The 264,258-nt window shown below is 39.4% G+C and overlaps 9 protein-coding genes, 1 long non-coding RNA gene and 1 other non-coding gene across 30 annotated transcripts; 4 read left to right on the top strand and 7 right to left on the bottom strand.

Moving 5' to 3' along the window:
* Nucleotides 1–6: 6 nt before the first annotated feature.
* On the bottom strand, nt 7–10,047 carry LOC147799139 (uncharacterized). The gene is made up of 3 exons (XR_015425129.1): nt 9,981–10,047; nt 3,863–4,018; nt 7–281 (listed from the first exon to the last, which is right to left on the bottom strand). It is a non-coding gene; the product is annotated as an uncharacterized LOC147799139 (long non-coding RNA).
* A 4,452-nt stretch (nt 10,048–14,499) lies between these two features.
* On the top strand, nt 14,500–43,337 carry lonp1 (lon peptidase 1, mitochondrial). Of its 2 annotated transcripts, none has more exons than XM_087137086.1 (21): nt 14,500–15,399; nt 16,552–16,640; nt 18,119–18,241; nt 18,635–18,824; nt 19,768–19,829; nt 21,577–21,647; nt 23,628–23,686; nt 24,583–24,666; nt 25,045–25,176; nt 25,372–25,460; nt 26,782–26,920; nt 27,507–27,629; nt 27,991–28,046; nt 29,953–30,040; nt 30,380–30,502; nt 33,421–33,537; nt 34,729–34,869; nt 35,846–36,011; nt 37,494–37,708; nt 39,457–39,577; nt 42,192–43,337. In XM_087137086.1, the coding sequence occupies exons 1-21, from the start codon at nt 14,665–14,667 to the stop codon at nt 42,209–42,211; spliced, it is 2,943 nt and encodes a 980-aa protein (XP_086993212.1). In that variant the 5' UTR covers nt 14,500–14,664; the 3' UTR covers nt 42,212–43,337. The 2 variants fall into 2 exon arrangements, with proteins under 2 accessions (XP_086993212.1, XP_022106204.2); XM_022250512.2 differs by having other exon boundaries at nt 39,457–39,621.
* A 7,727-nt stretch (nt 43,338–51,064) lies between these two features.
* On the bottom strand, nt 51,065–51,138 carry Trnat-agu (transfer RNA threonine (anticodon AGU)). Its single transcript has one exon. It is a non-coding gene; the product is annotated as a tRNA-Thr (tRNA).
* Nucleotides 51,139–51,330: 192 nt separating this feature from the next.
* On the top strand, nt 51,331–76,899 carry parp16 (poly(ADP-ribose) polymerase family member 16). 5 transcript variants are annotated; one of them, XM_087136728.1, is made up of 7 exons: nt 51,331–51,482; nt 55,048–55,252; nt 57,295–57,441; nt 57,927–58,130; nt 58,671–58,836; nt 59,454–59,607; nt 76,875–76,899. In XM_087136728.1, the coding sequence occupies exons 2-7, from the start codon at nt 55,052–55,054 to the stop codon at nt 76,882–76,884; spliced, it is 882 nt and encodes a 293-aa protein (XP_086992854.1). In that variant the 5' UTR covers nt 51,331–51,482; nt 55,048–55,051; the 3' UTR covers nt 76,885–76,899. The 5 variants fall into 5 exon arrangements, with proteins under 5 accessions (XP_086992854.1, XP_022106191.1, XP_022106192.1 ...); XM_022250499.2 differs by lacking the exon at nt 76,875–76,899 and adding an exon at nt 61,199–63,009; XM_022250500.2 differs by lacking the exons at nt 51,331–51,482; nt 76,875–76,899 and adding exons at nt 51,519–51,701; nt 61,199–63,009.
* LOC110987623 (adiponectin receptor protein 1-like) lies at nt 63,580–79,025 on the bottom strand. 2 transcript variants are annotated; one of them, XM_022250496.2, is made up of 7 exons: nt 78,907–79,025; nt 76,822–77,232; nt 74,368–74,644; nt 71,725–71,908; nt 70,388–70,575; nt 69,303–69,496; nt 63,580–68,501 (listed from the first exon to the last, which is right to left on the bottom strand). In XM_022250496.2, the coding sequence occupies exons 2-7, from the start codon at nt 77,176–77,178 to the stop codon at nt 68,316–68,318; spliced, it is 1,386 nt and encodes a 461-aa protein (XP_022106188.1). In that variant the 5' UTR covers nt 77,179–77,232; nt 78,907–79,025; the 3' UTR covers nt 63,580–68,315. The 2 variants fall into 2 exon arrangements, with proteins under 2 accessions (XP_022106188.1, XP_022106190.1); XM_022250498.2 differs by having other exon boundaries at nt 74,368–74,641.
* Nucleotides 79,026–90,555: 11,530 nt separating this feature from the next.
* Nucleotides 90,556–120,080, bottom strand: LOC110987617 (sodium channel protein 1 brain-like). 6 transcript variants are annotated; one of them, XM_087137243.1, is made up of 27 exons: nt 119,096–120,080; nt 113,427–113,554; nt 113,095–113,181; nt 112,236–112,259; nt 111,506–111,634; nt 110,886–110,992; nt 110,268–110,474; nt 109,506–109,563; nt 107,993–108,137; nt 107,569–107,703; nt 106,839–107,075; nt 106,588–106,620; nt 106,112–106,153; nt 105,450–105,552; nt 104,912–105,168; nt 104,458–104,628; nt 103,904–104,251; nt 103,118–103,451; nt 102,011–102,249; nt 101,113–101,529; nt 99,706–99,879; nt 99,279–99,401; nt 98,335–98,598; nt 96,207–96,398; nt 95,222–95,335; nt 93,861–94,131; nt 90,556–93,298 (listed from the first exon to the last, which is right to left on the bottom strand). In XM_087137243.1, the coding sequence occupies exons 1-27, from the start codon at nt 119,408–119,410 to the stop codon at nt 92,034–92,036; spliced, it is 5,919 nt and encodes a 1,972-aa protein (XP_086993369.1). In that variant the 5' UTR covers nt 119,411–120,080; the 3' UTR covers nt 90,556–92,033. The 6 variants fall into 6 exon arrangements, with proteins under 6 accessions (XP_086993369.1, XP_086993364.1, XP_086993368.1 ...); XM_087137238.1 differs by lacking the exons at nt 109,506–109,563; nt 110,268–110,474; nt 110,886–110,992; ... (3 more) ...; nt 113,427–113,554; nt 119,096–120,080 and adding an exon at nt 108,480–108,519; XM_087137242.1 differs by lacking the exons at nt 109,506–109,563; nt 110,268–110,474; nt 110,886–110,992; ... (3 more) ...; nt 113,427–113,554; nt 119,096–120,080 and adding an exon at nt 108,480–108,519 and having other exon boundaries at nt 103,235–103,451.
* A 10,918-nt stretch (nt 120,081–130,998) lies between these two features.
* ankle1 (ankyrin repeat and LEM domain containing 1) lies at nt 130,999–165,989 on the bottom strand. Of its 3 annotated transcripts, none has more exons than XM_087137276.1 (8): nt 165,724–165,989; nt 145,932–146,084; nt 140,250–140,476; nt 136,314–137,948; nt 135,331–135,563; nt 134,863–135,000; nt 133,952–134,351; nt 130,999–133,105 (listed from the first exon to the last, which is right to left on the bottom strand). In XM_087137276.1, exons 1-8 carry the CDS (start codon nt 165,783–165,785, stop codon nt 132,933–132,935), a joined length of 3,021 nt encoding a protein of 1,006 aa, XP_086993402.1. In that variant the 5' UTR covers nt 165,786–165,989; the 3' UTR covers nt 130,999–132,932. The 3 variants fall into 3 exon arrangements, with proteins under 3 accessions (XP_086993402.1, XP_086993404.1, XP_086993403.1); XM_087137278.1 differs by having other exon boundaries at nt 134,222–134,351; nt 165,724–165,987; XM_087137277.1 differs by lacking the exon at nt 165,724–165,989 and adding an exon at nt 151,587–151,726.
* On the top strand, nt 147,314–163,945 carry LOC110987630 (lysosomal acid glucosylceramidase-like). Of its 3 annotated transcripts, none has more exons than XM_087137280.1 (11): nt 147,314–147,446; nt 149,241–149,349; nt 150,859–151,053; nt 151,600–151,752; nt 152,352–152,485; nt 153,233–153,414; nt 154,145–154,382; nt 154,867–155,094; nt 155,471–155,634; nt 157,736–157,855; nt 159,636–163,945. In XM_087137280.1, the coding sequence occupies exons 2-11, from the start codon at nt 149,271–149,273 to the stop codon at nt 159,886–159,888; spliced, it is 1,746 nt and encodes a 581-aa protein (XP_086993406.1). In that variant the 5' UTR covers nt 147,314–147,446; nt 149,241–149,270; the 3' UTR covers nt 159,889–163,945. The 3 variants fall into 3 exon arrangements, 2 of the variants coding, with proteins under 2 accessions (XP_086993406.1, XP_022106205.1); XR_015425377.1 differs by lacking the exons at nt 147,314–147,446; nt 149,241–149,349 and adding exons at nt 150,019–150,502; nt 158,328–159,494 and having other exon boundaries at nt 159,636–159,756; XM_022250513.2 differs by lacking the exons at nt 147,314–147,446; nt 149,241–149,349 and adding an exon at nt 150,022–150,502.
* Nucleotides 165,990–167,962: 1,973 nt separating the features above from the next.
* On the top strand, nt 167,963–187,711 carry LOC110987627 (lysosomal acid glucosylceramidase-like). Its single transcript, XM_022250510.2, has 11 exons — nt 167,963–168,161; nt 169,346–169,504; nt 170,725–170,916; nt 171,535–171,687; nt 172,032–172,165; nt 172,769–172,941; nt 176,317–176,551; nt 177,556–177,780; nt 180,186–180,349; nt 181,133–181,252; nt 181,728–187,711. Exons 1-11 carry the CDS (start codon nt 168,017–168,019, stop codon nt 181,840–181,842), a joined length of 1,815 nt encoding a protein of 604 aa, XP_022106202.2. The 5' UTR covers nt 167,963–168,016; the 3' UTR covers nt 181,843–187,711.
* A 581-nt stretch (nt 187,712–188,292) lies between these two features.
* LOC110987625 (long-chain-fatty-acid--CoA ligase ACSBG2-like) lies at nt 188,293–227,931 on the bottom strand. 5 transcript variants are annotated; one of them, XM_022250505.2, is made up of 17 exons: nt 227,791–227,931; nt 224,919–225,055; nt 223,913–224,064; nt 215,719–215,957; nt 213,707–213,795; nt 212,799–213,000; nt 210,273–210,422; nt 206,298–206,465; nt 203,937–204,118; nt 202,841–202,894; nt 199,437–199,488; nt 198,584–198,719; nt 197,224–197,333; nt 196,608–196,758; nt 195,500–195,639; nt 194,446–194,686; nt 188,293–192,799 (listed from the first exon to the last, which is right to left on the bottom strand). In XM_022250505.2, the coding sequence occupies exons 2-17, from the start codon at nt 225,038–225,040 to the stop codon at nt 192,726–192,728; spliced, it is 2,262 nt and encodes a 753-aa protein (XP_022106197.2). In that variant the 5' UTR covers nt 225,041–225,055; nt 227,791–227,931; the 3' UTR covers nt 188,293–192,725. The 5 variants fall into 5 exon arrangements, with proteins under 5 accessions (XP_022106197.2, XP_022106198.2, XP_022106196.2 ...); XM_022250506.2 differs by having other exon boundaries at nt 224,919–225,052; nt 227,791–227,901; XM_022250504.2 differs by lacking the exon at nt 227,791–227,931 and adding an exon at nt 227,561–227,770.
* Nucleotides 227,932–238,073: 10,142 nt separating this feature from the next.
* Nucleotides 238,074–257,302, bottom strand: LOC110987632 (cartilage oligomeric matrix protein-like). Its single transcript, XM_022250515.2, has 24 exons — nt 257,142–257,302; nt 256,871–256,952; nt 252,933–253,256; nt 251,663–251,934; nt 250,789–250,891; nt 250,194–250,276; nt 249,446–249,512; nt 248,957–249,099; nt 248,145–248,285; nt 247,269–247,343; nt 247,015–247,167; nt 246,338–246,442; nt 246,031–246,138; nt 245,052–245,214; nt 244,565–244,683; nt 243,941–243,993; nt 243,154–243,239; nt 242,958–243,053; nt 242,656–242,834; nt 241,894–242,139; nt 241,514–241,588; nt 241,270–241,367; nt 240,823–240,962; nt 238,074–240,664 (listed from the first exon to the last, which is right to left on the bottom strand). The coding sequence occupies exons 1-24, from the start codon at nt 257,145–257,147 to the stop codon at nt 240,630–240,632; spliced, it is 2,952 nt and encodes a 983-aa protein (XP_022106207.1). The 5' UTR covers nt 257,148–257,302; the 3' UTR covers nt 238,074–240,629.
* Nucleotides 257,303–264,258: the final 6,956 nt, after the last annotated feature.

Genomic DNA, 264,258 nt, shown 5'->3' with positions numbered 1-264,258 from the left:
AGTTAAATTAACCAAATTAAATTTGATAAGTTAACTGATAGAACAAGTTATTCGAATTTCATTTGCATAATTTCCGATACATACAGTGTACGTGTTAAAAATATAAAAAGAACAACACTTCATTGTACTAAAAACCAACAAAGGGATAAATACATGATTAGAAAGCCTGAGAGATGGGTTCTGGGTTTATAAACAAGTGGTCACGTAACGAGCGGGAAAATTCATTTTGAGAGGGTAGAAGACACAAATTCTGGAGGCTAGAAGGAAGAGTGTTGAACAACCTGCAGAAAGAAACAAACAGAAAATATTTAAGGCAGTTGGTCCGACTACACTTGTGACTGAAGAGCAAGACATCAGTTTTCATTGCATTTGGCTGGGGATAAAGGGTAGAAGGGACATCCGTGTGTCTGTGGAGGCATTTCACAACCATAGCCATGCTCAAGTAGATTAACCTGTTGTAGATGGGTGGGAGATTAAGTTCCTGCCAACTTTGTTCGTAGGAGAGGGAGTGTGCAATATTATACGGAATCTACAACTACCGTATCAATACATTCTGTCGATGTTTTAGCGTTGTAAATATGAAACCTACACAATGGTTTGTCTGGAAATTCATTTGAGTGGATAGAGGCTCCTTGTGGACTATAGACGCATTCTTGGCAAGTTGGGCACGTTTTGGTCTATTCCAGATCAACACACATATGATCTGGATAGAGCTTTCATCTTAAATACTCTCAGTTGAGTGCCATGCAGTTCTGAAGTGATTCCTTCTCGCTGTTACATAAAACATTGTACCAACGGATATTGTGTGCGAACTTCATGCACGCTCATCTGTCTTTTTTTCCAACTTCAATCCCTGCGACTATGGAGACATAGAGCCGAATATAGAGCCGTCTAAAAGTTCTCATCCAGTCCGCGATGTTTCTCCTCAAAAACGAACTGCAGCCATATACATGAATCCTACACAATACATAGTGTTAGGCGGGTCCGTGAACGAGCATCCTCAAGCCCTCTGTAAGCCGTCTGTAAGTTGCTATATGGTACCAGCCATAGCTGTGGTCAAAAAACGCGATTCTTTGTTTATACCGTCGCACTTCCATTAGAATGATACCTTTGCGTCGAGAATGAATCGCGCTATAGGCCCTAGCCAGAAGATCTGAGTGAGTGTGAGAGACGAGTTTCTGACTGGCGAGGGAGATGAGGTGAAAATTAGTGAGTGGGTGTCGATAGGCAGAGCCAGCAAAGATCAAGCTCAAAACCTGCATTTAGCGGTGTTACCCTTATACGTAGAAGTCGGAAATTCAGTCCCAATCCTGCTAACGGACAAACTAATCCAAATCGACCGTTGAGTCTGGCAAATACAGACCAAACTCCCAACTCCGTCATTTTCCATGCCAGCAACAATCCTCTTCCCAAATTCTGGGCTCAACACAATAATCGTGTTTATTCACCAAAATTGAGCTTTATGAGCTGAGACGGTATTATAAATTTGATTGTTGTAATGGCAACATGCTCTGGCAAGCCCAGCAGGATAGCAGTACCAGTAGAGGGCGCTATATTCACAAGAGACGACCTGCCAAAGAACCTTACGCGCGCAAATTATTATGAATAATTGCGCATGCGCACTGCCAATAATCTCAGTCTGCATGGCGCGCGGTCTTCAGCAGTGCGTACGCGCATTATTATGTCGCCTGCACGGTGCACCGACAAAAACAGTAAAACCAGTCTTGGGGCAAAACTATAAGAGTCCTTGAGTCTAAGGCTGTCAGGTCCTAGATCACTGATCCTAGCCCATTGGGGCTGCCATCTATCTGCAGTGGAAGCGGCTTCGACGTGTCATAATTTATTAGGACGCTACACTGTACACAAGTTTCTTCAACTTCTCATTAGCCTTCTGGTCCCCTTTTTGGACCTTGGGTCTGGCTTTCCTGGATAGCTTTTCTTCTTGTATTTCGGTCATGCTCACGCATTTTCTACCTACAGTTGTGTTATTGACACAATCTCCTCTGTCGAGTTGGCGATGAATTTATGGTAGTAACCTAGGAGTCCTAGATACACTTGCGGCTGTGTTTGGTTTAGGCATCTGTGCCTTCTGGCTGGTATGAAGCCTCTGTGGCAACGGACTCCATGCAATTCTGTCCTAGTCTAAGCTGCAAACCAGGTACGCAATAGAGGGTTAAGGATAGGAGTGCACATTTTCCTGCTTGACACGCAGTCCAGTCTGGATCTTTCAATCTGGACAACAAAGCTTCAAAATTGGCCAGATATCTCTCATCGTTCAAGAAATGATGTCATTGAAGTGCAGCAAGCACATTAGAATGTTTACCAACATTCTAATCCTTGTCCTCTAAAATGGGGCCAAGATACTGGATATTCCAAACGGTAGCCTTGTGTATGGGTAAAGTGTGCGTATGGATAATGTTAAATCTAGCCCCTTTTGATGGCAGACAAGTTTCGGTTACTGAATTTTTGGCCTTCTACTGTTTGAAGAAGATCATCAAGAGTCGGTATAGGTACTGCTCTAGGTTCAAGATTGCATTAACGGTATAAAGCTTGTAGTTGCCACAGACTCTGACTCCACCACCTGACTTGGACATCTGACAACCACTAGGCAGGTATAATCCGCAAACTTTACGTTTCAGTTATGCCTTTCTTGGGGAGATCATCTGGGGCTTTATTTTCATTCCATGCGGGGACTGCTAAAGGCAGCCTTGTAGAAGTATGTCCCATTAAAGACCTCCTGAAAAAAACCGTGGCTTGGAAATCTTTGCTTTTCATTGTCAGTAATCTAACTGTCTTGATTCCAAGCTTCCAAGAGCTACACACTCATCAAAATTATGTCCAGCTTCAAACAACAGTACACTGCCCCAGTACTAGGGCGTTTGGGCGACCTGAACCATAAACGTGTTTCAGATTTGGTCACTGGTTAAGCGCTTTCGCGACTTTCGTTAGGCATCTGTGACGTTTTGCTCTAGAATTGAGATTGATATAGCTCTCTGATTCAATGTCGAATTTGTTCTAGAAGCATTTTGCTACAAACACGACTGCCAAAAAGTTTAGCCGATTCGTTAAGTAGGACAGACCCAGCTTGGAACAATGGGTCGAGTACTCTCTATATTATCATTGCTGGAATTTGGCAAATGACGTCTTGGGAGGCCCAAACAGGAACGAGTAAATCGCCTTTGAACTCTTTCCAATGATTTTCGTTGAGAAAGAGAACTTGAGTACAAAACTGGGGCAGCATACTCAAGACTAGGTCTGACAAGAGAGCAGTAAAGTGTGACAAGAATATAAAGATCTTTACAGTTAACCAGTCTTCTGGTAAGACCAGACATCTTAGTAGCTTTTGAGACAACTGAATTCACATGATGAGTCCAAGAAAGATCTCTGGAGATAACCACCCCAAGATATTTTTACTGATCGACAAGATCCAAGTTTCGAGAATCAATCTGATATGTGGATCTTTGAAGGATTCTGGAGCGAGTGATGGACATCAGTTTACATTTATCGGTATTAAGCTTCATACAATTAAGATTAGGTAACTATACTGCATAGATCATTTTGTAATATGAGCTCATCATACTTGTTAGAGATGGTCCTATATATCACAGTGTCGTCCGCATACTGCCTTAAACTTGACTTTACACAAAAAGGTAAATCAAGGGCAAAAATATTGAAGCGTGGGCCCAAAACAGACCCCTGAGGGACCCCAAAGGGAACTGAAACCCAATCAGAGTATGACTCACAAAACTGTACTCGTTGCTGACGTCCCTGTGGGTAAGACTGGAACCACTGCAAAACAGAACCACATAAAGTACAAATACTTTATTTGTGCAACTTTTACAGGAGGACACTAGTGACTTACACGATCAAAGGCCTTCGACCAGTCCAAGTGTATGACATCGATTCTAGGTGGATTAGGGCGGTTTGAATAACAGCTGGACTGCTGCGTAACGGCGCGCATTTTTGAATCATTCCGTTGTATCCTGTGCATTACGGTACAAGCCCGGAAAAAGAAAACCTGCAGGTAAATACATTTGTAGAACAATTGAAAGGAATGATTTTATTTAAGATTGGAATTACACAGATTAAATGTACGATACGATAAGATTGCATCAGTGATTGCTAATGTAAAAATGAATGTAGATTTGCTTTCAATTTACTAGATATCTCTTAGTCTGGCTATCCGTAAAATATTTATTCCTGGTTTGTACATTCGATACATTAGACAAATTTGACTCAATTTTCTCACATGTCAATGGTTTCATTTTTACTCTGCCTTCTGTTTGTTTTATTCATGACCGGCCCAGTAATTCTAGTTTCAGCTTTATTCTAATTACGGCGATATCTGGTTTAGCGACTAGTTCAGTAGTATTGGACGTCGTTGACCATATTCCAGTAGAATGTCAATTTATGTTAATCTCTTCACTACACTCTAAAAACTCCCGGATCAGACTGACCCAGAATTGAGTCCCATTCGGCATTACCCTTTTCCTGGTCAAATTATGACCCAGAAAGGGTGAAATATGACCCGAAAGGGGGTCATATTTTGACCCAGAAAAAGGGTCATACCGAATGGGACCCAATTCTGGGTCAATCTGACCCGGAAGTTTTTAGAGTGTAGGGAAAGTGAATAGTTTGAAATTTATTGTTTCGAGTTAGATTGCTAATTAAGCCCTCTTTCTGTTTCTGTGTTTCCAGAATGTTGTCGTTGTTCCTGTACGGCCAATAAAATAATTATACTGAAGCAACCATTAGGCCTAGAAGATCCTCCTTGTATCGTAGTGATGTGGAGTTGCGCTTCTTGTCTGGACTACAGGGGTATCTAATGTTTTCGCCCAATCATGATAAACAGTCGTCAGTTGAGTAATACAAGATCTTTTTGGAAGAAAACCATGCTGACAGTCGGATATGATACCACCTCTGTACATGTGATCAGTGAGATGTTTAGAAACCATTTTTTCAAGACATTTACTAACTACGGAACAAAGAGAAATTGATCTATAATTAGACGGGTTGTGAGAAGACCCAGTTTTATGAACAGGAACAACAGAGTTAAAATCTTGGTCAAGGGATAAGCTAAACTTTTGGCAGCCAATTTAAGATGCTTAGGCGAAATGTTGTCAATCCCAGATGATTTGTGAACTTGAACGTTTCCAAAAGTTTCTTGACTTCAAACTGATTACAGGTGTGACTACACAGAACAGGAACAAAAGAGTTATTGTCATTATTAAAATCCAGTTGAAAACTGCGATTAAATTCAGTAGCAATAGTCACAGAATCAGTTATAGTTTTCCCTTCAATGTGAGGACAAGCGACAGACGATTTTTTTACGATTTAAGCTTACAAACGACCAGAATCGCTTAGGATTAGTTTTACAGTCGTCGGCCAAATCCTTTAAATAATGACTGTAAGCTTTCCTGATGGCATATATAACCTTGTTACGTAGTTTTTATACTTAAGCCAGAGATGGACATAATTACTATTTCTCGCGCGGCCACTTTGTAAGCCCATGTTTTTTCTAGTAAGGATAACTACTTCACAAGTGATCCAAGGCCGCCGCCTTTCACCTTTTTGCCTTGCCAATGGAACAACATCATGGACAGCTGCAAAAGGTAAATCTTTAAAGTTATCCCATATTTGGTCAATACCTAAGTCAGGCGACAAATGTGTGTCCCAATGCACCTGATCAAGCGTATCACACAGGGCAGTTTGGTCAGCTTTGTCGTACTGATAAAAAGTACGGTTCAAGGATTTACTGTCAAAGGTGGTTGATCAATCAAATAACTCTCCACTGTGATCGCTAAGGCCAAAACCAAGGCAGAGAAGAAGAACGACTGGCGATATCAGGTCTATTATCAGTATCAGTATAAATCAGGTCAAGGGTGGACCCCTTAGTGTTGTCAGAAGAATGCCTACGTGTGACCAGGTTAACCATTTGATGAAAATTTAAAATATTGGAAGCACGTTGGACCTGATCTATTGACCCACGGATTACAGAAGGGCCAAAATTAATAGTAAAGTCACCAACCACAAAGATGGCAAAATATTTATGGCACCGGTAAAATACAGAATCGAGAACATTTTGATAGTCAGTAAAGAACTGAGCTGGAGAGTTAGAAGGTCGAAACATACAACCAAAAAGAATTTTAACATGGTTAGTAGTTATTTCTAACCACAAGAGTTCAAGGTCTACATGTTCAAGGGCAACAACATGCACAAGGTTTAGATGATTGGCAGCAGCTGTAAGAACTCCGTCCCCGTAAGGGGTAATTTGTTCCACAGATGTGTGCCACCATGAGAGAAAGATCTATCCCCCAAGATTTATGTGTTTTGGGGACAACAAGTAGGGAAGCATTAGATGATCTCTTCGCCTAGAGGGTTAGTAATGAGCCGAGTAAATCAGTGTTGTATGTTGGAGAAGAACTATATCATGACGGGCATGAAAACCGATTAAATAGAATTTTGTACCTAATATAAAGGCCCATGGCCCTGAAATGGGTGAGGCAATTTTAACATCACTGCGGCTGGGGACACTTCCGTCAGCCTTTTTCATCAATCCATGTGAGTCCATCTTTATTTTTAGTGTTTAGTTTTGGGGATTTTGTCCATTTATTTTTTTCATGAGACCGGGACCCAGTTGAAACAATACTACATACTTGTTTCATTCGGACTTACTGTAGTAATTTTCTTGCTGGACAGAGTTAAAATAGCCATCCTTTTTGTAAGCTTGGAGGCCCAAATTGATTTTGTAACTTCAATCAAGCAACATTTATTTCCATAATGCCGAAAAATTCCAATACAATAACAGAATAAATTATATATACATGTAGTTAATATTATACGCTTCGATAGATTGGGGACAAGAATCAATGAAGTCATTGGAAATTAAGGGGCATCTTCTGAAGCCAAGGGCTGATATGGAGATGCCTTGAAAAAAGCTAAAACAGAACATTTAACAGTGAGAAAATTACAATTGGACAAATAAAAATACAATGTACATGGGAGGAAAGTGAGCATCGACGGATGGAAAAATAAATGAAGTCATGTAAAATGAACTCATGCGACTAGTCAAAGAAGAAAAATTAAGAGACAAAGAAAGTGAAGAGCAACGCAGTAGTTATTACATAAGCCAATAAACAGCAAGTTCATTACAATCGCATGCAATATAAGGCAATGAAAACAGTTAATTGGCAGAGATAATGTGAAGAAATAAATTGTAGATGAATCACGAGACATTAGGCAAATATAAATATGCCAAAATAAATTACTGAGACAATCACAATTACCAAACGATGAGATAAGTAATTCAGAGTATATGACTAAAATTGTATGACAACGGACTATTACGGGCGATTATTAAGCACAACGCCCAAGAACTTACTACTGTGGGTACTCGGTATTGCATTGCCATCAATGTAAATAGAGGGCACAGCATCTAAAAAGCTTGAATCTCTACGAAAAAACAAACAGTTAGCCTTGATGGTATAAAGGGACAGTTTGTTCGCTCTGAACCAAGAAGAAACTTTAAAAGTTCACTGTTAAGAATATACGAATCAGAGACTGCAGATTTGGATTAGAATAGATGATAGTAGTATCATCTGCAAACAACAGAAAGGAAAGATCAAAAGAGGAGTTACTCAGATCGTTAAAGTATAGCAGGAAAAGAAGGGGGCCAAGTATAGATCCTTGGGGCACTCCGTGCGTGATGTTACTTCTATCAGACGGTGTTTTATGGACCACGGTAAATTGTTTTTCGTCAGTCAAGTAGTTCTCAAACCACTTTAGGGCATGTCTTCTAATTCCACAGTAGTTAGGTTTAGAAAGGAGTATGCTTTGATCAATTGTCTCAAATGCCTTTGAAAGATCGATGAAAATACCTGCAGTAGAGAGTTTGACATGGAATTGGAAATAAGGTCGGTGAGATGAGTAAGAGCCATGTCTGTGGAATAATGTGAGCAAAAAGCGAACTGCTGATTGAAAAGAATATTAATGGGAGACAGAAATTTTGAGTCGACTGTGAACTATCCGATCAAGAATTTTAGAGAAAGACGGTAGAGCAGAAATAGGGCGATAGTTATGGATGTCCTCAGAGTTGCCATTAAGGTGTGACTTTGGCAACAATCAGGTTTAAGGGGACACCGCCTGAAGAAAGAGACCGATTAAATATGTCAGCAAGAGGTTCAGCAACAAATGTAAATGTAATGTCATCAAGGCTGCAGCTGGTATTGCTTCGAAGTGATTTACTGATGTCAATAATTTCAGCTGAAGTTGTTGGGCTGAGGAAAAAAAGAAGAGGAATGAAGTTCGTGAAGATATCGTTGAAGTGCAAATTAGTTTAAGGAATTTTGTTTGCAAGTGCAGTGCCAATGTTATTAAAATACGAATTGAAGGTGTTGGTAATATCACTGAAATTGGAAACTATGTTTTTTCTATCTGTGCATTTCTCTTGAATATCTGTATTTTTACCTTTGTTGAGGATTCTGTTAATCTCTTTCCAAGTTTCTTTGATGTTAGATTTGCACTGGTCGAACTTGCAAGCATAAAACTTTGTCTTGACAAGACGAATAACTGCGGTTTGATGATTACAAATAATTTTTGTAAAGAAGCTAGCCGATGATGGATTTCTTAAGAATCGCTTGTAGAGCCTGTTTTTATGCTTACAGGAGCTGATGATATGGCACTGGTAATCCAGGGTTGTCTATAGTCTTATTATTAGCTCTCCTGTTGATGACAAATGGAGAGTGGTGATTATATAAGCAAACAAAATGTGCCATAGAAAAATCGTAAGCAAGATCAGCTTACTGGCACTAAAAAACCTGGGTCCAATCCATGGACTCAATATCTGCAATGAAAGAACAAAGACTAGGATTATTAGTATTTCTTGTCATGCAAGTCCGTGACCCAGAGCGGGAGTTTTGAGGAAAACAAGGAGTAATTTGAAACAGAGGCAAATGAACAGAGATGTCTGCACTGAGTACACCTGCATGGATATCAGTTTGATCATTGTTTGTTAGTATGGTGTCTATGAGAGTGGAGGTGTGCAGGGTTAAACTAGTAGGTCGATCGATTAAGGAACGAAAACCATAGGAAAGAAATGGCATTTACAAAATCATCTGTGGGCAAATGTTCTGAACACTTCAGAAGATCCAGATCCAGACATGGCCCACATACATGTAGAGGGTCCCTTTATTTAGGGCAGAGCATTTTGCTGGCCTGCACCTTTACTCAAATACCACCCAATAAATACTGCTTATCCTTGAAAATTAAAGATACATGTACATGCCACTCAGCCATGAACCTTGTGCCAGCGCCGACTTGATAGGAATTTATGCGAGGATCACTTGCATTAATTTGACACTGCATTGACATTGTACGCGTCCTTGGGTGTTACCATCGGCTACAACAGGGAATGCGTTACACAGGTTGCAGTGTCTAATTAACTGTTTTCATCAGTGCTGATCCCCTAGCAAAACCAATTCTACACGTTAGACCATTTAATATGTTAGCTTTGGAATTTCTCTAAGTTACCACTCATAGGCCTAAGCATTCATTACTTCATTACATCAAATCAATTTATTTATTTGACCCTTCCATTCACACACTCCTAGACAACAAACCCTCTCGCTATGTACTGTACGTATGTCACGTCACTTCATTTCTCGATTTCAACTTATGACTTCAGACTCTGCCCATGATAAATGCCATATACAACTCACACGCGCCAATCCGGACTACATACAATGCATTTGACTAACAAGACTACAGCCATACCTCCATGTACAGTCTACCTCCATATGAATGGTACAGTCAGTGATAATTAAGAATGTCTGCACTGATCATGCAGAGTACCCGGCCCATATCACGGTTTCAGTAGGTAGTATACAGTTTGTGTCATGGTAATGCCGCACGCTGAGCTATGGGCAAGAGTTTAAAAAAAGAGAATTAAACAAATTCTTACAAACAAAGAGGTATCCCCTTACCGTCACTTTGGGACACAATACACGCCGCCGCCACCGCGTTTGTGGCGCTTCCGCTTTGACACGTCGAAAGTCCCTGTCACACATGAGCGCGCATTGTACAGCACGCGCGACAGTCACGATAGACTGGTTCCCGGTCTCTCTGTTATGCAAACTGGAGACGGTACCAGTGAATGTAATGGTGAAGCTGTGCCCTAGGCCTAGCTTGGCCTGGCAACCGTGCGGAGGATCGGGAACGAGTCTCGTCATATCAACATAACTTTTTTCCAGGCCCTTCTTCCAATTTCACAACTTTGTGCTTGTAGGTCGGAAAAAGCCTTGAGAACAGAATTCATCATGAGTGGAATGTCCAAAACGGAACAGTTTCCAGAGCATTGAACGGCCAAGTCTATTTTTCAGCGTGTCGCCGTGTATTTCCAATGCACTAGCCAGCAAATCGGGGACTTCGCCGTCGGTTTTTTTACACTAATTTTTACTAAAACAATTGGTTGGCGTATCTGAGACTTCTCAAATTGTTTTTATATTTTTTCCACTTCTAAATCCGGAAGGTTACGGGATCCAAGCACCAACTTAAAAAAAATCTCGCCCAAGATATTTGTATAACACAATGATCTCTATTAAAAGATAGGACACAGCGCCCCACGTCAAAAAAGCGCAACACGATGTTAATTAAACCTGGATCAACTCGTGGAAGTAATAATCGAATGCCATGTATGTTCTTGGTGCTCACTACCAAAGAGCGCGTGCGCAAGATTTGCAAGTAACAGTGGCATAGCAACAGGCTATGTCTGATTTCGTGCGCGCCGTGATTGTAAAAATGAGGTGTCATCTTTGTTAATGGATTTCCAGGAAACGGAGCATGAATAATGAAATGATTCAAGACAAATTCAAATCACATTAATCGTTTTATTTTTTTTCGTTGTATTGATTTTGTGCCCCGTCTCAAACAAAGTAATGGAAAATGTGGTTTTAAATAACCCAAAAAACTATTGAGTGTTGCCAAATTTGATCAATATCTATTGAAAATGAGTTTTCCTGGTTATAAAAACTAGATTCGTATAAACTAGAAGACTCTAGTTCTTAATCGATTGCACTAAAACTTGGAATCCGCCTGATTTTTTTTTTTTTTTTTTGGTAAAATGAGGTTGAATTTGAACCAAATTTTCGTGCTAAATTATGTGAATCCAGACATTTTGTAATGGAATTATAAGTCACATATCACATTTAAAAACATTTACGTCCTAATAAAACTTAATTCTTAGAGTCAGGAATTACTGCTTTGTCAAACTTTTGACAATAAAGAGGATACCCTTGCACCGTACTCTTGTAAGGTTAGACTATTGAGTAACAAGTTCTTGTGGCAAGTCACGGGTCAAGTGCAGTGTGTACGCATCACATGTACAGTACATGTTCATGCACATGTGCTGGGGCGGGCACGACGACTTGGACGTCTCGGTACCGCACTGGTCCGTACACAGCAGCGAAAGTCCTGAACAGGAAATGTCACTAATTTCTTACGATTCTACCTTATGAAATGGTATCAGTACTAACAAAATCGGTACAATCTAATCGTCGTCCCAATGTTAGGTATACCATTTTTGTGATAAAAATGAATACAAAATGGCTTAACTTTTCGTGCAATGTTGGATCGATACAATTTTAGTGTGATTCAAGGTGACCTGATTATTAGAAATTTTATCCGGCGGATTAAAAATAAATGCCTGAAATCAATGCATTAGGCCTATGGGTTAATCTTTAATTTGGTGCTAGATTTTTGTTTCAGAAAACTTAGTTTCTGTTAAAAATTAATTGATGAAATCAGTGCAATTTTTGCAACTTCTGGGTTACTTTTGTTCTTTGTTAAAGGGTCCGTAAAATCCACTTTTTATACTGTTTTGAGATTTATCGTCATCTAAAAATCTTACTAATGTAGGAAAATTGTGTGCATTTATGCTTCTATATTTTGGTATTTTACGAGGTCAGTCGTCTGTTCGCACAAAAACCGTTGTTGTCGGCTTCAAAATGAAGTACGCATGCGCTCTTGTAATGAACGTTGTCGTCTATTTGGGGCATGAACATATACATGTCACGGCAGCGCGTACGTACGGTCTAGCCTGGAGGGTCACGTGCTCGAGGAAAGATACAAAAACTGCTTGTAAATCGCGACGATCATGCATGACGCAACCAAAACGCAACGCATCGCTAACATTGTTGATCTCCTACTAAAAAAAGGAAGCTTATGCAAGGTAAGGGTGTGGAAAACGTATGTTTATTACTTTATAAATTATCAAAATGTCCAAAATATTTTGATCTTTTTTTTATTTTGGTTTTTACCCACAGACTATCATAAAATTTCAAACAGTAAATATTCATCTGCGTACAACATTGCCGTATTGTACTGTTTTCCATGTATTTTAGATTTTCGGAAGTAATGGGTCAGTTTTTGGCAGGATATTTCTCTTTTAGGTCAGGTAATTTTTCAGTTTCTGTAAATTGATATACTAGCAAATATTTTTTAAAGCCTTTTTTCCAAGTTTGATTTTTTGAGAAGAACTGAACGAAAAAATATTACGAATTCTAAAATCTGTGCACGTTATTTTTCCTATCCAACTTGGTTCCTGAAGCACGCTCTCAGGGGTCAACTTTCGCTCTATAGGCGAGGATGAACATCCGACCGTTTTCTAAAAAACTAGAAGCAGGCCTTTCATAAAATTGCACCGAAATTGTCATGTCAAGTTGTTTGCCATTATAGCGTTTCTTGTTATTGGCCTTATTTTCAGTCCAGTTCAAATCAAGTATATTTAGTATAATATACCAAATATACCTTTTGTTAACCTACAGAGTATCTCCAATATAATGATTCAAATTGTTTTGTAATTTTAAAAGGTTTGTCCAGAAGCAAACGTGAATTTCTTAAACGTGTGCGGTTTGGTTGCCGTTAATGGACGCGTTTTTGCCTGTTCACGGTGCACTGAAGGGGTTTTTACGTGCAGTGCATTCGATGGGCGCGATCAGCCGATCATCATAGCCTTAATTCATAACTTTAACTTTGCTGAAGACCTTTTGAAACATGAACGTTGTAAATCTCGATTTGCCAGCAACGGTAGGAATATTCGTAATTCAAATGATATTTCCATGATATTTGTCAGAACAAATCAATTTAGAAATAGCCCAATTCCAAATTATATCAATCTTATTAATTCTAGTTAAGCGTCCGATCGTTCAGTGACACGCGTACGGTTGCATTATATCTCTTTCATCTCATTGAGGTCATGTCTATTGTTTTTATATATTCCACTCCGCGTCTTTTATGTATTTTAACATTAGATAGTGGTTCATAAAATCTTCTTTTTCTCAGAAATATTTTAAATTCAGAAAATTTGCAAAACTTCCCATTGTCTATGGCTTTGAAAGCCTTCTCCCTACTTTTTGCAGCTGTTCAAAAATCAAAATCTCACGTGTTTTTGCGTGTGTTCCTGTAAAACCCTGACGAGGAAGTGGTGTGTGATCCTGTTCCGAGAACAGTGTTCTTGGGTCATGTTCCTGCCGTTCGAGTGCGAGAACAAGAAACCTGTGTCAACAACAGGCCCGACCGAACTCGACCCAAGTGTGCCCAAGAACAGGGCGACAAGATATTCTATAGGCTGGCATGTAATGAGCACGAGATCACGCAATGAGCGGTCTGCAGTCTTCACGCATACGAAGTTTTTTCTTTTATTTTACCGACGTCGTCGGACCTTGGAGAGTGAATAAAAATACTGGTTTTTGTTTGAGTATAATATAGAGTTGTAAAAGTTATTCAGGGCAGTAGGGATATTGATCCTTGGCACTTCTTTGGTAAAAATCTCATTTCATAAAAAGAACCCATAGGCCTACTCCGTTCTAGTCAAACATATTACCAATGAATTATTCAGGCTGACACCGTTCCCTTCGTGGGTTTATACGTTTTATGAATACTGACGTAACTGGGAGAGGGGGCATGTATTCCCCTTCGCCTAAGATACCCGCTAATGAGATGTGTGAACATCGCATTGGCCATCTCTGTATTCTCTGTTTTTGCTATTGTTTTAAAGTTTTGGTTACACTATTGTTGATCGGCGTCTGATATACATCTGGTCCAAAAATTGCGGGCCTATTTTGGATAGAGGTGGGTGGCTACATTCAGAACGCATATTCATTACTATTTTATAATATCTTCGGTGAAAGGCGAATAATTTTTTGCCGTGGCTAACCCCCATAAAATTGAAACGAAAATGGGTCATCTTGACATAATCTTGAATTTCCAGTGAAAAAACGGAGGCCAACCTCTTCAGGAAAGTCAACAGGCGGCGCTATTTCGGTCTCATTTTGCACTGTTTTCTATGGGCGCGTATTTGGTGTAATGAAACCGGCAGCCACAGTTTTATTAGTGGAAAGTGTCTGCCGGAAAAAATGTAATTGAAATAACTGATAGAGGGCGTCCTCGCTTCATCGCTGATGCATGATGACATGACTTGTATACATTACATATTGTAAGCCTAGGCCTAGTGTTGGTGAACACAAACGTACGTGCGTGCCTGGCACTTCTTTTAGTTTTTTGGTCTCTTATGATCGTATTGATAAAAAAAAGGGGTTGCACGTGTTGGGGAAAGAAAATCTTCAGTGTCAGTCAGCACTGTGTTCTTACGAGAAATACCGAAAAGGAAGAATGATGTTTAAGTTAAGCCGCCATTTTTCAACAACGCACGTGGACCGTTTGTGCACGATCGCAAGCAGTCTACATGTACATGGAGGTCTGTCGGCTTTGCCATGTTTGCGAACAAGATTTAGTGATGTTGTAGGATGTAAGCGTAGTTTTAGTGTTACTACTTTCCGAAAATTGCGTCTGAATTGCTGCAGTGAGCATCCCCTCCGGAGGCAGAAACTTGCTTGGACATCATCATCATTACTGACCAGTTGTGACCGGTCAAGCCAAGTTTTCCAAAGTAGGCCTAGGCCTACAGGTACATGTAGGCTTAGGCCTAAGCCCAAGCTGCTCATTCCTGAGCCAACTTCCTCGATAGGACATTCGTTGATGGGCCATGTAGGATTGGGATTTGGCCAGTGGAGCCCTTTGCTGACTTCCAGTGTGTTGATGCAGCAGAAGCGGTACTTCTGGAAGGGGAGTGGCCAGGAAGGGTCAGGACAGGATGGAGAGGATGGGGACGATCGTGACGATTCCTCAGACTCTGGCATTGAAGAGGACAGTGGAGGAGATGGCAGTGGGAATAGCCAAGGAACAGGTAGCAGTGAGGGCAAGGAAGTCCCCCCTTTCCCCTCGTCTCCGAGTGCTGTGCCAGTTGTATCCTTAGCTCCAATGACTGTTCCTGAGGTGTTCACGCCATTGCCTGTCATTGCTGTGCAGAGAAATCCAGTTTTCCCAAAATTCATTAAAATAGTTGAGGTAATTTCTTTCTTCGTGGAATAATTGCAAAATACCCCGCCACGCGAAAATACCCCCTAAAAATTCATGGTTACGTAGTCGAGTGGAGGTTGTTCAACTTCCGAGCTATCTTTGCTGCGTCAAGGTACGTGTTGTGTACAGTATTGAAATCATTTTCGAGAACGAAGCACTCACTTAAATTACATGCAACTCACTAGGGGAAGATTAAAATATTTCTAAGTCCAATGTGGGTCCCGGGGAGTGGCTACGTGGATACAGGGATACGAAGTGTGTCTTGTGCATCCTGCAACAAAGTGAATGGGGAAGGCGGAAGAATTTTGTAAGTCCAATGTGGGTCATGGGGAGCAGCTACGCGAATACAGGGATACAAAGGGGGCCTTGTGTGTCCTGCAACGCAAAGTGAATGGGGAAGGTTGAAGAATTTTCTAAGTCCAATGTAGGTTCCAGGGAGCAGATATGGGGATACAAAGTGGGCCTTGTGGATGGAAGCGTGACTCCGTATCCGCGGCTACGAGGTGGGCAAGTTGAGTGGCGGGGTATTCTGCAATTGTGCCTTCTTTGAACCACATTAATGAAGGACTTATCAATCCAAGTTGATGTTTTACTTTTTTTTTCTTTTTTTTTTTAAAGAAGGGGGCATGTTGGATGAACGTAAGGAGTGCAGGAAAGATTGCACAGATATGCTTGATAAATGTTCACAACAGCATGAACACATTAAACATTTGTCAAGCATCAGAAAACTATATTCTTTCAGCATGATGATGCAAATGACAGATGACCAACAATACACTGCATTGTACATGTATACAATGTGACCTCTAAAGATACCTACAAAAAGAATATCAGGGTAATAGTACTGCTGTGATCAAGGTTGATGTAGCAAGATTCCTAAGACAAACTAGTATAGTACATGTATGTAAGTTTCTGTTCCCCCAGCTTGCCCGAATTTTTTAAGACTTTCACTGAAATTTGAATGTAGTTTTCTGTGACTTTTCCTTTGAGAAAGGAGGTAGGAAAACACTGTTTACTTGGTTAAATGTACGTACATGTTCAGGTGTTGATCCATATACAGTATGTACGTTTATGTGAATACTTCTCATGTACATGTACGATGCAATGCAAATACATTTACAATGTAATTCTTATTTGTAGATTAGTAACAAGCCACTGATGGAGCTTATAAGAAGAAAGGTGCGTCTAGCTCAACCCTATGCAGGACTGTTCCTGAGAAAAGATGACCAGTAAGTTGACTGGTTTAGCTACATGTACATGTACTGTACATCCAGAGTTGACTGGTTTAGCTACATGTACATGTACTGTACATCCAGAATTGACCATCAATTTTGTTTCATAATTATCCTTCACCATGCCAAAACCCCTTTAATTCAGTTTGCTTTCTGAACAAGGGTCCTTTTACACATTCAAAAAAGGAACTTGAAGCTTATTGAACTAGAAATGTACAAATCATCATGGAGATCAAGTGGAAACTGATTAAAGGTTAACAGAAATTGAAAATATTTAGTTCATGTGAAGTATTTCAAAATAACAATAAATACCTAACCATTTCAAATACATCATAAATTCATGTTTACCCCAAAATGAATAAAAAGATCCTGCGTTTCCCCACCCACAAAAAATCCCCTTTTGGCCGTTCGCACTCCCAAGTTCTTGAGTTGTTCTACGCTACACTGGACGTGACCAGATGTGCCAATCAAGTTCATCCCACACATGCTCGATGGGGTTTGGTCTGGACTGAAGGCAGGCCATGTAATGGTAAGAGTTTAATGTGATTATCCTCAAGATATTGGGTAATCACTCCGGTGGCCTGAAGTTGTGCATTATCATGTTGAAACAGCATCTGTTTGGGTGTCCATTCAGAAATGGCCTCACTACTGGCTCCAGAATTTCATTCAGGTGCCTGTAAGGGCGTCTACTCCAGAGTCCTACAGCACAGAGTTGATCTCTGACAGTAAGCACTAACCCTGTAATTCATTAGCCTGGTCGTTGCCCTTGCTGATTTGATTTCTGACAGTAAGCACTAACCCTGTAATTCATTAGCCGGGTCATTGCCCTTGCTGTAGTTCCTGCATTGCGGCGTCGGTCACGGAGGTGTTCTACAATGATGTACCAATCTTGAGTGGCTGTCATCATTTGAGATGTACTGCCTCTTGGCCTATCTGTCACACTTCCAGTGTCTCTTACACGGATTGCTGATTCGTGGACTTGATTCATGCATCAAGCAGTGTTGAGCAGAGCACTCCAAGTACTTTAGGTGCCGAGTCCTGGGCCAAGTAGAAGTACACTGGTGATGAGTTTGTGTCCAAAGCACTGAGTTCGATTACATTCACAGCCAAGTACTGGGCTGAGTCCGAGTACTGAAGACCGAGTACACATGTACATGTATAATACATGTACCAAGAAGGGTTAAATTAAACAAACGAAATGCAAAAGTGAACTCGTACATATAGCCTATAATACTTCAAACACCATGTAACTATCGCCTTCACCGAGTTGTTTGAACTTTCAACTTTTCTTGGTCCAAAAAAAGTGTACATTTATAAAAAGTGATAAAATTGCTGTAATTCAAACTTTTCTCTCATTTAAGCGTTTTATTTTCTGGAAAATGAAGTACGGTGCATGTATCCCTCAGTCTTCTGAAAATCAATTGTTCGTGTACGTAATATTTGTGTGTTTCTCATGGTTTTGATATTGCCAACAGAGAACCGGACTCAGAGGTGGTGGATAGCCTGGATAACATCTACACCCTTGGTACTTTTGTTCAGATCCATGAGCTGCAAGATTTGGGTGACAGGCTACGTATGATTGTGATGGGACATAGGAGGTACGCACATACATGTACATGTACTTATGTACATACATGTGGTCTACTGCAGCTAAGCTTCAGTCTGCTTGGAGTATTTATGCCATACAAAGATAGACCATCTTAATTTATGTAAGAACATTTATTCCATGTATTCAGGGAGAAGATATGGCAAAAAATCAAACTTGGAAGGACTTACATGTACATGGATGGAATTTTGAAAGAGGACCGAAACATGAACTAAAACTCTGTATTTTTATTTTTTATTTTTTTTTCTCATGAATGATAGAAGAGACATTACCGAAGTAAACTCTCTCAAGCTATGAAAAATTTCTTTACTACAGCTGGTTGTTGGTCATTTTGCCATTTGTGTGATAAAGTACATCTCTACTTTTTTCCACTTTTTCATCCCAGAATAAAGTTGACATCAGTTTTGGACAATGCTGACATTTTTGCTGACAAACAGTCACAGAAAGGAGAAGAAGTAATTTCAGAATCTGAGGGAAGTGAAGATGCCTTGGGCACAGTGGCTGACAACCAGGTGCTGATGGCAGAAGTGGAGAATGTTGTACATCATCCATTCAAGACATCTGAAGAAATCAAGGTGCTATACAAATGTAGAACTATAATAGTTCAGGAACCGGACTAATTCAGTTCTCTTGTCATCCCAAGCAAATAAAAACAAGGTCAATTATTTGCAGTCTTGATGAAACAGCAAGAGGCCATAACATTACTATGGCACTTCCAAATATAAAGATGTTGCTAGTCTATAGTGAGATAATAGATGATGTAAATATGTTTGCCACAGATCTTTAAGTGTATCAGCAATGAAGTTTCATTTGCCAATTTTTCTGCAAATCAATAATCTTCAGTGAATGAAAATTATTTGACCCTCCTTTTCAATTAAATGCAAAAATGTAATTTTTAACTCATCCAAAAATGTCATTGCTTTCCCGGACAACTGAGGGCACTGTTACATGTACTTATGGGATGTCATCCAGGAAAGACAGGTTTCAATGCGTGGGTTTTCCTGTTCAAATTATGAACCCAAAATTAGCTTAATGAAAACATTTCTGAGAAAGGATTCTATGTTTGCCTATTGCTTTGTACTTATTTGACCATAAGTCACCAAAGAAAAGAAACTTGAGACCAGCCAAATCTAACAAAATTTAGCAGTTTTTCTGCATAAATTGTGCAACATTGAGATTCCTTTCCTTGATGACAACATTGAAATACTCATTAGCATGAAAACCCAAAAGACGGGCTAATATCACTTTCTAATACTGAAACAATAATTGACAATGAGGTTAATCGAGATGTAAAGGTGCATTTTGAGAGTTTGTATTTTAAAATTGTATAGTAGCTACTTGTACCCTTTAAGCAGAAAGAACATTGAGGCAATAATTCCAAATGCCCAGTCACCAGAGAGGGAAAATGCAACTTTAATTTGTAAAATGTCAGCATCCTGAGTGAGTGTCATTTTTTGACGGGGGGGGGGGAAAGTAGTGTTTAATATTGTGCATGTGTATTGCAACTGTTCTATGCAGGCACTGACTGCTGAAGTTGTGAAAACTGTACGAGACATTATTGCGTTGAATCCGTTGTACAGGTAGGTACATGCATGAGAGGGGCTACCTTCTATCAGGAGGTATTTGTCAAGTAGCTGTTAATTTTTAATAGTTTCTGTCACAAACAACGGTAATTTCCATCAAGGGCTTGGCGTTTGCATACTTTTCACAAATGTCAATGCAAAAGGAAATGAACATCTTGGAGCTTTCGTGGTGGATGAATGTGCCAGATCTGAAATCTTGGGGACAAAAGATGTCCTGAAAAGTCAAGGAAAATTGGGAAAAATATAGTGTCGTGGATTCCTGTTGCTAGAGGAGAAAAGGTCAAGGAAAAGTCATGAAAATCAAGTTTGTGCAAGGGTTCTTCCTGAGTGGTGGTTTCTGATGTGATGTCAAAATAATAATAAATTTACCGGCTATGGAGGTTTTTCAGATGACATAACAGGATGGGTAAAGGCATTTCAGGAAGCGAAACATGTCCATAGAGGTGTGCGCATTTTCGAATCTGTGTATTTCTGTTGGCAATTTCATTATGCCAGAATGTTGAGAGACTTCGAGGGCACGCACCTTGTCACGCACATCTACGTAAATTGAACCCTGACCATCAAAAATCATGTGACTAAAAATCATACATCCTTGTAAGTCTGTGTTAGTGGCTACGGCATTCTGCCAATTCATCATAGCAAACAATGTTTCTTAGCAAAATGAAAATAAAAGTCATGGAAATTGTCACGTTTTAGCCCTGGAAAAGACATGGAATATTTGGTGGAACAGTGGAACCAGGGTTGTTATGACTCGAGTCAGTGACTCGACTGGAGTCCGACTTGATCCACAATTTCTGGCAACTCACCCTGAGTCCCAACGAGTAAGTGACTTGACTCGAGTCACCGCGAGCAAATGACTCGACGTGATTTAAGTCCTTCATCAGAAGGGTGGACTCAAGTGAAAGCTTAAAATTAACACTCAAGCCCCGATAAATCAAACGGCTTTGCTAGAAATATTTGTAGTGACTTTCTGTGCCTGTTTATCATGTTCACATCTTGTCACGAATGAAACATCCTACATGCATACCCAAAATATAGCAGCCATCAAAGTCAGTTGTCCTTTCTGCATGGTACAATAAACGTACATCATGTCATGGACTCTTCACCTTGTGGTTCTGCAGTAATGCTAACCTAGAACTGGACTAACAATGCATTTCTTATTTCTTGGTTTCATCATTGAGCTATTTGTCATCGGTGAAGCTTTTGTTGGAATGTCAGCTAAATTAATGCCCTGTTTTCATAAAAGCTTGCCTTGATTTCAAAACACAAAGAGATGAAAGCCCTCATTTACATAATAAGAAACAGATTTGTATAATATTAGGTTGGGAAGGTATCATGGATCAAATGTTGCCTCCTTCAATGGATAACAATCACCGGCACTGTTTTTATTTTCATGAAGAGTATTCACCCAATTTAATAGCCCAGATGTGAGTAAACAAAAGCCAAAACGTAACTTTTTCTCTCATGTTCATTTGTTTTGAGTTTAATTATTTGTGACTTGAATTGACTTGAGTAAAATGGCTTGACTACATGCTGACTCAAATGTCTTTAACTCTACGCAACCTCTCAACATCTGTACCCACATGTAATGACTTGACTTGACTCGAGTTTTGACATGAAAATGACTTTAGTGACTTGAATGGAACAACATTAAGTGTGTACATTGGGAAATATGATTGACTTGATAATCTTCAAGTGGTAACCTTCACTGAATGCATTTATGTGTTTTAATTCCTTTCTACAGAGAATCTGTTGCTCAAATGATCCAAGCTGGCCAAAGAGTCATTGACAATCCTGTGTATCTCAGTGATTTAGGTAAATACTTGTTCTGTATGAAAGTCAGCCAAGTGTGGACCCTTTACAACCCCAAAGGGTTGATTTATAAGTCTCACACCTTATACTTTATAATTATACTTTGCAATTTTTGAGAGAAATGATATGAAAAGAATCAAACATTAGGCCTACCTAACTGTTAGGAATGACGGAATCATTTTTGATTCTCCCGGCGACACAGTTTTGCACGGTTGCTCTGTCAGTGTAAAATGTACAATCGTTCGGCACACACGTCGCTAGTGTTGCTGCATGCATAATGCTACATACACCAACTGTACATGTACATGGCTTTATGTGCTTGTAGTACGTCACACACATTGGAAGCGCAAGGGGAAGTCTTGTTTCTGGGCTGTACAAACACATGGCTATCGCCGGGGTTGTCAGTATATTTAATGAGTGAAGAGTTATAAGCTTAAACACCATTGGACGAAACTGAGTCCAGTTGTGGTCACTGACCAATCAGCCTTCCTCACACAAAACACGGTCATGTGTTATGCAAAACTTCGCAACACGTGCATTTGCACTGCACATGTTTTCACTTCACAAGTATACAACCGTAAACAAGCATGGCTGATAGTGATAAGTGTGCGCAGTTGAGTGCTTTTAAGAGGTGGGAGGGGATGGGTGACCTCGGGTACAGGGTGGGGAAAGACGAAAGCAGCGAGATGGACATGGTTGTTGAGGTAGGCTCTTAATGGAGCAGATATTTGTCAGTATGTGAACCAATTGAAATAAGTGTTTCTGTTCCTGTACGTATGCTGTGTGTTAAAGGTTTGGAATTGCTAGCCTGTACTAGCTTTACCGCTGTGACCATGTTTGGAATTTTACCGTTCTTCTTCAAGACAAACCAAAGTATATTCACATGGACAGACTATATCCTGTTTTTGTAAAAGAATGAACACAAGGATTGCAGACCATTTGACAGCTCTGGAACGCACACAATTTTTAGCAGAGTTTTAATGGCAGTCGTAAAACATAACAGCCTCAATCGCTCGGCGGAGCCATGAGATGACACCACTTTTCGGTCAAATTTTCCCATTATCCCAAGTATTTTGTGGAGATGTTTGTCCTATGACAGTTGTTCCGATCACTGACGATGGCATTTTTCAGAAAATCTGGGCTTTTTACTCACATCTTCACAAAATGATCTCTAGAAGTTGACATGCTTTCACGATGCTGGCTACCGCGCCGTAGGTGTAGTGAGCAACAACAAATTCCTTTAGAGTTGAGGATGGGACCAGACCAGTCAATCACGATGCGCCACATAGTGATGAAAGCCACGGTGAGATCATGCCAGTGTGGACCGCAGCAGATCTTTGTGTGCAGACATGTTTTGCATTTATGAATAGAAATAACTCTCATAGGAAAGCGATCCGGCAAATAGAAACCTCGCACAATCGGGAAATTTATTTTAAAAATCAATGGAGAATTGGAGTGATCTTGCAGTTGAGGAGATCACTGCATGGTCCGTCAAGGCTGCTGTTGTGGAAAGAGCATGATTTTACGACCGTCGTGAAACTCTGATTCTTTTTAAATGTATTGGACATACTGGTATCTCTTCGAGTTTGCTTGAAGGAAGAAGGTGTGATGTGAAACTGCTGCACTATTTCTTGTTGGTTTTGTTGATTGGTTATATGAAATGTTGACCCAATTTTATATTTGTATTTTACTATGTCTTGATTGATCCAAGGTTTTGATTCATTGTTCGAAATCACACTCCTAGAAAAATTGCACACCTGGAAATGTCCAGGAGTGTTTTTTTCACACACCTGCCATTTCCAAATCACAAGGACTGAGGTTGTAGCCAACGGTATGCAGAATTTTCTTTTTTTCAATGCACTGGCCATGTGTACATGAAGGTGTATTATTGATAATGTGCATATAGTATTTTCTTGGATATGGAATGGCTTTGTGAAAGGGAATTCGTTTCCATGTAAGCTCAATTGTTTCTTTGATTGGCAGGTGCTGCGCTGACTGGAGCAGAACCAGCTGAGCTTCAGGAAGTTCTAGAAGAAATGAATGTAAGGATCACATCAAGCAATTCTCTCTGAATCTGACCCAACAATGTTTTGGTTCTCCCACTGGATATGTTTCAACTCATGTTGTAATACCTCTGTCTCGAGTACTTTCTTTTTCATTGGCCCAGAACAATCACGTGCAGGGTGCCATATTACGGCATGTCACACTCACCATTTGACATCTTATCAGTCAGTGTTGAACATGTATGATATCGCACACATGCATACATACATGTATGCACCCATAATGACCCACAGGGACAGAAATGTTCCCACAACTCTTTCCTAATTTGCCTAACTAAAGAAACTGTCCCCTGTTGGCATGGTGAAGGCCTGCCGAATTATTCTTGTACACTAATGCACTTGAACAAGTACTTGAAGAGTATCAAATGCTACCTGAACTGGTATTTGAGCAAGCATTCTAAGTACTGGACAAATACACCAAAGCCCTCTGTTTTACATGTATCTTGCGCATAATGTGGTTTTTCCTGTTTATTTTTAACTCAAAGATACATCTACATTCTACACACTACCTACAAGTTATACTTGTAGGTAGTGTGATTGTTTTTCTTCAGTGACCACTTATGTCAGTGCACTGAATTTGCCGTTCATATTTGTGTATGCCTGTCGTTATCAGCGATCTTATTCCACTTAACACCTTTGGCTTGCCCAAGGTCTACTCACCAGGACTCACTATTGTCAGTGAGTATTTGCAGTTGCTGCACCCACCCTCTAGAGGAGGCTGCCATGGCATGTCCAAGACCTACTCTCAATGGACACATTCAGTTAAAGACACACTTACTCCAACTTCAAAGAGCGCTTAGAAACACCTGTTAAAAGGCCTAATAAATACAAATACTTATAACCACCCTGATGTCTCTTTACACGTATCATCTCAGATACCTAAGAGGCTGATGTTAGCACTCAGTCTTCTCAAGAAAGAGTATGAAGTGAGCAAACTCCAGCAAAGACTTGGTAAAGAGGTAAGACACCAGCAGCTTGTGGCCAAAGGTTTAGGATCTGGCTCCAGATAACAGTGAGGTCAAGCTGTAAGGAATTATACCCTGTTGAGAGAAAAAAAAGTTGCTTTTGTCTCTGAGTTTTGGCACTTTCAATTGCCCTTCACAGGAATTTTTTTAAGGGATTAGTCTTGGACATTCTTTTTCATTGTACAGGGTTGGATTTACATAGTCAAATCAGTAAGGCCACAGTCATTTTGTTGCAACTTAAATAGGGCCACAGTTGTTTATTTTATTACAAATTAAACATTGTCACAGTTTTTTATCGCTTAGGCTCATTAGATATGTCTGATACCTCAAGTGTGGAAATTTACTGCTGAGTTTCTTCTTGAATTTTCACAGGTAGAGGAGAAAGTGAAAACAGCTCATCGCCGTTACATGCTCCAAGAACAACTGAAGATCATCAAGAAGGAATTGGGCTTGGAGAAAGATGATAAGGATGCCATAGAAGAGAAATTCCGAGAGAGACTCAAGGTGCGTCTTTGTGGTATCTATACATTTCCCTTGCGTTAACTTTGCTTGTGTTCCTGTATGGGAATAGAGGTAGATCACTGTCAAGTTTGCTGCCAAAAATTTACCTCAAAGAGGCAACTCAACAGTCATTGTTTCACACATATTACCACTTCAGTCTTCTGAAGAAAAAGTTAGGAAATGCATTTGTACTTACAGGGCAAGGAAGTACCAAAGCCAGTCATGGATGTCATCGATGAAGAGATGAACAAATTGTCTTTCCTTGATAACCATTCCTCAGAATTTAGGTAAGAAATAGGCCTTGAGTTCATATGTAGAAAGTTGTACCCAATCAGCTCAACGAAAGGCAAAATTAAAGAAAAGCAAAGCATTCGTCAAAATCATGTAATTTAGTTTAAGCTGTGTCCAACAGTATTTTGTATGGAAGAATGTAATAAAAAAGTCATCCCATTAAGAATCTTGCCAATAGTTGTTCATGAACTTGTGTGGATGCATGTTATGCATATATGTCAAAGCTTCTTTCATATGGCATGCTCATTGCATGAATCATTTCCAAGTATTGTGGTGATAAATTATAGAGAGAAATTATTAACAATTAGCAGTGATTATAATTTTACTCTGCTAAGGTCCTATTTGCTTACCTGTAAGTGCACAATTTTGTTGTATCGACTTTGGTTGTACGACACTGTCACAGACATCAGTGTTTGAACAAAATGTGTGATTTGCTACACTGTTTTTTGATGTTTAGCTTGGACAGCAACCAAAGTGCCATAGTCAAACTGTAGCCTATTGTTGGGACAAACATGGCTCTTCTGCATGCTTCATCTCATTCTACCTTGGAAGCAAAAGAAGATGACATTTTATTTATGGTTTGGCCAAGTAAATCAAAAAGACAGAGGCAAATCATAGAAAGAGGATAGCATTATTAAGACAATATTGTAACTGTGCCCAGCTGATCAGAGAGCCATCCAAAGATAGTGATAGGTTGTCACTGTGCCCTGCTGATCAGAGAGCCATCCAAAGATAGTGATAGGTTGTCACTGTGCCCGGCTGATCAGAGAGCCATCCAAAGATAGTGATAGGTTGTCACTGTGCCCTGCTGATCAGAGAGCCATCCAAAGATAGTGATAGGTTGTCACTGTGCCCTGCTGATCAGAGAGCCATCCAAAGATAGTGATAGGTTGTCACTGTGCCCAGCTGATCAGAGAGCCATCCAAAGATAGTGATAGGTTGTCACTGTGCCCAGCTGATCAGAAAGCCATCCAAAGATAGTGATAGGTTGTCACTGTGCCCTGCTGATCAGAGAGTCATCCAAAGATAGTGGTAGGTTGTCTCTGTGCCCAGCTGATCAGAGAGCCATCCAAAGATAGTGATTATTTTCGGGAACACTTTCAAGTTGCAGCTGGTAAAGTATGTTTTAGACTTAATGTATTGCATGTTAAAAGCATTTTTCGTGTGATTCCGGCACTTTGCACCATAAGTTGCATGTCTTTGTCAGGTAATGGTAAGTGTACACCTTTATGTGTTCGTGCATGGGTTTGAAAAACAAAGTTGCATACGCGTAGGTAGGCCATTCAGTGCTTCGTCATTTGAATTCTATCTTGGTAGTGTGACCCGTAACTACCTGGATTGGTTGACACAGTTGCCATGGGGAGTCTTCAGTGATGAGAATCTTGAACTGAAGACAGCAAGGGAAGTCCTGGAGAGGGATCACTATGGCATGGAGGATGTCAAGAAACGCATTCTGGTACACACTCATTGCTCTTTACTTTACACCACTACCTGCAGTGAAATCTTGGTGTTAGAGGGATGACGTTACTCAAAGACACAAGATGACTTTCCATTTAAACTACATACACTGCTGAAACAAAATGCCCCAGGGTTACGTTTTGACTGTCAGTGTACAAAATTGCAAACAATAAAATACAGTATGTAGGAGCTCACTTTGTTAAAAAATGAACTTATGCACATTTTAACATTTTTAGCATAAATGCCTGAATAAATACACATACATGTAGGCTTTAATGCCCCTTATGAAATGGCCATGTTTTGTAGGACTGTTTACAAGTGCAGTGTAATCATTGGCTCAGTATTTTCTTTGCTGCTTTTAGACACATAGAAATTGGGCTCCTAGGAATGTTGCTATTCATCCTCTTGGAGCTGGGCATACCTTCTTGCAGAGCTGCATGCATTGCAAACACACTCAGAAGGGTGGGTCAGTGGTCCCTCCTGTTGTGCTCATGGCATAAACAATGGCTTAGCCTTTTCTCCATGTACATCTAGCATAATGCATATTAATGAGTCATTGTGTTTCTGTATATTTATCTTTACAGGAGTTCATTGCAGTGAGCCAGTTAAAGGGATCCACCCAGGGAAAAATCTTGTGTTTCTATGGACCACCAGGTGTAGGCAAGACCAGCATAGCAAGGTCTATTGCTAGTGCACTCAACAGACAGGTATGAATCATCACTGTATGGTCTTGGAATTGATGTTGGAATTGAGGTTAGAAAAGGTCCAAAATTAACAGAATTGGAAAAAACAGGACATCAGGTGAAAAACTTCTGAATAGTAAAGGCAGACAGGAGTAGGATTGAACACTTTCCTTGGTAAGGGAAAATCTTTACATTCTAGCTCCGAGTGTCCATGAAAAGGAAGATGGAAAGCATGTGTTTAACGGAATCATGAAATGAGACTTGCCTGATAAGTCCTTTGATAATAACTAACAGCAAGTTGGTCAAGCTTTTTATGTTAACTGATCAGTCCATTTGTGGATGTGAGTGAATGTTGATAAAGTTCCTTTTCTCTTGCTTTGACTAGTACTTCAGGTTCAGTGTTGGTGGAATGACAGACGTGGCCGAAATCAAAGGACACAGGTAATGCCCTGTGTGTGACTGTTGAATGTTAGGATGCAGATGATACAGTCACAACATAAAGCTTTCATTGTGTCTTTATGAATTCAATTCTTTGTATCCTGCATGATTCTATTTGTAAACATCAGTGTTTTATACAAGTCCATCACAAGTCTCTGTAAGTACATGCACCTGTAAATCCATTGCAAGTCCATCACAAGTCTCTGTAAGTACATGCACCTGTAAATCCATAGCAAGTCCATCACAAGTCTCTGTAAGTACATGCACCTGTAAATCCATTGCAAGTCCATCACAAGTCTCTGTAAGTACATGCACCTGTAAATCCATAGCAAGTCCATCACAAGTCTCTGTAAGTACATGCACCTGTAAATCCATTGCAAGTCCATCACAAGTCTCTGTAAGTACATGCACCTGTAAATCCATTGCAAGTCCATCACAAGTCTCTGTAAGTACATGCACCTGTAAATCCATTGCGAGTCCATCACAAGTCTCTGTAAGTACATGCACCTGTAAATCCATTGCAAGTCCATCACAAGTCATTCAGTCTTGAGCCAGTTCACAAGCTATTCAATTGAGATGTGACAAAAGCATTCTTTTGTCATTATGCTCCCTGTTACTCATGACTGGCCTTGTAAAGGGACTTGACTCTAACGCTAGTAAAAATTTGGACTAGTCTCCAGCACCAATGACCAGAAAAGGTGTGTCATGTAAGTCCAAGCATTTTGGAGTGATGAAGCAAACAGTGTGTTTCCAGTAAGGTTAGAAGAAAAAGGAACTATGTACATACATGTATAATATGGCTTTTCCCAGTTAATTTTGCACTTCATTCATTTAAAATTGCTGAAAAGAATTGTCACTTAAATGTTGATTCCAATTTTGAAGTAACACCACTAGATTTCACTTTCAGAACATAACTTATTCATCCTACATATTGTCATTATGTCTCATTCCTGGGAATGGCGTTGAATTGGAAAAGCAAATTGGTTTTTTTGTCATTCATTTTACTGATTTAATCATTCAATTTCGTCAGTGATATAAATTTGTATACAGAGCATAGGCCCTTAATCTTATCAACAAGAGAGAGTTAAATAACAGTGAGTTATGGAGGACGGTGTGGATTTGCTTTTTCCAATTCAACGCCATTTGCAGAGTGAGACGAAAATGACGATAAATAGGACGAATAAGTGTGGTTATTTTGGGATTTACAGTTTTCAAAGTGAAATCTAGTGGTATAATTGTAAAATTTTAATCAACATTTAGGGCAAGTGACCCTTCTTTGACAAAATTATATTTTCATTTAGGCAATTTTAAATGAAAGAAGTACTAAATTAACCGGGAAAACCTATATATTACGGATTTTATTAAAAAAAATTAGTATACTGTGGCTACATGATGTGTTTGTTCGTGTACATGTATGTCATTGTTAAGTACATTTACATGAAATACTCCACTGAATGTTCCTTCCTGGCTTGATTTGGGGGTCATTTTTCACAAGAAACCTCAAAATTAAAAGCAGACAGCAAAACTTGAAAGTGTGTGTATATCCTTTTTGCATGAGCAATAACAGTGAGGTCCACTCACAGGGTGTCCATGCAAGCTTGCACTTGTATGATTCAGAATACCTGATTTTCACTGGAATATTTGACCTTCGCATAAGCGCCAAGGCTACAAACTGTCGTCTTGTCTGTACCAGTCAATAGGTGTTTGTTCGTGATAAATCAGATAGATTGCTGATCCTAGTCCTGGTGCAACTTGGCACTTAATTGGTTTCTGGACTTGTGGTATTTTTGTCTCATCTCTTCTGATTTGAATGTAACATTTCTTAATTTTGTTTCAACGTTTCAGTAATTCTTCATCAAAACAAACACTTTTTTTTTGTAAAGTGGGAGGTTGAATTTCTTTTATTCAGACGTACCTATGTTGGAGCCATGCCTGGTAAAGTCATCCAGTGTCTGAAGAAAGTGAAGACTGAAAACCCTCTTATTCTCATTGATGAGGTCAGTCATGTGTGTGTCTCAGTCTTGTACTGCATGCCTCTCCCTCCTAGTTCATATACGTCAAAACTTCAGCCCCAGCCTTCAAATTAAGCAAGGACAATCAACCATTTGGCTTGTATTTTGCAGAATTCATATAATTTAGGAAATCCATTTAAGTGAGCTTTCTTTCATGAAAAGTTAAATGAAGGATTGAAAACCCTAAGACACCCAGCCCCAGTCATCTAAAATTGCTGTATGTTCCATTATTTAGGGTCATTGACTTGTTTGAGGCAAAGTCCTTAAGTACGTTCTTGAATTTAACATTCAGTTTTGAGCATAATTATGGTTTTCTTTGGACAGGTTGACAAGATTGGCAAGGGTTACCAAGGTGACCCATCCTCAGCGTTATTGGAGCTCCTTGACCCTGAACAGAATGCCAACTTCCTAGACCACTATTTAGATGTTCCTGTTGACCTCAGCAAGGTGTGGCTTTCAACTAATGATTTTGTTTCAGTCACCTTCCTGAATTTGAAGTGAATTGGTGACCTGTCCTCATAAATTAGGACAAGCATTGGCCTTGAGGCTCACAAGATTCCATTAGTCACCATGAACAATGACATTTCATCCTTCACTGATGTGCAGTTGGCCAACTGTTGAATGTGTAAAGACCTCATGTTGGTTATCACTATCGACTGTTATTGATGCAATCTTAATCCTGGACCAGTGGTTGGTCTCTGAATCCATATCTGTAAGGGCACTCGGAGAACCCTTATTGAATTAGCAACCTTTTGACGATGATACAGGAAACTAATCCAGTTGACGAGATCAAGTCATGCTATGGGTCCAGTGCATATATATATGTACATGTTGTATCTGACCGGTTTACCATAGTATTGTTTGCTGACCTCTTGCTGATACTTACATGAAGTAAATACCTCCTCCAGTACCTCTGTCTCTCCCTCTGTTTTTGAGTCACATTTGTATTTTTTGCCTACCAGTGGCTGGTAAACTGTGGCTGGCCATCAGTGAAAAAGCAGATGAAATAATACACAGTGCTAAAATGTCCGCTGTCAAGCGCCAAATAATTTCTAAGCACTGCTGTTAAATATTGATAACTGTGTTTCTCATTAAAAGTAATGGGTCAAATGTGCCTGCACCAACCAGGAATGGCAGTTTTGCAATTTTTCTTTGCCGTGAAGAACAATGGGCGTAAAGGGGGTCTACATATGAATGCATGCATACTACTTGAAAGAGCCTAACATAACACATAACAGAAAGTTGTAACTATTCCACAAAATGAATCTAAATGACATTGTTCAAAAAGCCATATCCTCTTTGAGTGACCCCTGTTCACCACTTACAACCCAGGTTGTATCTTGTTATTGGGGTGTGATCACTGGCCACATGGTGTTTCAGGATTAATGGCTTCTGGCTAGTGCCCCCCGAATAGAGATATTGACAAATGGGTTGAGCCACCAACATAGGGCTGGATAGCTCCGTTGGTAGAGCACTGGTATGGTATTCCAGAGGTTACAGGTTCAAATTCCGCTCCAGTCAATTTCTTTGTTCATTTTTATAGATATTGGTTATTTAGATTTATTGTTGCTTCAGAAATGGCATACATTTGCTTTCATTTCAATATTTGAGTCAATTTACATCTTCTTAAAAAGTGGACACGTACGGTTGAAAACTCTTAATGTGTAGTATTTGTTACAAGAGTTGTAACTTGGAACACACTCAGTCTTTTTTCACCTTTTGTTGATTAGAATTAATATGCATATTTTAAATGTACATGCACATGCAGATGCATGGTCATCTCCATGAAGTCCTACTAGTGCTGCAGCCGAACCAACAAACCGAATAAAAAATCATCGAACATAGCACTTTCACACCGAATGGAACCGAACCAAACCGGTCAGTTCGGATATTTGGCTTTAATATGGCATGGCACTGAGAGCACAAAGAGTGCATGCAAGAAAACTTGATGAATTATAAATAAGGAAACACAACTAAAAATGGATGATAAGTACTGCCGCACAGGCACTCGGCACATGTGCTGTTACACATACTGTAAATGTACATGTACAGTAAACTTGTAATGTTGTAAAAAGCATGTGGTGAGAATTCACTAATAAGCAATTGAGAACATGCAATATATGGCATTTCCGATGCCCTGCATAACAATTCTAAATTCTCACTACATCCAACTGTGCTTATATGTATTCAGATTTAGCATTACGTGTATGTTTGCCAATCTCTGATAGCCACCCCCTTACATTCCACATAAGGCCAAGGATGTCATAAGTGGCCGTGCAAGATGAATTTTAATGGATACTGATGCTAATCGGACTTGTGCTCGATCTAAAGCAACTCTAGAGGGAATATTGATTTTGCTAGACGGCTGTGGCCGGTGCAGCACTCCAGCGCATGGCAAGATTTGGTTCGCGTGATGGCCTAACTTGCCTTTCATTTGATCATGTTTTTTTGTCGTAGTGTCATCGTAGTGAAGTCGTAGTGTGAATGCATTGTAATGGAATTTTACCAGATCTCTAAGTTGTTTGCAAATCTCAACAAAATGCTGTTATCTGTTCGAAAAAGACTGATGGAAAATGGCCCCATTGGCCACAGGAGTACCATCCTGGGAAAAAATGCTAACTTGATACCAATGTTCTTCGAATACATCGAATGCCATAATTTGGCAGTTGAATCTGCTTCGTGAAAAATAACTAAAACACAATTCCCTAGGTTTGAAATCTAATTTAATCTTGCATACTGTAAAGGAGGAAACTCCCATTTGAGCATGCCGTTTTTTTGTTTTCACATATCCTACTGTCGTTTTGTTAAGTCAAGCGCTGTCCAAACACAACCGCTTTTGGTCGGCAAAACACGGTTGGAAACTCTCACACCTCTGACAGTAACTTTTTATGGAATTTTAACTCCTAATAACTAAACGAACTTTGGGGAAACAATTATGAAAAATTTTCAAATCGAAGTTGCTCTTAGATTGGGATGGCGAGGAGATTCACTGCTTGTATTAACATATGTTATACACAAAAGTACTACGGCACGTTTGTAGCAAGCTCCTTGATGTCTCAATTTGCATTGTACATGTGTGTACATTTCCAAACCTGAACCAAACCAAAGTTTGACAAAAAAATTCTGAACCATGTCCAAACTGAACCCAAACCAAATCTTGGCACCTACTTGCAGCACTAAGTCCTACCTATCTATTGCACATGTTGCATGCTACTAGTAGGTACCAGATTTCAATTGTGGCAACCTAAATTTTGTTGGAAAAACAGCACAAATTTGGACTTCATAAACTCTGCACAGTATTACAGCCATCTCCAGTTCTTTACTTGCGTATCACAGCAATCAGTTTGGTCCTCGTTTCTACACAGGTGCTGTTTATATGCACTGCCAATGTGATTGATACCATTCCCGAACCATTGAGGGATAGAATGGAACTGATTGATGTGTCTGGATATGTACCACAGGAGAAGGTGGCTATTGCCAAGGTTAGTTGCAACAAAGCATCTACTTTATATTAACCCTTACTCCTATCATTTGTCCTCAAGGAATTCTACTCAACACAACTAAGTCCAGAAAACTTACTGAATGCAACAGAAAGCAATGTGGGGTTCTATATTGAAATGCACTCAGACACACTGGTTAAACATTAGTCTTGGCTGTAGGCTGTGACTCAGTGTACCAAGACCCTGGTGGCAAAGGGTTATATCTGCATACAAGCATAATATCTGGTATCATGTAGAATAGCGTTTGATGTCCACCAAATGATACATGTGAGACCTTCACCTTCAAAGATGAATATGCATCAGTCCTAAGCCAGCCAAGTCATGTTATGATTTTGATGGTAGATACTTGGTGCAATATCAACCATGTCCATGCGCATACCTGCTGTGTTATATCTCAGCTGTGACCGTACCCTTGGACATACATGTACATGTATAAAGACCTCACATTAAGGATTCATTCATTTCCTAAAGTGCCAAACAGGCTCCTATTAGACAAATAATCATGTTTTAGGTCCCTTTGATGCCATTGCTGACAGTGTTTCAGGCCTTTCTGGATTTCACTTTTATTACCATATTCCCAGTAAAACGGTGATGTCATCCTAAGCAGAAGTTACAATGCTGTAACTTGTGCACACTACCAAATAACACCTATCCTTGTTTCTATAAGTTTTTGGACACACAATCTGGAACTATTTCATGGAATTTGATTGTGTGTGGAGCTCTCCATTAGCTGTGTGCCACTGCTGGGGTTTGTAGCTAAATATTCACAATACACTTGAAGCAAGATATAGGACAGAGAGAATGCCCCCCCCCCCACCTTTGTGTTGGTCATTGTTTGATCGGAATCTCAGGAAATCTTTACAGACTTCTAGGATGTGTCAGGTAACAATAGTGTAGAATGTGTATAGGGATTGGACAGGTAAGGAGGGGTACCCTTCCGTCCCATATCTTGCCTGATATGTCACAATGACATAGTCGCAAAGTTTCAAAACGCAGTTGAAAAATCGAACTTTGTAAATGACTGTGGTTGTGGTGTCTTATCATTTTTACAAAGTCAGCGCTTTTAGCTTAAAATCATACAGCGCCAATAAAAACTGTAACTGATTGAAGATGTGTGATATTAATTGAGCCAGTATTTTGTTCAGGCTTAACTTTTTTGGTTTTGATTGACAGAGGTACTTGGTCCCACAAGCTCGTGAGCAAACAGGCATCAATCAAGAAAAGGTAGTGATCGGTGAAGATGCCCTCAATACACTCATTAAGGCTTACTGTAGAGAGAGCGGTGTGCGTAACCTCCAGAAGCACATTGAAAAGGTAATGTCGTTATCCAGACATCTTCCATTAATGTACTTGAACTGGTCATCAGACTTGCTTCAAAGTGTGCTAGAAACTCATGACTTTAAATCATGAGGTTCAGTTTATAGTCCATCTCCAAATAATGAAGCATCTACTGGACTGAGCGCAGCCAAATGACTGCCAATCTTAGGTTTCCCTTGGCTCAACTACATGTATGAACCAGTGGTCAGTCTACTTGCCCTGAGTTTGCCACTCAAAAGGCTTCCAAGAGATATGGGCAATTTACAGTGTCATGCCCCAACAAGACGGTACCATGGGGAGGCATTTTGCGCAGTGCATTGTAGTAAAACTGTCAACAAAACCTCTTCCTGCTGGCTGTGCTGTGTACAGGATGTTGAATTATTTGACTGTTTTTTGTCTAGGTTAAAGATTCTGAAGTTTTTACAGAGTCCGTGTTAATATAAAATGGTGTTTTTTTATGAGAAACAGAACACCATGATCAATCACATATTTCCTCAAGTCGGCCTTTTTTAATTTTTAGTCAACTACACAATACACATAACGACCTCTTGGTTGCACACTGTATTGTCATTCCATTACTAACCTCATGAACATTCGTAATTAGCCAAGGAAATTGTCTTTTTGAAAAATTTAAAATGGATCTTAAAGTTGGTGCATGAAGTTGTATGTCAATGGTCCTGGAAAGGTTTCTAAACACTACCACCTTTAAGGTGTGTCAAATGCATCCAAGAGTCATTCCATCACTATGGAATTACCATTCCACTAAAGAGATCTCAGATTTAAAACAGAAAATGAAAGTGTCTGCCAAGTTTGTGAATAGAAGTGTTTCAAAGTACCAATTTTCAATTGTGTGGAGCCTTGAAGAGTTAAAGAATAGACAGGTTGAAATTAGGTGTTACAACTCGTGCCTTATTTGATGAGCTTGGTCACATGTTCAATTGTGTGTGGTTGTTTATTGTTTGCCTTTATTTAGATTTTCCGGAAGTCTGCATTCCAGATTGTTAGTGACAAGTCTGAACGAGTTGAAGTGAATGACAGTAATCTTCATGAGTACGTGGGCAAACCAGTCTTCACTAGCGAGAGGATGTATGATAAAACTCCAGCTGGAGTTGTCATGGGACTGGCATGGACTGCCATGGGTGGGTTTGTAGATATCGTTTAGTAACGTCCACTTACTGCCGGGTGGAATTTGAAGTTGCATGACGTAAAACCGGGAGATTTTCAAGATATTACATTTTCAAAATTCTTAAAAAAATCGTAGCTTCATTTACTGGACATTTACACCTACACGAATAACTGTATGGTGACTACTCTAATCTGACAGACAACATCTATTGATGCCCAAGTATTTCAGCCAGGCTTGCCGCCTTGTAAAAAGGCCCAGATTGTGCAGTGTTATGTAACTTTCTTTTGTTCCCGAAACTGGCACAGTACGCTACAGGCATCTTTTCAAAAGGGGACACATTAGCATGCAGCAGTACTGTATCGCTCATTGCTGGAGCACTTTTGTCCCCGGTGGTAATATGCTCGTGCTAACTGCCACAAATAGTGGTATAATCTCTCAAAATAAGGATGGATTTCCTCCGCTATTGACAACTGAAAAAAAGTTGGCAATTCCCAGCAGCTCTGTCTTTTGTTCAGAGTACAATCTTTTGTTACAAGGCCCAGCTCTTTTGTCCGGTTTCGGGCTCCCCGGTTTCGTGTATAAAGCCTATGTGCCCGAAACTGGGTTCCCCGGCAGCATGCGGTTAAGGCTAGCACTAGCATAGCATAGACATTATCATGTAAGATCATGCCATTTATTTGGTCAGTGACTATTAATTTGGCAGCACCTGTTTGTCTGTTAATATAAGGTAAGACTTAATCAATTTTCACTGCTGATTGCTTTCGAATTTATCAAGGGTGCATTATGTATCAGTTCTGCCAGTGCATTATTCAAAGTAAACATTATGAGAATTTGAAAACAGAATTTTAACATTCTTTCCATCTCAAAAGTTCATATGCTGTGAGGGTCAGTGTACTTCTTGTTGTATGTATCGTAAGTTTGGTACATGCTTTCGGTTAATCTACCCATAAATTTTTGCCAGATGCCTATCCAAACAAATAAGCACATTCAGGCAAATTTGTGCAACCCTCTGCCCCATCCATTTAAATTGTGAACAATGCAACGCAGGCTTCATCAGAAAACAGATCAAAGGTTTTAATAGATTGATGATCTATTTGGTCCATTATCTTAAGCTTCCTATACACATTCACAGAAGATAAAAAATGCACTGTATTCAGTGGACAAGTGAGGCTACATTCTAAAAAAAGATAATATTGGATCAGAGAAATGCCGATCATGGTTAGTCTTGATTGTCTTTTTATGTATTTGTACAAAATTTTAACCCTTTCTTACGGGAGCCGTCCACAGCCCTGGTTTTGTGTGAGGATTAGTGCATACCACACATACAGTCTATTCACCATGCAGCTGCTGGTTCAATGGGGCCTGCTGCTGGACAGAGCATTGCATACTGGGCACACCACAGCCCGGCAGTCACGGTCAAAGGAATTCCGGCGTGAAGGGGTTAAACTTTGCAAAAGTAAATAATCTAAGCAATTGATTGACTTCTCTAATACAGGTGGTTCAACACTGTACATAGAATCAGCTTTGCGTAAGGCGGGTACCACCGACACAAAAGGTGCATTTGGCTCATTGGAAATCACTGGTAACCTTGGCGATGTGATGAAGGAGAGTGCCCACATTGCCTACACAGTTGCCAAGTCCTTCTTGTTCACCGAAAAGCCAGATAACAACTACCTAGAGACTAGCCACATCCATTTACATGTACCTGAGGTGAGAACTCTCATGTTCAGAAATTCTTACTACATCACGTCATTTGAGGTTGTTTTCCTTAAAGATTTATCTGGCCTGTTTGCTTCAACATAAAGTAAATTTTGACAAGCACAAACTTGTTGGATAATTTAATAAACCTGTTGGGAATGATGGTATCTGTTGTTCTAACAACCGTGAAATCCAATCAACCATGTAATCTTACAATGATCCATATTTCTATGAGTCCCGTTAATATTTTACAAAACCAACCCGAAATCGAACTGACCCAAAACCGACTTTGGGTTAGATCGTTTTTTTCCAAGATTTTAGTCGGATTGGGTCGGTTACGTTTTTCCGTTTGTGGTTTTCGGGTGGGGTCGGGTCGGTTAAGCTATATTGTTAAAAAAAAAGGAAATAAAAATAACTGAAAAACTGAAACAGGAAATTCACTTGATGAACTTACTTTTTAGAGCTTCAGATTACATAGTTTGTAGCGACAGTGACGCGGCACATCAAAATAAAAAGTGAACTGTCCTACTATTGTGAGTAGACCGGAAATAGTCGCACACAGCCGCACACAAAGTTCAAGGCAGTTCGGCCAACTACGCATATTTCACGAGATTTTTCTTTCGAGAAAAACAAGGCAGATAAAATTGGCAAAGTTATGTAAGGGACAAATATTGTGCATGGTTTGTAGACATGCAGGAACTTTATAGCACAGGTCACCTTGTTAGGACATGGGACAATACGACTACATCTGACAAGTATATTCACAAATATATTCCTACAATACTGGCATAAGTTACAATTTATGTGGAATGAAGGATGATTAGCCCAAACCAGGCATTGAGATTTTTTTGGGTTTAGTTACCTTTTTGTCGGTTTGTCCCGTATCTCTTGTTGGGTCAGGTCAGTTTGGAGAGTTAAGATCAGTTTCGGTTCGGATTCAGTTTGTGTCTGTAAAGTTTCGGGTTGGTCTGGCCAAGTCAACCCAATGCGATGCACATTTTTAAGTCCAACACCGTATGTTTTGATGTGTGTGAACCTGTCATGATGATAAATTATTTCATGGTGTGTGAAACCTAAACCTCATGCTCAGTATATTAAGCTGAGTTTAACATGGCAACAGGGATTACTTCCAGGTGATGCATTTATGGGACGTGTATAAGATCATTGTATTTCGAAGGGGTCCATCTACTTGTTATACATATTTAGTTAAATATTTCCAAAGTAATTCTAATTCTGTGAAATGCTTTAGTATCCAAAGTTAGTATTCAATCCTGATATTTCCACTGATGGAAAGAGATACCAATACATGTAAGACTTTGTACCTGGATACATGTACATTTCATTTCTCTAAGTTCTTACTCGATAGTTGAAAACAGATAGCTTGAAAATGTGATACCGCATCATAATGGTTGGGTGTCTTCACTAATGTAATGATCAATCCATTGCATGTTAGTCACAAGATGGTCAAACTGAATGAAGTGAAAATTAATACATGAAAGCAGATGGCCGTGACTAGGCATTGATTGATCAAAGACATGCATTGTGTATCCCTATTACTTGTGAAAATCTTGGCTGAACTTTTGCCTTCTCTGCACCAAACACAGTAAGGGCTTCACAGTTTATACGTAGGATTGTCACTAAACAGAGCAATTGCCCTTTATAGCAAAACAGTAATAATTGCTGAGCTTTGTACTCGGGTTGTGCATTAGTGAAGAAAATGAGACTACCTTTGCTGTATGCCTTTCTGTTATTGCTCACAGGGTGCCACACCAAAGGATGGCCCCAGTGCTGGCAGCACGATTGCCACAGCACTAATATCACTGGCTCTCAACCGACCAATCAGACAGAACATTGCCATGACTGGAGAGGTGTCTCTCACTGGTAAGATTCTGCCAGTTGGAGGAATCAAGGAGAAGATCATTGCTGTAAGTCTACAAAACCTGATGCAAGATCTTGTTGGTATTGTCATTGTTAGCATTAGTACCCCACATAAGTCTTTTTCAGACTTAACCTCTTCGTGTTAATATACCAAGGATGGCCTATGAGGCTGGCTACTGGTCAAAGCCATGCCTTTTCTCATCTCAATTGCAGGGGCTAATCTTAATGCGTGCAAACATTAGGTTAGATGGAAGCTTCCTTCTGATCTGCACAATAGGTGACCTGGACCACTAAAAGTTGTTCGGCTTTACTTGGTCTGTAAAATACATTTATGCCAGAATTTCCTTTTCCAAAAATCCACCCCTGAAACTAACCAGACCTTTAGGGTTTCATTCCCCTTCCCCCATTTTTTGGTACATTCAGTAAAGATTTAGTTTTAATGGCCTGCTTCCTGCTTCCTCACATTTGATGGCGCTGTTGACCTAATTTCACATTTGGCATAAAGTTAGCGCGTCTTGAATTTTTTGTGCGTATTTGTTCGCCCTCAAAGTACAGTCGAACCTCATCAATTAGAGCATTGTTGATACAACATTCTGCTTATACCAAAGAAGTTGTAGACCTCAATCCTTTGTTCTTTATTGATTTCATTGCTGATGATACAAGGTTCCTGTTATAACAAGGTCATCTGCAGTGAGGTTTGAATGTCCTTGCTAAAGCAGTTTGTCATCAACTGGTTAGCAAACTGTAAATACATGTATGACAAAAACAGGAAAAAAACACAGAAAAGCCACAAGTAAGCATACACCTCAGACAACTGCCAACACAGAATAGCCACAAGTAAGCATACACCTCAGACAACTGCCAACACAGAATAGCCACTAGTAAGCATACACCTCCGACAACTGCCAACACAGAATAGCCACAAGTAAGCATACACCTCAGACAAGTGCCAACACAGAATAGCCACAAGTAAGCATACACCTCAGACAACTGCCAACACAGAATAGCCACAAGTAAGCATACACCTCAGAGAAGTGCCAACACAGAATAGCCACAAGTAAGCATACACCTCAGACAACTGCCAACACAGAATAGCCACTAGTAAGCATACACCTCTGACAACTGCCAATACAGAATAGCCACAAGTAAGCATACACCTCAGACAACTGCCAACACAGAATAGCCACAACTAAGCATACACCTCAGACAACTGCCAACACAGAATAGCCACAACTAAGCATACACCTCAGACAACTGCCAACACAGAATAGCCACTAGTAAGCATACACCTCAGACAACTGCCAACACAGAATAGCCACAAGTAAGCATACATCTCAGACAAGTGCCAACACAGAATAGCCACAAGTAAGCATACACCTCAGACAACTGCCAACACAGAATAGCCACAAGTAAGCATACACCTCAGACAACTGCCAACACAGAATAGCCACAAGTAAGCATACACCTCAGACAACTGCCAACACAGAATAGCCACTAGTAAGCATACACCTCAGACAACTGCCAACACAGAATAGCCACAAGTAAGCATACATCTCAGACAAGTGCCAACACAGAATAGCCACAAGTAAGCATACACCTCAGACAACTGCCAACACAGAATAGCCACTAGTAAGCATACACCTCAGATAAGTGCCAACACAGAATAGCCACAAGTAAACATACACCTCAGACAACTGCCAACACAGAATAGCCACAAGTAAGCATACATCTCAGACAGCTGCCAACACAGAATAGCCACAAGTAAGCATACACCTCAGACAACTGCTTAGAGATTGTGAATGGCAGCCATTTTTCTGGTAAGAGCCACGGATACACAACCAGCAGACTTTAATGCAATCCCATTCTATCAAAATGAGTAACCCAGAATACGTGTACGCCGGCCATGCACGACCTCTGTACTGCAGAAGGCCTGTACTGCAGAAGACTTCATTGAAGCCTTTGCCTTAAAATGATATCGCTGTTTGGCTTGTGAACATCAACATAAAAAAACATTCTACACCCTAAAAATTCTATCATTTAGACCAGTGCTGTTAACTTGAATCTTGAAAAAAAATGATTTGATATACATCTATAAATACCAACTTTCGTGGAGATTAACACAAGAAAAGTATTGGTGACTGTCCACCGCATATGCAGCTCTAAGCAAACTTGGCTGTTGTCATTGTACTGGTGATTAAACCATTAGAAATGTCAGCATAAATAATGGAATAATTAGACAGTCTGGCCAGATTTGTCTTGCAAAACACCATACAGATAAACATGTAGGTCAGTAAGGGTTGTCAGAAGAGGTGTATAAGAACCATGTCAATTTCGAATTCAGGTTGTCTTGAAAAAAATCAATAATCAAACACTTAGTTGTAGAAAATGACTTAGATTAATTTCGGCCTTTGAATGATTTTTCTTAGAAGTGAGAATGAGTGGACGTAAATATGAAGTTTAAATTTGAGGCATGGATGAGGATAAGAACATCCACTTCATTATACCATGGTTAAAAAAAATAAATTTATTTCTTTTTAACTGTTGACAGAGAATTTACATTTAAGATGACCTCTAAAACAGAAAATGCTTGAGAATTGCTTTGTTGTTCTCTTGACAGGCTCGCAGGGCTGGTGTTGACTGCATCCTACTCCCAGCTGAGAACAGAAAAGACTTTTCGGACCTGCCAAATTTCATCACAGAAGGCTTGGAAGTGCACTTTGTTGAAAACTACAGAGAAATATACAGCATTGTCTTCCCTTGATTAAGAAAATATGCATATCCTTCATTTTAGTGTTTGTAGATAAAGAGAGTGTAGGCCTGCCTTAATTTCAAATGTAGAGATGACCATGTTCATTTGTGATGACTGATCATCCCTCATGCTCAATCTGTATCAATACTGTTGTACCATTTGCACTGACAAAATTTGAGAGACTTACAGATAACACTAAAAAGAAAAAATGTGTTTCAAGTAAAAACAAAAAATACCCAGAAAAGACAAGTTTACAAAACTATTTGAAAAGCTTTGATGAATGCATCAAGTACTCCCCCAAAACATGTGTGCCTATCAGGGCAATCTAGTAGTGCCCTTGTTGTACTGATAAACTGAACATTGGGAAAGATATGATACGGATAAGTAGCCTCTTGCTGAAATTACTGGTAAAGAATTCATACATGGCATCTATTAAAACAGATTCAACCCAACATAAATGACAGACAGATAGAATATGTTACTCCATGAGTTGAAGCTGAGTATGTTGCATTGCTTTTAGTCGAGTACTTGTTTCCGAGTACAGAGTACTGCCAAGTACTTAGATGTCTGAGTACATAAAAGTCTGAGCACTTTGCCAACCGAGGTACTTGTTTTCAAGTACAAGTACTTAAACGCATGAGTACTTGTACATGCATCTCTGAGTGCGAGTACTTCCGATTCCCTAAACAAAAAGCTTCACTTAGGTGTGTAAGTCCATTTTGTACAAATTTATCGGCAGGGCCTACTCTTTGAAGCCAAATTGTACTAATGTTGATACAAATGACATGATTGTGTGATAGCTATGTACACGTAGCTGTTTCAGATTCTTAGATTTCTCAAAAGCTGATAGTCAACATTAGGAGAGGAACAGTAGGCAATAAATGCTTTCACATGGCCATGGACAGTAAATGCTTTCACATGGCCATGGACAGTAAATGCTTTCACATGGCCATGGACAGTAAATGCTTTCACATGGCCATGGACAGTAAATGCTTTCACATGGCCATGGACAGTAAATGCTTTCACATGGCCATGGACGTAAATGCTTTCACATGGCCATGGACAGTAAATGCTTTCACATGGCCATGGACAGTAAATGCTTTCACATGGCCATGGACAGTAAATGCTTTCACATGGCCATGGACAGTAAATGCTTTCACATGGCCATGGACAGTAAATGCTTTCACATGGCCATGGACAGTAAATGCTTTCACATGGCCGTGGACAGTAAATGCTTTCACATGGCCATGGACAGTAAATGCTTTCACATGGCCGTGGACAGTAAATGCTTTCACATGGCCGTGGACAGTAAATGCTTTCACATGGCCGTGGACAGTAAATGCTTTCACATGGCCGTGGACAGTAAATGCTTTCACATGGCCGTGGACAGTAAATGCTTTCACATGGCCATGGACAGTAAATGCTTTCACATGGCCATGGACAGTTAATACTTTCACATGGCCATGTACAGTACATGAAGTGTACACTTGTACATGACATACATTCACCGTCAGTTACGACACGTATTTGTTCGCACATGTATGGTGGAGTCTACTTTCCAGGCTCTCATTCCGATGCCCATGTTTTTCTATATGCTAAATATGTCATTAGAATTTTCAGGTGTAGGCATCAGACTAACAACATCCGCATTTATCAAGAGATCATTTTTAGGAATACCCTAGTCTTGGGTCCAAGATGCCTTTTGTGGTGCTTCAGTCTGTCAATGCAGTGTGTGTTGTATAATGTAATTCACTGCGACCACCCACTTCAGGTATACCTGCCGCTTCACATGATAGCGATTCGTCTGATGATGGTTCTTTTTGTGGAATAAACAGGAAGGTCTTGAAATCAAGACTAGGAATAACCAATGACCCAGCGTTTTGCCTACTTGATTGGCTAGTAAGCTCACAGATGTTATGCCATTGTATGTAAATGCTTCCATCTGCTAGTATTAGGCCTTCTGTTTTTTGGGCGGTACCAAACATCAGTCTGTGAAGGTTGATTTTCTTGTCGTGTTTTAATGGATGGGGTAAGTTAAAGGATTTTTAACCAAGTACTGTTAATCGAGTACGAGTACCTTGATGCTCGAGTACAATTTGTTGTATTTTGCAGACTGAGTACAAGTACGAGTACTCTGAAAACGGTACTTGAGTAGTACTCGAGTACGAGTAATACAACACTGGTTTGTCGTGCTACCAAGTGAAGTTCCATGAATGCTGAGAATATCTCTGCATTGCTGTAGACTTAATGGGGGCTTAACACATCTACTTTGTGTGCTGGACAGCCAGTATCCGCAACACTCAGCTACATGTATATGGCAAGAGCTCAGCTCCTCCAATCAGTAAATTATTCCCAAGAGGGCGCTGAAATTTGCTGGTCTTGCTTTCCAAGCCACTGAACAGCTGTTTTCAAATCTCATTTTTGGGAACCAAATCTAAACTCCACAAAGTTGTCTGATGTTAAGACACTTTGCCACTACACTGGAGTAACAAAGCAAGAACAGAGGGATGTTATGTCAGACGGACGGCAATGGTGATGCATCCGGGATGTTTATGACAGGACGACTACTTCTAGATAACACAATCAATAATTCTGAAAAATTAATCCTTGCTTGAATAAGTCCTTGCATGACCTACCGGTTTAGGCATTTCTTGTGGGTTGTGACTGTGGAGCGGAATCATTGGTCAGTAGTCATAATAACGTACAAGATGTTTCATTTTGCTTATCCCTTGAAACAGTATGCACTCCTGCAGTACCTTTAGAAGCTAATACACATATGAACATGTCTTTGCTAGCCACCCTTAACAATGCCAGTAGCATGGTATCAAAGTCGGAATGCTTAACAATTGCATACATGTGTAGTGAAGCTAATGAAAAGTGATTTAAAATATGCATGTGTGCCTTGTGGATAATTACCACTTTTGAAGTGAATTGCATTAATAAAGTAGTCATGCCCCATATTTGAGCAACTTCAGTAGTTGAATTGGATTTGGTGTATCATTTCTGATAAATTCATGCTATGCTGTAAGCACTCATAACTGCCTGGGAATGGATTAACAAAAGTAAATTTGTAAAATGACAAATAATATAATTGAGTTTTTCTGAGGTTTCCTTTCTTTTTCTTGTCCTGTTCACGGTGGACTGAAATTAATATTCATTTGTAATGATGCATATTTTCTATTGTGATTAATGAATATTCACTAAATTTAGCATTTATTAAAAAATGTGGTGAATCATTACAAAAGAGTCATGTTATATCTGATTTGTGTCCTCTGTCAACACAAAGTAACTTACATGTAACTCTTTGTAGCTTTATCAATGTTTTATTAAATGTGGAAAGAGCTTGATTCTCTTGACAGGTTTGTTTTTCAAGTTATCAATAAGAATGTACCCCAAGTTAGAATGTTGGAAGCAACTCGGTCTTAAAAGGCATGTGATCTGGAGTGTCACGTGTAGAGCACGGTCTTTAGGATTCAAGTTTCAGGGATCCTACTGAAGGGGACACTTTCATTCTATCAACAGCAAAATGCGAGTTTTGTCTTCTGCGTATTCTGCAGAAGACAGAACGGAAGCAACTCACTTCGTGAGTAAATGCATACCTCGTTGATATCCATATAGAAGGAAGATTGAGACATTTTATCTCAGCCTGGTCTGAAATCACCTCTGATAAATGGGTTTTGGACACAGTTGCACATTGTCACATTGAATTTGAGAGAGTACCGATTCAGCATGTTATCCCGACCCAGATCCAGTTTTCAGATTCTGAAGCAACGTAGACAAAGAAAGAAATTCGTTGTGCATGCCATGGCCAGTTTGTTTCCAATATTTTCCTGACACCTAAGAAGGATGGCTTGATGAGGCCCATAATTAACTTGAAGCACTTGAACAAGTGTGTTAGGTACCACCATTTTAAGATGGAAACTTTGGAGTTTGCGCTGACGCTTATCCGACCAAAGTGCTATCTTGCATCGGTAGACCTCAAAGACGCTTATTTTGCTATTTCCATAGCCCAAGAACACCCAAATTTTCTGAGATTTCAGTGGCGAGATAAATTGTGGCAATTTACCTGTTTATGTTTTGGGTTGTCCAGTGCACCATGTATATTTACGAAAGTTTTGAAACCAGTAATCGCTGTTCTATACGTAGTTACGCCCACAGTTCTGTTAATTATACAGATGATTCCCTTTCAGTTGGGGACACAATCGAAGAATGCGTGAATAACTTTAAATCCTGGTATGCCGTAATGAATGAACTTGGTTTTGTGGTGAATCTAACTAAATCACAGCCAACCCCATGTCAAATATTGGAGTTTGGGAGGTTTGTCATTAACACAGTGGATATGACGGTGAGCGTACCTCCCAACAAGGTTACTGGTATTGTTAATGCATGTCGTGATGTAGTTAACCAGACAAACCCGACTGTTTTGTCAGTTGCCAAGGTTATAGGCAGATTAGTATCCAGCTTCCCAGCGGTACCACTAGGTCCTATGTCTTACAGATGTTTGTAAATAGCAAAAGATGAAGCATTTAATCGAAATGGCGGACATTTTCAGGCCAAAATATCCTTGCCTTCTCAGGCCAAGTCTGAGCTACATTGGTGGATAAAGAATTTGCCAGATGCAAAACGTTAATTGCATTATGCCTCGGGACAAGACTAGTGTTGTAGCCTATTTTAATGGGGGTTGTCATTCCCATGCGCTTAATTCATGAACCAAGCAACTATGGTCCTGGTACCTCCAACATAATTCGTGGCTGCTTGCCTCTCGTATCCCTAGGGGCGATAATGTTGTTGCAGATGCCACACCCAATTATCATCCCAAGAGTGCCGGGTCTACTCCACCTCACGCACACACCCAAACGCTAACATCTATTGGAGAATCAACTGGTCTTGACGGCAGCAGTTTTATCAGGCGATCACTCCAAGCAAGAGGACTTCCAGATAGGACTGTTAGTATCATCCTCCGAGCCTGGAAACCAAGCACGCAGAAACAATATAACTCAGCCATATCCAAATGGCTTCACTTCTGTGCTCAACGGGCGCTTCATCCGATTCACGCCTCTTTAAATTCTGCATGAGATTTCCTAGCATAAATGGTTGATGATGACGCAGAATACAGCACGATCAACATAGCCAGGACTGAGCTGTCCTCGTTATTATGGTCTTCATCGGATTCTTGTGTCAAATTTGGGGCTCACCCTCTTGTCACACGGTTTATGCAAGAGGTCTTTAATCTGAGACCACAATTACCTAGATATTCTCACATAATTTTTATGGGATGTTAGTCTTTTGCTTAATTATGTCATTGAGTTAAAACGTACTATATAGGCCGTTTTCCAATACCCAACGTCGGCTCCGTCTTAGGCTTCAACTGTTTTTTACTAGCTGACTTTGAAGCTGTAAGCGCAGTGATCAGTCTTACAATTTCTCCTTTTGGGTATTAATTCTAATTATGGAATGGTCGTGTTTCCGTGTGAAGCCTTTAGCGGCACGGAGTCGGATGGCTAATGTTACTTAATGCAAAGGAACCCACTAGCTATGTTTATTGAGAGTGGTTGTGAATTGATCCAAATTATTCAGACTTAGCCTTTTGTTAATTTGATACCACTCTCATTAAAGTTTTGATCAAGCCTTGATGTGTTTCCGGTGTAGGTATCCTTCACATTACACTGGCTATCACGTGATCTGAATCATACTGCGAGGTAGAATCTCCCAATTAAACGAGTGAAGTGATGATTGATTGGGATTCTGCCGATCTGTTACCGAAATGAAGAATCACGTTTTGCCCACCCCCTTTTTCAGAGGGCCAGTGTAATTGTCTTCAAACACTGGGGAGATGTTGTTGTTGTCTTAATGGCGCTTTCAGCAACTCAGGCTATTTGCGCCAATAACTGTACGTTTATTCATTCACTTTATTAATCAGCATCACATTACGGAGTTCCCCCCCCCCCAATCTGGGGAGATGGCGTGGGGAAGGCTCTTATATAGGGGGATTCGTAATCACTTCCTTTGTTAAACTTTGAATGCGTGGCACGTTTCCTTCACCAGACAATACAATCTCACGTGATTCCTCATTTCTATAACAGTTCACTCGAATTAATAGGGAGATTCTAGCGCCACTAGTTATACTCGCTCTCTTCCCTTGCATTCCCAGGGACTCTTATTTAGCTCAGCTGTGCATTATGGACATACGGAGCTCTGGAAGTGCCATCCGACTTGTTGAGATCTAGACATGTTTTTTCGGGATGACGACACCATAAAGATAAGATATCGACATCCTGAGATAGTTTATCAAGGGATGACAATGTCATAAAAGTTGGATGAAGACATCCTCAGATAATGACAATAATCATTATCTCAGGATGTCGTCATCCAGAGATATCCAGCAAGTGTGATGTCTACCCTTTATGATGTCGTCATCCCATGCTAAACTATGTTGTCATCCAATCGTTACGATGTCGTCTTACGGTCTTACCATGATAAGTTATCGCAGGATGTCGCCATCCAACGTTTACGATGTCGTTATCTCAAAATAAATTAGCTGCAGGTTGTGAACATCTTGCCTGTATCATGTCGTCATCCCGAGAAACAATATGTCAAGATGTCAACATGTCGCCGGCCGGGATGGCACTCAAGTTCCGGAGCTCCGTACCGTACCGTTATCCCAAGAAACATGTTGGATGGCACTTACAGAGCTCCGTGGAATCACCAAGGAAAGCTTGAATTAATTTAAGTCCCAACTTGAAAGCCGTGTATTAGCGTTCAATAAGTGCTCATCTGATTTTCGTCGCCTTCGGCGCGTATTCTCAGCGGGTTTCTCTGAAACAATATTGTTTGCAGAACCAAATTCAACAGAAAAAGAGACAAGGCCGAGATCTGTTGGAATTTTTTTTATTCATAGAATTTTATTAGAATAGGGATTAAATAATAATAAACACGAGGAGGATTTGCTGCTCTGTGTTTGCAGCACATTTGGCAAGACTAAATCTGATCCTCACGGATGTCAGGAGAGGAGTGTCGTTTATATTGGTGTTTCCAGACATTCCTGAACCCCCCCCCCCAAAAAAAAAAAATCAAAGTGACAGAAAATCATGTGCATGAACTTTAGATTTATGGAGAATATCTCTTTTTATTGTGTCATACTGGCGGGGCCTTCATGAAAAGTTATTGTACAAAGCAGTGTAATAAAATCTAGTAGGCAATTCATGAATGATTAATATAAAGCCAAAAAATTTTTTACAAAATCTTGTTGAGCTTTGAAGATTAACTTTCATGGTGAAGGTAGAAAGCACATGGCTTACGGTACTGGGCACCAAGGATATCTCCTTGTGCATTGCAAAACTGTGGCATTAAAATCAACGTACACTTTCACAAATGACTACACCATAGGGTGTTACTTTAACACCGCTGGTGTTACTTTGCACACCTACGTGATAATGCACTCGATGGTGTTTAAAGGAACACCAAAAAAAGTTGGTGTTGTCCTCTGATAATACCGGGATTAAACATTTTTACCGAAGCTTGCATGAGGTCAGTATTGGGAAAGAAACCTTTCTTTGATAAAATGCCGTTATCTGGTCGTGCTTATTCGCCAGTGAGCCTTATATACATGTGCATGGCGCAGTGTTGTAGTCGAGACCTTTATGTCCGAGACCGAGACCAAGGCATTCGAGACCGAGACCAAGACCGAGACCAGCTCTTTCAAGACCGAGACCAGAACTTCGAGACCGAGATTTTTGCAGTTCGAGACCGAGACCGAGACCAAGATGACCGAGACCTTGCACAACATATACAATATATAGGCCTACATGTAGTTCATTAATGGTAAACGTGGTGGACAATTGGCATTAAACAGCAAAATTAAGTGCAGATTTTACATGTAAAGCACACAACATATTCCATGAAAGAGTTTTATTTGAACTCTGGGAAAAAACAGCACACAGTTATTTTGACCATGAAGGCATGGACTGCCGATGCTATAGAATTTTGTATAGAGTATACGGCATAACCGTACATTAACCATGTACATGTACAGAGTTTTTGTGTTCCATATGTATAGCAAAATTAACATGGGCGGGCCATGTCCAAATGTTTAAAAAGGCAAAACCTCAAAAAAAGGTCTCGAGACGGTCTCGAGACCGAGACCAGGTCTCGAGACCTCCAACACTGGCATGGCGGTTCGACCATAGAAAAGGACACAAAATTCGACAGATATTGGGCCATAATTCACGCTTTTCTCAGCGATTGCATGGAAACGAACGTCATAATCTGCCAATCTGTTCCTCCCAGGTTACTACCGTAATTCTTGGGTAGTAATCGCATGTGGTGCACTGAAATTATCGAATATTTTTTTTACAAATATCTAAGATTGTCGCATTCTTCCATAGGTTTATAGCGCTAGCGTTGGTCAGCTGAGTACGTCCACATACTTTCGGCACATTTAAAAACAGCCGCCATTCTACCTCTGTATGGTACAGCTTCAACGACGTGCCGTCAAAATGTTGAATTGCGGGTCACCAGCAATGGCTGGAACCGGGCTAGCGCCCCTCAGTGCCTGACTGAGTACTGAAGAGGTTATGCACGCGCAGATAACTTATACTTTATGCCAGAATGCTATTTAAAAAATATTTGTCGGCGAAAAAGTTCTCATACTCAATTGCATTCCCGTATATGAGCATTTTATTTGCTTTTCTTTATGCGAACGCAGAAAAGTTATTTTAAAAGACAAACTGGGAAGGAAAACAAGGCACCGCCCGGATTCGAACCGGGGATCTCCTGTTTACTAGACAGGCGCTTTAACCGACTAAGCCACGGCGCCGGCTGACATTGCGGCGAGTTCGTCAAAATATATACCTACGTAACTAGAACATGCAGCCGTGTTAATTTTGCTGTTAGCAGGTTTAGATTTGTTTGACTGTTGTTCCGCTATTGTAAAAGAGATCTTTTAGTAGTTCATGTTGAGTTGGTAAAAAAGTTGTTTATTGTTTTTGTTATTATTATTTTCAACGTTATAATGTAAATTTTTATTTTCCTTTTTTTGGGGGGGCCGCAAAGTTGTGAAAGAGACAAACATGGCCGCGTCCATACTGCGTAGTATTAATACACGTCATGCACGTACATGTACATGTACATAATTAATGTGCATGTAGGAGGACTGAAGCTGTAAGTTAACTGTGTCGGGTTTCCTTTCTCACTGATGTTGGTAAATGGGGAAAAATGTTGCATCCTGACTCCGCTTCAGCAGTTGTGTGCAAAGTCTATGGGGAATGAAGGAAATTTTCTATTTCCCAACAACCATTACTAATGGCATTAGTGCCACTGGTACATGTATGACTGGATGACAACATCGTCATCGGTAACAATGGTCGGCTGATGGTAGAAGTAAATCATGTTTCTCAATCTCAGTTCAGAATTCGTGTCTTTCCAGCATTTCTATAATGAGTGACTTTTATTGAGATGATGTGTGATGAGAAAAGTGGAGTCAGGATGCAACATTTATTTTTTTAACATTTAGTTTGATGCTGTTATTGTCAAGTAAGTTGGAAAAGTATTCCATATCCAACAACCACAATTTTGAGACATCATCTCACAAATAGGGTCATGCTATTTAGCGTCAACAAGTGTCAACAAAGCGTCAACTAACTACTCAAGCATTTTTATACAAATATTTTCTAGGGCCTATTTACAATATAACTCTATTAGTAAGGTTCCTACGTATCATAATCAACGTATCATATTATCGAAAATAATATTTGAAGGTGGAAATCTGAGCAACAAATTCAGGCCTGCTTGTGCCGCCATCTTGTTTTTGCATCACGAAAAAATTTTGTTTTTTCTGCATTAATCTGGAAGCGCATTCGGTGTTTCTTTTTATACAAAGTGGCAGGTCTAAGAGTCTCTAAATTCAGATAAAACTACTTTTAAATCCTTAGAGGGTATTTTCTAGTTGTTGATGTTAGTTATAAGTGTTGACGCTTGTTGATGCTAAATAGCATGACTGCACAAATAGGCTTACCTGATCATGCATGTTATTTGTAACTTATCAATGTTTAATAACCCCCTAAGTCCAAATTGCTGGGCACCATCCTCAATCCTTTAAAATCATCAAATTGCTATTCTTCAAAAAATGCATTCATCTTCAATCAAAAAATGCATTCATCTTCGATCCTCCAAAATCATCAAACTTTTTGAACTTTGCTCAAAATGAGTGGTGCTCACATCCTCAATCCTTCAAAATCATTAAATTTTGGTCTAAACACATTGCAGTGAGGGGATAGCCTTGACTAACCAGTAACAGCTAAAACAATGGGAGTCTTGTCCTTGAACCAGTGGTACACAGTAATGAATACATGTACACAGTATACATACATGTATTACAGGCTGACTGTGTACTGTTCATGCATTTACACAGTACTGTGAAATACACAGAACACTAGTAACTCCATTCATCATCATTCCTCAAAAATCATCATCAGCTTTAAATTCAATCATTGTGATTTTTGAGGATTGAGGGAGGCTGGGGTTAAGTTATTATTGTTACTTAGCGCTAGTACATACATGTACATGTAGATCCACAATGGCTTAGCCTAGGCCTTTGGCCATGTACTTATGTAGGTGGTGTACACCATTGGTTTTTGTCTTAATTTCACAAGATTGGCTGATCACAGTGTAGTACTATTCACTGCAACTGCACCTGACTCGGACCGGCCAGCCAACCCAGGCAAGCTCGTTGGTCGAGTGGTTAAGACGTCTGCACTAGTAAGCAGGAGGTTGTGGGTTTGAGTCCCACCCGAGTAAGCTTTCGCAAGCTCTCGGACAAGCACAGAGCATGCAGTGTTTATCAGTATATACATGTACGTTGGGTAAGGGCAAAACCTGTCATATAAATTAACTTCTCCCCAATGCAAAAAAAAATATATATCTTGAAAATACATGTACAAATAAGAAAATTGAAATTAACATGAAATTAACTAGTATTACGATGGTCGCCCGACCATCGTAAAAAAATGGGTCAGAATATATGTACATGCACATGTACAGTTGCTAGCGGACGCTGGTGCTCAAGTCACAGTGTACTCTCTCGTTGTCAACTTGACCATAGAGTCCCCTAACATGGCGCATCATTATGCCAAAATTTTGTGTTGAATAACTTCAAAATTTCCTAACATGGCACACATTAAAAAATTCAGAAAATTTCACATTGGCACGTGAGAGGTTCTTCAAAGTCAATAAATTCTAGAAAAATTATTATTTTCACTCACATATACCCAACTCCAAGTATTAAGGAAATTATTCTGTTATTTTTGGGCACATTTTAAGAGTTACATTTAACTTTGCGTGACAATAGAATTGGAAAATGCAGCCAAAATGATATTACATTGGGACTTGGAGACAGAAATGTTAGATTTATACACAAGAATATTGGAGCTTGATCAAGTTTTATTTATTATGAAAATGATTGAGGTAAATACATGTACATGTATAATGCTCTTATTACAGGTAAAAAAAAAAGTGGGTCATGTTAGGAACCACGCCTTGTTAGGGTACATGTACACCAACAACGATGATGTCATCAATATGGACCAATCAGAACAAAGCTACCGGCAGAATATCATTCTGGAATTCTGTCAGATTGCAGCAAAAAATAGACCAGTGCCTTTCCAAAAATTTGTCATTAGCTGCATTGTTGGGAATGGCCTTCTTTCATTGTTTTTTTTTCAAAACAACACCTTGCAAGAAAGAATAATTTCACAGACATGACAGATATGACAGAGAGTTCAGTCCAGTAACCTTTTTAAACCAAGTTGGCCTATCCTTTTCAACAGTATTTTCATCAGTTACTTTTGGAATAATGTTTATGATGGGCTGTACCTCTAACATATGATACGGGGTATTCAACAGCAAATACTGGTAAAACATTCGCCAACACGACATTTTACCCTAGTGATATTAACATAAAGCTAGACACTTAAAATTGCCATTTTCAGTGAATGGCCTCATTCCTGCAACTCCAAAATCAGTAACGATGTTGCCTCAGCTTAGGGGTAGTGCAGACCATACGGTTATGCTAAAGAGGTTATAACAATAATGTTATTTAGGGCCCAAAGGACCCTATAGTGATAATGGAGGCCATGATTAAATTTACATAGGCAGTAGATATTGTTCACAATCCTCATACAGTATTGACTTGGCACAATTGTAGAATTCCCTGTCACTCACATATCCCACTTCAGTCCTCGTAGCCATTTACTGTGTTGCATGTACATCTAGTCCTGGTCAGCTATCTACCCACAGTACATATATGTCATTCTCAATGCATTCTGACTTCATAGCTGCAGTCAGCCACATGGTAATCTATTTGGACTTAGAATTGTTTGTCAAGAACTCATTATTTATGGTGTGTTCCTTCATTTTCAAAAGTGCCTGACTTTGCCATGTCCATGGCAACGTTACATAACCTTGTAGCCATGTAGCCACTTACATGTACTGACCAACTGTCATGTACTGGAACAACACCAAATCATCCTACAAAAGAAAATTTGCAAGAGCAAAATATGCAACATTTTTGTAAATCTTGGAGCTGAAGTACAGTGGTTGTTAAAGTAAGATTTCTTCCTGGGAATGACATCACATTTTTCCAGATACTGGTAACCTGGTAACAGTGAACGTTCCCTTTAATTGATGGTTAACAACAATCATGCATGCTGTTCTGTACAACGTAATACAGATGAATGGATGCGCAGACTACAATGGAAGAGTCCATCAGCAAAGTGCTGGCTAAAATTCAGTCTGATGAGACAGCAGCTGATCTCCAGTGGAGTCTCTTCCAGTCAGCGCTAAACAGCTATCGTCGGGACAGTGTACTAAGGCCATTTCCACCAACATTACCAGCAAGCACTCCTAACAACCAAGAAAAGGATTACACTGCATTGGTAAGAACAGCTTTATCTCAGTTTTGTGGCTAAATATGATCAGAATGTCCAGCATGAAACTGTTACCGTTTGTTTTCTTGCACAATTATCTTGGTATTTTCCCAGCAAAAAATCTAGACATACATGTACATAAAAGTTTTAGTAGGTCAAAGCCATCAAGTTAATAACTGACCGGTATTCCTTCATTGTCGTTTCTTGGAACCACATCAAAACTTTTTTTCTTCCCAGTGCAAAAACTAATCGTTTACAGGTGTACTTGATATCATGTTGTGCATGTCCACGATAACAGACACATTGGCACATAACCAAAATCTTCTGTTTCTTTAACAGTGTTGGAAGTCAAGAAATGAACTTTTTTACTGATAAACACACGTATAATAGTGGAGATGTAGTTTACACAGTATAATAGGACTTGACTGTTCTTTGTCAAAATAATCAGGATCTTGATGAAAATCTCCAGCTTGTATTGAGGGTTCTGGTGGGACATGCACATAACTGTGTCAACTCACGTTTTTCAGGTTGTCTAAAATACCACTCTCATGGAGAAAAGCACTTCATCTGTTAAAACATGGGTACTACAAGTATAACATTTGAGAGGTGTGTCAAAATCTAGGGCTTTATATTTCTGTAAGCTATCTTAAACAGGAATTTAAGGAGAGGTAATTAAGAAATAACGTACATGTATGTCACAGTGTCTGTCCACAAAGTGACAAACATGAAACAGGCAGATTTTGCCGTTCCTTGAGAAGATAACCTGAACAAAATTATCTTCCTGAGAAAAGTTTTTACTATAATAGTTTAATATTTGTGGTTATTTTTATATCAGATGACAAAACTAAGATTTGATTTAGGAGAAAAACTTTGCAAATGTCTGTCCACTATTTTGTAACGTTTGTCACAACCATTTTTTCCCTCTGTAAAATCTTAGGAGACTTATCTTATGAATGCACATACATTTATTACAAAACCAAATTATTATTATTAAATTAAATTTATATAGTGTTCATTTTATAAAAAGTTTTCAGGAGTGCTTAACAATATTAAGAAAAAATACCTATTAGAACAACTATTTACAAAGACCCAAAATAATTAAAAATTTGAAAGTTTAAACCAAACATTGTGGGACTTCCACATGCGGCCAGCACCAACTCTCCCGCCAACGACCCATCGTGCATCCAAGACTCATCCTTGTGCCCGAAAACTGGAAGCACTTTCCAAGAGAACACCCAGATTCTCCCAGACAGGTCCAACAAATTAAAGGCGACAAAATTACAATCAAACTAAATAAGATAATCAAGTAAAATTAAATAAAATAATTAACAGTTCATTAGAAAAAGTTGGTTAATTTTGCTGAAATGAAAGTGAGAAGACTGTCTGTTCCCAGGCTGTGACATGTGACAAACATTACATGTATGTCTGTCCATATGACAAACCTTACTCATTGAGAAAAACTTGCATAGTGTTCACTTGAGCTGAAGTTTTATAGTCTTTTTTTAAAAAATGGTTTTCATAACTGAAAACAAACAAGTTTGATTTGTGAACAATTTTGTTTTCATGTTCCAATTCAAACACCAGAAAAATGTCTGTCCATGTGACAAACATGATGTCTGTCCAGTGACAAAGGTTATATATTTTTCTTGAAATAAATTTCAGCATTATCTACACTGGAATTGTTTTTATGAGATAATGAAAGTTTCTAATAGTAAACTAAAAAGAGTATTTAATACATTGCAGGTGATTTTCAATTGTGTTTTGAATTTAATTTTCACATTTAAGAAACAAAACGTCTGTCCATGTGACAAACGTTATATTTTCAAGAATTAACTTCTATAATTTCTCAAATGCTGCTCAATTTATCTTGACCTTTCTGTGGCAACAATCAGAAACAGTGAAGACATATGTAAGCTAAAAATGATGGCAGGATGTTACAGTTGGAAATTTGTATTGAATGTCACTCAAATGTGTCTGTTAGTGTGGACAGACCCAGATTTTTATTGTAAACGTACATAAACCCAGCAAATGCTCTGTTGTTTTAATCACAGAAGTCAGTTGCAGATGAAGTACCCAATTTACGGAATCTGGTTCAAGCACGAGATAAGAGTAAACTCATCTCAGAGCAAGCTTGGAGACTGCTCAGCTGGGTTCTGCTTCAGAATCCTTTAACTGTCCATTGGCATAATAAGTCAAAGGTAACAAACTGGTTTCTTGTGACCTCAAGACAAATGTACATGTACATGTATGTAATACATATTTCATAAACTTTTGTTAGTTACTGTGTACATTTGAACTAGTACTTACACTGATTAGAAATGTTGGATGGTACCTTGCTGCATATGGTATATGCAGGCCATTCATCCCATTTGTGGAGATTGTCTGTGTGCGTGTCTTTGTTTTGTCTTTATTAATTTGGGTTCATTTTATGGAGTTCTGTTGGGAATAAACAGAACTGCACATGGAAATTTGGACTCAAAATGGTTTCCTACGACAGAGTACATTGATCAGCATTGATCATACACCAGCCAAGTGGCTGCAGAGTTCGGACTTGTGCAGCTTCCTCTCTACATTGTTCTATAGCCCTTAAAAAATTCTGTTGGTAAGTTGATATCATTATCTATTGGTTAATCTCCATTCATAAATACTGATTCTAAACAAATAAGGAAATCCTTTTGAACAGTTTCAACAAATACAGGAATTGACAGGAGAATCCAGCTATCAGGTGACTCCTAGTCATGTCTTTGAGGTACAGTATAGCTCAGCGTCTAGCCAGAAGTTTGATGAGTTACGGCAGTCTAGAGATCTCATCTATGCATATCATGGAAGTCGGCTGGATAACTTCTACTCTATTCTGCACAATGGCCTGCATGCTCACATGAATAAGGTGAGGGAAACTTTTTCCTCAGCAGAAGCTGGAGATGGAGAGTGGCAGACACAATTTAAGTCAGACCTGGTCATATTGGTTTGGGAAGATTTTTCAAGATTTATGGAGATACATTTACCTGTACAGCCAAGCCACTGTAAGTTATTTCTTGCCACTATCATTCAAATCCATTAGAGTGATAGATTTACACGATGTATGGTCAGTATAGATGTTGATGATACGTGTATGCCACCTTGATAAATGCTCCTATATGTTGTTGTTTATAAACCCCATACTCCATACTGAACTTCCCAAAAGAACTTCTTAGGCTGTCTCTGTCCTTTTAAAAGTCAATCATGTGGTACGAAAAAGAGTCAAAGCTGCACAGTTCATTTTTGAGAGCGAATTCAAGCAGTTTGCTGCTTTGTAAAGGTACAGATTTTCCAGGACCATCCATATAGTCAAAAAAATATACTTGGCATGTGAGTTTAGAATAAAGGACACTACAAAATGGGAGGGGTTTGGTTTTCAAGTTTCAATATAAATTGTGTTTTGCCATAGAACTCATTATTTGGTGAGGGAACCTATCTGTCAAGCGACCTGAGTGTATCCATGCCATACAGTCCCATTGGTACAGCATGGGAAGGCAGTAGTCTGGGAACCACTCTTAGCTGTGTAGCAGTGTGTGAACTGATTGATCACCCTGATGTCAAATGCCAGACAAGAGGTATATGTACAGATGATGTTGCTTCCAATTATTGGGTGTACTTGGACACGAGAGATTCATTTCTGTAATGCATGCTGCAATTTTTTTACATTTGATAAGTTGACTATCGTGGAAGAGTACTAACCCAGGCTAAGTAGTCCATCACCAACTTAATCAAGTAATTCCTTCATAACAAAGCATACAGCAGTTGTTGAGGTTTATGCGTTCATGGTTTATGTTAACAAGATCAGATGCTGCTGTAAATGTATGATGTAAAAAGTGTAAACGTCACACCCATGGTTTTAAAAGGATTTGGTGTTTCCAGCCAGGGCATTAAATTTGCAACTGTAACCTGACCTGGAACCTAGGTTTGGAAATCCCAGTGTTCAGTATGCTCATAGTAACTTTAGAAACAGGGGTGTTTTTTGGTAATGCTATTCCCGTGATCAGTGGACAAGTAAGCCTTCCTACCAGAAGTACCTCTACATGTTTAGGTTTGTTATGGAAAATGACCTTTTATCACAACAAAGTAATAATGAGAAAACATCAAAGAATAACTTTGTGATTGGTGTACAAGGACACAAGTGTAATGTGCCTACGAGTGATCTTTTGAGTGTAGTTTAATGATCCATTTTCAGACAGAAGCAGTAATGCTAATGATGGGCGTAGGCGGAGTCATGCGCCACAGAGTATGGGAGGGGAAGTACCTGAGAAGTACTACGTGGTCACTAACAACGAAGTGGTGAGACTCAAGTACTTACTGGTCTTTGCTGACAAAACCAAGTCAAAACGGTAAGTCAAGCAGGTCTTTCATAGACATTTGAAGATAAAAATTTCACATATGGAAGGAATAACTTTTACGTCAGTCTTCATTCTCAGCAAAGATCTCACAGCAATTGCAAAATAGAAAGTAGGTTTGCGGTAGCACCATGGACGTATCTCTTTTGTGAGTATTTGCGGTTCTGAAAAGAACCAGTGGTACTCGACGTTTCAAGCAGTATGCTCTGCTCGTCATCAGGAGAATGCCGGATACTAACTGGGAGTGGAGCTTAAGTAGTCTGGTGGAGGATTCTAGAGACAGGGGATTAGTCCGATGATGCGTGAAGGCGGGAACTCTGGAGAAGGGATTAGGCTGGCTTGGTGATGCGTGGTGGTAAACTTACTCAGGTGTGGCAGTACTGTTGGGGGTGTGGATTGGTAAACATGGGTGCTAAGGGTATAGAGGACCCATAGGCAGACTAAAGGAAGAACTGGGGCAGGGTGCCAAGGGGTATAGATGACCCATAAGGCGAGCTAAGAAGGGTTGAGGATGGGGCGCCAGATGTCACTGAAGATGAAGCCTGTGTCTTGCGGAACTGTTCTGTTCTTGTAAATCTCAATTGCCTCACGAACACGGCGTGGATGCCATTGTTCTATGTTGGCAATGAGATGGGCTTGTTGCCAGTGGACTTGGTGGTCTTCAGTGCTGGAGTGCTTGATGATGGCAGATTTCTCGAGATCCCCCCGTCGTCCATGGGCTCGGTGTTCGTTGAGTCTGGTGGTGAGATCTCTGCCAGTCTCGCCGATATACACCTTGCCGCATTCGCAGGGGATCCTGTAGACGCCTGGCTTGGTCTTGGGGTCTTGCTTGTCCTTGTGTGACTGGAGAGCTGCTTGGATCTTGTTGGGGGCGGCATGGAAGACTTTGATGCCATGGTGTAGAATTGCAATTGCAAAGCAGTGCAAGGCACATGCAGATACATGTAATGAATATACCTCTGAATATACCAGTGAACAAAATGTATTTAGGGACAGTGACCATTTAGCCTCCATATGAAAAGGGCCCGGCCCTACCCTGTCCGTCCAATATAAAGCCAGTCCGATACTCGGCCCACCCCAGTCCGGTTTAGAGGCCTCTCTGACCTCTAGCTGTGAAGTCAGTCAGGCGCATCAATTTATTGCCCCTTGAATCAAACCCAGAGCTGAACAATAGATGGCTTACTGGATTAAAGACTTCTGGTTTGCTAGGGAGGGAGCTTTTATTATTCTCTTGAAAGGAAGCCTTGGTATTCAGTGAAGGTTTCATTGTAAACCAAACCAGGAGCGCAGGTTTTGATCTGTGCTGGTGAAGGGATTCTGTTTTGTTTTGTGTTGAGGAGTGTAACACCACTAGTGGGTTTCTTCTGGGACAGATTGCATGAGTCAACAAATGTAAACAATAGAGCTCAGCACGGGAGGGGGGGGAAGTCTGTAATCAGCCATTGGACCTGTCTCCCAGTGGGGTAGCTGGGCCAGTAAGAAAGGGTATTTCCTACCATAACAACATAACAGGGAGCCCTTTTCATAATGGATCTAAATGGTTTAGATGTTGTTTTTTAAATTCCTTTTTATTTTCTTGATGCAGCTCATCCCAGCCGAGGTCAAAGGTCATGACCTTTGTCTGCAACCATTTGTTTGCCTTGTGCATGCTGGGATATCTAATAGTGCTTCTGCTGATCGGACTCCTGAACTCCAGAACTTTTCAGACATTTTACAGGAAGCACTTTGGCTCCAGATCATGATGTAAGCACATCATGTCCATAAAGTACTGTTGGCATCTCAAGATATGGACATCGCATTCTTTGGAAATGATCTCTTGCCATGACCCACAAAAGGTTGTCTCATTCATCAGATGAAATCTTTCATAGTTAGAAATGAAGACAGATAAAGGATCAGCTTATCTTGCAGTGCAGTCCTCAACATATACCAGAGGTTCATTCAGTGGTTGGTTTGGTTTGCACCAAATTCAATTTTAAGGTGGCTGCCAGTATGGGAAAGTAGGATACTGGTCTCAGCAATTTACAGATTTCTAGTTTTAAGTCTTCTTTTTGATTTCTTTCCCTGTATTTTAGATGCTGTGTCTGTTAGTTTTGTCTGAAGTTACTTTATTATTAAAGTTACTTTATTATTATGCCTTAATGTCTTCACTTTCCTCTTTTATGTTCAAGTGGTTTTATGGAGTATTGAATCTGCACTCAGTGCTTTTTTTGCCAAGAAAAGGTAGCGCTACAATTACTTCATTTGTAATCAAAGATTTTGGAATACTTCCAGTGTTTTTTGGGGGGGCTATGACAAACATGATACAATAGCATGAAATTATGGTTGGATGTTGGCCTTTTTCCGAGCCTTTTGTTGTGTTTGTCCGAACAGACTCAAAGATGCTTGGGCAAATTGTCCGACCAACATATCAAAAACAGCTCTTAAAATACAACGCAATATGTGTGATTATGGCATCCTATTTATTATTAGTTTTGTGTTAGAATTGCGTTCATTTTGCCCAAGCCATTCATCAGAGCTGATCGCTCACCATCAGCCCATGTCACCCAGCACCACACGTGTATGAACACGTGTGTACTTTACTTGCACAGACATGAAATCGTCCCATAATTCTTTGCACACCGTAAAACATAGGTCATACTGTCAACCGAACTGATGTTCAATTTTCTGTGGTAACCCATGCATGACACATAACCTGGGTACCAGGCAATATGGACCAGTTGTGGTTGGCTGTGTTGGTGCGGTTCCTCCAATTCAACCCAAGTGTATTTCTGTATGTGCGATGGGAGTATACCCTCGTTGACCCGTTTGTCTTACTCCTGCTGAACACTAGTAGGTTGACCTATGCACTTACCAAAGTACAAACTATGTAAGTACATGTATTTGTAAATAATTGTAATGGCGTTGTGTGCATTAAGTGGTTGAGCGATAACAGAGCATTCTGTGCAGAGTGCACAAATTTTACACGACACGTTACAACTCTACCTTTTATATAATATGGCAGATCATAAGCTGATAATGGCAGAACAAAATTGATTGTGTTATGACATTTTGTCCGAGCACTTTTTTGGTCTAATTTGGCGCTCTGTGATACAGCTGCTAAACCAGTTGTGTATAACAGACCTACATGTAGATGCTGACACATTTTTTCAAAACTGCAAATAATGAGTCACATGATGCCATATTCTGCCTAGTAAAGACCTTCAGTATTGTCAGTTGTTCATACACCTAGAATGCTGTGTGCTGGAATGTCAAATGGATAAGGAATGAAGTTGGACAGATTTCACAAGTCTTCCTTTTTGATGTATGTTGATATGATGATGTTGTTTTTGCTTCATGACAGTACATTTTGTGTGTCAGTTTAAAGATTTGACATTTGACCAGTGTCAGTAAATTTCATGTCTAGTCCCGTGTTGTTTCTGAAGAGTGACTGTACATGTCACAGCACAAAACACTACAGATAATGCTAAGGTATCATTGCTTCGAAATTTTTTTCCCCCGGAGGTGAGTTTTCTTTTTTCTATGCTGGTGAAGCGCAGGACTGGCTTATCATTACAGTGTTTCAAACCAAACTGCTGTCAATGGAGCTTACTCACCCACACTTGTCTGTGGACATTCCTTTCTTTTCGTGCAGTTACGGAAACTCAGTGAAAATACTTATTTTCTTGAACTGGGAACATGGTTTTGAGTACAAGGTTTCCTCAACTATTCCTCTGCCTTTTAAGACAGATGACCCCTACCCCACAATGACTCTAAACTTCTTATTCAGAGAAGGGGAAATGTCCTGTGGACGTATGTAAGTCTGCAGAGCGTCTTCCTTTCCCGCATCGTGTGGACATCTTTTATTCACAAGTCTACACTAAGTATGTAAGGTTAGCGCACTGATGCATTTTGGTGTGAAACACTTTGTATGTATTCAATTCTGCCTAACACATAAGTCATCCTTGAATAATAATGATACACCCTTAGTTTCATTTTCATATTTATCTTTATTTTACAATATTTCCACACACTTATTTTTCTATAGATTACAACCATAATAGTAATTCCATCGTGTCTGGCACCGATCAATTTTTACTTAATGCTGCAGAGAACTACATGTACATGGATGTAAAACCCACGACAGAATACTGATCAACCAATAGTGTGGCCTAAATCTGTCAAGTGGACACTCTTAAGTTCGTATCATGTCTCTACGTGATCAAGGGCTGTTGTTAAAAACCTGCATAAAATATATGGAAATATGAACCTTGTTAGTGGCACTTTGGTGTAACAGCGAAATCAATACAGAAATTCAACAACAGTTTCATTCTCCATTTTAGACTGAGACGTCCAATGCAGAAATCATGGAAATCATGGTCAAATCAACTTCCCTTTAACCCTGAGATCTGCCCTCATTTTCATTCAGTAATTCTGTCCTCAAATATCTTATTCAACAAAGTGGTACGCATTGGGGGGGAAAACGATCAACATTCCTCAAGTACACCATACATCACCTGCGTTTAAATTGATTCATAATTTCTGACACTATCCATTAAATACATGGAGTGATCTGAATTTGTTCCTATTGACTGTTAACCCTTTCAATGCCAAGACCCAGCTATATTGGCTAATGTTTCTTTTCATCTATTTGACCTTTATGGTTGTGAATTAAACAAGTTGCATACATCTGGACTTTAGACAGTGCAACAAAGAGATATCTACTCTAGATTTGGTGACCATGTGGATATCTTGTGTTGGTGGAAAAAATCCTTCCAAACTCATGTAGTACACCTTCGTTACACTACATGACCCACAGTAGGCTACACCCTCACTCAACCGTCTAAAACAATATATACCGCTTAATTAACATTATCATAGTGTAGTCTGTATATCTGTACTGAAAGACTGCTTGCATAACTCTTGCAGATTTCCTACATGTGTCTTCCATTCAATTTAGCAATCTGCTCAATGCATACATTCCACACTTCTGAATATACATGTAATTATTTTCAAGACATGATACAATTCTATTATTATAGCTCTTTAATATTCAATCAAAAGCACTACTAACAAAAAGCAATCAATTACCTTTAATACAGTTAAAACCAGGCTTCCAATTTCATCCTATTTCTTAAATCTCTGTAAGAGTAAAAAGTGCAAAACCAAATGAAACCAATGCAGTGTGTATTTCAGCCATGGCAAATTAGCAAGCACGGTTGACTTTATACAGCATTTACCAACTCCTACACAACTTGTCTATCACCGGTACCCTTCAGAACAAACCAATCACACATCTTTCCTGGTGTTTTCTTGTTTAATGTCAAACCATCTAGACTTGCTGAACGTGTTATACATTATACTTTTTCTGTTTCACACCATAAAAATTGCAGCAACCCATGTGTTACATTTATTCAAACTTTCTGAAGTAATGTATCCACTCTGTAGATACAAATGTAACTGGTTGCTTTTAAACAACAATGGAATGTTTATTTAAATCTATTCTGGGGACATAAGACACTTTCCTCCACTTGCTCCTGTCCAGAAAGGAGTAAAATGGCTTATATATGAGGTAGAGTCAGATCATTTGTGTTGGAATTGTCCTGAGAGCTCTTACCATAGCTACAAGGTTACACATTCATGAAGAAACTGATCATTTTATGACAAATATGGATGCAACAAAAAGTATAGGTAACAAGCATTGAGTGTGTGACACTTCACAATGACATACATTATCCTTGGACGGTATTGCATTTTTTGAACACCACAATATGTATGATAAAAATACAACAATATTCACTGATATCGTGAGATTCTTTGCAGTGGGGTATTCAGTGTGCATCATCAAAAAGCAACTACTTCTGACTTCCAGTCGGACTCTAAAAGCTTCATGTACACCTAAACCACAAACACCATGATGGAGGGGGTGAAAGAACTTCCAAGGCTTTTGGCTGGTGGGTTGGCAGTTGTTCAAGTTTCATGTTGCTAAGTCCAAATGACAATGTAGATACTGATTGACACTGGACTTGTACCACAAAGGATGGAGTGAAATACAATGATATGGTGGATTTCCTTTATTTTCAAAGCATATTAGCAAGAGTACCATGTTATCAAAACTCTGTGCGGTATTTAACAGTATTTCAGTATATATGGACAACCAGCATGACAAGTCGGTATTTTTCAATATTGAAAAAAATACCGCCACTATTTGGTGATATAAAAATACAGCATGGCTTGAGGGGTACTATTGGGAATTACTGGTCCCGAGGTGTAGGTCAGCTGGGAATCACTGGTCCCGAGGTGTAGGTCAGCTGGGAATTACTGGTCCCGAGGTATAGGTCAGCTTGACTACCTGTAGTCAAGCTGACCTACGCCTCGGGACCAGCAATTTCCACTACACTGTACATGTATTTTCCTGAAATAAACCATGCTGTAATTGTTTTACTACACTTCATAAATAGTGTACTCACAGAGGCCATCATTGTTTCTCAGCTGCTAAATTTCCATGTAATGATAATGGAGTGCAGATGTGCATAGAAACAGGGCTTTAATGGTCTGGTGCTGACATACGTTTTTGGTCTTTACTGTAATAGTCATTAGGATACAACTCCAGACTGGTTCTGTAAAGATTACATGACACAGACTACATATTTGCACGGCGGATTCCAGAGGGATGCTACCAGAAAAAACTACCGCATGGCAGTGAGGTGGATACTTACCGCTATGACGTCACCTGGTCACGTATCATTTCTACTTCCCAGACGTGAGGTGGAATTGGCCAATGACAAGCTCCGATTTGCTTGTGAATATTTATGAAGTGTAGTAATACTGTACCGTCCAAGCCTAACATACATAGCACTGTTACCATGTCAATGTCAGAAATGAGAACTATTTTCACCAGTTAGCTTCATGCACAAGTTTGAATTTCAACAATTCATAATTGCAAATAATATCAACGTAGACCAGAAACAAATTTGTAACACTAACATACTGCAGGATTATAAGATCAAGTCAAAAAAAAGATGTAAATGTATGGAGTTTTCAATGTAACATGACTTTGAAAGTGCCCCTGTAATATCATATAGTGGTTTAACATGTGGCATGTCAATGTACAATCAAACCTCGTTAATAAGAGGTCCTTTGGACTTGGCAATAACATGTACCTTATTATAACGGGAACGATGTATTATCAGGAATGAAAACACAGGACTAGGACCTGAAATTTGTCTTGTTATAAGCAGAATCTCATGTCAGCAGTGCTCTCATTAACAAAGTTCAGCTGTATTGTATCATTAATATTTACATTTGTAAAGGCTCTATGACACACACCTTCAGTGACAGAGGTTACACACAGACTGATGAGCTCCCAGACAATTATTTGCGACCTGTATTTGTGTACTTTCATCAGACAGCAAATTCAGTGATTATCCAGTTGATTTGTTTATTGTTATCACAAAGATTGCCAGCTTTTTCTTCCTATATGTAGTTTAACAAATACTGGAAATGATTTCTGCAGTTCTGAACGCAGTAAAAGCACAAGGAAGAAAGATTGACCATTTGCTTATCATTACTAACTACAAATGACTGTCAAATGTTGAGATAGTTATGTGCATTTGAACTCCAATTTGAGATCCAGCTCAAAGTCTCTGGCTAGGATTTGATGAGGTCAAGACTCTTCCCAAATCAACCCCCCCCCCGGGGTTCTGCAATATGAAAGGCAGACAGTATCTCAACAAGTGGTATCAAATAACCAAAAATGTATGGAATAAATACACACATTGTAATCTCCTAATGTCATGACTTTCCATGAGTGCATGTAGCGTAGCATTGCCAATATCCATGGAAATGAGCTTCAAACTTGGTAATTAAGTATTTCCACTGCCATTAAATCGTGTGTGAAATAAGTATCGTGAAATCAAAGTCAAAAGTCACAGAGGTGGTGACTGCAACTTGGTTGAGGGTTTCCCCTAATAACTAACAAACTTGGAACAAATTAAGAGATCCTGATGGTAACCTCCAAGAGCATTTTCTGGATGCCGACAAATTATGAAACGCCATTAGAATCTCAATTCTAATCCCTAACTTCATGATGTCCTGGCACACCTTACAAGTAAACTGCGCACTTTGAAATGAGGGAACTGTGTTAACATGTGAGTTTGGAATTTGAAGAATTATGGACAAAGGTGTTTCAGATGCCAGATTCTTACTTTCTTTGCACTTCAGGGCACAAAAGTACACAATAGTATGCAGCTAAGCAAATGAAGGGCAAATGTTCAAAGTGCACTGCAATGGGGATATGTGAGCCATCAATAATAAGAAACCAACATTATTGTTGAATGGATGTCACATGGTTTTCTAAATTTCTTCATTGTAAATAATCCTTAAAATGTCAACCAAATAATGCAAACAAACAGATTTTCCAGAGAGAAAATCCTGTATCAATTGTATGTATGAGGTATTCTGTAGGTATTTCCATCATCAGATCATGGCAACAAATTAGGCTCAAAATAATCTAGTTTAACTGCATCACTACTTTTGTATGGATCTGAGCTTAACATTCTATTCCAAAATACCGCAAAAACTGTTACACTTCATACAATGAAAAAGAACACAAGATATTTATATTATGCTCAAACCATTATCATTTGGTATTAAATTCCTGGCCAAAAACCTATTCCCTCTTAAATTTCATGAAAATCTAAGACCTGAACATAATGCATTCAAGTTCACACATTTGGTACTGTTACATAAAGGTCATCACCTGTAAAAACATTTGTCTGCACCTCTTCATCAAGGATGTCCGAAGCACATGGTCCAAGTGATTCTCGGTATGAAGAGATCAAATTGAGTCCATGGTAGTGTACAAATGCTGCTGCCACAACCAGAACATGAAAAAACTGGTGACTGTGAAACTGGGGGAAAAAAGAATACTTAACCTAAACAAGAACGGCAGGTCAATTGTTTGGCAGTTTTCAAGAACTCATTTTATTACAGAAACCTGAAGAACTAAAACTTTCCTCCCATGCCAAATTATCAGTTGTAATCATGTTTCCAAAGGAATGTAATTTTTCAATGGGGGCACATGAATGTGTACATTATATGTCCGTTTGGTTGCCAGAACGATTACCAATCTACTGACAACTCTACACAGGTGCATGTACATGCAGCAAATATGCTTTATATTGAAAGCCTTCAAAGCTTTGGAGTTAATGGCTCCAAAACTTTTTGCATGTGACTGGCTAGAGAATAATTTATGTAGCCCATGTTCTTGAAAACCTTTTTGAAACACTACACATAGAAATTACACCATTAACTCTGAACATGTGAGTTATGCTTTTCAAAGAGGATTCTCGTCTCATCTGAGTTGGTATTATACAATCATAGAATCAAAAGCCTAAAGATTAATTCCACACTGTCTGGTATTCCAGATTTTATTTTTACTAATGGTCTCTGCCAATCAGCAAGGGTTATGTACCTCATCATGGTGAACGCACTGTGAGAGCTCATTATACAAAGTAACTGGTTTCTTGGCAGATTTAATGAACAGCTGAGACAATGCCAATATTGCCATTTCAACGGCATGATGTGATGAGGGATTGTTTTACTATTAAAGGGACAACTACAACACTAGTTGGTAAAATGTCATTTGCCTTCAAGTAAGTTAACTTACAGACTGCAACTCTAATGTCCATAAATTCGGATTATTCTCTTACCCATATGTCACACTTGCCAGGGAAGAATCGCTCAGGTATACGCACAGCGTAAAAAATGGCTCCTGTGATGTACAAGCCTGCCATGAGAAGTATCCAACCAAATGCACAATTTTGGAAGGCTTCCACAAAACCACTGATGGCCAAGAAATGACAAGCAGGGATGATGGCACTCAACCCTAGACCTAAAAACAAACCTGTACACAAGAAGTAAATGACAGTCAATACAAAGCGTCCCTTGTTTTCCAGCTGCTTCTTAACTGAAGTATAACAAGTAACTTTGTAAACTTTTTACCGCCTACATGTGCTCCATGAACACTCTTTGCCCCTTTCTTCCTCAAAGACAGGTTAGGTTGAGCATACTAGATACTAAACAGGTTAGGTTGAGCATACTAGATACTAAACAGGTTAGGTTGAGCATACTAGATACTAAACAGGTTAGGTTGAGCATACTAGATACTAAACAGGTTAGGTTGAGCATACTAGATACTAAACAGGTTAGGTTGAGCATACTAGATACTAAACAGGTTAGGTTGAGCATACTAGATACTAAACAGGTTAGGTTGAGCATACTAGATACTAAACAGGTTAGGTTGAGCATACTAGATACTAAACAGGTTAGGTTGAGCATACTAGATACTAAACAGGTTAGGTTGAGCATACTAGATACTAAACAGGTTAGGTTGAGCATACTAGATACTAAACAGGTTAGGTTGAGCATACTAGATACTAAACAGGTTAGGTTGAGCATACTAGACACTAAACAGGTTAGGTTGAGCTAAACTTGCTATGCAAGTAACTTTACATGTAACATACATGGGTCTGTGAAGTTATACTTCAATCCAACAGATGTTTTTATTGAGGTCATTTATTGTTCAGGCTCTCACATACATGTAAATGTATGAGCCTACCTTTCACAGAAGAATGGATATTTCACATTGTGTGTAAGATAAATTTGTACAACATTCCTATCAAGATGACTGCAAGATATTATAAGCACAACATTCTCAAAGGCTCCGCAAAACAAAATGCTCTGCAGAATAAAAAAATGAAATCTGGATTTGCAACCAATTACAAACATACCATACCTGCCCGGAGAGCACGGAATTTCCTTGTGCTGAACTGGTCACGTAGAGCCACAATCATGCAGACCAGACCAAGAATCACAATCAGGGATATGTAGACATAGCGCAGAGTGCTTTGGCAATAGAAGCCAAAATATAGCCATGGAATGAAGGAACCAACTATCAGCAGAGAGATCCCTGAATAATCAAGTCTACACAAATACCAAAAATAGTTCACAATTCAAATGCATGCCAGCAACATGGGCATTAATATATACGGGTCATTCCATGAAGTTTGGGCACAGTTTGTGACAGCGTCCCTTGTTACATTGGTAACATTTATTGCCCGTTATTTTCACATTACAACAGATTAAGTCATTATTATTTGGCAAAGATGAAGCACACCACTACAAGAACCTAGCAAAATTTAGAACAATGTCAATTTAGAATCCACATGCAGGGAAAAAGATGTTTATTTTCACTGATGTAACAAGGGAAGCAGTCACAAACTGTGCCTGAACTTCGTGGAATGACCCATATCCATTACACAGGTTCCCAGCCCTATCTCGGTAGGCCCTACTTTGTCAGTCTCCAAAACTATCAGTGTCTTAGTTTTAGTGACATTATTCAGAGGCAAGAGAACCACATCCAAATTCTACACATAATACTATACACATATTGCCATGCAACCAGGGGTCACACCACAAGAACAATGTTTTAAAAAATAAGCATGTTCAATGAAGAACTATCAATAAACCATGGTTTGACTAACTCTGATTTGAAAGCACACTAATCAGCAATAATTAGATAGGTCTGCTTGAGTACTTGGGGCCAGTTTATGCCCCTGTGGGTTGGTTGCATCACTGGTTATCAGAAAGCCAGGAATGTGAGCTGCTGTGATGGGGATTGGTTATCACTCAATTGTTCAATTACCGATGTTTGCCTTTTATTTTAACATTAACCACTGGCCAGCAAATGGTCTTTGACCAAACTTGCTCAATGCTCAAGTGGCAGACAGCAGCTGGACAAAGTACTGTACATGTAGGAAATAGTACATGTCAAAAATCCCATTTAATCACGTGGTATCCAGTAGTCATAGATGTACCGGTAGTCCGTTTCCTTGTCAATGGGCTGTATACCAGTGAATAAGCCCCAAAAATGATCAACCAGTTGTAAAAACATATACCAGTATACATGCACTGGTAAATAAAACTGACTAGAACATCAAAATAAACCTGTGGATCACCTCCTGGTACATGTACATATATCATTCATTCCCACTGATGTTAAAACAAACACATATTCAAGGAACTTGAAAAATTTATGTTCATTAAGAAACAAACCTTTACGTAAACACTTACTTGCTGAATAGTAGTGATGTTTTAGAAGAGTGGCAATAGACAGTATGGAACACCCAGGAGAAGAACAAGCAAAGGACAGCGCCAGTGAAGAAGGCCATGTAAACAACAATCTTCTCCCATTTCTCTTGGTCATTGATGGAAGCCACCAGGAAATAGATCATCAGGATAACAAATGCAATAAATCCTGGGAGTATAAAACAAAGAACACAGAATTCAAGTTAGACAGGTTTGATTAATGATGATAGGGGGCTAAGAGTAGATTGTGAATCCATTTCAACAGACCTTCAATGAGAATATGTTTCTTGAACCCAGTTGAGTTACAGTGTACATGTACAAAACAAGGACATGACAAGGACTTCCTGCTTTGAATAAACATGGACTAGCAGGTAAAGAAACAGACTACAGATCATTTACAAATACAATGTACATGCATGAGTACATGTACATGTAACCTTGAAAACACCACTTGAACAGAGGCTAACCTGTGGCCCTGCTATATGAAGTGTCGACTGTCGATGGATGTACATTGTACATGTACCAAGTACTAACTCACACAGCAACAAAGACACACAATGCATTCTTGGATGGGACTTAACATCTTAAGATGCAAGACCTCGACTGCTAGGGTGTTCAACTCTATTATTCATTTGACATTTTTATTTCAAAAGGTACCGCTGACCAATTACATGTACATGTACCATAATTTTCGGAATATCAGCCACCCGGTGTATAAGCCACTGCATTCAAAAATTGGCAAATTAAGATTTAAAGGTGGCGTTTAAGTCGCACAGGTGCATAATCCGCACCGCAGCACTGACAATCCAACCACGAAGGTCATCGTGCTGCATGCTGAAGTGCCAATACAGCTTGTACAGTACGTCAACTACATGTACACATGCAATCCTCATAAAAGTCATTTACCTGTTGCACACATAACTGTGCATGTGACATATTAACTTCTCTACTCTGTTGTGTCATCATGGACCTAGCCTAAATACAACCACACAGAACGTTGGCATTACCGGGCACAGTCCACATACATGCAGCTAACTTGTACATGTACCGGTATGTAGTCAACTTTACCTCTTGAGGAAAGACTAGCACAGGGGGTTACAGCAATTAATGCATTGACACCAACCCCTATAGAGCGCACGTGCGTGTGTGTTGTTTGATTCCGTTGCGTCGTCAAATGTACATGTACAGTATGTATACTCTACGTTTACCATATCGTGTGTTTACATGGTTGAGTTTTTGACAGCTAGCTAGGTACATGTAGCTTGCAATGAGGTAACCTTGCAGGGTAACATACAGTTACTATGTTCTACTCTCTCTTTTTTTCCCCATAAGCTAATGGTGCATGTAACTTTTCAGAAGTGCACGTAACCTTTTCAATTGCATGCACTCCTGGTGCAGGTAGAATATTTTTTCTAATTCAAAGCCGGGTTGCAGTTGGTATTCTCTATTGACATCAGTCTGCAAACTTCCACCCTTATTTGCATAATCATAAATATGCATTGCCACCCTAAGGAAACATAATTCACTGACAACATCTAAAATAGCAATGATTGATTGGACATTTCATATTTTATATGTACAAAATTTTTAAAAGATTATGCAGAACCACTACCGATGACATCTGTTGCACTATCCAGGACATTTTGGTGCAAAAAGGTGTAAAGGTGTACAGTAGGATATAAAGTCCTGCTCTCACGTTTATCAGTAGATGGCGTAAGTTAAGGTGGAAATTAAAATGAACAAATATTGATGTATCAATAATATCAATATAAAAAACTGATATTTCAATATCAGCCAAGATACAATATTGACGATGCCTACATTCCATATATCATAAATATATATTTACATGTACATGCATGTTCATGTTTTCCGGCGTGTAAATGTAAATGTAAAATGTACATGTACATGTAGGGTTTTTTGGGGGGGCGGAGGCTTCTTCACATACATGTAGTTTCTTTTGTAATTTGCCTACAGGATGAAACTTATGTACCCAGAAAAGATCAAACCAGAAGAAACCACATGGCGTCATCAAGGTGAAACATACTGTTTAATCATAGTTCATTTGAATAGCTTGTTCCTTGAACTGTGACTGGACAGTGACTGGATGACTTACGTTTATGACTTAACTGCATTGGCCTTGTCAGGACTTGATGATGGTTGAACGATTTGACTTGTATAATCTCCTATTTGACAAACTGGTCTGTTTTCTAAATATGTCTCAATACCAGCATAATTCCATGACTGAAAACAAAATCATACATGTAGATGCAAACACTATGACAATGAAAACATATGTGTACAATGTCCATGTACATGTTAGCTGGTTATCATGGTTATGCTATGACAACTTCTGCATGTATGTGTGTACACCTCCGTATACATGTACACATGTACAAACCACATGTATTCTGGTATTCTTGCTCAGTGCTGTGGTTGTGCCCCTATAATACAACAAATACTCAAGGAACATGTAAGCTGTATTGATTCCATGTGCTTCAACAACTTCAGAGTAAAAGCATTTGTTTTTTGTAAAAAAACAACTGCTGCCATGGTTGCCCACGAATTCAGAAACAAGCTACATGTACATGTATCTTCACATGAGGAAATCAGAACCTTGAATCTCACCAATCAGATGTGTCCAAATGTTCCCCGTCTCTGTATGGATTCTGAAGATGGAGCCAAAACAACTTTTGAAGGATGGGATCTGGGGGCGGTGGCCAAAGTGAAGAAAGTCATTGTCCTTGAGCCAATCAGGAAGGAGGTGATGATGGGTCACACGCCAGCGCCAGGCTGCTTCTTTCACTTTGCGTACAAAGCGTTCAGCTTGCTCTGCTGCAGTATGGGAGAAGCTTGGACCACCTGAATCAATGTCTGTCTCTTCCTCAACATGCTGCTTCTGCTGCTAACAAATTACATATGGGTACATGCACATATAACTTCAAGACATTTCGGTTATCCTCTTAAGAACTTTGAAAGGCATTTGTGACATCAACCCCAGCTCTTGGAACAGAATAAATTTTGGGTTCCATTAATCCTAGTAACTCTCATCGCCCCTTGCAATCCTTGAACATTTCCCAATTTCCATCCAGCAAGAAAACATGACATACACTATACTTTTGTTTTTACCCACTTCGCGGCGGGGCATTTATGAATGTTGATGATGCTGGGACGGGATAAGTTTCTGTTTTTTCTGTTTTCCAAATTGTTTAAAATTCATATCTTCATTTACTGGACACTTACACCCACACGAAGGTGTTTTCTACTCTGTTTTCTACTCTAATCTGTCTAACAGACAGCATCTATTGACACTGGAATATTTCAGTCAGGCCTGCAGCCTTGTAAAAAGAGCCCAGAAAAAATGTTGGTAATGCCCAGCAGCCTGGTCTTTTGTCACGAGTACGGTCTTTTGTCACAAGGCCCAGTTCCCTTTGTCCGATTTCAGAGACCCAGGCCACGCGTATAAAAAATAAGTGTCCGGTACACCGGCGGTAAGTGGTTAAAGGTTCTTCACACCCCATGAACCTTCCTTAATTCTGCAAACTCTTCCACACTGCATTGATTTGAAACTGAATTAATCACAGCTCATACTTAAGATACATAGCGCACATTTTTAGCTATCACTCCACATTCTTTCATACGACACTGGTCACAATTTACATTTTTCAGTTAGCAATGCTATACCCACAATAGAAATTAACATTTTGCCATCCCACATCAAATGTTCATGTTTGTAAAATTAATGGCAGGCAGTGAACAACAAATGCATAAGTTATCAAAGAAACTTTAAGTTTATGAATGATGGTTTTTAAGGATTGAAGGTACTGCAATTTGTCAAAATTAGCAGATTTGGGGCTTTGTGATTTACACGTGTACTTTGTGTATCATTCCACAAACTTGTTTCATTTTTTGAGATCACTGCTATGAGAAATTGCTGCTAATTGAGAAAAGCACTGTTCATTATTTACCCTAGAAGCCAAGCTCGTGTAATTTGTCGAGCAAAAATCCATGGGCCACAGGATGCTCCTGAGTGCCTGTACAGTGCACAGGTGAGGTCAATCTGCAGACCAACTATGTGCGTCGTTTTTCCATGACTTTGCATAATACCAGTGGTTGGCAAGTTTACCTTATAGTCTGTGTTTCCTCTTCAACAATGCAGTGTGGAAAATTTGTTGAATCAACAACATTCCGTCAGGCAGTGAAGTGACTGTTGTCACCAATCACTGCGTGACCACATTTTCATGTACACGTGCTGGTGCACATCGACGACGACACAGTCATTATTCGCTCTCCACACGTACATGTACGTACATGCACAGTAAGTCGGTCAAAAACTGTCCACACACCATGAGTGCCCATCATAAACACTTTATAAAATAAACAAATCCTTGCATTTTGGGCATGAGAGTTACTGTTGTTAGAAAACAGAAAGCTCCGTATCTCGAAATTGGAGATTTTGTTCAAGAAAACCAGGCTTCGGTTCAAGAACGGCCATTGGACCATATCGTTATCTTAAGGGGTGATAACAAAATGATATACAGTACTCACTTGAGGTAAACTTTAAACAGTCCAAATTCTCCTTTAGACTGTAAGTTACTGGTACAGTTATGTGTACATGTGTATTTTGTTAATTAATGATTTTAGGCTTACCAAAAGCGTGTTGGCAGTTTGTACATTACCCGTTAACATACACATGTACATGTAGATTCTTCAGCTCAACGCTTCACACAGATTTTCGTTGCGCCCATTAATGGTTGCGGTATTTGAACAAACTGTATTTTCCAAAGATCGCCCGGATGGACAATCTTTGGATAAAATGTGAAATTTCTCTTTTCTCAGAAATGACAGTATTCCTGGCGGTAAGAATTCACCGACTGTCTGAAACTGCCATGCACTTACTTTACAGTAAGACATTTCAGGATAATTTAACAGTGCCATTGTTGAGATCACGAAAATCTTCCACCCACTGCCTTTGAATAAAAGTTTTACACTCAATATAATAGCTCAAACACCGTCCATACAATTCTTTCAAATGTTTTGCATGAATACTACAAAGTAAACATGGTGTGTACATAAAGATACCTGTTCCTGTGCATCAGCATTCTCTTGAGGAACAACCTCTTCTATTTCAGCAGGCTCATCTGAGGAAACCACATCAATTTCAAGCTCAGTTGGAATGGCAGCCGTCTCTTCAGGATTCAAGCTCTTCTCACAGTCACTCTCATCCGATGAGTCCGACGACTCCTCATCTGGGACAGACACCACACATTCCTCTTCGGTGGCCAGTGGCACATGTGACAACATGGTCTTAGCTTTGGCTTTTGCAGATCGAGTGACTGGTCTTGTTGTGGTGCTTGTGGCAACTCTTGAAACTGGTTTGGAATTCCCTACGGCTCGTTTCCGAAGCCAGTAGCTTCCATTCCTATTGCTGCGATTCATGCAAATTGGCTGTGTCCCATCAATGCATGTGGTTCAATTGTCTGAAATATTCATCTAAACAAGTAAGCAGAAAATTGTTGACTTGAGATAGATTCATGTACTATGTAAATATAATAAAATGCCTCACTAACATGACTAAACATTAATAGACTTGTATATTGTGCCCTAATCCAGTTTCATGTTAGTCTTTTTTTTAACATCAGAATGAAACTGATACAAAATAAATTATACATCTACATGTAACTTCACCATTTGTGACCAAGTGAGTGGGTGGCCATGATATATTTGCACATATCTAATGACTTGCAGACCCACCCCCAGAACTCTAGGGTCAGACATCTGCCCTGCTCCCACGGGCATCAGACCCCACGGTTCTGGGGGTATCGCAGACCCAAGTTAAAGACCTCATTGCAGGCATTTTGGAGGTTTTTCAAAACGTCACAAGAATCCTTTTCAACTTGAAGGACCTCGCGCTACATATTACTACTTCTGGCAAGGTTATTTCCATTGTTACTTATACAGAGAACAATTAAGCCATGCATTCACAGTGCCTCAGCACTGTATGGTACATTGTCTTATCTATTGTATCTTATGGCTTCAGAGAACAATAAGGTCACATCCTCTTACAAGCGACAGGGCTGAATACTACATTTTACTACAACTAGTAATTTGTAGCATTATGTAGGGTAAGGGTTTAGGAAAAAAGTCCAAAACTGAACTAGTACATGTACATGCATGACATGTACAGTGTAGGCCCTAGGTCTGAATTCCATCACGTGAAGAGGAATGCACCATGTCAATGTATGCACAGAATCACCAGATAAAATTTGCCACGGTATGTTGGCAAGATACAGTACATGTAGGCCTATTCGCCTTGGCTAACTAGGCCGATAAATTATACAAAGGCAAATTTTCCCTACAGTGACCCAGCACTGTAGCAGTGCTTGGGAACCACTCAGTCACGTCAGTAGCACGTATTATTAATATTACATTAGCCATCTGGAAGCAACATTTCCAAAAAAGTCAAATTCAGTAGCGAAAATGTTGTGGTATTCACTGAGAAAACACGGGGCCGTGTCAAACACATAGGCCTAGTCCTACTACTAAGTCATGTAAGTAGTAGTACATGATGTAGGCCACTGTTCCGCCCCAACTACAACATCAGTCCCAACTATAGTTGGGCCCTTCCCAACTACAGCATAGAGGTCCAGTGTACAAGTGGCCAGCATGTGCCAAAGTCATATTGTTTATGTCATGTCATAGACAGATAGATGAAGTGCCATATTTTAGATCATTGTGTCAAGTGTGAGATGCATAAACTTGGTTAAGGTTGAAAAATGTTCTACAAAAATTGGTAGACAACAATGGTTGGGCCAGCCCAACTGCAGCACTACAGTTGGGATTGTCCCAGCTATAGTTAGGACAAACGCTACAGTTGGGGCGTAATAACAATTAACACTACTCGTACTAGACCTACACGTAGTAAAAAGTAGTACAGTCAGTAGGCCTACAAATTACAATCTACGTTATGTACATGTACACTTGCAGGACCACTGATGACAGGGGTGAAGAAAGAAAAGCTTCATGACCAAAAATACATTGCTTCTTCCGTAGGAAAATTTATAAAGACTAAGACAGTAAGATTAGAATACTTCGTGCCATTCCGCAATGATAGCTTTTAAACTTTGGTTCGGCGACAAAATCCGAAAATAAATGCTATTTTTTTACCGGCTTCACTGTATTGCTTGATGTTATCTGAGTCTGACTTCATTTCATCATTTCAATGAACATTTGTACAGTGCATGTACATCCGGTGCGGCCGGCTGACTGTACTAATCCATAGCTGGTACTACGCAGCGTTCCTATATGTGTATTGTACGCGCGGTGCAACCTCGTCCCGTGGGCACGATCTTGCCACACCACGTAGGTACCCACCGCGCCTGCCGCGTACGCAGCCCATGGAGTCGAGGTTTGGTACAGTGTCACGTCACGTTTGCATCCAGTACTTCGTACATGTATTAACAGCACGACACGTAGTAACAATGACGAGCGTAGCTATTGGGCCGGGGACAGCGATTATTCATTGCGTCCAAAAGACTTGGCTGCGGCTGGCAATCACATAAGTAGAAGTCTTATTCACAGCCGTAGCCAATATTTTTGAGCGCTATTAAAATAATTCAGAAAACGTCATTCCATCGTTGCGTCATATCTAACTGTCTGTCAGGAGAGGTGACGCTGGGCAGGCATATTGTCCCATATCCGAACATATCCGATACATTTCTCTTGTCTTGCATATGTTTTCTCTGTCCTTTGTGATTTTTACAGGATGTGAGATGATTACCCAAGCGACCTACGCCGTGATCAGACGCTGACTATACAGTATGCTGTTTGTGGCACGCAGGGCACCAGTCTGTGAGTGCCATTGATCTGCAACATACGCACGAACAACTTGGAACCATGGGAAAGTTCGACAAAACCACTAGTTAACTAGTGACAAGAATATAATATAAAATCAGTGCTCTGAAACATGTAATTTCCGAGCTTTCGGTAACTGAGTTCTTGAGGGCAAGCAGATTTTTTGCGTTCATTAAGAACGGAATCTTCAGTTCTTTATGAACGCAGAAAAATCCACGTTTATTCCCCCGGATGCAGCGTCCCAAGATCGAAAATGACACGCTGCTCCGGTTCCTTACGCTGCACATCGGATGACGCTATCCGCAGGATGCAGACGCTATACGTCACCTTAAGTAAGTAGAGGCGCGCATGTACAGTTTACCACAAAGAAGAATGCAGTAAACCGCATTACTGGTAATGCATGCACACTGCGCACATGTTCCGCGAAGCGGTCACCAAGGCGACGCTAGGTCTATATTTATAGGATGGGGTGGGGTGGGGTGGGATGGTATTCTATTCTATTCTTGTGAATATTCTGATCACGGTGCTACGCAGCCCTTCCATATTATTTTCTAGTTAACTCGTGGTTAGTTTGTGACGTACCTAGCGCAATGGAGGTGCGAACGACCGTCGTCAACCGTTGTCGGGTCATTACAGGTCGAATATGAGAAAAGGTGGCCGCAGGAAGGGCAACATAGCAAAAAAAAAAGTGAAAATGGTCGTTTACTAGTGACGTACCGTTTTCCCAGAATTTTGCTCATAAAACGATTTATGGCAACCAACGATGCAACCAGCCTAGGCTGGTCGCGAATAGTTGACTAAATTAGTCCAACCATCTTCCACTAGCGTTCGATAAGAGTTAGTCGCGCACACGTGTTGGTTCACGCACTCGTTTTGTTGCTAATGCCTTTTAAACACATAACTGAGCGTGACGTATTCACTTCTGTACTCTATCCGGTTCGTATTCCTGACAAAGGCAGACACGCCACGATCTGCAGGCTCCCATTGGACGATCACTGAAGTTGCGCGTTAACTTCTGGTTCCAAGTGACGTCACACCTACGAACCGGATAACCAGGGAGGAACGGAGGGGGTTTGCGCGTGATGTGCTTAATGCCCTGTGTGCCTATACCATGCATTAAAAGGGGGTGTTCATAAGGAACAGTATCAATTAATGCTACAATCTACAGTGTTTCTATTATCTAGAATAAGGATTATTGAAAGCACTCGTTCTATTTTCAATATGTGCACCAGCCCTTTGTTTCATGGAGATTCTAGAAAAGGATTCGCATGTTTGCTTCCCGATCCTGCTTTCAACCCTGCAAGCGAACACGCTTATAGTGCACACACTGGGCCGTGATTTCCTCCAATTAATTGAGACCCCTAAATTCCATGCGTAATTTATCCTGTAAAACTCCCAGCTTCAGCATTGATTTTTTTAATCTGAAATGCATGTGTAAAGGCTGAACCTTCAGACTGCAGACTGTCTTTTAAAGGAAATCCTTCCTATAACCTTTTTTCCACACCGTTATAAAAAAAAACGAGTGATGCGTCCCATTCAAATTTTGTCCATTGAGTTTGGTAAAAATTCTTTACATCAAAACTTACAGTGCGTGGAGATGCAGCATTCGACGCCACAGAAACTCGGGCAACAAAGTTGGCACGGCACGGTCAAAAAGAATAGCAGGTAAACAACATGAAAACAAATATTTATCTGCTGAAAAATTACCTTTTCTGACAAATGAAAATCCTGTATAAGAAATATATTATACTACGGGTTGAAACACTTGGAGTCACACTTGAAATTATCGCTTATTGCCAGCTGTTCGTGGTTTCGAAGATTCATTGTGGTCCATCCTCACGCAGCTAAGAAAGGGTATGTGCACGCGCGCCATCACCGCACAATACTGAATGAGAAGAGTTCGAGCGTAGAGGGCCCTTGTCGCCCAACACCCTACCGTCCCCCTGGTTATAACTATGATCCTTGACCGAACTTGCCCCATGCTGACGCCTACGCGTACGCACAAAACGTGTGCGAGGGTATTAGACGTGATGCGCATTTTAATACTGGCGATTCACAATAGTGCGCCTCAAAGAGTTTGCAACACGTTGACCAATCACAGTGCGCGAAATGCGTCGACCCTTTCAAAACGCACATTGGGTCGACAGATTTCGCACACTCACGGTGATTGGTCAACGCGTTGCAAACTCTTGGAGGCGCACTATTGTGAATCGCCTGTATTGATGTGACGACATTATCTCTATTATGAAGAATGGAGTCCAATGTCTGATGAACAGTCTTTTACCTCACGCACGTGCGTATTTTTGCATGTGGCTACCCTCTCCCATAACCAGCCTTCAAGCCTTTATAAAGCAGCATTTTGCCGCCAAGGAAACAATTTTTTTCTAGCAGATTCTAGGAGGAGGAAGGGTTTGTCTTGTGAATATTGCCCAAACGTTTTCCGTTATTTGGTAAATGAAGTTTTCTGTTGCAGATCCAGCACTCATAAGCGGTAGCAAGAATGCTTTATTGGAATACAGTTGAAGACAGCCATTTTTTGAATACTACATTAGTGGCACCTGTTAGTCTTTTGGCACAACGAACAAGAAGGTTTCAATGCGCATGAGAGCAGGCAGCTTGGTCTTTGAGTGGGTTTTTGGGTGACTGGAGAGTGTCTATGTAGAGCTTATCCCAATGTGTAAATTTTGATATTGTGGCGGTCGGGTCTGACGATGCCCGGGCTTGCCCTCGGCCCACCCGACGAGCGGCAGTGGAGTAGGCCAGGGGTGCAGGTCCGTTCTGCGGCAGTCTACCGCCAGGCGGTCGCAGACGACTTCTAGTCACTTCCTCGGTACTGCAGGATCGGGCAATGGCACGGGGAAGGGGCAACCTCGGGGGATGGACCTTCTAAATCAACACACTGACTTGGTCATGTACCATATAAGTAGGACCTGGTTTATTCAGCTCTGGTCGCCTCGACAGGCGAAAACGTCGCCTTAACAGGGCTCAACTTATAATCACCTCCGATTATGTTTGCATACCTTGTAAATAAATCCATATAATTACGAGATGGGTATTGCCTTTATTGGGTCGCCTAATAAGGTTTAAAGATCAGGTGATTGGCTGGAAAAAATGTTCAACGTAGAACGGGACTTCTGACGGGTACTGACGCGGACTAACTAATAACTCACAGGAAACTGACTCGTACTGACGGGATTGACTGGGATCTGACTCAGGACTGACGAGAAACTCACCGGGAACTGACTGGAACACTCACTCCGGACTGACGTGGAACACGTACGGGACTGACTTCTGAAACACGGAACTGACGTGGAACACGCGACCGACTTGGAACACGCAACTGACAAGACCCACTTTCCCGCCACCGCACGCGGTTTTTATAGCTGTGCGGCCCGGGCAACATTAGCATAAATTAGATAAATAGAGGGCGTCCTAACGCCTTACCATAATTTCGCCACAATATGTTTGATTTGATGTTTATTGGGGTGATTGTGATGATTGTTTTTATGGGTTTTTCTTAAGTTTCCTGGCTGGAAACCGTAAGTACTGTAGTCAGAAGGACAAAGGGTTAGTTGATTATTGCATTAAATGCATATGGATGCTTCCTCCGCTGAAATTTCAAAGTTTTTGAAGTGAATAGCGGCCTCTTTAATTTTTTCCAATTAAGGGTTTTCACCATAAGCTTGGCATATCTACAAATTCACCCAATAGATATTCTTCTGGTAAAAAGTAAAGTAGCCAATGCACACACATACTCACTGTACAATTGTACATAACAAAGAAACGCTGCACCCTTTTCCGTCTCCCCCCCCCCCCATATCACTTTCAAGTTGAGTTTTTGCACAGGGCAGTGAAACATCAATGGCCGTCGACCTACAGTGAAATTAATAAATTTCAATCGTTTAAGGGCAAAATCCGTCGTTAAAGTACACCTTGAAATTCAAACCATTACTAAGTTACTCTAAACTGTCACTGTGCAATCGGTATTTCAAGACATATAACCTTCCCTGGCTGGCCAAAATCAGAGCGCTTCCTCACGGTGCTCCACCAAACTCTATTTGTCGGCCCATACCAGTTTTCTGTTATAGTATGTCAAGAAATCAAAATCGTCGAAATTGGACGCAAAGGGATATCAACTGCTGATCAACAATGGCGTAACCTAAAGTTTAAAACAATAGCAAAAACAAAGAACACGGGAATGGCCAATGCGATGTCCACACGTCTTATTACCGGGCATCTGAGGTGAAGGAGGCGGGTGAATCCATGCCCCCTCTCCCAGTTACGCCAGTGTTCATAAATGTATGAGCCAAGGGAGGGAACGGTAACAGCCTGATTATCGGTCATTATTGTTTGTCAAGAACAGAGTAAGGGTTCTTTTTTTGAAACGAGATTTTACTAAATAGTGCCAGGGATTAATATCCCCACTGTCCCAAATTACTTTTGCAGCCCTATATTATATTAAACACACACACAACAAAGTTGGAACACTGTCCAAGGTCTGACGACGTCAGTAACACAAAAAGCCTTCATGTATGTACGGCATAGCCTAAACTGCGCGCGAACCGCACTGCGTGATCTCGTGAGCGTGCGCTCTACGTAGCAGCTTAGGCCTAATGGAACATCACGTCGCCCTGTTTCACAGATAATGGAATAAAAAGACTAGATAGGCATATGCGCCCATTTACTTTGTAATAATACGGGCTTTCCACAATAGTGCGCCTCTTGGAGTTTGCAACGCCTTGACCAATCACTGTGCGCGAAATCTGTCGACCCAATGCGCGTTTGGAAAGGATCAACAGATTTTGCGCCTTTTGATTGGTCAAACGTGTTGCAAACTCTTGGAGGCGCACTATTGTGAATCGTCCACATCGTGCATAATTTTTGTTGTCAAAATGAACGTAAAGTTTCCTCCAGCACGTGACCTGGCACAAAACGCGTAAAGGTGTTGTAAGAACGCGCGTCGCTCTTACTGGGTGCGTTCGATTAGCTTCCCTGAATACGCCAGTATTACACGCAAGGGAAGCCTCGAAGCGAATCGAACGCTGCAGTGTATTCGCTAAGGCATTCTGGGAGAAAGGTCAAGTCCAGGTTCTATCATGTCCATGCGCGAACAGTGCATCCGTGACGTCATTACACTCGGGCAGCCTCCACAGACCCGCTCACCAGCTGTGGTAGTGGCACCGGTGGCTGACACCAGGGCAGGCACGAAGATCACGTGATGGCTAAACGAACGCTCTCGTGTAAGTTTGACTTACACGTGTAAGCTAATCGAACGAACCCACTCTGGAGTGATAATGCTGCTTTGCGTTTTGGTTGCGCCCTACATTCGTCACGTTTGATGCGCGTTCTTGTATCATTCCTCCAGCACGTGACCCTGCAGGCAGGACCGCGTAAGCACCGTAGAGTGCTTACTTGTTATTCTCCGCGTGGAGAAAATTTGACGCCATCTTGGGCGCAGACATTTGGAATCTACATGTATGTGCGTATGTTGAAATGAGCGTCAAGAACGCGCTTCGCTCTTACTGGGTGCGTTCGATTAGCTTCCCTGAATACACCAGTGTTACATGCAAGGGAAGCCTCGAAATGAGGGAAATCGAACGCAGCAGTGTACTTGCCAAGGCATTCTGGGAAAAGATCAAGTCCCCGCCACGTTCCATCATGTACGTCCACGCACGAACAGTCCATCCATGACGTCAAACACTCGGGCAGCCTCCAGAGACCCGCTCACCAGCCGGGGTAGTAGTGGCTGACACCAGGGCAGGCACGAGAATCACGCGATGGCTAAACGAACGCTCTCGTGTAAGACTTATTTTGGAAAAAAGTTTGACTTACACGTGTAAGCTAATCTAACGCACCCAAGTACCGAAGTGAATGCGTCACGCGCACAATTAGTGTGTAAAAGGCATTAGCGCGAGAACCAGCACGTGAACCAACACGTGCGCGTATTCCATTCGTTTGACTGCACTTTCTGGTTCACAGTGACGTCACACTTCGGTACCCTATACGGGAATGTCAGCAAGTCTTTTGAATGAAGCGCACATGTACCAAGCAATGATACGAGTGAATTCACATCCACAGCTGAAAATTTTAAAACGAATGTTTCCCTAACATTCGAGCAAGGTCGTCCGATTCCGTATGCATGTCTTTCGATTAAAAAGTTGTTCCCTCAATAGAGCCTGAAAGTTGACCCCCTGATGGCACGCTTCTGGAACCCTTGGATAGGAAAAATAACGTGCAAGGATTTTAGATTTTGTAATATTTTTTTGTTCAGTTTCTTTTAAAAAAAAACCAACTCGGAAAAGGGGCTTTGGAAGATATTTACAAGTATATCAATTTGTAGAAACTGAAAAATTACCTGATCTAAAAGAGAAATATCCTGCCAAAAATTGACCCATCACTTCCAAAAATCTAAAATACATGAAGAACAGTGCAATGTGGCAGTCTCGTTCGCAAATGAGTATTTACAGTTTGAAATTTCATGGTAATCTTTGGGTAAAAGCTGAAATAAAAACAGATCAAAATATTTTAAATACTTGGATAATTTCTAAGATAATAAACATAAAGCAATATTCTGCTTTAAGAAAGATTCTAATATTTTATAGAACCTTTGCTGACAACGACTGCGTGATGTCAGCTCAACGGAATCTGGAACCCATCGATTGCAGGTACGTAAATCTTTTTCCAAGAAAGCACATCGAGTCAAAACAAACGTGTATGAACGAGGAGACCTAGGTGCGATGTCGCCGGACGTGAAAGGTCGTTAATAAAATTCGTTTTTTAACCCATCTCCAGGTGACTTTTCCAAAATATTACTCGAGGGAGACAAAAGTAAAATTCCAACATGAGTGTTTCATGGGGTGGCTTCAGTAAGGAATCATTTTTCCAAATTATCGAACGCGATAGTACGCCCAAATGTAAAATCCCCATAGGTAGACTGCCCAAGGGTTCTGGAGGCTTGCTCTGCGACCTTTTACTTTCAGGCTCTATTCAGTCAGTGTTAAGTGAGTTGACGGTTCTGCAGCAGCAGCTGTCGTGCGCATCAGGTACCGATAAAATCTGATTTACACGCACGCGTTTGTGTTTTTTGGAGCAGAGCAAAATGAAACGATCATTACTGATTTTGCAGGATGTTTGCGTATCGGCTCTGCTGACGTATAATTTTAGAATACAGACGCAGATATGCAAATAGCTGTACAAAAGCCGTACAAAATTTCGAGTTTTCCATAGGTTTTTGCACAAACATGGATGCTAGCAGTCATCACTTTGTACATGAGTCAGCGCTCTAGTTTTTATTTCGCTCTATGTTAAGCACACATTGCCGATCTAGTCTTTTTATTCCATATTTGTGCCCTGTTCTATCTTGGGCAAACTTGTAATAGCATACAGCAATAGGCCTGACGCCTAAAGCCTCGCTATGGGTTGGTTTGATTGGCTTACGCGTATAAGTCAAACTTACACGAGAGCGTTCGTTTAGCCATCATGGGATCTTCGTGCCTGCCCTGGTGTCAGCCACCACTACCCCGGCTGGCGAGCAGGCCTCTGGAGGCTGCCCGCGTGTAATGACGTCACGGATGGACTGTTCGAGCATGCACATGATGAAACTGGCGGAACCTTTGACCATTTTCCCAGAATGCCATGGCGAATACACTGCAGTGTTCGATTAGCCTCATTTCGAGGCTTCCTTTGGTGTAACACTGGTGTATTCAGGGAAGCTAATCGAACGCACCGAATATTATTAGTGCGTTGTTAAAAGAGTGCGCCCTCAACGTACGGAAGTATCCTTTTGCCTTCCCAGAAGAAAAAAATGGTCAAATATAAATGTCCTCTTTCCACGTTCTCAGCAGTAAGAAAATCGATTTTAAAAAGTAAAACCAAAAAGGAGATTTTCTAAAACATACTCCAGTCCGGTCACTCCAGCGGGCGTAACGGTTATTTTTACGGAAACACACAGAGATTAGTTCTTATGATTCACGTCCAAGAAACCTATGACCAAGCCCCCGACGTCGCTCGCACGTATTACCGTGGTAGTGCGTAGTCGGCTATTTTGCGAGCAGTTGATCCATAGTCAGAAGAATAACAAAGAAAAAAATCATTCTTCTGATATCTATGAGTCGATCTCCAGACAAAGAGTCGCTAGTAGTGTGTGGTGGCGAACTATAGCAGTGTGTGGTGGCGAACTATCGAACGCTGAATGGTGGGATTTTAGAGTAATTGTCGGCAGGCTAATTCTTTTACCTTAAATTGGGAGTGAGCTTAGTTGGCTGTTGGTTGAGCAGAAGTTGCTAGGAGACGGCTGTTTGGCTTGTGCAGTAGTACTCTGTGTGTGGGCATTGGGTTGCTGGAAACCTGCCGGCCTAGTCGCCGGTACTGGGAACCACAGAGGTTCACTCGAAGCTCCGCCACCTATAAGCTGAGGCTTACTTTGGGTTTGCTTTAAATTGATGGGTATTATTTGGGATCAGTGTGTGCAGTTGCATGATTTGTTACCGTTGATCATACTGGATGTCAAAGTGAGAACAGTACATGTTGCTCCAGTGCATGTAGTGAGGCTGCTTGTCGATGGGTATCAGCAATTGAGCGGCCTCACTACAACATGTACTGGAAAACTGGGACATTGCCTTGCAACTGAGCAAGGGAAAGAAGCCCCGTGAAGACACATCATGATAATCTACAAGACGCTCCACCACCATTATGATGATCCTTATCTCCCCAAAACCTCACACTTCTACGGAACAAGTCCTGCAGATATCCTGCAACGTCCCAGGTGCTGAGTTCAGCGCTGGCTTCACCTTAATACGTTTCGAATTCTTGTAAAAACCCCGGTTGCAGGAATATAATGATTTATCTTTACAGGAAGAGAGGAAATCCACGAATTTCCACTCGTCGAAAAAGGCTACTGAATATTTGATTACATGAGATTATTGAATAACAAAATAATTTCATCAGACGTCTCGTTTTCCTCACAAAAGCTCGCTGGCGTTCAGTGTACGATCCTGAAGAATAAGTAAGCGAACTAAGTTGAGGCAGGAAACATAAGTGACCTTTACGGGATTTGCGCCCATGAACTGCACCAGAAATTAACCGTTGCGTAAACAAAAAATTGGATGGAAATGAAGGAAATATTCATCAAGTTGCTCTCCTGTGAACACGAGTGCTCTTTTCTGCCGTGAACGTCCGGCGTCACTCCATCCACATCGAACATAGGACTTTGCTGCTGCCGCAAGCTCATCTTATGCACCGAGTGTCTGGCATATCGCAGGCATCAGTGGACGGCATTTCGGAGTCGCAATCTGCCAGCAACATTCGCAAAATGTCTTCATTTTCCATGCTTCGGCTGCAGTACAGTTGGTTGTTTACTCAGTACGTGCAAAAGTGTTAACGCCCCACATACCCATGGCACGCAAAATATGTAGCACATCATACGATGACCTCCTCGTCTGGCGACCAATCCGAAGTGGATGTTAAAGTGAGGGCGCCCTTGCGCTTTAGCAAATTTTCCTGTTGGATTGTTCCCGAATGGCACGTCGGAAGCCAAGGAGTTGCAATTTTTCGTGCTCATCTAGTACAGTGGTATGCAAAAGGGTGTTTCATTTGTACCTTTTTGGCACAATGGAGCTGGAAGGGTTATCCGCAGTGCTTTGCGCGTCGTTAGCTGTGACCCCTTGTAACGTACTTTCTTCACTAGTTATGTGCACGGCCATAAGCTCTTCCCAGCGCCCTCTTCGGGCACTGGGCGACGGTTGAAAGAGAAAATTAAACCTGTATTGTACTTGCTTCTTAAACGTAGACTTTCTTTGCCGACTGAATTCTGAAAGAATGTGATTTCCTTTAACCATATAAGAGCTGAAGGTGAAACCCACCCAGACATTTTTTTTTCTGATATCAACGCATTATATTTTTTCAGCACGTGAGCCTTTAGGAGTTCTTAGACTGCGGTCATTTTCGCGCATGCAGCACACATTTTCCCAAGACTGGTCAGCCTAAATGTATACTTTTTCCACTGTGGTGCTCAATGCACGCAGGCGGACACGCATGTAGCCATGCACTTCATATGACCTGAACAACAAAATGATACGTTCGATTAAGTTCAAACTTCACGTTTGTAATGATAAGAAGTAATCAAGGATTGTCCCAATTATGGCACCTCTTATTGTAAATAACCCATCGGATCACAAACCAAATATTGATGCACTCGCTTGTAGCTATCTAGCGATTAAGTGGACTGCATTCAGAGAACCAAGGAACCAAAGGTTTACGTGCAACTTGAGAGTTCATCCCATGGGAGCTTGTAATCAGTGGTGCCTTCGCATATATGATGAAGTTACTAACTGTATAGCCGTTAATAAGAGAACTGTTATCACATGCTGCTTATATCAAGAAAATGTTGAATGCCCAAATCCTTTGTTCTCAAATATTTTCATTCCTAATAATATAAGGTTCCTGTTATAACGAGACAAGCTGCAAATACTGGAGACCCTTAATATTGAAGTTCAACTTTTACTTTGATTTCGATATGGCATGCACTGCAAGGTGCATTCCACCAAATGGCTACATTTCTACAAACGAGCTCATCAATATTTCGTGATCCCTCAGGTTATTTACAATAAGAGGTTCCATTATTAGGACCGATCCACAACGTATTTTTTTTATCCTGTATGTCTAACTATACCACCAGTACCAATTTTGTATGGAAGGAAAAAACTCAACCTGACTCCAACACAAACTCCGGAATGGGACTGAAGTTGAAGGTACAAAAAGATACCATCAGGGGGAATTGTTTGGTATAGAGCGAGTCCAAGACGTTTGACCATATTCTAATTTGTTTTAATGTTAAGAGAAGGGTAAGGGAGGTATTTTCCAAGTATCAACAAACAAGCTCCATTGGACAATTCATTGCCATATCATTGTCTCAGCCGCGCAGTACGGACACAAACAAACAAATCACTGGCATCAGAATAAAACTTGAACTATAATAGGTCTTTAATTTGTTAAGAATAAAGTAACACTGGTCAACTGAAGGATCTCTTCATTATAAATTCTTTACAATGAGGATGAATGTGGAAGACACAGGGGCACCATTTTTAAACTGGCTAGGGCAAACTTGTAAAACGGTAGAATCGTTAAAAATTAAATGTCCTTAGTATAGCTTCGCTCATCGTTACAAACAAGCACAGCCAAATCTCGGACTCGTGTGTCCCTTCCATTTTCTGTGAATAAGAACTACGTGTTCACCCCAAACGTAAACATACCTATCCAAGACAGTAAATCTACTTTAATCTCAACCGAAAATGTCTTGTGCAACGTCATAAATCTCCACTTTAACTACTTTTAAAAAGATTATTGCATTAAAATCGGCTTGGATGTCTTCAAAGACGAATCTTCAGCTTTAGCTATACAATAAAAAAATGTCACCCATTCAATAAAGGAGGCAATTTACAATAATATGGCAGCGTTCGATTAGCTTCCACGAGTTATTTCGGGTTTAACCTCGTCCCCACCCTTTCGCTTGTTTGACACAGCACACATAGCCATCCCCAGGCCAGATTTACACCTTGTAAGCTTATCGAACGCACCCAATAATCTTTACAGTTAAATGCACTAAATTGCGACCCGAATTTGAAACAGCCAAGTCCTTGAACTTGGCAAAAAATAAAACACCAAATGTATTAAGTGTAAAGTTTGATTATCAATTTCTTTTTCTCTCATAGAATTTAAGCTTTTGTATTTGCAATAAGTCATTGGCAAACATAAATTCCTTTTATCATTTCCTGTATAACGTTATACTTTTCGTTATTTTTAGGTGCAAAACCTACGCAAATCTGTGTCAGAAACAAACACCATTACTGCAGTATAATATCAAAACGTTAAACAGATCACACCTGAAAAGCATGTTCCAGTCCGCAGATTCGCTTTCTGACAGATTTCTACACAATTTATAAACTCGTTGCACATAGCAGAGTGTTTGGTTGCAGTGCCCCTTTGGGTTTGATTCAGTATAATGTGGCTTTAAGATATACTTGTGTAAAGCTCTCAAGTGTGATATAGTAGGTTTCCCTTTTATTTTATTTCACATACTGCCTGTTTATTAAACAAAGTTGGTACAAACTATAACAATGTGGAAACGTTACCTCTTGAGTTCCATGTTATTGGAGTGGGAAATTAGTCCAGATAATGCTCGCGGTTCAACTTTCCAAATAATGAGTTACCGATTTCTCAGTCAACTCGTTTATGCTAAAGGCAATGCATTATAAATACATTGCACAATCGTGGGATTAGTACATGTATCTTTTGTTCATGGCATTTATTGTAGTACCTGGATTGTTTTGGTAATCCATGCATTTTTCAGCTGTAATTATTTTCATTCATTTTTTTACTCACAAAAAGCAACTATACATATAAACATATACAAAATTACAATAAGTGGCCTCCAGGTGCCAGACTCAAATATTAGAGTCTCTTTCTTCCGGAAGAGAAGAACTCCCAACGATTTCTACAGTCGCGTCGATTGTTGGCACATCGTCTTCAGTGTCTTCTACGCGATAAACAGTCACGTCCCTTTTGTCACTGTGTGCATTTGAGCAATCCTCGGGAATCGTAGGAGTTCTGCTTCTATTTAAGCCTGTTTGGGCAGGAACTGTGAGAGTCTGGCCGAACGTTTGACTGTTAATACTACAGTCAAGGTCTAGCGCCTGACTCTCCGAATTTCTTCTGGACCCTTCCATACTCTGTTTGGCCCTGTAGGCAGTTGATGCCTTTCGCATTTCAACCATTAGTCTATATCGCCTGAATGCTCTTTGAATCTTCTTGGCAGCTGTACCTCGCTTTTTTATCTGCAGAGTGGTTGTGGTCGGCTCTGACTTTGTCCTATCTGGGAAAGAGTCCTGAAATTTTTCCTGCATCGATTTTTGTAACTCTTTAAATTCGTCGCTCTCTTCGACGTCCCCAATGACTCTCTTTGTGAGGGCGAATAGCACATCTAAACAATGCAATTTGATGTCATCATATATTGGAAGTTCAAGTCCGGCAATCTTGATGTTATTTGGCTTCTCAAGCCGTAAGGGCTGCTCCAATGCGTCACAAAAATCGGACAACTGGTCATACATAATGAACTGCGTGGCATTTGGATCAAAACGCTGCCAGACTTGATAGAACATTCCAAAATCGTCCTCCGTTATTCCAACTTCCTCCAGTGCGTGGGCCTGGCTGAAATTTTCCAGAATAACAGCTATGTACATGTTGATTATCATCAAGAAGTTTATCGTGAGGAAGATAAAGAAGAAAAGCGAAGCAAATATATAGCTACCACAATTCCCATTCGGGTAGCCCATGTAGGTATCGTCGCACTCGGGCGGGGCTGTCATTAAAGGATATAATACATCATTCCAACCAGCTGAGGTGGACAACCGAAACAGCAACAACATGCTGTTTATCCATGTTTCAAAATTAACAACATCATCCAAGGCACCGTCGTGCTTGACGTATGCGAATTGAGACATCCCAATAATTGCAAAGATGAAGATGACAAGGAACAGCAGCGCCCCAATGTTGATAAGGGCCGGCATTGACACGGCGAGGGCAAAGAGGAGTTTTCGGATCCCTTTAGCAGCTTTGACGAGGCGGAGAACTCGACCAATTCGAAACAATCGCAGAACACGGAGTAGTGTTGGGTTGATCAGGTCCGTCAGGATGTCACTCAAGATAATGCCTGTTTGGGAAAAATAAATATTATAAAAATGTACGTTGATTAGGAACGCGGGCAAGCCGTGGGAATTAAACATCAGTGTTGTATTCAATTCAAGTCCTTCACAAGTCCCTGTAAGTTCATCCCAAGTCGTTCAGTCTTAAAGCCAATTCACAAGCTATTCAAATGAACTGCGACAAAAGCATTCCTTTGTCATTTGCTCATCCTGTCATTCATGACTGGCCTCGCGAAGGGACTTGTGACTGGACTTGTGACTGGACTCCTTTCTGCCTCACCTGCACGTGATGGTTGTTTTAGACTATACTGACAAAGTGAGTAATTCCTGTCGCATTATGATGTAATTATAAAGGACTTGAAATATGAATGCAAATTTTGTTCTACAAGAGCAGAGAAATGCGTGGAGGTTTTCTCTGATCTCTATAATAAAGCTAATGAAGTGATGCGCTAAGTTAAATACAGTTTATTGCTAATATATGTTCCTCAAACATATATTTCTACGGCGGTCCAAAAAGACGCAACGCTTAATCATCTACAGCAAACTGATAAACATTGTCCCAACGCTTACCAAGTATGGAAAGAGTCACCACGATAAAATCAAAGATATTCCAAGGCACCCGGAAGTAATGGAGGCGCAAGCCAATCAACTTCAAAATCATCTCCAAGGTGAAGATTGAAGTGAAGACAATATTTAAAGCATCCAGTATTCTTGTAACCTCCTGAGACTGCTTGTAGTGGTCTACTGACATGGTAATCATGTTGCATAAGATGACAAACACGATGAACATTTCAAACTTTGTGTTGCTTGTCAGTTTGAAGAAGAAGGCTTGAATCTTATTCTGCAAAAGAATATCGAAAATATTTGTAACACTCTCAGCTATTACTTGCACACTAAAAATGTTGTGTGATCCTCTTAACATTCTGTGCTGGGATGTGATGTATTAACAAAAATCACATAGGCATTTACAGTATTTCATGTTTCCTTGTTTATATGTTTACATGTATGTGATATAAAAATCTCAAGTTTTTTTTCTTAAATACAGGAGGGCCATGCATAATGATGAATGATATACAGTCAAGGGAGATCTGGTTGGCGGAGTGTGTCTTTCCATGCCTTTCCATTCTGCGGCCCTGGTTCACATCCCTCTTGAGTCTGTTGCCTTTGGACTGAGTTTTCAGTTCCTGATTCCTTGGCAGTTTATTGGGTTTTCTTCCTGCCTCTAAACTGAACATTTCTGTATTTTCTTCTTTACTGTGAGGGCCCAAATGATATGCCTTCGCTGGATGGTGAACATCATTAAAGATCGTAGAAAATAAATGTATAGTGACAAGGGTTAACCGAATGACCACTGCAGACCCTCTCACGTCTTAGGGAAGATGGAGTTGATTTTGTTAATGTCTCTGAACACTAAAGTATTTCATTCTTGCAATTAGGTGCTATAAAATTAGAAAAACACATCACATGAAATTAGGAGTCACACCAGCCCGTATACTCACCCCGGCCTGAATGTCCAGAAAGCATTACAGGATGAAAATCAAAAGTACGTCAATGAAAATATTGTGAAAACTATGCATGGCATTGATCTCCGACTACAGAACTAGGTTGCTAAAATGAATTCTGTATATGTCTCCGAAGATGCTTCATAACGCTCGTGATAATCTCATTTAATTTATTACTAAACCACTTTGTGTTGTGAAAATATAACAGGTGGCAAACAAGTGACTGTCTTTGAATATTAAAAAACATTGCACATCTTAAACCGATCATTATTATAGAAATAAATGAGCCCAAAACACAAATAATTTGAGCATTTTCAATTTGGATGTATGTTTTATAGACCATTCTGATGTTAGAAGCGCGCACTTCTTCAAAGAGTGAGTCGGACCTTAAAAAGAATTACTCTGATTTTCAGTTGCTTTGTATCTTACCGTTGGTTGCTTGATCTGCTTAGTCGGTTTCTGGTTACCAATGCGCCTCATGGTCTGGTAGTAGTTCTTCTGATTGCTCGTTAGAAATAAACCGAACGAGCTGTCACCTTCATACTGGCAAACGAAAATGAAAACGTTTTCGTTATTTCAACAATACACATGTAGTGACCTTTAGACACATGATACTGCTTCGTGGCATGGTTTTCCAATCAGTCTGGTTGGTCCTTGGTAAATTTCATACAAGAACTGCATTGGTTAACATGAAACATCTAAGATGTCTTTATAACCTTTACCTCTGAGCCTAATAAACTGCACCTGGCATCTTGAAATATAATGAGCCAGCATTACGGAAAATCCACATTAAAGCACCACAGAAAGAAAATATGATATTTTACAGTGAAATATTCCACCTTCGACGCGAAATTTAAAGTTTGGACGTATTTCAGTTAAGTATACAAGTCAGGCACAAATTGGGTTAACGTGGCTGTTAATTTTAGTCTCGTACATAAATAGCCCGCGCCTTTTCCCCCTTAAACCACCTCGTTGTTTTTTTCACGCTCTAGAAAACAACACACTATTTCATCAGACAGAACAAAAAGAAACTGCAGTGTAAAGGCTCAGTTGAATAGCATTCCACGGTAGTTGCGATGCATGAGGTGTGGAGAACGACAGAATTCGATGAGATAAATGGATCCTTTAGAGTAGCAAAGTTGAAAAGGGTCATTAAATTAATGCAAAGCCTGAATCATGAAAATACATGTACACAGATTTTAAAGGAATAATGAAAAATTAATCATTATTAAATAGATGTTGAACTTTGTAGTTGTCTGTAAAACATCAACTAAAATTGGATTTGAATATTCACTGTATAAATACTCTGTAAAGTATACTATAACAACACTCCCTATCAGTCAGTTTCTTTACCTAATCAAATAATAAACAAAATGCTAGTTGTCAGCAAAATATAGCGAAAATCTCTATGTACCTTCCTCTTGAGCTGGTTGAAATTTTCGATGATGACTCCAATGAACAGATTGAGTGTGAAGAACGATCCGAAAAAGATGAAGATGACAAAGAAAACATAGGATATCAAACTAGCTTCAAAGTGTGGTTGCATATCCACCCCTCTGTTATCTACGGCGTCCTCAATCACTTCCTGCCAGCCTTCAAATGTTGCCTACAAGTAAATGAGAGATTAATGATTACAACAACGATTTACAAAATAGCCTGGCAGTATCTGAACAATGAGAAGCCTATATTTTGTGCGTTTCTGAAATGACCTGTAGGAACCTCTCCCTTTAGTGTCTTTGGGTGCGATTATATTATTTGATCAAAATTATTTTGTTAGAAAAACCATTGCGCCGTTTTCACGTTAACATCGTTAACTTCCGCTTGCACGAGCATATCTGCATTTTGACGATTTCACTACCGGGACAGGCTAGAGTTGGCATGGCTCCGATATTTAAAAAAAATTAAAAAGTGTAGTATACCTGCTCATGAACTTTTATCTACAGATGAAAGAAAGTCATTTGTCAGTGTAGGGACCGGGAAACTGAAGTTTGGACCTGGAGTGGAGCCTGGACTCCAGTCCAGATTTCGAGGACTAGGACTCGGACAATTGAAGTTAAGATCTTGGCCATGAGGACTTGACTATCTCAAGGAATCGGCCTGAGACTGGAAAACTCCAGCAATTTTTACCTTCAGTTTTATTGCTTTTTCATTTTATGAAGACGCAGTTTTTAGTTTTCAAGCTAATATTAATTTTGTAGAAGAAACTCCGAACCAGCTGAGCCTCTAGCGCCAGGGCAACGTAACCCTGCCTATGCGGTTAACATATTCCGATACGACTATGAATGGGCTGCACATGGTTGATATTGCGATAATGCGTGGTACAGGTCCCTACCCCCTAATTAGGTAATCCATGAAAATAGACTGTTTTGATCATACTCAAATTGCCTGCTTCCCTGGCCTAGTGGCGTATGGCTTACATGACGAGATTAATCTCTGATTTAAAATTTCGCAGCTCTGTTTCAAGTTGGAAACATTTCCATAAATTTACCTACTGAAATATGCTAATATACTGCGTGCACTAAATCGAATGTCACAAAAACTTTACTTTGAAAAGGATATGAAAGCTACAATAAACGGCTGGGGCATGTGCAGCAACATGCTCACATAATTTTGATTTAAGGCGCTTTTCCACATATACTTGTTAAAGTTGCACTGTGAAACGATGCGTTCATACGTTTCACTTTCACGGACACAAAAATCAACTCCATTGACATTACACACGTGTGCGTTGCGTTTGGCCGTCAAAATCACCCCGGGAGTGTTTTTGACGAATGCGCAACGCCGCTTGGCGAAAGTGTTGACGCGCAAATGGAAAGGCACCTTTAGGCCCTACTATCGATCCTGGTGCTTGCCTAAGTGACCAAGTATGGATTTTCAAATCACAAAAAAAAATTGTGCCACAAAACGGGGAAGAGGAAACATGCTGCAAACTGTATGGTTTAAATAATCAACGTTCTCTGAAGTAAGCACGAAACTATACCTCTAACTTCGTCTGTCCTGTGCAGCGTGTACACAAATTCCGGTAAGCCTAATAAGCCTGACAAACTCTGTAAAATGCATGATGACACTGCTCCTGATTTTTTTTTCTTTTTCAGGAAGACAAAATATTCTTCGTTCATTTCATCAAATGTCTAACTCACTATAATCTGTGCGTTTATACAATTCTCAAAAGGACTACTTGATGAGAACACAGCTTGAGATTCACAAAGGACTCAAACCAGGACTCGCATACAACCGTTCGGCTCGAACTCGAGCCGGGACTTTACCTCAAAGTCAGCCCAGATGGGGTGACCTCGACTACAGCTCTGCTTAAACGTTTTTGTTATTCGCGATAGTGTAAGTTCATGTAAGGGAGTATGCATGTATTGTTTATTATTTCCATATTGTTATTTTCTTAGTGTCATATATCTATCGGGATTGAAATCTTCTGTGCGACCACATGCCGGCAAAGATATTCTCTGTGTTTTGTTAATGGTGTCATTGGACACCACGCACATCTTGCCGTAGGACGATCATTCCCATATCCAACAAGTTGTACTTACCACTTGGAAAAGCGCCAAGTAACCATTCATGACGTTGTCAAAGTTGATCTTATTGGATTCCCATGTATAGTTGAGGCTTATGCAATCTGAGAAGTTGTTTACAACGTCGATGCTGATCTTGTTCCCGTCTTCGTCGACACATTTTGAGAAGGTTCCTTTGAAGAACTGAACCCCCATAATGCTGAAGATAAGCCAGAATACCACGCAAACGAGTACAACATTGACGATGGCTGGAATGGCATGAGCCAGTGCATTTACCACGATCTGTAATTAAATTTATCAGTAATAATATACACATGTATACAAATTCAACTATGAATAAACATTTGCTAAGCATAACACACCCATAAAATATCACATCCATGGTAATTGCAAGTAACTATAAAACCAGTAAGTGTGATGCTGATGCATTGCAGTAGTTTGTCATTGCATGGTATGATCAAACTGTTTCCTGTACTTTTCATTTCAAATCCCAATAATAACTTTGTTTACCTGTCACTATGTTTATGGTAGATATCCCTAAAAAGAATGCAACTACAGGATTTATGACAAGAGAATTGAAATCCTAAAACTGGTTTGGACGTAACAAGTTCATCGACTGGTAAAAAGTTCGATCATAAAAGTAACCCAGGTAGTCTGAAATTTGAAATAACTAATATCTAATATATGCTTGCAGCTATGTGCATCTCCTTCATGTCTCCAGTACTTCTGAGCTCATAAATATGAAAATTGCTAATACACTAAACACCGTATAAACAAAATGTACGGTTCAGAGTAAAAATCCAGATTTTTACTTCGAGTAGGATGTCAAACATCAGTATATAAAGCAAAAGATATTGCAGCTATACTTTGAATTATGGAAAGTTCAGGACTGGTGCTTCCGCACTAAGAGGCATGCGGTCTAGAGGTGGCAGCTTTCCCCTCTGGTCTATTTGAGTACTTACCTTGATTCCTTGCCAGCGTGAAATTGCTCTTAGAGGTCGTAGTGCTCGAAGTGTTCGTAAAGCCCTGAATGCTCCAATACCAGACAGGCCGACGGCGTCCAATATCAAGCTCATAATGGCAATCTGCAGAAGATTTGGGGCAAAACTTAAAGCCATGTATTTTAACTTCCAAATTATCATGACTATAATCTGCTTGGTGGATTTACCCAGTGTAAGTTATAACATTAAAGACTGATCTAAAGTATGCGCAAAATGCTGTACATTATACTTCATGCTTGTAAAAACAGTAAAAATGCTATGCATAAAAAAGGTTCATAAATCGACATTGCAAAACTGTCATCTGATGTGTTAATGTCATGACTTATAAAAATCAGTCTACGATATAAAATAAATGATTTTTTTAATGGAACGAAAGATTAAGACTTACAACAACGATGACAAAATCAAGCCAACACCAGAAGTTTGTGAAGTACTTCACATATCCTATTGCTATCCATTTTAACAACATTTCGATGACGAAGATAATCGCAAAGACCACGTTACAAATGGCTAACACCTCTTGCATGCCGGGATTACTTGGGAGATGAATATCCTCAAATACCTGAAAGAAATTTGGGAAAAATGAAATAAGAGTCTACGTACCTTGAGCTTTTTGCATTATCTAATTTTGTTAAACTGTTCTTTGAGAATTTCTAGCTTATCCGCACACAAGACACCACAGTACCACTGTTACGGTTTATCAATCGCTTCCACACGGTATATATAAATACAACTATAGGATGATGATCATCAGGAGAGAAACCACAATACTCACAACGCTTTGTGTGCATTTTAAGGAACTTGAAATATTTCCAGAATGTATCCATACAAAATTCAATTCGCCCAACACGCATTTCATCCTATTGAATGTCTCATTCTGTATTGCATGTTCAGCTCGGATATCATTTGAATGCATTTTCTTCTGTAAATGAAGCCTATTATGTTCCATTCATGTAGCACAGGAATTACTCAGATAATCTAAACGACTCGGGAAGTCATTTATTTATCTCGAGCAACAAGGAGTACAGAAATGGCTGTCAATGAATATTCTTATTGCTTGAGAGAAAAAGAGCCAAAATGGTAGAACAGAAAGAAGCAAACGTATCGGTAAGGAAGGGGGAGGTGTCCCGACAACAGTTCATACGCCACCGTTTTGATCGTGTCATCAATTATGATCAGACACTGAGAGAAGCAGAAGAAAGGATTTAATTCAAATCTCCAAATCTACAGTCGCTTCGGTCACAATATTGAGAAATAAAAGCCACTTACAAAGCATTACTTTAAAAAACAATTAAAGCACATTTTTGTCTATGTTATTTTGATTTTTTCATTCATGTTGGACGACATCTTAAGTCATCTGTTGCCATCGTTAGTTGTCCTGTGCATTTTCATGTGAGTGCCAACTTTTATAAGTTCTCTGAAAATTTGAATGCATTATATTTGACGCAGAGAATTTAAGTTTAGTTGTGTTTTCGAAATATTTCAGGACCCGTGTCACTTTTTTGTTTGGCAAATATGCATACTAGTTCAATTACCGTGTAGAATCGATTGAAAAACTGTAATTTAGAAATAACTTTAACATTTAAGAGTAGTTTGAAAAGTTTTCAGTTGAAAAGAAACAGAGCGGTTGCACAGAACACCATGGACTAAAATCTAGGTAGGGGGCAGCAATTAATACTGATATAGGCACACGAATACGTAAAGGCCAACGGTTACCAATACCGAGCAGGAGGTTTTCAGTTTATTCATGGATAACCTGAAAAACATCGGTTCAAATTTTGGGAAATTGACTTACCAGCGTAATTGTGCTGACAAGAATAATTAGAAGAATGAACCACTCAAAGAATCTGTTTTCTACGACTGTGCAGACTAACTCCCTGAAGCGCCTCCACACGGAGTAGGAGGCAGATGACTCTGGGGAACGGTAGAAAGTGCACGGACATTTCCTACTGCAAAATGCGGTGCACACCTGCGGGCAACAATCGTGCACCGGGTCTTCTATTATCCCAACTTCAACCAGTGCATCCTTCTGCATAGAACTAGTGGGCCTGCTTTGGACTATCAACATTGAACCTTGCACTACACGGGCCGTTTCCTCCTCTCCTGTCTCTGAGTCTGTGTTATTGACCACTGTTATTCCTGGACGCTCGCACGTCTTGTCGTTAGAATTGACAACCGAAGATGAGAGCGCAGTGTGTGAAGTTGGACGATGCTGAATATAAAAAAAACCCAGAATTATTGGTTATCAGGAAATACAAATCATGCTCACAGTAGTCCTATATTCGTGAATTACTAATCTAACGGACTAAAAATCGTTTGTATTTTACGTGAAGAACTGAAGATGAGAAATAAACAATTATAACGTCTACATGCACCTGGGACATGTGGTCAAGGGTGTGATTGATGGGAACCGGGTGTGAGATCACTGAGAAAGTCTACTCACAAATAATACAAACCTTGAAAGAGACTCTTCAAATGTTCTCATGCATGGTTTAAAGTTAAAGATGTGTCTCTAAATACTTTGACAACTGAAATGGATTTCTGACTTAAGAAAATACCCAAGCTGTCTATGCTGATGACAATGTTATTTACCAAATTCCTGGATATGGACTGGTATGAACTGACGAGTGGTTGTGATACTTTCAGACATATACCTTTCAAAGTGCCAATAAAAAACAGACCAAATGTCTTACCCGTAGACTTACTGCACTGCCATTCCTACTACCAGCCTCTAAGTAGTTGCCGTTTGGGATGAGCGTGTTGGTAGTAGTGAACGGCGAGGCTGCTCGGGACGTGTGTATTGAGCCGTTACGTGGCATGCCATGTACAGATCCGTTGATAGAGCCGTTGTGTATCGAGCCGTTCTGATAAGGAAGCACAGCTACCAATGTATTCCGCCGACTTGACACAGGTTCCAATTCCACACCGGTAACTAAAAACACAAAGCATGACCTGGCAGTCAGTACTACGAAGTATTTGAACTGTTGGCACCATAAACCACACCATGTAATTATTACCAGTGACTGATTTGAAGTTATTCTATCAAACTTGTGAAAAGAATCCAAAGTAATAAGCTTCGAGGTTTGAAAAAATTATACTTTCTTAAACCGATAGTTCTGCTTGATTTTAGGAAAGTAAAAGGTTTTATTTATGTATTCATTACGATCGCATTTAGGAGTAAAGTAACGCAAGTGCATAAAATCTAGCACAGTAGACATGCAACCATCAAATGCTTTCTAAGCGTAAGCACTCAAAACTTTTTCTGAGACCAGGAATATCCAGTTAGTGGAAGTTTGGAGTCGCCTTTAGCGTCTCCCCTCTTCTGCTTTGGAAGTCTACGCACTGAAATTCTTTCATGCTCCAAACAATTTAATCGCGCAACAAAAAAAGGTTTGCCGACTGAGGACTTTCACCCTCTATCGTAACATTAATGTTTGTGTCTTTTTAAACAACATTTTAAAGAAACAACATTTGAGCACACGAAAAGTAAAGGGCATCGAAGGCTTCAGTCCCTCTGGCAGTGAATGGGCTATAGTCAGGAGGAAGTACAAGGACTAAGTGACGCGGACTAGTTGATTAAATAGGAAGTTAGTACTTTGTAAATGTATAGATATTCACACACTTCATGTTATTCTCAAAAATGAAAAATAGCTGGCCGTAAATTTACATGGTGTATTTGGTTTGCGATCTCGTTTGTCAGTACACACAGATGGAGAAAACTGTTCATGATGACGTTAATGATGTGGAATGTCACAGCAAGCAAACATTTTTGTTCAAACCACACCACACCCATGACTCACATTTTATACCATGTTCTTCACGATCCAAACTTATTTGCGAAATTCTGTCATCGTCATCAACTACTGTAAGCTTTGTGGAGACTTTTGTTGACTGGTTCATGACGGTGTCATTCTCACCATTAGTTTCATTCAGTTTCGAGTCCTTCATCTCCTTCTCCTCAACTCCTACTTTAGTGGATCGGCGAAACTTGCAACAACACATTCGGAAAAGGGCTTTAGCCCAGCGTTTGACCTTGGCAACGCCTTGGCCAAGGCGTGTTTCTTCCGTTTCTTCCTTCTGTAGAGTGTCCGAGGCGAAGGAGTTCAAGAGAAGAGCAAGGAACAAATTCAGTATCTGAAAGAGAAGAAGAAATTCCTGCATAAACTGCCACTCTTTTTCGAGTTCAATACACTAATTGTTAATCATTAACTCTCTAATTGAAATCTTTCAAAGTTTACAGCATGTTTTTTAAGACATACCGCAATAATGCAGAGCATTTGTATCTCTTATAACCCATGTTTAAATCTCCAAATGGAGCCTTGCGACACCACTTCCACGTTTGCACTGCAACAATCATCGGAGAAACGATTGTAGGCATTGTCATTCTTCCCAGAAAACGATGTAAAATTACCTCAGCTATGTTATAATTCAAGTAAAATTGTATCAACATTCAAGTAAAAGTTTATCAACTTGAGCGCCAGCAAAAAAACGTCTCTAGTTGTAACCAGTGTCATTTGAGCAAAATGTTGAACAAAATGTGCTTCTAAGAATGAACAACATGACATTGTACAAGATCTCTCACTTACCATCACATTTCCCACCATGTATGAAGACGTGAATATGAGAATACAAGTTGCCTGATCAGAGCAATCCATACAGTCATACAACGGCTCAATCCATTCACCACAAAGGATGCGGAAAATTAGCAACAGGGAATGGGTAAAATCCCTGAAGTGCCAGCGTGGTAAGTTGCCTTCACCGAAGAACTCCTCGGTGTAATTTTTGCCGAGCAGCTGCATGCCCATGATAGCAAAGATGTAGACAATGATAAGCAAGACGAAAGATACGTTGCCTAGGGCCCCCATGGTGTTGCCGATGATGGAAATGAGCATGCGCATTGTGGTCCAAGACTGAGCAAGTTTCAGCACACGAAGCTGTAAAAAAAAGTGCCGGTAAATTAATGGAAACTAACCAATTGATCACGGATTTCATTGCTTCGATATTGCTTCAATTTTTGGATATTTGGAAAATTGTAAGATGTTGGAAGTTTATGAGTGATTTTTTTTAAATAAATATTCAAATTACTATAGAGGCAAAATCTTCTCACAATTTTAAAAAACAAAATCTGAACTGAACTTACAAGTCTAAATGTTCTCAAGATGGACAGGCCTTGAACACCCTGTAATCCTAGCTCAACCAAACTGCAGACGACAATGATGAGATCAAAGATGTTCCAACCGGTCTTGAAAAATTTCGCATTTAAGCTGATCAGCTTCAGTACGCACTCAATGGTGAAAATTGCAGTGAACACCTTCAAGGAATAAAATAAAAGCAAGTGTTGGTTTCATTAAATTCTCAGTAAACTTATTGACCTACCCAAAATCCATTACATGTACATATTGTGTGGGCGATTTATGAAAAATTACTAGACTCTACCGCTGGTTTCAAGTAATCCATTAAGGTTTGTTCATTATATTCGCTGTTGGTACTAAGGATGCTTTCGTATTCGCAATTAAGTCAGTGTTACTGTGGTTACAGTGACGTTTTTCCATGGACGTGCATACATTTCATGCTAAACATAATACTGTACATACCCTATTTCCTATGTCAAGCACCGTTTCCCATGTAGAAGAAATCATGTGATGATCCATGGCCAGGAAAGCGGTATTAAGTAAAATGCAGAATGTGATAAACAAATCCATAACGGGGTCAAGCACGAAGAGTGCGGCGTAGTACTGGAGTTTCTTGTAGGCGCGATAGACGCTCCGAGGAATCAGACAGCGACGGCATCGTTTCTGACGGGGGCAGCATGGTACCGGCTCGTTTGATCCGTCATCAGTCTCGTCTGGATCTGATGGGACGGAACAAAAGTTGATGTCATGACTACCGGTATACCTCACTTTGGTTACTTTGAGAAGTATGAGAAGTTTGAAACGGCACATTGAAACCATGAAGTCTGCCTTATACATCACCAACATTGGAAACGCAAGTTTTGCCAATTATTATAATTCGTTGGACACAATGTCGCAGATTAAATCACAAATAATAGTAATAACTAGGACTTCACAGGACAAAAGCGGTATTTCTATTGAACAACTACTGGCCATTAATACATACTACTGTAATACTTACTTTGAATAGTCATGTTTTCATCGTCATCATTGTCCGCCTGACTCTTAGATTCCTCCTTACTAGTGTCTGGGGATTCTTCTGTGGCATCACCACCCTCAGTTTTCTGTTAAGAATAAGTTTCATGAAAGGTAAAATTCCGAACAAACATTCACTCATATTACGACGAGAAATGTGCACCAACTGGCTAGTATAGGTCTGTGTGAAGTACAAGAGACAATAGGGCATGAATCACTTTGATATCTCATAAGACAACAAGCACAATCCCTCATGAAATTACGCTGAATCTGTTGCTTAAACATTGGCATTCGTTGTTAAGCTGTGGGTGCATGTGGCTTTGGATATCAGTCGACATGTACATTTATCTGGTAACGATGTAGTAATAATGATCAATGGCGGTACAACTCTAAAAAATAACTGATTACATTATCAGAAAGGCGCAAAAAAACCCGGCAAATATTAAACTCCTTTATAGCTTAATTTTTAATAGCGTAATTTTTCGCGATAGCGTGGTTTAACCACAGCAGATGTGAATAGCTGTAGTTTGGAAGCCAGTATTTCAAAATATTGATTTTACCGCTCTTCCAATTTAAATCATCTACACACACGAACAATACACCAACACAGCACGCCGAACGTTAGTGATTCTGGGTCAGCATACTTACGTTGTCACTATCATCGTTGAGTTCCTGTACAGATGTTATGTCCTTTGCCCGGAAGCATTGCAAAAATTTAAGTGATATTAACAAGAGATCGCAATTTAAAAGTGCAGCCTCTCCGCTTCAACTAAATGCTACATAAAAAGTTCCCTTCAACTATTACAGTGAATATCTGGCATCAGTGTAAAATCAGAATGGCACTAAACACTTTTAAAACTAACCAAAAATAACGAATCAATTGAACAAATATTTAAGATTAAAAGAAAAGAAACACAGAGGAATTTTTAAAAATCTCCAATGATTGTCGTGAAAAAGTTGAAGTTTTACTGTCATAGACCCGTCAGGGTTAAATATCAAGCAATCCGAATATCCTTCGTTTAAATATAACGTAATGGCAGAAAACAATTATCTGGACGTAACACATTAGCATTACCTCAAGTAAGACGAATAGTTTGAAATTATCTTGCAAGGCTTATACTCACTTCATCTTGCAGAGAACCGCGTTGAATTTCATCCTTTGGTAGGCATTGTAATGGCAAAGAAAGAGATTTAAGTACAAGCCAACAGATATGATACTTGCGGAAGGATTTAAGACTATGAGAATTATTCCTTGTTCCAAGTGATGTGAATCACCTGGTTCTTCTCTCGGTGTTTGGTTCACACCGTATTGGAGAATATATCACTCCAACTGAAGAAATTTTTTCCACAAAAGCTATTCCTGATAAATAATTACCTGAGAAACCTTAGATGTGCTGTCACTGCCATTATCCATCTTCTCAATGTCGACGAATGCCTGGTTAGACTGGCTAATTTGCCCTGCATCGTTTTCTTGAAGCTGCTTCAACTGTAATTGGCGCAATTTTTCCCGTCTCTCTTTCCGCTTTCGTTTCTTCTCTGCCAGCTTCTTTAGTTTCTCAGCGTCCATACTGAGAACGTTTTCGCGAATCTGCTGTGCTTTCAACGCTTTTTCCTGCAAGTAATGGGAGGATAGTTCATACTATTACTTGATATACTGTTAATTAAGGAAACAGGATCCTTCTGATGCAAGGGTGCGCTTAAGCATACTTTAGGGACTAGACGTTTTTCAAGCTTTCAGTCACGTTAGAATCATATTCCCACTACCGGAGTTCATAACACAATTACGCATGGTGGTTCATGTGACCTGTTAAGGTAACATTATCTCCCAACACATACATTTTCACATTTTAACCACTCCATACCAAACTTAAACTGGACTAAGAAGCATTAAACTATAGTCTTACCGTGGTTAACTTTTCAGCATCTTTGAACCGTGTCATGATCTATCCACAAATAGTTGATATACCTTATTCATCGTCAGTTATCGACCAGTATGCATACAACCAGTAACTGTCTAAAGATGTATCCACCGCTACCTGGCCATATACGCTGGTATATACCTATTCATTATATGTTTAACATTTTGTTGTGCTTCGGTTACCAACCTTTCCCTGGTTTTCCATCTCCTCTGTGTATGCCAGAGATACCACTGCCAGCATGAGATTAACCAAATAAAATGATCCAAACATGACGGTAATGAAGAAGAATAGCATGCTCAATGGACCAGTCGCACGAATAATCTGAAATAAACAAGGCATAAAAGAGCAATCACAGAAACCAGAAAAGGCAACAAATTAATTTTAAATGAAGCATCATAATACAAGTAGGTTCAAAATCTGATTGGGCGTCCATTGCTTTGTCTGATGTGAAATTAACGGAGGTAAATTTGGCAGCCAATCCCGACAAGCTCAGGGGTGAGTGGTAAGACCTCAGTATTAGTAAGACAGAGGTGGGCTCGAAAATGGCCTTTAAATTAATTGCATGCATAAGACATTGCAGATATGTTAAACTGAAAGAACTCATTCTCACCAAATTATAGACGTCTTCCCAAAAGTCCAATGTAACGACTTGGAAGCACGTAAGTAAAGACATCCCAATGTTGTCGAAGCCTGTGTATCCGCCGTTAGGGTTGGGCCCAATGTCCTTTAGACACGTATAGTTCTCAGGACATGGACTGTGAGCAAAACAAATGTCAAAGAGTTTAAGCTTGTGACCAGGTTTTAAAAGTAGGAGCAATGTGTCTGCAAGATAATTTCCTTCTGTTTACATGTGTTTACGGCGGCGAAGCTTATCTTCTAACAATCATTTCGGAACTTACACTATTACATAGGCATTTTCAGAAGATTATGGCACAATTGCATTTATGAGCAATGTAATCCAGATGGTACGGTTGAAACTTAAATTTCTGCGGTTTTAATTGCCGTTATGTCGAAACAACGGTTTAACCTTTTCATTGTTTTCCTTGTTTTTAAAACGTAGTTGTTATGTAACGAAGAGTCAAGAAAGTAAAACTCACCTCCATCCCCGTCTGAGAGTATTCAGCATTACACAGAAAGAGAAAAATAAACAAAAAGAACATCAGTAAATGTTACAGCGATCACCTTCAGTTACAGACATGTCGAAACCAATGACAATTTCACTGGATACATGCGAGTTAAGAAAATGTGTAGGTAAACAGTTTGTGACCATATTGTATATTAACATTTTGTGTCCATAAAGCTGGTATACATAAAAAGGGAAAATTTTAAGATGCACAAGATTTTCTACAAGTGTTTCCATTTTTGCGGCATGCAGCTCACATAAACGAAGATATCAGTTAACTGCCTCCATAAAAAGGTACATTACATAGTGTGGCATAACATCTGTGCTTAAGATAGCGCATTCACTCGAACCTCTATACTTTCTTGTAAGAAACATGTAGGGTATGTTGCAGACATTGAGTCCTATCCGGTTCGTAAGTAACTTCGTCACAAAGGTGGACGCGCCACACGATTTCCAGGCTCCCAATGGACGATCGCAGAAGTTGCGCGTTAACTTCCGGTTCCGTGGCTCCACATGAACGGCGATCAATGCATGTAACCCTATGTGTAGTGCACGTGTGCAGTGGGTGTGGTTTAAACTGAAGTGATGTCATACTTACGAACCGGATTACGCACAATGCCCGTGACAGAGCGCAACAAAATCGGCCTCATTTATAGACTGATTCTCACCCCACAACTAAAAGTCTCAAAACAAATAAGACGTGATCCAAGACAAACATTTTTTGCCTTGCGGCTTTGTTTTTTTAAAGCAAAACTTCAAAATCTATGTACACAAGCGAAGGACTCTATCATTCATGTGAACATCTGAAATTGACAACTTGCGATAGCACACCCTTAAACTTGCCAATTTCCTTGGTTTAGGGCCTATAAGGACTCCGCATTGTACCTCGTTGGTGTATTCAGGGGAGCAGGTTGCCCTTAGGGACATGTAGTCTTTTGTTCAAAACTGAACTTTCTGTTGTTCAAGCAAGTAGCACATAGGCAGGTTGACCCTTACTTACCCTGGGCCAGATATATTACTGCACACCCTTGGCTCACCGTCCCAATAGTACCAGTTCGCTATCAACATAAGCAGAGAAGAATTGTCAAATTTCGGTTGCTGGAATTGTGGCCAAGATGCCTAACAAAGTACTGTTCTCAAATAAATCACTGTTTTCCAAAGTATTTGGCTGCTCCGTAGTATTTAGTTGCTACGGCATTTTCAATACGTCAATATAGGTCAATTATCTACAACCATTCTGCATTTGAAAGCACTTGATTGAATTTTGGCTCTACGTAGGATAAATTACCTTTTGTAAGTTTAGAACATAGAACAAGCGTTTGTATAAGCAAACTTGCCAGATCAACTTTATGTTATGTGTTTCTATAATTCTTACACTGGTTTCAGTTCAAGTCACCCAACATCCCTGCGAGGCTCGTTTCCCTAAATAAGACTTACGTGGGAAAACTTTTTTTTTAATTATGGTTTACTTGATCAAAAATCGGTATACGTCATCGGCCATCACAGTAGCAACATTATACTGAGGAATAGGGAAAGTACCGTTGCATTGATTAATCCGTTTATTTTACCAAACTGGGCCCCGGACTCGCATCAGCACAAAATCGCGGTATGTATGTGTCTTCGTAGTCAACAGTCTGTGACACCATCATTAGTCTTTGCCTCACCTTACGGTCACCATCGGAGGGAAGGAAACACACAGACATAAATATATATTGTCCTTATAAAAAGCTCCTGAAGGTATAAAGACAAGTTGGAAACTTACTTGAATTTTGCACAAAGTTATACCAGTCCTCCTCAGTGTCGTTGAAAACAGTGATATTATAGTCCACAACGCATTTGTTGTGTAGAACTCCCATGTAGAGTTGCAAGGAAAGCAGGGCGAAGATGGCAAGTCCAAAGAAAGTCAATAACAACACCTCCCCTAACATCTTCAACGATCGTAGTAAGGCGTTGATGATGCTCTTAAGACCTGTCAATTATGCAAAGTTTCCAGAATTTGAATCCCTGCCCATCAGATATTAAACAAATGCATGGTTCATGATGATGTGCATACTTTGCTTAGAATTCTATGAAATGAATTGCTGCGCCGAAAGTTAATGAAATAGAAAACCCTGACTTGTTTCCTTGCTGACAATGCACAATGACTGACAATACAAAATACAAACAAGGTGCTCATAAGGAACAGGTAAAGACTTACTAGTAGACTGATTTTTGTAATGCCATGTCTTGCTTGAAAGTACTATTTTTCAGGGCGTCAAATACCCCCAAAGTATCGACCTCGACAACAAACATTGACATCGACAACAAAAATACGGAACGAAAAGCAAATCAACATAAAGAAACAATGTGTAGTCAAAGGAGCCGATCAAAATTGTCTTACCAGGGATAACAGAGATGGTTTTGAGAGCTCTTAACACTCTAAATGTTCGAAGACCGGAGAGGTTGCCGACTGGTACATTTAAAAAACCAAGGAAGAATGTCACGTACCTACAAAGGGAAAGGACGGTAAATGTAACATCATTAATTAACTGTCAGAGAAAGAATATCTACTTGACCTTTTCGACGAAACTCACTGTGTTGAAGTCTCTTGTTTTACTTGGATACCGTCAGGGAACGCTTGTGAGATCATTTGAAAAATTATTGTCTTCTAAAACGCTTAATTTTTCGCTCGTAACAAGGTTTGCCACACGATTTATATACAATTCCAAACTGAAGGAAATTCAAAAATTTTGCATTATAAACTATAACTCAGACAGTCCACAGGAGACGAGACGTCAAGGAACTGTTGACATCGTCAAAAGTACAACTATTTTCCCTTTCAAATAACAGTTTTTGACCGAAAACAGTCAATGCAACAGTGGACTTCAAAGAACCTAGATATTGGTGTTAACTTATTTCAGTTTTGGAGCCTTCATAAATGATTCCCCAAAAGTGAATAACACCAAATTAAAGAGCTACACCGAGGACAAATGCACGCTGTCACAAAGAAAATTTACTTACGCAAGAAGAATGACACTAAAGTCCAACCAGTTCCAGGGATCTCGTAGATATGTATGCTTCTGCAGTACAAATCCCCTGGCGATTATTTTGACGATCATCTCTGTGGAATATATTGCTGTAAACACGATCCTACAAATGACAAGCATTTTGGGGCTGATTAAGATAACAGGCATTTGTAAAAAGCATGAGGAAATATAAAGTAATAAAACAAAACAACAAATATCCGTTTCACCTTTACAGAATTACTGCCAACATTCCAAGATAAATGACGTATTGTTGCATTGAATTAACAAAGATAAAATATGACGAATCCAATGTAATGAAAATCAAACGGAAAACTTTTTTAAAAGGTCCGCTAATACAATCGAATTTTTTCCCGACGTAGTGTTGCTTGAACAAAAAGTGCGTGGGTATGGCCAAAATAAAGAGGCTATTATAATTTCTTGATGTTTACTGTCTTAGACAGACCTGAATGAGTGAAACAAAGTACACTGTATAGACTATACAGTGAAAGTTCGTGATACGATCAAATGTCTTCGAATAGTCTTGGAGTAATCTTAATTTGCAAACAGATGACGTTCCCTAAGTTCAATGTATACTTGAAACCAACTGCCCTCGACCTTAGTGCAATTGATTGGAATATTGAATCTTGGGAGCGTCATTTTTTGTAAAAAGAAAATCAGGTTCAACTTTCAGCTAATGAAAAATTAACGTTTCAAACATCACTTACTCGGATATTTCGAAAACCAATGGTCTGTGGATAAAGAGTAGAAAAGGGAATTATTCTACAAAAACCAAGACAATAATCCTGATCATTTTAATCTTAAAGGTTGAGGATGGAATCCATACCTGTATATTCTCCTTCCAGTATCGTTGTGATACATTTTAATCGTGTTTTGTGGTAATTTTACGGCCAGTGTTATGAAAATACGTCTTATATCCGTCAGGCACAATACTCAATTTGTACAAGAGAGGTTGGCCCAAACGTCACCTTCTCCAACTGGCAAGAGCTGCATCACGTACTCACACACGTCAAAGCGTACAAAATGACCGCAACAACAAAACGCTACGTGCGTGTCGATTTGAACTGAACTTCACTGATGTCTTTACGTACAAGAGGTGAGTCACTGAACAGCCCAAATTGGCATGGAATGCATCCCCCCATGTGTGAGGTCAAAATAAGCCTATTTGAATAAAGATATGTCATACGTGAGAAGGAAAGAAAGTAATCGGCATATTATCAAAAAGCGTCACCAAAACCCTAAGAAAACACCACCAACAAATAAAGCAAGGATGCCGAGACCGTGAGTAAGACTTTTGATTTTTTGCTCTCCCAACATCAAGTTGAATGTGGCCGAGACCACATTCGCTCTTGAACCCCCCCCCACATACACCCACACCAATAGCTGGATACGCTACTGAGCGAAAGTCATAATCTACAAAATGTGCAATGTTACTTATTAATTACCTACCATCCCTTGTTAATCACTATTACCATGGGTAATATAACGCAAATGGATCTAATAGGATTTAGTCTCACAGAGAAGAGAGGGGACATTCATTCTAACAAACCAATTAAGTGAACTTACTCGTCGCTGCTATCAAACCGAGGCGCATCCATTGCTAGGAAGCCACAGTTCACTAAAATGGTGAGGATGACTAGTACATCAAAGAATGTACAGTAAATGTTAAGGAAGTAAATATAAAGTCTTAAATGAATGAAATGAATGGAAATGTATCAATGTGACGTGCATGGATGTTGTTGCAGCTTCCGATGATCCTTTTTTTCCTCTTATTCCATATGGCATTCAGATTCTGCCGGGATCATCGTACCATTACAATTACAGAAGGCGCGGAACCGGGGGGGGGGGGCTGACAACAAAAATACTCGATATTAACATTCACTTAAAACAAAGGATATTGGTTCGTTAGAAGAAAGAGCATTGCTTTCCGGAGGGGATTCAGTGGTGTCAGCAGGTGTAGAGATTTGGTGGAGCTGAACCTGAAGAGATTGGTCTTACCGAACCGTCTACCAACCAGGCAGAATGTCTGAATAAGAAAAATAATAAGCAATAAAGTTACATAGATGGGCATGGTTTTGTAATCTCTACATTTTGAAAATGATGTCTTGAGGATGAACCAAACTTGAATCTTTCAATGAAATCTTCCTCATTGGTTTGAATTGTTGTAATTCATGACAAATTTGCACGATCCTCTCTCAAGAGCGGGACGAATAGTCTGCTCTGGTGTGTAATTTGGATCTGTTGACTTGAGAATCAGGAGTCACATGACAACTCGAAGACTCAATACCCTGATAGTGCCCTGCCAAACATCTTCGAATCATTGTGCCTCAAAAAAGGCACCTGTAAATCTTTGCAACAATAACGAACTCTGACATCGTTCGTGTGAAAACAGCCTCTCAGAAGACGAAAAATTCTCTGCGTGAGAGGACGTTTAGGTCCATTGTGGAGGACAATTGGACGTTTGTCCTAACTGCTTGCTCAATGATGAATCGCCCTGGGTGAGCGTCTTCTAGTGAACAGCGCAAGGTTTACATCTCTCTCGGGTTGATAATGAGGACTCTTTAGAAAATGCCCATCAAAAGCGACGCTTCGGTTGTCAGTTGGAATTTGAGCGAGCCTCAGTAGACTGTTTTCCAAGTATTTCTGAACTGTGCTCGTCATATAAGCATGAATGTCAATGCTTCACGGCAAAAGCTGGACTTGTGACACTGGGTGCATATGTCAGCATTTCTAGTCGATGACAACACAGCAAATAAATTACACATTTTACATCAATGATCAGTTAGTGTATTGGTTAAGTTAAACTTTGATATAATGAGGGGACACGAACTGAAGTTTTATGCACCCTCCATCGCTGTAATCACAAATACGTTTATTCCATTAAGAGATCGGAGAAAATATAAATCTTCACCTCTAACCCAACGTGCGTTATTTTACTTTCCTCTTGTGTCATTCTTCAAACCCTCATCATCTTCAAGACGAGAGTTCTTTGGAATCTAAGCGCTTATCCGGCTTCCTTAAGAATGGCTTTGTTCCTGAAAGACCCCAGCACTCGACGAGTACACAAACAACCCCTGATGAGCCGTTTCAGTCATAGGCTGATAAACATTAAGCCGGTTAGGATTTGGAACTAAATGTAGGCCATCTTAACTGTGGCTCTAATTTTTTTCCAAAGTCTCATATAATAAGAGCGTAAATCGCATCATTCCTTAGGCCTAATCTTTCTTTATTATTGTTCATGATAAACCTCAAGGTAACGGCTGCGTTTAATTTATCTGACAGCATTCAGTCTGTCTACTGCTACTTTTCACTGTATTTATTTTGACAGAAGTGATGATTGTAGTTAGCGTTGTGGACGTATTACCTTTATTGCACGTATCGGAATTCATTCGTGGTTTAACACGGCCAATTGAAATTACAAATTTTGCATCAACTCATGCTGTAGGTTAGTTAAACAATGATGTCATTGGCTTTGTTCCTGAAAGACCCTTAACACTCAATGAGTACACACACAAACTCTGTTTAAAGGTTGATAAGCGTACAGGATTTGGATCGAATTGTAAGTCATCTTAAGTGTTGCAGGAATTTTTCAAAGTCTTTTCTAATAAGAGCGTATATCGCTCCAATCCTTCAATCTGTCGTTATTAATATTCATAATAAACCCAAAGGTAGTGGGTGCGTTTACCTAACACCATTCTGCTTGTCTGTTGCTGTTTTCATTGTATTAATTATAAATAAACTGAATTGAATTGTAGTCACGGATTGGATATATATCACCTTTATTGCAAATGATTTCAAATTACGACTGCAAGAATTACATTTCAGTAAAAATGGAAACATAAAACAAATGCACTGTAAACAATTGAACACATTCACCTAATGGAGAGACCTGAATTTTGCACAAGCAGAGAAGACTGGATCCCACAACAGTTCTTTCTGCATTTGTTGATGACTTGAATTGATGTGATACTTATATACAGTTGGGGCAAGAAGTTTACACACAACTGGTAGAACAAAAGCAGTTTTCCTCGAATTTCACTTCATTTCACGCATTCCTACCAACTTTTCTTTTCATGAGGACAGACAAGATAGGTCTCCACTTAATGTACATGGTGTATGCATCAAATAAAAACACCCAGAGACATATACATGATTCATATTTATATTAACCAAAAAATCAGAAGTTAACATACTCCAACCCTCATATTTAACGCCACTTTCTGTATTTTTGTCACATCTCATAGTCGCAGTAGACCACTTTCTGAAGTGGTTTTTGAACGACAATAGCTCTAAATTTTCACAAATGATTTTTCAGAAATTTTGAACAATACAAAATGTCTCTGAGAATTCAAATTGAAGTAAACACTATGAACATTCAGTTGACAGATGCAGTTTATCTGACCTAAGAAAAGAAAAAGTTGGCAAAACTATTTCCTACAGCGAAAAATTGAGGAAAACTGTTTTCCGACCAAGGGTATGTAAATGTTTTTGCCCCAACTGTATATATACACACACATACGCTATACTTATCCGCATTATTTTGTTTCGCACGTTACTTTCCTGACTATAAAAAATAAGCAAATAAAAGACAAAAATTGCCAAAAATCTACCCATTGCGATCTGAACCAGTTTGACCAAAATGTAAAAAAAATATCCTCCTTGTAAGGAATGAATACAAGTTTTAGGATACGTTATTCATTCCACTTTGTCTACAAATTGCAAACTTAATTTTAAAAAAAATGTTACGTTCTTTGAAGAACCATGTCCTCAGTGTACATAATGCAGCACAGACACTAATTAGCTCATTCTACTTGCATAATTAGTACAATAGCCGAGTACAATCTAAAATTAGCGTTTTGTTTGAGCACTTTAATTGAAATCTGAATAGCACACACATTGACAGTAATTGTACCATTAAACAACGTCTACTGGCGTGGTCTGGAGTGGCGGGCCTTAAACCAAGATGGTCTTGAGTCCGATGATTTCGAATTGCTCATCAACAGTAACAAATCAATAATCACCATCCAGCTTCTAATACATGTACTTGATACTGTTGGTAGGCCTATAAGGTAAAACAAGTGCTGGTTTTCTTTTGTAACATTTGGTGTGCATTGCTTCATAGAATTTTGATCGATGGTTTGTATATCATGTTGATAGCCAGGAGGTTTGTCTTTTAATCATAATAATGTCTGAGATAACTGAAGCTTTGGAAGTTTGCACCAAATTACAATCCCATGATGCAAACCTTCAATAGTTTGTCACTGACGTCACATCTTTAGGCAGTAATGGAAATCGATAGAGGCCCTGGCAAACTGTGCCTCGTCTTTGTGTCGACCACACAAACCCTGGCAGAATATCGAACGATGGTTCTTTGGAGGGGTCTGATATTGAACGGATACCCCTTGTTTTGGATAGTTTGGGAAAGTTGTTTGTGCCTCATCACAGTAACCAACACCGAGCATGTTGGCGCGCAACTGTATTCTGCTGCAGTGAGGGCGGGTGACGTATTACTACGGAGAATGAGGACATTTTCAAATACCGGTATCCCAGAGATCGCTCCTGTGTAGTCCTAACTGTGCAAATTACTCCTTGAAAAGACACTTGAGTGGCTTTTGTATGTTGATTAGTTAAAAAAGTTGTCCATACGCTGTATTTTGCCTGAGTGTTCTTGCGGGTCCCAGGTAAGAGGTAACAAGGGCCATGTCGCCCCCCCCCGAAAAAAACAAGCCTTTTTATTTCGAAAAATGGAACAGAAAAGCTACTTAATCTAAGTCATTTTCCTCACTTGAAAATGCCTTTTGGAAGTCCTTTAATAAGTGTACCATCGCCCCCTTCAAAAAGGCCATAAAAGCTTACATGAAAATGGACATAGACATGAAAATATTTCCAAATTATTTCCAAACAAGTTTGGCAGCCTGAAAATTTGGTTCTAATCTGTCCTTGTTCTTAATTTTATGACAAAGGGAGCGGATGAAGATAAAGAAATTAATATCTCACGTAAGAACTTGAAATGAATGACAGGATTCAAGGTATCAAACAGTGGAATATAATCATCCTTTAAACGATATTCACCGAAATCACTCAATGTAAATTCTGATGGATCATCCATTTCCGAGGTGTTTATCATTAAACGTCTGATTACGTTTGATGCATGAAGCGCTCACAAAACCCAACATTTTGTGTTTAAACTCTACAACAAGTTCTCGAAGCATTTCGTTCAAATCCTTAATCTTTTAGAAGTTCTACGCTTGTCTAACTTCCCAATACGCATGCAGGCTTTTCTAGTTCAATGTTCGCCTCTTCACATTAACAACTTATGGCAACACTATGGCATAAATGTGAAAAAGTACGAAACATTAAAAAACTTTCATAAAGGACATAAGCTTTGTGACGAGTTTCTAGTTGTAATTTTCGGGTTTTTTCATGAGTTGTCTACATTTTCGCTCAGGGGTTATTAATTTTTTGTTTCAGAAAACAAGTCTATGTTTCCATAATTTCATAAATTAACATCAGGAGAACTTCCACAAAGACTACGAATTACCAGTTTTTGTCAAGGCTACACGAATCTCAAAAGGATGTTTTTGAGGGTCATCATATAAACCCTTTCTTTTTCATTTTTTAAGTGTGAGATTTTTTGGCAGTACCGACTTTTCTAGTGTGAAATTCAGACATGAGCATTTGTTCAAACATAGAGTTTTCGTTAAAAAGAAATATGCCGGCCACATTATTTCATAATTAAAAACACAATTACCTACTGACGCATCTTGCACCATACCATGTTTAAAACAGTAGTTCAATGCGTTCAGGTGTAATTAAACACACACTGTTTGAATTTGATGACTAAAGTCTAAAATGATTTCAACTAGGAAACGAGTATTTTATTCCATTTTTGGCACCTTCGTGTACGCACGCTTCAACTGGAACTGGAGCTGACTGTGACTTTTGTCATCGCATCTTCACGTTTTTGCTCTGTTTATAAGATAAGGTATTACTGGATCGACGCTGACGACTTTTGCAGTTTTTAAACCTTATCATTTACAGACAGTATCGGTCTTACTCTAATTTCAGACACATTTTTCTGACAAGATAAGCAGTCATCATGGTGTCTTAAATTTTCTGCAAAAACGAGTTGAGTCTTCACTCTAGTCTCCACTAAGAACACAGACTTTTTAAAATATTTAATAATTTTTGCAGGGTGAGTCAAGCTTTCAGAAAGCGGAGGCGGGTTAACAAACAAATGGGTCGAAAGGCTGTCCAAGACATGACCATCTGGGGTCCGAAAAATACCCCAAAAATGAAAACTGCGATGCTTTTCATAAATTTAAATGGAACTAAAGCGTTATTGTTGGTTTTGTATTCTGTTTAACACTTAGTTCCATTTCACTTTTATCGTTGCATTAATTAGCGGATGAAAAGGGCTTGCAATCCCCACAACCAAACCCAAGATCCACGCGGAATACAGATTATCAATGTGTTAACCAAATTAATAATCTATAATTGTAAGCTGGTTTGAGAAACTAGGAAAGAACTCGTGGCATATCAAAAATTATCGTTGTGCGTTACTTACCCGCTCATCTTGTCTAACAGCATCAAGTTCTTCAATTGGTTTCCCATAAAGTGATTTTGGGAAAGTGCCCAGGTGATCTGGAAGTGGTTTGCCTTCGAGAAGATCGGTGTCATACACCTTTCCGGTGGCTAGAGCCTCTTCATCTTCTTCCGGATCTGACATAAGGCTGAGACGGCTGAATGCCCGCTCCGGCTTCGGCCCATTGTGTCTAAGCTCTAGCTTACGCAGTGACTCTTTCGTTAGACGTCTGAAGTTCGGATTGGAATCGTCGTTAGGCATTTTTGATCGGAGATTCTTTCTTCCTAAGGGAAGCATGTGTTCATGTTGATATCAGCCTTGTCCGGTTCCCTCATGATCACCTGTAAGAGTGACCGATTCCACGATTATGCCCATTATCCGCGATGGTTGACATGAGATGCATAGCCATTTTAAGTCTGTACTCCAATCCACCAAAATCTCTAAAAAAAAAAAACCTATAGCACAATGCCAGCGAGTCTGCTTTTCACTACAACTGTAATGAATCCAACATCCGTAGCATCCTGTGGTCGTTGTACTTCCAAACGTGTTTCTATATTTGGTTGATCAGTTGGCCATGGCGATAAGATCTTGTGGCTAGCCAGCTTCAAGTTGCTGATCCCCCTCGACCACACTACCGCTACTGCAAAGGCGTAGTGTTAATACCGTTTATCGATCGTCTTCTTCCCTCGTTGTCCACCTTAAACCAGTTTCCGAGACAAACTATCTCCTTTACACCAGCAAATTGTAAAATATTTTGTAGATTCAACAGTCTGTGGTGCTTTTAATATCATAAGTCCATGCGGCAAATTCGGATTCACTCCAATTTAACAGTTATATTCCAATTAACTGTCTACCGTTGTAGAACTCTCAAAGACGGTGGTCCCATTCTTCTTTCGGTAAGCTCAAGAGCACTCCGGCAGTGGTGTGATGATTGTATCAGCCCTGAAACAGGGGATTAAACGATCTGAGGGGGTCGACTTGAGGGAGTTTATTCCCCAGTTACCATAGTGCTGTCATTATGTTCAACAAGCTAGAGAGCGCATGCGTTGATACTGCATATAGGGTCGTGCAAGTTGCTATCTTTGAGCGCTCTCCCACTGTAATGCTAATGAAGGCTCAAGAGGATTTTCTTGGCCTATTGTCGGCCCTCTCCTTCTCCAAATCTCCTTGTGGTTTTCGTTTGCTCCCCCAATTGTTTATTTAGGACATAGAGGCGCGATGGACCCGTTATGAAACGGCTAAGGTGTAAACTGACGGTGCGCATGTCGTGCTTTTAATTTTAATTCAGATAAATTGTTCACTTTTCTTGCATGAGAATTGAGATCATGTGCACTACCATTGGAAGCAAAGCAATAATATACATTTCACGGAAACATACAGAAGCAAAGAATAACCAGCATTCAGTCTACTTTTTCTAATAATGTCAGATACACGATTAGACGAACGGACACCAAAAATTTACAAGAATTGTAATACAAGTGTATACTATTAACAAATGTGCTTTCATCGAAGCCTTCAAGTTTTTGAACTCACAGAAAGGTCAAGCAGGCACGAGATACTGCTTCAACCGTTTCGTTCTTTCATCCGAAGCACCACAGAGTACCTTGCGGGCAAGTACGATTTTCTGGATCGCACGGTCGTCTTATCTGAACGAGTTTGACAAACCGACAAATTGAACGCGGACAAAAACCATGCCACTGGTTATATGTAATCAGTTTCGTGAATTACGTAGTAGGCGATAATTATATTTGAAATCAAAATTACCGAGGGAATCACACGATGGTCCAACTCCCGTCAACCCAACAATACTCTCGACGACAAAATTGTTTTTGAAATAAAGTTGACGTTCTACATTCCACTCATTTTGTTATTTCTTTATCGTATTACTTATACTGTTCTATCAACTGTGCTTAATGTTTTGCATCTGCGCCGTATACAATGACGAAATATGACCATCATAGGTTTAAACACATCATGGTAGCAGGTTCGTGTAACATCTTGAAGTGTTACCCAAAATAGATGCCACGCAAATCATACCAATGGATAATTTGTGAAACCAAAGTCCATACATGTGATTTGCCCATCTGCAGAGGCGAACCGACCGGGGGTGTGTGGGAGAGTGCAGCACCCCCCCCCCCCATTAATTCCAAGCGGCAAATAGAGGTTTGTTCGGTAACAGAGTAAAAAATAGTACATAAATGTATACGTTTGCCGTCGGCATTTCCCCTGAAGCATGAAATGTAGCGTACCACGAATCACTTTGTGAATTTTACAAGACACGAGTTCGCGAACAAGTTACAAATCGGCAAACTGACCGTGGCACCCCCCATGCCTTCGCTACGCCTCTGCAGGGCAATCAGTAGAAATTTAAGCAAAACGCGCACGGTCAATGAATATAGTTCACAGCCAGACATTTACGTTCAATCTACCAATTATAAAGAGTAAGCGCAATTCCTACTGTTGGTAAGTTTGTTCATAGACCATCGTACATTGGACTACCATGACTGAGTAGCTATGCGGGCGCGATTCCCTTGCACAATCAAGGGCTACTCCTGCTTCACACCCCTCTTTGGAACCCCTCTTCATCTTTGGAACCAAGTTCTTTAATAAATGTATTTTGAAGAGTAAAGGCAAGGCTGTAACAAACAGCTATGAAAAAAACCTCAAGAACTATAAAGTCTGCTTGGAAACTGGTGTTTCTGAATGAATAAATAACATTGAGGATTTTAGGATGAAAACAGGACATCCACTTCAAACGTTCAAGGTATATTAAGAGAAAATTAGTGAAAAATAGCACAGACGAGGTTTTGTTCGCCCGTTGAAAAATAGACTTTAGTCATTGCAACCCAATGGCGCCATTTTTTTTATTGCCCTGCGGGTTATTAACATCTGTAGTTCCTTCATTTTTGTCGAAAACATTCAGAAATGTAACGTGCATATAACAGTTTAAACTGTGTTGAAGTTTGCGCTTAATGTAAATAATCTAAAGGTATTTGACGTTACTACATGCATTAAGGTAGATGATTCTAAAGGAAAACTCCAATCTGACTTAGGGCTAGCCTTCTTATGGAGTACAAGTAGGCCTACTGTTTTCTAACTTCTTGAACAGCACACTGAATGCTAGGTGTTGGTTTTTATTTTGATATCGCCCACAGACGGGTCTCCTGCGATGATTTAGTTCCCCTTGTCCTTATGCAGGCAGCCAACTAGATCAGATGTTTTTCTCAGATAATTTAACGCTTACATCACACAAATTTCCAGGAAACGATGTATTCACTTCAAGATCAGTTCCCCCCCCCCATCATATGGGTGAATCTCCGACATCAATTGCTTTATTCATCACTGGATTTCAGCGAAGACGTAACAGGCTTAACTAACTGGGGTAAATTTCTAGGGAGGACATGGGGTTCACCAATTTTTTATTTATTTTTTTTTGGGGGGGGATCCAATTAACTATCGCCTGTACGTAGGTTGTGTACATTTCCAAAATTCAAATGCACGACCTCTGCTGAGGGTGGCCACGCCCCCTTGCCCCTCCCCATCAGTCCATTGAATACTTCAGACTTGCAGCGTTCTAATTTCGTCCCCTTGTGTAGCAATCGAAGATTTATTGAAATGAAGATTATTATTATTATTTTTAATTATGTTTATTTATTAACACGTTAACACGTTAAAAAACAACATTTAGGTAAAGGGTGAAGCATAGATCTGCTTTTGTAGCCTAACCTATTGACAGACATACATATTATAGCATTGGACAATACAAGACATGAAAATGTTTTTGGCAATGATACACATACGGACAAACACTGACAGACAGGAGATAATACAATGCATCAAAATACAATTCTAGTCGGTACAGGTAACGTATTCAGAAAGTATTAGATTTTTCAACTTTGTTAATAAAGTGGGCGCTGCTTTTATAATTTCATTTAGACTATTCCAGTATTGGACACCGCATTGTACAAGACTATTTTTGTGTAGTGAAGTTCTATTGGTATCAACATATAATTTCTTTTGAGAGGTACTTCTGGTATGATATGAGTGAACATTTGAGGTAAGTTTAAAGTATGATTTAAAATACGGTGGCAGCTTATCATTCATACATTTATACATAAATTTACCAAGTTAAGTGATATTTATAAAGGTCAAATACCTTTAGCACTTTATGTGTAGAGAACAGTGGGGCCGTGTGGTCGTAATATCCAGCATGAGAAATTATTCGGACAGCACGTTTTTGTAAGATGTACAATTGGTCACAATTTAAAAGAGGATGGAGATAACTTTTAAAAGAAAGAATAGAAACTGGACGAAACCCCTTGGGCCGACAAAAGGAAACCTTTATGACTTTGACAGGAATTTTCGTTCGAAAAAAATTCAACTGTATCCTTTTTAATGTGTAAACTTTGGTTTTTTATTCTTTTATTTCTTTATTTGTGCGTAGATACTTTCGTTTAAGTTTTTAATAGTAATAACCATGTAATTCAGTTTAATTGCAAGCTGCTAAATAAAATGAAATATTAAATTTGAAAGCTATAGGCCTACAAAGTTACCTTACAAGCTGTATGCTGTCCAGACCGCATTGCTTATTTCACTGAAGCTTTCTGAAGATAGAGGCTATGTCAAACCTATACACGCTAACAGAGTGCAGAACTTACCCTTAAGGTGGGTCTTAAAGATTGGGTAACTTTTTCTCACCTAACCGTACATTTAAAACATTTGGAGACGAAAAATGTGACAACAGCAGAAAAATTAAGGATCTTTCCACATTATAACGCTAATTGAAGGGACGTATCCAAGGGTTGAGGGCTTGGAGAATTCATCGCCACCTTCCCCGGCCTTACCGTTTTTAATGTTTTGAAATACAAAAATGCAATATAAACACCTACATCTTAACCCAGAAGAGCCGGGGCGGAATCCCCCCCTCCCCGACATTTTTTTTTTCGATATCGCCGCAGTGTATTTTTGCAGGAGCTGAACTTTTTTCTTTGCGGTCATTTTGACACCAATTAAAATCGAACATAACGCTCTTGCGCATTGCCAATTTTTCCAGGACAGGTCGGCCAAAAATGTATACTTTTTCCACTGAAGTGCTCGACGCACGCGGGCTTGCACACTCTTTAAAAATGTCTGTTAAATAACTGTGGATTCCATTGTCAATTGGCATTACAGAAGTTGCTGTTTTGGGACAGCACATTCTAATGTCAATTTTCTCTGTATATTGGAGATTCTTACGGAAGTATATTTAGAATACGATAAGAAAAAAATTAATTCGTACCTACGGATTATTATTTCTACTTACTACTTTGTACGTACGGTTTTATAAATATTGATCCTGGGCACTGGTTGCATTCCAAATTCCGTCTAGAGCAGAAGCATCCCCCATCGGTAGGAGAGAGCAATGCTGGTGGGGAGTGTTGTTTTGTTGGTAGGGCTATAGACACGTGCACAAGGCGTGTATTTCACTGTCAATTGTGAACCAGCAAAGTGGATTGGAGTTCCTACCAAAGGAGCCTCCGTTGCTGGGAAATCGCAACCTTTCTTGCACTCCGCTCGGGCCCAATTAACTGAGGTTTAGTCATGCAGTGCAACATGTGGAATTCTAATCCGTAAATACGGTTAGTAATTCGTACGTACGTACGAAATAGTAATCCATACGTAATTTTCTTTTTCTTAAGATGTCCTAAATACACTTCCATAAGAATCCCCTGTTGGTAAACAGAGAAAAATTGACAGTAGAATGTGCTGTCCCAAGCCAGCAACTTCTGTCTACTGTTATTTAGCAAAATTTGTAAACAGTGAATACATGTAGCTTTGCACCTCAAATGACAGTAACAACAAAACCATACATTCAATTGAGTCCAACCTTCACGTTTGTAATGATAAGGAGTATCTTTACAGGCTTGTTAAGTTTTTTAAAAAATCGTGTGTGGCACAGCACAGTTCGGGGGGGGGGGCTCAGATCCCCCCGGCTGTGAGATGGATCAAATACCCCAGCTCTTTGAGGGTTTAACTACTGTAACTCTCACACGATGTACGTTCAAGTCCCCTGTGGTTCAACGAGGGACAGGGGTTGAGCATCATTAACTCTTCTAGGAAAAAATTCCGCCTCTCCCCCCCCCCGCCAAATCCGAGGTGTGCCACTGGCTGATTGCTATAACTTGAGACGAATTTACCGAAATCAAGAGGAACCGAGAAGACAGAATGGTACATATACAGTGGGTTTGTCGGACCGACTCTGTAATCTTCGTATCTGAATTGAAGATAGAGTTATTAAATGTTGTTCAAAATTTTATTCAGTGCAACGTTATGAGTATGTGATCATACACTTTTGTTATACATGAGTTGTCTGCATTCCATTAAAAAAAAAAACATGTAAAGATCATTGACATTCGTGCGGACAGTCCGAGGTGAGCGATCGGGTATTCGAGTTTGTTAATAGAAGAGTATTTCTTTCGTGAAAGGTTTTCATTTGATGTTAATTTTCCAATTCGAAATTCATTTCCGTTTGAATAATTACGAAACTAAAGAATAGCATCAGATATATGAGAGAAAGGAATAACAACCAGCTTAATTCAGTTCTTCCACTATATGTTTATTTTAAATGCCCAGACTCCGTCAGTTAACCAGACAAGCCGCTGATATGTATATCCCCATTTACGTTTCGCTAAATTCTCCACTTGTTTAAATCCAGGGTTTTTTAATTCACTTAACAGCAGTCTTATTTTCTTAAAGATGGAGTATCTTTGTATTTATGAGAAAACGTACCGGTAACCTTCTTCTTCTTGAGAAGTTGTATTTACTGATGTTAGTTATAATTATTATACTTACACTGCTCCATAGTCTCACTGATTATTCAATTTTAAAATATTCTTTGCTCTTTTCAATTGTGTAAATTATTCTGGTGGAAAATAAGTGAAAAAAATGTTCCCAGGCAAATTCATCGAAACTGTTTTCAGTGCGTTGATTTTGTGCTTCTTTTCCAAACTTCGTACAGCCTTTCAGTTTGTTGCAGGCATCGGATTGAGTACTTTCACGCCTTCCAATTAGAACTGGTTTCATTCAATTCGACGTGCCTACCCGTCATTCAGTTTAACGCCGGGAAGTATAGGAAGAAGAATTTCCTTTCAAATCTTACCAAATCTTTTTTGTCTATACGGGCAAACCATATTCGCACTTAGAGCCCTCAAATTAGAAGCGGAAAGTAGGCCTACAGTGTGTAGAAGGAATATATGAAATAAGAATGCACGGCAGATTAAAATTGTTTGTAGAACAGAAAAAGAAAAACGCGATTACATGTAAAAACATAGTAATAAAAGTATGATCTACTTATTTGCCAGTTTATACACGGACGAACACAGTTAACTCAATGCCAGATCCTTTTTTCAACTCTTGCCACAGCTTACCACTGCTTTTATTGTTTCACTCATGCTATAAACCGTTTATAAAATTCCCTACCGACAATCGGGCAAGACGCCGGCTACCAAATAGGGCCACCGACTTACACTGAAAAACAAGGGATGCACAAGAGATAAGGGATGAGTGTTTGTGCACCTGACACACAACATGTACATCGGATCACCCGATCCATCCGAACATCGTAGTTACTATTTGATAGGCTGTGGCAAAGTGTTCGACCAGGCGCTCAGCAACTGAGTATCCCCATCGTCGCTACCTATTCACCCGCCCCGACATTCGTTTACCCGGTCTATGCGGCGCATGTCTCGCATTCCCCACGCCCCTTTGCTGCTACGCACTTCCTTTATCGGGGAGCACCGAAGGGCTGGCCCTTAGCACGCCCTAACCCCCTGCCTGCATGGTTCAATAATACTTGATCAGGCCGTGTTCGCCGTGTATGAATCATTTTATCGATTACCGGTATATCTCTAAAAATGTGATATTTTCATTTACGAATACATATAATATCAAAAGATAAATTTCAGATCAAAATGCATTTAGTCTGACTTGGACCTTCATCACACGCAAAACCACTTCAATAGGCAATGGTTATTGTTGGCTAAATGAAGTACATCAGTTTAACATGTATCATAGACCATTACTATTGAAGTTGGAAGTCAGAATTGAGCTGGTCACCGTTCATGGACGAATTTACAGTATCATTGACCCTAACAGTTCCAAATCCTCCAATTTCAATACGATTTTACATACACTCTTGGAGGTTAGGGTTAAAGACGGAACTTGTATAATGGTACATTAAAAATAGCATAATTTGGGGAAAAACATTTGTTTGCCATCTAGCCACCCCGGTCGAGTGACAAAACTTTTTGAGGTACATGTACTTCCCTCTAGAATTAACTTTATGTATCTCATGGTTTCAATTGTTGTCCGTTTGGGTGTACTTGTATGTTCGTAAGGGGCGACTGTTGTCCTCTATATGGCTTGGCACCCCAAACTCTTTGATTTTTTGATCCTATCACTATGTTCACAGCAACTATATAAAGTCCTGATATCGGACCCAATGGTATACAATGTCTCGGTTTCCAGAAAATGGGAAGCCACAATACATACCGTGCGAATAATCAATATTCAAATATCAATCGATATTGCTCTTTTCTGAAGTAGGCCTACGTAATAGGGACAATGGGTATCTTTAGGACGGGTGCTGAATGTATGGGTGTTGCGTGCAAAGATCTATTGGCGGGAACACGTCGTCTCGCTTGTGTATCAAAGACAAATTAAGACAGGGACATCAAAATCCTGAACACGAGAGAGAACTGTGATTTTTATCTCCTTGTTAATTATAAAGAAGAAATGCATTTATTAATTTTGAGTTGGCTGGTCCAACACATCAATGCAACATTCGTAAAAGCTTTGCTGCTTTAATCCTAAAAAGGGACGCGCTGTCCCAGCTCTGGCTTACGGAGGCCCGTTAGGGCCGCGGTGTGTTTCTCTTTCACGGCGGTGTGGTACTCTTTCACGGCGATGCGTTTCTCTTTCGTTGTTGCCAGTAACTCGCGGCCGCGAGTTAGTAAGTCGAGGCCGCGAGTTAATAAATCGCGGCCGCGAGTTACTGGCAACAACGAAAGAGAAACACACTGCCGTGAAAGAGAAACGCTCCGTGGCCCTAACGGGCTTCCGTATTGGCTAACCTGAGTATCTGCTTTCATCATGGTAAATGTATAATTAAATCGATAGTATAAAAGAAAATTGATCAAGATGTATCTTCAGAATATTGCCAATATTATGGTTCTGAAAATTAAAAATATGTATCCTATATAGTCAGAATCATGATATTTGCAACAGAAAGCGTGTATGCAGGATCGCCAGCACTCTCCTCCCAAAAAAAACCCCGAAAAGTGACATTTAATTTCGCCCAAACTTAGTGTCAGAAGTGTCGTTATTGTTATCAAATCGCAGCTTTAAAAGTTATCTTTCCAAATACAGAGACGTAATTTTAATCTGATGATGCGTTGGGGATACATGAGAAAACTGCTTTCGCGTTCTGTTCACTGGGATTTACCATAGCAAAATAATATGATTACGCAATTTCAAACCCTTTATTACACCAGATCACTGGAATCACCGGAGGGTTCTTTTTTTGATGCCATGTTCAAATCTCTTTTATTTATCATCAGCAAACAAACAGGATCTTGAAATGGTTCTAAGTGATAACAGTGTTGCAGAATGAAATAAGATGACTTGTCAAAACTTGTCACAACTTTACTGCGGGAAAACTGCGTATGTTCAATGTAAGATGTTTTCACTGAAACTAAGAAATTGAACGCTGAAACTGCATAATTACAATTAAACCACAATTGCCCCGTGAAATAAGTCTCATAAGTTTAGAATTAGAAAAGAATTCCACCCCAAACCTGAGCGTGATAATTTGGGATTTGAATTAAGCGGCTGTATACACTTGCAAGATTTAACTGCGTAACTTTTGTAGACCAGAGCAATGAATTCTGTTGCGTAATCAAAAATATATTTCTGCAGCGCAATGTGAGCTTCAAATGAAATTCTAAGTAGAAAACAGTAGGCCTACAATAGCTTTAATTTGATATAAAAAACGACAGTATTGGATTAAAAAAATGAATATTAGTTTGGGGTTGTATTTTTTCGGGGGGTGGGGGTAATAACAAAAAGGTGAATCATTTGCATATTCTGCTGACTCAAAAACTTGGTATTAAAGCGGCTCATTCTGTGATTGTGCCAATATAAATTAGCAATCAACAATAGCTTACTGTGAGGTTAATGCACGGTTGCTTTTGACCAAAATTGTCGAAGTAAACACATAAATTAACATCGAAATGAAAGTCTGATTACATCAAAGATGCTGATTTTTTCCCAATCAATATTTTGGCCAACTGTCTGAAGTTTTATTTCAAGTGTTTTTCAACTTTGCGTACTTTAATATACCGAGACATAATTGTTCAGAATATTTAAATCGCATTAAATATTCAGGGTCACCGGTAATCTCTTACAAAATGTTGTGAAGGGAAAGCATAGTGGGTCGCCTTGTACCATGATCAATACGCACCCATTCTACAGTGGAGTAGGCCTATCAACATCAGGACAGAGGTAAAAATATCTATACATTCAGAAGTCGCTACATGCAGTGCCGATCGATGAGGTGAACGACCAAACGCATGGTTCAATACGGATAGCGCCCTCTTTAAAAAATCGTATGAAAACTTATATTTGAAGTCCCGGACATCCTTATACCAGGCATGATATGGGACGGAGGGGTAACCCCCCCACATGTCAGATCCCTATACACACTCTAGATTATTGTTACCTAACCCATCCCCCCAGAAGTCTGTAAAGAATTCCTGAGATTCCGATCAAACAATGACCAACACAAAGGCGGGGGGGGTTCTCTCTGTCCCATATCTTGCTTCAAATGGACATCCTGACCGAAAGTAGGCGACTTAATGGAAGGCCCATGTACGTTCCCCCAAAAGGCAATAGGTGGACTTTGTGGTGGCAAGCGGTTTCGCCATAAATTAAATAGGCCTACCTATCTCTTAACATTCATTCCTACTTCTGAAAAACTACCTTACCTGATGAAGCAAGTCCAACAAACTAAAAACTTTTGAATCGTAGGCCTGCTAATACGGAAGCGTTAAGCGCAAAAGCCCCGAACTGACAATTTCTTGAAGTTCCATATTGCCGCGGCGAAATGAGAACAAACACCTTGCTCGTGGCCCTTCGATACGGAAGCACATAAGGGCTACTAGCCAAAACAAAGTTCAAACTATCTTGGAAATATCTCGCCACGTCACTTTAAAACCAAGTTTGAATGTGACCCTCATACGCTTCTGTAAAAGTTAAGCCACAACGCGCGCACGACACGCTGGCGCGCTTTCGGGAGCAACAGGTTAAGTTTAGTAAAGGGTATACAGTAGGGCTGGACAGGCAAGCGCATCTTACTTGATTTTTATGTTAAAACTGGCGTATATCCGGGAGCAAATCCAGATCCAAATTTTACGATCGACAAACTTTTTGTCGGGGGCAAAAAATTGAAAATTCTTCCTTTAATTTTTATTGCCTTTCTAAATGTTGAGGCTACATTTGGGCAGTGGCGTAGCTAGGATTTTACTCGGCGGGGCACAAAGGAAGCTTTCAGTGTTTTTTTTTTAGGGGGGGGTTGTTTTAGCCTTGTTCGATAGCCATTCAACCGTTTATTTAGTGAGGGGAACAGAGGGGGCACCGGGAATTTGTGGGGAGACACGCCCCTCCCCCCCTTTGGAGGATTTTTGCACATTGGTAACAGAAAAGGAAGTGACTTTAAAAAAATGGCTTGCCTGTTAATGTCCACTTGAGGAGAGAATAGGGGAGGAATAGGTGGCATTCTGTTGCCTCCTCATCCAACTTTGCGTGTAATCAACATACAAACACGATGTCAGAGACTTGGAAGCATGACATATGTTGTTCAGAAACATCTTTACTCATATACATCTCTGTTTAAAAATAAATTGAACACACACAAGTGAATGATATACACAATGTGCATGTATTTCTATTAAAATTACACAATTTTAAGATGATAAAATGAATTTTGGCAAAGATGATCAAAGAGTACACACAGTTGATTATTAAAAAGTTGGAAACCTCAAGTCGAAATTTCATTCAAATTACATGATGGCAAAGCAATGAAAAACTTTGTGCTTCAAATTAAACAAACCCTTCAAACTGTTACTTCTTCTTGTATCAGTAATATTACCAATGAGTCAAGTCATTCAAACTCCATGATGGCAAAGCAATGCCAAACTTTGTGTATTTGTTTCAAATTGAACAAACCCTTCACAGTTACTTCTTCTTGTATCAGTAATATTACCAATGAGTCAAGTCATTCAAACTACATGTCACTATATGTATATGCATTCAAAATATATCTCAGCAGAAAATAATCCAATATATTTACTAGATAATTAATGAGCATGGTATTTTATGTTACACGCAAGAATAGTTCATATGCAAACAGATTTTGTAGCGACAGCAACATTATCACAGATTGAGTGCAAAATTGTCTGTTTAAAAAAATCCCTGAAGACATCAAAATTAAACACAAGTGATTACGCCTTCATAAGTCAAATGCAAAGGTCTCTCCTTTTCAAATAAAAAAAAAAGATCTGAAATCTTTCTGTTACAAAAGCCTCATATCTTCTAGAATTATCTGGCCTGTGCTCCTAACTTACAGCACAGAACCAGGTATGGTTTTTGATTCACAATTTTCTCTATAAGGACGGCATGTTGGAAAGAGCCTTTACCAAAGGCAAATGACAAGAACATTGGAAATAATATTAAAGCAAACTTAACAAGGGAAATGTGTTTAAGTTCAAGTTTTTAATTATTTGATTGAAATAGTTGTTCATTCTGAATAATTTAATTTTGTGTCACTTGTGTCTCAACCTCTGCAAACAAGCCAAACATCCACATTCCTGCAAACACCCTACATGAGATTCAAAGTACATGTACACAGTACGCAAACAAGTTGAAGTCATTCATGCTTTCAATTTAAAAAAAAGGCAATAACTCTGACTTGGCAATTTTAGTGTTTTACTTTAGGAGCTGTCAGTCCAGTCCTCCATGTTAATGCCACTCTCATTATGGTCTGTCCATAGAATACAAACATCCTGTGATTTGACTAGTAGATTACCAGTCGAGCAGGGAACATACCTGTTAATGCTTATGTCAACGAATTTTCAAGACTTTGAAAGGTGCTCACATGGGTTAATATTGAACAGGAGGTCAAAGCAACAGGTGAATTGTAAGATACATGTGTCAACATCACTTAAGGTGAACCTGCAAATCTTTACTCATAAAATGCACATTTCAATGTACTTGTACAACATGCAACACAATATAATACTCAATATGCAATATCCATGCTTGTCTCATTTACAGGCAGCAATTAGAAGACATTTTTACAAAGCAAGTAAAGTGCTTTCTTGAAACCTCCGGGGAAAAAAAGAAAAAAAAAGGGACAGGTTTTTGGTGAGTCAATGAGGGAGGACTAAATCACCCTGCCCCAATCCATTGAAAAACATTTTTCCTACCCAAGTCTTCAAGAAATATTTGTTGACAGTAGTGTATATGTTTAGGCCTCTATTAAACCCATCCACCCAACCCTCGACAGAAATGTAAACATCAATTTTTATTTCTTTCATTTGAGCATTCAGACGATCTTAGACAAAGGAAGATTGATCACATCCAATCCAGGATTTGAAGACTATACCAGTATATTCAATGTTCATGTTCATGAACTTGAAGTTGAGAACTTCAAAAAAGCCAACTCTAGCAAACTGATCACAATATTTTTCACTTATGGCATATTTACTCCAGTGATTTGACAACTTTACTGCCCCAGTGCTATATCAGCAGGTCTGATTTGCCGTTCTCCTTCAACCAAGAAGATCTGGCACGCTTTCTTGAGGAGAAAGACACCCATCTGTCTTCTCTTTCTTGCGGGTAGTGTTGAATAGGGACCATAAAAGTCCCCCTTCTTGATGTTTGTTAGCCGAGACAGACCTGAAAGAGTTAAAGTGATAAAACTGTGACTATGAGTATACCTGGTACTTGTCAGAGGGAGTAAACTGTGTGATCCTCAACTTCCCGCAAACAGCAACAACTTTCTCAAAGGGCTACTGTCTGGTCAACTTAGAGACTTGGTTGACAAGGCTTTTTATAAAGCTGGATCAGGGATGCATCTGCAAGCAACTAAGTTGGCAAATAATTCTTGGCTTGTATTGAAGAGCTTATATTAAGCTTATTCGCCCATAGCTACCGTCACTTTCAACAGTTCTTAATCATACGCCATCATCATAATCATTGCAAAATCACCTATAGGCATATCTTTGGTTTTACCATAGGTTTATTACAATAGTATGGGGACCCATCCCAGGCATTCATGAGCAGTTCAAAAAGATGAAAGTTGAGGTCTACTGTTGGGGGGGGGTCAGGGAGAAACAGGGAGGCTTGTAAAATCATTACATCACAGTGTGCACAGTGTATCAGGTGCTTCATGTCTGCGGATTGCAGAGTGCAATGTACCGGTAGGCTACATGTACAATGTCTGTATCAGTGAAAAATAAGTCTCTCACATTGACAATAATCTTAAGAGAATACAGTTTACTCAAATGCCTATTGGGTAATATTGGAATTGCTTCTTTACAAAAATACTAAACGTTCACTACATGTACATGCTAGAAGAAACTAGAATCCCGAACAGCCTGGTGGACTGGATTTGTCAGATGGATTCAAGATACCTTGGTTTACATGACAGAGACATGCCACGCTGACATCAAACTTCCCTGGTGTATGCCTCTATCGGGATGACACTCTGGAAGCAATGCAGTGAGTATGAGGCAGACTTACCCATAGCTTCCACCATACAAGCTTCCCTGGTGTATGCCTCTACCGGGATGACACTCTGGAAGCAATGCAGTGAGTATGAGGCAGACTTACCCATAGCTTCCACCATACAAGCTTCCCTGGTGTATGCCTCTACCGGGATGACACTCTGGAAGCAATGCAGTGAGTATGAGGCAGACTTACCCATAGCTTCCACCATACAAGCTTCCCTGGTGTATGCCTCTACCGGGATGACACTCTGGAAGCAATGCAGTGAGTATGAGGCAGACTTACCCATAGCTTCCACCATACAAGCTTCCCTGGTGTATGCCTCTACCGGGATGACACTCTGGAAGCAATGCAGTGAGACCACACCAAGTCCTGCAGCCCATATGTCCAGGATGTGACGCACCTTGGCATTGGCCTGAAAACATTTGGTTATTTGAAAGAGTCAATTCAACATTTTTATAAATTCCAATTTTGCTTTTTACCTTTACACTATTGCCCCCTTAATCCGACATACTCAAATTGCCTACTCAAATTGCCTACTCAAATTGCCTACTCAAATTGCATACTCAAATTGCAGACCAAGTACTTACCTGTACATGTACATGTAGAATCCTGCATATAGCAAGTACAATCCAGGATTCAAACATACATGTACCTTTGCCAGCTACTTTCAATGTTCATGTTCATCAGCCAATGTACATGATGTAGCCTTGGTATGTTCTGACTTTACCATGACTTCTTCACCTTCTCAAACTTTAATCAGACAAACTGGGAACTCAAAAGAGTTTGAATACAACAATGCGACCAGATAAACATGTCAACAGAATGTACAACTGTACATGTAAAAGTCATAGAGTAAAGTATTCAATTGTAATTCAGCAGTCCTTGCCACTTTGTTCTTAAACCTGTGGCAATCTCTAACCCACCTGTTTTTTGGATGTTTTCTTAGGTGTTTGGTCCTTCACTTCATCAACAAGCTTCCTATGAGAGAGGGCTTCATAGAAGTGGGCATACGGCCGGCTCCTTTTGCCCTTACCGATGTAAAATATGGCCGCAACAAATACCTAAAAGCAATACACTTAAATGCTAATCAAGTATCTCATGGAAATGACTGCCTATTTATATGACTGATATTGTCTGTCTTGCTCACTGTTACTGTACATTGCACTATGTTTCAAAATTGAACCCCTCTCTTCATGCCCTTGTCAGTTGTCAAGTATAAAATTTCAGAGCGCAGAAATTAAATTCTACACCGCAAAGAAAAAAGAATGTAACAACGCCTCAATTTAGTGTCAGAAATTATTTTGGTCTTCTGACATGTCTGAAGGAAATCTATGCAAATGCATGGCAGCACTTGTACAGGTCTTCAATACAGAGTATTTCTATTCTCTTACCCTGAATGCTTCCAGCTGTGTGAGTTGATTGTAACGACTTGGCAAGTCCTTAGTCACTCTTGGGTCTAGTAACAAATAGTTAAATGATGATTTGAGTGTTCCTTCCCTCCACTTGCGTGATGGATCTGGATTTTGAAAGGGTACCACCATGAGGTGCTCCTGTCTTCCCATCTCCTGCTCAGAATCCGGTAGATTACCAGTCCTTAGATACTCGGCCAACTCCCATCGAAATCCTGCTCAAACAAATTTCAGAACTTGCTCTTAGACCACATTCAAATATTTTGTGAGGTACATTGTATGGTCCTAAACAATGCTGACCTCAGCACGTTAACTTTCAAATCTTATCAAATATTGCATGCTTTTATTACTGTTGCTGAAAAAAATGACTTTTAAGCTTTTACGTAAAGACAATTAAGACTTTTTCATGTATGTCGTCACAGATACAGAACTTGAAGTATGTAAGATATGAATAGCTTAGGTGCATGTACATGTACGTGCCATTTGGAAGTTTGGAATGCATACAGTGTATGGACACAGGTAGCTCTCATTTTCAATTACATGTACATAACTGTTTACAGTCAAGCAAATAACCCAATATATTGCTAAGTCACTAGCATTCTATCATGATCAATATGACAGGTCATGTTGATTAGTTTTCCTCTTTTTGTACTTATTGATGGTTCACATTATACATACTGTTAAGTTCACTAATAACTGCCATACGGCGCGCATTAGTGTATGATTAATAGGTTCCATACTGCATAAATACAACTACACCGTATATTTCCTGTCTTATCTACGAACCAGTGTGCTTTCTCTCAACATATTCAGCTTACACTGCTTAAAACCTGTGTTATGTTGGAGAAGGTGCAGGTGCATTATGCACAATGCATTACACATCAAATCTTCACCGTCTTAAAAGTGCATACATGAGTACAGAGATACATGCATACAGTATACTGGTATATACATGTACATCTCACCTTGAAAAGTTTGCTGTCTATTTGCAGTCCTCCCTGCAAATCCTGGATCATTTTGGAGTTTCGCCAAGTGATGCAAGTATACCATGCGTGTGGTGGACGTGATGGGACCAGCTTCCTCTCCATATTTCTGCATCATCTCCCTGATACCCTTATCAGTCAACTCAAGCAGTTCCTTAGACAAGGGTGCTGGTGCACATGACTTGCCTTCGTCATCTGTTTGGTAATCTCTCCAATCATAAAGCACAGTCTCATCACTTGTTGAGACCTGGCTATACTCTAGGTAAGACACATCCAGATGACTGCTATTTATAGTCAGAGCTGATGGGCACTGTCGCTCTATCAACATGGCTCCTGTACCTTCATCATGGTACAAGTACTCCACAGAGTCATGCTCAGTGTTGCAATCAGGCTCAAGGCCATCTGCAAGGTGTGCTTCACATATGATGGAATGACCCTCTGTTGATCTTGAAGTTGGATGGCCTGATGACAACTGCCACATTGATGAATCTCGAGTCACTGGTCTGTCACTGATTTTAGCATCCCTTCTACTGGCAGTCAGCTGCTTAAGTTCATTTTGGAACTGACATGTTGGCTTAATGTGAGGAGCAATGAAAGAACTTTCATCTGTCGTCAGCAGGTCACTATCACTGTTATCCGATGTGAGCAAGTCACTCAACTCACAAGTGTTTTCTGATGACTCGTTCAAACTCAGTTTCTTAGTATTGCCATTAGTTTGGCTCGGATCACTTTCATCAGAGACATGTCTTTCCCTAGCAACTTCAACCTGTGAAGAACGTTGAATTAACTGGTTTGTGGAATTCCCTCCTTCATCACTAAATGTGACTCGCCTTGGATGTCTCTTTCTTTGTTCTGAAAACTGCTGCTCAGTGTTTGTACAAGACAAATGAATATCATCACTTTGACAAGTTACATATGCTGAGCCTTCTTCACTTGCAAGAGAGATTTCTGATGGTTTGACTTCTCCAGACTGCCCAACTGATCTTCTATCTGGCAAGAAGACCATAGTCTTGTCCAGAGGTGGTGTCTCACCATTATGAGAGGTCTGAACTTTAATGAAAACAGATGGATGATCAGGTGATGTCAGGTCCAAGCCAGTGCAGTGCTCACTCATGAGTAACTCCTCTAAATACTTGTTGGATAGAGTTTTGTTGTGATCTTGTTCTTCAGCTAGCTCACTTCCATCTCCACTTGTGACAGGACAATCATCTCGATCAAGGTCTGCTGACCTGTTATCACAAAGTCCCATGACATCTGGAAATGTTGTTTCCAAACATGCTTGGTCAGGAACTCCTGAACTACCCCTGGACTGTCTTATTGCTGGAAGTGGTTTCCCTTCATGTGGCTCACTAGTGCGGCTTCCTGATCCATCAGACTCATGCTGTTCTTTTGCTGCCCATTGCGAGGCCAAGTCTGGGAAGAATGATCGGGATGAGTTTGTAATTTCCTCAGTGTGACTGGAAGGAGAGAATGACACATCTTGGCAGTAGGAAGACAAAGCAGTAGAGTCCAAGGAATTGCGAGATGAGTTGTGATTCAAGTCTGTCAAGTCAAGGTGATCCGAGCTGCCTTCATCAGGGTGCTCATGAAAACTGCTCCTTTGCTGAATTAGAAACCCTGACAAAACAAAATATTTGAAGCACTTAACTGAAATGAAAGCAAATACAAAGGACAAACAGGGTTGTTTGTGTCAACAAAATGTACATGTACAACTGACACAACAACAAACACCACATTCATTTAAAAATTAAAACTGTTTTGAAATTTCAAGATAAGGGCTATGGGACCACCACTCGGCACTGTTTTGTTTACTTTGTGAATTGTGATTGTCAAACTTCATTCTACTTCCCATTCCATCAAAGCATTCCTACCAGTTTTCTCACGTGTACATGCCCTCAAAAGTAATAATCTCAACTCAGGGGCGGATCCAGGAATTTCTCCACAGGGAGGGTCAGGCCGGAGATTTCTTTTAATGTCTCGTATTTGCAGACAAGCGGAAACAATGATGAAACATTACATGGCATACCGGTACATTGCTTAGAATGGTACACTTACAACATGTTAGCTTTTAACATTTCCCCCGTTTTTTTTGTTTACTTTTCTTTTTCTTTGTCTCCGAGGAGGGTTTTTAACCCCTAACCCCATCCCCCTGGATCCACCCCTTCAACTTCAGGACCCTGAAATTGCCTTATCCAGTCTAAATGCTGACAGCTTTCAAAAATGTAAAGCAAAGTCTACATGTACGTACATTTTTGAATATCAAGTTTGGAATTGAACATTTCCAAGGATCTACATGTACACGCTCAATACCAAATTAAAGAGCTTCAAATTGGCAGTGGTACGGGTACAGTGTGTTGTGCATGTACATTCATCACTCCTGGCCAGGAGTGATGAATGTTTACAATGCACTGTGGTTTCTGCACATGATTTCTGCACACTGTACAAGTACATGTATACATACATGTATATGTACATGTATGCATGATGCAACTGAGTTTACACATTTTCAAGTTTGTCTTCATAAATACATGTACATTGTACCCACAGTTTCCTTTTTCAACAACGTGCAATGTGACCGTGTATTTAATAACATCTGATAATGCCTGCTGCATAAAACACACTGGCACTTGATTAAGAAACAGCTTAATCCATCCCATTGGCCAAGAGTCTACATGTATGAACGCTGTGGTACGGTACATGTACACTGTATGTAGAACTCCCCATGTGCACGCTAAGTCCATATAAGGAGAGTTTTCTGGACTTCTGGACAAGAAATATACCATAAAATGGATGGGGGTCTTTGGGAAAATGAAAGTAAACTTCTTGAACAAAATCCTTGGAAATTTATACATGTAGTATACTGACTTCTTTTGACTCTGACTAAAACGGTGTGTGTATGAGTGGGAATAAATATGTGCTTGGTACTCAGACCAGCTCAGGAGAATGAAGACTGATATTACCCTCACCTGCAGCTCAGGCATTAGTCGCCAGGCATTAATTTATCATGTTGTCAAGGATATTAATTTGGCTTTACATTAGGGATGTTAATTTTAGTTTAGGTTTTGCCCTTACATTGATGTTTATATTCACACTGTGTTTTCAGTGTGATTCCATGCAAAATTGCAATTTCTTTCACAACTGGTCTTTGACCACACTGAGCACACAGAGTGGTATTCACCCTACATTGTATACATGCACACGTTGGTGCTAAAGCCAAACCTAATGTACTAACAAATTTATCATTTCAAACGTATTCTAATCTGGTGACAATTTCACTAAAATTAAATGGATATTACAGATAAAAATAGTGACCAACAGAGTCAGTTTACCAGGCCCCGCTAAGCAGGCAGAAAAACGACCTCCCCCCGCAAATGATGTCAACTACTCACATGTGTAACTTAGATGAATGTGGTGGCGATGTACCAATCGCATGATAGCCAGCACTTTCTTACAGGCTGAATGACATTATAGGACCATTTACCCCAACAAGCATGAAGTTCCACCTCAGTGTATGGTTTCTCATGGATTTGTTCACATTGACAGCAGAAATACATGAATATTTCAAAGATACATGTACATGTACAATGTTTCAGTGACTGTGCATTCTGGCCAATCAATGATCTCGCTCAGTATGACATCACAGACTAACTCCAGGGGAGACTGTTGGAACTTGAGTGCATGTGTATCCACTGTGCCTTCAATACATGTTACTTCTTACAATGTACATGTATGTATGTGGTACCATTCTAAGAAATCATCGACAACTACTATGATTTTTTATACCAAATGGTGAGTTTCTGCCTAGTGTGTAATCATAAAATGCAGAATTCCTCTCTCCATGGCTGTATTTCTTTACCAACCGTTTGCATAAGGAGCCCTAAGGAGTCAAAACTCAATTCAAGTACTATTTCTGCTCACTTGTTACATAGTTGTCTGGTCGAGAGTCTTCCTCAGCCTCCTCAATCTGATATGTTCTCAGGATATTCAGACAGTCCCAATTCTTATTCTCCTTAGCCATATCCATTGCATTTGCTCCATCTTCATCATACAACTCAGGGTTACCTCCATTTGCCAGGAGTAGCTGTAAAGCTAGACAGCGCCCCCAGGTGGCAGCCACATGTACAGGTGTCATTCCATCTACAGACCTAAAGCATCAATATGTAAACACCACCAAACCACATTCATTTCAGTTGACAAAAGCAAACTTCATACAGTTAATCCAGGTTGTTTAGTGGAAACATTTAAAACACAACGTATGCAAATACATGTACATGTATGTGCCAGGACAAGTGCGCCAACCTCACATACAAGATGTCCACACAATGCAGGAAAGGAAGACGCTCTGTGGACTTACACATGTCCACAGGACACATTACGGGTCAGTCCCTCTAGAAACTCTCCGAGTTTGAGCCCCTAAACTCGGAAAGAAAACTGCACTTCTAGCGGTTTACCGTCAGGTTTTTAATCCGTGAGTCAACAAACCTGCTGTGCTTATCAGCGGGGTTCTACCACAAAGGCTGAAACACAAACATTTAATAGCTGTATGACAGCAGGGGGCGAGTTTGTTACTGTGGAGTACTGTGGGCATCTTCCATTCCTAAAAAGGGGTGTGGAAATCATTTCTAATGGGAGCCTGAGGATTTTCTGTTGAAATCATGGCTTCTGGTTTTGCTCCTTGTTCTGAAGATAAAGCGTTGTTTGTCCATACAGAATCGGTGGAAGTGCCATGGAGGCAACACTTTTTTGGTTTGTGTCTGAATTGCTCCCAAAACTTTTGAATCAGGCACAGAAAATATTCAAGCCTGAAATTAATTTTTCAACCGAGACGATTATAACTAGCAGTTTTTATTGCAAAAATTTCCTAAATTAGAGAAAACTATTTTGTGAGAAATCCATAAATATAAACGGGGTTTGACCTCGCCGGTCCACTAGCCAAATTTTAGTCAAGAGGGCCGCACGGCCCGGCGGCGATCATACATGTGCACACTCGAGCTCGGTGTGATCAAAATCGCGTAAATAAAAATTCGATGTGAGTAGGGGATTTTTCCCATCAGTTTTTGACCTTTCAGCTGGAAAACCTACCTTAAAAATTTACTCTGATTGTGACAATATTAGGACCAAACTGAAGTCGGGTCTGCACGAGTGATAGCGCTGTGCATGCATAGGCTGCACACAACGAACGGACGAAGTAGCACCTATGTGAACTTCATAAATATGCATGTATGTGACGCATAAGGGGCAGCAGCTTTGCATTTGTTGGCGTGGGATCAAAATGAATATGCAATACACTTGTTTCAATTTATGATTGGTGGTTGGGATGAAAGCGCTAGGGTGGTTGTAGTTTCGTGAGTGCTTGGTCGCGGCATGGTCGCGGCACATGTGGCAGGAAATGAAAAAGTCAAGTTAAAATTTACGCAAGATTAGTGTTTTTTTTATTTACTGGAATTCTGATACAAGAACTAAGTTTCCAAAAAATACGAAACACTTCATTGTAAAATCAGCTTGTTAAAATAGTTCTGGCTGAGGAATGGATTTCTTTCGCAGTTACTTTTTCCATGCTGTAAAAAGTTCCCTCACGGGAATAGCTTAAAACCGACATAGCGTTAGATTGGGGAAAAAGTTTTGTGGTAGCTAAACACACACTGTAGACTACTACAATTTGACAGTTTTCCAGATGTTATCCAACTGAACAACTGCTGCGATCTAAAACAAAAAGAAACGGCTGTGATAATAATACATATTTCGACACTTCAAGACGGTAATCTTGCCAGTCTGGCACTCATGCACATGTGCAGTACGTGATTTCATTTATTCAGCGCACTAGTGTACATGTATGTACATGTACATTTACAGTACACGTATACCGTACCGGTACATGAAGCTGGAGCGACGGCCCTGCGTGTGCAGTGAGTGGTTCACTACATGTTGTCGGTCCCCTTTGGGGTTTGCGGTCACAGCCCCTTCCGAGATGATGGGGTCTGGGGTCAGGCTTATCGTGCGTTGGACTGGTCGACCAGCAATGCACGGTAAAAACCGCAAAGCGTGTATTGGACAGCGTGTCAGGTTCATTGGTCGTGTTGTAGCTCTATGGTGTTAGCGTGTCGGCTAAAATTCTGACCTGTACGGTGCACGTAATGTGAGATATCGAATTGAAATTTTGCGACTTACCAGTACTCGGGTAAAAGTATTGCCGGCAATACTTGCATATTTTCACAGGGAGTTTTGCCCGGCATTTGCCCGATCGGCAATAATTGATTTTCGAAATTTCACATATGGTACCCAAACTGTCAGACGACACGTTTTTGCTAACTTCTGCAAAATTACAAGACGTGTTTTCACTTTTGTATTTTCTTCATCTCATACAAAGAGTATCTTCTTCTACACAATGATTCTTTAGGCAAGGTATGTTGGATCACAGTCGTCAGAGAGTTTTCCGTATGGCAAAACAAATTCCTAGTGGTTTGTTTATTTCCTAATATCTGTGCAGTACACATGGCGTGCATTCATCACCGGCCGCGGTATTTTAATTTGTTTGCGGCGGCACTGCGCACACAGGTGTGACCCTCGCAGTTCTTAATATTTTTTGAAAGGCCGACAAAATTGTATTTCCCGTATGCACCATAGAGCTACAAACAGGGTCATCAAAATCTGTTTGATATCGTCAGAAGTAGCCAAAATAAAGTATTATCATCATCTGGGAGTAAAATACGTATTAGTTTGTTATGTAAAGTTATTCACCGTTGGCCAGGCACTGCAAAAAACTGTCAAAAACAGCTGGAAACCAGGGAACTGGGAGCAAATTAGAGTGTAACTCCAAAACCGCTCAACGTATCACAACAGTTCTTTCACTATGAAATTATTTGGTTTCCAATGTATATATATGTTAATTCTATTTTTTTAGCGAAAGAACAGACCTGTCAAAATTTACCCGCAAATTGTGCAATGTTCACGTTTCCTGAGGCGCGGAGGTTTTTTCATAACAACTTGGTGACCGGCATCACTGTACACTGACCTAACTCACGAACTACAGGTCGTATAAAAACAGTTCCCACGGGCCTGAAAAGCCCATAAAATAATCTGTATTGTCATATAAACTCGATTTCAATCCGTCAAATTCTTTGTCTATAAAATTTGTGATCCACTCAGAGAAGCTCTTTAATCTTAATTGTACAAGTACATGTACACTACTGTACATATACATGTATACATGTACGTTAGAATGGTATGCTCCACACAAACCGGGAGCTTATCTCCTGTGTCCTGTTGGGCCTTGATCCTATTATGTAATGTGCAAACACATTTTAAGCAGTGTACTTAGGTTGACAAAATGACTAAAACATTTTGATATGAGAGAACCACACTACATCGATGGCCAAGCATGTCCAATAAACAGTGGAAGTGGTGTTTACGATGTTTCTTTGTCTCTTGGCCGGTCAGCGATCGACATGACCATGAGCGCAATAATATACAGTACCAACAATTTATTTATGAAAGCATGCAACCAGCGTATGATTTTGACCAGCTTAATTCTGAACTCCACCAAAAAATCGAAGAGTCAGCTAGTTGTTAGTGGGGTCTTTTGAAGCATGGTGGTGCTAGTGCATTATGTTTCTACCTCATAACACACGGAACCGACGGGGTGTTGGGATCCGGGATATATTCTTAGCGACAAATCCGAATTCCTCTCGAGAATATATGCAGCGGTGGCTGTAACCACACCACATCGGCTTCTGTGTTATTAGACGGTACAAGAGTAATTATTACATTGAAATGTCTCCCTAATGAACAGTGTCTCCCTAAGGTTGAAAAATTTACAACAACGTGTCTCCCAAATGCCCTATTTGGGCTAATAACAATAACGATTCCAGATTGGTTGTGCGTATCCCTAAAGTTAGGGTTCCCTTCAGACCCCAACCTCTCAAAAATATATTGACCGGCGTTGGATCCAGGAAGGCGGTGTGCACTGAGAGGGACGTCCCCAGCAGAGGCTGCATGTGATATTTTTTAGAAGCAGTTGCATTCCGAGTCACTTGGTGATAAATCGTTCTCGATTCGCCCTTGATGGTAATCCACTCCATGTTGCACGAACATTTATAAGTCATGTACATCACTTACATGCTCAATCCTCATCCGCAGATTCAGCCTCATTAAAATACTGTAATACAATGGGGACCCACAGGCCCCTACCTCTTTGTATTACTGTATTTTTAATGAGGCTGGATCCGCGGGCGACCTTAGTGACGTCATCCGAATACTTTGTGCTGTAGGTATAGTTACAGCCGTATGGGCTCCCCTCTGCTTGGGAAGCAAGACCGATTTTGCCCGAAAATAGTTACACTTTTTGGGATTGTTTAATCATATTTCCCTTCATAGTCTATTCCCTGAAAAAAATGACCTTTGGCTTCTGCCAATAGTCTGTACCGCGGGGTTAGTACCCTTCCGTTCCATGTTTTCGAGTATAATAATATACAAAGTATGCAATCCGCATTTTCACAGTACAGGAAAAGTACTATTTAACGTGTACATATGTCAAGTTTTTTTTGGGGGGGAGGCTTTTTGTAAGGGGTAAAATTCTGCCCCCCAAGGCCTGATGACTTATAAAAAAGGGGAAAAAAGGTCCTCAATAAAAATTTGGGGTTATGAGCCCCAACACCCCCCATCAAAAAAACATAATTTTATAACTTATCCATTTCAAGCAGTTTCAAGCCAATAGTATTATTTTTGGCCTTATTTATTCTGACAGAATAAAGTCAGGTGCTGATTATTCACGCACGGTACAGAGCAAACCTGAGTAAGGTTGGTGCAGTCCACCGCTGTGACCTGGGTTTGATCCTGCCTGGGACACGTGGATTGGGTTTTTAGACTTAATTTACCTGATTTTGTGGGTTTTCGCCAGAATATTCCTCTTGACTTTTCCTCCCCCACAAACACTGTAATGTCTTCTCCCTACACAATCACTGATAAGCACACCCCCATTTTATGAATGGAAGAGGAACATACACAGCACTGTCCAAGTATCTGCCCAATGTGGAGCTGTGGTCATAAAACTCTTGGGGGTCACACAGTCACTGCTTAGATAAAGGATTACAACAGATAAGAGAGCTGACCACAAGACAGTTAGAAAAGCAGTTTTCTCAGAGGAGTTTCTAGTGGAGGTTACCCGTAATGATTTTTCTTCCTCTGAAAAAGAAGTTTAGAGGCATTGTGGGGTCATCTGTTCTAAAAGGAAGACGAATAGGCAACCAAACCTTGTACAAAAAGCCAGCTGAAAATCATGTTCCCAGTTCAAGAAAAACAAGTATTTTCACCGAGTTCTCTAAGTGCACGAAAAGAAAGGAATGTCCACACTAGGTACATGTATGTAAGGTAAGTGTGTGTGTACATGTATGTGCAAAAAACCCCCCAAAACCACAACACATGTACATGTATCTTGAAAGAAAGATGGATTAAAAAGAACACATTCCTGCACTTATTTTGGAATGGGCTACATCAATTCATCATCATCAAAGACAGATTGGTGAATTGCTTCCTTTGAATACATTACTATAAACATGTCATAGTCCTGACTGGAGAACCTACATGTATTGATCATGTACCTACCTAACATTGGGGTTGCCATTATGGTGCAGGAAGAGTTTGACAAGAGGCAAAGCATTAAGTGAATCTGTTCCTATAGCCAGATGGAAGGGACTGATGCCTGACGATAGGACCAGGTTGGGATTGGCACCTTGCTCCAGGGATAACTTGGCCAAGCTGTAAATAAGCAAAACATTCAATTAGAAAAATGCACCCATCTTGCAAAACAACATACCCCTAATTACATAGACCGGTATCTGAATTCAATCAGTGATAGGCATGTAGTCCAGTCCATCTAATCTGAGCCTGAACCAAGCCAAGTCCATTAATGCCTGAGTTCAAGCTAAGTCCAAGTCCAGCTCAGGTCTGAGTCCAACTTGTCAAGGCCAAGGCAAGAGCAAGTCAAGGGATGAACAAACTGTAATAAGCTCACTTGAAGAGCTTTCTACATACATGTATTGTAAACTGCTCATTAACATGATTAATGAAGTATTGATGATATCACTCTGTGGTATAGAGATGATTGGCGAAACAAGGACAGGACTACCAGTAAGTCAATGCTTCACACAGAATGAGTTTATACCATACAAGTGACTGTCCAAATGATCAATCGAAATACTTCCAATTATTCTAGACCTAAGTTAGGCTATCTAAATGAGGTTTCTTAACCAAGAATCAAACAAAACTTTGTTGGCAACAGATGCAAGACAGCTTTTTTGAATGAATTTCTCAATTTTAAATACGGTAAAGGTACAGTGTTCGTTTGTTAGCACATCACACATACAGTGATTGGTGCAAACATGAAGAATTGTGTACATATACATTGTATTTAAATTGTATCTTTGACAGTTTATCTGTGTTTGAATGGTCTGTTTACTTCATCCTACTCAATCTGCTTCACTAAGAAATGCATGATTGTCATGAGGCATTCAACTGCAGCACTGTCACATGAACACTAGATTGTGCATTTTGGAGTTACATGTACATGTACATACCACATACTGTACATGTACAGTGTATAGGTACATGTACATTTTCCCTGCAACTAGTTCTGGATTATGGAACCAGTTTGATTTCTGCCTTTGGGAGACAGAAAGTATCAATTTGGCATTTTTTAAAATTTGGATGGAAACATTTTTCTTTTAAAAGTTTTTTTGTTATATACCTACATTTTTGGTGTGTTGTAGTCAAGTGAAGTTCTTTAGTTCGAACTGTGGTTTGCTGTGGCTTTCACGGTTTTTCATAATTTTTCTTGGCTTTAGATTTTTAGCTGCATTGATTTTGAATGGTCTGTTTGCATACATATTTGTGCATCTTTGTTGGTTCTTTTTCCATGACCATGTATAATCCTTAGTTCTCTGCCAGCAAGTTGCTGTTCTGGAACATGGACTCCATGCCCAAGGACAGCCAAAGCCCACTTTCTCAGAGGTCCCCATGAATGATACTGGAGTAGAGACTACCAATGACCTTGCTGCTTGAATGGAAACAAAGAGTGGTTGGTGAATACAGAGACAATTTCATCTGCGATGGCTAAGTATGGTAATATGGTGTACTTGATTAGCAGATTTTTTTATGGTTTAATAAAATAAACGTAAGTATATGTACATACATAATCTTAATTAATCTTTTATCGACACACTGTATGGAACCAGTATGCCTGTATTGAAAATTTTAAATAAAATGAAATCTAAATTTAGACTTACAGTGTAATCTTGATTCTATTGTTAACAAGAACCAGCTACATGTACCTGTACATGTATGTAGCACACTCACTTTCTGCTGTGATTCAAATCAAAACAAACCAGATTTGGTAATCATACTTTAGATAGGCCCCCCTCTCAATGACCAGAACATCAGCAAGTCATTGTATCAGAATTTCAAAGATTTCAAAGAAACCTACAACGTGTTGAAAGTACAATTAAGCTGCCTGAATGCCAACTTTGGGTCAGCTTATTAGTTTGTTTTACCTGTTAACCTGGACATCCAATGGGGTCAGCTAAACTTTTGACAGCACTCGCTGGCTGCAGGTACAATGTACATGTACTGTGTACATGTAATTTTAAGCACTTGGCACTTCACTGAAAACCCTGGATTGAGAAACTGTCGAACTTAAAATAACAGTCATTCACGTTTGTTTTGTTTTTTAACTATAATTTCAAACTTGAGGAATAAGTACCGGTACATTATATGGATTATTACGTACGTGTACAATGTATGTCCTACTGAACAGGTACATGTATGTCAGACCAGGCTAAAACTAACCAAGCATGCAGTGAACAATTCAGTTCGAAAAGTGTCATTCGTGTAATCAAACTCAACATTTTAAAATCACTTCTAACTTTTCTGATAAATCCAATTACATGTAACATTCAACCTTAAAATAAAAATGCGATCAGTAATTTATTTTCAAGAATCTGGATTTGAATCACAGGAGGCTCGAACTGACTACAGACAGACAGACAGACAGACAGACAGACAGACAGACAGACAGGTAACTCCTCTTCAAATAAGTAAAACAAAGTTCTCTTTCCAAGTTATTGGTACATGTACATGTGCACGTATATTCAGTGCCAGCATGACCAGCATGAAGTCAACTGAGTCTTAAATACATTTACTCAAGTACACTGAATTGAATCCTTTAATTTCTAAATATGCTTAACACAAACTGTGAGTTCGGTATAATTTGTGCATACCATGGTTGCACCTTTACAAAGGAGTAAAGCTCATATTATCAGGTCAATTACAGGTGTTATACTAGCACTAATTGGCCTGGTTTGTTTGATATACATGCACTGTACAATGCTTAAGTCCTGACAACTGTTTTGAGTGTCTATTGTAAATTCAGATTAAGAAGTCTCCTTTATTGGTAAAACATTTAATGTACATTAAAATCACAGTTCTAGTACAATACTTGTATACACGTACAGTACATGAAGCAAAAGCATGTACAAAGCACGTACATGTAATACCATCCATTGTACAATCTGTTCCCAGGAAATATACATGCATAGGTATGTACAAAGAAATGTCCAAAAGCAACATCAATGGTTCTCCTGACAATTCGTTTTTTTATCAGTTAAAGCTGAATATCAGTATTACACACAAGAGATATGGGCCTTTGTAATATTTACCATTCTCAATCAGTTGAGAGATAAAATTCCCAGGATAGTTGGCAGCCTGGCAACTGTAAATTTGCATATTACATGTATTTCACTCAACAGGCAGATGTACTGTTTCGGCACCATCAGTACGGCAAAGTTTACATTCTTCTTTCATTTCGAGATGTTTGTCTGATTTTCACTCAAACCCTACATATACATGTACTGTATACAGAGTAGTTGTCAACTGACCAATTCTTGAGGTATGTCTACCAACCAGTCTTCTACAATGCAAGGTGTCATCCTTACTTTGGTATTCTTCCACCTATCTTTGTGTGTTGTTGGTAAGTATTCTAAAACACGAGCTGGCCATGTCCTTTCATGTCACAAACAATTTCTAGTTTCAAAGTTGGCAATAACCAGAAACAAAAACTAAAGATACATACAGTGTATGTATATTTCTGTGGAGACTCAGTGAAGAAAATAACACGTAAAAACCTCTCTGACCTCTGCTAATAGCCTGAAGAAAAAAGACAGCAATAAGGAGCATCCTCTACAAGCAAAACTTAACGTGTAGCACGGTACATGTACCACTACATGTAGCTGCATTTCTCTTACACACAATTTTTATACAACTTTATACATGTTGTATAAACATTAACTTTATACATGTATTCTTCCAAAAACCTTCTACATGTATTGAAAAAATGCATTTTAAATGCATTGAAAAGTGGACTTCTTTAAACTTTTAGCATTATCCGTGCTTTCTTGGATAACTGAGGGCACTGTTGCCATGATGTCATCTACGGAAGACACACATGTACAGTAGTTCAGTGCATAGATTTTTTGTTCAACTTGTGGACCCAGAATTTACTGACTGGAAACATTTCTGAAAACGGATTGATGCTTGCTTATTGCTACATGTATGCACATAAACAACAATGAATAAGCAAAGGAGAGAAAATTTAGTCCAACAAAATCTTTATCAATGCAGGACTTTTGTTTACAAACTGACCCATGTAATATTGAGGCCTTTTTCCTGGTGACATCACAGTTTTGCTCATGAATATTGAAATATTCATTAGCATAGAAACCAAAAAGGCAATAAAATACCCTTTGAAATAGTGAAACAAAAGTTGTAAATACCAGTAAAGTTAATTAAGAGAGGAAGGTGCATTTTGAAGGTTTGTACCAGATTAAAACAAATTGTTTGCAGTTACCCTTTAATGGCATCATTAGTGTACATACATGTACATGTGTTACAATGAAAATGGAGGCTGATCATTCTAACAAGGCTGAATTTCATGTATGAAGGATGCAGCTACAACTTCTTTGATGCAAAGGCATAGTGCTTTAGACAGGTGCAAACGGTCCAAATATGACTACAGAGTACATGTACAGCTGGCATGGCTGGAGGTCGAAAGAGTTCATTTTTTACAGTGAGAGGAAAACCAGAGAACCTAGAGAAAAACTACATGTATCAGAGCTCAGGAAAGAGTAAGTAGTGTTACTAACATTTGCACAGGATGGAAAACGAGCCTACTATTTGCATGTACATGTAGACCACGGTTGGTGGCAGGTGAGTGCTTTATGCACATACATGTACATATAAATCATCCCATGCTACCCAAAAGCCTTTTATATGACTTTCAATAAAATGATAGACATGACAGATGCCTTTTCTTTTCATGGGGAGTAATAGTGGGCAAGTTTTTATGAAAAAGCACCTTCATTTTTAAATTGTCAGGCAAAGATACTGAGCTTTAACTTGGAGGAGTTATAAAAAAGTCGAACCATGCATTTTGTAAATCTTGTACTTTGTCTGATGTTGTAGTTTCAATGCTCTTTCACAGATGCAGAAGACAAGCCCTGCAGACAGAAGTATTTCCAGGGGGGAAGCTCTTTTGTATGTGAATGCTCTGCTGACTACTGTGATACAGTAGAGAGACATGGCAACATTCAACCCAATGAGATTGTAGAGTACAGCTCAAGCAGAGACACTCATCGCTTTTCAAAGACGGTGCTCGCTATGAATGAACATCCAGCTGGTAATGAGTCAGAAAGCCCCTTGGATTTGAACTATTAGTAAATGTTCAGTTCTTAAATTCAAGAAAAGTTTGTGCATAAATGACTGGCCTCACAAACTGTAAAACTGAAGAAAGAATGCAATTCATGTACATGTAACGGTACCCCAATCTAAACTAATGTGCATAAACAATGCACAAGTACCCTGTTTTGCCATTTTACAACTCTCCATGCTTTGTTTCAGTCTCTACTCCAAGCACATGTACTGGTATAAAGTTCAACTTGATTCTGCCCATTGAAAGTCATTACATGGACTTGCAAGTAGTTAAATAATAAGTACTGAAGAAATGCCAAAGTGGCATTGCATTAGCCCTAACAGTCTTCAACCCACCAAATAGTGAGGGATTGAGGTCTATTAGGGTTAAACCAGTAACCGTACATGTAAAACTTGTGTTTTACACTTGGTCAAAATGGATCCGGAAAGTTTTTGATACCTGTACAAGGAATAACAAAAGACAATCAGATTATGACACAGATCACATCCAAGTTTACTTACTTTTTTGTTGCAGAGAATGTGGAACTGTTGACAGTCAATTCCTCTGAAGAATATCAGAGAATTGTGGGGTTTGGTGGAGCCTTCACTGACTCAGCAACTATGAACATCTTGAATGTATCAAGCAAGGTTCAAGAAAATCTACTCAGGTCTTACTACTCTATGGAAGGTAAAAGTGTACTGAACATGTTCCAGGTCTTGGGGCGGCGATACATGTACATATGTACAGTGTACATGTACATACATGTAGTCTATAAAACACAATCCTGAACTCCAATACACATAGTGTGCATGTACATGTGAAATGTAGAGATGTTGGGAAATCTGTGCTTTGGTCAACATGTGCAAAAAGGCTCTAAAACCCAGTCATCAGAATTTATGCAAAGCCTCACACATGTGTGAGTTCCATCATATCCATGACAAACTGCACAAAGAAAATAACAGAAACTTAAAACCAATATGAGTACATTACAAAAACTCTTCCTGATGAAACACTGACAGAAAAGGGCAAACATTCAGTACCAGAACACTGTGCCCCGAAATTGTATTTCAAATCAGTAGAATGCGTGTGCCCAGAGATGTACATGTACACTGTACATGTACAAGTATGCAAGGTCATTATACGTGTATAATCCTGTACATTTTACCTACAAAGCACAATTCACATGATTAATGGACATCAGATTAAGTCTGAGGTCGCATAAATTTACTTTTACTTGTAATTCTTCCCTACTTTTTGTTCCTTTCTTTACTTATCGGTACCTGTAGGTATTGAATATAATATGGGTCGTGTCCCCATCCATAGCTGTGACTTCTCTCTGTCAGAATATAGCTATGATGATTATGATGGTGACTTTGATCTGGTCAACTTTACACTAGTATCTGAAGATTTAGATTTTAAGGTAAGGTACACGTAGCATTATTAGTGCCTTGTTCACTTTCATCAAATGATTCTGAAGAATTACATGTATATTGAAATCTAACAGAAATTCAACATTTGTCTTGTTCCTACTACATAGAAACCATGATGAAACTTGGGGCAATACTGACCAACACTTGCCTAAAAAAGTGAACCTGCCACCAGGCAAACTTTACAATAGAACTTTCAGCTAATTGTATATTGCTGGAGTCTCGTATGTTGTTTTCATGCAATGCTAAATACAACTTCTTACCAATTGGTCCTCATCATCATAGCCAATGAAATGTTTATGTATTTGCCAGTTGATGAGAACCATGACTGTATTAAAGGCTCATGCTTTCTACATTTGGGCCTATATGTATGTTGGGCTTTAGTTGTTGAAACAACACGTCTGCATTCACTTTATCTTTGCACAATCAGTCAATCTTATTGGAAGAATGATTTACCCATAATTCCACTATCAGCAACTTGCCTTTTCTTTCTAATTTGCTGTTGTGTTGGATTCTTTTCAAATGGAAGTGAAGGCCGAGATTTCATACAGAATCAACTGACAGTGCAATACAATCAAGTTATCATGCTGAATGACTAATTGCATTCAACATATACCAAATACAAATACATGTCCATGTATGTATAGCACAGAGAAAACCTTTACAGTAGTGGCAATAGCCCAAATACATTGTAGTTAATAGTCATCATTCAACACTCTCTGCTTTCTTTTCCCACATAGATCCCAGTAATTCAACGAGCTAAGGCCATGAGTGAGTACGACATCCGGCTGTTTGCCAGCCCTTGGTCTGCTCCTGCATGGATGAAGACTAACGGTATGATGCATAACACATTCAATCAAGGAAGACTCATCGGCAACCCTGGCCAAAAATACTACAAGACATGGGCAAACTATTTTATCAAGTATGTCAAACCATAGTCAAACAAAAGACTTCCATTTTTATGTATAATTCGTGGCTGCCACTATCCATGCATGTAAACATTGAGACTCCCCGATGAGACAATCTTTTTCCTTAGCGGTCAAACTAATCCTCTGTCAAAGTACATGTACATATAACGCTGTACTATAGTACCCCATACACATACATGTAAATGTATAAATGTACATGTACTTGTGACGTACAGCCTGATTGGTTAATTTGGCATGTACTATGCATGCACCGGTAGAGTATCTGTTACAATGTACCAGTTCTCTACATCATACACAAAGCAGCACACTGTCCATGAATGTTCAAATTCACATACAAAATGGAGTTCTTGTTGCGTGACCAGTCTGAGAATCATAATGGAAAATGACTACAAAAAAAAAGAACATGTACATGTACATACCTGTACATACCTGCACATGCACTGTACCGGTATATCAGAATTACAGTATCTAGAATTTAAGAAATGTTTGATGATGAATGTTTCCCGACTTTAACACCTCCTTCAAGTGAACTAGAGATCAAAACTGATTTGATTAGAAGAAAAAATCTTGATGAAAACAGAAGTGAGATTATTGGTCATTAAGTAGTACATGTAGTATAAAAGTTTTGCATCAGATCTACAAGTACATGTATGTTTTTGAAGAAAATTCCCCCCTCCCCCAAAGTCTAAACTCTTTGTCTGTGCTGACATTCTACATTGCAAGGTTTCTCAAAGCTTACGAGGAACATCATGTTCCCATGTGGGGGCTGACTGTGCAAAATGAACCCACAGCAGGGCTAGTTCCATTCTACAACTGGCAATGTATGGCCATGGAGCCACCTACTATGAGAGAATTCATCAAGATGGATCTCGGACCTGCTCTACATGACAATGGCTATGGACACATTCAACTCATGACACATGATGATAACTTGCCCGGTATACTGGAAGATACTGAAACCGTAAGCCACTTCTAAATGTCTATTTGGATTTTACATGTACACTGAACCATTAGTTTAGGAACAGATTTTACACTGTAGCAGAACTTGATTTCAAGTTCACCACTGCACGTACAAAAAACATGTACATGTATGGTACTGGTACATGTACATGCAGCTTTCCTGCACATGTACATGTACTGTACTTGTAGACAAACTGAAAAAATTCTACCAACAAACAAAAGAAAAGTTAGGAAGTGAGCTCTTAAAACACTCCATTGTCTTTTGAAACCAAGATATCATTTTGTCCCACTCTAATCTTTCTTTAACAGTTTAAACATATGAACTATGCACACGTGTGACTGGTACAACCATACATGCATACATGTACCTGTAGGCACAGGAAAGTGTATGGCTTAAAACTTGTAGACCATCTACAATCAAAATACTACATGAACTGGTACGTACAGTATACATGTGCCCATAATTTGCCTTTTCCCATTTGCAGATTTTGAATGACACCCAAGCCCGACACTACACATCAGGTATAGCCCTTCACTGGTATCAGGATAACCTCCCTTCAGCAGACTACCATCAGCTGGATGAGATCATGCAACATTATCCAGAACAATTTGTATTGGCCACAGAGGCTTGTGATGGGTACCAGTTCAATGCAGAACCAGTTATCCTAGGGAGCTGGGAGCGCGGTGAGGGCTACAGTTCTGATATTATCATGGTGAGGCAGATGTACCATACAGTACATGTACACAGAATGGATATCACAGCGGGACTCCTCTGTGTCCCATTATATCCTAACCCTGCTTCCACAATGTATGTACATTAAGTCCAATGTATATAATTATGTACAATAAACCAATAAGGGTGGGCAAGTTAGGGATGAACCCCAAACTGAACTGATTTGTAAATACATACATGTATATGTGTACATGTATGGTACCACTGTAAGATTTTGGTATAAAATTGGGTACCATACATGTAAAGATAGCCACACCATATAAACATGATAAATGTACATGTATGTTCATTTCTGATTGGTAAATCTACATGTACGCATCTTTTTACCAATACAAGGAAAACATTTTGACCAGCAGGATTTGAACCACTTTGTAGCTGGCTGGGTGGACTGGAATCTAGCTCTGAATATGCAAGGAGGACCTAACTGGGCCAAGAATGAAGTTGACAGCCCCATCATAGTGGATGCAGACAATGATGTCTTCTACAAACAGCCAATGTTTTATCATATGGGTCATTTCAGGTGCTGTAGCAATCATTTACATTTACACATTTACATGTATTACCTGTTCTTATCCAAAAAAATGGAAAATTTAACACTGGCATGTCCCTGGACACTTGAACTGGTACGGTACGTACACATGTACATGTATGTGAACATGGTGAATGAATGGTACTGTTGCGTTCCCTAAATATCAAGTCGATGGTAGCATGGACTTCATTAGTGTCTACGGGATGTGATACATGGGGTCAACAATTTATTAAAGGGTGGACGTGAAACAAAGGGGTTTGGGTGACAGTCAAACTGTATGGTTGGTTTATTGCTCTCACTTCTCTTCATCAAAGTTCAATAGGGATTTGAAGAAGGTGTAGCTTAACATAATACAACACACAAAAGGCAAAGTTATAGACAGGTGAAGTTGTATATGAGTGTAACTAAACTACGGTTTGGCAGGACCATTGGGAATGCAAGTCAGACGGAGTGGGTACGGTACGTGTGTGTAGCATCACACAACTAGGGTACACTCATCAGGCCGGGCCGTGGTGGGAGCTGTCCCGGACCACCACGGTGAGTAACAAGGGCTGGACGGGGCCAGCGCCGGTATGTACCGACTGCACTGCCGCTCAGACCGCAATGTGATGAGCGCAATGATAAAGTCGCCGCACTGTGTACCATTGGCTCAGCGTAGAGACGGGGAGGACTGGGCTAGTTAGCAGGACAAGGGTGGCGGGGGACACGGGGGTGTCTCGCCCGGCAATCGGTTCGGACGTAGCGGTGACGGGCCGCTACGACTCTCACTGGCACCCTGGGCTAATTCGTACCGCTCTCGCATCGGTCCAAGCTAAGCTAGCTGGCCATTCATATGGTTACATTTCTTCGCCATAAGAATGGTTATTATCGCACTTCTCTCGGTAAGGGTCCAGCCGCCGCACTACGTTGGGTTCTGCTCTCACAATAAGGGTTTGGTCCGCCGCACCTGACCGACGAGCTAAGGAAAATCTGCTCTATTTATAGGATTCTAGAGGCTTAGGAATTAATAAAATATGAGCGTCGCTGAACAGCTCAACCAATGAAAATCTTCCATCTCAAAGGGTCACATGACTTCCTGCTGGAGTCATGCGCAAGAATCTAAGGGTCGTGTGTAGCAATGTAAAATACAGAATAAGAAGTCACGTGTACAAAGTGTAGAGCCGGGTGCGTGAAAGTGCTTACCCGGTCATCTGTGGAGAATGATTGACAGTTACAAAGTTTGAGGTTTCTGGACATTAGCATTTCAGGGAACCTTACCACGCCCAACCACGCAGCCACATGGAGGGGAATTTCGACCTGCTAAAACTGAGCACAGAAAACACAAGGATAAAGGAGTGAAGGATCACGCCATCACGCCAGAGTACAGCATGAATAACTTAATACAAAATTAGCGTCTCTGCTACATGTCCATAATGCATAGCTGAGCTAAATAAGAGACCCTGAGAAATGCAAGGACCGAGAACGAGTAAAACTAGGGGGCGCTAGAATTCCAAGATTTGCGGGTGCGCAACAGTACAAATGCTCATACTTACATTTTCGCTATATGCCAGTCAGGGAGAACACTTCCTTTTCAAGGTTTTCCTGTTCAAATTATGTACCCCAAATTACCAGTACTCATCAAAACAGTTCTTAGAAATGATTGCTTGTTGGCTAATTCATTGTGACCAATACAGTATGTACATGTACCGGTACCTGCACATGCACTGTACATGTACATGTACGTACAATGTACACAATGAATCGATGAAGAAACCAACATTTACATGTGGGCCAGCAAAATATTAAATATTCAAGTACTTACATGTACATGTAGGGGGGAATAAACAACATTGAGTTTTTCAGCCTAGAATGACATCAAAGTTCTGCCTATGAACATGATGAACATGGAAATACATGTACATGTATTGAATCACATGATAAACAAGGTACAAGGTACATGTACCAAAATACCCATTCGGATAGCAAAATAGCAAAAAAATGTTGAATATGCCTATGGTTTAGACAAAATTACACTTTCAAGACTTAAGTGGGGTATTACAAAAAAGACATGTACATTTCTTGACCCTTTGACAATGATGTCTTTTTCTTGCAGTAAATTTGTCCCAGCAGGATCAGTGCGTATTGGGCTTCATAACTCCAATTCAACCAGCTCTCTTGACACTATTGCATTTAAACGTCCAGATGGTGCTTTGGCAGCTGTGCTTCTCAACAGGTAAGCGACCACATCCAAGCTACACATTTCCTCTTGTACGTACATGTATGCAATTGCACATCATGTGCACATGTACATGTACCAGACCATGCATATTTATGAGCATGCATCTACATGTATCTGCATGTACCAAGTCTGTACATGATATTCCCCATTGAGAAAATCCTACTTGTACAAACAAAAGGAAAACTATACATACCAGTACAGTTGTGCTCAAAATCATTCATATCCTTTGGAAATATCATTCAATGTACTTTTCTAAATTCTTCATTTGTAAAAGCTATTATGTTGGTACTTCCACTATATCTTTTGTCTATTTGTTGCAATACACAAACCCACTTCATTTGCATAATAATAGATACAGCCCGGGTTTCTTTTTTGCTCCTGGTCAAAATTATTCCTACCCGACAAAATCCCAAGAAAAAATGTCTTTTCATTCATACTGCTTATTTTTACTTTCTATGACTGCAAGAATCTTTGGCATGAAGCTATTTCAAGATGTTCCGACAAATAGAATAAATACCTTCTTTTGATGACTTTGTGTTCAACATTCTGATGAAATCCAACTCCCGCAAATTGTATAAAAGAAAAAAGTTTTCAGACCATTCTCAGTTACTTGTCATCGTGGCAAAGAAGAAGGAACTCAGTGAAGACATACGCCAGCGCATCGTGAATGCCCATAAAGAAGGCAAAGGCTGCAAGGAAATTTCCAAGCAATATGAGGTCCCTGTTGCAACAATTCAGAGTATCACCAGGAAGCATACGAGGTTCAGCACAGTGAAAAACCTCAATGGGCGTGGCAGGAAGTGCATAGTATCTCCTGGACTAACCTGAAAATCTGCCGGGAGGCCAACAATAACCTATGGATCACAACGAAGGCCCTAATTGATACCCTTGACAAGGCAGGGACGAAGGTGTCACGGGCAACCATCCAATGAGTATTGCACAAAAAGGACGTCTCCACAGACACAGGTCCAGGAAGACACCACTACTCAGGAAGAAACATAAGGAGGCTTGTCTGGCATTTGTTAGAGCACATCTGAACCAAGATCCTACATGTACCTTTTAGTCATCGGTTCTGTGGTCTGATGACACAAAGATGGAGTTGTTTGGCCACAAGGATATCGCCTACCGGTACATGTACATGTACGTCTGGAGAAGCATACAAGCCAAAGAGCACAGTCCCAACCTTAAAGAATAGCGGTGGCATGATAATGCTATGGCGTTGCTTCTCTGCAAGAGGCACAAGGAACCAAGATACATGGAAAGGGCATCATGAAAAAAGAGGATTATACCAAGATCCTTGATAAGAATGTGAAAGCGTCTGCTGAGAAACTCCAGGTAAGACCTGATCGGACATACCAGCAGGACAATGCCCCAAGCACACCGCCAAGGTAGTAAAGCAGTGGTTCAAAGACAATGGTGTCCATGTACTGGAATAACCAAGTCAAAGTCCTGACTTAAATCAAATAGAGAATCTGTGAAGGGAGCTGAAGACCTGAGTGATGGCCAGAAGACCATCCAACCTGACCCAGCTGGAGGCTTTTGCCAAAGAAGAGTGGGCCAACATCCCACAGGAGACATGCAAAATCTGGTGGACACTTTAGGAACCGTTTTGAGGCAGTCATCAAGAACAAAGGTCACGCTATTGACTATTAAGAAGAAACTTTGGTATATGTAAAGCTGGGTAGATGTAATATGTAAAGCACTCTATTATTTGAATATGTATTGTGGAGGTAGAATGCATTTTTCTCTTTTGTCAACCTCTTTTTTTTCCCAGGGGAGACACAGATGCACCATTCAGCATGCATGACATCAACAAAGTGGGCTACTTCAATTCATCAATCCCAGCACACACTATCAAAACATATTTGTGGAAGTTTGCAGATTCATCTCTGACCACGGAGTCTTCAGTATCTTCAGAACATCCTACTGTCTCTAACGACTGCAGCAGGGTACAGAATAAAGCTGCCTGGATTCTAACCACAGCCTGGATTACATGTAGTTTAATCACTATGGTTATCAAGATGTGAAATCACTTCATTAATAATTCAACAAAGTGTGTCAGAAACTGACTGAACATTTACAGGCTGTATACTGTACACATGTACCTGTCAATAAGCTTCAGAAAAAGGTACGCAGTATTTAAAGCAACACCAAGTATCACATAGTGTACTGGCACATGTAAACCCTGTGCATGTACAAAGCACATGTACGTTATAAGAACCATATACCGTAACAATCTATTTTTAAAAGGTCACAGTCTTTTGCATCAAATTAAACAGTAAATTACCATATCTACGCTTTTGCTGACTGCTTATAAGAATCCATGGTACAATACATGTTTTCAGACCTCTTTTTTCAGTTTCTGATAACAAAATGTACTGGTACCTGATACATGTACATGTATGTCTATTGAAACCATGACATTTTGTGTGCCACTTCATGTCATTTGATCATTAAAATATTTACAGTATACATGTACATGTAAGTTTCCCAAATTTCACAAAGGACACATGAACATGTAACTACTGACTTGACAAGTTACGCTCTGACTTGAAGATAAAGAGGGAAAAGTAGGGATTGAAGTCAAGTCATACATGTCCCGGTACCCCGTACATGTACGGTATCAATTTGTAAATGGCACTACTTTATGTACATGTACAATACACGTACATGTACATGTATGTACATTGTACTTCATGCTGATTTTACACCATTCTTACACATGTGTTAGCAACCAGATGGGATATGAGTTAAAAGTCAAACAAATGTGCAAATGGTTTTCTCATTTATTTTATTAGCAAATTTATTCCACTGATGAAAAAATTTGTTTGCATGTATATGTACCGGTATATATGAACCTTTGTTATTTGCTATGATGGGTGATAAAGGTAATAAGAAATAACCTTGATGGACTCATTAGCAAGCATGCATCACTGGAATGAGAAAATAAACAAAAGGCAGTAACTTTGGGCATGTGTAAAACTTTGTTCAAAAATTACTATTTGCCATGTTTGTAATTCTGTGTCAATTCAATATGCTTTTGGACCGGACCAGCACAGATAGAAACCAAATTTGGTGTGCTGATTGGATTCCAAGAGAAACTCGCGAACCCAAATTTCATGTCAATTGGCAACCTAGCTTTTGAGATACGGGTTAACAAACTTTTGTCTAACATACATGTAGCTTAATCCGTTTTGTTTGGACAGCCATACATGTACATGTATGTCCTGAAGTAAAGCACCCACAGAAATATCAAAAGTATTCCATGAACCACTGAAAAATTATGCAAATCTACTCCTTTGACCTCGATTTTCAAAAGTGCACAGTTTTCAAAATGAATGATAAATGTAACCAACATTTCGAGAAAGATTTAGGATGGGCACTCTTATAGTTTGGAGTTATGTTTATTTGAACCTTGGCAAAAACTGAAAAGTATATGAATTGTACAATTTAAACATGCATTTTTGAAAATTAAACATTTTTTGCAAATCGAGGTCAAAGGTCATCTATTTGCATATTTTACAGTTGTATGTGGGATGATTTTAATTGTATCTCTGTGGGTGCTTTACTTGAGGAAATATAGGGCTGTCCAAACAAAGCATTTCAATCCTTGACGGTCGGGTCCCAAAGCATGTTGAATTGACAAAGCAGGTCAAGTTAATTAGTCAAAATTTTTTTAACCTGTATCCCAAAAACTAATAGACTGATTGACAGAAAATTTCAGTTCTGGGGTTTTCTCAAGGAATCCGATCAACAAACCAATTTTTGTTTCAATCTTGTTATCTATGGTCAGGTCCCAAAGTGTGTTGAATTAACACAGAATGACCCATGTACATGTACATGTATACATGTATCAACAACCAGTATTGAATCATTAGCAAGCATGCATCACTGAAATCAGAGAGAACAAATAAAAGATGGTAACTTCTGGCATTTGTAAAACTTTTTTTTTAAATTGTAAAAAAAAATGTTTTACAAATTAGTAATTACATACGTTTTGGCTATAAATTAAACAATGTGGAACACCAAATTTCAAATTCAACCAAAGTATTTCACTCATTTCAAAAGCATAATAAATTGTGCACGTATATAACAAATTTAGAACAAGTGAGTTGTCTACTGATCCTGTATAACATACATTTTTACAAAAGACATCTTTTGAAAAGAATTCTTAATTCTGCTCAGAAGTTTAGGCCTCTGTGCACACTGCAGCATAAAAACCATGCAAACTTCAAAGAATGTTTCATACAGTATCTAAGCTTACTTAATCTCCTTCTTAAGCTTCAACTCATTTTACTCCCACCCCCATGTTGGAGATAAATGTAAATACAAATATTTGTGTTTTGGAGGAGAAATTTTGAAGTCTGTGAGCACCACTCAAAAAATCAATAGGGAAATAGTTCTAACATACATGTACATGTACACTTGGTTTTTACATTGATATTGTAATAGCATACATGTACATGTACAAGCATCTTCCCTTTCAGAAACAAAGCTTTCAGGTGATAAAAACAAGTTGGCATTTGGGAAGACAAAACAAAAAAGCAACTTGTGCTCAAAAAGTACCGGTAAATAATCAGGAATTCAGGATCGCATGACATCTGCAGTTGTATCGGAGACTTTGATGTCCACGACTGGGACCGCGACCAAGGCATTGGAGAGTACTGAGACCAAGACCAAGCATGCCAAGACCCTGACCCACTCCTTTAAGACGGAGACCAAGACCTGTTGATACCAAAACTTTGGAAGGTCGAGACCAAGACTGAGACCTGCACTTCTGAAACCAAGACAAAGACCCACTCCTTTATGACCGAGACTTCAAGACAGAGACTTTTGCAGGTCAACACTGAGACCTGGAATTCCAAGACCAAGACCAAGACCAAGACCCACTCCTTTAAGACCGAGACTTCGAGACAGAGACTTTTGCAGGTCGAGACCGAGACCGAGACCTTGACTTCAGAGACCGAGACCAAGACCCACTCCTTTAAGACTGGGACCAAGACTTTGAGACAGAGACTTTTGCAGGTCGAGACCTAGACTGAGACGGAGACCTGGACTTCCAAGACCAAGACAGAGACCAAGACCACCCATTAAAATGTATACTTATTTTATACAAAGGTAAAAGAGGACAACTAACATACATGCAAGATGATAAAATGATACTGAATGTATCAAATAAGTGGTCAATCTTAAATTCAGGGTCCAAAAGTGTGACATTTTTGACTCCCTGTTACATCTGACCTGTGAAATTTAACATGGAAATATCACGGAAATTGATTTCAAACTACAGTACATGTATTCTTATTTGACAGGTAATTTCCATTAATTCATCATTCTTGGAAATTTTAGAGAATGTGTTCTGAATTACAAAATCACATGTCAGATGTGACAGGGACACGAAAAAAATGGGCATCTATTTTATAGAATAATCCACTTTTGCAACACATCATCAAACAGAAACACAGGTAGATATATTTCTTCAAGACTTGACACTCTATTTTACCTCTGGGAAATACAATGTATTTGTGATGAGCTGCAGACTTTTGATATGTCAATACCAATAGCAGAAGTACGGTTTAATTATATGTGTGTATAACCATGAACTCCCAAACCTATTTTCATTTAATTTCAACTAAAATGTATGGCATATATATTGAGGTTGGGCTCTCCCTTAACAATTTTTGCCTTTTCTTTCATCAAGGACCACGATGGAATATACAATGTATGTTTCATACCAACCTATTGGGCATGATGTGTAAAATACCAAAATATGAAGTGATCTTTATGATCCTTAGCCTAGTTAGAAAGGTCAGTTAGCCCCCCAAAAATTACCCACTGGTATGGTATTTCCACACTGAATGTATTAAATCATCATTTTCAACCTGAATGACCCAACTGATACAAACACTAAAACTTCTTGGGGGGTGAACAAAAAGTTAAGAAAAAAATATATATCCAAATAAGATCTTGATTTATTGATGACAAATGAGGGAAAAGAAAAATAGCATCAGGTTTAACATACTTTCCAAATCTACATGTAATTAAAACAAAGACGTTCTTGTTGGACTCAACATTAGATTTTCAAGGATTTAACTGAAATTCTGGCACGGTAGGGATGCATTATACTGAATTCCATCTGAGCTGAACACACGCTGAACCAGGCACTCAAACCTGGTTTAGATAAGCCTGATAGGCCCCCCCAAAATACTTGGTCTCTGGTCAGACCAAAGTCCCAGAACTGATGTGGCGATGCGGTGGTTTTTTTGGGGGGGGGGTTGACGTTGGCTTTTTAAGACTGGCTACGGAGACAGAAATGAGTGACATATTTGATCAAAGAGCAAAGGCTAGTAGTAGCACGTCGCATGTCATGCCGCCATTGTTGTTGATCAGCTGGCTGCAACTTTGTAACCTACATGTACCTGTGGTCTGTTTGTGTTCGACATCAGCATTACTCAGTCGTAACGGATCTATCACCGGGTACGAGCGACCCGCAAATTAGTTCCTTGAACAAATTGTCCTTTTGACTTGTGGACTTGTGGCTGGGAATCAGTCTACTCAGGCAATGCAGAAATAGAGGGTGCTGTTTTGAAAATTTTGAGAAAAAAATGGAAAAAAAATTGATGCACACGTTCAAAATCAACGCGTGCGCTGACCAGAGACCGACTGGTTTTTTTTTTGCCTAAGTGAGGGATACTTTGTGTGGTGCTACTACCCAAACCGTACAAGACCGTTGAAGTGCTTCCAACCTCATCTCCATCTCCAATACTTTACAAGGCTGTCTTCTGAATCACTACAGCTTGGGGTGAGGCTGCGGTACGCTGTACTGACTAGTCTACATTCAAGCATCAACTTCATTCTTTATCATGAAAATTTGAACATTACGGTGTTGTATTTACATCCATGTTTGGATGTAAAAAAAGTTCAATTCAGCACTGAAAATGTTGAGCCATTTACATGTACTTAGAAATCATAGTGTCATCATAGGGTTTGTACATGTACACAGGGTTTCAAATGACGTCTATATCTGAATGAAACACTTTCCATGTTAAAACAAGGTGATTCACCACTCACAGGGTACAAGTAGTCTGACAAGTCTTAAGTACACCATATGTACATGTATGATGTAGTTGAAGGCCTACTTGAACCATCGCCAGACATTGCCAGACAGGGGATTGTTTACTTGGCATGCTTAGGGACCCCCCAGTTTTTTGACATTTCAATCTTGCAAAACTGGAAAGCCCCCCCCCAAAAAAAGGCAACACTCTCTTTATTGTGCTGATCCTATTTTTGGAGATTTCAAATTGTAAATTGTGAGAAAATGTGACTTTCTTATTGATAAACTAGCCATGCAAATTTCAATCCACCAAGTGTCATACATGTGTTAAAACACTCACACTCACAATTTCCCCTCAAAATTTCCCTCACAACTCGAAACCCTGCCCTTTTTTGACAATATTAACCCTACAGTTATTGAGCATGATGTCACACTCACAGTCATCACCCAAGGTGAATTCAAAAGTTAAAATGTAGGCCTTGCTCTCCCTTCTAGTATAGGAACAGGGTCCCCAAATTTACAATCCCTGCCAGACAACGTCCAAATGCAATTTGTAGGATCCAGCACAAATTACCCAGACTTGGCCTATACTGTACACAGGAATGTACATGTACGCCTACAATGCGAAGTCTGAACTGCCAGTGCCATGACTGCAGCCTACTACTACATGTACATGTAAGTGCGGAGCATGATTTAGGCCAGGCAGGCCTATACGGATGATGTACATAACAGGGCCTAGGCCTACATGTATGTTCCAAATTGTATTTGTAGGCTCATCATGACATGGTCATGATGCATGATAACATACCCGAATATGTCTTGCTGGATGGCTTTGACAAGCGTTTCAGTGAGAGCCATTTCTTCGTCCATTTTGCTTTATACAGATTTTCGCAGTAAGGAGGAAAATACATTACTAAAAATTACTAGGCTAATGTTGTCTGCCGGGAAAAATGCTGACACCAGTGACAAACGTAAGCACTTAACAGACGCAGGAGGCCAGTACTGGCCTTATGCATTTCAACTTTTCCGCGGGCCAACGTGCAGTCTGTTGCTGAATAAAATTAAACATATCCGAACGTACAGAAGGAATAGGGAGCCACACTTTAATTCTTTTCAACTTTCTAGTCTTTTTCAAGACGCTTCTTTCGAATCCCAATTCACACAGCCAAAGGTGTTGTTTCGATGTAGCGCGCCCTCTGCAAGTGATTCTGCATCTGCTTCCGTCCGTCCACACAAACAGTCACGTACACACAGTATCAGGAGGATTTTAAAGCAAAAAGGAAACTAATTGAAAAATTTTTCGGACTTGCACAGCCGTTGGATGTCCTCAGTCTGGACTGTCGATAACCGCGCGGCTGGACTTGCCTCTCAGTCGTAAGTTTTATTTTTTAAAACAAAAATCATACTGATCGCAGTAGACCTAACTAATGTAAAAATGATTTTGGTAAATATATATTAGTAGCGGGAGTTTTGTTCAAGTTCACAATACAACTAGTTACGGTCCGAACAAAATATATAAGCACATTTGCAATAATCGGTTTCCAGTCAAATTTCGAAACCTGGCCTGTCCTTATTGATTGGATCTTTTTAGTGGAAACTATTTAGTTTATATGCCCTCAGTTTTTCATTGACATCATTTTGTTTTACCTTGCGTCAAACGAATGGCTTCCACGCTCTAGTCGTTTTTTTTAACTATTTTTCTTAATGACAAAAAAAATTAATGGCCAAATGCAATCAACTCCCGTTTTTGTCTACCTTTTTTTTCATGCTGAACAGCCTAGTTAAGTCACCTTTAATGTCGGGGATTCCCCTTAAAACCAGAAAAAACTTGAACGATTTTCGAGTCGGCCTCTTGCCAGGTCCCAAGGGAATGTGTATAAACATGGTAACAACTCCGCCACGTGGGCCATGGCAACTTAAACGACCGTTTCAATTTGAACTTGGGTTAGTTTATGTTTTAAATACAAACATAGTCTTTTACCGCAATGTTTCTTCATACCCCCTAGAAGTGCATCTAGACTGGGCAGTTCTGTTTCCAAAATAGTCTTATCTCACGATGCGTGTCCTTTGGGAACAACCAGATCTGACAAGACTCTCAACGCTAAATACATTTACTAGGAAACTCAAAACCTACTACCTTTATCAGTTTGTATAATGAAAATCCGATCATGTAATCATGCTCATCTACCGACTTCCATTGAAGTCTGGTCTCAACTGTTAACATACTGTGTCTTACTGTTCGGTCTATCCTGCCAGTGTATGTATGTCTCCTGTCTTCTGTCCGATGTTTCTTGTCCAGTCTGAATGTAATAGGGAAAGCCTGAGCCCAAAGCTCAGTGCTTCTTTTTCTCTACATGTTGGTAATAATTTAGACTATGTACAATTACCAAATTTAATACACCAGTTCCCATTAATTATAACAAATTTCACTTTGTATGTATGATATTGACGTACCTGGGATTTCATTTGTCGCGGACATGAAAATAAACTCCTTTAATTTCTTTGATAGAAACGATTTGCAAAAAAACTTTCGTATGTAAACGGGTTGAGATGTCATGTGTCCGCCACAATTTTTACCAGGGCATGCAGTCGAAAAAAAAACCAACAGGGGAAAGAATGAAAGTACTGATGCCTGAACTCTTGAAACACGAAGACTTTTGAAGAGCTATGCCCCCCTACATCTGGGCGTTATAAATAAAAATTAATTACAAAGTAGAGGAAAAAAACACCCCAGCAGCTTTTTTGGGTAATTAATTCTACGTATAATAACTGGCTATCCCACCCATCATGTAAGGCATTATGTACAGCAATGCATTATGTCGCTTAGCATCAAATCAGACTTGAATGGAGTCTATGACCGTTTTCGAAACGAGTGAATTCGTCTGGACTCGGTTTCGCTGGTTCCAGTCAGAGCTTGAACATGGGGTGTCAAACACTGCTTCAAAATGGCTGGAACCAGCAAAACCAAAGTCTCTAACCCATGGTAACCAGAATCCACTCATTTCGAAAACGCTCGGTCGAAGTTCGCGTAACGCATGCGCAAGCTACACGTGCAGTCGTAGCCAGCTATGGGTACGGGCTACGGTTGGCTAGTACTATGAATGGTTCCAGAGTGCAGTGACGTACACAATAATTGTAAACATGTTCGTAGGCCTACACCCCCACGATACCTGTCATTCCATTTTCGGCACAATACTTTGTATATCTCGTGGTCAAGTCCAACGCTGTTCTCTTCTTTAACATACCGTGAGTACTGTATAGCTAAAGGTCTAGGTAAATCTTCGGCCAGTGTTATAGTCGAGACATCTGACCATGATCGAGATCCTCCATGGTCGAGACAATCACAAGACCACGCACAAGATCAGTCACAAGTAACACAGGGTGAACAATGACAAAGCTAAAAAGAATGCTTATGTTGCTGTCATTTGAATAGCTTGTGACTTGAATTCAGACGTTGACGTCTTGTGTTGGACTTGTGTGGTCTTGTGAACATGGAGAACTTCTTAACTGGTCTCGACTACAACACTGTCTCCAGCTAGCATTATTCGCCATCAGCCTAATATTTATAAATACTGAGTAATAGTACTTCTACTTTTTTTAGCTCTGGGAGGTGTACGTGTACATTAGTTCCGCTTTTTCGATTTTGGACGGGATCGTCATACGAACACTTCACCCCTGTACATATAGGCCTACATGTAGTAAGGTGAAAATGGTTCTCAAAAATTCCAAAGACTCACTAAAAATACCTCCATCATCACCTACTAGCTTCCATAAACACTGATAAATGCCAACGTCAAACGGTTGGGGCTTCAGTGATATTTCAAACTTCAAAATCTGTCAAAATCTGACCGTTTCCGCTTGACACACGCAGAGCACTTAAACTTTTCGCTGCTTGCTCCTTTCTATACCCATGTCATGCATTTTGTAGAGAAGAGGTATGTGTGGTACTGTGTCAAATGCTTTTCAGAAATCCAACTACTGGTAGATCGCATTCACCCATTTTCTTCGTCGTAGCACTTGTTCCAGTTGAAAGACATTCTTATATGTCTGTGTAAAACACTGACTGCCACATTGACCATGCTGATGACTGCACTGGAGAATTCTTTTGCTTTTCGTGTCAATCAAATCTTCTCTTTCCTTCCTCCATGCACAGACATCCTGTCCAACAGGTTTACTTATCTGTACACTATTATTTGTGAACCAGTGATTTTAATGCGGCGTGATGATCAAGGCCTGCATACTTTGTCAATAATGTTTTCATGTTATTTGTTCGCATGTTTTGAAATCTCAGCATTAAGAATTTGGGTATCACAGTACATGTATCATGGAATCATGGTATCATTTTTCACAGATCTCAATTAAAATCTTCACATACCATGCATACTGGTACTGTATGTGTAATAATGTTTTTATAATTTTAAATATAATAGATTCTCTTTGGCGGCATTTTGCATATTGTGGAGGACAAGCAACAGAATTGACGATGGCAGATAATTTATCCAAGTTATCATGGGTGATGTGGATGGTTTTATTGACTCATCTTGCGGAATTTCATCTGTCATCTTCAACAGTAGCTCATCAAATGCAAGGTAAACATGTGCACACCTCATTTATTACTTGTTCAACTGTAATGAAACAAAACATAACGGTATCGAAAATCAAAGTGAAAAAAATGCAGAAACGCAGAGAGTGATGAAAGGGCAACTCGACAAACGTGAAAAACATGGTCATAAACTTATGAGGGAAGTATGCAGGTGTGTGAAAAAAACTAGCGCTGGTCACCAAAATGCTCAATGTGTGAGACAAAGCAAAACAACTACCGGTACTATACAGGCTCGGGACAACAGAAAGAAAGTACTGGTACAAGTAAATTACTGTTGCTCAAAAGCAAGTTATCACAACCTTGAGTTATCTTAATCTCAGAAGACATGAAATGCAGATTTATGATACAGTGGATTCCGGTAATAGTGTTTCTTGATATCCCTAACCCCCTAGGCTCCTGCACTGGATAGCATACTGAACCTCACATAATCCAACAGATACGTACATGTACATGTCTGTATACTTGTACATGTAGGTGACCTGCATGTAGTCACTGTACCAAACCTGATAAACTCCAACAGAATGAGCCCGTTGGAGTTTGAGTGATATGGTATGGATGGGTCTATGGTGTATCTAGGATGAATTGCACTGAACAGTACCAACCTGACAAAATCAAGCATAGTCCAAAAATTGGTACAGCAAGCCAGACACTGCACACAATGAACCCTCTTTGTCCCAACTCACACAGAATCCAACACCATCTCCCTTGGCTTTTCATCCCAAGGCTCACAAAATCCATCAAGAAGTTGGCCCACAGGCAAACATGGTCGCAGTTCAAGAAATACACAGTAGGACTGTGTCTTTTAATTTCTACTTTGAACTGAGATCGCGTTTGCCTGTGAGCCAAGCTACATCAAACACAACATGGTCTATTGCAATCGTGCAATACTGCATGCACTGTGCGCAGTGTACATGTACACTGTACATGTCCGCGTTCTGGCAATGACACCATCCAATCAGCCTTGGAGCGTGAATGGCCAAAAGGGTTTTTTTGTGGGTGGGGAAACGTAGTATCTTTTTATTCATTTGGCATGTTTGGGGTCACAATTAACTGGGTAAACATTAAATTTACGATGTTTCTGAAATGGTTACATATTTATTGTTATTTTAAAATACTTCACGTGAACTAAATGTTTTCTGTTCCTGTTAACCTTTAAGAAAGTTTTGTTCTAATATTGCAAGCATAAGTTTCCATTCTTTGTTGCAGATGTTGCATGCAAAAGAAAATACTTCCCACTTACGACCTCGTATGTCTGTGAGTGTAGTGCTACCTATTGTGATACCATCCAAAGAGTTGAGGACATCCCAGCAAATTCTTTTGTTTGTGTTACCAGCACTAAAGATGAACAAAGGTTTACCAAGTCTCAATATCCCATTGCATCCAAGCCCAACATCACAGGTGATTACACTTTATTAAAAAGTATTGAAAATGTTAGCACAACTTTGTATGTGTACAGTTTGTGGTGGCATCCACTGTGCGTAGAAGGCTCCCCCACCCTCAGAGAAGAGAGTGATGGGAACCATTTCAACTTGGTACCCAACAAACACATGACCATTCATTCCAACAGACGCTCAGCAAGTCAAACATACGTGAAACTGTGCACATATGGTACACCACGTTCCCTACCTAGGGATGTCTTTCTGCGTGAAAGCTGCCACTTTTTGTTCATGCACAGAGTGGAAAGTGTATAATAAAGTTTGGATATGCCATCATTGTGAGCCAGTGTGTGTAATTCATAAATGGATGTTTCCTATTAGTTCAGTATCCAATGTTTTGAAATGCATCAAAACACATAATTGAAAATGAATAGATGAAGTGCATTTTAGTTTAATTCGAATTCTTTTCATTTTTAAGCAGAAATTTGACAAGTCCTTAAATTTCCACAATTGCACCTTGGCAGAAAAATGTTCGTGATAAACTGACGCAGAAGTTTTCTGTTTTTCACAAGGCAGCAGAATCATGATGTTTGTTAGCCAATTGTTTATGAAGAACTGTGTACATATTCTTTATCTACAGACAAACAAATGGTGCTGACTGTAAATTCCTCTGAAGAATATCAGAGAATTGTGGGGTTTGGTGGAGCCTTCACTGACTCAGCAACTATGAACATCTTGAATGTATCAAGCAAGGTTCAAGAAAACCTACTGAGGTCTTACTACTCTGTGGAAGGTTAGGGAGACTTAAAACAACCACCTTATTATGTGTAAGATGTTCTTAAACCCCTGGATTCACAAACCGTAAGACCTAAAAGACACTGCAGATTGTGAAGGAACTCCTGCAATGGTATCTTCTTGTGAATCAGTTCTCCACATACCGGTAGAAAAGGACAGTTAACGCTATTTTTGTTCCACAGAAAAAGATTAGAACAACATCATTAAATCTGTGAGCACTGTTTTAATTTGGGTTTCCCTTTGTGATTAAATCTTGCAGTAAAAAGCAGTCTGTATGGAATCAATCTAATTCCTCAATATCCAAAATGCACTCTTCAATTCTGTAATTTATGTCTGTTTAAGGAATTGAGTACACCACTGGTCGCATTCCTATGGCCAGCTGTGACTTCTCACTTCGTGAATACTCGTACGATGCTGTCCCCAATGATTTTGCTCTGCACAACTTTTCTCTAGCAGAGGAAGATACTAAATTCAAGGTAATCTAATCAGTTAATGTAGAAACAATGAAAGGCCCAAGGAATGAAACAATGTGCCAGTCCTTTGTTTGTAGAACACACACTAAAATGTTTGACACACAAAGCCAAGATTTAATAAATTTGATGTTATTTTACTAATCTGTACAACTTCTTGTTAATTTGAAAACAAGGGGGGGCTAGTTTCAGCTTAGTGACTGTTTAATTTGTACCATGTTTGGCATATGTTTGTTCTGAATATGTTCAAATGTTTTATCTTTTGGTTTGAATTACCTAAATGATAAAGCAGCAGATTTGTGCACTGTGTGTCAGACCTTTTCCCTTTTTACTCCACTACATGAACATTGAATGCACATGGTTAAAAAGAAGCCCATTCCAAATCAGTTTGTGACCTAATTGCTCAGAACATCAGTAACTTACAATATTAATGTGGTGCTAAATGTGTGAGAATTTGACAATTTCTGTCTTATACAGAACTCTGTCAGTTTTCTTCACATTTAACTCAGTTGGTTGATTAGGTTGCTCTGAGAATCATACTGTACACATTAGTTTTGATGTACATGTTGTAAACATGGTAAAAAGGTTAGTATTTCTGCCTTTACCCAGATTCCTGTTATTCTGCGTTCCTTAGCCATGGCTAAGAGAGAGGTGAAGCTATTTGCAGCTCCTTGGTCAGCACCTGCCTGGATGAAAACAAATGGCAAAATGAATGGGAAAGGTCAGCTAAAGGGCAAGGCTGGTGATAAGTACCACAAGACCTGGGCTAACTACTTTGTCAGGTAAAGTCTTTCTGGCTTCCTGGTGCCAATTTTAGTCATCACTTTGAGGACTGCTGTTGAGAGCACTTATTGAATGGATGCTATATGCACATCATGAGCAGATCAAATACAGGTATATGGGTCTTTCTTTTAATATGGGGGCCACTGTGTATTTCAGGGACATCACAATTATCATGACCATTTAAAACAAGACCAGTTTCACTTTCCCATTTAATTTTCACATGCATTTGTCAATTAATGTGTGTTGACAACAGTAAATTCATTTACATTAAAAAATGTTGATTAATACAATAATTGCAGGGGAAAAACCTCACCGTTTCTCACTGTTTTTTCAGTCTTCTGAGTGACATTTTTGATGACCTGTTTCATAGACATTTCATACCACAGGCAAAACAAATAAATCGTTTATTTTCTAACTAAGCTTTCAACAGAAAGGTAAATTATGATATCAGATCTCCAAATGAAATTCATTTTAATTGGGAATACAGGTGCCGTCATAATCTGATATAACAACGTAACATTTCGTTCCTCCAGTTGTTACGAAGTGAAAAACATTTTTGGCTGTTAAAAAAAAATTCATTGCGATTCATTTTGAAAACCTAAAATATCAACTCCAAATACCCCCAAAATATCTCCTACTAACTTGTATCTGAGATTCCAAACATTTCTGAAGATATCCCTGGCAGAGTGGCAATTCTTGTCAAAAAATATTTTGGTTACTCTTGAAATCGTTATGTTGTAAACAAAAAATTTTGTGCAACTTACGTTTGCCCGAGTTGGGATCATATTGCAAGCCTGCATGTGCTGTCACGTGATCATCACATGACAAAGACATGCCAAGTTCCCGCCATTCCTTCATCATTGAGAAATTTTGATCGAAATTTTCGTTACTCGCACGTTATGCTGTGACAAAAAGTTACAGGGTGTGTGTTTCTTTGCAAGACATGAAGGCAAAATTTACCTGACATATTTGCCGAAAGAAGGAGCATGGTAGCCTCTTAAAACTCACAAATAAAAGTGAGCATATAGAAGAAAGGTAACATTTTTCTCTTTGAATCGGAAACGCTTGTCGTCGAGGTGGAAGTCGCTATTTTTTTCATTCTGTCAGTTTACCTGTATGCTAATGTCTGTTAACGATGTCATGAAGTTTTTGGCATAAATGCTTTGTGACATCAAACTTTCTTTGCATTCCACTTGCATAAAAATGTGAACCGGCATCTAAGTACATGTATCTCTGCAACTCTGAATTCTTTGAAATTTTCTTCATTATGCAGTAAAGACAGCAGTTATGTTTTTAACTTTCAAGTAGGCCAGTGGGTGCGTGACAAGTTTATATACATGTACGCGACTACGCGTTCAGTCATGACAGTCCAACCTCGTTAATAACAGCACTTTAAATACAAGATTCTCCTTTTAACAAGAATTCTTTTTTATGCCCCAGTCCATAGTTTTTCTACATTTTCATTATAAAAGGTTTCTTTTTTTATTCACAAATGTTGAATCCACTGTAATATGTGCAATGTTTGGTGACAATTGTAATGCTTTATGACATCAAAATTGCTTCGCATTAATTCCCATTCATTGGAAATATGGACAGGTTGTAGAGTATATTTGTATCCCTAATTTATTTGAGATCTCTATTCATTGACTGGAAACATGAAATGTTGTTGCCATTGTTACAACAAAATTGAATGCAGTTCCCAGTGTAAATTAATGTTTGTATTGTGACAATTTTCCAACGTGTAACTGATAAACCGGTTTCTCTGTTACACATGAAATGAGTCATAAAGCTCTTTAAACCAAAAACTTCCAAACACTTAATGTTTCTGGCAAAGGTGCACAAGCTAAATGGCATGCATACATGTACCTATGAGCTGTGCTATATATTTGCTATTTAAGCATCTTTGAGTTAAACCAAACAAAACTTTCCAAACTAATTCAAAAAATAGCCCAAAAGTGAATTTTTGGGGAAAATGTTTGCCCATTTTTATGCTGCCTGAAACCCTATCTAGAAAAAAACAACTTGTGATGAGAATATACAGTGTATGGTATGTACACAAAACAAAATTGGCAACAGTTGAAAAGAAACCGTTACGAACCAAAAATGACATGCATAGAACCATCATATTTGGTTTCCCTGTTACACGTCAAATAATATGCTGCACCTCTGGACAAACTGAGTCTGTACATGCCAAGTACATGTAGTTATTCAAACCAAAAATCATTTGCATTTATTGCATGAATGCATTATCAATTACATATCAACAAGTTTTGAATTTTGTAGACAATTTTGAAATTTTGACCACCATGCCACACATTTGGCTCCCTATTTAAAAGAAAGACCCCACGTACATGTACATAGACACAATTGCTGATTTGACCTTCAGGGTTCTGGTATGCATACTTACCTGTATGAATACTTGCAACGTGCTAACAAGGGAGTTACCTTTGCCATAAAGTTTTCATGTAATCAGTGTAATCCAAGCAGTTCACAAGGAGGGGTCTTAACTTTTCCTTCAACCAAATGTAGTCCTTTGATGTGAGAATTTAGTCTATTTGCACCTCACTTTCTTCAGAAACATCAGATTGTCCGATGTGATTAAAATTTGAATGTTTTTATTTGGTTCCATCAATAAACTCTTGAAAATGATTTGTATGCATGCCTGAGATGAAGCCGAGGCCATAGAGACAAAGCTGAGATTGGATAAGGCTTGCCGTATCCTGGCAGCTGCAGTTTGGAGAAAAATCATTGTTACTAAAGATAAGAAGTAATTGCTTTAGAAGAGTTTGATACAAGTGTCCTTTTGAGACAAATGTTCTTGAACAGGTACATGTGCATGTGAAACAGGTTTCCCCTTCTGCCCTCCAAAACCTTAGCCAAACAGTCGTCAATCCTTCAAATGGATGGTTCATAATAAAGTGACTACTTTCCTTACCAAGTCACGTGTCTGGACTTTTCACTGAAGAGTTATCTTGTCCATAATTTATCGTCATTATTAAGAGGACCTGCACTTGACAAACTTTCTCCATCTCATTGCTTCCTGCTTTCATAAACTTGCATCATGGTTGGCTTATTGGCTTCTCGTCATCATACCGGTAGTTATTATGTCTTCCATGTTTGGAAGTCTTCTTTTATTATTTTGCTTGGAGAAGAAAAAGAGTAACATGTAAGTAGAGGAGTGTAGTCGGTCATCTGTAAAGGTATTCAGTACAGAAAATCAATGGCACATTCATCATTCTTGAAATAAGCGGTTATAACAAATTCTGAAATGTGTGTGCTCACAGTCAACATCACTTACATGACTTAGGCTGAAGTTGATCAGAAAGGTACAACCAAACTTTACTGAGTCATCTGCAATTTGAAATTCCTTGTAGGTTTCTGGATGAGTACAAGAAGCATAACCTGAGCATGTGGGGCGTATCTGTGGAGAATGAACCCTCCGCAGGAGGCACTGATAACAAATGGCAGGCTATGTACTACAATCCAGAGATGGAGAAAGATTTTATCAAGATGGACCTTGGACCAGCTCTACATCAGGCTGGCTATGGCAATGTCAAGTTGATGATACTAGATGATCAGAGACTTTTTGTTCCAGATTTTGTTAAACAGGTACATGTGGATAAATAATTAGTAAATGCAAACTCACTATGGACAGAAATTCCTGATATCAATGAAATAATATGCCCAATGAGATTGTGTGCTTTTGATTTCCCATGGTTCTCTTTCCAGTTGTTGAATTAGTAAGTAAACCTGTGCTTCTTAAATTCTGTAGACTAAGTATAAAGACTTGAACATATTGAACTGTATGGAAACTTGGAATCCGGATGCCCGTTATTCTCAGTTTAAAATTTCTTTTATGTTATAAGTCATGGATTTTTTTTTCTTTTTGGCCCATTTGAAAAGTTTTAAATGAGTTAACAATTCAGTTTGAATGTTGATTTGTCAAAATACCCCAAAAACTAAATGCACAAAGTTTTAAATGACTTTGTTTTTAGAACTACCCATTTTCCGAAAAGAGATAGTCACATATAGCTGCCAACTACCTTCACTGGTAGATAATACAACTAGTTCAAGTTCAAGTCTTACTGACACACAGACATAGTAACTGGGATTTATCCTCCTCTCTGTGGTCCAAGTTCCAGCTGTGAATTGCAATTGTTGCCAAATTTACAAACTTCAGCTGTCAAATCCCGAGCAATCGGCAAGTATTTAGCACTACGCAAGCACATTTTAGTGAAAGCTGTTGCTGTTACTTCACATTTTCCACCTGGAACCCTGAGATCAATTAATTCATGGACTGAGTACATGTCTGTACATACTTTGAGATAAATCCCAGCAATGCATGTGTACACACAAGGAAAACTGCACTGTCTCTTTATGAACCATCTATTCTGGCTATTTTGAAAAGGCATGGTCTTCAATCTCAGGCACACGTTGCTGTTCCCATAGAAACTAGGGCCCACTTTAATTTGTGCATACGCTATTGGAATACCAAGCTGGGCTATTCAACTTGTCAGTTTCCCTTGTTTACTTCTGTATCACCAGCAAACGTTTTGTAGTTGAACTTGTTTGTGAGTTACCTACATGTGTGTATCTTTGTTTCTCCCACACAGGTGTTATCCGATGCAGAAGCTGCTAAGTATGTGTCAGGAATAGCTGTTCATTGGTACTTTGACTTCTTTTTTGACTTTGCGTCTCGCTTGACTGCGACTCACAACATGTTTCCAGACATGTTTCTGCTTGCTACTGAAGCCAGCAATGGTTACTTGCCTGATTCTCCAGCTGTTGTTTTAGGCAGTTGGGAGAGAGGAGAAGCATACAGTCATGACATCATACAGGTAGGTACATGTACATGTATGCTTGTCATGTTAACCTAGAACACGTTTTTGTGTATTTGTCTGCGATGATGTCAAGTCTTCTGCTCCTCCATGCTTGCTTGGAGATGAAGCCCAAGTGTTCCAAAGCTTGTTGAACAACTTTTGGGAGTTGCAGTGTGAGTGCCTTGACACATACATGCCTAGTTTTTCTGGGTTCAGTTTCTGCCATATTCAGGGGTTTAGATAATTTTCTTCAAGCCATGAGTACAATCCCCACTGCCTTGCTCATTGTAGAGTATAGTAATCTTATACCCTCCGTATTGTTTAGTATTGTACTGTCCTTCTCCATGACAGGGAGAGTACTGTCCTCCCTAATATTAAAAAGTTCAAATCTCCATCCTTGACCCAGGTCCTGATCTTTGCTATTTAATGAAATTTATATGGAAATCACAAACATACAATGTACAGTATGTTTGTTCAGCAGTTGGGTTGTTGATGCGCTGCCATTTATGGTACAAAAGTATTGTGAGCCCAAATTCCAACAACCCAATAATTTGGGACACAGAGGCCAGGATGGGGTGGAATGGACTTCAATAGAACGTGAGTGTGAGTGTCCTTACAATCGAAAGAAAAGAAAACCCTCTACGCAAAATATGAAAACAAAATGACGATGCAAGGAAAAAGTAAAGAACCACAAAACTGTAAGTGCTTTATGTTACATTTCAACAGTTCATCATTTATGGACCAGGCTATATTGAAATATTATGTTCAAGTCAAGGACATTAATTCGATCATATTCTCAAAAAGAAACAAAATGAATCTTCACTGTTCAAATAACTAGTTCACATACTGCATCAGTTTCAAGACAATAAAACACCAATTGAAACAAATGAAGTCTTTAGTGGGTGGTTTACCCAGTCCAGGTAAAGAAATCTGGAACAAGTTCAGTGTAGTATATAAAGTATATAAAGTAAAAAGTATATAAAGTAAAAGAGTACTACTGAAAGATCGGACATACCCCATTCAGTCTCTTGGAATAGACACTGGATGGCGGGTCAGCTTGCCCAGCTAGCCCAAAGGTCAAGGTGCCTCTCTAACCTGGTTGTGCCAACCTATCACAAGTTCAAGAGGCCTCTATGAGGATCCTATAAGTACATGTATAATAAACTACTTGAGTAAAAGGTCTATGATTGCCACCATGAATCAACTCCTAATTGATTTCCCCCACCTGTTAAACTAAAGTGTCAGTACATCCATATGAAATCATGACAGTTGGTACTTATAACATAGAATGTAACCAGCTTAAGATAACCGTTTGAGCACTAGAAAATCTGCACAAGAGCAACCATTTCTAGAGTGCAGGGATATTTTGCAATTCTCATGTATATTCTTGAGCTAAACCCTGACCCCATTCAATCACTTCAAACCAAACCAAATACTCACAAATGCTTTTGGCATGTCCAAATAGAATTTATACTTCCATCTTCACTTGAAAAGGATGTGGAATACACTAACAAATCATATAAATGCTTGAACAAAACCTAAATTTTGAACAAGAAACTACTTTCATTGAATCGTCCCTCAATTCACAAAACACATTCTAAACACAAAATAATCAGTTTTTTTATAACACTATAGATGCAAAGTCGTATACCCCTAATACTTCAACTAAAAAATCCCAAAACAATGCGTTCAGTCAAAAATATAAAGATAATATAATTACTTGTAGTGTTGTTAAACAAGATGCAAGAACCATCCCTTCCGATAAGTTAATAAAAGATAGTTAAATGTGTATTTACCTTGTGAAGTTATAAACTTGAATATAAACTACACGTAGCAGTAAAATTCAGCATCAGAGCAAAGAAGTTGAAGGCACAGACTTTAGAGCAAGTGTGTCCCACTAGGCAGTCCTCCATCTTTACTGGACAGGTAGTCACCTCAAGCCCCCCATCTTAGTGACACCTGACCAGGTAATTGACCCAAATGAACAAGAGGAACTGAGCAAAATTATCAGATCCGGGAATCCTGTGACCTTGCACTGAGGTTGGTTTGAGAATTTCTGCAGAAAGTATGCTAGCTATCTCAAACCTTGTAATTTAATAGAAGCGAAGATGATATTTCATGTACATGTACTAATAAATGTGGTTACACATTTCACAATCGATACATGTAATTGATATTGATACTCAACTACAAGGATTAAAGGAAAACAGAAAAGAAAAACATCTGTACAAAACAAGGGGCCTTCCATCACCCCATTACAGTATACAAGTATTCAATATAAAGAAGCAAAGAAAATCTGAGAGTATTTTACTCGGTCTTTAGAAGCTGAAGAATCATTAACACTGGATGATTAGGCCATTTGCAATTACTTTTGCAATGTACAGTGACTTGTTATATCTTTAACCTCTACTACATGTATATAGGACTTGAATAACTGGGTCACAGGATGGACTGACTGGAATCTAGCTCTGAATATGCAAGGAGGACCTAACTGGGCCAAGAATGAAGTTGACAGCCCCATCATAGTGGATGCAGACAATGATGTCTTCTACAAACAGCCAATGTTTTATCACCTTGGTCATTTCAGGTGGGTGAGCTGTACCAGAACTCCAAATAGTGTTATCTTTTAGAACTTTTGGGGATGTAATCCGCTCCATGTGGGCACAACAGGTTGTGAGCTTTTACATATCAGCAACAGCACTGATGATCAGCATGACCAATTACGGTTGGAATATACATGGTCTTCTCATGTGCAGTAGGTGCCCAAATGAAACAGTTCCTACCGACCAATCTTTTCTTTGCCAGTGAGGAGGTGCTTCAAGTTGGATGGATTATTGACAGACATCATTGGCTCATTACACTCTCTGGTTTATGATAAAAAGCAGTTACATGTATCTAGTATGACAGAGGCCATACCTGGTTGCATTTCCAGACCTAGAGGTTTATTCTTTTCCAGGCATTTTGAATTTGAGTGAGTAGATTTTTTTCATATCGGGATATTGAATGGTATATTATGGCTCAGGCTTTGTTTACGATTGTGATTTGACAAACATTTATTATTGTCGAGAATATGATGTCATGAGTAGGTTTGGTGTAAACAAAGAAGGGGTAACTACATGTATGCCACCTCTGGTATCAAAAAGACAAGATTTGTCACAACTTTGATAAGGAAGCAAGTGTGAATACACCATAGACTAACTCTCTTTCGCGACAAGAGTTCTTGATATTTCAAAGTGTGCTTTGTTCATCTTCAATAGGTGTTAATGACTAGGTGTCATGCAGTGTTGGGCTGTGCTACATCGGCATGCATGTACATGTATACTGTAGCTCAAGGGAAGTAATTTACAGTGTTTTTCCTTTGCTTTTTTAGCAAGTTCATTCCCCCAGGTTCTGTGCATATTGGAATGACCAAGTCAAAGGACAACGACCTTGAGAGTATTGCCTTTAAAATCCCTGATGGTAATACACTCGCAGCAGTCATTTTAAATAGGTAGGTTTTTATCTCATCTTAATATCATCAAACGTTAGACTTCAGTACTGGAACCATATTTTCCCTGCATGCATATAAAATGAGACAGGTTGTCAGGATTCCTCAAACTCTGCCACAAAGGTGAAAAAAGCCTTACAGACTACATGTGCTTGTTATCACCCTGCTTAATTGCAGAGGTCTACTTGAAATGTACATGCAGTTGTGTGTGTCTTCAATACTAAAAGTGCATGTGGACAAGCGATTAAATGGTTGTCATGGAACACATTAGACAACACTGTAAGCAGGTATTTCTGTCAAAATACCATGCCAGTTCAAACACCAAGAGATTGGTTGTTTTGTAAAGTTAAGCATTTGCTCAAATAGTCTTTTTTATACATATAACTGCTTAGCATGGCCCAAAATGATGAAACTTGAAATTGTAGCTGCTTGACGCTGACTGATATGCAATTATTTTGGACTTCATTGATGTCAACAGGTTTGATGAAACTAAAAATCTCAGCATCTATGATGCATCTGTTGGTTACATCAATGCCCAAGTGCCAGCACGCTCCATCCAGACATACTTATGGACATCAGGAAAGTCATCCTAGTTGGTTTCTGCTCAAACCACCAACCCAGGCTGTACAAATCAGTATTTGAACAAAGTGCCTAATTGAAGCAGGTTAGAGTGTGTGATGATGTTGGTGCAGTTCCCTGAGATTTTTGAGCTTGCAGATATAGGTACATACTTCCAGTTAATGTCAGGTTTTCTTGCCCAAAAAAGCTGCTGGGTCCGTATCGTGATATGTTGTTGAAAAGGAAAAGCATGTAAGATCACTCAAATGACTTTCAGATGGATCGCTTTGATACTGTGTTACCCATAGGATGACTGTTAGTCATTTGTATGCATGGCAAAACAAAATGAAGTTCCAGTACAGAAAACAACTCACCTCTGGTTACCCACATTGGCATATCAGCGTGCATGTGCGACAAACCTTCCTGAAAAAGTCACCCAAGCCACACCCACTGCATGTACCCATACAAAAGGCTGTGCAACTCTAAGATATTGTCCTAGTGTTTTTTTCAGCAACGCCTGCAGTCCATATCGCTGTGTTCTAGATTAAGAATGGTGGAGATCGCCAAATCATGACAGAGAACTGTAAGTTCAAGCCATGTTCCTGGCAAATCTCCTGGTCCCTCCAAGTCTGATTGGCCCTCCAAACATGATATTTCCACCATACCAACCAAGTCTCATCTTGCCAGGTTCAGCGGTTGGAAATTCCTTGGGGCTGAGCCTGCGACTAGTCACAAGCAGACCTGTTCCCTGACAAATCCCGCACACCTTCAGTAGCCTCCAGGAGCACGTGGAAGCAGCGGAATCCGACATCCATGTTCTTACAGGGCGATGGGGCCTGGCACTCAAAACCACGCAGTTAAGTAAACGTCCAGCAAGCCCTACCTGGTCACAGAGGCCCGGGGCACCACCACCTACATTTTCGGCATATTTAAGCCACAAAATGTCAGCAACGTGGTCACATTCCCAGCCATTTGTTGCAGGGTAGACGCAGCAGTTTCACCCTCGTTCTTGGAACACCACTTGTGGATCTGTTTGCATCTCATCTCAACCACCACTTTCCAACCTTTTGCTCACGACACACTCATTCCAAGGCTTGGAAAGCAGACGCACTCAGCTTTGACTGGATGGGAAGTCACACCTACCCTTCTCACCAATTTCCCTCTTGCATTGAATACTAGCAAAAATAGAGACAGAAGTATCCAGAGTTATTCTCATCACCCCATTTTGGCCTTGGAAGCCTTGGTTACCTCACCTCCTGGACCAGCTTGTTCATTCTCCAGTCAGACTCCCCATTCACCAAGACCTTCTGACTTAATCCAGGTCTCAAATTGTACATCTGGATCCAGCCTCTCTTCATCTCTGTGCTTGGATGCTGTCAAAATCTCCTTCAGAGCAGCTAGCCTTTCGGAAGAAGCCACTGCCTTGGCGGCAAAAAGCAGGAATTCTCCAGACGAACTTACGATAATCTACTTCTCCACTTCACCAAGAGGTGCAAGGAGAGTGCTATCGATGCCCATTCTGCATCTGTAACTTCCATTGGGGATTGTCTTCCTCACCTCTTTAACTCCCGTCTTCATATCTCCACAATCAAGGGTTACAGATCGGCCATTGGTGCCATTCATCAAGAGTTCCATGATAAATCAACCATATCCTCAAGTACGGCCATGTTTATAGAACTCCCCTACCAAGAAACTCATCCCATCGTGGGACCTAGGTACCATCCTATCATTACTTTCCAAGCCTCCTTTTGAACCGGCAGGGGCTGCTTCTGTGCATCAACTCACCATAAAAACAGTATTTCTGGTGGCTACCGCAACAGCTTGATGCAGAAGTGAACTCCATGCCTTGTCCAATGAACCAAGCCACATTCGCTGGGAACCTGGTGGTGTACATGTATGTCTCTTTCCACACATAGAGTTTCTAACCAAGAATCAGTCACCTGATTTCTCTCCCCCAGATATCTTTGTACCTAGCCTGACAGCATTTTCATCAGTGGAGGAAGAGAAATGGTGGTGCCCCTTACAAGTCCTTAAGTATTACATGTACATTACTCGTACTCAGCCATTGCGAGGCAACATCAAGCAGTTATTCATCACATCCATCCAGCCACATCATCCAGCCTCTGTGACCACCATCACCCGATAGATATCGGCAGCAATTATAAGTCCTCGCGATAATCGAGGATTGAAATCTAAGGCCCAGATGACATGCAGCAAATCAACATCTTGGGCCCACCTGCCTGGCGTTTCTGTTTCAGATGTAATAAAAGCTGCCTGCTGCAAGAATCCAACCACCTTCAAACAAAGGGTCTCATGGGCAGGACAGTCCTCCAAGAGGTTGGCCGATCAGCAACTTGCAAAGCCCCAAAAAGCTGCCGTTCCTCACAACTAGATAGGCAGCACCCGGGTATGTCTGAACAACCTTTTTCCTATTTCAATAGGTTTAATTTAGACCCTTGGTGCCCTACATGTCCCTTCCCTCCCAACTCTTTATCTGACGATAAACTCTGCAGATGTAGGTAAACAGAGGTGAGATATCCAAAGGGATTTTCCATTTTAGTAAGAAAACACTCACCTTTGTTTAGCATCCCTCCTAGTTCAACACCCACCCCCCCAAAAAAGGCAATTTAAAAAAACATCTGGGACAAATCTCAGTGTTACACAGCTTTTTGTATGGGGACATGCAGTGGGCGCGGAGGGTGTGGCTTGGGCAACTTTTTAAGTGAGATTTTGTCGCGCATGAGCTGATATGCAAATGTAGATAAACAGAGATTAGTGTTTTATTACCAGAATGTAAAATCCCTTTGAAATTTGGGAAGACAAAACTTAAGACGTTGGCAGGATGTATATACAAAACATGTATTTTATAATGTGTCACCAGTGCTCAAAATGACAAGGCAGTATTAAGTAGAGAAAATTGACAAAATTAAGGGTTTTAGAAAGAGGTTCTAGGATTACACCTTCAATATTCTACATGTATGTCATAAACATACTAACCGTGATACAAATTTCAGTTTTCCCCCAAACCCCCTTTGACACTAGTTTGTCCTATTGTACTGCTAATTTTATATTTGCATTTTTTTGTGTTGTGATGTGTATTTGTTATTGTAATGCCAAATAAAATAATAATAATAATTAACTTATTGTTTTGGGAGGATTTGGGGTGGTAATAGGAAATGTCTTGAATGGTCAAAATCCCAACTAATCTCATCTAATCTACAGAAGTATTTTACATCTCCAACAGTGTACAAAGAGGACAGCAGTATGCACTAGACTGTTCATTATACATGTACCTCATCTGTTGTAGGTTTTTTAAATTTGTTTCTGTCGATGCTCTCTAGATTGAAATTCGCAAATTTAATAGTCATTTTCAAAGAGCAGCTGAAGTGTCACGTGTATTGTGTCAAGTCATTTTGCCATAACAAATGAGCAGATATTTCCTTCTCATAGAAATTGTGTTCTGTTCTTTTTTTTACCGTGTTGTAACTTTTTTAGTCTCAATGAAACTTAAGATACAGTAAGAACAAATGCAATAAATTGTAGCTGCAAGTTAAAAACTGCTTGAGTGCAAGCAGTATTGAATATACAGTGATCTAAACCTATGCAAAGATTCTTATAAAATTAAGCCGGCTATTTGATGTTTAAAGATGTTTATTTTGTATTATTTTAATTTTAGTTTTATTTCACAAAGCAACTTGTTTCCATCTTACACTCGTGCTTTTGCATTTATTTTGCACAGAAAAGTTGCTATGTGTATCATTCAAGGCCTGTTGATGATGTCCTACTCATAAGGCAAGCATAATGAATAGCACTATGAAATACATGTGCCTTCCCTTCACAGTGCTTGTATGACATTCAATTCGTTTTACCTTTGTTTCAGGCTGCTTTTTATGTTTTTTTTAATTTGTGTTTGGTGGAGGGGGGTGCCTTGGGCTTGAACAGTGGCATATCTAGCTTCTGGAGGGGGAATTCAATAGCAGATGCACTTTTGGGCTCATTCAACATGATAAGGGGGGATATAGGTGATTTATTTAACAATAAATAGCTCGATTGATTTCTTTCCTGCCCACCTATGAAGTAATCTCAATCCAATAAAAAATGAAAAAAATAATAAAAGATAAGAAAAAAATGACCCTCCCCCAGCTGGATATGGCACTAGGCTTGAATAATCCAGGTAGCAAACATCAAGCCATGTATGCACCCTTCATGCTTAGCTTACACTTGTATTAATCCTCACTATCATAATTACTGGTTTCATCTTAATGTTTCATATTTAATAAAACATTTCTTTGGCTGGAAAAGTGAGCTATTAGTAAGTCTTCAGGCCTCGGTGAAGTGACAATAATGGAATCTGTGGCTGGTGTGAGTCTTCAGATGCACAAGAGTCGGGCATTTTGTGCTGAAAATATTGGCTATTACACAATTGAATATACTGTATACACCCATAGTTGGTGTGTAACTCTTGAAGAATGGTTTGTGTGTTTGATATGCATAATTGTCTTTATTATGATTTTTCAAAGAGTACATTTAAGTACACTTGGTTGCCATTGTTTGTGATGATCATTATTAATGGCCAACCAATTTCAAGTTAGCGAAAATGTGAATCAATGAGACTTGGTTCAACAGGTGTTTGGCTATACAAATTGGTGTAGTGTATCGTTTTCATTTTTGATCGACAGTGACAATAAGAATAGCAATTTTGGACATTTTTTGATTAAAAGTATTGCAACCAACCACTTTGTATGGGCAGCCAAGGTTTGTAGAAAGTTCACTCATGGTAATAGGAGTGTCAGTGGCATAGCCAGCATGTTGTGCCAGGGGGAGGGATTCAAATACAAATGCACTATTGGGTTCATTCAACATGATGAAGGGGAGAGAAAACTATAGCCTATTTGTTTGATAAATAGATATACCGATTAGTGTCTTTGCTACTCACCTAGAAAGTATTCTCAGTTGAAAAAATATATTAAAAAATTGAAGAAACAAAAGGAATCCATCAGCATGGTGGCCAGCACCTGTGCTGGTATTCTGGCCAGCACCTGTGCTGCTATTCTGGCCAGCACCTGTGCTGGTATTCTGGCCAGCACCTGTGCTGCTATTCTGGCCAGCACCTGTGATGGTTGTAACAGGGCCAGCACCTGTTCTGATATACTGGCCAGGCCCCACATGTATGCTGTTATACCATGGAGGAAGGACAATGAAGGAGTTACAAACTCTGACACAAAGTGCTTGATGATCATCGCTACCCAGTCAGACGAACTACATCATTGCAATTAATTACAACTTATCGCAGTGACAAAAAAGAAAGAAAAAATATCTCACATTAGATTTTCTTTTGCCATTGTGAATAATTTTTTTTAAGATTTTGATGCATTTTTCCATTATCCATGCAATATTTGCAATTTTATTTTGTCAGTCCAAAACATCAGTTTTCAAAGTCTTAATTTGTACAAATTTGGCTGAGACTGGCCAACAACATGTTAATCACCACAAGACAGTTAAGTTCACAAAAAACAAAATGGGCTGTTTCATCACAAGGAGTGATCTATGAGATCTCATAAAATACCTTTTTGTGTAAATTCCGGTGCACAGCCTAATAAAAGCAATTGCACATGCATTAAATTTGATGTTGTTGGATCATATCAAGCACCAACGATGGCATGAATATTCAACTTCAATTTTCTTTTCTTCATGACTGCTTCACTGAAAGTGAGTCATGACCTTCATACATTTGGAGATGAATTGAAAGCATTTATATTAATGTATGGGGGCAGTCTGAATGCTGTTCAAAGTACATGTTGGATGCACTGAGGAATATTTATATTTTTTTCTTTATTCATGAGTTTATTAAGTGTCAATGAAGTTGAATATTAAAACTTGGGTTGAATATGCATTTACTCTCAATTGCTTTTTGTAATACCTACTTGTTTTTGGTAATGGTCCATGTTGGTGCTTGCTTTCATTATGAACGTGGAGATGCTGCAAACAGTTTTGCAGAAATCTTACTAGCAGCTAGAGACACCAAGGGTGCTGAGATGTTTTACACAGCCTTTTTCATGAAAAAAATTGAAACCATGAAAATTGTTTTCCTGATTCATGCAATTTCAGGCATCTTTGACCATATTTCAAAACTGTTCTCTGTTTTATGGCTTCACTCCAAATTTAACCAAGCTTTGGGAGTGTGTTTTGAAATGAGACTCATCTGCACAACTGTGGCATACAAGTACATGGTGTGGACCTCCAAACAAATGTTCATGTTGTCATTCTCTCTGAGAGCAGCTTGGGGGTCAGGGATGTTCAGCCTGCCATTTCTTAGAGTACTTCTTATATAGGTCCCCAAAACAAAACCTTTCCTTTCTTTGGACAGGCATGGACTGATTCAGTGTGCATTTTAAAGCTATTTTATTAGGTGACCCTGCTCAAATGGTCCTAATTAATCCATGTCAAATGAAGGCAGGGATCATTCGTACCAACTGAAACTCACATTCATGATTGTCAGTATGGAACCTTTTATTTTCTGATCAACTAACTGTCCATAACACCAACTAAACAACTGGTTCATGTCTACTTTAAATTCGATGACTATCCCCACACTCTATAGTTAAAAGTCTTTACAAGTGTCATGGCTCCTATATTTTTTGTTTCATGTGTGGCATTTTCTGTCAGAAACAGAAGATTCTGGGAAGCCAGTCAGCAGATGTGTTTAAATTAACCTCCTGAGACAAATGCTGACCTAAAAGTTTAAAAAGTATTATTTCGACATATTTTAGATTGCAAATTTGTAAAAGCTGAACATTTCCTAAGTTGTTAGGTTTTTCTCTGACTGTTTCAAGCTCTACCCAGAAGTGTCTGGCTTTGACAGAGCATGTCACATATAGGAACTATTAGTGGTTAAATTAAGATACTGAGCCCTAGATCATGTTGTAAGTACCTTTGAGATTATTGGCTGTTGGTTATGAATAGTCCCTGCAGAACACATGCGGAATCACAAGCCACAATTATTATTCCAAAGCTGGATGCAATGAATAGCTGTAATCTGGTACGTGTATAAGGCAAACCCCTTGTGATATCAAACTGCTATAATCTGGTACAGTGTACATGTACATGGCAAACCCTTGTGATATGAAACTGCTATCACTTGTAATAATAAAGTTCAACATTAAATCATAATAAATCACGCATTCTGTTTTGAAACCATGCAGACTTCAGTCAGAACTTTCAAACATTACAGCATGCCCTATAAAAGGAGATGTACTGCTGTCAATACCTCTGTAAGAAACAAAGTAACAAGAGCCAAGTGACAGGATCAAGAGTCATCACTTCTCCCTCTCCATTCTCACTTTCTATTCCATTTTGTGACCAGCACACCATTTGAATGGCTTTTAACTCGAGACCAAATCCCTTTTTGACTGGCTTGAAATCAACTGGTAATGAGACTTCATGACAAATACACCAGCAAATGTGACCCACAGTTCCGTGTACTATCCCTGACTATAGTGCCACAACATACATCTCCAAATACACTTTATCTCATCTATGCCGGTAACAGCTAACTTGACCGGAGATTTCTTTTTGTTCAGAATTTATGTTGGTTTCCATGGAAAGCCGCCCCCATTGAAATTAAACATGTAAAGAAGAATCACAACAGTTGTGCATGTACAAACACATTTCATTTTGCAAATCTCATGAAGTGCAAAAACCACATACAGGTATACAGTTTAAAAAGTTACTAAGCCACAAATTCCAATGCTAAAAATACACCGTTTTATGAATTATTATTTTTCTTGATTTTGGCAAATGTTAGGGCACCAATGCCCAGCATATAACATCTCCATCTTCACTTGTCTTTGTCCAGAAGTCTCCTCTATAGCAGTGTGTCTTCACACATTGTATTCTTGATACACTCTTTGCACATTCCCATATATGTTCCCGACACATGAACAATTACACAATGGAGTTTCAAATAGTGTCTAGTAACGGGAGATTCCTAACCTGCTTCATTTCTGTTATTGCTGTTTACCATACAGTGTTAGAGCATCAGACAACCACCTTAACAATTGTCCTCCCTAAATGCACTGCATTTTGAAAATGTATGACATGCCAGTGGAACGCATGATCATGAAACCCCAAATCCATGATCCAGCAAGAGAGCACCATCAAACAATACGTTTCAAACTGTTTAGTCAAATCAGGATACATATTCAATTCATATTCCTGGCAATTTCTTTGCTCAAAATTGCTTGTGCGTCATTCAAGTGGTTAAATACATATTCACCAACCTTCCTGTCATTACATTTTAGATGTGTTTAGAACTTTCAGCTTGCAGAAATCACACATCTCCACACGGCTACTTCTGACCACAGCAAAACTTCAGTACTATTTTAGTGCCATTCTAAAGAACCAAGGGCAAGTAAGGTGAACCAGAGGGTGCTAATGACTACCAACTATTACAAACCTCCATGTACAAAGTACATTCTACATAATCAATCTTATGCTGTTCTGTATTCTAAAGCAGGGTTGAGAAACTTCAATGTCATTCTACTTTTGCTTTGGATGTCAGGTCTTTTCATACTGACAAATACTTTGTTACCCTATCCATTTTTACCCAATGAATCACACCTCTTGTCTTGACTTGCAGGTTAAATGCAAAGCCTAATTTGTTCACATTTACACAAGCAATATTCATAAGTACATGTATCTTACAAATACAGGTACTGCATAGTGTACAGGTATGCTGGCGGTGTACAACGCTTAAGGTCATTGTGTTGAGACACAGATTATGAACATTATTGCTTAACTCAAGATATCATTCTCAGTCTCTGCTACTGCTTTGTAACATCTTATTGACACAATGGGCATGGAATGTCTTCAGTGAACTACAAATGTTAATTCATATTTTAAATAAGTTCACTTCTTTAAATGCTTCTATGACTTAAGACATCAAAGATGAACTGAACATCAAATATTACTCTGTAGAAGAATCAATACAAACTCAATGGTGTACTGCCCTAGATACATTTGCTTAAATATTGGCTTTACAGTTTCAAAAATAAGATCAGGCTACCTGCCAAGTTTATTTCAATTTCATTACATCTAACATAGCATTCCACAAATGTACAACTGATTTCCCCTGAACATACTTTAAACATCATTTGAATAAAACTAACATAAACACCTTCATACAAATAAAATCCAACTTAAGATGACTGAATTAATTTCTCTTTGTAAAAATCTGATTACTGTAACAAAACATTTTCAACAACTTCAGAGATATAAAATCTGCTGGCTGAATGTATACATCAGCTTTTAATCAGGATTGATCAGCTGAACAGATATAAACACCTGCAGTTACAAATATCCCAGGCTATTATAGAAATCAGTGAGTACATTCGCTTTGTATTAACATCCATTCAAGAGAAATTTCCTAAGTAACCGAGAAAGTCCTTACCACCTAATCATTAAAAAGCACCTCTAAGGAAAACATGTTTTCTCTGATTTGTATCTGTTCAAATCAATATGGAAGCATCCAAATCCAATGCAATGTCATTTGTCTTCAGAGCTCAACTATAACAAGCTCAAAAAGGTTTGTTTCTGTAGCCATTGTTTGGCACGCACAAGGGTTTAACCACTATGAACAGGGCAAGGGTTCCCCTCATTTTCCCCCGAATGATGCAATCTACAATCAGAATTCGCATCTTGGCATGAACAGAAAAAAAGCCCTTTTAAGCTTGTTTTAGTTCAACTCTGAAGACAAATGACACTGTGTTTGATTTGGATGCTTCCATCATATTGATTTGAACAGATACGATGTAAAAGCAGAGAAAACATATGTTTTCCTTCAAGGAGCTCTTCAATGTACTGATTACCAATTGCAGCATCCAATCTGAGTGGTCTGCAGAAACCTCAAGTTTAATACAACTATTAAGAGAGGATAATGATAATGATAGAAGGGTAGGGCACTCCATGGCCTATAAAAATGGAACCACCTTATCCCAATGAAACACAATCTAGAGGTATACTCTCAAATACTATTATCCAACCTCCTCCACTGGGTTACAGTTAACTATCATAAACTTAGTAATACTTCAACTACAAACAGTCTGCAATAAAAACTGAATACAGTGAACAACATCACTCTGCTGCTACCGTCTTTACTGTAGTTCCTTTTATTAGTTAAACCTGATTTTGACAATTTGTTTTGTGCGACCACAAGCAGACTGTGCATTAATGGGTAGATAGCATCCTACAATGTACATATCCAGCACAAACGTTAACATTGTTATGTGAGGCAATATTATCCATCTAGTGGGCTTTATGGCCAGTCATTTCGTAGACTTAAGGAAAACAACTACACTACAATGGTGCATCCATCTACATGCATTTCATAAAGTGTAACTTTACCCTGTGAGGTTGGAAAACAATCTACAGTGCTCTTGATAACAAGCCACTTCCATTACTCTTTAAAAAGTCTGTCAATTCATCACAAAATTAGAAATCAACAGTTTAATCAACTGTACAGATTTACACATACATGTAGATGACACACTTCTTTCACAGATGTTAGAATTGTGTAAGGTCATTCAAACTGAGTTCTTGACTGTGTTAATTTTCTAAAAGATTAAATGCAAAATGAGTTGAATCAAGTACAATATACTTGGATTTTAAATTAAAGGAAATCAGAATTCTCCATCATACAAAAGCAAAGTTCCTTTGTGCTCATAAGGATTTTAGGACAACAAACTCAATAATAAAGAATTCCTTGTCTTTGCATGACGTGACTGTAACTCTGTGCTTTCCAATCATTATCTTGATTCCATCTCTTCAGCAAATAATGAAGTAGCCATTACAGACGTATTCTGCCTCTCAAGATGCCTAGGTCAACACAGCAGCTTGAGACATCTCACACAGTGAAGGTGATTTATTCATAAAACGAATCTATTAGTTCAGCATACTGTTTGGTGACCACTGGTCGTTTCAGCTTCAGAGTTGGACCTGGGGATTGATGTCAAAACCAAAAATACATGTACTTCTCAAACTGAAAGGAACCATGTAAAAAAAGTATTATACAAAAATCCTCAAAACTGCACCATTGTGTTTCTGTTAACCCCTTCGCGCTGGGACACGGATAGAGCCGCCGTAAAAATTGAGATCCTCAGCCCGCTTTTCAGCTATTATTCCCAGCCCACGCTCGAGTGAACACGGTGAAAAAAGCCAGACCCTGGCTCTTGTATATATGGTCATTGGTCTTTGTGCGTAGCCCAGAAATGAAAAGACCAGCTTCACAACAGTACCCCCTTTGAAAAGAGGCAACGGGAACGTGGAAGCTTGAGTAGAGCCGCATGCCACCGAACAATCAGCCTTTTCACTGTATAAATCCCAGCGTGCAGAGCAAGCAGGGCCACAAACCGAGAATTTGCGGTTTGGCAGGTGACCTTCGTGGCCAAGTGAGGCTGGAATTCCTGGAGTCGGCTTTTGGGAAGAAATTCCCATCGTCAAGGGGTTAACTTTATTTTCAATTTTTGTTTTGTTATATTCATCTGTACTTTGGGGCCTAATATGAATTTTTTAATTTATAAGCAAAACTTTGATGTAATCAAAGACACTGAACCTCAATGTTGCATTGATTTGTGCACAAAAAATTGCTAGATTTTTTCATACTTCACTATTGAAGATTTCCATATCCTTTGGCCATTTATTGTTGTATAAGTGTATGACAATAAGCCAGCAATCAACCTTTTTCTCAGAAATATTTTCAAAGAACACATTTGGGGTTCAGCATACATTGTATGTAAAAGTTGAGCCATGTCTTTCTGGATTATATCACATCTAACAGCACCCTCACCTGTCTGGAGTAACTACGTCAATTTTCAGTATTTTTGTACACTTTACAGTTCACTTAACTACAAACAGAATTCAGGTTTCAGATACTCAAGAAAAGTTTAAACCTGCACAAAACGTGATGGCTCCTTAACCACTACCAGCCGGGGACTCCGAAATCGGAGCCGTATGGTTTATATGTGTGGCCGGGGTCTCCGACCTCGGAAAAAGGAAACAGGGCCCTGTAACAAAAGACCGTACTCCGAACAAAAGACCAGGCTGCTGGGCATTACCGGCATTTTTCACTCTCAAAAGTGGTGATAATCCAGCGTTATTTTGAAACCGTATACCAGGGTTTCAGGCATTTAGAGCAAGCGGATTACCACCGGGGACAAAAGCTCTCCACCACCACAGCGATGAGCCACACAGCACCGCTGCATGCTAATCTGGCCCCTATTGAAAAGAGGTCAGCAGTGCACTGAGCCAGGTTCGTAAACAAAAGACAGTTGTATAACACCGCACAATCTGGGCTCTGTTTACAAGGCTGCAGGCCTGGCTGAAATATTCAGGCGTCAATGAAGGTCACCTGTCAACTTAGAGTAGTACCTAAAGATTACTCCGTGCGGCTATAAACGACTGTTAAATGGAATGATGAATTGTTGAAGGATTTTGAAAAACGGAAAAAATGATAGTCATGCTGGCCCAGCATCATCAATGTTGAAAAATGCCCCGGCTCGAAGTGGTTAAACTACTCATGAATCAACATCCTCGGCCTGTATTAGAGGGAGTTTTGGTGAACCAAGTTTCAACTATGAACTTACCAAGTTCACCTCCAGCTACAGTGAAATCTTTCTTGACAACTTTCCATTTCTGTACCATCTGTGCTCTGGAGGTAGCTTGTTTATTGTATGCGTCTACACCTTTCTGTATGCTCTGTTGGATCTTCTCATCTGCTTCAGCCTCACTGACTGTCTTTGCTGTACTACCTAGTTTCTCACAGATAGACAGAGCCTCAGCATTTAATTCCTCTGTTGGTTCTTGAGTTTCCTCATCCATTTCCACCTGCAAATATCATGTGTTCCAGATTAATCTTATGTGACATATACTGAGGAGTCAGCTCAGCAGCCATACAGGTCTGTCATTCTGTGTCAAAATACAGCAAGTTTGTTGTTCTGGAAGTCATGAGTTTAGTTTTCAACAACTGGGACCTAAACAAAGATAGTCACAAGTTACTTGAGCCACTTTTATGGCACGTCTATAAAGGAATTCTGCATAACATAAATCAACAGGAATCCTCAACGTTTTCCCCCAGTGGACAATTTACTTGATGTCCATTTTCAGCAGAATGTCAAAGTGAGCGACACAGAGCTCAGATTGCTCTTTCTACCGTCAACCAAAGCAGAATTACTTCAAAAATTATTTTCAGATTTATGTTGTGGGATCCAACTGGAAGTTTATCCATGCAAGCTTTGCATAGCAAACTGTAGATGTATGTCTTGGTGTTTCTATAGCACATGCTTTGCTACAGAGTGTCTGTCAATCTCATGTCTGACAGAGAGCCCATTTGTTTGGCAGTTACAGTGCAATTATTTTGATCCATTCCCATGGTGCAAATCACAACAAATTACATCTTTTTGACATGTTGATAGAACTGCAATCATTGTTTACTGCAATGTGGGAAATGGCTTATTGAAAATGAAATTCCAATGGAATTTAAATCACAAAGAATCAGTTCAGTTTTCCAAAACCTGCACTTCAGCAATTTTCTCTCAGTCAGTACCAACTCAGACTTGTGCAGTATACTGATCACAAAAACATCACAAGCAGCAAATCCTAACCAGAAATCTCCAAATACTGGTAAAAATGAATGACTACCTTGAAAGTTACAAGAAGTGACAAGAACTTGCGTCGGTCACCAATCACCATGCAGTTATTGAGAATAGGCGTTTCATTCAAGATGGTGTCCTCAATGGGTACTGGTGGAACATTCTCCCCACCTGCTGTGATAATGAGCTCTGCACAAACAAAAATCTGACTCTTACTTGTATTTCCTGAGAAGTATTACTTACAGTTCAATTTCTCACATTAACCCTCCTATGCCGTAGTCACTCTTTGGGTCATTTAGTTAACACCTCAAGGAAGCACAGCTGTGTCATGTTGTGCACTGCACTAACAGTCCCTCACAGGAATATCAGATTGCACTTTTGTGCTGCCCAACAACTGTGCTTCACTGTTTCATGTGCATAATTGTGCAGTAAACCGAATGCATTGAAGAAAACTGCACAAAAGACCCTGGGTCATTTTGTGCTGGCAATCTACTGTGTACACACTGAACCTGTGCATGTTTGAGTTCCATATAGAAACTACATGTACATGCTGACCAGTGACTGTGGGCATTTGTGCACATTTGTGCTGTAAAACCAAAGGAGGGTTAATGGACTCCTGTCTACACACATCACACTATAAGGCCACTTCACACTTGGTGAAAAGGCAAAAATGAATGCAAAGTTGTGATGTCAGATCAGAATTCACACTGCAAATTCACAAAAGTTGAACATGTTTCTGCTCATACAAATTTGGCTGCAAAAGTTGAGTGACATCCAATTAGCTTTGGTTTTGAACTGACCGGAGTATGAACCAGCCTTTAGACAGTATGGCCATTACATTGTAAAGGACTAACGAAGCAGTTGTAGAATATTTGGGAGGCAATACATCTTGATGGAAGAAGGAGGAGTGGTGGTCAGGACCCTCCTTGCTCCCAACGCTTCCTCATTATAACTGATAGTTATACTCAATCATTATGTTTCACACAAGTAAGTCTGTGACTTTCCGACACAATGTAACAAATGTTGACTGCTCTGATATGAGATCCATTTTTTACTCCCTAAAAGGCGTACATCAACCTCCAATCGTACAAAAACTTCCACATTCCACATCACAGCAGTTAACAAATCTTCAAAGCTTCTTTAATACTGCAGCATACCTTTGATTCTGCCAGTGATGTACAAGAATCCCTTGTCATCCACATATCCCAGATCACCAGAGTGTAACCAACCTTCCTCATCTGTAGTCTCTTTTGTCTTCTCTTCCATATTTAGGTAGCCCATGAATACATGGCGGCCATGGTAACACACCTATCAACAATTATCAATTTCTTGTGTCATTTTTTTTCATATGAATTTTGGGTCCCTATTAACCATCAAGTCTTGTATGCAATGTTTGGATCACAGACACAAACAGTGTTTCAATGAAGTCAAGGCACCTGACTAGAGGTAGGTAGCTTCATCATAACTCTTTTCACTTGTGTAGACGTCACGGACAGAGGGCTGATGGCATGGTCCCATAAGCCTAAAGAAATACCTGTTCCTGTGATTCTGTTTTACATTATGTAAATTTTACACAGTTACTACTAAAAGCTGAGGGCAGGGCTTTGATGAAGACTTGAAAACTAGAAACAGATGAGTGATTAAAATTAGTTTAAACAATTTACAGTAGACACAATGCTATCCATCCTTTCAAGTTTGGGGTGTGTTCTATGCCCAGTTAGTAAACCAAAACTCCATAGAATCTAGAGCTGCAGTTCTACATGTTACATGTACCTCTCCAATTCCATCCTGATCAGGTTCATGTATCTTGGTCTTTGCTCCTTTGAGGCAATGCCCAGCACTTCCCATCTTGTAGCAGTCAGGAACAGATATAGTGTGAGGTCCTGCATGGGCAAAGAAAAAGCATGACATCATCCAAGCATTTTGTAAGACTCAGATCACTGCTAAATGTTTCAGAGAAGAGATGCTGGTGTACACAGTGTGAGCCAAGTGAACAATGCAGAGAACGGTAGGCAGGACGAAAGACCTGCAGATTGTGGAATACACAGTGGTACCAAGGGTCTTTACAAAGGATACTGCATGTATGTCAATAGGACAGTGCTACCTGCATGGGTTTTTTTTTGTCAAATCTCACCTATGTCTTTGCCTAACTTTATCCCCCCTAACTCAACAGAAAGTCTTGCTCTGGCTAACAGAACATCCAACTACTTGATACTGATTCACAGATGGACATAGTTTCACTTACATGTAGTTCAAATATTCCACACCTACATGTACCTGTACAAGTAGATTCCAATGTTAGAAATAATGCCCCAAACACAAACACGAGGTGGGAAAACTCCCTTTATATTTGTAATGATCTACAGGTATATCAACATTATTACACCCCACACATATTCATGATTGAGGGCCCCATTCTCACCGGTTCATTTGCCATCACAAGTGGTTATTTATGCTTATCAGGCAAAATAAACAGTCCAGCAATATCAACAAAAATGCAGAACTTTTTTTGTGTACAAACTGAAGTAGCATTGAGGCTTTTCTCCTGAAATAACATCACAGTTTTGCTCAAAAATATGGAAATACTCATTGCCATAACAACCAAAAAGGTACCCTTTGAAATAGTCAAAACAAAAGTTAACAATAAGTTTAACCCAGAAAAAAAAAGAGTTTTTGTTTGAATGGTTATGTTAAAACAAATTGATCACAGCTACCCTTTCACCCTAACCTCTAGGCCTTTTTGCTTGGCACCATCCTCCACCCTCCAAAATCTCCCAATTGTCCATGAAAAAAAATTGCATTCATCCTCAATCCTCTAAAATCCTTTATTTCTTGAATATGCTCCTTTGAGGGGTGCCCACTGCCTCAACCTTTCAAAATCCTCCTATAATTCCTGTCATTATGTCGAGGCAGTGCGACTGGTATCTTGGAGCAGTATGGAGGATTTCATTTGTAGGCATGGTGGAGCATAAATGCATCCTTTGCAATCAGCCACATAATTTTACGTCTTCCTCAATCCTCCCAAATCCTTCAAACCATCCAAAGGATTTGGAGGATTGAGGAGGGTCAGGGATAAAAAGCCTTTTAAAACTATCTGTGTCAATAAAAACATGCTAAACACTGGTCCATGTACCTGAGCTTTCACTCATTCCATATATGTCATAGATAGGGATATTGAGACTCAGGAAGTAGTTGAGTGTGTCTGTTGCTATCGGTGCACCAGCAGAGAAGGTCAAGAAACACCGATCCAATCCCAGAGCATGACGAACCTGAAAGCACAACATTCTGGTCACAGAAATAAAGCCATTTACATCCTTCAGAGAGAATGAGCCAGGTTGGTGTTCAGAAAGGCAAAGGTCGTTCCAGAACAAAGAATACAAACTCAAACTTGATCAGCACATGTGAGTTAGCATGTACAGCCATGCTGATAGCACCAACCTCACATGTGCACATGACCTCCAAGTTCTAACATGTTTCATTATGAAGGGCATATACTGTTGAAATACTGACCTGGCTCATTACATAAGAGCTAGTGTTTTCTTCTGTCTATCCCCATCCTTTATCATTGTGTGTACAGCACTATATTCAAATGTGTGACAGTGTAACTGAATTAGAGTTGATAACACAATATGGATAACAGTGCTTTGGTTCTTGTACATGTATATCTCATCTTGAGTCTATCCTCCCAATGAGTATACATGTAAACAGGTGTCAGTAAAGACTAGAGAATAGAGTGCACTGATCTCTCTGCATAAAATTGATCTCTGATCCTGATTGTAAAGCACCTTAGAGCCTTAAGGAATAAGGCACTATATGAGTGTTAATAATAATGGTAATAGTAGTAATGGATTGAAACCATGAAGCACTTGAAGACATTGCCCAATAATAAAAAGGCAGCATATTATGAATAAATAATGTCTGATATTATGTCGACTACTAAGATCATTCACAATTTCTCATTCAAATACATGTACATCAAACGGTACCTTCTTGAAAACCATCAGGTTAGCCAACGTCCATCCCCATGGCAAAGGCCGCCTGGTAGCAAAAACAAAGAATTCAGTTTTAATGTAAGAATACCCTTTTTTGCAAAATGAAGGTTCTTTAACAATATGCAGTTACAGGGTTCAACTCTACATGATGTTGATCCCTGACTTTTTGAAATCTGAACAAAGCAGAAAAAGTTGCCTTGATAGTGAAAGCCCAAGCTATGCTCCTGGCCAAGTCCAACAGCCAATGGTTTTTGTACCATGTGGAAGGAGCATGCTTCATGAATATAAAAAATAATGAAAAAAAAAAAAGCATGAAATGTCCAAGCATTTCTGATGAACATGACATAAACACCGGAAAGAAAGAAAAAATGGTGAGGTAACAAACTATCACTTTATATGAAGACACTTCAAACAATTAGCAGACAAATTACATGTAAATACCATTCTAAAAAAATTTGCATAAATACTTAACATGCATCCCCTTACCATGAAGAACTATAACATGTATGCCACATTTACACCACATGATTCAACAGTTCATGGCTATTGTGGGCACATCTGACATCTGCTTGTACATGTGTACTGCATAATTCTAGTACCCTGATAAAATGGATCCTTGGCCCATACACCGTAGCAGCACAGTTTGGATGGCGGTTTTGTGTAATGATACAGTAGCTTGTGAAAGTAATGACATTTAAATGCTTCTGATAACTTCACAGCTCCAAACCTAAGAATTGCTAAGAATGTTATTGGAGGTAATGAAATTAGGAGTTGTATGACGTATGCTGAGTAAACACTAGAGACAATTAAACCCTGCAGGTTATAATTACCCTCATTACTTTCTTTTTCACTTGCTCCACTATTTGGCTCCACAATTTTGACGGTACATGTGTCAGAAATGGAGGTGATGATTTCTTCATAATCTTCATGATCTTTCTGAGGTGTTACAGGTACTTGTTTGGGAGAGTAAATTTGTGGGCATTTTGTACACCTCTGGGAAAAATTATACGAATGTTATATCCAAAGAAGACCTTTCTATGGACACAAAAGTCCTCTTTTGGGACGAGCCATTAGTCCCATGAACCCTTCTCCTGTTTACCTTTAAGGCTACATGTATTATGATTATGCCTAGTTTTCAACCATGTGTTTGGCTGACTTTGTTTGCGAGGGAAAACCTGCTTTTTTGGTGGTACCCTAGGGGAACCATGTTTTGTACAACATAACATTAACATTCTGCAATCAATTCAATCTTGTCGGCATAGATTTCTAAGACTATACGTTTTTAAAAGTGTACATGATGTCACTACTGAAGCATTTACCCAAAGGACTTACCTAAAACGAGTCAAGTAAAAGTAATTATGTTATGAATCCCTGTGTGAGGTTAACAATGTAAACATACATGTACATACAGGACCTGTATACTTGTCTACAGGTCTATCTAGCAATCTTAAATCCCCAAATCTAGGGAAATCCTTGGGTTAATGACAAAAGGTACATGTACAATTGTACATGTACCGTATATGGAGTTTATTTTTGTAACTTTGATGTTCAAAGGTTTCTGAAGTGAAATCGCAGACACAAATGAGAGAACATAAACAGAAGGTTGGGCCATTCCATTCAGTGGATTGTATCTTCACCACAATGAGGAGTTGAGATTTGAACAAGGTCACATACAACTAGGGTAGGATGATTCAACCGAAATGCGCATGTCTAACCAGTGTTTGCATTCCTTCAAATTTGGCATGCAGAACAATTACCTAGTTTTGTGTAGCAGTGTTTTATCACAAGCAATTGCACGAAATCACTGAATATAGAACAAAGGAATACAATAAAGCAAACATCACAATCTCCAACAATGGTCTTTCAAATCATATTCAGAACAAACAAATCAAGCTTTTCTAATCATGTCCTAATCAGAGATGTCAGTGGATTTCGAACCAGCCAGCCAACACGGGCAAGCTCGGTGGTCGAGTGGTTAAGATGTCTGCACTAGTAAGCAGGAGGTCGTGGGTTTGAGTCCCACCCGAGTACGCTTGTGGTTTTTTCACAAGCCTTCGGGGGCATACACTGAGCATACAGTGTTAAAATACACGTTGGGCAGGGCAAAAATTCAAAATAAATTCACATCTCCCCGGCGCAAATCCATCCTTGAAATGTCAGTGGATTCTCAGTCTAAGGGCTAGAAAATTGTGAAAGCTGGTAAAGTAGGCATAAAGTACCTGAAAATATGGGTAAAAATACCTGCACACAGGAGCTGACTAAAACTGGCTGCACATAATGAACACCAATGGCAAAAAACACCCGAGTATCCTTCCCCATTTTTCTGAGAAACTACATTGTACTGTCGAAGGAATCTACATGTTGCTTTTATTTTGCAAGAAAAAGTGTAAATGCTTGTGTTGGATTTCTTGTGTGGCTTGCGATGATTTCCTGATGAGAGGTACGTGTACCATATGTACATTAAAATTTGGCAGCACACGATGCACTATGCTGTACATGTGCATTGATCTTCTGTAACTTAGCATAAGTCACATTAGTCCAAAACGAAACATCCCTCTCTGTTTTTTAAAATTCTGTACGTGTATCAGTTGAACTTGTTTTTCATACTTCCATTAATTAAATTTACATTTGCACCACTTTCAACTTCTATTAGACACATTCAGCAGTCAAAACTTTACGTAATGTCCGACTGTGATCAATGAAACAATGTCCGCATGTTGTTAGTCCGTCATTGTACCAGTACTCTACATGCTACCTGCACACCATGGAGCATTGCTTGCAAAATGCATGAGAGTAAATGTTTCTCTACTTTGGGTATCTTAAGTGTGCACAAGTTGCATGGGAACCAATGAAGTCTGCTCCTCACAGACTGGATTTCTGCATATTGTGTATTTCAAAGGACAATGTGCCCAGCAGTATGTGTAAATCAAATTGTTTCATGCATCTACCAGTATGTCAGCATGGAGATTGGAAAAAGCCCTGTGTACATGTACATTTCTTTTGCTTCGTACAAAGTGCAGTTTATTTTACAAAGTGAATAGCCTTTGGTTGATATTGTGTTGCAAAATGCGATGCGATGGGAAAGTGAACACTGTAGACAACTGACATTTTTGTCAATATTGGTGCATTTACTGAAGGTCCTAATAGGCGCAGCTTGATAAAGGTGTAGACTGCAAACCAATGTGATCCATTCAAAATGAATAACGCATGAAAATAATCAAAATAAAACAAAATATCATGCCATTATCACGACTATCCTCTGGACAATACAATTGCTGTAGGAGCTCAGCAAAAACTGAATTAAAATTTGCATGCAATAACACACATAAACCTTTCAAAAAAGTAAGAGTTATGGACACGTTTAATGTGTAACCCAAGAACAGCAAATGGATAAATACCTGATTGCTCCCCATATATATTGCCACCAGCTCAGCTGATTATACTCCAATGCACTGGCATGTCAATGAGCGGCAACATATTAAAAGAGACATTATTACAAGCAATCCACTTTAATATGCCTTCTCAGACAGGTGTAAGAAATTGTGACCAATCCTGTTTTGTTGGTCACTAATATTACTGCAAACACGGAAGCTGTTATTTTGAAAAAATACTGCAATGCTGTTGACTCATTTGTGCGGTGACTGTTTCCACATACATGTACATGTCAAGGCAGGGGCCACAAAATTGGAGGGCAAAATACAAAGAATGCCAGTGACAAAAAGAAATCCTTGCAGTCTTGGCAAACCAGCCCAGGAGGAAATGGAAGCTATGATGGTAAGATGAGCCTGATTACGAGGACCAGAAACTTACCCCTTGGCAGAAAGACTGAGAGATCAAAGCAAGTTGATCTATCAGGATCTATCAAAATGATCAAAACACTACGGGACTCACTACACTACACATAAGCAACACAGCACGGTGTCCTTCTTTAATCACAGAATTCCAAATATTCCACATTATTCCAATTACAGTGTATTTCCATGAAAATTTCAGGGAATGCAGTATTGGGTCTGCCAGTTGAAATGAAGGGCAAACCCTGACAAACATTTAAAAATGCTTCAGAGGACAAGGAATGAAGAGAATCGATGGAGAACAATTCAATTACAAGCATAACCTCATTAAGTTCCAAGGAATCATTCCAACGCACATGTATGGACAGAAATGTATTTTTAAATCCAGATGAATATGCAAAACTGTAGGATCATAAACCTTCCCATTTAAGGGTAAACAACTCAAATGGATTCAAGGACAGTCACGGTCCATGTCACAAATAAGGCATATTTATTTAAATGCATGTACATGAACGATAATGAATAACAGTCATTCCATTAATATCCTCTTGAGATACATGTACATGAGGAGAGGACTCCATCTTTTTACAATGTGGAGTAACCAAGTGACATGACAAAAACCTGGCTTGTGTTATGTGTAATTGACGATATTCTGCTATCATTTCCCCTTCTCTTCACTGACCATCTTGACCTCATGACTCACCGTTTCTCCAGAGCGATGTTTCCTCTCAGTCCAATGTCTTTAGCCCAATCAGATATTTTCTTCTTAAAACCAGAATTGTTGGCACCAATGGACTTCAACTTTTCTTGTATCTTCTCCCATACTCTAGGAACTCCAATAAACCCTGTAGGACGGACTTCTCTGAGTGTGTTTACTAAGGTACCCTACAGATTAAACAACAAATATAAATGCTGTGATTAAAGAGTTACCAAAACATAGCCAAAATCTACAAATACATACTGGCACATTGTACAGCAGGCATGTATGACACACACAGGTTTGGGGTTGGAAGGGACATTAGTAGTATTTCCCCAGTGTTAAACAAACTTGACTGCACTGTTTATCATTTGAATGTCTTAATTCTGAGACTGAGACCAAGACTGAGACCAGAAGTTTAAGAGGAACCGAGACCTTTAAGAGGGATTGAGACCAAGATGGTTCAAGACCAAGACCGAGATCGCCAAGTGCACTAAATGTCAATTGAAATAAAAAAATTCAAAGCAAACACAAAGTACATGTAATTGATTGAAAATGTGACAAGTACATGTAAATGCTGCATATTGCTGGTCTCAGCATGAGATCAGATATAATAAAGGAGACTGAGACCAAGACCAAGAACGCACCTATCGAGACCGAGACCAAGACCAGTCTCAAGACCTACAATACTGCTTATAACCTATTCAGCATCAGCATGAGAGGCTTCATCTCAAGGGAAACCACTGGCACTGTGTATTACTGATTCAATTTTTATTGATACAAGACTGGAAGTTTCTGACTGAAAATGAATCCACTTACTACTAGAGTGCATTTGAAGGTTTCAAAGTCATGACCAAAAATAACATCACCGCGACAGCAGTCACTGCTACTGTGACAGCAACTTAGGGCTCATCCATTTGTCATCATTTTCAAAACAAAGTGTACTCTTATTCCTGCCTCCCTCCCCTTCTAAAAGAGTACAAAATGAATACCAAAAAATGATGATTTCTTTTTGGTGCGTAAGGACCCATTCTAATTCACAATGTACGGCTGTTAAAGTGCAGTAGACGACCAGAGAATAGTGGCAGGAGGAAAAACACTGTCCATGACAGGCCTCCACATTCACAGTTTTCTGATTGCCTGGGACAAATTTCCTTTTTCAGTTTGGGCAATTAAAAATATGAGAACAGGTACTTTTTTCTTACAATAAAAGTGTCCGTTTTTTGTGTCCAAGAATAGCGGTCAGAAAATGTACCTTGATTTGATTTGTTTTCCTCTTCACAAAAACTTATAAAAAGTGGTAAAAACTGTACAGTTACAATGAATTTTTGCATTGTTACGTACATGTACATGTGCAAACTTGCGTGTATGAATGCACACTGTGCATTTAGCAGGGCACCTTTCCACACAAGGGAAAATGCGTACATAAATAAACTGTAAAATACACCTGTGTCTGGGTACCAACCTCATACATGTACATGTACAACGCACGGCGTAGCAGAGCTTTGGGGGTGCTCGAAAACTGTTTCACGTGACAGTGACCTCAACGTTAGTGAATTTTGCCTGGTACTTATATGACATCGGGCAAAATCCTCGAGTGGTTAAGAAACAGCCATTGCCCGAACTTGTATGAATGATGTATCAGAGTCCTGTGCACTCTCTGCACACATGCAATAGTTGGGGGGGTGACAGTTGGCCGGTCCATGATAATCGTCATTTTGAACATGTTTCTAATAAAGTACGCAACCAATTCAACCTCCCCCCCGTAAGCTTTGTACTCTCGTGAAAATGATGACAAAAATGGATGACCCCTTACTGCATGGGTTCCTCCGCCGTCACCTTTTGTGTCCCATGCTAGTAAGCCATGACAAAAATCTCAGAGCACCCAATATAAAACAAGCATTTCAAGATTTTTTTCCAGCAAGTATTCACTACATATCACTCTGGTGGAATATCCAATTCAAACAGTCGGCCCAAATGTTCACTATTCCACTGACTGTGTACTGTGGACTGAGCTAAGGTATAGAGTAGTCCAAATGTGTGATAATGGAAATTACACATACATGTATGTAACCACAACCAAACCCTTTGACTGGATTGAAAATTCAACAACTCATAAGGGGTGCCTTTACAAATTACACAATATATGCTATGTTTAAAGATATCTGTAATGAGACTGGCATGTAAAGGGTAAGACTAACAGACCAATGACCAATGCCTTGTTTACAACATTTAGTGTGGGTTTGACTTTTTCCAACTTACCGACATTTAGAGACACTGTACCAGTGTGTGCATAAACATACTTTTATTTCCGTTACGACAACTCAATCCAAACATTAGCATGCCAGAGACATATATCTGAATCACCTTGAGTGCGTCAGGTTGGGCAAAGTAGACTGCTCCGCTGGTGACCAAAGGTATGTAGATATCAAAGAGTTGTGCAGCAACATGACTGAGAGGTAGATAGCTCACAACTATCTCACAACCTTGCTTCAAATGAGCTGCTTTGGCACATCCTTTAGCTTGCCACAAAAACTGCACCAATAGAAAAGGTTGGCATTAACATCAATTGTAAAATGTAAAGAATTCTGAAATAAGGTCTGAGGTACATGTCATATTATTTTGAGTGCCAGGTAACATAGTTCAGAAAGAGTGGAGTGAAAGGTTATTTAACGGTTACATAAATTTGTATTAGTTTGTTTTTACTACATTTTGGTTATTTGATACATGCAGTTTAGAATGCCATTCAAAGAAATTTAAATGTTGCCTCAAGAAGACTGACAAGAAGAATTTTGAGTGACTTTTCTCTAAAGGTTACAGTCAGTCCGCAGCGCTCGCGATAATGAGGTCAAATCCCGAACTTTATGTGCTCAGCCAAACGTGTACGAAATAGCTGCGAGAGTTCCGCGCGTTGTTGCGAGATTTCAACCGATCTTTTGTAACGAACTACACGTTCTAAAAGAAGTAGCGGGCATCCAAGATGGCCTGGTAAGTAGAAAGAACACGTTATTCCGATTCGAATGGTGGTAAAAATACCCAGTTTAAACCACTTTTAGCCGTTTTTTTGCACGTCTAAAGTTAAGGCGTAATGCTGTGGCTGTTTTCATTTGCGTTTTTACTTGCTGCGCCCTGACTGGACTAGGTAACAATGACGAAAACTATCACTACAGATCGAAAGAGAAAGCGATAAGCTTTCATTTGATGTAAATTTTAGCATGTGGGCGAAGTGCGTGCAGTTTTTCTGTGACACTTTTTGCGCACGAGATTTCATCTTTTTCAGGAATTTTTTTAATAGAGCACGTGCGTTGTGTGCGTTGGTAATAAGGTACAGTGCAGCCTACATGTACTACAGGTGTACAGTACATGTGAATTACTGTGCATGTAAATGCTAAGCAAATAGGCTCAACACTGTAACAGGCCAATTTTTTACATCAAGTTCAAATATAATGATTCATGCTAGGCCTTTTAATAATACTTTTAATAATTGTTCGACTAAGGCCTACTCGTTTGTATTTTTATGAGTAATTAATGCATGAATTTGGAAAAAAGTGGAAAAATTGTTCCAGCCTGACGCCTTCATGCATTCTTAATTGCCTTATTTTGAAATAGGCCTTGTACTGTAGTTTTCAGTTGAAAATTAAGTTTTTCCATTACTTTGATTTCTTGAAAATGTCAATGTTTAATATACACTTTTTGTATGAAACGTAAAACAAAAAAAACCCCATCATTTCCATGTTGTTGCTTGTTGCCTCCAAAATTATTTGAGTTACATGTACCTTGAGTGTATGAGCCCAAAGAAGACATGTTTCTTTTATATTGCTGAACAATGTGATGAAACTAAAGGTTTTAGTGTTACACGTAGATGTACACATGTATGACCACTGAAAGTACATGCATCTTTTTGTTTGTTTGTAGGTCAGGCCGTCCACCACCATGGCCAGTCCCACCACAGCCAGCATCACTAGATCAGCCAACGCCATCATGTTGGGAGCCTATACGAAAGGCTAGAGCTCTCATACTTGGAGATTCCCTAACAAAGTACCTCAAAGAAAACATCACAACTGAATTAGTTGATGTGGAGGTAGCAACTCGCCGCGGTGCAACAATTTCGGGCCTTCGAAAGCATTTGCTTCAGTGTCGTGACATGTATACAACTACGCCTGACATTGTTGTAATCCATGTCGGAACAAACGATTTAGAGTGGGGTTTCCTGCACAGCAACTTGAAGCATTTCAGGGAACTCATCACCACCGTACGCGAGATCTTTCCAACTGCTAAGCTGGTGTGCAGTGGAATTCTTCCTCGGCAGGACAGTGAAAGTTTGGATGCCTCACGTGTGAGCCACAACATTCACTTGGGGAATGTTTGTGGGCAGCTTGGTTGTCATTTCTTTGACAGTAGCGACAAGTTTCAACATTGGCATTTATATCCAACTCCATTTTATAAACAATATACGGTTGTCTTTCTTTTAGAGTTTTTATACCTTTTTTGGACTATATGCCCAAACACTTTGCCTCATACGTGTATGTCAACCAAAGATTATAACTTATTTTTGATGTGTTTGTTTTTATGTGTTTAGTAATTTTGAGATATTGCCAAAGATGACCTCTAGTTTATTGGTACATGTACACTCTGCATTGTGAAATTCTTTAGTGACAACTTAGACTACTACATGTAGAGCTCTTGATGTTTTTTTTTCTTAGTTAAAGATGGAAGTTGTCTTATGCCAAAGCTCTTTTGAAAAAAAAGTTAAGTTGTTGAAAAATTATTTTTGTTTCTTTGCATATGTATTTGTGGACCAACAAAATTGCCATTGTTTGTTTCACAAGAATATTTATACATTGTAGTTATTTATAAGCCACCGGCCACTTTCTGGCCTTCACATAACATTCAGCAACAAGTGCAGATTAACAACATGGTGCAAAACTGCAATCATATATTTCTAACTAAAATTTATCTTTATTGTTTATTTATATTTTACAGTCAAGGTCCACTCGAAATAGCACCTGACATTCCACTTCCTGAAGATGTTCTGAATAAAGAACGAAATATTGAATCAAACATGGCTTTCATTAGTCTTTATGGAGTCTGTATAATATTGAGTTACATTCCACTTGCTACACAGGTATTAATACTTGCCAAATATGTTGGTTTATTTCATTGTGGGGAAAACAGTATTCAGTGTTTTAATAGTTTTGCAAAGAGGCAGCTGTTATTTATATTTTTAAATGTAAGTAAGTAAGTTTTAAATGTAAAAAGAAAGGTGGTTATGCACACGTACATGTTTATTGTCAAGTATGTTGTCTTCTATTATGTAACCAGTTGGTATAAATATATTAAACAAAAAGTTTTGTTTTCATGTGTTTTGGAAAGTTTCATTAAAAATCCCGAAAAAAAAATCCTCCGTCATCTGTGCTTTATTATTGGTTCTATTATTGTTTTCCCTCAGAAATGGATATGAATATGCCTATTTAACAGTCCCATGTGAGTAATGGACACTAATTTGTTAAAATGCCCTTCAGTTCAATTTAAACCGCAAGACAATAAAAAATACTAAAAGAGAAATTCATGAATTAACTGATTGATATGTATCCTCCCAAGAAATCTGTTCTTTGCTGTGTGTGGACACATGGTACATGTACAGCGGATCCATACTGTGCACATACATACAGAGGTGCACGATCTACATGTTTGTGACAGAGCTTTCCCAATGATGTCATTGTCAACCAATGAGAACACGGACTGTGCATGTTGTGTCATGGCGGCTTTACCGTTGCGGTAGATTTTGGCAATCGTTGGAATAGTCCGTGCCCTGACTGGACTAGGTACATATTTACCCGAATTCAACCATTTTTAGATAGATGGTGATATTATCTGTGACGTTAGTATCAAATCTGGTTGTGGCCGTAGTCGAAAGATGAAAAATCTCGTCGTTTTTAAAGGCCCATTCGTTGACGTTTGAAGCTATTTTTCCGTTGTAAAATTCTCCCTCTAAATATCACGTAATTTCCAATCTGATTTGATAATATAAAAAAATGGTTCAGTGTCTAAAATAAAACATAAATAATATTGACATTTGACGAATAAAACGTAAGTTTCAGAACACATTCCACGCGTTGTCGCCAGCTCATTAAGTATTCACAGCGAGGTCATCCACCGGAATGCCATGCATACAACGCACATAAAACGAACGGCTTTTCAGTGGGCTGCGGACTGACTGGTTACCAGTGTACCAAGGACATGTACCCTGATGAGACAAACTCAAGTGGTTTTTAATTGGCACCATAAACAATGACTTTAAAAAAATCACGCAGAAGGTAAAGGCAATAATCTGTAACTGACCCCGTCATGGCTGATCATAACCCCCTTAGAGTTGCCAGTAGTTCCTGATGTATAGATGAGTGAACAGCAATGATTAGGGGCCTGTGAGTCGATGATATCATCTAGATCCGAATCAGCTACATCCTTACCAATGTCCATAAACTCTGGCCACTGAAAGAAAAAAAAATAAATGTATGTACAAATATAGAACACGGCAATCAATCAGCCAGGCTTCAAGGAAACCCACTGTCAAACAAAACACATAAGTACTGACAATCATACATGTACCTTGTATCTTATTAATTGTTGCCTGTTGTGATTTAGGGTCTGTTAATGTATCAAGATATGTCATTATTCAATATTGTTCCAACATTGCCAACATCAAATTTTAATCATATGAATTATCTACGATTTCAATACTGAAAATATCAGAAGGGTGCAAGATCAACATCTGTTCATATTTAACTTCGGTGTTGCATCTGCTAAATAGTAAAATACAATCCTCATACCTGTCAACCTGTCGTACTTAGAATTTTAAATGAACCGAGGGCTCATTTAAATACCTTTTACTCTTTTGTATGGTAATGCCTGACCTCAGGAAAGAGTACGACAGGTTGGCAGGTTTGAATTCTGAGGCATATTGTACCGGTACCAGTGCCCAAAAGTCAGAAATATCCCAAAATGATAAACAGTAACGTCTCTCATCTAATTGAAACTCTCAAAGGAAATTGGCCAAACAGTTACTCAGCTTTAATAGGTTCTGTATTTTACACGCCCCATCCCAACTTCTTTGGTAATAATACTTTGTATTGTGAAAGCACACTTACTTTAATATATAGCTCAAAAATGTACTTTTGTACTCTCGATTTTGTCTAATTTCCCCCAAAGAAACAATTACATAGAGGGCCTTGTTTACTTGGAGACACATTTTGTGTGTGTGTTTTCTATGTTATAAAAGGTAGCTTATTATGTACACCATCACCTTATTTTTCAACATACATGTATTTTCCTAAAGTTTGCTTTCAACATTTCGCAAAAATGGACTTATGGGGAGCAACATTTGGGCTACCAGCCACATTTACCAGAATATTTTTTTACTCATTACAAGTACACACTTAGATCAAACTCCAAACTGATATGCCACTGATATTCACTACTATAAATTTGATTTGATTTATGTACACGTAGTCTTGATATTTTACAGAATGGGACACTTTAAAATTTACTGATTACATGTACTTATATACTTGATATTTATAATTGCATATCAATTATAAAAAGTGACGGGTCAGTTTTTGGCAGGATACAGTATTTCTCTTTTATGTCAGGTAATTTTTCAGTTTCTATAAATTGATATACATGTACCAGCAAGTATTTCCCGAAGCTCTTTTTCCAAGTTGCATTTTTAAAAATTAACTGAACAAAAAATATTACAAATTCTAAGGTCTTTGCACATTATTTTTCCTATTCAAGGGATCCAGAAGCATGCCATCAGGGGTCAACTTTCAGGCTCTATTAAAGGTAGGGTCATAAGTTGGTTTTGTCAAAGTAATGCTGATTTGTAGGCAAATGGTCACGGAGGCATTTCAGTGTTGCCTCCAGTGCGTCATCATGATCATGCTGCGCACTGGGCACTAATCGGAGGTGTGTAAACTGTGTTTAGCTCATTGTTCTGAACCATGTAGCATTACTTGTCCTCACTTGAGTTTGTCTGTTGTGCATTTGTGTTCTGCATTGCTTCAACTGGTTCTTGGATGTCACAGGTATGTATCACTTTGTCCTTCTTACATTTGATGCAGGCACATTCAAAGTGGTTCTGTCTTCCCTGTTAAACTGCATTTCTGTGCACTGGTATTTGCTTGACATGTTTTTACAGTACTTGTTTGCAATAAAACAAGTTTCAATGTGCAGAGTATGCTGAGGTGTGACATCTGAGTATCTTACAAGGACTTGATTCAATACATCGGTTCCTGATATTTGGAAGTGAACCTTCAGATTACATATCAGTGCTGATATACATATATCATACATATATGATATTAGATATCAGCAAGAAAGCATAAAAGAAAGTGCCTAGGTTTTGTCTTTTGATGAACAGGAACAGGTAAAATCTGTTTCTAGTTTGGCATATTGCAACACTGGTACATGTACATCATGTACTCAAGCTTGTCTTTGATGGGAACTTTCACAATATCACCTAACTTGTTTCCTGAACACCGCCGGTGACACATCCACATTCCCATTGTTCTCTTTTGTAAATGACACTGACCTCTATCATTTCCATCAACACAGTAGAGGAAAAAGCACATACATGCAATACAGTACATACAGTGTACATGTAAAAAGTGACTCCAATCTAGTAACCAAGCAAGACTACAGCACCATACTCATTTGAGACAGTCACGTTTTGGAATCTTTCTAAGCCATTTTGGGAGTTACTTTAAATTTGTCCTGTACATAATTTCATCTCAAATACTGTAATTATGTGCATTTTATCATACACCCCTGACTTAACTTTGCACATCCTATCTTCATACATGTACTTACAGTGTAGACATTGTCCATTTTTTCCTCCAGTTTACCAGTATACTGTACAACAGCCTTGAGGTGAGGAAGCTTGTCCCAGACTTTAAGAATTTTGTTGAGATGTGTTTTGTTTTCGACCACTATGATGCTAGCTTGGCAATTATCAGCAACATATTGACATGCTTCAGCAGAATTCGTCGTGTAGATGCCAGTTCCAAACCCCCTGAAAACAAGTGATAAAAAAACAACAAAGTCTACACATACATGTATGGTTCCAAAACTGATATTCATCTGGAGCACTAAATGGCTTGATACTTGATATTCATTACAATGTACATGTGAAGAAATGTTCAAATTTGGTCAGCTTTTGATGAAAATGCTACTTAAGGCCAAAGAAAAATACACTGTACATGAACAAGGATTTTAAGACAGAAAAGGCAACACAACTTTTAAAAAAACTTGCCTATAAAAAATTTAAGGCTTTTTTTTTGGGGGGGGGAGGGGACTAAGTACACTTACATGTAGGTACACCTATAAGTGAAGCAGGTCAGCAGAGAAAAACCAATGTCCTAAATCAGGGTTGAACAGCAAATCATTTGGTTCCATGACGGTTGATGACTTGGGGAAAACTCCATCCCCTTTTCATGATGAATTAATGTACATGTACAAGTATGTAGCCCAAATATTATATATAAAGGCATACAAGTCCACAATTACATGTACATGTAGCAGATACATGATATGTACATGTAGATTGAAGTACTTTCCCTGAATCCATGTTTTATAAACATACATGTACATGTATGTTTCCATCACAGGTCAATTGGGGTGTTTTGAGAACCACGTGTGGATCCTGTAAGCTACATGTAAAGGACACCTAGGTACATGTACATGCATTGATCTGTGCATACCAGTAGCTTATCACTTACCCTGCAAACATTGCACCAAGGTCACTAATGAACCACTCTGGAGAATTGAAACCAATGATACCAACACCATGGTAACGCTCCAAACCAAGCTACATGTACATGCAGTAAAAACAAACAAAAAATCTCATTATGACACACTGCAAATGAACATTAACATTGTGAATAGAAAAGGGAAATTTGGTTGAAAGAATTCTCGTTCTCATTCAAAGTTTTCCCACTCTTTTGAATAAGTATGAAAATGTTTTCCCACTACTATGAAAGAAAGGAATTCCCCCCTCTCCCTTACGTGAAAACACGGGAAAATATGTCTTATGCGTGAACAAGCATGAAAATCTTACAAGTGTGAAAAAAATGTAAAAATCATTCCCAACTCATGTGAAAAGGTGTGAACATGTTTTCACACTTCATTGAACACGCTTGTAAATATTTTTCCACTTGTGTGAAAAGGAATGAAAATTTTTTCCCAGTGTGGGAAAAATTTGTGATGTAAAATGCAAGTAAAGAGTTGAAGTGTGAAAAGATTTTCCCATTCCCAGATTAACTTTTAATTGCACAAAGTTCTATTTTACATGTACATGCATTTACTGAACATTTTTCAAACACAAAAGTTGAAAATCACCGGGACGTTTAAAAGAAATCCAAAAGCTGTTTATAAAATTTGACAAGAATGAAGCCACAAGCACATTAAATTAATCAATGAAGCAATTCACATCAAAATGGGGGATGAAACGCTTAGTATAACAGGAATACTAGTGAAAATAGCACACTGAAATTTCCTTCATTTGGCACGAAAGGGTACGTACATGTAGTAGTATTTAATTCTTTTCCAGGAAAACCTAAGCCATGTCATACATGTACATGTAGCGGTATATGTAAATATACCGGTACATGGGGTATGTGAAGGACCAAGTTTGGTAACCCAGCAGTTTACACATGTACATGTATGTATGTATACCCAAACTGAAGCACGTCCAAGGCTATTCAGAACAGCAGTATAAACAAGCAAATAGTCTCCGTTATTAGGGCAGCCATAAACCAACGGGCACGCATGCTTTGTTCCTTAAATCTAAATAAAATACTGAACTGGCTCAATGACACGGAATCACCCCCAGACCTATACCCACATGTAAATGGAGAACTGAGCACTACAGTAGATCAAAGTTATTAAGAAGAAATATTAGTGAGTCATTGCAATCTGCACTGTTGAGTTACATGTTTATTTCAATCCCTTCCTTGTCTCAACGTAAAGTATCAATTTGCATATATATATGATCTTTACCAGGATTACTGATAGTACAGTACTTCAAAGTTGCAATGTTCACCAAAGATAACTACAGCAGTGTAAGGTTAATACCATCCAGCTACTGGTACATGTGCATACCTGCTGCATGTCTGCTGCATGTAAGTTTATCCAAAGATTAATCTCTACCCTATCTACCTCATTATTGCAAGGGCAAACTGATACATGTAGCCCTCAAAGGACAAAGATAAGCAGTTTACTGATAAGCCTCTGCTTTCTGCTTTAGAATATATACATGTACATGTACTACACTCCCATCATGGGCCTTTCCAATTCAATTCAAGAGTCTATCGACTGTGTACTATTTCTCTGTGAATCCACAATCTATGGAATTGACAAACATCCTTTCTTACATTCAATACTTATCTATTCTTTAATTGACCCATTTAATACGCATGGTATGTATACTTACACATGTCATATATATGTACACGTATGTGGGTCAATCTATCAATTAGGGGTCCAATTTTTTTGAGTCCCTGTCACATCTGACCTATGATTTTGTAACTTCAGAATGTATTTTCTACTTCCAAGAGTGATGAATTGATGCAATTTACCTGCCAAACAATTAGAAATAGTTTGAAATCAATTTCAGTGATATTTCCATGTCAAATCACACAGGTCAGGTGTAACAGGGACATAAAAATGTCACACTTTTGGACCCCAAATTTACAGAATGACATGTATAATAGGCAGGGGTACGATAATTTACCTTAAGAAACGACTTGGCAGCCCTGCGTACATCCTTATAGTATTCTGCATAGTTCCATTTCACCCATTCACCATTCCGTTTGATGGCCAGCGCAATGCAGTTTGGGTAATTTTTGACAGCTCTGATTAATGCAGTATGAACGGTCTCCACAGGGATGTCTTTATTGTCATCATTGAGGCGTACTTTGGTAGCACCATCAGCTCTACATGTCCACAGTGCCTCTGTTGGAGCAATCTCACCTGAAACAATCATCAAAACACAAGATGACTAGTAGTTAATAGGGTAAGGTAGCCGTGGCTACATGTATCTTGGAACTGACCCCTTCACTTTTCAGTACGTACACATGGTACAGTACATATTTGTACACAATTTGCAAATGTGTACAAATGCATACTGGTGTGTGTGTGTGGGGGGGTAGGCACTCACCACGTTCAGGGGAAAAGTTCTTTTGTTAGGGAATCGAATTAAGATCAAATTAATCAATTAACGATGGTAGGAGAGGTGGTGTAGTAAAACTAGCCTCTTGGGGAAAATAGAATTATCCATGGATCAATTCAGGAAGCTAGTCAGACTACACAACTTGAAGCAGTCAATAAGTTTGTACACTATTTGAATGATAACTGTAGTAATTCCACGGAATATAACCCTTGGATATTAAGCTTACAGTTCTGGGTGTGTTTCTACCTCCATCAAGTTGACTGATTCTATGCATGATCAACATGGCAGGTGGTCAACAGGCTCTGCACTTGGCTCTGTTATGTCTCTCATTGTGTGTTATTACCAGTTTGACTTCTCAGTGTAAAATTCAAATCACTGCAAAGGAGTCAGGCTTGGAGAATCACCCAAAGAAGTTAGACATACATGTACTGTGAAGGAATTTGGGGTAGATTTTGGTTTGGTTTTTTGCTAACTACAGCCAGTGCTTCAAGCTTGCACTACAACCAGCTTCACCCAAGCAAGCACGCCTGATCCGACTCTATTGTCCACCGTATGGGTGTTACTGTCTGGTGTCTACCATTCATTTCTCCCTGGCTGCAAACAAAATACCCCCTGAACTGAAAATTACAAAGTCGTTCTTCCAGTACCAAAAGGGTGATTGTTTACACTTGTAGACCCCGTAACACCTCTCACCATGGTCTGTATTCATGAATGACACTGAAGGAAGGGCTTCATGGACATACTTGATGTAACCATTTGTGACAGTATTCCATGAAAGACACGTAATCGTCATACTTCTCCATGGATTACATCAAGACTGAAGCGTCTGATCAAACAGAAACAATTCATCTTCACCAAAGCCAAATCAAGTGGTAAAAGTCATGATTGGAATAACTACAAGCAAATCAGGAATGAGGTAAAGAACAAAACAAAAAAGGAATACTGGAAATACATCAACAGATTTGGGAAATTTGTCAAAGACCAAAGGAGATCTACATGCAGGTGTCCTCCGCCATTCAAGGTTGCTGATACATATACACTGCTGCATAAATCGGCTGATATTTGCCGAGCCTTTAACAATTATTTTACATCTGTCTTGACTCCAGCACAGGTTCTTGCAGAAACAGCGCCGGTTTGCAACCTACCTATACCTGACAGCACCCCTTTGACTATAGATCTTGGCTGGTTTGTCAAGTCTCTGTCCAACCTGAATCCACATAAAGCACCACGTCACGACGGTTTATCACACCGTGAGTCCTCCAAGCAGCTACTTCATCAATCGCTCTGCCGTTGATGCGGTTGATGAATGCTTCATTAGCAACTGGTGTTCCTCCCATAGACTGGAAACTTTCCCAAATAATTACAGTATTCAAGACTGGGAGCCGCACAGATATCAGATCTATCGTTCCGTCTCGTTAATCTCAATTATTTTCAAGGTTATGGAGAGGGCTCTGGCATTCAAAATCGACTGTCACATTACAGCATGTTGCCTTGACAACATGGATTCAACACCCACCCCTTGACAACATGGATTCACCGCCCACAAATCATGTGTCACTCAGCTCACTAACACAATACACAATTGGGCAATTATCCTTGACAAGCCAACCCCCCCCCAGCGTCGATGCAATCTTCCTTGATTTCAGCAAGACCTTTGATACTATGCCACACCATATCTTACTCAGCAAGCTTGCTAGAAATTACAACATTCAGGGATCTGCTTGGGCATGGATAAAGTCACTTCTAATTGGGCACCAACAAGAAGTTGCCTACTGGGGTAGTTTCTCTGAGTGGGCATCAATTACTTCTGGGGTCCTGCAGGAAAGTGTTCTAGGCCCCCTCCTTTTCAACCTGTTCATAAGTGACATTTCCCGAAATGTAACCACAAACTGCTTGCTTTTTCCAGATGATACGCTACTCTATCAGCCAATCAAATCTCCCGAGGATGTGCTCTCACTTCAATTAGACCTAACTGCAATACAACAATGGAGTGAACTCAATTGCATGCAGTTAAACCCTATCAAAACCAAAGTTATGCACATCTCACGATCCCGGAAAACAGCTTTCCTTTCCGACTACAAACTTTACGGCTTGTCACTTGTCTCCACTTCAACATTAAATATCCTGGAGTTACCATCAAGAACTCACTTAACTGGAATGATCACGTAAACACAATTGTCTCTACGGCCAATCAGATGGTAGGTTTTATTTCGCAGACTGCAGGAGGGGTATCAACCAAAGCCTTGGCAGCATTGTATTGTTCACTCATCTTGCCGATGCTCGAGTATGGACTGCCAGCACGGTGTCCATACACAGCATCAAATACGGCCAAACTGGAGAAGGTGCAAAGGAGGGCTGGTGGAACGTGCTTGAAGCAGCGCAAAGGAAAAATGTCCTATGAAGAAAGACTTCAAAAACTGAATTAGTTGACCCTAGACGAACGAAGACAGGAACGCCCTGTTTCCTTTACTGTAAAAATGCCTGTACAATAAGCCTTTTGCGAGTTCACTTTGACCCAAATCTGGTACACTGAGTTCTTTAAATTCATGTGAATATAACAATTTGAATTCTCCTTACTAAAACCACTGTTTGCTATACCTCATGATTCCGGGCAAGCTTTTGCTTAGTTACATAAGAGACGCCCTGCAACAATACCGTGTGCTTAATGGATAAGAAGGGCACAAAGGAACCAGTCCATTCCAGAGATGGTGGTCACTATGCAAAAGCTTGCCCCGATTCACGAGGTATAGCAACAGTGTCTTTAGTCTGAGGAATTCAAACTGTTATGTTTATGTGCAGTCTATTTGACCACCAGATTTTATTCAAATTTAACTTGCAAATGGCTTACATGTATTTAGTAGACTGTCAATCTATTACATTTACTGCAACAGTTAATATTCAGCACCTGGATAAACTGACATTTAATCATCACTACACCAGAACTCTCACTCTCAAAAAAACACACCCAGCCATGTATTTCCAAGGATTCCTTATTAATTGATTCATATACCTGCTTCAACACCAGTTTAGCCGCCCATTTTCATGAAAGCTAAGGGTTGGATTTTAACTCTATACTGTATGACACTGTGTAGTCAATTGTCAGTCTTGCCATTTACTTGAGATGTTGTGGTTACTATTGCTTTTCCCATATGTATTTTTATGCCTAATATGATTTAGGTTTTTGAAAGTTTTGCCGTCCCCATACGGTTTCACAGTCTCCACCAATCACATGTATCATTTTTGGTTTGATTTTTGCAACCTTTTTGGTCCTTACTTTTTTTGTCATTACAGTGAATATATAAATACATATATTTGTTCTTATTAAAAATAAAAATTTTAAAAATAAATTTAGTACGTAATTTTATTTTCATGCTCTCCTTTAAGTTATCAGATTTTTATTTATTTTTATATTTTTTTATTGTTATATTTTTTTAGTGAAAGGTACACATGTACAGTCTTATGAACGCAAAGGGTTGGGTTTTCTACGACAGTACTATGCAGTCAATTGTCAGTCATGCCTCTGACTTTAGATGTTGGGATTATTATTGCTTTCCCCAGTACAGATGTTTGTGCCTAATATGATTTAGGTTCTTGAAATGTTTGCCATCCCCATACAGAGTCTCAGACTCCTCCATCATATGTATTATTGTTATGTTTGAATCTGGTAACCCTTTTCTGTCCTTTTTATTGTATAAATAAAACATTTTTTTTTAATTTAAAACCTTAACTTATTTTCATGCTCTCTTTTAAGTTTATCAGAAATTTTTATTATTTGTCATTATCTTTTAAGTACATCTTTTTTATAAGGACATGTACATGTAAAGTCTTGATATTTTATGTGTGTATATAATCAGTGTTTTCACAAAGTCACAAAAACTGCAAATCTTGTCACACGGACAATCCATGATAAACACCTTTAAAAATATCAGCCTTTTCAACACGCACTTTCGATCACTTTTATGACATGATTGATGAATTTTTACAAACTCATGAAATTTAAGACTTGAAAAAGGCTAACCCTACTTATTTGCAGATATATCGTCTTAATTAAAGAATAATTCATTAATAAACATTAATGAAAGTTTTTTTCACTTCGTGAAATCAGAAAAACCCCAGAGGTCTTTTTTTTTATCCTACTGCATCATACACTTGTCACTTCCTGAAAAAATATATGCACTTGAAGGAAACTGCTACATTTTATTACATTTCAACAAGCTCGCTCCCAGGTGTTTATGTACAATGTACATCATTCACAGCATGTGTACACACACAGAGACTTGTGCATGGATTGTTGTCTTTATTTTTGCCCTGCTAACGATGAGATTTTTTGTTACTTCGTGAAAACAGAGAAACACAGAGACCAAGCTTTTTGTCAGTTGTTTGTTTACAGTTACTAGGAAAGTAAACAACATTTTGTTTTGAAACTCTTCCAATTTGTTCTTTTGATCTAAGGAGGTAAAATGGTAGGAAAACTCCAAATTGAAATTTTATCAATTTTTAGGGTTTTTATCACTTTCATGAAGACACCGATGATATGTACCTCGCCAAGTTTGGATTGACAAGCTTTAGCGACACAGTGTTTGGTTATATTCTTGTCAGTCCTGGCAAACTTGGATTGGTTCGTTTTTGTTTATTTTGTTCACTCGTTTATGTGTTCTGTTTGAATTTTGGAATTGTATGTTGTTGATGGCCGAATAAAAAGAATACCATGTCAGTTTATGTGATGAATGGACAAATACACATGTATACATGACTGAATACTTTGTGACCATGAATGACAGAGTTGACACTTCCTCATATCCAGTACATAGACCTAATGGTGCGTTATATACCGCTACCATACCTGTACATCAAATTGATTTACATTCAATTAAAGGGCTTTGCAACCCAAGCAAATATGTCTGATGACCTCTGACTCATTACAGTGGGCTGGGCACTCATGTATGTAAGTGGAAACTGAAGGTCATCTACTGTACAGTCACGTGTGGAACTTAATGAAGTTAACACTACACGAAGAGGCTACAGATGTAAGTTCATGGACATGTTTAGTTTCCTATTTTCATAACACTCAACTGCCTTGAATTACAGAAACATGTAATTAAATTCTATTTAAAATCTAGCAAAACTGAAAGTACATGTACCCACAGAACATTTTTTAACATGCAGTTTCACTACATTTACTCATCCGTTGCCACAAGACAATACTGCCAGTTTACCAAATGAAATTTGATTTGGGGAAACTGTCATCAATTACTATTCAAGATAAGTGCACCTTCATGTACATGGGCATACATGTACATTGACATGTACATGTACATGTAGGTGTACATGTACATGCATTTTTACCGTTTACAAAACTTATAATACTTCCCTCTTATAAAGGCTGTGTTGAAATCGGCAAAGGTTTGGGTGATAAAACTAGGAAAAAAGAATCCAGTTTTACATACTGGTATATACCGGTACATGTACACCATTTAAGGTTGGGTCCATACTGTATATGAATGTTTATCCTAGCCATAATTGGAAATTCATAATAAACTTTTAAATAACTGTGTTACTTAATTAGCAGTTACCAACTTCTTGATTGCTAAGATATACCTGTGCATGCATATATTTACTCACCTGTATAAACTTTGCTTATTTCAATTGGTACAACTGCTCCTCTATGACCATTCCTGCTGGCCTTCTTGTGGTAGGTTTTGGTCATGATGCCCTCTAGACAAGGTGCTTCCAACTTTTCTACAAGCTGATATAACGATGCCCTGTACACGTATATGTACATGTACATGTACCCTAAAGCAGTGACTGTTCAGGAACTACAGGGTATGTGTACAAGTTTCTATTTGGTACATGTCACCTGCATGTCGGACCGTACACATGTATGGTAGGTGTATGTACAACGTATATGACACATGCTCACTTGCAACTCCACATGCTGTAATGTACATGCGACTAATCAACATGTACATGTACACATGTACACTGTAATATACCGGTACATGTAAATTAATACCGCAACTTGGCAAACTACATGTACAATACATGTAGATGTAGGTTGCTGTCCTTCACACACCTACATGTACACAAGTCGGTAAATATTACACTTAATGCCCTCACTGCCTTAGACATGTTAGATGTACCGCTATTCCTGAGTGACCTGTATTCAATGGTCCACATTTTTTTCCTTGCATGGTACAATACAACTGGCACTTTATCAACAAGAGGAATTCAAGAGAGTGAACGCCAAGCCAGGGATCACAATGCACACAATTCTCTTCCAAGGTCATCCTACTCACAGATATCAGATAAGGTCAGTTACGCTTGTGTGGCCCACAGTACATGTATGTACAGTGTACATTTTTTACAATCCATGCTCAGATCTACGTTTTAGTATAAAGCATGCATCTCCTTTCCTGAGCCTTTTGGAGGTAGATCATGGCTAAATTCTGACCAATACGAATGACAAGCAAGTTTTATGAAGTATTCAAGCAGAATCATCAGCAATGCTAAATGCATGTATATTAGCGGTACCTGTGTAACATCCAATTGGGTTCATTTTTCCCAGGTTTCACATTTACCCACATTTTATAGCTTCCCTTTGCCCATAATTTTCTACTCATGTCCCATGTGCCTTTGAAAATTAACCCTTACCACCTACATGTAAGTAGGGTGTATGTAAAATCATATTAAAGTTGGAGGATTTGGGACTGTTGGGGGTACCTACATGTGTACCCTTTCAATACTGGACCATAATTAACATAAACACAGAAGGTACATGTACCATACATGTAAATGAAGAAAATGTACTACAGCAACACATGTACATCCAAGTAAATCTGCTTTTGTTGAAAGACATGCAATTGGCTTCATCACTTCTTTCAGTTTCAGAACTCAGGAAGTACACATCCTGTGGTTCAATGTTTGGAGCTTTAGTGAAAATGTAATCCAGCGAAAATAGACAGCTTTAAACATGTTAAACATTACAGGCCTATTAATTAAAAATGATTCAAACAATACTTCTGAAGAGGCCATGTACATGTACCAGTACTATGCAAAAAGCTGTGTTATCAGCCTCAAAGTGCCATGGAACACAATGCTGATCCTTTTCCCATATCAAATGTCTACTTGTAATCGCTAGGCACATTGCTCACAAAATCCTTGTGATTAAAACTGAAACTGTTACAGTAAGTACAAGTACATGCACATGTACCAGCACACAGATTTAAATCCAACTCTTGAAAACAGTGAACACTGCAGCAACAAATTACTATTTATGATGGGGATGACTGTCAATTATGAATCACACACAAACATGCATGATCAACAATATACAATAAAAACTGACTGCAATTAATCACATCAAAGTACCAAGGACAACTCATCGCGAATTTGTCCAAGAACCATCAACGGTCTAGGAAGTTCCCTCACATTAATATGTGCAGTCCTTATCAAATTATCTCTGTGTACCAGTACATGTACATATGAGTTAGAGGACCTGACATTTTGATCCTAGTGGGATATTCCTCAATGACAAAATGACAAGTTGACAGAGACAAACACACAAGGAATTAGTGACACATGGAAGAATGCAGGACAGAAAGGGTGGGGTTGAGAACACTGGTGGCTAAAACGGGAAAATGGGATGTGGGGTACTGAGAAGATCAAAGACCAAATACAATGGAGGGTGGTGCATGTACACCTGAAAAGGGAACACCTACATGTAGAAATAGAACAGTTAAACTATGCATTGTTCTACCTTCTTTATAAGATGCTGGTAGTAAAGGTTGGACGTCTTCTAAATCAGCTGGATCATTAGTTGCTGTTACCAGTGCATCCTGGGATGTTTCAGTTGCATCAGCCTTTCCCTCATCAACAGTGCATCCTGGTACTCCACCATTAGCCATCATACTGCATGGCAGGATTTGAATTTAATCACACAGATTAGTCTAGCCTTCTAGTTTCCAATACACACTATGGGGCAGAGTGGGCATCCAGGATTCTTGCAAAATGGCAGGTACCGAACCGGTGAAAACAGCGACCATGGCGATGTACGCACGCACCAGCCAGTCTGAGGATGGGGTTACACAATCTTTTCTTTGATCAGTACACGTTACGCGCATGCTCGTTGCGGTTGTTTTCATCGGCATGGCGTGGTTACTTTCCACAATTTTGTGAAACTCCCAGGTGTCCGCCCTACCCCACACATGTACATACATGTATGGTGTCGAAGAATCAAAAACTCTGCAACTCTGAAGTTATGGAAGGTAAAGATTTATGGTAGTTTCATTCGATTCATTCAGAGTTACATGTACATGTACTAGTACATTAACCGATGCCAACGGTTTAAATTTTCTGGTGCCACGATGCCTGCCAACACATGCTGGCCACTGTAATGAGTTTGCATCCTTGGATCAGTCTGTCACAGATCACACATGAACCACGCTAGTAATTGTAGTTGTGAAGGTATATTGATCATTAGAGATTAAATTTTTAGCCTTGTCATTTTCTTTGTGATAGAATGATTGCGGATCTGTTTATTTCCGTTATTCTTATTGTTGAATACAAGATAACTAAATCAGGCATTCTCTGTTCATTACATTTTCCACAGAGAATGAGTTGGCTTTGGACTGAATTGACTTGAGACCAGGTTGACTTGAAAGCAAGTTGACTTGAACTGAGTTGGTGTCAGACCAAATTGACCTGCATCCACAGCATCTTGAAGGGTGTCTTAAAACACTGAAATCAAACGGCAATAGACTCACCTGTTTTCAGGAGAGAGTACATCATTTTCATTGGGCAGTGTAACATCTCCTGATATCACAGATGAATTTAGCGTGTCATTTGGGTCATAAGGCACTTCAGCATTCCTATCAGTTTCTGCCATAACGTGACTCGTCTTCTAAATTAATAAATGACACAGTACAATAATTATAATATTTTCAGTACAATACCAGTACACATGATGGAATACAAAGCACACTTGGCTATACATGTAGGTGCACAAGATGGAATACAAAGCACACTTGGCTATACATGTAGGTGCACAAGATGGAATACAAAGCACACTTGGCTATACATGTAGGTGCACAAGATGGAATACAAAGCACACTTGGCTATACATGTACATGTAGGTGCACAAGATGGAATACATGTACAAAGCACACTTGGCTATACATGTAGGTGCACAAGATGGAATACAAAGCACACTTGGCTATACATGTAGGTGCACAAGATGGAATACAAAGCACACTTGCCTATACATGTAGGTGCACAAGATGGAATACAAAGCACACTTGGCTATACATGTAGGTGCACAAGATGGAATACAAAGCACATTTAGCTATACATGTAGTTGCACAAGATGGAATACAAAGCACACTTGGCTATACATGTACATGTAGGTGCTTGTATGTTTTATAATCATGCACAAGTACTAGTACCAGAGGTCATTCCGTGGCAATTCAAAACCTTCCAAAGTAACGAAACTGAGATTTGCCCCTAAAAATTCCTAAACATATCAAGATGCATGTTTTGCACATGTATACCAAATTTTGAGAGTCAGTATTACTAAATGAATGAAAGGGATTCGAAATTTTTTTTCTTCAACATGTGCCGGTAGGAACCTGACAATGCATCAGAATGTTTTCATGGTGATCAGACCTTCAGTGGAGGTGTAGTGTAGAGCTACATGTAAATGGTGTGTCAAGACAAAAAATACCTCATCAACTTGACATTTTGGGCCAGTCTGACCCTGTGCACGTGTCAGGAAATTTTAGGTTTTGACCCCACAACATGCATAAACTAGCATGTTTATCTTTTTCATAAACAAGAAAATCTTTACCCTTTTAAGACAGTGAAAAATAATATAAGTATGTACATTTATTAAAAGTGTACAAGTACTGTACATTAATTGAGATACACCAATGTAGGCATTTTTGAGGGTTTTGCAGTGCATTGTACTCCTTCCAGGGATGAGATTGACCAATGATAAAAATAGCTGAAACCTGCTGAAAAAAGGCATCAAGAAGCTGAACTGTGAAAATCTTCTATACTTTTGTACAAAGTCAGTGAGGAAAAAAAGCTGAAATCCAAAACAAAAAAAGCTGAAATCAGCTAAAACGCTGAGAAATCTCACCCCTGTCCTTCCCCCAACAGTCTCACAATCCTTGGATATGATTTTGTATGAACTACATAATATTGCCTACAGCTTTCAATAACGTGGAGACTGAAACGTTTTACTTGTACTGGTAGGCTTATTTCAAATATTTGCTGAATTGTAGATTCCAGTCACTTGACTAAGTTGACTTGTACTCCAGTCAGACTTAAGTCGCTATTGTTATGACTTGTGACTTGACTTATCAGGTTTTGACTTGTGACTTGACAAGTTCTGCACATCGTGACTTGTTACTAGCGGAATAGATTATTTGCTTAGGGAATAAAAATATGCGGGTATTGCAAATTTCATTCTCTTGGTCAGTGTTGTAGTCGAGACCACTTAACACCTTCACAAGACCACACAAGACCAGCACAAGACCAGCACAAGACCTCCAGTCTGAATTCAAGTCACAAGCTATTCAAATGAACTACAACAAAAGCGTTCCTTTGTCATTGTTCACCCTGTTACTTGTGACTGGTCTTGTGACTGGTCTTGTGATGATCTCGACTACAACACTGCTCTTGATGGACCAATTCTTTTATCAGTGTCTGAAACAATCCTTAAAAATGCTTGCTTTCTTAGGTCTAATCCCCCAAGAATTATGGCCATTCCATTAGGCCTGAAAGTAATGTTAACAACATTGTTTGAATATTTTTCCAAGTTGTATTAGAAATGCAAAAAATTTGAGACAGTAATGCCAACACACAAGTAATTATTCGCTACTAACTGCTCCGAACCATACACGTTTGGAGGACAGGATGGGAACCAGTCTCCTGTGTCAAAGAACATACGCATATGCATGGTACATGTAGCTCAGATGTACAGATTGTTTTGTTGATAAAGGCAGGATCGTAAGAAAAAGGTTTAAGCCTCGGTCCAGATTTTGCCAAATATTGCTTGTTAAACAGTCCAGTGAGGCACATCGCCTAGGCAGAATAAAAGGGCACATTCAAATCCCATAGCCAGACAGCATTATAAACCAAACGAAAGTCATGAAAGTCAGGACCTATGAGTCACATACATGATCATGCTGATGGAGTGTGGCTCAAAGTAAGTTTTGGGACAATAGGCCTAAATGCATGTATGTACACATTCTACTTAGTACTTGGACAGTTTCCTCCTGAAACATCCTCTAGGGATCTTGACTAGCACATGTACGGCTGTGCTATGAGTATGACTGAGTCTAACGTTAGATTCTATTGCAGGCCAATGTGATGTACATGTAGGCTTACGTGTACATGTACGTACCAACATGGTAGTGTAAGCGGTACTGCTAGTCTACTAAGTACCAGGCCTACGAATGCGGCCTGCGCCCGATCAGCGCTCGTCCTCCATCCGCCGGGCTACTGGTATTCCACGTTAAGCCAAATTCAAAAGGCCACTTGCTATTTTTTTCCCTCCACATTAAACTCCTAGAAATAAAACAATCATCTGTCTCGTAAAGTGTTTACAGCATCTGCAGAAAAAGACCTACTCACCACAGCATAGGATCACACACGTGGAAAATATCGCCATTTACTGAATGTATACATATGTACACGTGACGTGTATTAGTGTGACGTACGTATACATGTACGTCAGCACGTACGTTGGCGTTGAATGAAATAGAAGAGGCTGCATCCGAATCTGTTGTCTAGTGCTAGGTAGGTCTGGGTCTTCGCTCCATTCGAAATGCGTGGAGACGCATAGACAATAGACCTAGCCGTAGCTCTGGAAGCCCGTTTCGGACACGGCCAAAGCTCATCATAATGCGCAGGCAAACAATGGCGGCGCGCTGTTTCAGGGCAGGTGATGCTGTATGCTGTGTATTTAGTAAAAATTTATTGTGGAGAAAACCTTTTTCTGCGGCCAAGCCGGCCAGAAAATTCAAGAATCTCATTTCTGGAATTAACTGACTATTTTTAAATTTAAATAATAGCCCTCTCGCAATCGATAATGTTACCCCGTTTTATGAATATCACTTTTCACAACTGCAGCTGTTGTCTTCGGTCTTGCTTGGGAAATATTTTCACTTTGGGTCAGTTCCATCGTGATTCGTTGATCAGTGTGCAAAAATTGACAATTTCACGGCAACATTCATGTACAGCGTACAGTACGCGCACGCGTTTTGTTTTTCTTGGGGGGGCGAGCTGCGAAGCAAATGCGAGCCTATGTATGATAATACCGATTTCCGTCTTCTGTCCGCCTCCGTCGTTGCGTCGGGGCGTTTGGCCGTCCTCAAATGTTAATTTTTTTCTTGCAGGTTCGTAAGTGTTAAAGTGTGCCACTGAGTGCTTGTTTGCTTCCTCTTGGAATTCCATCAGTGTTTAAATAGTCTTCAATATGGCATTAATGCTTAGAAACTTATGAATTTAATGAAACAATTAGAAAAGTCGAATATTGACGTTTTTAGTTGTATTGCGTACTTACCCTGTAGTACATACATATGTGCTGAGCACTCTTGTAATGTACATGTACTTTATGTACTGTATATATGTATGTATAACTATAGACAGTGTTCAGACACATACAAATCATTACATGTGCAGTAGGCCTATTTGGGAAAAACCGAAGGGGGAGGACTCCAAGTGACAGATTAGGATGTTTGTTGAGGGAGGGTACCTGTAGGAGGAGGATCATGGGGAACAAGGTACATGTACATGTATGTAGAAAGTGGATGAAATGCTGGATAAGGTTGGCCTGGATTAGTGGGATGATAGGACAGCCAGCGGGAGGGGCGAAGTAGGAGATGGGTATGATGATGGGGTTGGGCGGAGTAAGAGATTGATGGGATGATGGGGAGGGGCGGAGTAGGAGATGGATAGGATGATGGGAAGGGCCGGAGTAAGAGATTGATGGGATGATGGGGAGGGGCGGAGTAGGATATGGATGGAAAGATAAGGTGGATGTGGGACTGGAGGTAGATGGGATTGGGGTGGAGTCAAAGTAGACATGGGGTGATGGGATATGGGATGATGGGGGGAGGGTAGAATTGTAGAGGATAGGATGATTGGGTTGGATACAATGTGCAAAACTGTACTGAAGAGGAATTTTAAGTATGCATCATCCATCAAACTCACAAACTCACTGCTTATATAATCATCCAGGTCTGGTCTGACTGTACTAGACCCACATTCTATAGGCATTCCTTTCTTCTGTAAGGAACTGTGAAGCCTTTGTACCTGTATCTCCCTTGTTGTGGTCTTTGTTGATTTACTTTAAACGACAGGCACCTTTCAACACGCAGTCTGCACGCAGAACTAGGTTTTTCTTCTAGAGTATAAGGAAATTAATCGCTAAGGTCGATAAACTATCTTGTACATCAGTATTGTAGTCGTATGTCAACCAATCTTGTAAAAAATTTGGATGAAGCTTGGTTAGTATAATTCAGTAACCATATTTGCATTACTTGGATGCCTCTTAACATAAGCTGTTATTACAGGAAAGAAATTCGAATTCATAACAAGCAGTGAGCCATGGCGGCTTTGCCGTTCTATTATTTTTTTTTTTTTTTTGGTTTATTTTTTGGGGGGCGTAGAGCAAAATGAAACGCACATTTTATTTCTTGTGTGTTCACGTTGTTCGCGTTTCGACTTTGTTAATGTGTCGTTTTAGAATACAAACGCAGATATGAAAATAGCCGTGCAAAACTTTCGAGTTTTCCTAAGGTTTACGCGCAAACATGCATGCGCTCAGCAGGTACACCTTTGACAGCGCTCTAGTTTTTAAAACGCAAGAGCAAACACACACCTCGAAAGCGCGCTTGCGAAATTGAATGTGTTTAGGTTACATTGTTAGTTTAGGTGATAATTTAGTTCAATCGAATGAAGCCACAATACTTTTGCCTAGTCTTGTAATGAGATCATTTCACGCGAAATAGAATGGCACAGTTAAATTGGCTGTTCATTTGCCCAAATTAACCGGGAAACCTACATTAAAACAAAAGGTCTATTTGATGTGCTCACTTTTTACGTCGTTTTCCAGGTTATTCTGCTTCAAGATCGTGATCTTGTCTGGGCTTCTAATTCTGAGCAATTTGGATGCAATCGGGTCCGAAAGTGACACTATTTTAGCCGTTTTGCAGAGGGATGCATTTTCAAAATGGCTACTTTTCTGGGCAGTGACATTTCCTTCATTTTAGGGGTGGTCTGCTTTGGGTGAGAATTGCTGGAAAATTCATCGGTCAACCCACTAAAAATTGAGAGAGAGTGAGAGTTGTGAGTACTTTTTAAATATTTGTGAAATACAGGTATTTATCACTGATTTCTTTGGGAATTGATTTGCTGCGGTGTACCCATAGGTCCAGCACGATTATGACATCACAGAAAAAGGTTTATATTGATGTCAACATTCACATCTGTGATACGATGGCCCTGATGGACACAGAAACCAGTTCATGTGGATTGATGTTGGTGGCTATACAAGTTCATGTCTGATGCTCAGATTTACATCGAGACCGAAATGAACCTGGGGTGGAAGTTTAGGATTCCCAGGCCTAGAACCCTGTGGAATGACTGCAAAGACACGCCGTATATTGTATTGTATGTGTAATAATGATATATAACCATAATAATTTTAAGATACTTGTAATACTTGTAATAAATGTCTACTTTAAGGATGAAAGAACATCGTTTGAGTAATTAATGATATTTAACCATAATCATTGTATGATTTACTTTTATTCTTTATCGTTCTCTGTCTATAATTCAATGATGAAGAACAAACACATTAATATATTTCATTAATTTATTTCGTAAGAATCACCTATCAATGAACATGTCACACTCTAAAAACTTCCGGGTCAGATTGACCCAGAATTGGGTCCCATCCGTTATAACCCTTTTGCGGGTCAAATTATGACCCAGAAAGGGTCAAATATGACCCCAAAAGGGTGAAATGTGACCCGAAAGGGGGTCATATTTTGACCCAGAAAAGGGTTATACCGAATGGGACCCAATTCTGGGTCAATCTGGCCCGGAAGTTTTTATAGTGCAAATTTGTTCATTTCATACATATACACATCTACGAGAGAGTCACAGTAAGGCACAACGGTGGTCCTACTCATTAGGCTGTTGCTACCGATACTAGTCAAGTCCAGATCCAGGAACTGGCTCAAGTGAAAGGAAGGCTGTCCTGTGAATAAAGCGTCTGTCCTGATGGTGGACGGAGCATATTGTGGCATAGGTGCGCTGGCCATGATGCCCCGCCTTAAGTTTGGCCAAGATGCTGCCTCCTGATGATGCCATTCTCCACGATGAAGAGGTGCACGAGGTTGCTAATTATCAGTGATGTCTGGCTGGCAGGGCCTCCATAGCCCATGGTCTCGAGCAATGATGACCTACTGGATCCACTCGGAGAAGACCTCGCGGTCGCGGTCTTCACTGGGTGTAAGTCACTCGAAGACCTGCTCAGCTCGTGGAGTGGAGGCTCATCATCTGCTGACTTCGCTTGGCCAGGCCTGAGGGGAAGGCTTCTTGCCTAAGAAAGCTTCTAGGACTTGGATCTGGATGAGGCAGCGGCAGAAGGAGCAACTCTGGTGGAGATGCTGCAGGCACTTGAAGGGCGAGCTGAAGGGCCAGGCTCATCGACGTGGAAAGTCTCAAGAGATTCGGCAGCTTCTTCCACAGCATGGGCCAGCTTCCACTTCATCTGCAAACATGAATGATATGATAAGGCACTTTTATCATATGTAATTGAAAATCCTGTAACTTACACTGACAACAATGCGTTCTGAACATCGGTGATATAACCTCGGGAAGTCCAGCTCATAGGAAAAAGTCACGTTTGATTTATGAATATGAATGAGGTAATTTTGGCACAGTTTGACATGATTTGTGTATGGATAGAAATAAGTAAAAATTCTTGCACAGTTTGACCTTTTGTATGATCAACTCTTGTGAAAAATAAGGGATGGTTCATACTTTAAGATGGCACACTGTGGGTTCAGAATGCTCGTAGGGCACTCCAGATGCGAGCATCGATCCGAGATAATCCGTGGACAATGGACGAGAGACTGCGGGCAAGTGCTAACGTTGTTGTGTTCGACTTACTACAATTAAGGAGTTATTTGATCGATGCAGGAAGTAGCCTAACGCAGTGTAATCCTTTGAAATGACGTTTTATTTCCTTGCTCCATGATGCCTTTGCATGGTTTTACAAATTCATATGGAGCAGAGCGTTACTGTAAGTATATTGATCCTTTTCCGAGTGAATATTTAAAAAAAAATTGCAGCATTGTTAAACATAATCATGAAGAACTCTATGATTGTTGAATGATAGTCATATTGGTCAATAAGAACACAACACAAATATAGTAAACTTTTTGGGAAATATATATATTTGACGGCACTTCAGGGCTTTCCTTTCAGTAAGGAAAATGGGCTGTGTTTAATTTTTCCCGGGACGCAGCGTTTTGAGTCAGGTATAAAACATCGAAGTTAATTTCCTCTTGATTATTCCAAAAGTAGTTGTTTTCTTATACTACAAGTTAGTTGTATGTAAAAATAAATAAAAAGCTTCTGAGTATTATGATTTTTTCCCTGTCCTACGACCCTGCCAAATTTCGTACTGTGTTCATGGTCCAATAAAAAAAGTTGTCCTTACTTGTAGAGGGTGACATGCTACAGTTGGAGGCAGCCATGTAATAACTCCCTCGGTATCTACATTAAGAGATTCAGCGCGCTCAATTCAGATTAGTTCAGTGAAATTATTTTTTCATAGACTGCAACAGCCACATAAAAATAAACTTAATTCTGTTGAAAACTAAACAGCAACAATGTAAGGTAGAATTTGTTTTCAAAGAGTGTTAAGTGTGCGGGAGAAAAAAATTGATTTAGTTGGGATTTCACCTCAGCATAGTGACCATTGTCGTGACGTATGACATGACATCAGAAACTGAAACTGCAAAAGAACCATTAGATATGAATCCAATCATTAATGGGCAGGCTACACGAGTACATGTACTCTTGACCCAAAGTGGAGCTAATTCTACTGTGGTTGGTCTTAAGTTGACGGTCCAGTACAACATTCATTAGAGATCGCCGACTGTTCATGACGTCGATAATCAGTCAAAGTAGTGAAAATATACTCTCTAAATTCCAAAGAGTGAATATTCACTCTATTTGAGTGAAAGTTCAATCCCTCCTATTGAAATTAAGGACCAGAAGAAATGGAGTGAAATTTTTCCACTCCAAAAGATTAAAATTTCACTCGAACTTCCTCTGGAAGGCGCTATTTTCAGCCTTTTTCAGTCTAAATTCAGAGTGATTTTCACTGTAAAACGTCTTGTCCTTAAATTCACTCTTTCGGATTTAGAGAGTATCTCCTCTCTCTCTGTAATTTTTCCTTTTTATCTTTTGTTTTCGTTAACTGTTTGCAATCACCAAAAAGATTTACTGATGTAATGACAACGATATCTAAGCGCAGGCCTTACTAAGAGGTTTAGCGAGGATTTTAGGTTAACATTCCAGAGGTCTGAATACATAAAATATACTACAGTTTTATAGTCAGATAAATGTGGAACTGAAGCAAATTTGACGTCATGAAAGATTCGCAACAAAATTTTGCTCAAGTTGAGATCTCACCAGTTGCAAATTCGCAGCTTGAATATGTGATCTGACGTCACAAATTCGCATTTTTGCATTAAGTACGTCCTGGCCTTTCTCCTACTGAAAGCAAATTCCTATGTTTTGTTTGTTTTGTAAATTAAGTTCGATGTTTGAAACTTATGCCGTGCTAAAGCCGTGATCATGTAGTTTTATTCAACACAGCATAAGCACGACGTTTGAAAGAGCCTTGTAAGCTCTGGCCTGTAGAACGTTACGTTGAAATGGTTTATGTATGATTTTTAAACTTGTTTTTCGTTTCTAAGTGCTAATGAATACGTTCGGGTGGTTGGAAATTCCGAAAATTGTTTGACAATCAGCTTTCATTTTTTCCTACCATTGTGGGGGATGTTTCAGTATGGGCCCCGATTGCCCCCCCCCAGTCAAAAAGTAGAGGGGGATTATACCCCCAATCTCCTGAGGTTTACGCCCATGACAAAGTGGGGAAAACGTACGCCAAATGTGTTTTTAAACTCCAGTTGAAAGTATCTTAGAGCACACAACTGGGTAACGCACTTCCGTTGTCTTTTCTCAAAGTGGGAGTACTTTTTTGCTCTCATTAGTGGGGGTAATACATACATTTGCTCGTCGCCCAGCGCCCGATGAAGCGTGCTGGGAAGGGCTGATGGCTTTCCACTGTGATTGGCTACATTGTGTACGACCTGTGACCGCGAGGTTATCACTTCCTGTTAGCCAAGCGTTGTTTCAATTTTTGGGTTTCGCCGAGGGCAATGCTTTGGCACGGGCAAAGCGACGGCTTGATAAAAACGTGACCTTGGTACAATCACTGTATGGTAATTTATCTCCACTAAGTATCACTGATCACGTGTTTTGGGCGACATATATCAAATAATTGGTTATCTTGATCAATTTTGGAGGAACCAATAAAGTGTGGGGAAGATATTTTTAGCAGTGAGGAAGAAAACGAAAAAAACAACTGCGCTTGCACAACGCATTGAGCGAGCTCGAGCGCCTGGCAGAAATTTACCCACAATGCTCTGTGAATTGCTAGCTGTGGCCCTGTCTGACTAAAATCTGTACAAGGCCATCAAGCCACTGGTCCCAGCGCATCCTATCCTGTCACCCGCTCTAAATGTTGATTTCAATTTCGAAATAACACCACTAGATTTCACTTTCAGAGCATTGTAAATCACGAGAAAAACACACACACTTATTCGTCCTATTTATCGTCATTTTCGTCTCACTCCTGGAATGGCGTTGAATTGGAAAAGCAGATTCGTTTTTTGTTATGCATTTTACGGTTTTAGTCATTCAATTTCGTCATAAAATGTATCATATTTAAAATATTTATTTGGGGCAAATAAACATACAGCAACACAATCACAAGACACAGCGGGCCGCCCAGGAGAACATAAAAGTTGAAAAATAAACTGTCGCCAAAAGGCGTCGGTCTCCGAGACATAGGTATCGTTAAAATGCTTTGAATTATTTTTTTTTCGTGAATTACAATGCTCTGAAAGTGAAATCTAGCTATTGCTATTTCAAAATTGGAATCAACATTTAGGGCAATTGACCCTTCTTTGACGAAATTAAACTTTCGTTTAAGCAGTTTTAAATTAAAGAAGTGCAAAATTAACCTGGACAACCTATATCATTACTTTATTGAAGTGCATGCAGTGGTATAACCACAGTTGTCAAATTGTCTGGCACGCCAACAGTATTGTTGGTACAGTATTTAATTAATGCCTTGATTATTTAAATGTTCACGTGTGTATGATATTTTAGTGGTCTGTATTTGTAAATATTAATGTCGGTCATATTTGTCAATTTTTACTTTTCGTCGTGAGTTTCTAACTATTTTATTAATTTGTCATGATCACAGGGCCCAATGGAAACCAGTTTGTAACTGTTTGGGCATACCCTAGGTAAAGAAATGGAATAAATAAACACATTGATAGTTGAGGAAGACAGAGAGAACAATAGACAGAAATAAAAAATCAGGATAAATAAAAAGCGTAAAGAAACCCATAAACAATGTGGGAAACATGAGGAATACATGAGGAATGCTTTGAGATATAAAGATCCCTACCAAGAAAGAAAAGACCACTACCATGTCCAAACAGACAGGAATAACAAAAAAATTAAGGATTAATGGACAGAAGCTTTTTATTTCAGTTTATTTGTTGCTTTTGGTTTTGTTTTGTTTTGAGAATTTCTTATCTTACTTTGATCTGAATTCTCACTTTGCGAAAGTGATTACCTCTTCACGACATTGGAAATAAGCAAATCAGCCAACGTAAAGTTGAACCAGCTTTGTTAATTGAATGACGAATAAAGCTGCTAAAGGAATCTGAATGACTCCAAACGAAATTGAATGCCTGAATTCCGAATTTGAAAAATAGTAAAAACGTGAGTGGAAAAACGGGTCTAATTCAAACACATGTAACTTAAACTGGCTTCTCTTTTTTGCCGAAATTGACAGGGGAAAACCTACATTGCGCGATGATCGACATGTGGCATTCTACTGAGCATGACGAGAACTTTGTTTGATTAAATAACAACATTTTATTACGTTGTTTTCGTTGCTGCAGACGCTGCCGTCAGTGTTATAATTTGTATGTTGTTGCTGCAGTTGATGCTGTTTTCGGTTTTTGGGGATGTTGTAGTGTTGTACTTTTTTCTTTAATTTTGTTTTTCGTTTTTTGGTGTCTTGGCATCTACTTCGTTTCCAAAATTATTGCATCATTTTTATGGTGCATAATGAAAAATATGCTGCATTAGTGGCGCTGCACTTTTTGTTATCAGGGCAAAATAACTCATCATATTGTCTACCGTGTTGCTCGACTTTTTATGTACTTTTACATGATTTTAGCTAGACTGTAATAAAAAAAAAATCAATCCGAAATTGAACGCGCTAAAATAAAATTGCATTTGTTTGTTTAAGTTACGATATCCGTAATACGCTCGTAATATATGGCTTATTTTCAAAATGGAAGGTTTTTTCACGAACAACGCTTGAACTTAACAGTCGGGCGGGAAATAGCAGCTTAAAGGCGAAAGTGCCTGAGTTCCCCCCCCCCCCAAACATTTATCTTTTTCTTCTTCTAGCTTCTTCTTTCGTATGAGGCGACAGCAGCTAGGTTGTGTTTGAAAGGGTCTCTAACCACTCCATGGTGGCAGGATTGAGTTCATTGAGGGTGCACTGAACCAATTCAAGCTCCATTGAAATAGTGTAAAATCAAGTTTGGAGCCCCATGGCAGGCAACTGAAGTCCCTGAGGCCTCTCAAACAAAAAACAATGTGTTGTTTGGTCCTTCAGATTTCATTTGATTTTCAATTTTTAGTAGGTTAACCAATGAATTTTTTAATTATCCGCCCAAAACAAACTCACACCTCCCCCCAAAAGTGAATGTTGCCAAGCCCTCCCAGTGGCCATTTTTCAAATGACATCCCTCACCTTCCTGGGGCTCTTCTGACTAATTTTCAATCCCATTTTTGTCTGCTTTGCCCCCAGATGATCCTGGGCCGTACTGACACCATCCCACCATTTCTTGGCCCAAACAGACCCCTCTTTTCGAAACAATCTCTGGGGGTACTTTTTGTGCGCTTCGGCCTGGCGGAGAATTTTCCTTGAATTGGGACACTGCACCCTTGAGGTCCAGATCTTCGGGAGGTCAAAGTTCAGGGCCTCTGTCAGGATGTGTTGAGCCGTCCGTTCTGGTGCACCATACTGACAGGCAGCTGTTTCGTAGGCCCAACTGGCAGGTGCATGGCTGAGTTGATAACGACCCACACCAGTCCAAATCCGATTTAGCGATACCTACTCCCTGCGGGAAGGTTCGAGCCCGGGGGAGTTGTCTTGGGTGGCATTGTGAATTGTGCTGGATGTGTAGTTTCCTCCCAGCTTTCTTCCCGGGTCTGCAGGAGGTTGAAGTCCTAGTCTCTCAGCTTTGCTGCATGGTGGGAGAAAGGTCTCCTGGACTTCAAGCATTGAGGGGTATTTACCCTGGGCACCCTCAACAATGCTGTTGAGGAGGTGGCTGGAGTCACTGGCTGCCTTGATAACCAGAAAGCGTGTTCTTCTCTTCGCAGGTGTGCTGAGGCAATGCCTAACAGCACTGGGAGGCATTTTGTTGGTATGGGACAAAGAGAGCCTTCTAGCTCACAAAAAGGGAAAGCTACATCGCTTCCAAAAAATCATTCCTTTATAACAGAAGTTTCAAATTCATTCAGCTAGCTGTGAAAGAAATGCTTTATTACAAATGTTACGAAGGCCGTTGAACGTCCTACCAAAGCTACTTCCTGTCTATCTAGACTGTGGTTTGTACAACTCCTTTTAATTTTTTGTTTTAAGAATGACGAAAAGGTGTCATGATAATTGACTTTGGGCACAGACAGCATCGTCTCTGTCTCTTCATTAAGTTTGCCAAAGAGTACACGTACATTACAAACTCTATCACTGACTTCCAACATTATTTTACCAACACTGAAAATCCAATTTTCAATGCTTCCTTCGCCCTCGCAATATAACTTTATTTTCGGTTAGAAGCTAAACAGTCAGAAAATGAAAGCTTCCCAACATTTTAATTGAAGACATGAATATGCATAAAATGTTACGCCGCACACTTTTAGCTCATGCAGCGTGTCCAACATGACACATTTTTTTCTATTAATAACATGCGCGCTCTTTCAAATTCGCAGCAATAAGCTATAAATGTCTTCTTTTGCAGCAGTTGCAAAAGTGTTAAGTTGTGGGAACGTACGCATCCATTCATTCTCTACAAACCATCCCTTCACAATTGTCTTAGACAAACACATAAGAAACAAGCACTTGTACTTCGAATGAAAAACTTTACAAATAAGTACGTCTTACATGTTTGCTCTTGATATCTGCAAATATGAACAAGACAGGTCGTGGAAATCCCACAAACTGTTTTTATGTGATGTTACTTGTCCCTACCAGACCTGTCATTGCTTTCTGTTATACAGCAAAATTAAAATATTCAACAGCCCTGCGAAACTTCCCACCTCTTGTAGCATTCGTCGCTGTTTCGATCCCATGGTGTATAAGCTGATTAAACTTCGTCCAAGCGCACTATGGTTGCATATTGTTAAAATTCAATATTCTAGCCCTACTATGCAATTTGTGCAGCTATTACATTTATCAGGCAATTATTATTACTTTGTATTTTACAAAAATTAAACAAGTCGTAAAACGTTTGATTCACTCAAGAATATCATTGCACAAACCAGATAGCATTCACAAAAATCTTGAACCTCCCCTCTGCTTGACTTCATTCTCAAAATTACAGCACCGTAAGACTACCAGCTTTATACCATCAGAAAATCTTTTTTGCCCTGTGTTGTTTCCTTTAAAACATCAGTTAAATTAGAATAAAGCCCACAGCGACTGCTTTTGTAAAATACATGCACTGAATTTGTAATTGGCAAAATCTTTTCTTAAATATGAATTCAACATGTGCGAATTTCCATGTCACGTTCAGAGCTTAACGCTTCGTGAATTCTTCCTTTGTGATTCCAGATCCACTGAGTTGCATGATCGACAGCAGTAAGTCCCGAAAATAATTTACTGTAGTTGTCACTTTATCAACCATTAAGCTCAGGAGACAATTTGCAGATAAATTAATAAAACGGAACTGATCGCGTCGGAATTGTGTCGAGTTACCATTTCTGATGGTGTGCTGCAGATATATTTTCCGATTGAGTAGTATGTTGTGACATTTCTGTACATTAGTGTCCATTAAAAGTGATATTCCATTCGACAGTGTCTTTGCAAATTTTTCTGTTTTTCAGAAACATTGTTAATATGTCTCTTGTTTCCCAATGCATTTTTGATAGCGCTGACGGCATTTGTTTGAAGGGGGGTATTCTGTGAAAATTTATCGATAGCTTACCAAAGCCTTCTATTCAAATCTATTGAGAAAAAAGTGGATTACTGAAAAAAAAGTAAGACGTTTCACAGTGTGTAGACTTGAACACAACACAACTTGAGTAAAGTGAGAGGATCAATCAATCAAGTGTTTGAGAGCAGTGCTTGTATACATACATGCTCCTCTGAGTCCTGATTTTCAATTTTCGGTTCCTTCTTGATTTTTCCGCTAGTGCCAAAATTGCATTTGTTGTGATATCATGCAAGGGAAAACCTGAAGTATTTTTGAACTAAAACTTGCTGAAATCGCAGATGTTTTCTTGTTTACGTTTTCATTCATTGTCGTTATAGTTCATGAGAGTAGGACAATAGCAAGTTTCCTACAAATATTTTCAATGAGCAAGTTTTGTATTTGCCAACAACGCCATCATTTTTCAGGAGACGTATGGAAAATATCCAAATATTTAAAAAGGTGCGTTTTCAATTAGAATAACCAAAGAGAGATGTCAAATAGTCTTTTTTTTCTTTTTTCGGTCTTTTTTGGAGTACAGAGTTGCTGGTCTAATCATTACAGCTTAATGGTTGTTAAAGATGCAACTGCATTTTAAAATGTAAACCTTTTGGATGATTTTGGAGATCTGTTATGAATTTACATTACGCTGGTGCACAATCGAAATAAAAAGGCTCATTTTCAGCAGTTTATTTTGAAAACAGAACGTGGAAAGACTTTCATTGGTGAATTCACCCATGATACACAGTGCCATTACACGAGCTCCACGTCAAAGTTAGATTTGGATGCTGTATGGTCAAACTTTTTTTTCCATTTGTAAGTCTTTTCCTTTCATGCTATGATACATGAGCTGGATCATCCGCTGTAGTCTCATCAGCCTTGCGCTCTGAAATCTGCTGGAATCTCCTCTACAAATAAAATAAACAAAACTCACAAATGTTAGTGATTGTGAAAGGGAATGATTTTCATCATTTTATCAGTGTAAAAATGATACTACTTTTCTCAGGACACCGAGGTAGATTACATGTATATCCAAACAAAAACATCTAACTATTCCTGTACTTACTGTTGCATTTATAAGACAACCTTGCCCAAATAATGCTTTCCTGTGAGAAGCAAAACAGACCAAGGCGCCCTCCCCGCAGTGTGGTATCAATCAGATAACCCGAATCTGCTACTAAGGCATCTCCTTCATACAGACGCACCCTGGCAAGAAATACATTTTTATCATCAGTGACAGCACAACTCTAGAAAGTTGCCGTAGAGTCATTTCGCTCAGACGCACTCTAATAATTAGCCAATCGATTTATTTCAGCTACATGTACATGAGAATCTCATTGTTAAATGGCTTAATCAGCTCAACTGGAGGACATTAGGATGAAGTAATTATTCATGGATTGCCTCAAAGTCTGACAGCAAGTCTTGATCACCGCAGTAACGACGGGCTACGTCTAGTTTGTATAACTTCTCTTTAGCATTAAAGAAATGAATAACTCGTCTCTAAGCAGCTAACCTTATGAGACCGATAGAGGGTCTGTGCTGCACAAACCAACGATAGGCCTGGTTGTCTTTCCAACCGTCCTTCAGAGGATCCTGCCAAAGGAGTGTTACCTATAAAACATAAAAGGCAGATCACAGTATAAAGACTGCACGATTCCAGCTTCTGCGCAATGAACGGGAAAGGTAAGACTAGTACGATAATAATGAACATCTGCCAATATGATGGCAGATTTACATAAATGCATCTCCTGATGTACCTGGTTGGTCGTGTTCCCTGTATGCCACAGTGCATTTCGCATCATCTCACCTGGTCCAGTTTCAGACTTGACCACCTGAAAATAAATTTCGTTTACTCAGCATTAATTGGCCAAAACGCTTTGTGGAACACCGATGAACTCATGAAATTATGAATCGTTTTTACAACTCGGATGTGGCCCCTTCCTGTTGTTGGTTTAAAAACTTTAAAAAACTTCGTATTTTTCTCATCAGAATAAAGTAAGGGAAGATTTCTCGCATTTTTGTTTTAACATTACAATTAATTAACTGAACATCACATTGTTGATATAAAATAAAATCAATATTCAAATAAAAAGTGAAAAGGGAAAAAGACAAGAAATAAGAATAAGACAAACTAAACCTTAAGTTGAAATCCTGGCTCTGCAACGGCTCTGAATGGTGTGGCTTCCCAATATGTCTGCAAACCTTGCTTCCACATCAAAGTGTAGAAACTTGCCGAATCTTGGTAGCCAAACACAAAGCCCGCATAATCATCATCTGTATTGGTGTTGACAAAGAAGGTTCCCTCGAAGTCCACACCATCAAATGCCTGGTAGGAAACTGCAAGGCCTGGGTCGCTGTTAATAGTCTGCATTATTTGCTTACCCTGTGAAAAGAAAACATAGTGGAGGATCTACTTTTAACGAAACGGGGTAAAATCAAGGTAAAGTTCTCGAAGAGCTGAGAACTCACCTTTGCACAGAATTTGAACAGTCAATTAATAGCAGAAAAACTTCAGATAAAAGAAAATGCATGTCCCCTCCTGAAAAATAAAACGCAATATAAAGAGCGTGGTATATGCATCCCTCTTCCACTGTTGTGTTGAAATAGTGCAGGGGTCCAGAGAATAAAGTCACGTAGAGTAAAATCACGAGAGGGTCCATCTTCTCTGATCAATTCATCATGAAAATTCTAAAATACATATATTGGCCAACAGAAATCTGATTAAAGAAATCAGAAAATATTAGATATTATTTCCAAAATGTGACAAAGGGTACACACTTGTGTCCGGCACTTTTCATGAACAGCCGGATGTATCACAACTTCAGATACTAATAGGCCTATAACCTTGTCTTTATACACAGATGTTCTTTTTCATGCTAGTTACACTGGTTGTCCTTACCTCATCAAACACAACCCACTTGGGATCGACTTGCGAGTCACCCTCAGGGTCAAGTACAATGGTTTGGAAGGATCTAAAGTCAGTACGTTGTATGGCCGAGTCCTCTGGGCAGGAGTCTTCATCATCAGGGACGCCATCAGTGTCAAAGTCAGTGTCACATACATCGCCTACGCCGTCCCCTGGAACAGCACATATATTATATCATTAAACACTTGATTAATTGCCACCATCCAGAGTACATTTAAAGTAAGCAAACTATTTTGAAATCTCATGCAATGGACGCAATTTTGTTTGGTATCTACCATTGGAATCTGCTTGATCTGGGTTGAATACAAGACGACAGTTATCTGTAACATCTGGAACACGGTCGTTGTCATCATCTTCATCGCACGCATCCCCTGACAATCAATTAAGGAAGAATGCAAATGTTTAACCCTTAGAACAAGACTAATCGCGACCACAAATTTCATACAAAAATCATGCAACCAGTTTGGTTACCCAGGCCATCTCGATCAGTGTCAAGCTGTGGGTTGTTGGCTACGTATGGGCAGTTATCTTCATTGTCTTGTATGCCATCACCGTCCCTGTAAACAAACCACGTGTAACCAAGTACTAAGTAGGGATAATAAATAGTTTAAGTAGATGGTGCATAGAAGGGCAACACCAGATATTAAAAAACAGAGTCACACATAAGCTGATGAATTAATATGGGTGAAAACATAATCCCATTAATATATCAATTAATCAAATAAATCAGCTGCTGGCAGTATGCTTAGGCCCTTGGCAAGCCACTTCGCCCGGGGCCCCAACTTGCCTCTCTCCACCCAGGAGTATAAATGGGTACAAGCATTAGCGGGGGAAGCAACCTGCGATGAACTGGCATCCCAACCAGTGTGAATGGATATATTCTCACTTGTTTCATGCCAAGGAAACTGGAGATAAACACCGGTCTGATAAGCCAAATTGGCACGGACCAGACTTGCGTGCTATATTGTTTCTTGCTGATTTTTCCTTTACTTTTCTGTCTTTGTCGAGGCATCCATTTCATGAATCGTATATCAAACATTATCTTTAGGAGGCCTATGTAAATTCTTTACCAAGTTCAAATGAAACAGTTTACTGAAGCAAATTCAAGAAAAAAGAATATACGATGTAGCCCCATTTAATTCTGTTTATTGTCGAGAACACTTTCGAAGCCGTACATTGCCAAATTGAATAGGACTGGGTTTCTTCAACCACGCCCCCCCCCACTTTCTTTTGATTTAAATTTAAGGACGTTCCTTACGTGTCAATGTTTGTATCGCATTCATCTCCAAGCAAATCATCATCTTTGTCACTCTGAGATAAAAAGCAAACAAATAAGCAGATTAGAATTGGGTCTATCTGATTCAAATATGGAAACACCCGTCTAAAAAATTGGTTGAAACAAAATCAAAGACAGTATAAAATGAAATCATCCCCAGCGGGGATCCAGGTGGAGGAGGGGTTAGGGAAACGCCCCAACCCACTCTATTTCAAAAAGGTAAAAAATGTTGAAACTAATAACAAAATTCTAAAATAAGTGCATCAATACCATTGTAAACAATTTATGCCATGTAATGTTTCATCATCGTTCGGCTTGTCTGCAAAAATTGAGACATTATTTAAAACAATTTCCGGCCTGAACCCCCCCCCGGAAAAATACCTGGATCCGCCCCTGCACCGATAACGGCCTATTTCCAAATGTCTAAATGTCACTTGCATTATTCACTGAAAAAGCTTCCTACTAGTGCATCGTCTGCACTTATGTTGCTACGTACATAATTATCGTAAACATGCATGCACTATGAAACACTTCATAGGGCCAGTGATGATCCTAGAATTTGTGCACACTTGGTGTGCAAAAACGGCATTGCAGCTCCACTCTTACCTGACTGGGATTGAAGATGTAACGGCAATTATCGCATTCATCTCCCCATCCATCATCGTCTGTATCCCATTGATATGGATTCTGTTTGTAGACGCAGTTATCAACAACATTGATTACACCTGCGTGCAAACCAATCACAGCACTTTGCCTTTTATAGCGATCAATGGAATAAACTCTTGGATGCCGAAATACATGTAAAGCTAGCTGTTAGAGATTTCTTTCACATTAAACTGTGAAGAAATTACTGCGCACCATCGAAGTCGGCCCATAGCTACATGTGATAACTTCATCTGGTGTACCCTGAACGTATTAAAAACCTGTCATGTCTATCCACGGTACAATCACAAAGCATAGAACTTCACATATAAGAAGTCAGAGAGGGTTTGTTTACATGGTATCTTTGATTAAAATGGGGGGGGGTGATGTTTACAATTATTTACTGATGAATCAATCACGTGGCATATTGACAACTTATGTGGAAACATACCGTCATTGTCGATATCGTCATCACAAGCATCACCTACTCCATCCCTGTCTGTGTCGATCTGTTTGGGGTTAAACACTCTCGGGCAGTTGTCACACTGGGTGCCAATTTTGTCAAAGTCCTCCCCTTCTTCTTGCTTTGGATTACCTACCAAAGGACAGTTGTCCTGTGGAGAATATCGCATTTCAAACACCATTGGTATACGGTTGAATAACACATGCATATAACTTCATCCTTGCACATTTTCATTAACTAAGATGCAGTCACTGCAAAATTGGGGTGATAAATTTAACACTCCCACTGTTATCACAGGACTACACCAACACTTTTCACTGGTATTAAAAATTTTGGTGTTATTTGGTGTTATGTTTAGCACCCGGCCTCCGGTTTATTGTTAGACTTCTAGATATGCAAACTAACGCCATCGGTGTTAAAGTAGCACCCTATGATGTAGTCATATGATAACACCAAAAAGTGTTGATTTTAACACCACAGTTTTTGCAGTGGTCGTTGCAATGACAGGCATGTTAAAATCTGGTCAGTTTTCCAAAACAAATGTCACGCTGATGTTCCGGTAAGTTCTACGTTCTATGTCCCGGATCAGGAGAACAAGTTAAACAACATAATGCTGACAAGTTTTTAAAAATTGGTGTTCACATGGCTATAACACTGCAAAAAAACCTGTGTCAGCAGACGACCATACCAACACTTTTCACAGGTGTTACCATTTTTGGTAATATTTCAACACTGTTGGTGTTACTTTTAACACCCTCCAGTGCAATGCAATATTTGTATGTGTGTAAAGTAACACCAGCGGTATTAAAGTAACACATTTGGGTGTGATCATTTTATAACACCAAAAGCTGTAGCTATTAACACCAGAGTTTTTGCAGTGAATAAGCGTAAAATTGGACAAATTTAAAGATAATTCTGTCACAAAAACTTTTCCAAACTCCACCTCCAAAACATTTGAAGCACTTACTGGTAAGTTGAGCACTCCGTCACCATCTGCATCTGAGTCACATATGTCGCCGATTCCGTCACCGTCCACATCTTCTTGGCCGCTATTTGGGATTCTTACGCAGTTGTCCTGTTAGGGATTCCAGGCATGTAGTAACAGAGTAATTAATACAATAAACACTAAATCTTGCGTTAAAAATGTATTCTTAGCAATTAGCTGAGCTGGTATTGACGACGGACAAAACTGAAACACCAATCTGCTCCCAAATGATAGATATAATGCTTAAGTTTCCTTGTATACCATCTTTATGTGCTGTAACTGCACGTACCTTCATGCAATGTTTGTCCATACACGGTTGTTTCACATCAGGATATCCATCTATATCTGTATCGATACCACAGACGTAACCATTGCCAGCCCATCCAATGTCGCACTGTTATTAAGTGGCATTGAAAACATACAGGATGAAGGGATCAATAAAGTACCATTGGACACAGTACAAAACAGACAAAACGTGTTCTTTCCTCCATGAGACTGTAGCAAGCCACTTGTATGTAGGTGTAATGTTAATGTTTAAAGTGCGTTCCTTTATAACATGACGACCATAAAGCGTATACGCACTATATAGCTGGGTACATCTGCCCAAAATAACAATTCCGTTATTACGCTAAAAGAGCCCTGGTGGATTCCAACCCTCGACAATTTTGCCGTTATCGCTACACTGCATTTTTTCACGATCCCGGCCTCCAGGGTTATAATTCTTTGAGGGCATTTTCAAAACACTTTTTTTGAAAATCAAAGAATACAAAGCTGAAGAAAAATTGTTTCCATGAAAATTCATTGCAGCGACGTTTTTAGGGTTAAACACACCTTGCAAATGTCTACTGGGTTGCAATGCATTCACCGGGCAAATCAAAGGATAATTTAGCTCTTTTTTTACAAATGAATGAGTTCTCATACATGTACCCACATTCCACGGTACTCATTAAAGTTTTTCAACCTTACCTCACAATAATACTGGCCATTTCTTTTTATCTTGCATTCTGCGTGCTCGTGGCAGGAAAAGGTTGTACCATCAGGACACAATCGGGGCCTTGTGCATCCAACAGTCTGGTTACCACGGAAACCTTCTAAACACTCACCACAGATGTACGATCCCTAAGTGGAAATCAAGGCATATTATGACAACATAGCAAAATAATTTCATGTCTAAAATTCAAAATCAATGGTGTATACGCAGGATATGAGTTCAGACTTACTTGCGTGTTTATGCACCGAGAATTGGCAACACACTGCCCATTGTTGATGTTGCATTCGTTGATGTCTCGGCAAATCTAAAGATAATATGATGATATTTAGTCACATTAAATAATTCAGATGTATGAGCATACTTGGAGAACATTAATGAAAAATCATTTATACCGTACCATCTATTTGATCAAAACAAATAATTTGCCATTGAAATTGCTCAATAATGTTTCGTTGAGTGAGATTTTCAGTTACGTTCTGCTGGGTATTCAGCGTTAGATTGAGTAAGGTCGGGGTGGGATGGGTTCAGATTGGTTTTGGTTGTATTGCGTAAACAGTTGTATTGCGTTGTGGCTGTATTTCATTGCTCGAAATACCTTTTCCATGAAACCTTACGTTTTAAAATAGTCGGAATGCCGTTAGGGGCCGTCCCTAATGTACGTACGCACGAAGGGGAGAGGGGTGTGGTGGTGTTGCGTACACCATGTGTACAGATGGGGACGGGGGTTCTAGCCAGTGCATACCGTATGCAAACCGAAAGATTGCCTTCCATGAATCTTCATCATATCAGTACACTTTCTCATACAAATAAATATCAGAATCAGCTTTTGTGCATCGAAATTCAACCGCTGTATTCTCCACCATCCACCCCACCTTTTATCCTCCCGTGCCAACGCCATTATTAGAAAATCGAAACAATGCACGACAGAAAGACGAGCAGCGTCTTCCGGAATTGTGGAATGCGTATGCGTAGAGAGGGAGGTGGTTGGAGCCACTGCGTACGCCATGCGTACAGGGGGAGAGTATAAAAAAAAGTCGGCATGTCGCGCGTACGTACTTTATGGACGGCCTCTTACAGTATATAAGAGTATGCGTTACATTTGCACCTGTCTAGTTCGCCTGGCTGCTGCTAAGCCAACACCATCAATTCCTACTCCAGTGAAGCCACTCGGGCATGGTGTGCATCTGAATCCGGGTACAAGATTAACACAATTGGCAGCAGGTGAGCAGGGGCTGGCGAGCAAACACTGCAAAAGGGAGTATTGCATGTCAGTAAATGGTTGATTGGGATTGTTTGTTTTAATATCATAGCAACGAAACACCTACACACATATTCCAACAAAATGTCTAATACCATTAGATATCTCAATGGACAGGCAATGATCAGTTACTTATAAATATTTATCATTCACTGAGAAATAACTGCGTAGTAGTTTGCATAACACATCGGAAGGAATGAAGTCTTTATGTTTTAAGCATGACAATACGTTAACTTCACAAAAAAATCCCCGATCTACTGTTTCCTTACTTCAGACCTTTTAGCTTTTGGTTCTCTAGTCTATTGTGATGAAAATAATACAAAATGGATTTAGATCTAAATGGGCGATGTTCGTTCCTTTACTCGTCCCTTTCAAGGTTACATTTTATGTAGCACAGGAGAACATAAAACAACTGTTATTTCTCTCTTTTCTTTGGTAACCATAAGAAAAATACATAAACAGTGAAAACAAATTCAACCAGCTAACAAACTGAGGTTTATAACTTGTAATTTCATGAACCACTTTTATTTGAATTCAAAACGATAAGCATGTTTACGTACCGTACTTTTTCCCAGAATTATTCTTTGTATGTCATAAGTATTAACAGAATGAGCAGAGAGGGATAGCCTGTGATTTTTCTAGCTGACAAGAATTCTAACCTCATTTATGTCGGTGCAATGGGTTCCATTGCCTTGGAAACCGTCTGGACATGGTCCACACAAGTAGCCAGTGGGTGTGTCGGTGCACCTGACTGTGGGAAAGCAAGGACTCGACCCACATCGCTCGTATTTCTCAGGAGGAACTGGAATAATAAACAATATTTTATTTCACTTTACTAAAGGGAGACATGCTGTAAGTAACCGTCAATCAGGCACCTAATATCATGACTGCTGATTAGATTGCTCGGAATGTTGAGAAAAATGAAATACCGTCTGTCTGAGAAGGATACAATACTACAATGCCTGGCACACCACTGAGGAAATTTGAATGAACTTGAATGAAACCTGAAAGGATATCTCTCACTTGAAAATATTCACTAAATGCAGTCAAGTCCATAGTTTCAATATAAAGATGTGTGTTCCCATTTACCGCCTTATAGGACTCTAGAATCAAAAGGTAGGACTTTCCCACAGTATGTGTGATCTTACTAGTTGTGTTCTCACGACACATGGAGCATCTTTGCATCACTCCACGAAGACGAGCAATTTCTTTTGTCTATAGAAAATAGAAAAATCAAAATCGTACATTTTAAAATGGCTATTTTAAAACTAACTTCCCAAAATATATGTCAGTGCAATCAAGCATTTTAAGGACTGTTTACAATTACTACAGAGTAGGCCTACTTCTTTTAATAAGTGTACACAACTTTGCAGGAACTTGATATCTTACCAGCGAGCTTCCACAACTCTGTGAATACAATGTACATTAAGTGGACAGTGTGAACTCAAATTCATGGTTTGTTTCAGTCCATTATTTGTGAATTCTCCGACAGAAAATATTTTCTGTTTCTCCGTATAATGAAGCATTCTCAGAGAGAACATTTTCTGTTTCTCGGTATAATTAAAGATTCTTGGTCTTTTCTTCCCTTTTTAACACTGCCATGTCCCTACATTTGATTCATTTTCTATTTTTTTTTGCTAAAATGATGTGGACGGCTACTTCCTAACTGAATTAAAAAATTAATCACCGAAATGCCCCCTAAATGGCAGGTTCACAGTGGTTCTGAACGCTGTGACGAAAGACTAAAAACCTACTTTGCTGCATTTACTTCGAAAAACTATTTCAAAAATTCATCATTTATGCACTCTGAAAAAAATTTCACACTTCTGTAAAACCCGATGTTTTCATGACCAAATATTTTAATAGACTCTTGCTAAGAATAAGCAATTTAACCACCTGTTCGCTGAGTTCATTTTGTAATACGTAGATGGCATCAACAAGAGAACTCATGGAATCCATGAGGACCAACGTTCCCGAAGCTAAAAGAACAATAATAAAAGGCCGAACATTAACATACACTCCGAAACTCTCTTTACATTAAATGCTAGGTTTCCCTGCCCACATTTCTTTCAATAGCATTTTAACTTCTCTGAACTTTTACCATGGTTTTTACTTTTTGAAAAAAATGTGGCGTGTGCGTCATGTGAACCAAATTAGAAACATTTTATTTGTTTTTTTACTATTAGGATTAAAATGAATAAAGTGGGTAATCTGAAAACGTGAAAGATTTTAAGGACAACATTATCAAGAATTAACGCGATCAACATATATACTGAGATGACACTTTGAAGTCACGTTTCTTACAGGTATGTTAAGGTAACTTCAGTTTGGAATTTCTATCATTCAGACAGAGAATAATTTTTGGTATTTCCAAGTTTTAAAACAATGCGTATCAAGAACATATAAACCGACTGAGCTATTTTTTCCCTACCTTTAAGGTGACTGACTTCTGCCACCTGATTCCTAACCATTCGAAGATAGAACAACTTACCAACACCCTCCCTTTCTCGTTCATCTAGTGGCTGGCAACCCATTGATCCTAATGCTTCCTCCAAAGAACCTCCAAACAAAACCTTGACATTTTGAACTCTGCCCTGTTGGATTAAGATATGATAATAAGGACCTAGTATGACAATTTGGCGAATATGAACGATGAAGTATGCATTGACTGCGCTCAGTGATCAATATCGGGTTAAGGCGCCTTTCCTTATTCGCGTCAACACTTGCGTCAAGCGTTGCGTATCCGTCAAAATCGCTCTCGGTGTGATTTTACAACGCAACGCACACGAGTGTTATGTTAATGAAGTCGATTTTTGTTTCCGTGAAAGTGAAACACATAAACGCAACGTGTACGTAACGCATCCCCAAAGCGTACATATGGAAAGACGCCTTTATCTGAAAACTTATTATGCGTTCACATGCCTGTGCTTTCCAGGTGCAGCATCTTCAAAACTAAGTTTTCACTGTGTTTATATTTTTCAGCACTAGACAGCTAATAAGCATGAGATACTTCAGTGAATGAGATACTACAGAGATGAGAATGAGATGAGATACTGCAATGAAAGGATTAAAGCTCTTGAAGTCTCAAATTATAGATAAAGATCTATGGCCGTTAAGCTTCCACTTCCCTTGTAAGTTTTTCGTTCAAAAACAGTTTTCTAATAACTATTGAGATTGCTGTAAGTTTTGCATATTGGTACTCATAGAACTCTGGACCCAACAAGACATTCTGAATCAATTCGTCATTTCTTCATGAAATTGTATCGGAATTTTATCACGCCTTTGTTTGTAAAATTTGAACAAATGAGCCCAGACTTCTTACTCCAACTTTTAAACGGTCAAGAACTTTGACAAAAGTACCCTACCAGAAGAGGTTTTGGTGAGGTGATGAGTCCACTCTGTCCGACCCTCAACTGCGCCAGATTCAAGGCTTTCTTGTTAAATGCTCTCCCCAAACGGCTTGTTATCACTTGTGGTTTGCCGACGGGGTCACAGTCGATGTAAAGAGTAATCTCGTTCTTGGACTCTTGCAGCTTACTCAGGTGAACGATAACTGTGTGCCAACTTCCGTCCATCGTTTTGACACTTGGAAACTCTAGGGTGCGACTGTTATCTCCTACCATGTAACTGAATTTTACTGGGAAAATAACCACGTATTAAGACAAATGTTAGAACACAATCTATTTTAAGTTTAAGACGAAAAACATTTTTTGCACCATACCAGCAAACCTACATTTCTGCTACTCTGAGAAGCTGTGAGAAGATCTGCGCAAAAGTCCCATTCCATTGGGCCCATTCCCTTTCGCTTGTCGCCCAGCACCCTTGCACAGATATTAGTGAAGGAAATACATGTACGTCACATTGGGTCGCAACTTACGACGCGCGGAGCACTGTGGGTAAATTTTCTGCCAGGTGCGTGAGCTGGCTCAATGCGTGAACATTAACGGTGGTTATCACTTCAATTGTTTCCTTTTTCTTCCTCATTGCTGAAAATATTCTCACTACGCTTGATTCGTTGATCCACAGTTTATCAAGATAACCAGTGATTTAAAATATGTAGCCAAAAGACACGTGATCATTTATACCTAGTGAGAAGATAAAATACCACACTAATTTGTTCCAACTTTCATGCTTTTATTACGTAGACGACTCTTTGCCCGTGCCAAACACTACCACTGGCGAAACCCAAAAATTGAATAACGCTTCGCTAACAGTCAGTAATAACCTCGCAGTCAAAGGTCGTGCACAATGTAGCCAATCACAGTGCAAGGCCATCAGCCCTTTCCAGCACCCTGTGTGGGCGCTGGGCAGCGAGCGAACCATTCCCTGAGCTGAGACTACTGGGCTTGGTTGGGTTTGCTAATCTCAAATGTAGAACATTTTGCATTTGCACCACAACGGATTCTTCCGTATAACTCACTACGCCGGCTGATGGACAAGTTTTTTGGTGATACAAAGCATGTATTTGTAAGCAACAATTTTACTCAATTTGTTCTTACCTGAAGATATTCGCTGTATGACTGATACTCTTCTTTTGGTATACTGCGTGTAAAAAAGCCATGCCTTACGCGCAGGCCGGTGTATGCAGTAATAGTTGGAATATAAAATAACATCGTAAAGTAGCGTTATTATTACCTTTGCCACCTGCTTCGCGAGTTCCATCAAACATGATCTCTATGCAAGGATGTATGCTGTTTATGGAGTAGACTCCAGTTAAAACGCTCTGTACACCTGAAGTAAGCTTTACCCGCGCCACAAAATACACATCGTCTTGATGTCGCAGCTCTTGTGCCAGGGTTTTCAGATGGACCTCATCTGCGATAAGCGAGTTATATTGAAGGCGACCGTCAAACTCATATGAGTCACCAAATAAGCTCGAGCCATCGTCTAGTACAACAGAAACACCAGAAACTCCTTGGGTCTTGATTGGGAACAGGTCGAGGAGGTTCATCTCTGAAACTGAAAAAAAAGAAAAGGAACATGTAACGATATTAATAGTTTTTTCTCAAAGGCATTATGAACATATGCGACGACAATTTGGGGAAACATTTGTTCTTGACCATTATGTCCGCAGGCCCATTTTGTCCGCAGGCCCATTATGTCTGCACCATGTCGTCAATGGAAATCAATATCCTCTACAATGACATGGGAACATATTGGTTTTACTCCATGAATGATTCTTTTTCCGTTTCAATGACAGTGACGGGCCAGTCACACAAATAAAACTAATTAACTGGAGGTTTTGAAGACAAAAACTGAAATTTGACGAATCCTGGCAAGGTTTGCGAAATCCTTCTCGCAAATTTCGTCAGTCCTTCGTAATATCATATTTTTGTTTGATATTCAAAAATGAAGCGGATGGTTTTTGCATTGCGTGCGCTTAAAACGGAGACCATTAGGTCAGGCTGAGATGAAGCAATTTATGTTCAGACATTTTAAGAGTAACCAGTGAACAGACACGTTTTATTGAGACTAACAAACAGTAATAATTCATGGCAAATAACAACGGAAATCTGAAGTGCAAATAACATTTTTGAGTTCAAAGTAACATTTTTAAAGTGCAAAAATACATAAAGAATACATGGTGTACCCGAAAAAGAATTACAATTGAAACCCAACGAATACAAACTGCTGTCGAATCTCTATATGTTTCAGACAGAATTTGCATTACATCATTTATTAGCTTTTCAAGAACACAAACCACAAAATCTGTGGAAACAAACATGATAGGTTTCAGTTTTGTAAATTTAACTATGTTTCATAACTAAATGAAAGCCTTTTTATTTTTACTGTTTCAAACCTCTCCAGCTCAGGACAACCGTGACGTTACAAACCCAGGAATAATTCCTTTCCTTGCCCTCATTTAGGATTATAACTATGAAATCTTAAACACCAGTACTGCTTCATAAATCAACACTTTCCACATGAAGAAGATTCGCTGTATGTGGGAGGGAGAAGGGAGTAATCATAAATGTCGTCTCTATCTACGTCTCGTACGTTTGGTGGCTTGGAGTTCGGCCGCAACTATGAATTTTGTTTTTTCTGGACTTTTTTTTTTAAGTATTTCTGTGGCTACGAAAATCAGGGAAACCAGTCTGTGTAAGCAAGGTTCAATCGGTCGATATTATCCTTTTGTTAACAGGGGATTCAGGATTATTCCAATAAGATTGCTGCGGTGAATTAGATTTTTGTAGAAGAGAGAGGGATGAGATTTGTTATCTGCATCAACAGGTCCACTCCTCACTTCTTTCTTGCAGTTTGATTTTGCTTCACGGACGAGGGGTCTGTTTGCATATACCTGTACATATATATAGTAGAGTTTTTTTGGGGGGGGGACCAGCATGGAGAGAATTTTCCTGTCAGTTTAATACACTGGCAGAGATACCAACATTCGTGCTTAGTTGAGCTTCCTAGAAAGTATGAGTGAATTTTCCTTAATTTTAAAAGCACAATATTTAACTGGTCTAATGCAAGGCCACGATAGTGGGTGGGTTACACTGGTCAACACACACATTAAAGACTTATTCCATCATCACTGTGGAAAAATAACAGCCTACATTAATATACCCGCAAGGAATTTAAAAAAAAAATTCTGACAACAATGAAAAATACGTCTCAGTGCAAGCCTGAACTGAACTGAATCTGCTTGCCCTGAAGAAGGTACTCAGTTACCGAGAGCTCGGTAATCACATATTCCAGAGCACTGATTTTATATTATATTCTTGTTGATACTCTGCGCGCACACATCATGCCTATTCATGAGGCGCATGCACTCACGCATAAAACTTCAACATGTGGAACCATTTGAATAGTAAAGGAATTCACTCCTATAGTGTTCTATAGAAAACAAAATTGCGTTGCGTCGTCGCCCCGACGCCAAGACGCAACGCTATAACGGCTCCGTCGAGTCTTGCCTTCGTATCATGCTGTCGTGACGTCGCGTCTTGCCCTCGTAGCGTCGCGTCGTACTGTTGCGTCCCTGTCACTGTATGGTTTCTATCCGGTTCGTAAGTGTGACATCACTTCAGTTTAAACCACGCCTACTGCACATGCATTGATTGCCGTTTACATGGAACCATAGAACTGGAAGTTAGTGCAACCTTAGTGATCTTCCAATGGGAGCCTGCAAAATCGTGATGCGTCCGCCTTTGTGAGGAAACCACTTACGAACCGGCTACATTGTGCTTTAGGCTTTTGCGTCCTGGTGACGTGCCGTCGTGTCGTTGCACCGTCGTGTTGTACCGTACTTCGTGTCGTCGTATCTTGCCGTCGTGCCTTATTTTCTGAAATTAGCTGTTGATTATCACAAATACTGGGCTGTATGTGGACACAGCAGAGCGGACAAAATGGGCCTGCAGACACGAAGGGGCAGACATAATGGGCCGCAGACACACGGGACAGACGTAATGGGCCTGCAGACGCAATGGGCAGAGTAGTGTAATTTAGCTGAGTTTGTTCCATGCTAAAACTGTCTGGAAATAAGCAATTGGGCAATTGGTGATTTCAAATAGATTTTGAAATAGATTTTGATAATAAACATACATTTACATTTCTTCATAAATACATGAAGATGATATTCTTTTATTTTCTTAAACAAATAAAAGACTAAATAGTGTCATGAATTAGCCCATATATAAAAAGACCAGCATGAATTGAATCATGTTCTATGTATAAACTGCAAAGCTAAACTTTCCAAAAGTACAGTAGGTGGCGCATATACTGTCCTACAGACTAACAGAATTATATCAATTTGTACATCTGCCATATCTGAAGTCACTCGCTGATCTATTTCAGTCGTACATCTTCCATTCCGTCATATTTGTCCGTTGACTGGAGGAATGCCCATCTTCAAATTCAATTATGGCTCAGCGGACGTATTATTTGCAAAGAGACAGGCTACCTTGTTTGTGATACGCTCCAAGAGCAGAAGTGAGTGAAAGAGCCAGGTTTGCCGTAAAAGCCACTGAGCATTGATCAGTCTGACAAGATTGGAAGCAATTGCGAGTGATGTGCTTGGAGGGATGCAGAGACATCCACCGCAGAGTCCAATTCGCTTGGAATGGCGACTCAACACGAAGAAGCTCCGGTATCCCCAGTGAAATCCAGTTGATTCAACTATTTCTAGCTCTATTAAATTCCACAAATATCTGACCCACAAAACACATTTTATGTTGATGTGGTATTTCTTTTTTACCTAGCAGTAACTGTTGCATGCAGCAGAGCCAATCTAATGCTTAGTAATAAAGCTGTGGTGGTTCAAAAGGAATATCCAGTACTTAAATAATATGCCACATTACATTACATTACACCTGTAACATAATCGAGAATACTGCATCACGCCCCTCCCCCACGCACAAATGTCACATATGTTATTATGTCTGTAGCTATGAACGGGGAAGATTTTGTTGGAATTCGTACAAAGTTTTGAAATTGTTTCATAAAATTTCCTCCTCCTTTTTGAATCTTTGACAAAACACTTTGTCAGCACTAAAATCTCCCCACCAAGAATACTGGATGCGATAAAATAATGCACTTTACTGCACTCACAAGTTAAGTCTGTATTCCAAACTTACCTCCATTTTTTGCCTGGATGAGAAGAAGGTTGCAGAAACATGTCAACGGCAAGATCCAAACCCAATTCAGCGTGTGCCCCATCTGTCATGAGAACAGTAATGGCATTAGAAATTAAAATGCTATCCATAATTACCTTTTAAAAGAACACTTTTCTATGAGGTGATTATAAATGATTTGTTCAATAAAATTCCGTTTGAAAGTGTTTGCAGCGAGTAATCAATATTGACTTTTTCAACATAAAATCCAAAGTGTAAGAATCTCCGATGATACCTTCATATCAGATGAACTTGGGTACAATAAAGATTTCCGGAGCAACGAACCAATACGCTCACTTTCTCCAGCAGTTACCGAGCAAAATAAGTTGAGATCGCTGTCAGATGAAAGATGTTATGCCGTTGACGTTCCCGAGCAAACTGGCTGAGCAGTGTTCATCGCAGTGAAATATATCAAGCCTTGGAGGTCAGAGAGCGAGGGCAAGTTGGGCTTGGAACCACGGGGAGGATGTAATCGGGTTGGGGTTGAAGACGCACCAGGGCCTCAGGCTTGCGTATCTTGGCATCCGACGAATACCTGCGCGGCAGGGAGCTTCAGGAGGGCTGAAGGCGAAGTCAAACGATACTGCCACTTAGCATGGGTCGCTCAAACTGCAGAGAAGATTCAAGAAAATACTAAAATATGCCAAACAACCAATTTAGGAGCAATTTGTGGAATGGAAACTATTCCCCACTAAGTCTGTCTATTTCCTGATGACTGGTGCCGGAGACCGTTGTGATTTGACATTGGGCCTGACATTCATGTCTTGCAACAGGAGAGTCTGACACAGAATCAGGACATCAAATATTAAGTACAGTGAATGAAATTATTCCCCACATTGTTTTTTTCTTTGTAATATTTCATTTTCATTTAGTTCTGCTCAGTTGCTATTTCTTCCAGAAACTTTTTGTGCACTTTTCTATTTCTTTTTAATTTGTTTTCTGCAGTCAACAAGATGTTACTGACGCGAATTAAAAATAGGTTTTCATGATTAATCAAAGATTAAATAACACTTTACAACATATCTCAGAAGGACGGTTGTAGTTTATCACAACACATTTGTCATTTTCCAATAATTGACATGAGTAGGTGCAAGAGATGGTCAGCGAGATAGGGGAAGCATCTCAGAGGGCAGATACATAAAACACCAGGAGCATTAATGATTGTCATAGGCGGATAGAAGAAACGATTGTCTATCCAATGCAAACTGAATCTGACACAGGAAAGGAGAAGTCCGAGTATACGGCAGAAATACGCCCATCGTTTTCGCTGGAGGTTCTTGTTTCTGCTTGTTTGCTATACTTAATAGCACTTAAAAGTGGTATTTTAGAGGAATTTTTATTTAAAAAATATTCAAAGTACATGAACCCCACGATTAAAAAACTTCGAAGAGGTTGTCAGGGAAGAAAACATGAAAGTGTGGCACCCACAGAAAGCCTATTTCAGATGCTGATAGCTGTCAGAACTCATTTCATAACAAACGTGCAGAATCATGCATGAACTGTTGCCTGCGGCAGAAGATGGTTATACATATCATTATACCATTATGAGCTATAAATATCCTTACCGGATACTTCACAATTATTGGTGACGTATTATACGGCGCGCTGGCCCCAATGGGGAAATGCCCTGATAAATATAGTCACATAGGAGGTCGGAATTCCCGCTAACAGTAGTTTATTTAATCGTCTTTAACCAGTGATTTGTTTGTGTTATCTAAATCAATTTTGAAGACACTTATGTATCAAGCCCAGGAAGTGACAGGGTGGAAGGGTTGGAGTGATTGTTTGTTGGTCGGTTTGTTTGTTTTGTTTGCTTACTTGCTTGCTTAAGTTGCTTTTTCGTTAGTCCAAATAAATACTTCATTTGCAATAACTACTACTGCTTTATTGTTTTTATTGGTTTCATTTTTCTTGGTAACTATTGTGTTACCTGGACGCCCCACACTAATCGACACGAAACTGTTCATAGCATATGCTCAGTCTGGTCACATTCATCTTTTGAGCCCAATGTGCCAGTGTTCCGTTTGTCTAGGTGTCAGATCTCCAGATCTTCGTAAGCGTCTACGTCACGCATCCAAACGTCACGATCACTTTAAGGCTTCCCCACGTGTAAGGCATTTACACAGTATGCATTCGGGGGTGGTGTTATTTGTGTCGGCTTGTATACTTCTAAAACAAAAAGATACCTCCGTTATGAATAACGAGTTTGCATGACATAATAACAAGTTGTCAAAATATTTTGATACAGTTCCCGTTCCTGTTTCTACCATCGAAAAATGGAATTGACGATTAAGCTGTTTCCTTTGCATGCTTCCCTTCATTCAGGTGGAAATACGACTTGAAATTACGCTGTCTAGGTAATACCAAAATGTAAAATTAACTAGCTTGTACAACTAAACTGAATTTAAAATATGTTTATTTCGATCACCTGCAAAATCATGGGAAAAGTAGCATGTAGTGCCATGGGATCGAATAGATGTTACGCAAAGAAACAATGGACAGATGTACATGTAAATTCCACTAAGCTTGAAAGGATCGGATAGTTCTTTTATAATTTGGAGGAAGTGGGAATGGGAAACGCAAAATAATGTCGTATTTTGACGTTTTCAAGATGAGTTCAGTCCCTAAAAACAAAAAAGTAATGCTGACCAAAATAAATCAATCGGGATATACAACCTGAATCGGAAGCAAATATCAATGACATAATGTTTTGGGTGACGTCAACTGGCAATACTAACCGTCATTCCACGGAGCAACCACCTGGGTTCCACCAATGAAAACAAGTAGACACAACCACCATGTATTATCAAATTTATTTTGTGGCTGCAGCTAACATACCAGTGAATTTAGATCTGACCTCCAGGGTTAAACCCAAAGGTCCAAATAACCAGGAATGTAGTGCTGTTTGTGTGCATGGAATATTTCGCAGACGTGAAGTTTTTTCTAGGTTTGTACAAAAACACCTAGAATTCGACACGGAGGGGGAATAATATTAACGAAAGAATGTCATCGGTTGGAAAGTAAGCATTTAAACCTGCACATGTACGACACCTGCAGGCCCTGTCTCATTTCGGAGATGTTAATAAGTGAAAATTCCAGATTACTTCTTTAGTATTTCAGTTTTTGGTCATGTTTTGGCCATGTAAAAAGAAATTGATGATCATCTGTTTTGCCTGTAAAGGAAGGGTAGCGGGGATTTTTTTAAAAAGAAATCCACGAGTTAAAATGACGGCAAGTTTATGCAGGGTACTAGTACAGCCGAACCCTGGTATTAAGAGGACCTTGGGACTTAGTCTATTATCTTGTTATAACAGGAACCTTGCTTTTATATTGGTAATAAAAAGCAGTGAGAAACAATTGTTTCTTGTATTAAAAGTTGTCTTGTTAACAAGGTTTGACTGTATGTTTGTGCATGCAGTCATAGCCACAGTCAATAATTCTGATGGGGTCGTGTCTGATTAGTCATTGGTGCTGTTCCGTTCCAGCTCTCCTTGATCGAATAGAGCTTTGCCCTTTCCTGGCGCGCGTGTCCAATACACGGAACAGCCTTCTGATCGACAATGAACTTGTCTGAATTGAATTCTCAGACGTAGGGTAAACTTGGGATCGTTTTTCGTTCAATGTTTCGGTGCAAATTTTTTACTCCCCCCCCATTTTTTTAAAATAAAAAATAGAAATAGAAACATGGGTCGGAGGCATTCTGGACGGTTGGGCGGGGATGATAACCTTTTTTTTACATGGCCTAAGATGTGGGGTTTTTTTTCTTTCAAAACCTTGCCTGATGAGGCAGTTCGAATACATAGTCATCGGTATGGTCCAGTTCAGTTGTGAAAATTGAACGTACATATTCTCACGCTATAAAGTTTTTCTGAGACAGACTTTTCCACTACCGTTCTCAATGTATGCGACCGGACACACATGTGCCCTTGAACTTCAAAATAATGACGGTAACAACATAACTATGTCAGATTGACTTCAGACTTCATATCTGTAGTGATGAGCGTATTTACATACATACCAAATTACAAATAAAATCGGGTTTGGGACAGCGGGATCCCCCCAGCTGTCCAAACTACTTCAGCTCTTTTAAGGTTAAGCAACCAGGATTTGGGTAAAGTAATTTAGATGACATCTCAGTGCGTATTTGATGTTCTTTTATGCACGTGTATTCATAATCACTGATGATCAGCCTCCTAGTGTGTACACGAGGTACTTGAAGCTTAGGTGGACTCGTCCTGCTGCAATCCTGGGCAAATCTCGTTGGAACATGCCTCCCCTCGCCACCGTCAATGTTGTTTCTCATTGGGTACCGGTAAGTTGGGCTTAATCTTGATCCAATAAATGACCGCAACATTGAACAGGGGAGAGGTGGGATCTTTTCACCACGCTTCCCACAAGGTGTTCCAACTATTTTGTCCAGGATGGTGGCTTTTGACACCATACATGAATTTTTCTCGAGATGACATTAAATTGATACGGAAATAAAATTTCTACCTCTGCATGTAACTATAAGTTAGAAATGTCTCTTGAATAATTTTTTTTATTTGTTGTCTTCTAAATCTTCTTCAAATCGGCGAATGAATTAACCTTCACCACCCCTCCACCGACATAGATGTTACTTTATGGGTCGAAGACTATGTGCCTCTTTTAATTCAAAGTATCTCGTTATTGAAAGAAGAGTGTCGAATTAGCACATCTCAAAGCTTGGTACCGGTACTTGTAACCAAATAAATATCCATCAAAATGGCAGTCGTCCACTGAACAATGCAAAACCGCAGACAGTTCGGAAGTGAAACTATTTGTAGTTGATGACACATAGCTTGATTTCTTGAGTGGTTCAGGCCTGTACTAGGCAGTCCCTCGGATGGAGTTGTACTGAACAAACAATATACCATCCCGGGGGTCAGTCCCACGGCGAGGTTGTGGGTTCATATGTTTAACAGCAGTTTCAACGGAAACGCCCAATTTGGACACAAATATAGTGTCAAGGATTTCACTTGTGCTACTTGATATTCAAAGAATTGAAGCATTTTAAGACGTCTGGGTTTTGTTACCCTGAAGTCCACCCCACTGGCTCCGATAGGATATATGCCAATGGGAATGCTGTAACTTTGAAAACCTGACCTGGTTTCGTTTGTAACTCTAGGTAGCAGTACGCGTAACACTCCATCATTCTAAATATAACGTAGTACCTGTACGTTAGATCCCTTCTTGAAACAATGTATTACCCCCCCCCAACGGACTGGAAACCTGTAGATTGGCGTCCTTTATACGGCAGAAGCGTATATGACGCCAAAGCATTGTCTATAATACATGTATTTCCAAGTAACAGAAACCGAATGGCAGTCGTTTAATGACAAAAGTCGTCTTAAATACTTCCTCTGTAAAAGTTAACATTCCTTTTCAAAGAAAAAGCGACAGCACTGTATTTATCAGCTCGACAAACTTCAAAAGTTATAGCCAAACGTCACCTCAAAATCGGAACCGATCTCCCAACATGCCTGTACATTCGGGTTGCCCCTTAAAACATCTACACTACCCAGAATTTCGACAAAACAGAATAAAATAAAACAAACGCAGTGACGAAATGCACCTGGCCCGGGCAGTTGGTCCTGGTGGCACATGGTTCAATGGAAAGTATTTGGTGAGTTCATTGAACAACATCTGTCAGAGCCTATTATATTTGATGGACTCAGATCGGCCAATGGGCAAAGTTGAGAACTTGAGATCAATTTTCAGAAACCTATCTTGTATTTATGACAAAATACACAAAGCATAACACGTAAGCTACACACCCACCCTAATGCAATCTGTTATTTGTGCCTGTGTGAGCTGGTTTATTTTCACCGATTGTGCACAAATATCCTTTTTAATGTATGTTTTAGCTGTTTCCTCAAAATTGGCCTTAATGACGAAGTGGACTGTTCCATCACACCGCGTGGCAGCAGTTATTTCTATTTCGATGCTAATTGGTAAAGTTACTGTAAATTGTACCTTAGCAGTGGAAATTGCCGTTTAATATCGTTAACTACGAGTTGCATCGCACCAGATTTCTTCGGGATGACTCTTTCCAAGACGGCGGTACAAACCCTCTTCAAAAGACTGTAATGAACTGAGCTGATTCTTTACGCGAAGGCTACATGAAATGAACACATCCGTTGTTGAATGACATTCCCGACGTGGAACTTTCCTCTGTTTTAGTGGGAAATTTAATTATAAAACTATATACAACTATAAAAAAGTAGAGTTCTCCAAACAATTGGGATAATGGGTCGTATGAATAAAAAGTAGCATTTGCTTTTACTACCATTTTTGAAGCATTTACTCGTGTTTATATGAATAATAATGAGTAAATGGTTTTACTTCAGTGCAATTGCTAAAAAGTAAAAGTATTTACATTTTACTCTTTAAACTTTAACTATAAAACTATATACAATTATAAAAAAATAGAGTTCTCCAAACAATTGGGATAATGGGTCGTATGAATAAAAAGTAGCATTTGCTTTTACTACCATTTTTGAAGCATTTACTCGTGTTTATATGAATAATAATGAGTAAATGGTTTTACTTCAGTGCAATTGCTAAAAAGTAAAAGTATTTACATTTTACACTTTAAGCTTGTTCTTGACGATAAGCAGTTGCTTCATTTTATATGAATAAATATAAGTAAGTTCTAAAGAGTTGGAGTATTTACTTGACATTTTTCAAGACTGGGTCAGGGCAATCTTGAAAACGAAGAGCATTTACTAATGTTCAAAATGGCAGCATTCATGAATGTCATAAAGGAAAAGCTGTATGCCTTTAGAAGGGGAATCTCAAGAAATCAGATGTAGGCAGTTGTACCGATTTGAGAGTGGCAGAGAAATTTTCTTCATCAAGATTTTTGTGATCAAAATTACTGCCATCCTCTTCATTTTTGCAAAAGGTGCAAACATTGGAATCCAACGTATGAATTTTACATAAATACGAATTAGTACCAAGCATTCTGTGGATTAATCTACGTGGAGGAAACCCTTATCTACGTTTTTTGCAACTGTAAATGTGTCAGTTTTTCTGGAGCACAATGGTAGATTGGATTAAGGACAAAACAAAGATACACCTTGTAATAGACAATCAACTTTTATTGGTCGGTGTTGTTGACACTAGACTTACATGCCTTACTCTTATCCTTTTGGTTGCCAGATTTTACATATATAAAATGAAAATGAACAGCAAACGCCCCTCATTAGAAGCTTTGAAAAAGGATATCCAGAGGTATTATCATTGTGAAAAATATTTGGCTTCTATCAATGGTGCCTGCCAAAAGTTTTGGTTGAAATGGCAAAATTACTCTGCACTTTGTCAAGTTTAAT

The sequence above is a fragment of the Acanthaster planci genome, linkage group LG05 (genome assembly GCF_054643075.1).
Source record: "Acanthaster planci isolate LZ-2023a linkage group LG05, COTS_SCS, whole genome shotgun sequence".
NCBI classification, from domain to species: Eukaryota; Metazoa; Echinodermata; class Asteroidea; order Valvatida; family Acanthasteridae; genus Acanthaster; species Acanthaster planci.
The sequence above is the reverse complement of the archived record's forward strand: the minus strand, read 5'-3'. Positions and strand labels throughout refer to the sequence as shown.

Coding starts and splice junctions, on each gene's coding strand:
- LOC110987623 (XM_022250496.2), bottom strand. CDS start 77,178: ATGAATCGCAGCAATAGGAATGGAAGCTACTGGCTTCGGAAACGAGCC. Junction 71,909..74,367: donor CATTTGGACACATCTGATTG/GTGAGATTCAAG, acceptor TTATACTCCCAG/GATTTATTGCATTTGTTATC. Junction 68,502..69,302: donor CTGGCAAGTGTGACATATGG/GTAAGAGAATAA, acceptor TTTTTCCCCCAG/TTTCACAGTCACCAGTTTTT.
- lonp1 (XM_022250512.2), top strand. CDS start 14,665: ATGATGTTTAAGTTAAGCCGCCATTTTTCAACAACGCACGTGGACCGT. Junction 23,687..24,582: donor AAGTTCTAGAAGAAATGAAT/GTAAGGATCACA, acceptor GTATCATCTCAG/ATACCTAAGAGGCTGATGTT. Junction 25,177..25,371: donor AATTCCGAGAGAGACTCAAG/GTGCGTCTTTGT, acceptor TTGTACTTACAG/GGCAAGGAAGTACCAAAGCC.
- LOC110987627 (XM_022250510.2), top strand. CDS start 168,017: ATGGTTCCAGAGTGCAGTGACGTACACAATAATTGTAAACATGTTCGT. Junction 172,166..172,768: donor AGGAAGATACTAAATTCAAG/GTAATCTAATCA, acceptor GCCTTTACCCAG/ATTCCTGTTATTCTGCGTTC. Junction 172,942..176,316: donor TGGGCTAACTACTTTGTCAG/GTAAAGTCTTTC, acceptor AATTCCTTGTAG/GTTTCTGGATGAGTACAAGA.
- parp16 (XM_022250499.2), top strand. CDS start 55,052: ATGGATGCGCAGACTACAATGGAAGAGTCCATCAGCAAAGTGCTGGCT. Junction 57,442..57,926: donor ATTGGCATAATAAGTCAAAG/GTAACAAACTGG, acceptor CCTTTTGAACAG/TTTCAACAAATACAGGAATT. Junction 58,837..59,453: donor TGTCAAATGCCAGACAAGAG/GTATATGTACAG, acceptor ATCCATTTTCAG/ACAGAAGCAGTAATGCTAAT.
- LOC110987630 (XM_022250513.2), top strand. CDS start 150,412: ATGGCTGGAGGTCGAAAGAGTTCATTTTTTACAGTGAGAGGAAAACCA. Junction 155,095..155,470: donor ACAGTTCTGATATTATCATG/GTGAGGCAGATG, acceptor TTTGACCAGCAG/GATTTGAACCACTTTGTAGC. Junction 157,856..159,635: donor GCAGCTGTGCTTCTCAACAG/GTAAGCGACCAC, acceptor TTTTTTTCCCAG/GGGAGACACAGATGCACCAT.
- LOC110987625 (XM_022250504.2), bottom strand. Junction 210,423..212,798: donor AAATGGACAATGTCTACACT/GTAAGTACATGT, acceptor TTTTTCTTTCAG/TGGCCAGAGTTTATGGACAT. Junction 199,489..202,840: donor TATATATGGGGAGCAATCAG/GTATTTATCCAT, acceptor TTTTGCTACCAG/GCGGCCTTTGCCATGGGGAT.
- ankle1 (XM_087137276.1), bottom strand. CDS start 165,785: ATGGACGAAGAAATGGCTCTCACTGAAACGCTTGTCAAAGCCATCCAG. Junction 135,564..136,313: donor TAGACAGCAAACTTTTCAAG/GTGAGATGTACA, acceptor TTGTTTGAGCAG/GATTTCGATGGGAGTTGGCC. Junction 133,106..133,951: donor TTGTATGGTGGAAGCTATGG/GTAAGTCTGCCT, acceptor TAACTCTTTCAG/GTCTGTCTCGGCTAACAAAC.
- LOC110987632 (XM_022250515.2), bottom strand. Junction 251,935..252,932: donor TCGCGAAGCAGGTGGCAAAG/GTAATAATAACG, acceptor TTATTTTCCCAG/TAAAATTCAGTTACATGGTA. Junction 241,368..241,513: donor CAGGGAACACGACCAACCAG/GTACATCAGGAG, acceptor TATGTTTTATAG/GTAACACTCCTTTGGCAGGA.
- LOC110987617 (XM_087137243.1), bottom strand. CDS start 119,410: ATGCTTCCCTTAGGAAGAAAGAATCTCCGATCAAAAATGCCTAACGAC. Junction 111,635..112,235: donor TTGGTTTTCGAAATATCCGA/GTAAGTGATGTT, acceptor TGTCATTTGTAG/GATCGTGTTTACAGCAATAT. Junction 104,252..104,457: donor TCTTGAGAACATTTAGACTT/GTAAGTTCAGTT, acceptor TTTTTTTTACAG/CTTCGTGTGCTGAAACTTGC.